This window comes from Colias croceus, chromosome 6 (genome assembly GCF_905220415.1).
Source record: "Colias croceus chromosome 6, ilColCroc2.1".
NCBI classification, from domain to species: domain Eukaryota; kingdom Metazoa; phylum Arthropoda; class Insecta; order Lepidoptera; family Pieridae; genus Colias; species Colias croceus.
Window position 1 is genome coordinate 3,125,604 of NC_059542.1, and position 288,358 is coordinate 3,413,961.

At 33.7% G+C, this 288,358-nt stretch overlaps 8 protein-coding genes, 1 long non-coding RNA gene and 1 pseudogene across 11 annotated transcripts in view; 5 read left to right on the forward strand and 5 right to left on the reverse strand.

Annotated features, from left to right (window-relative positions):
• Positions 1–22,458: 22,458 nt before the first annotated feature.
• Positions 22,459–146,558, forward strand: LOC123692812 (protein qui-1). The gene is made up of 31 exons (XM_045637608.1): positions 22,459–22,759; positions 74,382–74,541; positions 76,911–76,990; positions 78,321–78,443; positions 79,797–79,966; positions 81,023–81,177; positions 81,964–82,132; positions 82,251–82,410; positions 82,573–83,317; positions 83,391–83,534; positions 84,937–85,137; positions 86,289–86,467; positions 87,304–87,450; positions 90,532–90,650; positions 91,597–91,772; positions 102,059–102,182; positions 103,870–103,981; positions 104,453–104,731; positions 118,742–118,913; positions 119,811–119,929; positions 121,452–121,712; positions 124,062–124,232; positions 126,364–126,558; positions 128,306–128,504; positions 134,560–134,697; positions 136,140–136,226; positions 138,911–139,055; positions 140,782–140,854; positions 141,284–141,388; positions 144,748–144,823; positions 145,967–146,558. The coding sequence occupies exons 2-31, from the start codon at positions 74,430–74,432 to the stop codon at positions 145,981–145,983; spliced, it is 4,953 nt and encodes a 1,650-aa protein (XP_045493564.1). The 5' UTR covers positions 22,459–22,759; positions 74,382–74,429; the 3' UTR covers positions 145,984–146,558.
• On the forward strand, positions 35,494–37,934 carry LOC123692619. The gene is made up of 3 exons (XM_045637383.1): positions 35,494–36,341; positions 36,429–37,109; positions 37,913–37,934. The coding sequence occupies exons 1-3, from the start codon at positions 35,872–35,874 to the stop codon at positions 37,932–37,934; spliced, it is 1,173 nt and encodes a 390-aa protein (XP_045493339.1). The 5' UTR covers positions 35,494–35,871.
• On the reverse strand, positions 51,585–52,458 carry LOC123692813. Its single transcript, XR_006751601.1, has 2 exons — positions 51,839–52,458; positions 51,585–51,738 (listed from the first exon to the last, which is right to left on the reverse strand). It is a non-coding gene; the product is annotated as an uncharacterized LOC123692813 (long non-coding RNA).
• A 5,639-nt stretch (positions 146,559–152,197) lies between the features above and the next one.
• On the forward strand, positions 152,198–156,958 carry LOC123692524 (cytochrome P450 4C1-like). The gene is made up of 10 exons (XM_045637284.1): positions 152,198–152,480; positions 153,512–153,601; positions 153,698–153,808; positions 153,953–154,144; positions 154,462–154,658; positions 155,030–155,099; positions 155,308–155,506; positions 155,854–156,005; positions 156,256–156,429; positions 156,749–156,958. Exons 1-10 carry the CDS (start codon positions 152,324–152,326, stop codon positions 156,913–156,915), a joined length of 1,509 nt encoding a protein of 502 aa, XP_045493240.1. The 5' UTR covers positions 152,198–152,323; the 3' UTR covers positions 156,916–156,958.
• A 3,320-nt stretch (positions 156,959–160,278) lies between these two features.
• LOC123692620 lies at positions 160,279–162,495 on the reverse strand (annotated as a pseudogene).
• Positions 162,496–172,593: 10,098 nt separating this feature from the next.
• On the reverse strand, positions 172,594–176,607 carry LOC123692621 (cytochrome P450 4C1-like). The gene is made up of 10 exons (XM_045637384.1): positions 176,537–176,607; positions 176,079–176,168; positions 175,709–175,819; positions 175,201–175,392; positions 174,805–174,899; positions 174,381–174,450; positions 173,998–174,202; positions 173,780–173,931; positions 173,306–173,476; positions 172,594–172,766 (listed from the first exon to the last, which is right to left on the reverse strand). The coding sequence occupies exons 3-10, from the start codon at positions 175,755–175,757 to the stop codon at positions 172,594–172,596; spliced, it is 1,107 nt and encodes a 368-aa protein (XP_045493340.1). The 5' UTR covers positions 175,758–175,819; positions 176,079–176,168; positions 176,537–176,607.
• Positions 176,608–187,547: 10,940 nt separating this feature from the next.
• Positions 187,548–197,395, forward strand: LOC123692731 (cytochrome P450 4C1-like). 2 transcript variants are annotated; one of them, XM_045637505.1, is made up of 10 exons: positions 187,548–187,724; positions 189,998–190,087; positions 190,607–190,717; positions 193,708–193,899; positions 194,798–194,994; positions 195,079–195,148; positions 195,294–195,495; positions 195,565–195,716; positions 196,412–196,585; positions 197,050–197,395. In XM_045637505.1, the coding sequence occupies exons 1-10, from the start codon at positions 187,568–187,570 to the stop codon at positions 197,214–197,216; spliced, it is 1,512 nt and encodes a 503-aa protein (XP_045493461.1). In that variant the 5' UTR covers positions 187,548–187,567; the 3' UTR covers positions 197,217–197,395. The 2 variants fall into 2 exon arrangements, with proteins under 2 accessions (XP_045493461.1, XP_045493462.1); XM_045637506.1 differs by lacking the exons at positions 187,548–187,724; positions 189,998–190,087 and adding an exon at positions 190,249–190,364.
• Positions 197,396–201,117: 3,722 nt separating this feature from the next.
• LOC123692623 (rho GTPase-activating protein 100F) lies at positions 201,118–223,110 on the reverse strand. Its single transcript, XM_045637385.1, has 22 exons — positions 222,925–223,110; positions 220,133–220,252; positions 219,613–219,696; positions 219,067–219,165; positions 217,934–218,210; positions 216,977–217,106; positions 216,138–216,299; positions 215,635–215,775; positions 215,041–215,177; positions 214,346–214,805; positions 214,193–214,278; positions 213,572–213,723; positions 212,973–213,075; positions 212,624–212,764; positions 210,151–210,410; positions 209,631–209,816; positions 208,826–209,048; positions 207,818–208,018; positions 207,310–207,591; positions 206,832–206,912; positions 206,171–206,283; positions 201,118–203,925 (listed from the first exon to the last, which is right to left on the reverse strand). The coding sequence occupies exons 1-22, from the start codon at positions 223,108–223,110 to the stop codon at positions 203,413–203,415; spliced, it is 4,137 nt and encodes a 1,378-aa protein (XP_045493341.1). The 3' UTR covers positions 201,118–203,412.
• Positions 223,111–247,588: 24,478 nt separating this feature from the next.
• The window catches only part of LOC123692841 (dedicator of cytokinesis protein 3), a 61,438-nt gene continuing 20,668 nt past the window's right edge, over positions 247,589–288,358 (forward strand). The window contains exons 1-19 of the mRNA XM_045637639.1: positions 247,589–247,662; positions 248,387–248,470; positions 248,949–249,142; positions 249,888–250,036; positions 269,659–269,773; positions 271,481–271,762; positions 273,415–273,627; positions 274,431–274,530; positions 274,768–275,003; positions 275,363–275,522; positions 278,304–278,427; positions 278,892–279,046; positions 279,393–279,561; positions 279,983–280,117; positions 280,852–281,098; positions 281,636–281,822; positions 282,161–282,408; positions 282,719–282,880; positions 283,294–283,422. Of these exons, the coding sequence (XP_045493595.1) occupies positions 247,626–247,662; positions 248,387–248,470; positions 248,949–249,142; positions 249,888–250,036; positions 269,659–269,773; positions 271,481–271,762; positions 273,415–273,627; positions 274,431–274,530; positions 274,768–275,003; positions 275,363–275,522; positions 278,304–278,427; positions 278,892–279,046; positions 279,393–279,561; positions 279,983–280,117; positions 280,852–281,098; positions 281,636–281,822; positions 282,161–282,408; positions 282,719–282,880; positions 283,294–283,422 (3,126 nt within the window). The 5' untranslated portion in view covers positions 247,589–247,625. The remainder of the gene's footprint in view (positions 247,663–248,386; positions 248,471–248,948; positions 249,143–249,887; positions 250,037–269,658; positions 269,774–271,480; positions 271,763–273,414; positions 273,628–274,430; positions 274,531–274,767; positions 275,004–275,362; positions 275,523–278,303; positions 278,428–278,891; positions 279,047–279,392; positions 279,562–279,982; positions 280,118–280,851; positions 281,099–281,635; positions 281,823–282,160; positions 282,409–282,718; positions 282,881–283,293; positions 283,423–288,358) is intronic.
• On the reverse strand, positions 250,631–265,400 carry LOC123692839 (innexin inx3). Of its 2 annotated transcripts, none has more exons than XM_045637636.1 (9): positions 265,181–265,400; positions 259,396–259,579; positions 254,098–254,294; positions 253,701–253,823; positions 253,126–253,221; positions 252,918–253,028; positions 252,655–252,791; positions 252,383–252,530; positions 250,631–252,272 (listed from the first exon to the last, which is right to left on the reverse strand). In XM_045637636.1, exons 2-9 carry the CDS (start codon positions 259,556–259,558, stop codon positions 252,087–252,089), a joined length of 1,161 nt encoding a protein of 386 aa, XP_045493592.1. In that variant the 5' UTR covers positions 259,559–259,579; positions 265,181–265,400; the 3' UTR covers positions 250,631–252,086. The 2 variants fall into 2 exon arrangements, with proteins under 2 accessions (XP_045493592.1, XP_045493591.1); XM_045637635.1 differs by having other exon boundaries at positions 259,396–259,582.

A 288,358-nucleotide genomic window follows, 5' to 3' on the forward strand; every position in this document is an offset into this window, starting at 1 on the left:
GCTCGTGTAATTTTTTACGTAAACAAACAACATGAGCCTGTTGTTATGTCATATTGAATACAATTAAGTATCATTTGTAAACAAGTTAATCGAATAAGAATGGAACTGGGTCTACTGTTCTCAGAAACTCGATATCACTTTGAAAATAGGTTATACCCAATAGGTATGCTCTCAAAAAATATCAGGCCACTCTTGTTTTTATTTGTTAAATATTAGTAGATACATTGACCCGGTTACATTAGTAAGTGCTCCTATGAGAACGTGATATGAAGTTGGGTAATTAGTAGATCGTTTAGGGCTCTTGTAGACTAAGTGAGAAGTTTTGAATAGGTTTGCAAATGTACCTCAGACTGTCTGAATGATGTAGGTAAAATATTAAACTAAAACCATGCACGACTATTTATTATGAGATAATGTTTAAATATCTTTAGTTATATTTTCATACTTCATTAAATAAAGTAATACAATCTACATGCATTCCAACATCTATCATTCAATTAATTCAATTTCATCATCTAATTAATTAGGTATGATAGGTATATTGACTACATTAGTTTTTCTTAAAAAAAAAACTTCGATACATGTGCAAAAAAAAATACTTACTACGTAATATGAACTATTGCTAATTCAAGATATTAATATGTTAAACTTGCACAGTTATAGTTATATTTCACATCAACATCACGCTGTAAATTGCAATACCAGGTATTGAAATAAGTATGTTTATTCGTTAGATAAATAGGTCCGTATTGGAGATGAAAGTTCGAGGAATACCAGGAAATATATCTGCGATTCAAATACAGAAGCAATTACGAGCACCGGGGTGCAAAATACACAGCTTTATTTGTGAAATACAATTCTTTTTTCATTTTTGACGATGAAATAAATAATTTTATTAATATCTGTCAGAGAGGTATCTATAGAATCTAAATGAATAAATAACCAGTAAGTGACCATTAAATATGTTACATTCACTTAAAAACTGAATACCGGCCAGAACCCCTTTTGACTGCAAAATTTCGTCGAAAACGTTTATACCCGATGCTCTTAGTCCAAAGCTTTTTTGAATTACATATTTTATTAGTCAAAAGTGGATTTGACCAGCAATGAGTTTTGACCAGCAATGAGTTTTGACTATAGCAACTATATTATAGTCGAAAGTAATAATTTAAATTATGTGGGGATGGTGTAAATAAAAACGCCAAATTAGCCCAATTTAGTTTATTATCCCTTTACCGGTGAAAAAATACAATCGTCCATTACTTTACAATTTAAACACAAATTAATCTACCGTAGACAATCATAGATTTACAGGGAATATATCCTTCTTAATAGAAAATACAGACTAAAAATAAATTGTTTATGAAATATTTCCTAATCTTAATTTAGACAATTTATCCTTTTCCCATATTGATGAACAATGCCAGCCGTGTATACTCCTCATAAATCTAGCTTGTAAAGCGAACTAAAAGTTGAAATTCTAATGACTTTCCATTAGTTCTGGCAGCTGTGTAGACAGTTGTTCGCAATTGCTGCACTAGTCGTGAGTTAGGACATAGTTGCTGCTGGACTGATATTGTAGATCTGTATGTGTTCTGTATCTTTGTTACTATGTGATAAAGTGGTATCTGATTCTTTTTGTTTTCAAATTTAGTTAGCGTGTAACGTTCATCGGATAGGTATATTACGAAACCGAACAATGATATTTCCATATAAGAGGATGTTAACGTATTTTTAAGGAATAAAATAAGGGAGTATTTAATATCGATCGGTTTACTGCTGTTTTCCAGATAGTCGATATGACCTCTTACGCATGGTATATAAATGTCTCTTTAAAATGAAGGATGGTTGTTAATGAGAGCGAATCTAATAATGATGTAATGAACAAAATACCGGCGCGGCGGTGGAAAATTAGGTAGGTACACCGTTTCCTGACTAGAAGTGTGCCAGCAATCAACCTATCACAATACTATACTAATAAACATTTTTATTGTTTATAATTCCAATAGATTTAATAATCTATACATTAATATATAGTTCATAGTGTTTTAATACAACATATCTACTTGGGTACTTAGGTAGAGCATGCAAAAACTCAATTTCAGGAAACTCGAAATAAAAAGATAAAAAATGTCTCAATTTATCAGGATATCGAACGCTGACAATATTCTCTCTCTGGCATGTAAAAATCGGTCAGTGGAATAGAAGTGGGATGCTAATCACGGGCATGGCATAAATTCTTTGAAATGCATTGAAACTCCGTATTTACATTTTATTTTCAACTATAGCTGCATAATGATTCATTAAGATTCGAAAAATGTACTCTTAAGATTATATACGTTTGTTTTTATAGAGTAGGTGTAAGAGGGAATAGCATCACAAGTAAATAGAAATCTTGAAACTGATAATAATTGAAAAGAATGAGTTTTAAAGACATCTCATTATACTTACAGAGGTTAAGGTCATATCGATTTGTTTCTTTAGAAAGTGTAAGAAAAACAACTTCATAATATTTAAACAATCATAGCGGGTGGTATTTCGAAGTAAAGGTGTGGCCACATTGGTGTAGAAACGTCTAAGATTTTCTTCTAACTAATTATGATATTCACACATGAGATATTGATTGGAGAATGAATACAATGTGTACGGATTTTACCCATGCATGGAAAATTACAGTTTCTTAGTAAGCCTTTAAAAAAATAATAAAACTAAAGTAATATGATAAAAGTCAGCATTGTTTATATTAGAACTGGAGGAACACTCACGACAATTCATACACAGTGAGCTTTGGGGAACTTTTTGATGACGTCATAATGTGACGTCACCGCAAAAGCGTTTATGTACTTCAACTTTAAAATTGTTCGTAATACACGTGTACTGTTTGCATCAATAGAATACAAACACGTGTAACGATCTCAATGAAAATAAGTTTACATTTTCCTTTGATCCTTTCACAGAATGCGTTTCACCCTGCAGCTCAACCCACGACTCTTATTAATTTACAGCCCACTATTTCCACGAAATAGTGGGCTGCTTGGAATAGTTGTTAATCCTTTAGTGTTTTCGAACGTTGTTATTGTTTAATATCTATATTGTATATTCAATACTGAAACATAATATAATATTGCAACTAAATTTTTATTTGAATTTTAAGTTCTATAGATACGTGTATCAAAAAAGCCTTATTACCCTTTTTTTTACAGTGAATTTGTGCTGCGTAATCCTCATATTACCTATCATTAAAGATAGCAGAAATAGACATTTAGTGCAATTTAATTAATTAAAAGCACCATTGACAGAACTTGAGTCTCACTCATAATAAATTAATAAAGGTTCCCAAAATATAAAAACTTGATTTATACTCATTTACCAAAGTAAAGTAAATTTTAATAAATAGAAAACATTTTAGAGCAACTTCGCGTGAATTCAAGCGTTAAGGATCTTACTAGTTTTCATCTCACTGAGTTTCCGAGTAATTGAACATTTATTGCAAAATGAAGAGATTAGCAATTTATTGAAAAGGTCCACGGCGTGGAGATTGAAAATTTAATATTGAACCCTACAATAACCTGTTTGTAATAGGATTCTTTTGTGGCTTAGAAATCGATTTGGACGAAATTGTGCACAAGCAGGCTACTGGGGAAGCCGAAATATAACCCTAATTCAATATCGTGAGATGTTCTGCTATTTCATAACACGAGCTGTATTTTTTATTCCAGATTCATAGAATACTTATACTTAATAAAATATTGTGAAGAGTATTGTGATCCTCTTAGCTTAGTTTGTAATCCGATAATATTTTATTCTTCGAAAAGCATAAAATTGTTTTCATACTGCTATTTTCCAGTAAGCTGTAATAATGGAAGGCCTTGAAACATTTGTTTCAAAGAAAATTCTTTGCTTCGTACTTATTTCATTTTATAAAAAACAGTGCGTGATTTAATCTCCTTATAATAAATGAAAGATAGCTTTGAATCTTTATTATTGTCACTCCATCACATTTGTCTTAACGAGCATTTCATCAATATAATAATTCAGTTATTTCAAGAGATTATTATTTCCCACTTTCCTAAATGATCTTCTTCCGACCCGATTCCCTTTCATTGTTTTTCGGGTCAAAAATGTTCTTAGAAATTCAGATTGAGTCGAACAATAAATGACAAACCGCGAATTAGGTCGTGAGTTGGGTTCATATTATGATGTAAAGAGTATTTTGTGAAGATGTGATGTCATCGTAATTTGGAGGCTCCATTTGTCAAGGCTTTGTTGTTATCTAAGCTTTGGATCCTTTGTTCAAAGCTAGTCATTATAAGGGTTTGGTATAATTTTAATGCTATGGCAGCAAACTGGATTTATCGATAATAGTTGTAGGTATATTTTACTAGTATTCATCTCCTATGAAGCTCGTTTTAAATACCATCCACGTTTGATACAAATATTTGTGATTTATTAAGTCGGAAGCAATACTTAAACTATAAGATCTCAGTTTTACGGCTCGATATAAAAATTACGTCAAAACTTAACCGACCGTACAGTAACGATGTCTCCGCATTATATATACGTAGATATCTATAAATTATTCCTTTTCCATTGGTAGATATACGGCAAGTTATGGATATATTCTTTTTACGCTTACGACTCGATCCACATAACCTTAAAACAGACGACGGAAGAGGAATGAAAGAAAATTACACATTGGGATCATCGATCGAACATCAAAATGCCATCTCTCTTTATAGTAGACTGTTTAATTTCGAGAAAAGCTGGGCCTTAATGTTAGAATGAGCAAATAACGGGAGGGAAAGTTCAATTTGCGTAATCCTTCTCCTGTGTAAATGCTACATTATGCGTCTTGTAACTTTATTCCGTATGATGGATAGCATTTGTTTTCGAAGTTCATTTCATGGAATAACAGGTGCTTTTTATAAGCTTTTTCTTTCATTATAATAATATAGCTTTACAAAAAAATAAAGAATACAGCCAGGACACTACAAACTTTTACTATGTCAATCCTCATTTCTTTTATGCTGTGAAGGCATTAGTTGATTAACATTCGTTTAACGTTCTATTTCTATTTGCCACCTTTTTAAAGCTATTTTTCTGTTTTAATAAAATATTAATTAAAATTGAAATGGAACTTTTCACAATTTTTTTTAGTATTGATTAGAATCGCGGAGCGTTAACGATTGTTACCCAAATCTTGGCACAATTTTGTCTTCTAATAATTATTGATGACATATGGCTCTTAACCCACTTTAAAATCATGTTAATTCACAGTTCGTTAATTCTTAGTGCTAATATTTTGTAGATCAATTAATCGTAAAAGATCTTATTTTTTATGTTTTATATGATATCGTATACTTCAAAACGAAAGAAGCGTCTGATTAGTCATTTTACTGTCTCTACATCATTATAAAGTGATTAAAAATCAGCATTGTTTTATAATCAATTGGCAATACATAAGTTTGAACATCGAATGAGCAAGCTCGCGATGGCCATTAGAAAGTTCCAACAATGGTTTACTGCAAAGTTATATAGTTAAGCCAATTTTATTTGTATCAAGTAGGGTAGTTCACGAGTTGTATCCTCTACACACTGAGCTCATGGTAGTTTCAACTGTTCTTGTATTTTGTAACTAATTGGTACTTTGGTGCTATTTTTCTGTTGGGTAACTTTTATTTTTCTGGGTTTAAAACTGCCTCGTTTTTCTGTCTAGGCAGTTGTAGCGTGAAATTCATAAAACAAGGTTTGAAAAAGAGGGATTTACATTATTTTCTATGACGCTTAGTTCTGCGAAACTCTATAGCTCTATTTCTTTTCTTTGTAAAATATAGTTAATATAACTATTTAGTTAACAAAACTTTAGAAGAGAAGATTCGTTGACATACAGGTTAAATAAATTGGGGATAAAATGTACGGTCCAGTATACGGTCAAAATTTAAATATGTATCTATTTATTGTCACACATCTGCTCTTTTCACGAAAATTTGTCATTGTTAGCCATATCCAAATATTTGGAGGTACTACAAGATAAAGTGGGCCAAAGCGACTGTCCCACAGAGGTAATCAATTTAGTTTATTTCTGACAGCTACAAAGCCTGCCGTGTCTCGTTATAGATGTCGTATTGAGTGGGCGAGGCGGGACGGGGACGGTAGGCGAACCATATAACATGATAATGGAAGATTGCCTTGTTTGCAGGATACTTTTCTTTTATTTTTTGTTGAGAAGATATCTACATAATGTGTCATGGAAACACATTTGTACTGTAGATATTTCCCCTAAATATATATTGACTGATGTATTGAAAATAATATATATTGTCATTCATATCTTTCCCCTGGAGACTATAATATGATTCCGTATGTTGCCATTTACATAATTCTATTCTAAATACTGACGCTGACCAAATCCCTTGGCGAGCATAACGTGACCAATAATGATGATACAATCGATGTGTATTGTGTATTTTAAATATTGTGATAAATTTTAGAAGTCAGCAGACACTATGTCCTTAATAATTTTCCTTATAATTGGAATCTCTGAAATTAATCTTATCGTGACACATACCTACTACATACCTAATCACAGGATTTTAAAAATCTGCTTATCTATTTAATTGTGAGTGTGTAAGTGTGTGCATGCTTAAACAAACAATAACTATTATTATATGGATGACTTATTTCAATACCTCGATATTTGCATTTATGGAGACACCAGCAGCAACACTCCATCATATTTTGTTTGCCAATCCATCGCTTATAGACGTCAAAATTCGAAGCGCGTCGGGTTCCTTTTCATTGTTAGAAATATTGGCAATTTTCTAGAATGTTTGGTAATATTGTTTTTATCTTTCACGAGACGAATTTTTCTAATTATGTATTTGTTTTTATGACATATATTTTAAAGACCAGTGTAGAGAAAATACGTTTATAAAATTATAACAATTAGTCAAGTAGGTACATAGTTATAATTTGAATTAAAACAGACGCTTTTCAACATATTTTTTAAGAATATACGGGTCGACCTTCTTGAAATAAAAATATTCAAATAAATTCTTATATTATCACTCTTCAACTTTAATAGCAAAAAGGGTAACATAGGAAAAAAGGTTACTAAAAATTAAAATCAAAATACGAGCAAGCATATTGAAATTTGTCCTGGTACGCCTCAAATGGTGACAGCAGCTGTCGTATTGATTTTATTTAAGCTTCCTTGATGTTTAAAGCCAAAATTAATAACTCTTGTAATCATACTTTGGGGGAGTTAAAAGCACTTGTGTCGATATCAGAAGCGTAGCGTGCCTTGGCGGGGCCCCGTATAAAAATTTATTTGGGGGCCCTTAGGAAGGGATTTCTCACAAAAGCGCACGTTGGGGGCCCCATTGGTGCGAGGGCCCCATATAATTGATACGGCAGATACGGCGGTAGCTACGCCCCTGGTCGATATCAATACAGCGTTAATTAAATACTTTTGTGAGTCAGAATTCGACCCTGCGAATATTTACTTTAAATGTTGAAAAAATGATGTAAAATTTTCCACGGAAAGAGAATAGGAATGAGAATTGTATAGGAAACTTTTTTATTTGGAGTTATTTAAAACTTGTAGGTATAATTTCACGTAGGTAACCATTACAAACAATTAGGTTAAATAAACTTATCTCATGTTATAAATTTATAAAGAATAGAAAAAATTCGATCACGAGGCGGGACTCGAACCCGCATCCTTTCGTGCCATTCCGGGGCGAACTGACTGCCTGACCAACTCAGCCACTCGTGAGTCGTGACCTATTATCTCATGTTGTACGTTGGAAAAGCACCTTCAACACCACCGGTGTTGCTAGTGTCTATAGGCAGTGATCACCAATGCCCACCTGCTTCTTTGCTTGCCTAGTCTGAAAAAGTTTCTAAAAAAACACCACACACCAAATAAAAGTTTTATTCAGGAAGAATACCTTCTGTATGAATTTTTAATCTTTATAGGATTGTTACGGCTGGCATTTATTAATTATTATGTTCGTTACTGCTTATAGGTTCTCATGGGCGTAGCCACGGTGGGGCAGGGTGGGGCAAGCGCCCCACCCAGGCTTTGACCTGGAAGGTACCTAACCAAATCTAAAAATTGAATTATCCAGGTACTAACTACTAAGCTTAATATCCGTAAGAAAATTCCCACTCGATTCTCGAAAGTCGTTCGAATAACGAATTACACACGAAAAAAGAAAATAGCTGAGGCTTCTATGTTACATGAACTGTAAGAAAAATGAGTGTTGTACAGTTAGTTAACCCACTATTTTATCCAATTTCACTTTGTTTTACGTCTCACTTTCTATAGAACGTGTCACGTGACTCGTGAGTTACAACTCAAAAAAATATGGGCCTTAGAAAAAAAAAACTTTTAGAAAATATTACACAGAATAAAGTGAGTGTTATAAAAAAGTTTTCAAGGTAAAGAAGATGCCATCGCAAATGCGTTCGCAGGCGCGTGCGCAGGCGCGTTCGCAGGCGCGTTCGCAGGCGCGTTCGCAGGCGCGTTCGCAGGCGCGTTCGCAGTCGCGTTCGCAGGCGCGTTCGCCGGCGCGTTCGCAGGCGCGTTCGCATCGCAGGCGCGTTCGCAGGCGCGTTCGCCGGCGCGTTCGCAGGCGCGTTCGCAGGCGCGTTCGCAGGCGCGTTCGCAGGCGCGTTCGCAGGCGCGTTCGCAGGCGCGTTCGCAGGCGCGTTCGCAGGCGCGTTCGCAGGCGCGTTCGCCGGCGCGTTCGCCGGCGCGTTCGCAGGCGCGTTCGCAGGCGCGTTCGCCGGCGCGTTCGCAGGCGCGTTCGCAGGCGCGTTCGCAGGCGCGTTCGCAGGCGCGTTCGCAGGCGCGTTCGCATCGCAGGCGCGTTCGCAGGCGCGTTCGCCGGCGCGTTCGCAGGCGCGTTCGCAGGCGCGTTCGCAGGCGCGTTCGCAGGCGCGTTCGCAGGCGCGTTCGCAGGCGCGTTCGCAGGCGCGTTCGCAGGCGCGTTCGCAGGCGCGTTCGCAGGCGCGTTCGCAGGCGCGTTCGCAGGCGCGTTCGCAGGCGCGTTCGCAGGCGCGTTCGCAGGCGCGTTCGCAGGCGCGTTCGCAGGCGCGTTCGCAGGTGCGTTCGCAGGCGCGTTCGCAGGCGCGTTCGCATCGCAGGCGCGTTCGCAGGCGCGTTCGCAGGCGCGTTCGCCGGCGCGTTCGCAGGCGCGTTCGCAGGCGCGTTCGCATCGCAGGCGCGTTCGCAGGCGCGTTCGCAGGCGCGTTCGCCGGCGCGTTCGCAGGCGCGTTCGCAGGCGCGTTCGCAGGCGCGTTCGCAGGCGCGTTCGCAAGCGCGTTCGCAGGCGCGTTCGCAGGCGCGTTCGCAGGCGCGTTCGCAGGCGCGTTCGCAGGCGCGTTCGCAGGCGCGTTCGCAGGAGCGTTCGCAGGCGCGTTCGCAGGCGCGTTCGCAGGCGCGTTCGCAGGCGCGTTCGCAGGCGCGCTCGCAGGCGCGTTCGCAGGCGCGTTCGCAGGCGCGTTCGCAGGCGCGCTCGCAGGCGCGCTCGCAGGCGCGCTCGCAGGCGCGCTCGCAGGCGCGCTCGCAGGCGCGTTCGCAGGCGCGCGCGCAGGCGCGCTCGCAGGCGCGCTCGCAGGCGCGCTCGCAGGCGCGTTCGCAGGCGCGTTCGCAGGCGCGTTCGCAGGCGCGTTCGCAGGCGCGTTCGCAGGCGCGTTCGCAGGCGCGTTCGCAGGCGCGTTCGCAAGCGCGTTCGCAAGCGCGTTCGCAAGCGCGTTCGCAAGCGCGTTCGCAAGCGCGTTCGCAAGCGCGTTCGCAAGCGCGTTCGCAAATGCCTTCGCAAATGCCTTCGCAAATGCCTTCGCAAATGCCTTCGCAAATGCCTTCGCAAATGCCTTCGCAAATGCCTTCGCAAATGCCTTCGCAAATGCCTTCGCAAATGCCGGCGGCACAGCCGCCGGCCGTGCCACCGCCATTTGAGGTTCGAAGACCTGGATATGACTTTGGGTACATACAGTTGCTAGTTACATATTATTTTTTTATTGTTGCCCCACTTTGAGCCCATGGCTAGCTACGCCCATGTAGGTTCTACACAGACCTGCGGATAATAATTATTAAATAATGTATGTGTGAAATGTTAATACGCGGGAGGTATGTGTACCATATAATACAATCATAAAGAAATATCCTTGTAAAATTGCAATTCCATAATACATGGGTACCATCATAAGGAAGGTACCCGGTCCTTTGGAAGGCTTACGTGGGGACACGGATCCAACACGCAGAGGCCCTTTCGAGAACTTTACTGTGTTGTGGGACACCAGCCGCAGCCTGCCCATGACTGCACTATAGAGATACAGCCCTGGGCAGTCCGCGGCCGATGTAGGACTATTGCAAGATAAGGAAACAAAATAAACTGGGCTATGGAATGGGATGTTAATGGACCGGAATTAAGGACTATGGAAGACTATGGCACCTGCCTTTCTACTAAGATATAGCAAAAAATTGTTGGCAGGTGGTGACTTGCCCTCTCACTGTATGGGCCCCCGAAATAAGTCGCTGCAGTAGTGCGACAAGGGGGCAACATATTGTGAGCAGCTAGTAATAATAATTATTATTATTACTAGTGGTCACTTTTATATTTTATTAATAGGGATATAAGAATAATCCCTTTACGAGGAAGCTATTTTATCAGCGGGATAGAAACCGCATCAGTGACGTAATAAAACTATGCAGTACCGCATCCTTTGTTACAGTTACCATAGCAACGGATGGGTTCTAACTTCTAAGGGGGTTATAGATACCTCATATTGTGTATGTGCGATGAATACTCTGGCTGTTACCTCGGACAACGCTTTTGTTGAAGAATGTAGTTGAAATGTGAACTATCGATAGCAGAATACCGTAAATACATACCGTTATTTTGTTATTCGTTTGCATTTGTACTGAAAATGTTGTAGATACTGGTTTTTCTTAAACACGAATGCTCGATATTTTTATGCATAATGTCATATCTTAAAGGGGCGTACTGAATTGTAGAACAATTAGAACAAGGAAACAAAATCAAAATTTACATTCACAAAATAATTTTAAAAATCAAGAGAGCTTTTGTAAATCGTTACATTTAACAATGATTAATGAGACAGTAATTTTCCAATTTAACTGTGAAAACTTAAAAGAAACCAGAGCTTAATTTTCTTGTAATTGGACGGAACGAAATTTAATTTATACAAAATTATAGCCCTCATTAGTGACGAAATAATAGGGCAAGATATTTATAAAGAGCTTTTATTAAGGTTCACCTGTCCGATGCTAATTAAATTTTGCATACTAATTTTCGTGCCCTTAATTTTGCTGTATTCAGACTAATATATTATTTAATTAAAGGAAAAACATGTTGTTAATTGATTTAGTTATTTTGTAAAAGTATAAACAATTTATTCCTTCAACTATATTTCAATAGATGCGATTGAGAACAAACAGAATAAATATTATGTCAAAAAAAAAACATGTACAACGCAATGCACCACCTCTACTGAAACGTTTTCACAATATTTTATATATGTTTACTTTTTAAATTAAACACTAAATTAAATTGAAGTACCTATCAGCTATTGATATAATATCTAGTTAAGCTGTTAAGGTACGATATTTTTTCTTAAAGATTGTGAAAGTGATAACTTTGTGGTTAAAGAACCTAGGACTTATCGAAAAGTCCCTTCGAGACCCGAAAACCGTGTACATATAAAATAAATTGCTGCCTAATTTATTTAATCTTCATATTCACATCACCATTACTTCCAACGTTGAAGGGTGGAATCCGGCATGTCAAATAGTTAAAAGTTAGACGATATGTAACATATGCCAAACCGCATTTAGCCGTCATGGTGGATGAGGCTCGTGTCCCTTTACATCCAATATGGGCTAATGACGAATGAAATAATTCATTAATTATTTTAAGTGCAGTGTGCCTAGTGCGAGTTTTCATCGAGTACGAAACGTTACTATCGCGTTTGCGTCACAGCCGAATTAGTATAGGAAATCGAACAGCGCCCCTAGCGGACGTATGGGGAAGCTTTGATTCCCCATACAAATTTCGCTGTGACGCAGACGCGATAGTAACGTTTCGTACTCGATGAAAACTCGCACTAGGCACACTGGAGCAAAAACATCCAAATTCACATTACTTAAATTCACATTATTACAATATTTGTTAAGAAATTTTTGTCCATTCGCAATAATGTCAAAACGATGTTAAAAATATAGCTTGATATTTTATGATATTACATTTCGAGGAAAGGGCTAATTCGGTTTCACTTAAATAGTGGAAAATTGAATAGATTTTCCTCAAGGCAAGCGATCAATCCGTACAGATGGTCAAGTGGGTGTCGGGTGTCACTAAGCTTACTGACAAAGCCCTAGAGCCATTTTCCGCCAACAAAGAATTGGAGGCTTTGCTTATCTAAAAGTTAGGGTGAGAAAAAATAAGTTATAGAACGATCATTTTGATCAATACCTTAATTCGCTTTGTGTTACTTGAAATGTCTTAAGAGTGGTGAATATGAAACGCTTTCTTTCTCAAATATTTCACTTTTTTATATTGATAATTAGTGAATGTTGACTTTGTACGAAAACTGTAAAATCACTCTAACTAAGCCTAAGAGTAAACTTTCCAATTGATTTGCTTGCCAAATTATTTATCTTGGTAAAACTGGACATGTTGAGTACCTATCAAATTTCCTTTGCATTATTGATAACCTTTCCGAATAACACTTTATTTTGTTAATCATACATTCTACACACATTGAGTAACTCTGTACAAACCCATAATTAAGATTTTTAATACTAAATGGACGTTAACAGTGAATAAAAAATCACGAAACATACCTAGTCTCTACTGCTCGTTATTACTAGTAACCAGAGTTCTATTAATTCATGAATAGCTCAAAACATACATAGTTACACTAGAATTATATTATATACCAAATTAATTGAAAAACGTGTAAGTAATTATGAAAAAGCATACAAATGAAATTCACGTATTAATTGTATATTGTTATGACGTATTAATTGTATAATGCACTGAATAATATGAAATGAGTTCGGCCTATTGTCTCATCTTGTTTTTAATTTTCTGCGGCATATTGATTCGGTTGATTGTTATATTGAGTGCGTTATGTAATCGAAAACCCTTGAAAGCATAATTATTAGATTTTTACAAAACAAAGTCTCGGTCTGGCAAATACAGAAGACTGATTACCTACTTGTCCGTAAAAAGCATCGATCATTGAAAAAAATGTCAAATATGCAATTATGCCCTATCCCTGAATAATATGAAATGAGTTCGGCCTATTGTCTCATCTTGTTTTTAATTTTCTGCGGCATATTGATTCGGTTGATTGTTATATTGAGTGCGTTATGTAATCGAAAACCCTTGAAAGCATAATTATTAAATTTTACAAAACAAAGTCTCGGTCTGGCAAATACAGAAGACTGATTACCTACTTGTCCGTAAAAAGCATCGATCATTGAAAAAAATGTGCATTCATGCCCTATCCCTGACAAAAGGACACGGGATTCACTTCACTCATTTATTAGTCGTAGTTTTTATCAGTTTTAGTCATACCTGTAACATCTAACAATATAACGATAACCAAGGACCCAAATAGATTTATAGCAACATTATCCACTTAAATAGCGCTACAGCTGGCAACGTCTAAAGAAATCTCAATTCACTTGTGGTGAATCAACGTAGTATGTAATTCCTGGAAGCATTTCGGAAGTGTACTGTAGGTAAATTAAGATTGTCTCCAAACTAATTGGAACTTTGGAGATGCGAGTCACGACTTCACAACAACCAAGCAAATGCAAAGTTTTTGACGAAGACATTGAAATTAACAAAATTCTAAAAGTTCAAAGTCACTGTTACGAATTACGCATTTCACCCTTAAGATAATCCTAAATGAGATTTATGTCTTATCAAATATTCTGAATAAATTATGTTAATTGGTAATACTTTATTAATTAAAATATTAACTGTGAAGAATACAATATAATCTGTGATTCTTTTGGTTTCTTAGAATTTTGTATCGGGTTGAGGAAATATAATTAATTAATAAATCAATAGAATGTATTATATTCAATAATTATAATAATAAGCATAATAGGTATCCTAAAATAATTTTATTTTCCAATACAACTCCAAAAAATGAATAGTCGTTGTTACTAGCTAATTATTTATTATAATAAAAAATTAAATAGGATCTTGTTAAATAATTATATTCAATAAGTATAATAATAAGCATAATAGGGATCCTAAAATAATTTTATTTTCCAATACAACTCCAAAAAATGAATAGTCGTTGTTACTAGCTAATTATTATAATAATAAATTAAATAGGATATTGTTAAAAACATATAAGTAGGTCCCTAATACTTGAAGACACACGTGGAATTCATTCTGATAAATCTCTCAGATTAACGTTACAAATCTTATACCGAGAAGAAATACATTTATTATTTACAGCATCGTAATTTATCTTAATTATAAGACAAGTAGAAGGTGAAAATTCGAAACCATCCATTTTAGTAATGTGTTGTGCAGTGTGCTTATGTTGTTTTGTTCTTGTTAAAATTTAAGCATCGTCATTTTGAGCGTAGTGTTCCTTCTTTCTTTGGCATAAATAATATGTTCCTAAATGTAGGCTATCCCAGTATTTTTTAATAAAATATATTCCTATATTATGTATTTGGTGTACATTTTTATCTTTACCCTATAAGTGTTACACCGTTAACATTCGTTAATTAAATATAATTAGGTTAATAGGTACTAGGTCTTCTCAAAATCTCAATCAAAACAATTTGTACAAATACTTTATTTCACGTCCAAGAATACCATCGTGTTTGAAGGCGTACAGTTATCGTCCATATTTCCATCCAAATCAGGATTTATGTATATAGCTATCAGTTTTATAGCTATCAGTGGAGGCAGATAAATTCTTGAATATATTCCATAGCATTGTTTTTTACGGTCCAATTTGTATCACACTTTATGGGTGTTATCAATCATGGCTTATGTAATGTGTATGTTTCGCCCATTCATTTATTTGCTAAGATCAATCGCTTGAGACGAGGGTTGGGAAATACTTTTTCATTTTTGTATATTTCTCTTTTGTTTAAGATTTTAGGCAGTTTTATTGAAATCAGTTACGCATTTAGCTTGTGCAAGTTACATGATTGACTTAGTAGAATTTGCTGTTTTTTATGAAGATAAAAACATAAAACGTTCAATATTTAACATAAAACGTTCAAATTACTTTTGTTATTTAAAAAAATAAATTGTAATTTATATTTATCACTAGCTTCCGCCCGCGACTCCGTCCGCGCGGATGTCGGTCTTCGCGTGGATGGTTTATTTATCCATTTTGAGTACCTCTGACAATAAAATCTTATAAATATCTATTCGACCCAATTCCCAAATACGGCTAGGCCTATAATAATACGCAACGTGTGTTCGCGGTTCTACGGAACAACGTCTATGGATAAAACTGAAAAATTAAGATTATTTTTTTTCTACGTATTTTTCCAGGATAAAAAGTATCCTATTTTACGCCCAGGATAATAAGGCATAATTATACCAAGTTTCATCGAAATCGAACCGCTAGTTTTCACGTGATGCCTTCACATACAGACAGACAGACAGACAAAAATTTTTTTAATCACATATTTGGGTTTGGTATCGATCCAGTAACACCCCCTGCTATTTATTTTTTCAATATTTTCAATGTACAGAATTGACCCTTCTACAGATTTATTATATGTATAGATTACTAAATACAACATATTACTTAAGAAATCATAGGGGATTAAAATAATTATTTTTCGTGTTTACTCCTTTATTCATAATATTATAACCAATTAAGGTTAAATGAAGGAAATTTGCGTTCATTAAACATTAAATTTCAAAAGAAATTCCAATGGTAATTTTATGGCTTTTATTTAAGGATAACCAATATAAAGAGGCACTTTGGAGGGTGATTTTTGTTGTGTTATTGTTTGAAATTTCGAACTTTTAGGGATCTTTTCTGGCTGGTCATTAATCGAAATTCCCTTAGCATATAAAAGTACTATTTCGCACAAACTCTGACTTTCACTCTGACGCCTCTTGAATTATTTATTGAGTAAGCTTCTCAAGTTATTTGGTTACGAAAAAACGTTTAAAATAAATATTAGAATACTGTTAATATAGCTCTTCGTTCATTTTTCATGCAAATATTATTGACGTGTAGTAAGTTTATTGCGTTGTTTGGACAGAAATTTTTATGAGGATTCCCATTAAACTAAGTTTTATTTGTAAGTGTAACTAAGTCACATATATTTATATAATAGGTCATTGTTAAGATTCAGTCATACTTCCACAGACTTGAGAAGTGTAATTTCTTCGTCGAAAAAACCTTGTTTGTCATAAAAATATTCGTATAATAACCATCTAGTCCCCATTGCCCATGATTTGCGAGGGTTTCCAAAAAATACAACCATGAAGTAAGAAAAATATTTGTCAAAGACGTCATGAGATGTTTTAAAAGGGAAATATCCATTTATAGCTGTACGATGGTATCACTTGGTACAATAAGGTAAATGTCATTTAAATCGAATACTTTACCCATTTATAATTGGCTCCCGTGGAGACCAGTTCTCGGCGAGATGTTAAAAATGCTCGTATGTTGCCTAAAATGGCATCACAAACTTTCGAAGTAGGGCAATGGCTGGCGTATAATTTAAGCTCTCTGCCCACCTGAGCTGAAAATAAAATATTATTTGCGAAAATATTTAATTTAGCATGTTTTAAATGATTAAATAGCTTTTCCGGCTTACTTAATTGCATGATAACCGTTCCGCATAAAATCACTAATTTTTACCGCACAAGTTTTAATTTCGCAAAAATTAATTAAACTATCTCTTTACCAAAAATATATTAATTAATTAGGCCGTGAAACAAAACAGATGATGACGAAAAACAGAGATAAAATAATAGGTATCCGTATTTATTGTGTTAAGAAATAGAAATTGCTTTAGGAAAGAAAATGTAATATTATATGGAATTTTATAATAACGTGAGTATGCTAAGAATTATTGTATTTATAAAAATGAATCGCAAAATGTGTTGGTAAGCGCATAACTCGAGAACGGCTGAAGCTGAACCCATTCCGATAATTATTTTTTTATTATATTTCTTGAAGTACGAGGATGGATCTAATGTAGAGAAAACGTGTATATGTACCACGGGCGAAGCCGGGGCGGACCGCTAGTTGTATTATAAAAATGTCAAATGATCTTGACATAATAATCCACTTAGGTAAATTTTGTATTATTTTCTTTGTTCTCTACTGAGACAAATTTCATAATAGGTACTAAACACTTATACATTTTTTAAATTTATATTTTAAAGGTTTCTCTTATGTTTATTCAATACGTAACTTTTGGTTGTAGTCTTTTACCTCTTTATATGACATGGCTAAATAATAAATTGAAAGTGAAGCTTCGTGCCTAAATCCTATAGTGGGATGTAAAAAATGCTTTATGATCGATTCGTTGATTCGAATTCACAAACCAGCTAGACATAAAAAATAGTAACAATACCGAGGCATTTGTTCAGAACCTCTCTACAAAGAAAGCATTCATCGCTAGAAAGTGCTGTATGCTAAATATCAACCCCCATACTAAGTATTCGGACTGAAGGTCGATGGAATACAATAACATTACGTGATTGCATTTATCTGGTAGAGGGAACAGTAAATTATAACATTTATTATACAATATCAAATGAATTTCCTTATCTCCCTGTTTCGCAATCCCATCCCTACGGCACACCCAAATTTTTGTTGTTCATAGACATTATAAATCATCAGATTTATACACTTACACGCGTTCTTTATGAATATTTCGTATGCATATTATTTTCTCTTGTAATTTCAGTGTTCCTTTATCTCCATTCATTCTCAAATGGTTTGTATACAAACAGATATAATATTTTTTTCTTTATTAAACTATTCCAAATAATGCTAGTCTTTTAATATTCGAAAGAAGAAGTTCTGATAGAGTCAGAATTTAGTCGTAGTTTCTGCGACTTATGCCACGTGTGTAGATATTGCAATCAAAACTTTTTAGAGTAGGTATCTAATAATTCTTTAGAGAACATTCCACAAACTTCTTAGTTTTATTTGAAATTTAAATTCAAAATTTAATAATCTTCCGATGAATCACTTCTACAGGTCGTGATTTGTAAAAAGAAAAGTCTTCCCACTATTATAACTTACTGGATGTACAGAAATTGGACATAAAGCTTTGGTCTAGATTAGAACATAGCTCAGGTACCGGATATAAGGTAAAATTCGGCACAGATACCTATAGCTTTTGTTTGTATTAGCACACATTCATTTCATAGGTTTATTAGAGCATCAAGCGAGTAAAGCAGTTCGTCCAAGTTAGTAACATATAAACCAATATACGAAGTAGGTCCATAAATATGTATATTATGTTCGTTAAGCTCAGATGTGATGTGCGACGTCGGAGGGTCGCGTGTAGTCTATTTACATAAATTTTCATGTATTAGTATTAAGATGATGATGAATTTCACTGTGAGATGTGTAATGGAGTGAATCATGGAAAACGTGACGCGTTTTGTTTTAGTTTACAAACTATGAGCTTAAACAACTGGCATTAATAGGGAATGACAGAGTAAGCAGGTGACAGGACATCGGAAAATTTAATAAAGGCGACATTTCCCCTGTGTGGCTTCTTCTTTGAAATATTCATAAAATTGATGTCTTTTAATACTGTTTTAAAAAGGCTTTTTTTATTATGGAGGTAGGCTATTGTTTGATAAAAAATCGCTGATATTTGAGAGATTGTAAGTATTAACTATATTGTTAATATTACGGTTGGTATATACTTATTACTTATTATGTAAAAGATATTTTATGATACATTTCATAAATTTCCCTTTGCGTAAATGTATTCTGAAATTAATCCACACAATTCTCGGTTTAAAGATTACATCCCATTTATTTAAATGTACCAGTGCCACGGTTCCAAGACCCTTTTCATACCTTGGGGTGGGCTGCGGAAAATACATCTATCATCATATATTATTTCTCATAATATAATTTGCTACTGTTGGTGTTCATAAAGTAAAGTATTTATTTAATTAAATATTTTTTCCTTTATTTAAAACATGATTTATTTAAATAGCAACGTTGTTGTGGTATGGAGAACATGGCTTGGAGAAAATTAAATTAATAACAAGTAAATCCATTAACATACTATTATTACAATTTTTGTTACTTTGTTGATTCCTAATCTAATTAATTTTTAACATAGATCATTTGATCTGAAACTCACAGCAAATATGGATCCAATCTACATTGTTATCAACATAGAAAATGCTAGAAAAGATTCTGGTTTAAAAATGTTAATCCTATAAAATGCATCAAAATTCACACCACGTTCCGACAGCAATCATTTGAATGGACATGTTGCATATTAATGCAGAGTTTTATGATAAATCTACGCATTCATAGTGCTAGTACTAGTACAGTTATATCACAGATAATATGATAATACTACCAGCTACCGGCTTCGTCCACGTTAAGGAAATTTCCACAGCAATGAGTTATTTCATCCCTATAAAAGTTCTATGTTCCTCTCTAGACTCCTAACTATCTCCAGACACAAAAATCCTATTATATAATCGCTCCGCTGTAACATGAAACAAACACATAAACATATTTTCTTAATATAAATAGATAGGCAATATTATCTACTAGGTATAATATTATGTGTTACTAATTCATTCGCAAAGCTTCGGTGGAAGTATGCCCTTAGTGAGAAAGTTACCAGTCGGTTACCCAATGTGCATTTGTTACAACTAATGACACAGTAATAAGAGTGCCTCGAATTTATCAGTTTGAGTGTGGTAACTGTTTTAACATTAAAGGCTCATTTACACTCGAACGAACTGTATTCTTATGTGAATAACGTATCAAGACAAATTGGTTTGAAAAGCAAATAAATTATATTAAATGTAGGTAAAGTATATTCCAAGAGTTATAATAGATGAATTATAGATTTACTATTTAGTGATCGTTTTTTGCTCATAAGGGAGTCATGAGTTTTCCTATGAGAGAGCTTTTACTCTACAACGATTTTTTTGTTATATTTGTTGATGGGGAATTAAATCAATACAATTATTAATCCAAACGAAATACAATGAGTTTCCACGATGTAGTAGTAGTCAGCTCCGTGTCAATGATGTGAACTCACGGTTTACTACGTGGATCAACAGAGCCGAGGACGGAGGAGGATAGGAGGACGAGAATCGCTGAGGTCATAATATTTTTTTCGAACATTGAAGACATAGCACCATCTCACCATTATGTTGTTTATTTATTTATTTATTCGTCCGTTATTTGTTTTGATTGCCAACTTTTGGTGCAAATTTGCTAACGGTTATTAAAATTATTATTCTGGATTCGCCGTTTCTCCGCTCGATTACTCAAGTTACACGCCCGCATGATGTTCGACAATGGTGCTGATTATAATAGGGCTTATAGTCAACAAATGTATGAATGATAAAGGCTACACATACGCAATAATTACTAAACTCCGTGCTAGTGTAATAACGTATATGTACTGCATTCCACCCACCCGCGGCTTCGCCAACATTTTCAAAGTTCCCGTTCCCGTAGGATTTCTGGGATAAAACCTATCCTATTTGTTGCAAGTCCAATCCAAGTTACCCTCTATATGTGTGCTAAATTTCATTGTAATCAGTTCAGTAGTACTTGCGTGAAAGAGTAACAAACATACGCATATACGCATCCATCCTAACAAACTTTCGCATTTATAATATTAGTAGGAAATAGGATAGGATTACAGTATGTATTGTCATCCAGAAAAAAAAATAACAAAGTTTTTTTATTATATTTAACTTTTAGAGAAATTTAAAAACATCAAATAAAAATATTTGAACAGATTCTACGCTGACATTTTCTTGTTAGGTAATATATCTAAAGTCAACTAGACCGAGGATATTAAATTTTTGTTTCCGACATCTTATATAAACCTGGAGCTATCTGTTTCATGAGAAATAAAATAGAGTCCAAGTAACACAGGTACTCGCAAAGATATGAAAATACCGTAGGTATACTTACAATATTTTATGTATGTTTTAAATTGCACAATGAAAATAATTATAAATGATGACGGCAGCAGATAAATAATTTCCAAGTAACGAGAGTACATTCGTTCTTACATGTCACATTGAAATCTCATAATTTTACACTGCAGCTAATTCTCACTCATTTAATTCTGTTGAGATGCGTCGAAAATACAAGTACACAAAAAACAGATACTTTATATTTCCTGAAATACGATTTTATAGATAGTCTATGTAAAAATCAAGAGTAATGGATATTACATAACAATAAATTAAAATAGATTTACTGTCATAAAAGTATAACAATTTTATTACACATTTCTTAATGTAGAGTCGAGATAGAGTCCAATCCAGTCACATGTGCATAGTCTTATACATTCCCACAATAATCACAGAATCACTAGATATTACATTAAATTATAAGAAACTAGCTTTCCGCCCGCGGCTTCGCCCGCTTTGTCTAAAACATATTAAATTATATTATACTAAAACCTTCCTCTTGAACGATCTATAAAAAAAACGCATCAAAATCCGTTGCGTAGTTTTAAAGATTTAAGCATAAAAGATTTAAGCATACATAGGGACATAGGGACAGAGAAAGCGACCTTGTTTTATACTATGTAGTGATACCATTAACAAAATATAAGAATACGATTTCTAAAGTTGAATGTAATTTCTTGTACAACTTCTAAAAAGTCAATTTCCGTGCTTCTAAAACTTCGCAATATAAACAAAAACAATGACATTGATAAATCGGTACGTTTGTCACCAACAAAGGCGACTTTTCAGACAAAAGCTTTTAACTTATATTTCTATAGTTTTGTGAAATTTATTAAGCATTTATAAAGAATAAGCTTTTATAAAGTAAAAGTGATAACAAAAGAGATAAATCTTCAAGTTGTGTTTCAACAAACACACATAAAGTATTTTATAGAGTCTTAAATGAATCGTATATTATTTTAGCACGAATCACATTTAAAACATATTCACGTAAGTCATATTTCAACCGGCTTAAGTTCTGACAAGCAAATCACTCCGTTTAGTATTCATTACAATCCCCAACTGACCATCGATAGATAAGTATCTTAATAAGACAATGCGCATTATTATTTGCGCAACGCAGCGGAACAACCATTTAGGCAACACCTGAATGTACTAATAAGGTGTGGTCGTTTTGGGAGTTCGTGGGTTCAATAATTGTAATGGCTAGTCATACAACGCAGGGATGCAATCATTAAACTGTGTTGATCCATGTCAGGGCGGGCGGCATCGCGAAGCCTGGCCGCGTCCCCGGTCCCGCAGGCCGCACCTTACCTCAGTCCACCTTAGACCTCCCTGCCGCGTGGTGCTGTCCGCTAGCTCTGCGCGTCTCGGCTCTTACCGCGAAACTGTAATGCCAAAAATATGAATTAAAACCGCTCCTGAACTATTCCGGCTGCCCTAATTATTGCGATAACACAGTTTTTCTCGCTTTTTCAGTGCCAGTGTCGTACTAAGTGATACTATTTGTGTGTTGTGTCAACGATTCCTTTTGGTTAATGCCCTTGATTGTTTAGGTAAGTTTGGACAACCCATTATCTTATAAATGAGCATCACTTGACTGTGCTAAAGGTTTTAATTATATTGTATTATTCTGTTACTTTTGTTCAGAATTACTGTAAAGAGCTGTTCCTATTCTTTATATAAATTCGTTGTTCTAATTTCCATCCTCAGTTGAACAAAACATTAATCAACATCTCATTTTCGTCGCATAAAACCGAGATAATAAACATGACCTAAATGCTTTTTAACTGCTCTACTTGTAGAGTCGATGTTTTGGACTCGTCTACGTGTCTACAATAGAGCGAAATTGGGTGGCAACGTTTTTAGTCTATAGAATGACTAAAGAATTCTCTTTTTTTAATTACATTATGTTTGGATTGTTATATTTTGACAAAAAATGTCATTTTTTAATTTTCTTAATTCTTAATTTCGTAAGGATGAAGAAGAATGTAACAAGCGCTTGAATATTTAATTCATTATCTTCCGCAGGATGCTTAATTTTGTCAAATTTTATTTATCTTACGGACAAAGGAAATGTTAGTCTCACTGATATTAGTATCCATATTTTCTACCTACGATGACCTATTTATTAATAGGTAAAGATATTTCTTTAGGTAGGTACTATTTCTACTCATTTCTCCTCAACTTCAAATTTAAGGTAGTATAGTAAAAGGTAGATGATGACAGAGGACATGATTATGTTCATAGAAGAACACGCCAAAAATAATAATTAACCTGAAATGTTGAAGAACATGACAATTGGACAAGAAATTCTTATCTTTACGCGAATGGTGTCGTGAATAGCAACTACTCGAACAAATGTTATCATTCTAAACAATAATCACACACTCGTATAATTTACACATTCGTTATCATGAACTGATCTAGCTTTTTATTACTTCCACAAACCATAGATAAAGTGAAGTTTCTCATAAAGGAACCAGGTCTACCGCATTTAAAGTTCTTTTACTGAAGGCGGCACTTGTTGATAGATCATAGAATGTGTGTGGATTAAAAGAGACTTGAATAGTTGAAATGGTAATGTTTTAATGTTGGTAATGTGATGAGATTTCCCGAATTGCCAATAAGAGACGTTCAGCAATTGGTTTGTAAATTAGTTGAAACAAATGTGAAATGTATGTGCTGCGATTTAAGACTACATTTTTAACAAACATTGTCAGTAATAGGTATTACGATTTCAAATCCTATAAGTTTTTCTTGTATTGTTTATGATCATCAGTCTTTGAATGCCAGTAGGTTCTTTATTGGTGGGCTCAATTGCAATATTTTACAGGAAGTCTTGTTTTGTTTAACAGTTTTCCGACGTTAAATACCGATTAAATTATGAAATTTGTCCATTTAAGCGCCGATTCTTCAATCCCTGGTTAAAACTTACCCGTCCAATAAAGTATTACACGATAATGTTAAAATGTCACCTGTAAACTGTCAATTGCATGCAATAAGAATACATTTTGAAATGGTAGTTTAATACGTTATTTAGTTTAAAAGAGTATTGAAAAATCAGCCCTAAAAGACTTCAAAAGGAAGCCTAGTTTAACGAAAAAATGTTTGAGTTTGGGTTTGTAGAATTTGTTCTATGTCATACAGTAGTTAAAAATAATAAATTCGGCAACAAACTGTGACGGTTCTGGTTAATCAGAACACAATGCAAATGTTTCTGTATACTCCAGCCTGTATTCTATTTCTATTTAGTATTTACGTATTTAACAATTTAAAATACAGGATGTATTGGATTTACTCCTAACTAACTCTAGGGATCAATTCAGCCGCCAGCCTCATAATTTATCATGGGATGTGGAGACCTATTTTCATTTCATTTCATTTCATTTTCATTTCATTTCATTTCATTTCACTTGTATATACTTGTGACTACTCTTCTTCAGCCATTGTAATAAATAGCTTTGTTCTATGCGCGCTGCACAGATGTTATAACTCGGAAGTCAAGACGTGCGACTGACATTATATCCATTATCTCTAACTTACTCGACACAATATCAAAACTCGTACATTGTTTAGAGTCACCTTCCAAAATTTCGAGAAACTTGTAGCATTTAGGAAGCAGTACTAGGTTGTAGAACTGTAAGCATTATGCCTTCCATTTTAGATATTTCTGCGTTCGGAATTACTAATCGGCTCCTTACACACTTATATATTACTAGTTTACCGCGCTCGGCTTCGCCCATCTAGATAACGCAACAAACTATAAATTAAAACCTTCACGAATCACTCTATGTATTAAAAAAAAACATGATCAACATCCGTTGCATTTTAAAGCATACTTGGGGACGGACGAACAGCAATACAGACTTTGTTATATACTATGTAGTGATTTACTATTACGAAATAATTAGAATGTTTACGTTCTAAAATAGTCACAACTCCAGGAAATTTTAAAGTTAAACATTGATAGGAACCGAGCATGCTACTGCGTAGTTTGAAGTTAACTCCCAAAGGGAAGATTACTAAACCGACATAACATTTTAGCGTAAAGTGGTAAGCATTGTATGTATTTACTGCAGCAAATGTCAGTATAGGAAGACTCAAGTATTCGCGGTTTGTCCAAATATAAATGCAGTTTTACGCTTTCTATAATAAAATTCAATTGTTTTTGCTCTTAATCTATGTAAGTATAATTCAAATACGTACGAATACGTAATTTCGTACTCTGGAAAAAAATGCCAGCCAAATATTCTCGTTACTACGACCTTATACATATTCTACGAGATAGAAATATGGGTCAGATGATTGAAGATAGCACGCTCGTCAGTTCTATAGCAATAGTTTTATGTAGAGCGCCATGATGACAGGAGAGCACTTAGCATTTCCCGCGTATTTTTATACACATCGCGTATTATATTTTTAATACACGCTGTTTTGTATAAGCGTGGTATAATGTTTTATCTCGAATGGTACAAACTTGCATAATAGTGTTCACGCTTTATGATAAAGTAAATTTTCTTTCTGATAAAAGGATTAAACGTTAATTTTATCTACTTATTGGTATAATCTGTATAGTATACAAGCTTTAACTGCGAGGTTTACGTGTATACTTATCTATAGTAGGTTACTTTAGAATTTCTCATTTCTCGTAGGAATAAAATATCTTCGCTACATTAAATTTTTCATGAAAACGTTAAAAATAAAGTAACATGAGAGAAGCTCTTACGCGGGTCCACTCGTTTGATCCTTGGATAAAAAATGTTACATCTTTTATATTTCCAGGACATTTTTTAACGGTTTATTAGTTTTATGTGATATACTACTTTCCAAACTTATTTATAGAGATATTTAGATAATTTTAAAGAATCATGCTCTTCTACGAAGTTGGTCATGCAATGAATGTTTGTTTTAACACTAATTAAATTTTCGTTTGCGCCGGTTTCATGGAATTCTTGCCCGTCACTATATTTAATTACTTTAGAAGTTGGAGCGATACGTCATTTATACCAATAATAATTGAAAAGCGGCACTTTAGTTTACAGTTGGATATTTAACTAGTAGTTTCATGAAGCCTTTAATGTTTTTAACTTTAAAATTCAATGACTCATAGTTTTAATTTCAGTTTAAAATTTGAAGTTACTTTTATAATGATAACGATGTTATATTATGAATGTTATTTTTCGTATTTAACTGATGTATAATAAAAAGATACGAAAAACAATTCACTTAGGTACCTACCTTACAAAAGTAAAATCTCTATAATTGCACACTTTTTTCATAAAAGAACCATTTCGATTGCTCTCATGATTAAGATTTCTTTCAAAATTTTAGTTTGTTGCAAATAATAGTGATTTGACATAAATATGTAGTTATAATCTCGAATTAGAATTAGATAAAAACACTATCAAACATAATATAATATTTATTTTTATGTTCTAATATACAATTTGAGCGCATTTAATGATTGTAATACGATAAAACCGTTACGATGATAACATTATTATCGAATGTAGTAACATACACATTAACTACTATAAAATACATTATTACATATGTACTGATGATTTCCACCCGCGGCTTCGCCCGCGTTTTCAAGAAAACCCCGAATAGTTCCCGTTCCTGAGAGATTTACGGATTTCGGATATCTTATATCTATTCTAGGTTTTCAGCTACATACATACGAAATTTTATTCTCATCGGTTCAGTATTAATAGCGTGAAAGAGTAACAAACATCCATCCATCCATCCTCACAAACTTTCGCATTTATAATATAAAATAGGATGTTCTATAGGAAGAATTAGGTCCAGTATTATATTTACGGCCCCTCGGACTTATCCGGTATTAAATAGCAATATAGGTTTTGATAAATTACATCGAGGCGGCTTAAATCCTATTTACTATGTATCAGTATATACTATGATTACGCTTCATACATTCTGCCTACTATCATAGTATATACGCATACATTCTGCCTGCTATCATTTATGAGTAACGCACGCTGGTGAAATTATAAATTTGTACTATATTTTATAGAATTTCGTTCAAGAGTACTTGATTATATAGGTCGTTTCCTGTTTTGGTAAAATAAAACATAATTTTCCTTAAAATACCAACGTTTGGTGAAACACGATTGTAAAAATTAAAATATCTGAGTGAATGTCACTTATAAATGAAGATTATAATGGATATCGTATCGAGCACTCCTAATGTGGGAGCTTATATAGAGTTAGATACTTTTTCAAGTTTCTTTTTTCAAACATTGAACTGCTCAATAGCATAACGTACTAACAATATTATTTTTATCATAAACTCTCGAGACATCTTATATTAGTTTTTAGTCTGATAATTAATAAGTAGGTCCTTTATATTAAATGATAATCAAATACATACATCGGTTGTTTACACTCATATAGCTGCTTAAGCTTTTTGAAAAACAAAGTTCAAATTTCTGGTGTTTGACATCGATTTTCTGCGTGTGTAGAGAAAGGATTAATGGTTCAAATTTATGCTGCATCACGGTCTGGCCTCCAACACTACAAGTTGTTTTTGTGTATCCAAATATTAATATCTTGAAATAAGTCGGTTATTTTGACGAATCATCTTAATCAAGTAAATTATGCTTGATCCGAATAGATTGTAGGATTTGCGGAAATGCGATTACGCAGAGGAAGCTCGGAAGGGAAATCTTTACAAATTTCATGAATAATGTAAAGGTATTTTATAGACTGAATAATATTTGATGTTATCATTGTATTGTGTTGGAGTTCAAGTCACTCTCTGTGTGATATATAGATCTGTTATAATGATAATGTTTTTATGTACGTATTCCTTTTGTAGATTCACAGAAACCTATAAAATATTGATATTGATTAATCATGTCTCTTTAATTTTTTACATACAAATAATCTAACAGACAAAAATTTAACCATTTCGTGTAACTTATACAAGTTAAATATTATTTTGGAAGGTTTTTATATTGTAATGGATAAAAGTTTATGTTTCTTTGCGGAAGGTTGTTATGTTACCAATTTGATTGAAATATTTAATGTCGATTTACTCGTAGTTAATGTAACATTAAGATCGTAACCACAATTTGATATTGCCCACATTATGTCGCGGTCGATCGTTTCATAAAATATAATTTATAACTAATAAATTGGCTACGCTCCATAATAATATGCCGAACCCTAATAACCATAATATCGTAAAATATTTGTGAAATAATAAACACGAAGGCATCGATTACTGGAGTTGGAAATTAAGGACAAGCAATAAGCAATATTTTATGCTAGATAATACGATAGACTGTAAAGAGTATTAGTACTATTAGTTTATCGTTCCATAAAAAGTAAGTTACTTTTCGCTATAGTAAAATATTCGGGTTGGGCAAAATGTTTAAAAAAAATTCGGCTCTCGACAAAATATTAGGATAAAAATCAAAACAGCTGTGAATTATGTTAGAAAAATATCAAGCGATTTTTCATTCAACGGACATGATATTATCACCGGAGTCCGTGAGATTAATCTTATCACCTGCAGGTTCCGCTCTAGTTGGATTTTCTAACAATCTCTTATTACGTGATTATCCATTCTACCATATAAATGTACATTGAAGTAATAATGTGCAGTTTAGTGCCTGTAATACAAAAATGGGGTGCAAGAATTGTTATTAGTGATATGGGACAGTTACCTATTATTAATGACTAATTTAATTGAATTATAAAATATTTGTGTGTTTGGTCGTATAATAAATTTGAGGGTCTAACTATGAAAATATGATAGCTATACGCAGCATAATATTGTACCTTCAAATGTAGTTTTATAATAATTGTCATGAATCGTGAAATATTTGGACGAAAATTATCAAAACGTCAAAGGATTTCCTGATGAACGGTGGAATGAGCCAGAATTAGTTAAAATTAGTTTACTGCTGTTGTAGATAAAGCACTTTATACAAAGCCGCGCTTGAAACTTGCCACTTAATTGACTAACCATTTGTAGGTTGCGGTAGGTATATAAGTTAAACAATGCAGATTCGAAACAAACTAGAATTACATAAAGTACCGTATTTACCAAATTGAACAACGTTGTTGTTAACTCAAGCTTAAATTCAACGTAGCAAAAGAAGCTAAGTAAATAAAAAGTTATTTTTTTAATCATTACGATGACATTTATATGTATTGATAGCAAATCGCACACTACGTAACTGTCAAAGGATATCATCATTACCACTCATTACTCATGTCGTGTTTTAGCAGTCCTTCTTTAAGAGCTTTCATGTGATTTCTGCTATAGTAAGAAATCAATGAATATATACTAACTAGCATGCACATAATAATACAATTTTTAAAATCGTTCATAATATCCTATTCTATGATAGGTATTGTTTCAATTTCCATAAGTGATTTCATGGTGATTTCTCTAGAAATTGTTAAATGGAAACTGAGATAGCTGGAAATCCGAGCTTTATATTTAAAACATTAAAATTATTCGCCTATTCGCTTTTTCGAAACATGGAATATGTTTTAAATACATTTAAATTTAACCAAACAGCGATTATATTTACCCGAATCTTAATTTCTCATGATATTATAAATTTATATTTTACTAATTTTAACAAATATGTATTTCAATGGAAAATATAGCTCAGATTTTTAAGTGGAAGATCTTAAATCATCATATTAGATATGAATAATTATATTTCACATATAGAGTGGAGATTTTTTGGCCATCACTAAAACACGTGAAATATTTGTTTAAAAATCAATGTTTATGAATTTTAATTTTTAATGATATGTTCCTACTTAACATTGACCACCGAGCGGCCCAATGAGACCACGACACAATAGATTTTCTATTGTGTCTGTGATTCCGGGGGCTGAGGCATTAATAGAATTATCGAGTCGTGATCAAACTTTACTGCACTCTGCTGTTATACATCAATGCTAAAATTACTGGTCCTAGAGTCCTCAAATTATTTTTTAAGCTATTGCATAGCTTAGTCTATCGCAGGCCTCGAGCGCAGGGACCGAATCCAGAAATTCTGTAACGAAAAAACCTCACGGTCCCCACTCCGACGGGCACGGAGGTGTGGCTTGAAGGCATGCTATGCAATAGCGTTACCGCGGCAGTACCCGAGTGCCACACGTCTTTTTTTTTGCCCATAGCACGTTTAAAAGTCCACATAAATCGTCGTACCTACTTGTATTGATTATAATATTATAAAACAATGAGGCAGCCACTTCATTCGTTAAATGTGAGTAAAAAATTTCAGTAAAAAAGTGTTAGGCGGGTAGACCGAGTGAGCCGTAAATATATTATGAAGTGGAATGACGCGGTACATCAATTATGTACCTGGATCGGGGAAGGAGACTGTTTTAGCTCGTCTAACTGAAAAATCGATAAGTATAAGTTAGCTCTGTGGATATAGGGGCCTTTTATTTGAGGGGAACTTCTTAATACTGAAGGGAGTTGATCGTCTTTGGTTTTGAGTTCTTCGTTAGTATTATTTGCTGTTTGTGTGTTTAGGATATTATTGAGTTCTTATAGGTATTTTGTAAGAATAGGTTTAATTTGCAATGTATAAAATAAATATAGAAAAAAAATCATGGTTATTTGTAAAAATACCTACTAGTTACTTGTCTACTATATGTGACTTACTGAATTAAGGGTATCTACTAGATAGGTTATAGAATTGTAAAGCATGTTTAGTTTGTACAATATAAAATTTCCTGCTCATAAATATTGTTGACTGTAGAGACTACTATATGTATAGGTATGTACATTATTAACATTTCATCACGATGAAATTGGGCAGGTTATATAAAACTGAAGCTAGCTCTGTTAATAACGCTCTCATTCAAACTTTACTAATACCGAGTGAAAGTTTCCACTCGACTCGCATTTTGCATTTTCAACTTCAAACAGAGGCTTTGTCATTAGAAAAGTTTTACGTCATACAATGATTACGTTATCTTGCACCCTTTAGCGGGGCTCTGGGACACATTCCGCTGTATATTTTGTCCCATTTTGTATTAAAGGGACCGCGATAAGCTTAATTAAAAATTTAAATTAAAAACAGTTTCACACGTGCGTTGTGGGAATACGTCTGATGTAAAAATTTTAATGTATTTTTTTCAGGTTTTTGAAAGTTTTATGTTTTTTTTCTTAACTAGAGATTGAACTCAAAAAGCGTTCTATAACAGACAAATATGTGAAAGGCTTTGTTTACTTATATTTCAGTAAAATTTACAATATAATATATCTAAAATTGTTGATGTTCTTACTTTTCTCCCAACTTTTTGTTAAGAAGGGACTTCAACCATATAATATGTAACTATGACAATATTAAATTACAATAGACGTTTAGATTTAGTTCAAAACTAAATTCTAGTAAAGACCGAGAATAGTCAAGATATAAACTACGCCACATGGCATTGCTTCAACTGCTCAGTTCAGCTACAATGCAACCATATTAATTCTATTTATGGCACGCATACATCATACCAATAATAGATTATCGACTACAAAAGAATTTGGATACGGTATAGAGACATGTTTAAATGTATGCGGATCGGATTAAAAAGGTCTTGTTCGCTTTTTGGCGGTTTTAAGTCTTTATAATAAGAGGATTTTGAACGAAAAAAAGTTACGCGTGACAATTTTCCGTTACGTGCCATTTTTTTCTTATCCCTACTACGCGTGATTCGACGTTTTTCTGTAAAGTTGCATATTATAGTAAATTATTTTTGGACAAATAAGGTCATAGAGAAGTTTCACTTCTTACGTGTGTACACGCACACATTTTTTTTTATTTATTAAATAAGAGTATTTAATATGTATCTACCTGTGTTAAAGGTAAGTTAGTTATGATTTTTTAATCAACTGATGACATGCATCCTTTCACCGAGAAATACTGTAAACTTTGACTCAAAGAGATCAAGATGAAGAGAAGCATGATTGAATAAAGTGATACACATGAAAATCTTGAATACGTACAAAATTAATTGATTTAATAGAAAAAAGAATGGTTAAATCTATTGAATTAATTGTACAAAATTACAGTAGGTACATAATCAAACGAACAAAATATGTAAATTGTAAACAGACTGGTCCATGCTATTGTGCCATCGTAGCTTGATTGAAAACCTAATCGCTGTGCAGAAATCAATTTTGGGCTTACCGAAATGAAATTTACTAAATCTGTTATTGTTTACCAACCGTATTGTTCGGAGGTAGAAGAGGGATATAATAATATGAGCCTGGACTGATTTAATTTCTGAATAAAATAAACGAATAACTTATGTATGTATATATAATATTCAGTATTGAAATGTATTACGGATAGTATTTAATTAAGTAAGATTAAGATAAATACATTTAAAAGGGAACTATGTAATGAATAGCAATAGGTAACTTTAAATATTGATCCAACAAGTTTAAAAACTCAAACATTGAAATGTAATTTAGGAAAGTTATTTGTCAATTAAAACTTATAGATATAGGGAGGCGAGGTAGCTAAATGGCGTAATTCAACGGCGTCGTCGAGACTTATCAAAATCGAAAGAGAAAATAATTTCGAAAAGAAAAGCTTCTATGGTAAAAACCATTTTAGCGGTGGGTTTGGCGTGTACAGATTTTCAAAAATGTAAAAAAAAAACAGTTACTTGGGCATTCTCGAGCGCGTCAGATATTCATACTACGTATGCCCCAAGTCCCTCTGATAACAACGGTATACTAATCTGCCGGTTTGCGTGGTGGGGCTAGGCATATAAATTCATCAAAAATGTACAAAAAAAAAATTTACTCGAGCGCGTCAGATTATACAGATTATATTTCGGAAGGGGTGTCAAGTAGGCCCCAAGGAAGCTCCCCTTAAAAAAACTGACGATTACGACATGACGATAAGTTATGATGAATTTTTGAAAATGCAGAAAAAAAGAGTCCTTTTGAAATACGCGAGCGCGTCAGATTTTCATAGAGGAGGTTTATCTCGGTATCCTGAAAGCATATTTTCTTAATCTGACAAAAATGTTAGTGGGTTCTCTTAATCTGACCGAAAAAGGTTTGTGGGTTTCTTTTTTGTAATCATCGTTATTCATATCAATTTTTCTTAACTCCCTCAGTTTTCGAGATATACACAAAAAACCGGGAGTTTGAGTTTTTACGATGCTTCAAGTAAAAAAAGTTTTAACTTTGGACAAAAATGAAAAGAGACCTTTTTTTGTAAAATAAAATTACCTTTTTTGTTTATTTAAACTTTTTTTTTGTAAAAAGTAAAGTTTGCGACTTATATGCTGCAACGCGTTTTTCGGAAGATGAAATGGCTCCTCCAGACTTCCGGTCATGCGGAAACCGGCAAATTTTGTATTTTTAGTAAGTTTTAGATTATATTCTTAAAAATAAAAATAAAAAGAATCACGCTCGAGAATGCCGGATTAACGTTTTTTTTTTACAAGTTTGCGACCCTATAACTCGGCGGCGTCAAGGACTTATGGTCAGATTAGTTAAATTTAGTCTTAAAACACTAAAATCAACCCCCAATATCTTAATCTGACGCGCTCGAGTATTTCAGACTATCGATTTTTTTTTACTAATCTGATCGTCTATCCTAGGCGCGCGTCACTACATATAGAGCTAAATAGTTAACAAGGTTGTTCTATTAGGTCTAAGGTATCTCTCATATCTTAAACTGCCACGCTCGAGTATTACAGAAAATTCCCCTCTTCGCCTCCCTATCTATTATTTGTGAGGGTATTTTCCATTTATGTTAGACTTGCTCTCCTGGGATTAAGGAATTAAATACGCAAAATATGTTTAAATAAATTTAAAATAAAATCTACGAATATTCATTTAGAAATCATAGGTAACATTTTTACATTCACAAGCAAATCTTGAAAACGTCAATGTTTCATCATCTAATCTGGCCTTGTTTGAAATTAATAAATAATTAATATATATTTATTTATTAGTATAGAATCATTCGTAATCGAACTCGCCTTCACGTAGTAGTGCAAGAATTAGTATCCGACAATTTAAATTAGTTTGAGTGGTATACAGTCTATATAAGTGCTTAAAATCTGTGTGTTCTCGTTACTGGCACATCAGTGAATAAATTCAGTGTATAAACATTCACCGTAAGTCTTTATAAACATTAAAAAAACATTAATTCTTTCAAAACTATCTACAAACAGTGCAGTTTACGTAGTGTGTTATTAAAACGCGTAAGCGACGCTCATTGCACGGCGCTTACGACATTCTTCTCGGACACTTTTACACTGCGATACATCGTGAACAATAATAAAATAATATTACCCGCTTGTGTATTTTTCTATGCACCCAACTATAATCAAACAAACTAACAAAGGAATCAGCTGGCGTGTTACTACATAGTTTTTATTCATAATAGTCAACTTTATTAATGGACATGGATTGCTGCAAATTATGCTCGAAGATTGTTTCTGATAAGGAAGGCATTAAATGTACGTCATGCAATTTGGTTTTGCATTTCTATTGCGTGGACATGACCGAATCAGATTTTAAAAAAATTTTGCCTATGAATAAATTGAAATGGAAGTGTCCTACGTGCAAAGCTAAGAAGCATACAGCTGCTCCAGTTTCGTCTTCACCTAAAGCGACTTTGGCGCCAGCATCGATATTGAATGTAGACACCGATGCGCTAACTCGCTATATGGACACAAAACTCGATAGTTTACGGCAGCAATGGCGCGAAGATTTAAACTCTGCCATCTTAGAAGTCTCCAAAAAATTTGAAAACGATATTAACAACCTAGTGAAACGTATGAACTGTTGGGAGGAGCGGTTAACGCAATTAGAGAAGGGCTACGGGAATCATTTGCAATCTGTGTCAGACAATACGTTGTTACACGAAAATAATGCACTCCGCGCGGACTTGCAAACGCTAAGCTCTAAGTTTGAAGACCTCGAACAAGCTTCCCGAAGTTGCAACGTCGAAATACAAAATATACCCGAACGCAAGGGGGAAAATTTAATACATCTTAGCTTGGAGATTTGCAAACTGGTGGGCGTCAATTTGAAAGACAGCGATATCAGGAATGTACACCGTGTTGCACCAGGCATCCCCTCAGACCGCCCAAAAAATATTATATTGCAACTCACAACTCGGCGGCAACGCGACGACCTGATCGCCGGCGCACGCGCGCGGCGCTCCCTAACCACTGCTCAACTTTTTGGTGCGCCTACAAACGCCGCGGATGCAGCAAAAAACACGCGCTTCTTTATAAACGAACACCTAACACTTAAAAATAAAATTCTTTTTAGTAAATCTCGTATTCTAGCCAAAGAAAAAAATTATAAATACACTTGGGTGAAAAATAGCTGTATTTTGTTGCGTAAAACAGATGATTCCAAGGTCATTCATGTGCGATGTGCTGATGATTTGAATAAAATCATATGACTAGCTCTTAACTATACACTTATAAAAAACTTTTTTATAAAGCATGTAAAATTGTCGTCGTTTAAACACGTTTATTCCTTATTTCATTATATTATTAACTATTCATTGTCTTATTTTAATTTTGTATTTGATGCGGAGAGGAACACGAACACTATTTACTCTACAGTAGTTATATTTTTTAAAAGAATAATTATATTTTATTTCTATCTTACCTATACTTATTTACAATGAATTCTAAAACTTTTAATATATTTTATCAGAACTGTGGAGGCATAAAAACTAAACTAACTGAACTAAAATTAAATATTCTTTCAAGTAATTACGATTTAATAATATTGGTAGAAACCTGGTTGACATCATCTATTCTGGACGCGGAGCTTCTAACAGATGGGTATGTTATTTTTCGCCGCGATAGAAATCTCACAATTTCAGGTAAGAAAGGGGGAGGGGGAGTCTTAGTATTTGTCAAAAAAGAATTAAAGGCTGTGAGAACTTCTGAACTCGAAACACTTGAAATAGAAGAAGTATTTTTACACTTTCCGTCTAATTCGGGGCTGTTATTAAACGTATGTTATATTCCACCGGCTTCAAGTAACATCTCATATGATGCATATTTTCGAAAACTCTGTGACGTATATTCTAGTTCACGTTTTAGTAATTTTCTAATCATCGGTGATTTCAACCTGCCATATATAAAATGGTCTTTTGATAACTCAGACGCCTTTCTTGGAACCGTACACACTGAAACATCAAAATCTCTGATGTATACCATGTCATTTATGAACCTAAAGCAAACAAATAGTATTTATAACGAAAATGCGAAACTGCTTGATTTAGTACTATCTAATATACCCAATTGTGTTCAATCTTCTGCTGATCCCTTATTGAATATTGTCCCTCATCACCCGGCCTTAGACATAGTATGCTCGATATCTATTTCTAACGTGATGCCTGTGAATTCATTAGCTAAAAGGAACTTTTTTAAAGGTAATTATGACCAAATTAACTATGAAATAAATAATATAGACTGGTTCTCTCTACTGACACCTCTTCCATCGGACAAAGCAATTGATATTTTCTACGCAAATATTTATAACATTATTAACTCACACATTCCTCTGGTTAAAGTAAAGTCCACAAAATACCCAGTCTGGTTTTCTAAATGTCTAATTCAAGCCTTAAGGCGTAAGCATAAAGTATGGACGCGATGGAAGACTTACGGTTCTCTAAGAGATTATCAAGAGTTTTCCCTGTTACGAACGCGAGTGAAACAGCTTCTTACAACATGCTACAATAATTACACGGCTAACATTGAAAAGTCTCTTAAAGAAAATATTAAGTACTTCTGGAAATACACGTCTTCTCAAAAAAATTCTAACTCGGGGTACTTACGTGTCATGAAGCTGGTGAATTCTAAATCTGACGATCCTAATGTTATAGTTGAGATGTTTTCAAAATATTTTAAGTCAGTTTTCGAGCCAACATCTACTGCGGCATACAATGTGGATAATATTCTCACAGACGATCATTATGATAACACGCACATAAATATAAATTGCTTTCGTCTTACTAAATCCGATATACGCACTGCCTTGCAAAACATCGATCATAACAAGGGTCCTGGACCGGATAAAATAAACCCAGTTTTTCTTAAACAAACCAGTAAAACACTCTGTACCCCTTTGGAGATTATCTTTAATAAATGCTTGAGTTCTGGTTCCTTCCCAAATATATGGAAACAAGCATACATAACACCTATCTTCAAATCTGGTGAGAGAAATGACGTAGAGAATTACCGCCCCATTTCGATACTTTCAGCCATTCCTAAAGTATTTGAAACTTTAATACACCGACACATCTACTCGAGCTTAAAACATCTCATCTTAGACCAACAGCATGGATTTGTCGCTGGTAGGTCAACCGTATCGAATCTTCTTGTCTTTTCCAATTACTTATTTAATGCACTGGATCATAAACAACAAATAGAAACGATATACACGGACTTTAAAAAGGCATTCGACAAGGTAGATCACTTACTCTTACTACAAAAATTATCATTTAACGGAATCAAGGGAAATCTGCTACGCTGGTTTGCTGCTTATTTAAGCAATCGAGTACAATCAGTTGTTATTAATGGTTACACTTCTACTCAAGTTACTGTTTCCTCGGGCGTCCCGCAGGGCTCGGTCCTCGGACCCCTGCTTTTTGACTTATTTATTAATGATATTTCACAGTGTTTTAAAAAATGTAAATTTTTGCTGTATGCAGACGACCTAAAGTTGTACTCTGATGTTGTTGATACTAAGGATATACTTCATATTCAGGATGACCTAAATAGATTGGATGATTATTGTAAACGCAATAAATTATTTCTGGCTTATAATAAATGTAAACATATTACTTTCTCTAAAAAGTACAACAAAATTCCAGCAGTATTTAATCTGGGAGGTCACCAACTGGATTCGGTTTCCTACATCCGTGATCTCGGTGTATACTTTGACGAATGTTTAATACTTGATCAACATATAGACCACATACTCAGTAAGTATTACCGCATGTTGGGCTTTATTACACGCGTTACTAAGGATTTCAAGGACGGAGACGCCTTTATATGTCTCTACAAAACTCTAGTGCAATCTCTATTAGAGTATGCCTGTCCCATCTGGAATCCGTTTTACAATATTTATATAAATAAATTGGAGATGGTTCAAAAGAAATTTCTACGCATTTTAAATTTCCGCCTTAGTGGCGGTCGGCAACATTACGAGGATCTTTTGCGTCGTTACAATCTTCTTTCGTTAAGTCGGCGCCGAAATTTAATCGATTCTCTCACGTTAAGAAAAATATGCGTAGGAGAAATAGCCTGCTCAGAACTTCTTAGTTTAATAAATTATCGCATCCCATCCAGATCAACGCGCTCAAAAGATTTATTTCATATACCGACCGCCAGAACCAATATGGGTCTTCGTGTGCCTCTTCACAGAATGTCTAGTTTTTATAATACTTATATGAATGATCTTGATATGTTTTCTTGTTCCTCTTCGTCTTACAAAGCAAATGTGAAAAAACTGCTATTGAACACATAAGAATGTTAATGATACCTACCTCCGTCTTTATGTAACTACTCACGTTAAATATTAATTATTATCAACTAGGTATGTTTTCCTTGTCTCTCTTATTGCTAGGTGTTGGCAAAAATAATATATGTTCACAGTGGAAACACCACAAGGAGACATCTTCATGTATCTGTATAGTTAATAAGATCTGTTTTGTTTTATATATATGTATGTCTCTGTATGTTTTCCAATAAAGAAAATAAAAATAAAAATAAAATAGAATAGGTAATTATATTAAGTTATAATATTTAGATATTTAAACGTTCTTAACGAGAATGTAATGTGCTCTGAAACTCACAGATCGATATAGATCTGTGCTGAAACTCATTGTTAAGAATTTATACCAATTCATGCGTAAAAGAGTTTGAGCGGTATTGTCCAACTTTATTCATTAAAAGCCTTAAACGTTCAAAACTTACTTTTTCAGTAATGGTTGTTAGCAAGGCTAACATATTGGAATTTTACTGTAATAACAAAACATTGATTCTAAACGTAAATTCGAGTACATTTTCGTGTTTTGTTTAAGATTTTATATTGAGTGTGCCATTTATTTTTTCTTTCGTTTTACATTTTACATATCTTACCCATTTAATCTACCATATATATGTAATGTTACTAGATTTCCGCCCGCGGCTTCGCCCGCGTTTGCAAAGGAAAACCCGCATAGTTCCCGTTCCCGTGGGATTTCCGGGATAAAAACTATCCTATGTGTTAATCCAAGTTACCCTCTATATGTGTGCTAAATTTCATTGTAATCGGTTCTGTAGTTTTTACGTGAAAGAGTAACAAACATCCATACATCCATACAAACTTTCGCATTTATAATATGAGTAGGATAGTAGGATTTAAATACATCGTGTAAATGTGACGACTACAATTTATGTGAAAAAGAAAATGCGAAAGCAATGTTACTGTACAACAATAGACTTAGTTCTGATTGTAATGATTCAGAAAATTCTAGATTTTCTTAATATAATACAGTTTTGTTTAACTTCGCATAATATTATACCTTTGGTGTGCGATGTTCTCGCCTCGTAACACAAACATCCGTCACATTTCTATTGAAATAAATATACATTGTTTATGAGCTATTTCTATATTATTCTATTCTACTTAATATATTATATAAAGAGCATTAGAATCTCACACAATTATTGTATTATCAGACTCGTCGTAAAGTATTAAATGATATTCAAGGGTTAAATTACGAACACTTAGGTATTTTTCAAGAGTATAGGTGTCTCGAATTTAAGCAGGTAGGTACTATATTCTAATAATAAATCTGCTAGTGTGATTTGTGAAAGGCTTGAGATCAGCTGATAACAAGATACTGTTTGATATTGCAAACATTTTCATGTATTGAATGTTCCGTCCTAATTTGTGTATCATGATTATCTAATAATTTTGAAAAGGCGTAACGAAAACATAACACTTATATTAGCATACTTACTTGCTACTTTGCATTACTTGAATATTTAAAAATGATTAAACAAATTTGTTTTCCCCTGGCGTTTGAGTGCATACCGCTGACCCGGTTAAAATAAAATAAAAATAGTGAACAATTATTTTAGATATATATTTTCGATTTTGTAAAACATCATAACCTCGAATACTTCGTCTGTCATGTAGGCATCACACGATGTGTTCAGTCACGGTTGAATTGGTCGCGGAAGGCACAAAGGCGAAATCTCCGTTAAAATAAGCGTTATTAATGCGATTCAACACTTTAAATATGTATTTATATTAATATTATAAAGCCTGTGCTTGTGTTGTGTACGCTATATTATTATGCGTTGGTATTATGTGAAAAAATGCTTGGTAATTTACACAAGAACCTCATATCTTAAAATCAGAAAGACTTGTTTAATGTTTAGGTTCCTACGTCAAGAATGCTGCGGATAAAAAACTGTAGTCAATTGTTTCTTAGATAAAGTCCAGCTTCTTATATTAAGCTTTGTGTGTCTTAGTACACAATTTAAATGGTTTGTTTTATATTTTCATTCATTAATCAGTAAAGGGGATTTAACCAACCCTGAGGCCCATTAGGCAGGGTCACTGCTCACTAGCCATTACGCTGTCGGATGAATAATTAAGTAAGTCATGTAGTATCATGTTTAACTGTTTATTTTGTATAATTACTGTCAATCTCAAATGGCTCTATTAGTACCTATTTTATACTGAAGGATCGCTGCATAGCAAATAAAAGTTAACTGTAGTATTAAAAAATGGATATTCCTACCTAAAAGTATTTCAAAGAATAAACTAAAACATAATTCAATTCATGAAGATCGCTTCGTCATCGCCTGTATGGTAGCGTAGTAGGTACTTATCGATTTATCAAAATGTCTGAACATATTTTTACGTAACTGTAACAATACGCGAAGCCTAAATAAATAACGGCCTCATAACAACATTCAATGTCACATTTATTTTCACAATGGATTAAATATCACTGAAAAGCAAAATCTCATACAATTCAATTTGCGAGATAACGAAACGTATCCTTTAAACATTTTTTGACTGGAATTAAAATGGAACAAAGCAGATGAAATCGCTACAAATGTCAAGGCTTCTATTTTACGAACTTAACAAAATCCCGCGCCTACTCGAGCCCACAAAAACTCTCGACAACGGTTCAGAGAGCAGAATTAATAAGATCATCGTGTAGGAATTTTTATAAAAGGTACCTATGTAGGACGTAGGTATTTGCTCCGTCGCCGTTTCTGTATTATGACTGCCTGTTGTGTCTCAATCTATAAAAATCAAATGATACCTAGATTGAACTATTGACTAAATGATAGATCCTATTTATATAAAAATCGGAGTAGGTTTAAGAATCGTTTTGACAATGTAGCCTCAATTGTTAAATTGTATGATCATTAAACAATTAGGACTTTTCGATGATGAACTAAAAAGCAGCTTAGTAGAACCACGTAGAACACAATTTGAGTTTGAGTTTGAGTTTGAAAAACAATCAAACTCGAAAACTCTTCCACTATAAAAAAGGAAATGTAGAGTATTAATTACTCCCACCTATTAAACTCTTTCATCTACACATTAAGTTTTGATGGCTTATAAATTAATCAGATAGATGTAACAATTGAGCAAATATCGGAATCGTCCCAAAACGATAAAGCAAATTAAATCACCACTCAGACTAACCGATGTCATACGTCGAAACTATAGTCCCCTTTTGTAGAAGATATTGAAATAGGTAGGTACATTTGTGAGCTCAGCAACTACAGTAATATTTGAATACAAAGAGATACGAAGAACCTTGTGATCGTATATTTACACGTTGATAAGCAAGCGTAAATCAGTGTTCATAGAAAATGTACACGAGATTTCTCGTATTTTACTATGAATGTAGAACGCCGCTATTTATTTTCGTGATTTCGCTCTGTAAATCGTATATTGTTGGATGCGAGTGTCATTTAAGGTGATTTCGTCGCTTTTTTACGTCGTGTTATTTGAGAAAATAGATAAATTCTTTTATCTAGATTTATTTGTTGGTTACAAATCTTGCGAAGTGAATCCAGCTAGAAAATATGATTTAATAACAGTAAAAAAAATGCGCTATTACAAGTTATTGAATTTTACCTACTTAGCTACCTTCATGTTTTTTTTTTGTTTAAAGAGATACATCAAAATATCTTACTAGTTTGGTTGGTAACAGTCAAAGGAAGTGTTGTGGAATCCTTTGGGACTGTAATTTAACGTTGTCCGATTTGTCATGAGAAAAGCTGTTTCTATACTTAGCAAATGGATTTGCTATCGGTAGATAATATTGAAATTAATTTGAGTAATACGTTGTTAATTATTTTTTTATTAATTTAAATAATTTGAGTAATACGTTGAAGTAGATACATAGTATACCTAAGTATACTGCCTGTCAAGTTTAAATTAATTAATATGTAAATTATAAAGCAACACGATTACTGATTATAAAAGTCTGTTTATAATCAGTAGGTAATCGTGTTTTGATATATACTATTTGAGATTTGGGGAATGCAAGAAATTACATTTGTACTTTGATGAAAATCAATCCGTAAGCAAAATCCAAGAAGAAAAATAGTGTAGGAATGTTAGAATGATGTAATATTTAAGTAGGGCGATGCTAACGCAACATAAGCTGTGCCTGGGAACGGATATTACACGGAAACTTTTCAGTTTGCTTACATTCTTATATCTTGGAGCGAAGATATCTTATTCCTTACTGTCCTTTTCTTTACTTTCCTTATTACACTTTGCAGACAATAAATAAAAGAAATTTTTGTTGCGGAATAAAGGCTAGCTCGAGCTATTATCTACATGGCTGGGCAAAAAGCAGCGCACACAAATAATGCTTGTCGTTTTTTTTTGGATTCGTAAGCATTATTATAAATTATTATGTACATTGTACATTATAAACTACGTTGAACAAAAGTTGATTTTAAGGTTATTAAAATTATACTCGGTCGATGTCTACAAAATAGTTTTTGTTATTCAGTAGCTGTAAGCTCATCTATTATACACACTGTACCCTACCTATAAAGTTAACTTTTTATAGTTAAGTAGATAGCTGGTGCATTACATTTTAAAGATATTCATTTCTTTCATGATGCATGAAGAAGATTCATTTTCTCCTCACTCTTTTGCTTTTTAATTGGGAAATTTATTTTGGTAACATGACAATTAAAACTTTTCATTCCATCGATGTATCCTGATATTCCATTAGGAATGTACGAGATTTATAACATGTGTGTTATAGTAACTTCTTTGTTGAAATAATGCACATAAAAATATCATAATTAAACCTTTATGTGAAAAATTAAAAATGAATCTTACAAACATAAACGTAAAAAATGCGTTTGATGTGTGAACAGGTATTCGTTAAAAATGTTGATACGGAAAATACAATATATCGTCTGTGTCATTTTTTATTTATTATTGCTTAATGCTCAACCAAGATGCTCAATCAATTTATTTAAAATAGTAAATGATAGGTATGTTTGATTTATTGATAGACTATTATGTAAAGGCGAACAAAACCGCAGTCTGTAGCTAATTAAATTTGTATTAAATTTGTAGTAATTAAATTGTCTGTAGCTAATTAAATTTGTAGCTAATTAAGTTTGTATTTGTTTTGTATGCAATAAAGATTATAAATAAATAAATAAATAAATAATAAATTAGATTAGACCGAAATGTTTTCCGCTTTAATTAAATATTAGAAATCTTTTCTACAAATAAATTATTTAGTATTCTTAGGTATATATACTTAAATAGACATAACTTTGCTTTAAACAGATTCTTCATTCCGGTAAAACTAAAATGATTAAAATGAGATCTTTTAGTTCGTAACTAAAAAGAGAAGTAGTAAATGTCACTTACAGATTTTTAATATACCTAATAGTTACAGGAACTAGTGTAATTTATACCCACATAAAATCCAAAAATTATTAAGCTCAAAGCGGAAAATTATCATGATTTACCTAATCACCTACGTCGTTTCTTTCTCACATAGGTCGAATAACATACGTGGGAAAGTGACGGAAAGCCGTGCCTAACATCTGCAGAGTGCATTTTGGCAACAAAGATTATATACAGCTTTTGGCTTTAAAGCTGCTGGTCGAGAGGATTAGAGAATACTTCGCATATTCATTTTCCTCCATTTTCAGAGGTCAGGGAGATGACGATGATGATGATGCTATTTTAAAATGGTTCTATTTCATAATCTATTTTAAGATGAAAATAGGTCCAATACTAAAAATAAATGTCTATTTTATTACGCATTGTAAATAGAGATGGAAACCCATATTTGACTTGTTATTTATTTCAGAATGACACCTATATCTGATGTTTTATATCTCAATGAAATAAGCAATAAACTCTTATGTTTCGTGTATTGATCAATCAATTTAGTTGAATAAAATATATTATAACAGTTTAGAGAAGATATTTATATCATTACTATAGCGTACATTTCTCCGCATTATTTGTATTTAATTTATATTTATATCAAATGTTGATTGTGCGGGTAAAGCAGAAGAAACTAAACTTAACTAATTTCAACAGAGAATGTATAATTTAGATTCGACTTGAATATTAATGAGCATCTGGTTTAGTAAGTCTTTATTATGAATACGAAAGCAATTTGTCTGCCTTTGTATTTGTTTTAACGAATATTGAATTTGACAAAGACTTCGGAAAAGACGGGCTTCAGAGGATAATGCTAACTGCACCTATAAAATTATACAGGATGTCTTATATGATTTTCTACTCCTACCGGTTTTGTAAAGCGCAATTGTCTAAAGTGCAAGTTTGTGAGAATGTAAATAAATAACTTTTGTATTTGAAACGGCCGATCGGACCTGGATGAAATTTACACAAAGATAGATTTAATTATAGCTAAATTTATTAAGGTGTTTTATCTAGAAGTTAATTACAAGAAGCAGACGTACTGTATAGAATTAACTATATACTATTTATTTAAGGAAAGACGCCACATAAACGATTATTTCTGAGTAATCTACTAATGGAAAAACATTAGGGGATGCCGTTTTATCCAAGACAAAGACGTAAAACTAACATTGTTTTATTACGATTTAAATACATTATTAGTGTGACTACAATTTCCGTATCATTTGAGATAAGGTATTATTTACTTTAGTTTGAGTTTAATGGTGACGCTGAATTAAGAATCCATGCTTCAAGTTTTGCTTTCATGGTATATTTTAATCTACTTACGTCTTTTCAAAGGTACATTTAAAAATAATAAAAAATCAAATTATGCCAAAGTACGTCTCGTGATTAAAACATGGACATGTTTCAAAGAATATAATAATATATCTAGAGATTGTTTCGCATTCATCATAAAATTTGTTTTTTCATAAATTTATTTGAGCCTACGATAATAATTATTAGTAGCATTATCTAACTTCTATAATAAATATTATATAATTTACCAACAACTGGACTATAGTTTTTGACGAGTTTGATTAAATTAATACGAAGCTGAATTCTGTGTAACTTTATTTTGACCCAAAAATATTATTTCAGAACTTTTATTTGGCTTTACTAAAGTTACGAATAAAACGTGTGTGAACTGTGAATGAATTCCAACTAAAGCAAGCGTGATTACAGATTCATATGTGATATGTCTTTTATTTCAAGATTGTATAAAATTCAACAGAGAAATTGTTTTGACATCGCCCGGTAGTTGGTTGGAAATATAAATAGTAGGTAGGTACATAATGTTACTATAATTAACAAGTTATGCTACTTGTTTACTTCGAAGGATATGTATTTATTAAATTGACATCAATCGTACTAACATACAATGGTGTACAAATTTACACAGTGTGTATCTTTTATGTTATGCCTAGTTTATATTTTTTAAGTGAAGCGTAGATACTTAAAATCCTAAATCAATCGTCAAAATGATTTCACCTATCGAATATAGGTATTAACATGTAATATCTATAAATAGCTGCTAATGCTTCATTTGTAGTGCACTAATGAGGGTGAAACTGCAACGTGCTCTTAATTAGGTACACATATAGTTTTCGTCTATATTTAATATTTATCTTGAAATACCACATTTTTTCAAAGATAATGACGTGTACACTTTCATTATTGCCTTAGTTTAACTTAAAAGTGTAACTGAATAAAAATATATAAACTGGGATCGTAAGATTTTCCCCCCTTTTCTTCTTCTTTATAATACTCCTGTTGGTCGTAGCGTGATGATATAAAACCTTCCTCAATAAATGAGCTTTCTAACACCGAAAGAATTTTTTAAATCGGGCAGTAGTTCCCGAGATTCCCGTTCAAACCAAACAATCAAACAAACTCTTCAGCTTTATAATATGTATTAGTATAGATAAGTTGGAGTAAAGCGAAAGCGGGTGATCCCGTTGAAGCAACTACGATGTATAGCAGAATATTCAGCTATATTGTGATTAAAAGTATTACTACTGAGTATTCGATAGTAATCCATTTAAAAGAAATGGATATACTTACTGAAATAAATTAATTTGAACTTCGGTTCTTTGAAACGGTCTGAGCGTGGATTCAATTACTTATATTAACCAGTGGGAATTCAACGTAAAGTTACATGAAGGTGAGGCGATATTGATATTGGTTTTATTAAAATGTATGAAATAAATACAGTTTGTTATTGTGATTAATGGATCTTTTCATATAGGTTTAAGTTGCCTTTTGAACAGTGTTAGTTTTGTGCATTATTTATTGTAAATAATTGTTTATCTAAAGACTAGAGACAGATTATTTTGTAAATATGTTGATTGCCTGAATAATATAGTACCTTTTCAAAATTATAATTATATTTATATAGGGAAAGTCATCATATCAGTTAGTATAACTCTACCTTATTTAAATAAATTACACAAATTAATAAATAGTACCAACGTATTATAGTAAAAATTACAAATATCAAAACAGCTCCAACTCTTTTTTAAAGAAATACATTCGCGTAGGGCCTGGAGATAGGCTGCCGCTGACGGGGCCGCGGACGCGGTTCTACCGAATACCCGCGGCCCCGTCTATAAAGCGGCACGGCCGCGGCGCGCGGAACACAGTGGAGTTTAGTCGGTAGGTCCCTGTACTCAGCAGGGTGAGTCCGACATAACCCAGGGCTCTTCCCCCGAGTGCCCTGGGTATGCCTAAATGCATTCTCCACTATAAAAAAAGGTATAGCAAATAATACATCCATTTGAAAATATTAATAATGATACATAAAATCAATCCATTCCAATGAATCGCAAATATCATAAACATTCATATTTGCTTTGCGAGGTAAAAGTTTGGTCTTTGCTCCGTATACTGTTTATAAAACATGTTTTAAGATTTATTGCTTCCTTCTTTGAGTTTGTATATTTGACCTAAATTCTGTGCAAGATCTCGTCTCTAAACTCAATAGTGTAAAAAGAATTATCACTAACGGTTTGGAACGTTACATTTGTAATTGATGGTTAAGATTTATTGATATTTAATGTTAAAAAATTAAGAGCTTTTCGTGTAAACTTATCATTTTAATGTGTTTTTATGATTGACATTCCGATGCAACGAATGGCAATAGGTAGTTTTAATCGTCGCTTAATTCAAATGTATAATTACAATAACTGTTATGAACAAAAAATAGAGCATTATGCTAATTTTGTATACTATGTACGTTGTGGTTATAACATTTTGATTATGGAGGACATAAAGAAAATTATGTAAGATGACCCACACGAATTGGATTGAAACAACACCATTAAGAATTAGAGAATACATAAACACATAAACTCACACAAAGCATTATTCGGTGTACAGATATTTTCGTGAGTTTCATTGATCTTGGACTCGGCACAAGTTTTATCTCGACAATATTTCAACAGTTTGATCACGTTATACTGCAAGTGTTTAAGATTTTAATATAAGTTTATAATCTGTTCAGAAAATAGAAAAATAATTAAGTATTTAAAAATAAATACATAAAACCCATACTTACAAGTTAAAAGCTTAGAAAGACCGAAAATCTTCCATTAAGGAAAAACGTACAAAGGCCATAAATCTCTCATTGTTCTATGTAACTTGTATTTTCACCCCTTGATTAGGGTTAACAAAAAGGTTAACTGTATATAGCCAGCATTATTTTTCTTTATATTATGATACAGAATCTCTTTTTAATCAACTTACCTTTTTTATGTTAGAGCAAGCGAAGGGGCAGGGCCACCTGATGTTAAATAGTCACCACCACACACTAATGCTTGTAATACTAGTAGCGTTACAGGTGCTTTGCCAAACTTAGTGTTTTACTTACTTCTAAATCATTTATTTGAAATAAAAGTTATTAGGTTGAAATTGATATTTTTGGTTTTATGGCATTCAAATGCTTTATAAATATAAATTTATAAAGAATAGAAAAAAATCGATGAGATGAGTTGAGATGGTTGTTAATCATCTCAATAGATGGCGCGCGGTGTGTCCCTTTGACACATAAAACCACAGCATAAAACTGAAAGAATAGATTAAATTCGATCGCTCTGGCGGGTCACGAGTGGCTGAATTGGTCAGGCATCCGCCCCGGAATGGCGCGAAAGCATGCGGGTTCGAGTCCTGCCTCGTGATCGAATTTTTTCTATTCTTTATAAATTTATAGTTATTAGGTTACCAAAAAAAGTTCTATAGGTTAAATAAATAAATACCTTTTCCTATAAGACTTCCTTCATTGTCAGCATCTATCAGGCCACGGCGTCTAATCTCTTTGGAGTCTAGCCAACAGAACATAAGATATTGTCAGGCACAAGTGAAGATACAATGAAATAAAGGAAATATTTATTTTGCGGAAAAGGGATACGAGTTACAACATTTCAGAAGCATATAAGATGAGAAAAACAAGTCTATAAGTTGAACTAATGCCAGACATAAATCTAATGTTGTTTTTAAAATGAATTAAATGAGATAGGTAACTACTAAACAAGATTATACAATTTGAATAAATTGCTCAATATGTTTTGTAGCGTTATAAACACGTGGTTATAAATAATAACTAGCTTACCGCCCGCGGCTTCGCCCGCTTTCTCTAAAACTATTTGAAATTTAAACTATCCTATCTCTCAAGTTGGATCGAACTGCACATGGTGTGCGAATTTTATTATAATCGGTTATGTGGTTTAGGAGTCCATTGAAGACAAACATTGGGACACGAGATTTATATATATTAAGAAGATTAGTAGGTAAGTTGACATCAATAAAGATTGAGAATAAAATAGATCGTGGTTCGCTAATTTAAATATACCGCCTATATTTTTTACCCTTTATTTATAGACACTCAAAGCCAGATATTATGTTCCGACTTCTCGTATAGTCTACCATATAGAACCTGGGACTCCGGTATCCATTTTCAATTTATTTTCACTTTAATAATATTGTAAATGAGTAGAGGTTCTCAACCAATGAAAACTTTCTTCTCTATTTTCTGTATAAATGTTCCTATTTCCACCAACAATCTGTAACGACCTGGAAGCAACAAAGATTTCGTTAATTCAAAGGTATAACTTTAATTAATTTAAAAACGGGTTATCCATACCTTGAAAGTTTTCGTAAGGCTTAGTTGATTAATTGCTCAAATTATTTGTAATCTTGTTCACGCTTTACCCACAATACATGGTTGACGAATAGTTAAGATTATAGTTAGGTGATTAATATGATCCTTCAATAAATACATGTTAGTCGTACAAATATATACTAAAAGTTAAGTTTGGTAACGGCGTTCAAAAATTTAAATAATTTATATTAAATCAAATTTCTTTCATATACATCAGCTGTCGTCAATCGATTATAAGAAAATCATTTAAAACTTTAATGTAATAAGAATTCTCCTAACGCAATTCCTACATTTGCATAAGTACTTGATATTTTATAAACCTGCAGCAAATATTACAAAGATTATAAAGTCAGAGAGACGATTAAAACAGAACATAACAATAATATTTATTGTTTATCGTTGACGCCAAAGTTTAGCAGTGTAGTAAAATATTCAAACGATATTCACAGATGGTGAAGTAAATGAATACATTTCGTTTCTATTTCGGTTTTTATAGACGGCCGATTTCGTCTCAGCATGATTCACGATTGTAACGTTACGCAGACGTAGTTAAAATATGCCTTTACGTTTTATAAGGAAAAGTGTATAACTTTGATGTACATAGTCCTTCAGAATCGTATATTATGTTAGCGAATATAGATCTACCAACTGTAGCGCATCTTATACGAAAATACCTTGATATTGGTTTCACTTACTGTAACATCCTTGCCATGTCAAAATTAAACCGGAGAGACTTTAAATCTAACTACCTATCGTATATTTTCCAATATGTGCCAAGTATAGCTACCTATTCCAATAGGTACCTGAAAATTTTTCAAAACACTCTGAATCAGACTGAGAAACCGCGTGATGCATTTGATATTCCCATAAACTTTAACGTACCTTTAAATCAAATTGAGCGTTCATTTCGAGTTACAAAATATATATACCTTATCTAAATATAAATATCAGAATCCATTTCCCCGACGCTTGTGAATATTTAGAAGCCAGCAAATCTAGGCTACTTCTCAATCCTCTCCACGTATCGGAATCGATATTTTCTTCCTGTCTTTTGAAGGCTATTTCATCATTAATATTCCGCTCAGATCGAGCAATGGGACGGTTGAATGAAATACCAAAAATATAAAGTTTTATATCCTATTCCTATACAGTATAAACGATAAACATTTACAGCCTTACTTATAAAAACTGACTGATCTGTTGCTTAAACACCTCTCAGTTAAACAACTCTCAACTCCTTAAACAATGATTAAAATAATCTTACTTATAAACCTGTCTCAGCAGTCTCTCAACTAAGTAACGTCAATATATTTTTTTCTAGTAACATTATCGAAATAAAACCCGCTATTCACGAAAAACTTGACTAAAAATGTACTTTTTGGCAAATATGAATGGTAGACTTTATTTTGTATGACATTTAACTGCGAATAAACTTTCAAAATATAATTATGTCATTTCTTTGTTATTTAATTTATTATTTAGCAATTGTTGTACAGCTGTGATTTATGTAAAATTATGTTTTGTTTATCATATTTGTACAGTGAAAAATCAAATAACTGAAAATGAGCATCAATTATTATTAATCCTCCTTGCAAAAAAGCAGGGAAGAACTTATGAAGCAACAACAAGAGTTGCATGAAATTACAATCCAACAGGAAAGGGAGACTCATGAAAAAAGGCTCTAAATACTTACTTTGGAAGAGGAATATTATAAGAAAACAATAATAAATTTACAAATATATGAAAATATTTATTTAATTATAAAAATAAGTTTCAATATGGCTGTGTTGATGTTTTCCCTTGTTTTTCGCATTCATCTTCTTATTCTTCTACATTATTAGGGACAGTTGGATTTGTTAATTGATTTTCAATGCCTGTAGGATCTAGAAAGAAACAAAAAAAAAGAATTAAAATATGGATTATGTATTGGCATTATTAAATATACTTTGTTTGCATATGAAAGTATTTTGCGTAAATACCTACCTTGATTTAAAATAGACTCATTAATTATTATTAGTATTGTTAAATTGTGCAAAACTGCACCAGCAATAATCGTGATCTTGATCACGTGGAGGAATCCTCACAACGTTTCATTGAGAATGCGGAATCTTTGCTTCCACACCCCGAAGCAACGCTCGACAGTTATAGTAATTATTCCTCGTTCGCATGTGACTCAGATCGTACAATATGCTTCCCAAAACTACGACCGGAATTCTTCTTCTTTCAGGTCCAGAGAATTCACGCTCTGTTTATAAAATTTTTTTTGACGCCTACGAATTCTAAAATCACGAAGCACCTGCACATCATTCGTAAAATCCTTACTCAAACTATCAATATCCATTTTACCACAATTTTACTGCGAAGTGAATAAAAACACAAATAATATACTCTTGGCAGCTACAAAACGTCAAATGTTTGACAATATATCCGCCATGATGTCTCTCAAATAGATTTAAAACAGGGTCGGACGTTTCTTAAATTTTGACATTATTTAACTGTTACTTAAACACCTCTCAACACTGAATTGGGTTTATAAGTGAAAAAAACGTTGATCAACAGCTAAGAGGGGCTCTTAAATTTGAGAGACGTTTATAAGTAAAGCTGTTAATATACAGGGTTACAGGAAAAGTCGATGTAGATCCGTTAAGGGCATGTAGTACACATCATTTCTGAATGATTTCACTATGTAACCTCCCATCCTAAACTTAACCGTTTTCGAGATATTCGAGTTTTAATTTTTTTTATGAAAATGCCCAATTTTTCGGCTATTCAATTGAATATTTTGAATTTTTTTGACTCCTATGATTATTTTTTTGGTTTTTTACATGAAGAATGAGATGATTAATTACCTCAATGTCTAAAATTGCACGTAAGTTAACTAAATAGGTCATTGTAGACGATCGAAACTTAAGAAAATAAGTACAAATTATAAAAAAATATTTTTCTTTTCTGGATATCTCAAAAAATTATTATGGCACTTGCTCTGCAGATGTGCTTAAAAACATCTACATTTTATCAGCTATCCAACGAGGTATAACACTCTAGGGTTTTTATTAACCTCAAAGGTGAAATTTAGTTTCTAAGGCTACATGGCAGTCAGAATAAATAGCCCTTATTTAATCTAATTAATTTGACTTAAGAGGGCTTATTCAATTTAACGCAAGTCAAAATCTCCGCGATCTATTACGATAGATCGCGGCTTGCGCTATCCTTTTACTATGAACAGCATAGGTCCACAGGAGAGCGCCGAGCAACATGTCCTCTCTCTGGAAAGGCTCGCTGCCGACTGATTTTAATCGGGTCGCGCGCAGTGTTTTATAGTACTTTAAAAAAAATTGTAGAAAAATAATAGAGGTACCTTAGTTGATTTTTTAAATTTTATCTTATAAGTAAGACGTTCTTTTATTGCAATATGTAAAAATTATATTAAACTAAGTCAAATATCTTGCTGAAAATAATCATTTTGTCGACTATAATTTCTAAAAAAATTCACATTGTTCGGATTTTAATTTCGTAAGTTAGGAGTCCAAAATAAAAAAATCTTTTAACTAACTATTTTAATAAGGATTTTTGCAGTTAGTTAAAAAAAATTGTGTGTTAGATCTGTCAGCGATTTCAGATATTTTTAGCTTCGAAATTGGCACTAAAAGCGAAATCAAGTAATCATCGGCTCAGTTATCTTGATGGTATTCACAAATACTGTATTAATTGAAAAAAACTCTTAACTAACTATATAGACAATAAAATTTCCTAAAATTATTAGTAATTCATATGTTTGTAAGATAAGTGGTTGATGGACAATCTGGTTTGAAAAATCACATATTTGAGCCAAACAGCGCACGGACCGCGTACACGGCCTTAAGTTCAGCATCATCATTTCAGCATACTGGCTTCCACTATTGAACATAGGCCTCCCTCGGCTAGGTACAACCTTCATGCATCCATCGATATCCCGCTATCCTGACCTAGGAGATCATTCAGTTTTATAGCATTTTTTTTGTTCACATCGTCGATCGTACAAATAATGACCGTACGCCAACTATTACTTGAGCGTAAGTGACTAGTTACTGGCTATTGTTTGGAAAATAACGTATTCGGTGCGTTGTTAAGTGTTAAATTTAGTTGGCATACAAAGTCACTCACGCTCAACTCATAGTTGGCGTACAGATCGTCGGTGATTGTAGTAAGCTAAATGAAACAATAAATCAGTTCAAAATAACATTTATTCACCTAATGTTTTTGAATAAAATTTTATAGTTCATGTTCTACGTGTCCACCTCTTTCGCACACATTTTCTCATTCTTTCACGTAGTCCACTTTTCACTACACCATGTGGTTAATGTTCGTCTTATGTCGTTAGCAGCATTTCAACAGCACACAAGCAGCATCCTTTCTTTGAGAACTTTCACTAACGATATGGGGTTGGGCTCACTGTAAACGAGGCTCTTCATGTGCCCCCATACATAAAAATCAATGGGGGTCAGGTCGGGACATCTGGGTGGCCAGGGTAAAGGCCCACCTCGTCCAATCCGTTTGTTAGGATAGTTAGTGTCCAACCATTCCCTAACGCTTCTTCTGAAATGAGCAGGGCAGCCATCATGTTGAAACCACATGTCCCGCAGTAATTGTAATGGGAGATCATTAGTAGGTCACCTAAGTCACACACATAAGTCGTGTGGGAATCCGAAAGCACAATAATTCGCATCTACCATGGACGAATCGCATGAGCAGACTAAAATGGATGGCAAGCAAACAAACGACCAAATACAAAACAATGGGCATGTTGTATGCCCAAACTTGTTTTTGCACATTATTTTTCTCACTCTCATCTGCATAAATCGTAAGTTGTCTCGCTCACACGCACCGGATTAACTTGAAGGACAATAGCCGAGGGACCCGTTAGACCTACTATCTGAACCTTTTCAACTATGTTTTTTTCTATGAGTTTAAATACAACCCTAGGTTGTTATACCTCGTTGGATAGCTGATAAAATGTAGATGTTTTTAAGCACATCTGCAGAGCAAGTGCCATAATAATTTTTTGAGATATCCAGAAAAGAAAAATATTTTTTTATAATTTGTACTTATTTTCTTAAGTTTCGATCGTCTACAATGACCTATTTAGTTAACTTACGTGCAATTTTAGATATTGAGGTAATTAAGCATCTCATTCTTCATGTAAAAAACCAAAAAAATAATCATAGGAGTCAAAAAAATTCAAAATATTCAATTGAATAGCCGAAAAATTGGGCATTTTCATAAAAAAAATTAAAACTCGAATATCTCGAAAACGGTTAAGTTTAGGATGGGAGGTTACATAGTGAAATCATTCAGAAATGATGTGTACTACATGCCCTTAACGGATCTACATCGACTTTTCCTGTAACCCTGTATATACATATATAAACTTCTTTGCACAAACGTTTAGTAATATTAAAACATTATGTCGTTAAAATCCTAGACGTGTTTAATATAACTATAACGCTCACTACGCAGGTACTTCTTAGCTTTTATGGTGTGAATATATTTGCTATTTGCTCTCTTGCACTCAAACATTTGCAAGCTTAAGTACCAGAAAAGCAATTACTATTCATTTTATGCACTTTCCTGCAGCAGCTTTCAGATAAACTAATGGAAAATACTATTTGATTCCATTTTCAATTCATAAAGTTCTATGCTAATGAAGAAAGTTCAATTCATTGTTACAAAATTCATTTATTAGTTTTTGATCGGCATTGAAAGTTGTCTGAGAAGTTTTTAAAATTACAATCTTTCCTTTCTTGGAATTTGCGTTGACGTTGGATCGTTTTAAATTTGAATGGCCGTTTCCAATGAGTATGTAATAACGGTTGACAATTTACTCCTAAAATAATTAACATACTGTTTGCGGTGAAAATTATACGCCAATTAGCACCATAATAAGCGCTACACTCTCACTAATTGCGGCATCACTATTCAGCAGCACGTATCCGAACGAACGTGGAATCAGTAATCGTATCAGTATTGTGCATAAGTTGATACCGACCGAGCAATACTCCAGGAATCGTTCAGAATTGTGGTAAGCCGCGTACACCATTTCATGGACAACAACAAAGCAACATTTTGTGACAGTCGGCCTTTTAAATTTCGATGTAATAGGTATGTTGATTCGGAGCAAGACAGAATTGCAGCGTTGTGCACCACTTTGAGCGCTTTATATTTATTCAATGTGAATTCGAATGTACTAAAATGGATTACAGATTTGAATGGCGTCGTTGATGCACATCTACAACTCTGTTGATATTGAACGAACGTTGATGTAAATTCAAAGTGAGATTGTGTTTACAAATAAATTCATCCATTAAAAATGAAGTTGGTAAATAAGTGGAAATTGAATAGCTTGACTAAATACAGCAGGTACTTAAATTATTTTAAAAACTGATATTACCAAAGTCTATGATTAATTAAACTAACAAAAGGTTTTAATTGCAGTAGTAACATATTTTCCTCGTAATATTATATTTCTGTGTCCATTCATTTGCGTGCGCTGCGCGTTCTCTTTTAAGGTGGACTTCCGACCAGCGCGGCTCTATCGCAACGGCCGCAGCGTCTAAGCCGCTGCGTCACTGTCGCAGCGGCTTAGACGCAGATTGGCTTCCGAGCAGCGCGACTCCGGCGTCAGTCACAGTTATTAGTCCATACCTGACGGTTGTGCGGTACAGTAGGAATGAACCGAAAAATTAAAAAAATATTATTAGAATCATATAGATAGAATAAATAATATAGATATATAGAAATAAATAATATAGAATCCTTTTTAGGCTGGTTTTTGTAGCCCGTTTCACTTAAATCGTACAAAATTGCATGTAATGTGCGTAAATATGTTACTAACGTCCATTTTTTAGATATTCTTTCGAAAATAACTCGATAATAACCTAAAAACAACGTGCTTTTGCAGCCTGCCACGCGACAGTGCTTGCGCGAGCATAGCACGGCCGCTACGACCGCGCGACACTGACGCTGCGTTACTGTCGCTGCGACAGTGACGCTGCGCTCGAACGTTCCATCATACATTTCCGTACTGTATAATACTATCGCTCTGTCGCCGCGTCACTGTCGCTGCGTTAGTGACGCCGGAGCCGCGGTGGTCGGAAGTCCACCTTTATGCCTCATGAATGCTTTTTAACAAGGAAAATAATTAGTTTAACTTCGCCGCACGAGTAAAAATAATAGAAGCTTCACACGCCGGTGACGTCAAGCCCCTGTCAGAAACATTCGTGTGAATTTCAACGTGTAATTGAATTGACATGTCATGACAAAATGTATAAAACGCCGGGGTAATTTACTGGGCTCGGCTTTTTGTTGGATTGCACGACACTTTGTGTAAGCACTTGGGGTGAAAGAATGCTTTATACTGAGGTGGAATTTGTTGTTTTTAACGTTTAACTGCCATATTCTATATACTGTATAATATCTTCGTAGGTATATGTACGTATTCTCAGTTGTGAAATTTGTACTGATTCTTTATCTTACCAGTAAAAAATTTAAAAGAATAACAGTAAAGCTGAAAAGATATTCAAATATTTGAAAGTGAAACGTAGTTATACCATAGGGATGGCGTAAGTGTACTCTGCACTCACAGAGCCAACTCTGTTGTCACAAAATGGTCTTGTATTTACTTTCTCTTGTTTATTTAGAGTTAACTTAACGACTTAAATTAAATATAACAATGCTCCGATTTTTCTCTAAATACGTTTTTACCATTGAAATTATCAAAATACACATACATAATATCGGTTAGAGACATACCACATAGAGAGACCATTGTGTTGCATAATACTATTTTACATAATTAATAATTAGTAATTAATGTATAAATATTTATGTAATAGCTAATCATCGATGTGTAAAGTTATATTGTTTGTTCGTGTATCAAACCTGAACTCTGAAGAGGAAAATTTCAGAAAAATCGTATCTGAGGATTAAATAAAAAAACTGAATAGTTACCTTGCCAGCACGAAATGTAATGGATTCCACAACATCGTATTGATTCGCCTGACTCTACGGATTAAAACATTGCGCAAAAATCCCGTAATGGTATTGGATTTTACTTTCATGCGAATTTGTAGATTTTATTTAAAATAAAAAAAATTAAACAATGCTCTGTTTATTTTATTACTTATAAAATTCGCTTGAATAATACCTATCGTTTTGGATAATAATAGAACATTCTATTTAGAGTGGAAAATTTTTACGGGCCCTGGAAAAAGTAAACAAAAGCAGGTACTTTATAAGTACTTATTCTATACGTTGGTATATATAAAGTTTTACTGAAAAATAGATAGTGTTTATTTTTTTTATGTCAGAGCAAGCAAAGGAGCGGGTGGGCCACCTGATGATAAGTGGTCACCACCGTCCATAAACACCTGTAACACTTTAACACTAGAAGTGTTACAGGCGCTTTGCCGGCCTTTTATGGACAAATAAGCAAAGTTATTATCAGCTTATTATAAGCTTGTTCGCTTCCCGGACGTGGCAATAGAATTTTCGAAAATCTTTAAATGTGGTTCTGTTCCTATTTAAAAATATATGAATTTTTCCTTCCACTAGTAGGTAATCTCCAGTATTTCAAGTAGTTTTCCTCCGGGACCTACATAAAATGTTGTAAGGAAAGTAAGCATGTGTATGTAAGCTACTAATTCTAATTAAGGAGAGTAATTCTAGCTGCGCCATCGTCTTGTGGTTTACAAATCTTAGTAAATTGGTTGCTAGTGTTACATACAACGTTCGCCTCACTTGTAGGAGACAAAATGCAGCGTCTTGAATTAAAATAGAAACGAAATTCATTTCATAGAAGCTTACGGATTTATGATTGATCGCTTATTCAAAACTCTCTCTCTCTTTGTCCTGAATAAGAAAGAGTATGCTTACCTATTTTTATAAAAAAATACTGATAATAATAAAAAAGCATTAGGTAAGTAATACACCGTAGTCACATTAAGATCATTTATCACATTATAAACGAACAAAATTTGATTTTAATACCAATGGCAAGTGAATATCTAGAGAGCCATATTAGATAGGGAGGCGAAGAGGGGAATTTTCTGCAATACTCGAGCGTGGCAGTTTAAGATATGAGAGATACCTTAGACCTAATAGAACAAACTTTTTCACTATTTAGCTCTATATGTAGTGACGCGCGCCTAGGATAGACGATCAGATTAGTAAAAAAAAATCGATAGTCTGAAATACTCGAGCGCGTCAGATTAAGATATTGGGGGTTGATTTTAGTGTTTTAAGACTAAATTTAATTAATCTGACCATAAGTCCTTGACGCCGCCGAGTTATAGGGTCGCGAACTTGTAAAAAAAAAAACGTTAACCCGGCATTCTCGAGCGCGATTTTTTTTATTTTTATTTTGAAGAATATAATCTAAAACTTACTAAAAACACAAAATCTGCCGGTTTCCGCATGACCGGAAGTCTGGAGGAGCCATTTCGTCTTCCGAAAAACGCGTTGCAGCATATAAGTCGCGAACTTTACTTTTTCAAAAAAAAAAAGTTTAAATAAACAAAAAAAGTAATTTAATTTTACAAAAAAAGGTCTCTTTTCATTTTTGTCCAAAGTTTAATTTTTTTTTACTTGAAGCATCATAAAAACTCAAACTCCCGGTTTTTTTAGTATATCTCGAAAACTGAGGGTGTTAAGAAAAATTGATATGAAATAACGATGATTAAAAAAAAGAAACTCTCAAACCTTTTTCGGTCAGATTAAGAGAACCCACCAACATTTTTGTCAGATTAAGAAAATATGCTTTCAGGAGACCGAGATAAACCTCCCCTATGAAAATCTGACGCGCTCGAGTATTTCAAAAGGACTTTTTTTTTCTGCATTTTCAAAAATTCATCGTAACTTATCGTCACGCCGAAATCGGCAGTTTTTTTAAGGGGAGCTTCCTTGGGGCCTACTTAACACCCCTTCCGAAAATCTGACGCGCTCGAGTAAATTTTTTTTTTGTGCATTTTTGACGAATTAATATGCCTAGCCCCACCACGCAAACCGGCAGATTAGTATACCGTTGTTATCAGAGGCACTTGGGGCATACGTAGTATGAATATCTGACGCGCTCGAGAATGCCCAAGTTACTATTTTTTTTTACATTTTTGAAAATCCGTACACGCCAAACCCACCGCTAAAATGGTTTTTACCATAGAAGCTTTCCTTTTCGAAATTATTTTATCTATCGATTTTGATAAGTCTCGACGGCGCCGTTTAATTACGCCATTTAGCTACCTCGCCTCCCTATCTATATATTTGTGTCAAAGAAACTTATTCAGGCTGAAAGATCCAAATTTTAATGGCTCGGAGAGGCGGACCATTAAGGTAGAAAGATTTCTATTCATTTCCAGTTTAAATATGAATGATGTCTCCAAAAAGCTATCTATGTTCGTTGTGGCTTCCTTTCGGTTGAAATTTTGCCGTTTTTACGATAGGAAATGAAAGGAAATACACGGGTCGTGTCGCACGTAGACACCTCAGAATTTTAACTATAGCTATAGTGGGACTGTTTCTAATGGTTCCCTTTTATGGTTGCTTTCAGGGTGAAACACGTCAACAAAAAACTAAGAGAATACAGGGCTAAAATTTGCTTTGGGGACCTCTTTCGAAGGTGTGGATAGGATATCGATAGGATTAATAATCTAAACCTTTGTGAAGCACACAAATACAACACATACAAACACAACACACAGCACAAACCATAAATTACAATTAAGTATATAATATATTATATAGCATATCTCGTAACTTTTGCATATTTAATAACCTAACCCAATATTTTGTACACGGTCTTGTTAGATATCAGACGTAGGTAATTTAGGCCAACCTTTCAGGAACAGGAATTATCAGAATCATCAAACTCCCTGACTTTTGTCTAATATGATTATATAGATAATTTAATTATACTTTACTAAAGTAGGATAACAAATACTGTATGACATACCTACGTACTACGTATAAAAAATAAAAACACATGTTTGTTAATTCTATACTTGAAGGCTGTACTCGCTCCTGGCATGTGATTTAAAATTCCATTTTATTTGAGTGGTTATTCGCAGAGTACGTGATAATTTTATGATGATGGTAATATTATTATATAATGTCTTATATATTCTTATATAATACATTATATAATATTATTCTTCTAATATGTTATATTTTAATCAATGATCGTTGTTATTTATGAATACTAAACGTGGATCAGTTTATTACATAATTATTGTGATGTTAGTATCACCTCATGCATACAAGTATTTAGCGAAGAAATTGTGTAATATACCTACCTACTCAGTGTTATAAATTATTTTTATAGCAAATATTTACAGAATAGCTGCTAACGATAGAGCTAAGAGCGATATTCTGATGAAAATTAAGATAAATACCTAATTTTCTCTACAGCAAAATTAAGTATTTTTTTAACGATATTATGGGCGGGATCGTCAAATGACAACCTTTAGTACTAATTAATATAATGTTTCACGGTAAGTAGTTAAATGGTTCTAGACTATGGTTCTAGACACGCAAGCTGGCAATCTTTTTAAAATATGGTAAAAATAATAAATGGGAAAATACTCTGTCTGTCCGTGTCTCCTTCACGCCTAAACACTGAATCGATTTGAATGAAATTTGGTACAGATAAAGTTTGAGAACTAAGAAAGGACTAAGGATAATTGATTAGGCTTTTATCAAAGTAACCCACGGGATTGGGAACTGCTAGTATTTATATTTCTAAAGTTAAAGGTGATTAAAAACACAGGATCAATATTAAATGCATCAAATATGTGATCATATTCAATGAAAATAGTTTCCACGAACTAAATAGAATTAAATTAATTAGGTAGTTCGTGAACTACCGAAAATACGCAAAAAATGTATTTTTTTACATTATTCCTAGAAATATAACGTCACCTATTTATGTAATAATTTTAAATTCAAAACCATAGTTCATGGAAATTATGAAATTTCAAATAATTTCAATGATGAAAAATCTTAATCACCTGAAGGCTGAAACACAAACTTAAACTGAGCTGTATTGTAAATAATAGTAGGCATTTATGCTAGCAGCTAGCAGTTCTTGGAAATTGTTTGGAAATTTTCCCTGTAATATCAACATCAAATTGAATTAAATTTCAATCGCATCAATTTCTGGCTTGAATATTAAACATGTGTTCATTTATAAACATTTAAATTTATTGAAAATAACATTTTCTGATTTCAAATTTTAATAGGTCGTGTTAAATGTTTTACCAGCACCCCGGCCATATTTAGGTACGTACAATTTTCTTTGTTTGTCTACCCCACGAGCCATTGTTTAGGTTTGAACGTTAGTAGCTAATAGTTCGCAAACAGTTTAAGGTTTTATTCCATACCACATCAACGAAAACCTTTTTCACGGCACGCAATTCCGTAATAAAGTAGAATATTATAATTTTGCAACGTAACTTCGCGTGTTCAAATCCATCTAAGCCAAAATACGATGGACGTCGAGTTTTTAATTCTTGTACCGCTGAAAAATTTAACATAATTTATAGAATTCATTATGCTTTTCATAATTCAAATATAGGTCGCCCCGCTTTCAACTTTTCTCGGTTTTACTTTTATGTATTATGTAACTCATACAATTAAAATGTACATTTCATTAATTCTAACTCTTTATTACTTTTTCAGTATTTGCACTCGAAACGCAAGTATTTCATAACGTTCAAAAAAGTAAATGGCTGGGTTTTTACATCGAAAATGTTTGTGTAGAAATACCAAAAACATTTTTTATTAAGTTTCAATTTATAGCGGGGATTGAAATTAAATTTCACGTGCGCGAAACTCAGACAGAATTTGGTCTAACATCAGTTGCACGTGTTGTATGTAATATGATTAAAACTGGCATAGGTCTGAAAAAGCCTTCCCTGACTACATGAAATACAAAATAGGAGCTCGAAGCCGTATCGACCCAGTCTGTTTTGGAAACTTGTTTTGTGAGTAGCCAGGCCACGAGACAAAGGAGACTGGATTCTAAACGTTTGCAATAAAATACATATTGTATCTTTGTTCTTTTCATTTCACAAAAATCTATTGTAATCTATTGTACCTGCGCATATTAAATATTTTATACTTGTTAAAAAAGTGATAGAAAAAGTTTTAACCAACGAATATGGCATGTCAATGTAATAAATCGATCGGACAAAGAATGTGCCATCAATTATTGTGAAACTAAATCTCTAGAGAAGAATCCGTTTCAAATACCATTTTCATTTCTCCCTACTTCCTCAAGTAATTATATTGTTATTCCATCGTTCATAATATTAGAGAGATAAGATCTTCACAAGTTTAACTCTCTACAAAATATAATACTTTTAAATACGTATAATGATAGTAACATTAAAGTTCAAAATATGTTGTTTTGTAAATTCGACAAAAATGAATATGAAGATAGTAAATATTATATTATATAATAAACTACGATTAAGGCCGTGTACGCGGTCCGTGCGCTGTTTGGCTCAAATATGTGATTTTTCAAACCAGATTGTCCATCAACCACTTATCTTACAAACATATGAATTACTAATAATTTTAGGGAATTTTATTGTCTATATAGTTAGTTAAGAGTTTTTTTCAATTAATACAGTATTTGTGAATACCATCAAGATAACTGAGCCGATGATTACTTGATTTCACTTTTAGTGTCAATTTCGAAGCTAAAAATATCTGAAATTGCTGACAGATCTAACACACATTTTTTTTAACTAACTGCAAAAATCCTTATTAAAATAGTTAGTTAAAAGATTTTTTTAATTTGGACTCCTAACTTACGAAATTAAAATCCGAACAATGTGAATTTTTTTAGAAATTATAGTCGACAAAATGATTATTTTCACCAAGATATTTGACTTAGTTGAATATAATTTATACATATTGCAATAAAAGAACGTATTACTTATAAGATAAAATTTAAAAAATCAACTAAGGTACCTCTATTATTTTTCTACAATTTTTTTTAAAGTACTATAAAACACTGCGCGCGACCCGATTAAAATCAGTCGGCAGCGAGCCTTCCCAGAGAGAGGACATGTTGCTCGGCGCTCTCCTGTGGACCTATGCTGTTCATAGTAAAAGGATAGCGCAAGCCGCGATCTATCGTAATAGATCGCGGAGATTTTGACTTGCGTTAAATTGAATAAGCGCTCTTAAGAGTTTTCCTTTGCTTCTATTAGTCGTATCATAGAGCTTTCCTCGAAAAATGCACTACCAAACACAGAAGCAAATAATCAGTTCAAACAGTTCCTGAGATAAGTGCGTCAACTTATCAAACATACAAACTGTTCAGTTTTATATTACAGGTGATTAAGAACAATAGCTGCATTAAAGAGGCCTTTTCCGACTGTAAAAATATTATAATATTATTACGTGTAAAGAACTACATGATACACATTTATGAAATATAACAAGCTTCCCTTTTGATTATTATTAATCTTCTTAAAACATAATCTGATATCCAATATTAGCTATTGGATATCAGATATATTTAATTTTAATTTAGTTCATAGTGAATTTGAAAAAATATTTAAAGTTAAATCTTTAAATATTACCAAGGATTTACCATTTAGTAAATGGGCGACACCTAGCATACATAGGTGTAGGATTGTTCTTTATGAGTTATATGGTATGAAGCAATATAATAAAGATCCATCTTTTCTTAGTTATGTTAGAAATTACTCAAAAACTTTTAAAATTGTTTGTTTTACTGCGAAGCGTTTGTATATCAGGGATAAAATACGCGACTCGGATAATAAAGTTAAAACAGTTTGGTCTATTATTAATGGTGAAATGGGTAAAAGCAAATCAAGTAATACCATAAAACTTGTAAATAATGGCATGGTTATTGACAAAAATGCTGATGTGGCGCTTGCTTTTGAAGATTTCTTTAGTAGTGTCCCTGCTAGCATTACTAATAATTTAAATTCGTCTTCAATACTTGCAGAGACCTTTTTGAGGGACCATGTTGCGGGGTGCAGTACATTATTTGAATTGCGTCACGTAACTGCTAATGATATTGTTACAGCATTTAAGACACTTAATTTAAAAAATACTTGTGATCTTTGGGGAATGTCTCTAAATTTAGTTAATAATATAATAGAAAATATTGCAAACAATTTAGCTTTCATATTTAATAAGTGTTGTGACTATGGTACATTTCCTAATTTACTAAAGCTTAGTAAAGTTATACCTCTATTTAAAAAAGGTGATCAAGAAGACTGTAACAACTATAGACCTATCTCGATTTTACCAACATTAAGTAAAGTTTTCGAAAAGTTAATATTAAACCAATTGACTAGTCACTTTGCTTCTAATAATTTGCTGCACACCAAACAGTTTGGTTTCTCAAAGGGGCGCTCAACCACAGATGCTGGAGTTGCACTACTAACACATATATATAAGGCATGGGAAAACTCAAAAAATGCTTTGGGGATATTTTGTGACCTCTCCAAGGCATTTGACTGCGTTGAACATTGTACTTTATTGCGTAAACTTAATCACTATGGGATTAAAGGACAAGCTCAGAACCTCATAGCCTCATACCTTCATGATAGGATACAAACTGTAGTTGTTAATGGAGAACGTTCTAGTGGTGCGTCAATTAACATTGGTGTTCCACAAGGATCTATTTTAGGACCCTTCTTGTTCTTGGTATATATCAATGATCTACCTTATTATTTACAGGATAGGTGTGAAATAGTTCTGTTTGCAGATGATACCTCATTAATATTCAATGTGGATAGGCATGACCCAAATGTTGACGAAGTGAACAGTACTCTTTTACACATATCCGACTGGTTTACTGCTAATAATTTATTATTAAATGCCAAAAAAACAACTTGTGTTGAATTTTTACTACCTAACGTTAAAAAGTTGAGCAGAAATATTACCTTGAACGGGGAGGTATTACACCCTACAGAATCGACTGTATTTCTTGGGTTAACATTGGACGAGAAACTACAGTGGGGAGCCCATGTCAACACCGCTGCAGGTAAGCTCAGTTCAGCAGCATATGCAGTCCGAAAGGTAAGGCATCTCACCGATGAAGATACAGCTAGATTGGTTTATTTCAGCTACTTTCATAGTATTATGTCCTATGGAATTCTACTATGGGGCAGGGCAGCAGATATAGAAACTATATTTATCTTACAGAAAATAGCCATTCGCTCTATATATAATTTACGTGCTCGGGACTCACTAAGAGATCTCTTTAAGAATACTGGTATACTTACTCTACCATCACAGTATATATTTAATAATATTTTGCATGTACACAAAAACGCCGACTTACACACAAGAGTAGGAGATAGACACTGTTATGGCACAAGGAACAGAAATAGAATTGAAATGCCATTTTTCCGATTAGCTAAAGTTAAAAATTCATTTATGGGTCAAGGTATACGCTTTTACAATAGAATTCCTCATAATATTAGAGAGTTTAGTAGTTCTAAATTTAAAACTTATATAAAAAATGTACTAGTTCAGAGAGCGTACTACAGTATTCAGGAATATATGGACGATAAAAACCCATGGAGGGTTGTCGCGTAAAAACCACAGGACAGTTCTTTGTATATTATGATATAATATTATGTATTTAGATATAAGTTACATATTATGTAATATCGACATGATTTTAAAAGAGCAACTATGGAGTTTCTTGCCGATTCTTCTCCATAGATCACTGCTTTCCGAATCGGTGGTAAATGTTAAAATAATTATGTAATGACGATTCGAAAGTGCTACTAAATAGTAGTCTAATTGAATAAATAAATGTTTGAGTTTGAGTTTGAGTTTGAGTTTAGCTTAATATACGGTGGGAACGTCGAGATTTTAATATTATTATTGCAAAATTACGATAGAATCAATTTCCATTAGACTCGATATACACCGCTTATTGGCAAATTGTTATGGGAAATCCAACGATTAGTGGATTATAATAATTACGCTATGGATAAACGGGGTTGCTTGTAATCATAATATTAAATTGTTACTAGTAAGCAATTTATTAAGATGTAGTTAGGAAAAATAGATAATCGAGTTTCATTGCTGGGACAGATACGTTTGATCCTATTATGAAACGATTTTCTAAACAGCATTTCTTTGTGTTTTTTTTTTTGGTCGACATAAAGGGCGATCAGATCTAGAACCTCCCGTTTGTAAAATGATTGCCCTATGTAGAATATCGTAGGAGGAACTAATTTTCCTTCTTATGTATAATCGGAAACTGATCAATGTTCTTGTTTGTATCTTATAATATAGTTAGTAACTATATTGTGTCTTAATGTTAAAAAATGCTAATTAATAACATAAATACCTCAAGAGCGTCTTGCAACGTCTTGTTTTATTTTACTAAAATCATGGCATCCTAACATCGCATTTATAAGCTTCACTGTAGTTTGCACTAGACGTTATCTTCTGGGGCATAATTTAATGTTTCCATACATTGTGGAATAACAACTAAAGCTGCATTATTTGTCTAGACAGTTTAGGAATTCTCGAGAAATGCAGTTCAAATACAATATGTGCAATTTATTAAGCAACAATTTGCATCTGCTACTGGTCAAGTTGTTATAATAGAATAGACAAATTGTTGTTAGTAATAAAATGTAAGGAAATAAAATTTTAATAAGAAAATATTAAATAATATATCCTATGTGACTTACTAAAAACGAGACGACGCTTGTGCTAGTGAAATAATAAAAATAGCTTATTAACACTAACAAGTGATAACTGCGTTAAAAACAACCGACTTCAAACTTGCACTTGCAAAATTTACAAATACCTACAGACAAAAATGCTCATAAAATAAAAACTACTGGGCCTATCCGAATAAAATTTTTATGGGACCAATTCGACACCATCCCGCATCGAACAAAAAAAGAATCACGTAAATCGGTTCAGAAACCTCGGAGTAATCGGTGTACATACATAAAAAAAAAAAAAAAAAATATACCGGCCGAATTGATAACCTCCTCCTTTTTTTTGAAGTCGGTTAAAAAGCAATAAAAGCTCACCTCTTTATAATGCTTTTGATTACGTTATTTGCTATAAGCAAGCGTTGGATAGCGGACAAAGCACCTTTCCCATGCATTATCCTTTGATATAATTAATTTATAATTTCCCTTTGAGGCAAGAGTCAATTTCTCTTACCAGGCTCAAACAGTTTGTTTAAATTCATGCGGTATTTTAATTTTATTATTCCAATTTTAAGTAAATATCAACATGATACATGAACATTAAATACAAGTACCCACAGCCTAATAAACAACAAATTCTCTTTATATGTTTATTGAGATATTTAAGTTTGATAAATTTTAATTGTATGTGGATTTATATAGGGATTGACCCTTTTCGGCGCTGTTCAGGAAATGGGTTTATGTAGGCAACCTTTGTTAAATATATGGATATTTAATACCCCGCGATATCGCACGTACACCATCCCGCTTTTGTTCAAGATAAAATTGAAATTTGTTTGTGTAAGTAATTGAATATTATACAGAAAATACATATTGTCCTAAATTTCTACACCTATGTTTTGTTTAGATTGCTGGCGCAAATGTTTCTATCGATATAGAGTTATCGTGCAATGTAAACGAAACAATAATTATTCCATCTATGTTTTTCAATCTTTGCTCAAAATCCATAAAAAATACAGAAAATAATTTTGATTTTATCGCTCTTTTATTTTGGAGTCTTATCGGTCATCGATATTTTAAATTATTAAGCATCGTAGGTCAGTGAACAAGTTGAATATCTAATGTGAATATGATTCTAACATAACTTCTCTATAATTCAGTTGTAATTTTACTTTTTCGATTCTTTTGTTTTGTATTTGGAGTCCTATTGGTCATTGACATGTTAATAAATTATGAGTAAACATAGGTCAGCGAATAAACTGATCACATCAAATATTAATGGTCCCAATATCAATTCTATGCTATTGACACAAATCAGTTTTGTTTTAGAACTCCTCGTGTATACCGTGTTCTAGGAAATCAAATATTTTACAGTAAAATCAATAAATCATAATTTTAATAATACCTTAAATCGGAAAGGACAGGGGTTAACTCGGGGATGGGATAACTGAGTAAATAACAAACTATGAGGTCAACCGTTGTTTTATTCACTTTATTTGCGGTTCTGCGTTCTAGTATAAGTGCTATCGTAATTGACTTTGGCTCTCAGTTTAAAGGTGAAGTTTATTTATAGGGCATTATTTTTATTGCGATTTATACGAAGCATATTTATTTATAGCGAACCCGGGATAAGCTTAAAGGGATTATCTTATTATTTTTATTTTGCTTTGAATAATCTGACATACATTTATTTTTAAGAAGGAATATTATAAAAGTGGTGATGGCGATTCTTATCTCGTATCCAGTGTGAAATCATTAATTCTAAAGATTGCTATAATATGATGTACCTAATCAAAAGGCATTTCTCATTCAGTATTGAGATATGTAAGTACAATGTATGTAGTGTGTACCTACTTCCTATGAAATGATCACTTATGAAATTTTGTAAGCTTAAATGTAAGAGCGGATGAGTGCTTACCGAAAATGCGAAAGCTTATGAAAAGATAATCTCGGACAAAACGCTTACAATTCCCGGTAAAAGACGTTAAAATTTCCTTAAATCAAATTCATGTAACGTCATTTTCTGTCTTTTCTATGAAGTTGATGCGTAAAACGATTTTGGTGAAATGAGAATTTTATTTGTTTACAAGTAAATGATATTTTGCAGTTTAATAAACGTTTAACGTCTACGAATAATGTACCTCGAGCTGTCGTGTTTTTTAATACCTGTATTTTTTAGTGCAGAGTTAATAAATAAAAGTATTGATCGACAAGATTGACGACCCCAAGTCGTGGTTAGGATGGGATTAGGATCGAGCTTATTACGTCACAGGCTGTGGGTTAACCTGGAAAATTATTCTGCTTGAAATATTTTAATCAGGCTTTAGTGAAATGTGAAATGTAAGTTAGGCTCTGGTTGTTGCTATCGGATAGGTACTATCAGCAAGTCGAGACTTGGCCCGGATGGACACGGTAATCCGGAATAACAAAAAAGTCGTAATATGTTGTACCTCTACTATTTTTTATAATGCAACGATAATTTTTAACCGACTTCAAAAAAAAGGAGGAGGTTATCAATTCGGCCGGTATATTTTTTTTTTTTTTATGTATGTACACCGATTACTCCTAGGTTTCTGAACCGATTTACGTGATTCTTTTTTTGTTCGATGCGGGATGGTGTCGAATTGGTCCCATAAAAATTTTATTCGGATAAGCCCAGTAGTTTTTATTTTATGAGCATTTTTGTCTGTAGGTATTTGTAAATTTTGCAAGTGCAAGTTTGAAGTCGGTTGTTTTTAACGCAGTTATCACTTGTTAAAATCGGTTCAATAGATTTGAGTTCAATTGTAACAAACAAACAAAAAAAAATCGTGCCTCTTTTCTTTATTTTTATTGGTCTGTATGGTTAGATTAGAGCTTGTGATAATGAGTGAATTGCTCCTTTATAATATTAGTTTTGATATTATTTTTTATTCAGAAGTTTGAAATCAATGAAGCCTCAAGGGTCTCTCCAATAATCCCAATTTACACATGATTATATTGAAGAGTCATACCCGGTATAGTCCGTAAATTAATTCGTAGAACTAGGTCGTAATACAATAATTAATTACGTCGTATGACGTTGACGTAAATTAAACCGAACTTGCAAATCAATTAGTGTAATTATGATAATACCACACTCAAAGCACACTCGAAGGTAGGTATAGTATTCTCTGTAATTAGATGGATATCGTCCTATAGGTAGATATATAACAAAATTATGTATTATATTAGGAGCTTAGTAGGAAAATCAAATATTATGTGTCGAAATTTAACGGTGAAAAATTATGTGGACCTACTAATGACATGTATACTTGGATGATTCATCCATAATTTTTCACAAAAATGTATTGACGTTGCCGTACCTCTGATAAAAAATTTAAGAAGAAGAAGAAGAAAAGTTTATTCAACACCACACACATAATAAAAGGAAAAAAAATAAACACAAAACAAAAGCAACAAATTAAAAAAGAAAAAAAAATAGAATTTGTCTCAATTATTTTTCACACTGATTCAAATAAAGTAAATAACAGCCCATATAGTTGTGTCTCGTCTTTAATATTATAGCTATGGATCTGAAATAATTATGAGTTAATTGTATGCCCACACATTCCTAAATTTATATTATGACCCTTTGCGAAGGATATCACTTCTATAAAATATTCATGTTGTTGATAAATAATAAACACAGGCGAACATATTGATTTCATTATAATATTCATGATTGTATGTTCCTCTTCAATTTTAAACATTTACAAATATATCATACCCATTTAAAAATAGTCCGAAGAACATTAAGCGAGGTACTTCATTCAAAAAATTTTGATTAAAATTTCGTGCAAAAAGAGTAAAAAGTAATCAAGTCAACACATAAATCTCTACCAACGTTGAAAATGTATAAAATATAAATGAATTATAAGCATGAAAACGGCTCCCAGAACTAGCTACGTTACAAAGCCCGATCGATATTGGGTGCACGCTACAGGTGTTTCTGCCATAGGCTGTTTACTTTAAACTTTCCATTTGTATATTTAGTGTATTCAACATGTATGCACTGGGAATTCCCTTTTGTTTTATAACTGTATTGACCGCAAATATGAGACGTGTGAGCCTTTGCCTCGCATAATAGGGCTTTTACATTATATTGTGTTTCTGGTTTTTTCCTTGAAAGTGTTGTTTATTCATTCAGAATTTGTGTTACTGGGTTTTACTATGAGGGATTCTAACTATGCGCAGAATAATTAGAATCCCTAGAACTTTTTCTTGTTTGAACTCAGTTCATTTATCGGTATGCAGTATACGTTGAACTGCAATAATTAGCTTTGATCTTGGTTAGACGTGTTATTATGATCGCATTCAAAATCATTGGTGAAATTGGCCGTATACTTCTACATAATATGAACTTTTAGGTAAAGACCATTAAAAAGATAATTCTGATGAGAAAAATGCAATTATGAAAGTAAATTGCCTATCAGTGTTTCGAGTATGTACTGGTTTCAATTAACATTGTTTTACTGCGTAGAATGTAGCTGTAGATACGTAGTATGAGCTCCTATTATAATACACTAAGTTATTTAATAGCCTACATACTACCCTATAATTTACACAGAATATATTTCATTATACGCCTATTTCAAATCGGCAGGAACGTAATAAATCAACATCTCTATCTCAGATACCATTAACACGCAATCCTAGTTTAGGAAACATACTTAATATGCTATTATTGAGTCATTTCCGCTTTTTTTATTAGTCTTCAATTTATTGGGCACTTTGTATTACAGTAAAAAATAAGTGGGTGAAATGTTTTCCACCTAATAAAGTAGAACAACATTCATGCAATGAGTTTTACTTCGATGTTTTTCATATTATAAAGTTTAAAACCACTTCAATCGTATTACATTCTAAAACACTCATATAGATTAAAATATTACTATGATGATATGAAAGAACTTGTATAACAGCAATACAATAAACTTGATACAAGTGCTACCTCAAACCACAATGAATATAGTGCTATGAGAACGATAAAAACACAATAAAGATGATTAAATATTGCAAGCTATTGTGCCCGGGCACTTCAGGGCTTATGTTGAAAGAATAATACAGTATTCATGTTTTCTGGCACGTGTACATAACTAATTCATTATTTTGAGTACATAATTCCGTGGGATACATTTGGGGCATATGTTGCTTTGTAAGTGTACCAGCTTCGCAGTAGGTAGGTACATATTTAATGAATGGAAAGATGAAGGAGGATGTGTATGCGGAAAGGACCAATTTACAATTATGTCAAAATATAATAAATGGATTGCAGCTTATTAAATATTTTGCGAATCATTGTATTCGACATTAAAAATGAAATGGATAAATTTTTGGCGAAAAGTATTAATCAAAATGTTATAGATCAGCTAATGTACCCGAAAGCATACGCCGCAGGTGCTTATAAAATACCCGTAAATTACCCGCTTCTGAATAATTCATGAGATAATTGCCTACTTTTACGTTGTTGCGTGCCATCTGGTGAATTCTAAGGATCTGTGTAATTTAAGGATAGATGCAAGCGTAGATTTTTATATCGAAAAGTTTATAAAGCTTACCCTCGTTAAAAGTTCTTATTGGTTTATTGATTGAAAATACTCTGAAGAGGGATTATTTGTAAGTACGTATTGAAAATTGCGAACCTTTTTGTTACCTTCAATAGAAATACGTGAGACGTGCGTATCACTGTGCGTGTGTTTGAATGTACGTGTGCACCGCGTTTTTCTGTGTTTGGAGTAAAATTATAATGAAATTTAATCCGCAATGCAATTAACTGAAATGGGTCTTATTATTGACCGGCTGCCAAAGGGAAGGACTTAATTCTATTTAAAAACCTCACCAGCCTGATTTGCCCTAATATCCGATTTATAACTAAATAGCGTAGGTAATATTTCAATGTAGGTATTTTTTTTGTTAATACCTATTGTATTAGTGTAATGCGTAAATTTTTGTAGGACAAAGTGCGTGTCACTTATTAGCCTCATATGATAGAATAGCATAAGGAGGGCTGAATACAAACAAAATTTACCTCATGCTGGGAGTATCGGTCTCAATTGTTACTTCGTTTATTTCACGTAGATATAACCCGTATGTTGCGAGAAGTAAAAGATCATTTATCATTTGTTACCTACAGCACTACACAGTATCAGTACCTATTGCAGAATCATAACTGTCTAGAGATTTGTTTTCATCTTTGTATTATATATATTTCTCAACTGTATATATTTTTCAAATAAATAACGTTTAGCAAATGTAAATACATACTATTTTTTTTAAATACTTAGTATAATGATGTTTTTCACTAAGCTTCTTTGGATAAGCTTCGGTTGAAGGGAATATTGGCAACGTATATTAATTATTATAATGAAAGGTACGGTAAAGGTAATCTTTACAAAGCGAGTGGGAGATTATACGAATTTCCGTAACGGAAAAGTAAATAGACGGGATCTATAGTTGTGATGAAACGTGTTAAAAGGAAGTTAATTGACAAATTAAGATAATCTCATCAAATACCTAAGGAAATAATATTTGGAATGACTTTCTGTATCAATGTTAATGTGATAAATCGGTTTTTCTATTTCGGATAAATTTGTTGAAATTTGTGATGAAAAGTCGATATTGACTAAAACCCACTTAACTGAATATTGGGGAATTCCTTTTCTACAATTGGAACGTAGGTAGTAATGTAAAGAACAAGAAATACTACATACAAGCTTTAAACTGTATCTATCTTTCTTAGGGCTTAGATCAGATTAAGACCTTTTCATGGCGTCAATACAATAATATCAATTTTGTTACAGTGTCCCGAGTATGAGTGCGGGGTGAAGTGAGGCGAGGGGCGGGGCGCAATGAGCGCTCCGGATCCTTTAGTGCTCCAAGCGCTACAGGGTTTCACCCAGGAGAGCGATAAGTGGCCCGGAGCACGCGCTGTCAAGATCTACATTGCGTCGCTTTATAATGGTAGGTGGCCAATAAAATAAAACATAGCATAAAAAAGAGTGTGTGTTCCGAGTACACGTGTCAGAAGTGTTCTTTGGCAAGATTCAAAGATATCAAAATCGTCGCCTTACTCCATGACGTGACGGAATTACCATAAAGCCTTATGAATTTTCACTTTAACAATCAATAATATTTCATATCCTTCTAAGACGGTTACCTTTTGACAATTTGATATTAAATTTTTCATCTTACAAACTAAGCAAACAATGTATTCAATCGTACATCAAAGTATAACGATTTCAACTATAAAATACAGATAGAGCCAAAAATAGCTTTCACAACGCTGGCCCGTAATCCTACCCAGCAAATCCATTTCATCTCGGAATTATCACATTAATCGCTCATTTCATAGCTTAAACCAAAAGATCAAAATAAAATAAGCATTTCGTTCTAAGTTTCGTTCATTCAAATAATAACATCAACATTTTTGATTTCCCACTATTTTGGATGTAGCTAATATTTTTGCAATAATTGATATTTAAAATAAGTATCACTAACCTTTTTGACTCGTCGTTTGATGTGGTTAAATTAATTACCGCCTTATTTTACATAATATCTATTTATATAATAAATGGAAATAATTAATTTTATTAAAATTGATAGTTTTAAGCAGTGTTCACATTTAACACATTGTTATCGATTTCAAATGCTTATTCTACTTTATTCTACCTATCAAGGTTCCATAGGGCATAGAGCATAGAACGCATTATGGACCTACAGATAAAAAATATTTTCAAGATTATAATATTATTGTTGTATGTTCGAACTTAATGCAATAAAAAGGAAATATAAACTGAACTTTCGAATTATTATAAGAAAATTTGAACAATATATTTTCAGAAATAGAAATTAATATTTATAATTGGCCGTAGATAACCAAAAAGGATCCAACCCACAAAATGTTACTTTTGAGTTATTGAAGTTTGAAGTTTAACCTGTGTTTGTTCATATAAAGACTTGCTTGTGTTAATTGCTTCTTAAGGAAAAGTGTGTGTGTCAATGTATATTTTATTCTTACAAACAAATTTTATTGAATTTAGTTTTATTTCTTGAAATATTCAGCTAAATGTGTGTTAGGATCCTTTTTGATAAAACCTATTTTCAATTATGATAAGTGAATTTTCATTTCGCAAAAACGATTCAAAGTAGCTAATTGCTACTAAGATCCTTATTTTTTTTTAATTTCGTAAATAAAACAACTAACTTTCAATTTTTTTTTTCATTATTTATATAAAACATATTAATTCTATCCGATTTACTATTCTTCTTCGTGTGCAAAGTCCGGTTCATCGCCATATCTACATCGTCATGAAGTCTTGGATTGCCCCCTTGGATTGATTTATAGAAATCCAGGCAGTATTTAGATAAATAGTCAAAGATTGACTCCAAATCGTCTAATTGGGCTTTTCTTTAACATTTGGCCATAGTCATTGAAAATCATTATCAGATACCTCCGAAGATTTACCTTTCGAGCCCGCCCATACATACAACTTTTGCATCGACTAAACTGATCTGTCGAGCTGTATTCTCCTCTAGAATTCAACATGACTAAACTGTTTAGTCGATGGAGGTGCGCATACAATCGATTTCAGTCTTAATAATTTATATCCCCAACAAACCTTACAGTCTTCTATAGGCAATTCTTGAATGAAGGTAATAAAGATCACATGAGCGCGTGATCGATAGTTGTGCGTGTAATTTTTTTTTTGTTACTTCGACATGTTCGTCAGCTTCGTAAATTTTTTCAGGTATTTTCGAAGTGCTTCTATTTTAGAAAAGTCGGTATAAAAAAGGCAAAGATGTGTGACCCGATCAAGATACTTGGAGTGTGAACTTAATGCATGCCTAACGCCTCAAGCTTTAAATACATAATATTCAGTCTATCCAAATGTTCTGAATCGTTTTTGTTATTAAACCAGTATACATTTCTACAAAATTCAGTTTAACAAAAGAGATCCATGCTTTCTGAATCTTTTTAGTGATTTATCTATTGCATCATAATATCATAAAAAATTAAATATCTAAAAGGATCCACATGCTTTTGGATTTTTTTAAACATTTTAGTTTTGTGTTAGTTTCTTAGACTGAGCGTTTTACAATATGATCCAAGAAGAATGGATCGTTTTTACGAAACTAAAATATGGCTTCTCCATACATGTGGGTTGGTACCCAGTGTCAATTTAACGTCAAAATATTCATATTTTACTTGGATTGTTTTTGCTAATCGAAAATATAGACCTAGACGAGCAGTTTGGTATATTTAACTCATTTTCGGTCATGTTGTGGGTTGGATCCTTTTTGCTTATCTACGGCCAATTAATGAATAACAGATTTCCGTGAAGAAAGGCGACAGACACTTGAATTGGTCGGGCCTGAGTTGCAGTCCACGTACGATGATCGATATATCGAGGTGAGTAAAAAGATTTTTTTTACATAAATAATTTATTATAGAATAAAAAAAGTTTTTAAGATCACCAACTTACCACTTATTATATTTAAATGTCAATTTACTTATACTTACACTTTTACTTACACATATTTAAAAAGATCCTACAATAATCATATAACTTAATCAAGAATTTAATAAATAGAAAACAAATGTTTTAAAAAGTTACTGCATTATTCACCAGCCGAAAATAAATGTACGCATTTAAAAAAAATGACTCGATAGCAAACCAAATGTCAAAAAGAAAAAAAAAATTACAAATCGCGCGGCGCGCCATTTTGGCGGGAACGTAGGGGCTATGGCGTCCGACGTGTAGCAGTCGTAAAATATTTTTACTTTTTACGGAGGTAAGAATCTTTAACGTGAATAACTTGAAGTATTTTGTTTAATACGACATTAATTTGCTTTCGTTGTTGTATTTGTAAAATGTCGTTGAAAATACTTGTACATTATCCAAGCACAAAATATATTGGGCATTCTAAAATTAATGACGGCGTTACGTAAAATATGTTTAGTAGAGAATTTATTACAAAAGTTTGCGTTGGGATATCCGTTACCAGCACTCGGTATTGTACAAACTTGGGGTCCCCATTCCAACTTTACTACCGCATGAATAGTAACAAATATTTAGCTAAAAGGACGTGTCCACTATTTATGGAAGGTAGGTATACGTGATTCTGCTTTACGACCTTAAAACAAATACAATGTAGGTATTTATGTTAGCTTGGGTCTAATGTTAAAGTTTTCGGATTTGTTATTTATTGGATAGATTTTATAAATGTATTGTTATGTTATGTAGTGAGATTGGTAGTCTTTATATACGTGATTCTGCTTTACGACCTTAAAACAAATACAATGTAGGTATTTATGTTAGCTTGGGTCTAATGTTAAAGTTTTCGGATTTGTTATTTATTGGATAGATTTTATAAATGTATTGTTATGTTATGTAGTGAGATTGGTAGTCTTTATATTTGAAAGTGTTAACGTGTAAGTTTTAATAATTAGGGTAGAAGTAGGTTCGGTAATTTAAAATTTAATTCAATTCAATTTAATGATATTACAGTATTACAGTTAACGAAAATATTCAACTGAATTAACGATCATACCTAGGTTTACTTATGTATCAGATATAATGAAAGTTACATTACTTACACACATACGATGCTAAACTCTGTTCCAACTTTACCATCAATGTACTTATACAAAAACAAAACGAAAATGTTCCAACAACGTACAAAAACTAAATATTGAGAATGTTTGAAGTAAAATATTAGGTATAATGTTATATACTTAGATCGAGTTCGTGGATATGCACTATGGCACGGACGGCGGCGACGAGGCTAATCCCGCGCTACTGAGATATCATCTCGACGAGATACGATGCTGTAATCGCACCTCTAAGGCCGGGTATTTTCTGGTAAGGCTTAATTTCATGTAATGTACGTCATGTGTTATCAGTTATGGTTAAGTTTGTTTGAGAAGGGTTATCTTGGCTTGATTACGGGAGAATATTGAAATATGGTTTCCAAATATGAGCCAATTGGTAGGTTTTAAAAATTCAGTGTTTTGTACATTGTAGGTAACATTGTGATTATGTTTGTTTCCGTGGTTATATTATGATATCTAGTAATAAATGTAACACCTGTTTTAATTTTTAACAATATATTATAAGTAGATAAAATCCAAAGACTTGTTTAAAGAAAATAAGATTTCGCACAAAACATCCTTTCCGTAAAATAGAACTTAAAAATATACCCTTGGATGATGAAATTCGCGGAAGCAATTAATACGTACCAGCATCAGCATTTTGGGATTTTTCGCACGCTTTTGTTTACTGCTCAGCTTTTAAAATCACCTTGTCAGCCATCGCATGGAAAACAATTCTCTTGGCGAGAATTCGATAAACAAATTTTAGGATAACGAGGTAAAAATAGGATATGAAAAATTCTATTTTTATGTCGTTAAAATATTGTCACCTATATGCTATTAATTAAATGAATTTAAACATAGGCATTGTAAATATGCGTACAATGAATAAATTCGGACTTAATAAGTATATAATGTAGTGTAAATTGTAGCCTGTAAGACCTATAGATTTAATAAGTTTAATTACACAGTGTAGGTAATTGCACATAATATAAATCTTGAATACAAGTTAAAAGTATCAAGAATGTTTGCTTCAAAAAGAACTTCCAAAAATGCATGATGAGACGTAATTACGTAGTGTAGATATTATTTATGACTTTGTATACTTTTAAAAAGTTCCAAACAAATGTAAAAAAGATTCAACGTTTTATGGTTTCGAGTTTGAGGATAATTGTTTTGTGGATATAAATGGTTATATTTCTTTGATAGCTTTATTGCGAAATCCATCTTGATAGATTAATTAGCGTCTAATGCGGTTTCCAGTTGATTGATTGCATTTAATTACTTCAAATATTTTGAACGATAATCTACTTTACGAGTTTAATTCTGTTTTTGAATTAACTAAGGGAAGGTTTCGGAGTTGTTGACTAATATCGTTAACCGTAAACTTATTTACATTTTGTGTAACACACCATATAATACATATATTATTATAGTAGTATAATAATTTGTGTTTAATAAAGATATCATCTTTTCGCACTAATTTAACCTTACATTTCTTAAATTCTAGATCTAATCATAAGCATTTCTAAATATATCATTGTGACTTAAAACTGTTATCTCTTTATGTATTTATTAATATAACCAAAAATCCACAAATAAGCTAAAATATGCCTTATTTCAGTGCCTAATCGGTGGCGAAGCGTCATCATACCAACCAGTGCTACCATTCAATATACCCCAAGACACATTTGAACAATTAGTACAACATGACTCTGCGCAAACTGCTCTCATTCGAGCTTGTTACAAAAGCAATGACGATGGATCCTACCAACTGGAGGGCGATGACAAATGGTAAGAATATAATTATAGTATCGATAAATGACCAGACGCTTTTATTTGAAATGTGTAGGTGGGTATTTCTAATTTCATCGGTCAAGATCATCGCGTATCGTGGAAATAACTAGAGTAAATTTCCCGATGGATTGTTAGGAAAAGTACTGTGTTATGTTCAATTGTGAGAAACAATAAGCCGGAGTACTCAATCTTCTTACGTATGAAATCGAGAGGCGAAAAAATACTAGGTTTAATAATAATTTTATACGCTTTTCACTCTTTCTTAATTTAAATTACATCGCAAATAAATAAATATCTAATCCCAATAACATATTATAGTATAAACAGCATAAGTAACTCACTTATAGTTTCCTTAGCCTAAATGTATTAACCTACGACATTTTTCCCTGACTCATTATCATCTGACCCAACGTTTAGGGCGTAACAATTTACGATCATTTCCCTGAAATGAGATCCGTTTACTCAGCGGGATCGTAAAATCGGTAATTTATAGGTGACTCCGCTATCTGTACATAAATATTGCTACACCTTAAGATCTTTAAGGTTATCTTTTATTGTTAAAAAGGTTCCGTTGGGCGGGATACGAAAAGGTACGAGTGAGATTGCGTGCATTATTCAATATGTTGACCCTTGCCAGAATTACTTTTTTGCTTATACAGAAGGTAATATAATCTGAATTTACGTAGGCTCCGCCGTTTTCCCCTATTAAATGAAGATGTTTCGTATTCCCAAAAACATCTTTTTCTATGATTACAATATAGTCATGCCATCCGAACCTTTTTTGATTACACTTTTTTGGAACAAATTTCAATATAGGAATAAACAGAGTATGTAGGTAAGGTATTTCTTTCATGGAAAAAATATTTACAATGAATACCTTTTTTGCCTTTCTATTTATCACTGCCTAGATCGTTGTTATGACAGGTAGGATAAGGGAATATTCTCTTTTTCACATCGTAATACACCAATAGTATTTATTACCTATGTAATAATCTTAATATTATTAAAATAAATACAACAAACTACTAACTAGCAAGCAAAACTTATTACCAGGTACAGCAATTTACTGGACCGTGAAGAAGAGCGAAAACGTCTGTGCACAGTTCAGAAAGCATTTAATACCCTAGCCCTCGAAGCGTATGATGCTGGAGCGAATGTTGCAGATTTGTTGCGAAGCCCCGTCGAAATACAGTGCGAACTAGCCTTGGGTGAGAATTAATATCTATTTTTTTGTATTTTTTAATTCTTAATAATGTTTTTTGTGGGTAATTCTATCGAAACTATTTGCAAAGTTTAGATATAGGTACTTAAATTTCATGTCTCAGTAATAAATTTGTCTGCACGATTTATATTATTTTTTTCTGAAAATGTAAAAATATATTAAAATGAAATACAATCACAGCATTGTGCAATAGACTTGCAAATAAAGTTTTTAAAAGCGGAATCGTAATTATTATAAAAGGCTGTCATTTCTTGTATTCGGAGAAACTGAATGGTTGTTCAAAACAGCGTAAAAAGAATCTATCCTGAGTTCTTGGAGCGAATGAAATAGCGTTCAATTCATTGCACTTGTTGATTGTGCAGCGCCGGTGCGGATTAAATATTTGTGATAAATCCTAATTAATATTCGATAAATTGAGTTAACGGATTAAATAAAATATCGCACGTTTATACATAATGTTGATATTTAAAAACATGAAAATCAAATTATATATTGATTGAATCGAAATAAATTAATATATTAGGAATAAGAAATGATATTTGGATATTGTTTTTTTTCTTATCGGTATAAAATATATTTTTCAAATGTGCCTTATCAATCTCAATATCAATCACCTATTGACTGAAAAAGTAGGTAATAACGTCGTTCTAATAACAACCATCTAACGAAAAGTTTACTTACAAGCCAAATATAACCTTTAACCTATTAGATAAAATATTATTTATTTTTTAAATTAAGAATAGAATAATAATAAATTAATATTTTGTTACAGATATCCTCAAAAATGGCAAACACCCGAAAGGTTTGATTGTTGCACTCCGAGAGCTTTCCCCATTAGAACCAGATGATACGAAATTAACAGTAATAGCTCATGCTAGGTTAAAAGCGCTGCAAGAGAAGATAGAGGACACCCTACCTGACTCTCATATTATTAGGCTAGAGTTAGTAATTTTTACCTTTAGAGCTTAATAAGAAATATTGCTAATTACTCTTAATAAATGTTATGAAGAAATTGTTTTATCATTTGCAAAGTAATAAGTTTTGGTTTCGAAATTGTAGGGCGTCATCAGCGGATTCCTCACGAACGGACGGTGGTTCAGATATAGAAGAGAAATTGTCACCGTTCCGAGAAAAACTGCAAGCCGTAGTCAGCTCTCTGATCGATGACAGTCTTAGTACTGAGCCCGATCAGGGGAAAGGAAGGAAAAAGACTGTTCAGGTAATTTATATGGATGCTAGACGTTAGACGCTCGACTTAATAAATGACACCTACCTGAACGAAATGTTCGCCTTTACCTTACCTTCAAAGACAAAGAAATTCCCAGTTTAACCGCGTATTAATCCAACAGGAATTTATGACGTAATAGTTTTTCTTTTACAGGAAGTATTTTTGGAACACATCACTCATCTTAGGCTATGTATAGAACAAAATAATCAATATAAAGTCACCGTTAAACAAATAAACGAAGCCGCAGAAAGCATACTGTCTAATGCCAAAGAAAATTATGAGAATAGATCTCGACACCCACCCGTGTTAATATACGGACCAGACGCATCCGGAAAAAGTACACTACTAACACATTTGTACTACAAATGCGAAGAGATATTTCCAAAGCCAGTGTTGAGGATAATAAGATTTTCAGCATCGACGCCCAGATCGGCTTACAATTTGGAGCTGCTGCGAGTTATTTGTCAACAAATGTCCATTATTCTAAACATTCCAGAAGGCTATTTGCCTAAAGATGCGAGTTTCGACCCACTGTACATTAATAATTGGTTCCAAAGTTTGCTCAGGCGTTGTGAAGATATGGAGAACCAGATTCTATTGATATTTATAGATAATGTGCAAAGAGTGAATCCTCTTGAATGTGATATAGTGACTGGATTATCGTGGCTACCGATGTCCTTACCGAGAAATGTGTTTCTAATTTGTACGACTGCTGTATCTTTGGAACAGTTGCAACTAACACCGGCGCAGAAGGAGAAATTCAAAGTGCAGAGTTGTTATTATTTGTTAGAAGCGCTCGAGGAGATGCCGGAGAACGATAGTTCCGGCGAATATATCGATAGTGCCTTTGATAATTTAGAAGCGGTCTTCGGAGCTAAGGCATTTAGTAAATTAGCAGGTAATTATTTAACTTTCCACAGTCGTCTGGAATATCATCACAAATTAACAAAGTTTATGCCATTGTGTTGTAGGTTATATAACTTGTTCGGAGTTCGGTCTCACGGAACTTGAACTGTTGGAACTTTTGATGCCGACGAGCAACAGTGAGGCCGTTATAACGCTCAAGGACGCTAACTTCAACTTTTCTACTTTGTGTGTCGCCAAATACATGATGAGTATGTAGTTTTTAAGTTTTTTTCATTAATTTTACGTTAAGCTACTACGTTACTTGCATGTGGTGTTAGCCTTTAAGTAGCTGTTGCATTTATATAAATTATTTTGTGTTCTTGTTTCTGTATGTATGTGTTGATGTAAACAACTGTTGGCTGACCTTAATTAAATAAATAAATGAATTACTCTAATAAGTAATCTGAAATTAGTAAGTAAAATCCACGAAATATGAATTCTTCTTAAAATATATTTCAATAAATTTCCTTTCAACTTCATGAAAACAGTTTATTATATTTAAAATCAATTGACTGTGAAAACACATCAAGTGCTCTGGATTGAGTTACTTTGCGAACTTAGCAGAAACGCCGTTCATTTGTTCATTTTAATAATTCACTTAAATAAAATTATTGAATGGTATAATTAAATAGGAGCAAAGTTTCAACAACGTTGTTATAATAATAATCAAATCCTCAAAGGCATGGTCTACTCGGAATTCAATTTATTGAGTTTACTGGGAAATTGACGAAAAATATAGAGTAGGTATATTTTGTCAAAGATGTGTGTTACGTCTGAAAGCAACTTGAATCTTTGGATCATTAAAAATATCGCTCATATTGAAAACAGAAATAAGTAGTGTCACAGAAAATGTTTGAAATAAAACAAATGTATCTAACATATTTACTTGGAATACGTAACGATTTCAAATGAGGGCTTTTATTTGACAGCAATTTGGGTTTGTAAATACATATCGTTTAGTTACAACACAACATGAAAAGTACGTAACTACAATATAAACGTACGATTAATGTATACGAGTATTATTATTTAACTGTAATGAATATAAGGATGGATTTATTTTTACCTCAAACAGAATTAAACAATTATACTATTGAACTATTTTTAGCATCCGTCTTATAAGGGACCATTTTGTACGTTTACGTAAAATACGTTTCTTAAACCAGCTTCAATTCCACGGATGACCGACTATGCCAAGTGAGTTAGAATGAAGAAATTACGGTTGTATTTGTTTTATAGCACTTAACATGAGCTTCGTTGCGAATTAAATCAAAACCTTACAATATGAAAGCAAACAAAAAGGCTTTAATGTTACAGTGGGTTAATTATGTATCTGGGAAAATTAAAAAATTTTGTTTTCCTTTTCAACAGTTTTCATTCTAAGAATAATATTCACAAAATACGTGATTGTTTATTTTTGTATTTCATATAATTAACCTCAACCAAATCCACGCACGCCACTGCTTCGTACGCGTTCAGAGTATAATATTATATATTTTATATCTAGATACAAAATCGAAATCTAAACAGTTTTATGATATTATACGAAACACTAAACACTACACAATTACTATATTATACGACAATAATTCCAACACTATCTCCAATCAGAAACACTAATCAGCGAGAACGTAGTATCGGGCCGTAGCACATGGCGGTGGCGGGCCGCGTCAGCAAGCGCCCGCGCGCGCCGCCGCTACGTGCGCGTACAGAGCGCGCTACGGGACGCGCATTCCGACCTCGCGGCGTTGCACTTCGCCGGGTTCTTGTGTGACCCGGATGATGCGGATACTTCGGAAGCGCAAGAACCGGGTAAGATATTTGGGAAAGGTCTTTGGAGGCGCATTAACCGGGTAAGATATTTGGAAAAGGTCTTTGGAGACCCAAGAACCGGGTGAGTTTGGGAATGTGGGGACATTTGGGAATGTTTTGACATAATGTGCATTTTGCCGGCTTCTTGTGTTGTGTGTAGCGGATGATGCTTAGTCACAGGAACCGGGTAAGATATTATTTGGGAGGTATTGAGTTTGAGATGGAAAATGCGTGAGAATTCGGGAGCATTTTCAGATGGACCGTGGACTCCGAAATCGGCTTTCCTGTGTGGTTCAAATGACGGGGATATTTTGGAGGCGCGAATTTTCAAATTAATGATTTTGAGTTGAGATTATCATAAAGTGTATTTCGGCTATATTATTCGAATTTATACATATCACAGTTATGTAGTTATAGCTGTTATATTATAACTTAAACGGCAGAATGTCAGTCGCCTTCATTTCTTACAATTTAACAGCTTGTTTTGAGTTACATTGTAATCTTACGGGGCCATTATCATAGTGAAATAGATTTAAAATGCATTTGTCCCATAAAGGAAATTTGGACTTTATTTACAAAGCGTATCTTTTCGGGCTTAGAGGAATACGAAATTTTAAATCCCATATAGTAAGATAGTTTAGAGATTCAAGAAGCAGATAAGAAAACTTTAAAAACATTTTATTCGGTTGAGTAATCTCTTATGCTTGCGAGAGATTTCCCTGAAACTTCGCTGTGCTAGTTCCTTACATTACTCCAGTACAATGGTTATGTTACTTGTCTGATAGTATTCACATCTTGAAGCATTACTGTTTAAATTACATTTGTATAATATATGTGAATAAGCTAATTCTTAGTATAACATGACGATGATAGAAATTGGGAAATTATTTATTAGTATATTGCCTACACTTTGCAATTATAAGGTCCAACAATATTTCGTACTATTTTAAATTCACTTATATTTTCTCCTAGGTTGTGTAGACGACGATGACGAATTACTAGACTCCACACTATTCCATAATGACATGTAGAGAAGTCCTGGCTTCACTTCCTCTTGGCAGAAATTATTAGTTTTACCTTTTACATTCTGCCCTAATATGAGCTCCAGTAGATTCTGATAACATTGATAGTCATTTAATATGTTCGTATAGGTTGTGTAGACGATGACGACGCATTACTGGACTCGACTCCATTCCACTCAGCAAGCAGAACGGCTGCTGCGTTTACACAACGGCATGTGGAGGAATCCTGGCTTCACCTCCTCTTGGCTGGGGACTTTTCCAAACTGAAGGATTTGACTGTGTGCAACTTTGACTTCTTGTTGGCTGCTGTGAGTTGAATTTTATTTTAACAGATTAGTTAGGAGTCAATTTTATTAGATTTAAACGATATTTATACTACGCCTATCTAGTTTAGAGTTTAAAGCAGTTTTATAGTGACACATTTTATGCGTACAGAGGTTTAAATTTTTGTTATAAGTCTGGTGGAAAATTTTGAGAAGGGTATTTTTTATTTATTTTAATATTGATAATTTTAGTAATAGTGTTAGATTTGACATTCATAATTGAATCAACGATCAAAGTGAGTTATTTCTATAGCTTAAATTTGAGTGATTATAATGAAATTGTTAAATTATTAATTATTGATGAACATCATTAAAATCCTCTTACGAATAATATTTAAGCCTGAATAGCGCCGATAAAATATTTGAGTTAGACGGCTTAGTAGCCGTTTACATATTCGATCCAAGCCACATTTATTATTAACACAATAATTGTAAATATTGAATATCGAAAGCTTAAGCGATAGAAAACCTTATTTAAATAATATTTAAGTGAAATACAATATGTTTATTATGTAGCTTCAATTGTGTTTTTAATTTACCGCAACCTTTGTATTAGATACTTAAAAGTGTAACTGCGTAATATCTTATAGGTACGAGCTTTCCGATCGTGGCTTCGCCCGCATTGTCTATAACTTACACTTTACTTCCAGTAACTATTAGATATATCAAAACACTACGTACGTTGTTACCTAATAAGCGAACCGACATCAATACTATACTATCCATATCAGTTCAAAATTTATTGATATCTCCCATAAGTACGAAATGATTCGGGTACATTTAACAATTACACCCTTTATAGTATTTCAATTATTCACCAGGTACAAACAGTGACAATATCCTACCTCCGCTGTATACTGGAACACGTGCGTTGCTACATACTGGACAGAGACGTGGAACTTGTATATGGAGCAGTTCGTAAAGCAAGCGATATACTGACCAGAGACCCGATGCAATTAGGCGCTCAGGTTGGTAGTATAAATTGTTTCTAGAACTTTCGAGAACATTGATTAGAATTACGATGCAGTTGGGCGCTCAGGTTTGTATGGAATTCTTATGGCTTCTAGAACTTTCAAGAACATCGATCACTCCGATGCAGTTGAGCGCTCAGATTTGTAAGGAATTCCATTTCATTCTAGAACTTTTAAGAACAATACTGACCGAATACAGTCGGGCTCTCATTTGTATGGAATTCTAATGGCTTCTAGAAGTTTCGAGAACAGAAATATCTATGTTAAGCTTTCTGATTTATGACTGAAATATTTTTCTAGAACTGTCTAGAGCAAGAATATCCACGAGTGTAGGAAGTATTTGCTTTATATTCTGTAATACAAGTTGGTTGGTTGGTTGAATCAAATGGTTTCTGGAATTGCGATGACAGAAATTGCATCAAATAATGAAAAGCTTCAATGTCATTATTATTATTCATTATTTTAATAAGCTTTTTATTTGATTTTATTGATTATATATTGACACGTATGTTAAATAATGTAATTTTAATCTTTGAGATTGTGAGAACTTAATTACTTTCAAACAAATAAGTTCGGTAATACTTTGTAAATTAAATTAATATTTGTAGTTTATATAAATGTGTCGAAAGTAATTCGTTTACAAAGTTGGGTGAAACTTTCTAGACCAATTAAAATTAATTATTTTTAAGAAGTTTACTGCTTAGTAAGTGTAGACTTAATTTAACGCAAAATTCAATTTGTGACTTAGTTATTTAAACAGGTAATTTGATTTATAATAATTATTTTCCATTTATTAAATACAAAGACTCTCAATGTTTAAAGAGTTTATTACTAATTGATTATTATTTTATTTTTATTATATCTATTAATAAATTGTTAATCCGATTATTCATAAGCGTTAATAACTTGCTTAATAGCTTTGCCACTAAACCTAGCGATGAATTATTTATTGCTTGTTTACCTTCGAGTTCAAAATTTCGTCCTACATCCAAGCGATTTGATCGCAACTTATAAACTTATCTAATTTAAAGCCTAAGTTACCGTATGAAGTTTCTATCTAACTCCTTTTAAGCTTAGAAGATTCACGTCGGATACGCTTAGTTTATGCTTGTTTTAAAAGACCCTTTTCTCTTATCTATTTGAACGGCGGCAGTTAGTTAATTGAATACGATCTTTATCTGGATAAATCGCGGCAGTTACTCTCAGGGAAATGGAATGTTCCAGAATGTTTATTGTACGTCAAACAACGAGCAACAAAACTAATACCGAAAGTACATGGTATTCGAGGGTATTGGAAAAGTACGAGTTCCACAAAGGTGGGGCGGTGTATTTGAATGAGACCACGATTGTATTGAAAAAGTAATAAACGTGGTATATTGCGTTCTGTGAAAGCTTTCCATTTCCGCTGTCGTCGCCAAGTTCCGCCAGGTCGGTCATGTTCGTTTATACCTACGTTATTCGCTCGTCCAGATGTCAAATTCAATATAGCGTCCTTAAAATAGCTGGACAAAAATATTTACTTGTGTATTTTATATAACCTTGCTTTCCAGAAACATTTCAGTTGTTATAAAGGCCCTAACATTGACATATTGTTATTGGCCTAATATTCTTACATTTGTTCAAAATCTTATTATAGGCAAAACATGATTGTAAAAGTATTAACACCTAATTTTGAAGGGCGCTTGGGCATTTATGTACCTATTACACTTTAAAGACAACCTTTAAATAAAAATGCAGCAAAGTACCCATAAACAAGTATACTCACGCTCTAGAACCATAAAGATTGACACGCTCTGTTTTTCGATTATAAATTCAATCTTGTAAGGAGAGTAAGGGATTTTTATTTCAACGAGATTGTCTGTATTGTGACATATAGATCTAAATAAATAAAAGTGTTATGTGATAGATTTTATTTGATATTTAATTGAAAATTACATTGAAAATTGACTACCAAATGTTAGCCACCTAATATATTTTAATTACTTAAACATGACATTGTATTACTAAATGAAATTAAATATATAATATTAAATAATCTAAGATCATAATGAATGAAATTTCATGTTTGTTTTTGATTGATGAAATTTAATCGACAAATTCAATGAGAATTTTGATAGCGCCTTGTTTATAATCTGTATTGATAAACTTTTATACCTGATAGTAGTATTTATTCTAATCCGCAACTTCATCTGCGCTCAAAAGAGAATATTTTTTCCCAATTCTGCAACATTTTTGATGCTTCGCTTCATTGACTGAAGCGTGATGTTATAAAACTTATACAGGCTAAAGCCTACCTCGATAGATGAACTATCCATCACGAAATTTATTTTTAAATTCAAACTGTAGTTTCTGATATCAATCAGCTTAAAATAATTCGCAATAATATATTCAAATTGCTCTCTTTCTTTCTTATTCTATTCCTTGATATATTTCCGTATTGAGACATTGAATGCGTTGTATTGTATAAGCAACAAGTCGAAGCTGTAATAAATTCAGATAACGCATCCGTACTCCGACGTGACTTAGATAGTCTTGAATACGCTTTCTAAAGACATGCATATTTACCTATGTCATTTGTGATATGTTTCAATGTGAATACCGTTTATGAAGATTCATTGAACGTGCCAAAACTTTTTATTATGATTTAATAAATATAAAAATACTTACTGATTCGTTTTTTATTTCTTTATCAGCATAAAGTTTAAACCGTTACTTTAATACGATTCTGCTTTAATTTAAATCTTTTCTGCTAAGTTTAATAAAATTGAAAACCAACGTAGACGATGAAAAAGGCAAACTTTGGAGATGAAAAATGATGACGTTTCTTTCTATTTATCTTTGCAGTCAAATTATGACTTATATTTTGCGACTTTTTTTTTCTAAGCAATCGTTTTTTACATTGAGTTATCCTTAATTATAATATGGAACTAATGAAATATCATTTAAATCAATAACTCAGTTTCAACAATAACAAAACCAACAAAAACTTAAAACATACCGGTATAGTACGTACCTATTAGTTTAGATTATTATACAATATTTATTCCTATATAATATCACATCTATACACCTACCCAGATCATAGCGTGGCTCCGACCAGCGGTGGCCCGTCGAGGCGTTCTGGCGACGCTCGTGACAGCTGCCATGGCCTGGTGCGATGGTTATGACAAGCCTTTACTGGTCCCGTTGAATGGATGGTGAGTTATAGAATATTGACCTCATTGAATAGGACTTATGTAATAGTGTTGTGAATAAAGGTTGTTATGTTTAAAAAGGATATAACATGTTAAACTAGAAAAAAAGGTTGCATACCTACCAAGGCTTAGTTAGCATGCTTATATTAAATTGTTATGAAGGTGAGTTTATATTAAAGACGTGAATGTGACATAAAAATTTAGAAAAATAAAGCAAAACATCTTAATAACCGTTGTTAGATATTTTCTTGTATTTTAGTCTTCTCTTCACGTAAGTACTACGATGACACATTTTATATCGTATCGTCGTTTTACAATGCAGATCTATTGAATACCTATATTTTTCATCGCGATACGTGAAGTGAAACACGTGTGTAAATTGTAAAATACGAAAGTCGATTTTCTATCATCAAGCATTCATATTTTAGCATGGAAAATATTGTAGATTGATTATATCTAATTTAAAGTTTAAAAGCTCATGTCAATGACCATGACCATAATCTTTGTCACTAAGTAGGTATTTTACGTAGTGTGTATATATGCAACGTGTATCATTAATTCATTAATTCAATAGATAATAAATATATAAAATCTATTCTATTTAAATGATACCTAAATAAAAAAAAGACTTGTGGCACTCTGGGACTGCCGCGGTAAAGCTATTGCATAGCATACCTTCAAGCCACACTTTCGCCCTTCGGAGTGGGGAGCATAAGGTTTTTTCGTTACGGAATTTCTGGATTCGGTCCCCGCGCTCAAGGCCCGCGATAGAAGCTATGCAATAGCTTAATAAAATGTTGATTGCAACTTATTGAAGTTCCTTACAAATGCACCAATAGACGGATCCACACAGACCCCTTTTTACGCAGCAATTACTATGCAAGTCTGTCCGCTTTGTGAGGACTGCCAACCAGAGATAACAGTTAAAAAAATGAATGATTGTGCCCAGGCTGCACCCGCCAATCGCGTCCACCGTCCGCGTGATGTCGGTGGGCACGGGCGGCGGGGCGGGCGCGCGGCTGCTGCAGCTCGCGCCGTCCCGCCAGCACCTCGTGCTCGCGCCCTCCGCCGGCGACCCGCAGCTGTGGCACGTCATGTCCAACTCGAGAGTGCACACGTTTAAGGGTAAGTGTACACATTACACATACATATACTCAACTGGCTTTCCGCTCGCGGCTTCGCCCGCTTTGTCCAAAACCCAATAAATAAATAAATAAAAAAGAGTTTATTTTCTCACATCAGTTAATAATATAAGTTAACACATTTTCAGTACATATAATGTGTGAGACTGGAGATAAAATATATAGTATATAGATACTTAGGGTAAGTGTACACATAGGTACATAGCTTTCCGCTCGCGGCTTCGCCCGCTTTGTCCAAAACCCAATAAATTGTATAGTTATATACTAAAACCTTCCTCGAGAACCACTCTATCTATGTATTAAAAAATCCGTATCAAAATCCGTTGCGAATTTAAAGATTTAAACATACAAAGTACAAACTGTTATAGGGACAGAGAAAGCGACTTTGTTTTAGGGTCCGTTCACACAGACCGGCTCTGAGAGGAGAGCAGATTCTTATCACGATGAAAACAGAGTTTTTAGTATTTGTAACTTAAGGTTTATTTTTGCGTGTGCACTGCTTTTGACATTAAGAATGCTTGAACGCGCTTGGTGTGAAATAATAAGAGGAGCTGACCGGCTCCGATCGCGTACTTTTTCTCGTTCGCGCAGCCGTTCAGCTCCGATTACATTCGCATCCGCTTTCAGATAGCTTCCAGCTGGTCTATGTGAAATAGTTGACGGCTCCGCTCCGACCAACTCCAAGCGTATACGATCCGGTCTGTGTGAAAAGAAAAATGCGCGCCGATGCTCTCCGAGCCTGTCTGTGTGAACGGACCCTTATACTAAGTAGTGATGCATACGCACATACACATTCACACGTTCAAGCGTACACACACACACATGAACGTGCACACACACGCTCGCGTCCACACGACATACACAGACTTCACATGCTCGCATGCTCGCATGCAACTGCGCGAGCTCGTGCAGCTCTACGCGAAAACAAATACACCAATATATGCAACTTTGTACGACTTCAAGGTAACTTATTTATTTATTTATTTATACTCTTTATTGTGCTGCCAAAATACATAAAATACAAACTTAAAACTTATTCTAAAAGAAAAACAGCACATAAGGCGGCCTTATCACTCAAGAGTGATCTCTTCCAGGCAACCAACTGATAGAAGGATAAATAATAAACTTTACACAATCACACACCAATAGCATCCACAGATAAATCTAGGTTATAAGGAAACTTATAAAAAATGGATTGAGAAAAGAAAGAAATTTGCCATAACGAAAACACTAGGAGTCGATATTTGCTAATTTCACATTTGTATATTGACATTTCAGGTATAATGTAAAAAGAATACGAATCCAGTATCAGATTGCTAACTTATAAGCACTGTGAATATAGAAGTCACTCAAAGTTTTGACAATTCCCAAAGCTATAGTCGAAACATGCTACGACATTAATTATGAGCAGACTAAAACTTACTTTCCATAAAGTTCGACACATACCTACCTAATAATATTATGAGGTAGATAGGAAAATTTACCAATTGATCATGAAATTCCAATACTTTCACCATAATTCCTGTTGATTGAGCGTCTATTATATACTTGGTTTTCAATTTAATTTTCTCTTCGTAAAGTAACCCTACTTTCATCAAGAATTTTCTGATTATATGAAATTCTCGTTTTATTCTTAGTTTAATTAAACGTGAATCATTTGTTTTGAAAATTAATTCATCGTTAGGGTTTACATAATTTTATTAAATCAGCATCAAATTTACCGAAACATTCTTCCTGTAGCGTCAGTACAATTCGTTTCAAAAATGAAATTAAGAGCGCAAACCTTTCGTGGAAAAACAAACCTCAATTGAAATAATTCACAATCCGTGTTACCCTTAATTTATTTAGCTGTTGGAATTTTTGTTCATTCATCAAATCCTGCTTGCAGTTAATTAAGTTGCCGAGGTTTCATTACCCAGTAAGTTTCAGTTTATGTTCTTGAGCGGCGGGCGGCAGATCCCTTAGTCGGTTGTGGGCTCTGTAAATTTGCAAAACAAGGGTTAATCCAAGATTTCACATGATCTGTATACGTACCCCGTTAATGTATTTTAATTTAGCAACGAGGATTTGGGTCTGTTTACTCGACCGAGGTGACATTTAGTGGCGCGTCCACCATTTTTATTTTTCTAATGTCCCATTTTTTGCCGCGGGAAGCGATGTGTTTGTACAATGGCGACTTTCCCGGGAGACTTAAAAGAATAAATTTACATAATATTTTTATAACTTAGCCAGAGAAAGATTGTCTTTTGCAAATCGTTCGTTCAAACGGTTACCTACTTTTATAATATTATTGTAAGGAGAACAAAAATGGATTTGAAATGAGGAGATATCTATACTTTTGTATATTCGGCCTCATTTCACCGGGTACTTAAACGGCCCTCCAATTATTTAGATGGTGGGATTAAATGCCGTTTCGCACACCTGCCGTCTGAAATTGAAAATCGCTATTGTGATTGCTTTCTAGTAAAATAAGACTCTTAAGGTCATAATTTACATCAGTAACAATAAATTGCGTTCGGTTCTGACTACTAATACCACCTCTTTGTTAAATTAAATTTAAGTCTGTGCTTGTTCGTTTAACGAATTTACTTCGTCGCGTACCTATGAAGTAATTTTCCTTGACTTCTCAGCTCTGTCAAATAGGTACATAGGCACTACATAGGCAATATGCAGAGCAAAAATACTAAACTTGAAAGAAACAAGAACTAGTAAAGGCAGTATCAATTTCCAAGATATCTTCAGAATAAATTCGTATTCGTCGTCGATAGACTTCACTTCTAAAATATTACTTTCAAAGTCAGCTCAGAACTAAGTACATATAAGTACGTAGGTACTCTTTTAAATTATTTATTTCATTTTTAACGAAGTACATTCAGTCAGCTGTAGCAAATTAATAAATTTGAGTATTAATTACTAGCCTTTGTGCTGAACGACAGCTTAATTTAAATTATATTACTCGTAAAAGGGAAACAGTGGAATCGCATTAAATAAAGGATAATTAATTGCTTTATGAGGTATCTTAAAACAAGCATATGATTGGAGTTTTTTTATACTTTTACAAATTTAATTGATTAAAAAAAAATATATTTCGTCCGGCTTTGAATGTCATCTTTCAAATCCAAACACTGCGTTTAGAATATTTATCATGACTACAGCTGGATATCATTTAATAACTTTATTATTCATTTTTATAAATAAAATTCACATATTGACAAAACTACAGAAAGTATTTTCATTTTATTACACATCACAAAAGAGCTCCGTACTTCATATTACGACTCCGAAAGAAACTTTTTCAAATATAAATCAAAGTTATTTCATAAAACCCCGGTTCGGGAGTGTTTCAAATCAACAGAGCAAGCAAAACTGTGCCCAAATCTATTACTAACTTATCACCGATTCGTGAATGAGTTTCACAAAGTTCCTGGAGCCAATCTTTTCTTATGATCAAATGAAGTTGAGGTCTACATTTTTATTCCACGAAAGGGTATTGGCAGAATAAGACGCGAAAAATACCCAAGGTTTAAAAAAGGAAAAAGTTTGAACACGACGCTCTTTATGCTAGTAGCTGTAGCTAGTTGGTAGTATTTAAAAAGAACATTAATTGTTGGCTAAATTATTTATAACATTAAAAACACATTATTTTTATAACATTCAAGTTAATAAAAAAATATATGTTTCATCTTAAATGAACACAATTTAAAACAATATAACAACGTTACAACGCTTTAATGGGACACGTGATGAGCTCCATGGCTTTAAAAGCGTCGTTTATGTGAGAAACAGAATCAAGTGAGCATGTAATTGCTTTAGAAGCCTTTCTCGAGTTGCGAAGTTATCGTTTTTTATTCCTTACGCCCTTGTTTTGTGTGAAACATGGAAAAGGAGTGTATAAGACAAGTCGTTATGTTTTTTTTTTTGCTTTTATACTAACAAGTATTTATTGATTACTAGCTGTTGCCCGCGACTTCGTCCGCGATTACGTCGTTTTTCGTCATTCGTCGTTTAAAAAAAAATACGTGACACTTTATTTTTGAATGTTCTTAATTATTGTCTCTTATAAAATTTAACTACATTAAAATTGAACACTGATAAGAAAATCTTAAAATCTAAAGACAACATGAATGAATGTGATTTAAATTCTACATTACTTAGTATTTCAAATAATAATCTAAATTAAATGTAGATTAATAGTTTGAGCGCACCATTATAGAATATGTACCTAAGTATTAAATTACGTCAGTATACATAGTAACTTTACTAAAAACACGATGACTTTCTTTCGCGCTCGGTACCACAAACTAAGCATGTTTGTGGTACGTGTCCCGCGTCACTTGACCCCCCGCGAGTTCCCCTCCGTTGCTATGCGAAAATACATTCGTTGCTCTACTGTAGGAAAAATTGTAATACTGTGGCCTGGGCGTTATAACACGTCCAGGGAGTTCCTGAGTGCCGATATCACCATCTTGAGGAAAAGCTTCTAATGTCGATTTAAAACTGCATACATACGAATTAACCTGTTAAATATTGATTTCTTGTATTCCACTATTCGTTGTAGTCGAATACAAAATATATTTAAACAAACTTAGGTTGGCCTTCAGGCAAAAGGGATCCTATCAAATGGTAAACTTGACCTTGTATCTTAAAAGTAAGCATGAAAGGACCTTCTGATAATTATTGAGCACCAAAGGATCATTTGAAACGCACTACTATAAGAGCGAATATTGTCTAATAACAGTTTAGATTGCACAGTATGTTCCTCTAAAAGTAGTGATTTCAAAGGTTCCGGTGTATCTTCAAACGAAAGCCGTCTCCTTACTCCACTTTAAAGCATGTAAAGCATGCAAAGAACATACTACGTTAATATCGCCTATACAGAAGATGATCTGTAATAAATTGTGAGGTTATAAGCAAACCCACTTTTATATTTGTCGGACCACACCACCGAATTCGTAGATTGTTTACCTCTAAGTCATCAAGACTATGACGAAATCGTCTGCAGTAAGACGGGCCTCTCGCTATTCGTCCGTTTTCAGAGACTGAATAATTTCAATTCTTAATCTTTCATTAAACAAATATTAATCGTTCTTGTCTCAAATAATTGTAATATTCGCGTCCCTACTCTAGTCATTGCTTATGCTCATGTTCATCTTCAAGAGATCGAATAATATTATGATACACCCTATCATTTGTCAAACGGTCTTCATATTGAGTAAAGTTTCAGATTCTCGAGATAAAATATGACTGTCGTGATCAGTAGTGAGACGTAATTCCCTCTCAGTGAGGGTTTCGGTCTAACGGGATAATAGGGGAAACCGGGTTTGTTTGTCTCACGGGTTGGTTGTCACAGCGGTCTTAACACAAAACTGAACTATCGAATAAGTCTGTTGAAAAGCGTGGCAAAAGCGATACAGTGACAACGCTGTCCCCACTTCGCGTCAGACCGCCCCGATCTGCCGTGAGGCCGCCTTTTTTTAGTGGGGAAATCTTCTGGAAGTGGGTTAGGTTTTGTATATGTCTATTATTTGTTTTATTTATTATTATTAAACATCTTGCATAGATTTCCCCACTAACGAACGACGACGAACGACGAACCCACGGCCTCCGGGGAAGAGGCCGTGGGTTATGTCGGATTCCTACCGACCAAAACCCCACTGTGTTCCGTCGAGCCGCATCAACGACAGGGCCACGGGTATGTGTAGAATTCATCCGTGACTGCCGTGAGGGCCTCACAAGTGTTTATAGTTTTCGCACAGATTTTTAATGATGACCGAATATGGTCCTCATAACATCACCATCAGAAAAAAGGAAGTGAGTCAACCATAAAAGATATACATTTATGATGTTGGGAGATATTTTTTATATAATAAGGAGAATATTTCTTTCATACAATATGATTTCTGTGTAGCTTTAACTCTACTTTTACTGCTCTGCTCAGGAATATGAAAAATAATTGTACCAAGTTTCGTTTAAATCCGTCGAGTAGTTTTTGTTTCTAAAACGGTTATACGGACAGACAGACGGACAAAAATTTTACTGTTTGCTTCTTTGGCATCAGTGTCGATCCCTAATCACCCCGTGATAGTTATTTAGGAAATATATTTCATGTACAGATTTAATATAAGTAAACATAATATATTTAGATTCCAATTTCCATGTAACGTTAAATTCGACTATAGAATAACTAACAGACAACGCAGGTTACTCTCGTTTCCATAAGTTGAGGCGGCTACATATTCGGTCCTCATAACATCACTTTTAGTGAACGAAACGACAGCGCGGTTTAATTCGATGCCAACACCATAAGAAAGAAGGAAATATTTTTAATTGTGAAAAAATATTATGATTTACTATTAACACTATTTTAATCTTAGATACACATAATAAATCTGTAGAAGGGTTAATTATGTACATTGAAAATATTGAAAAAATAAATAGCAGGGGGTGTTACTGGATCGATACCAAACCCAAATATGTGATTAAAAAAATTTTTGTCTGTCTGTCTGTCTGTATGTGAAGGCATCACGTGAAAACTAACGGTTCGATTTCGATGAAACTTGGTATAATTAGATATACCTTATTATCCTGGGCATAAAATAGGATACTTTTTATCCCGGAAAAATACGTAGAAAAAAAACTAAATCTTAATTTTTCCGCGCGGACGGAGTCGCGGGCGGAAGCTAGTATTTAAAATATATGGCTGTGAGTGTGTAAAAATAAATCCAGCTAGTTTCACATCACACTTATGTTTATAATTAGCTATACAACATGAAAATATACATATTAATTACCAAGCAATAATCATACAGGTAAATACTGAAGAAAAGTATTAACAGTCAAAGTTTATTTTTACTAACATTTAACAACATGTAAATGATGAAGAAATAATAATTATCAACGAACTAACCTTTTCTATAATACTTAACACAGCACATTTTTTAAATTATCTTGCTCAACTCTGCTCAAAAATTTGAGGGTTTTGTTGAAACTTTAATGTGTCAAAACTATGATATTATATCTAAACTACGATACAACTTGCATGCGGAAATGCTCATTACAATCAGTAAATTTAAAGAATAACTAACAACATACTATTCAATTTTATTGAGCTGATGAATATCTTTTGCCTGGAAGAGATCACCGCCGCCAAGCCGCCGCCTAATAAAATATACTGTGTTTTCTTATAAAATCGTAACATAATTTCTTTTATCTACTAAATTTTAATAAATTTATAACTAAGTTCTTTTTATCTAAAAATGAGCTTGAGCTTATATTAGGCAAAAGTATACATTAACTTTTTATAATTTCAGGACCGCACCTTAAATGGGGCCTCGGAAAATATGCCTAAGGGTTATTAATAGAGAAATGATACACAACAAAGTTATGTTGGTTCCATTTTATTTATAAAATATAATGAAAATGGACAAATATAAAACATATTATGTAAAATGATTAAAAATAAATAAATGAAGCAACTACGATTCAAAGAAAACATCTTTTTCAGTGTGAAAATGCTCTAAGTAATCCTGGATGATGAGTATAATCATGTACTCTCATCCCAGTACGGTCGGTACCTCGATAGCCATAACGATAAATATTATAATCAGATAACAGCAAAGTCAGAATAAAAATCATAACTTGTACAGTTGTGAGTGCAAAATTTATGTTTCATTTGGCAATAACATTTTTTTCGGTACTAAAACGTAGTAGTTTGATATATGGTTGGCCGCCCCTTCTCTCCTTCCTGAAAAATATCCTCCAAAATTACCCGAGATACTTCCAATGATTGAACCATACGTTGGACATTAACTTCAGTCAAAAATTGACGAAGCGGATGATAACTAATTTCCACTTATCCTCGCTGCCACTATCTTCATCATCAAATCATCAATTTTCAAGTGGTGTTGTAAAATTGTCAGCAGAAATAGTCTTCCAAAGGCGATATAATTTTATGAACATTGAATCTGTAAATAAAAAAATCAAAAGTTAATTGTAAATCTATAAAAAAAGCTACTTACAAATAAAGTTTTATCAACAAACTACTGTTCCCAACGCACCTCAAAATCTTGTAAAAGTCAAAAAGAATTCATCATTTTATTATTTCATTCTAAAAGTGTAATAAAATACTTTATAAAACTAATAAAAAACATGAATTGCTATCATTATAAAAAATAAATACCTATAAAAGTAACAACTTACCTTTTGTAGGTACCTATGCTGAAAATTCACAAAACACGAAGATTGAATTTGATATTTTTGGTTTTATGACATTCAAATGCTTTATAAATATAAATTTATAAATAATAAATTTATAAAGAATAGAAACATTCGATCACGAAATTATGCGGGTTCGAGTCCCGCCTCGTGATCGAATTTTTTCTATTCTTTATAAATTTATAAAACACGAAGATTTTAAAAATGTAACCAATGAACACAATCAATGTTAGATTAATTGTAATGGTGTCTAGTTTGACTTAAAATAATAAACATCTACCTACCCTCACTTTTAAAAATGTAGTATATTCACACGAAATATAAGCGCACCTTATAGGGAATGGAAGATATGGGTTAAAGAGATAAATAAATAACATGATTATATTTAAATTATTAATTTTCAACAGTATGTTCAGTAGTGATAACATGTAAATTGATTTGATTTTTACGAAATCTCATAGATGGCGCTGTTTCAAATTTGTCTTTATACTACTAAATTCATTAAACTGTTTCTCTGCCCAAATTACGTAAATGACATTGTTTTTATTTTGTAAAGCTAGATAATAGCATGGCTTACTCGAAACCAACATTTAAATATGAGTCTTTAGATTGTACGCTGTCGTAGTACACGGAATATGTAAGAAAAATAAAGGTTCACAGCTCCTCCCCCGAAGGTGATATCATGATAATATGTTTAAACTATCCTCACCCGACCTCTAAGGAATATTCATGCAAAATTTGAAGTAAATCTATGCAGTACTTTCTGAGATTAGCTCGGTCAAACATACAGACAAACAGACAAACAGATAAACAGACAAACAGACAAACAGACAAAAATTCTAAAAACTATGTTTTTGGCTTCTATATCGATTATAGATCATGGATTATGTATTCTTTTAAAAAAATATTCAATGTACAGTTTTGACTTTCCTACGATTTTATTATATGTATAGATATAGATAATTTTAATATTGATGGAGTTTAAAAAGTACCTATGTTAGTGTTTCTATATTTATCTCTTTATTCCTGAATATTTTCAATGCTTAGATGATACATGAAAAAAACTAATTCCATTTAAATAAATGAATTTTTTCTACTTGTAATAATATAATGTAATATAATGAACAGCGTAAAAGCTGTAGGTATGTACCTACCGCGTACCCGAAACATAAAAAGTTAACACGTATCCCGCGCCCGTGAATATGTAATAACCGGATTGCATATTCGCTTACAGTATATCCTGAGATGAATATTCACCCATCCTTAGGTGCATTACTATTCAGAACAGTACTTGAAAATTCCGCTTGAAGGTACATAAGACTCCATTTTCATACAAAATACATAAAGTAGGGAACACATTGACAATGTAATTCTATACCTTTTAACACGCATTTTATTAGCTTCGCCTGTATGTTGGTGTGTAACTGACTCGATTTAGAACCACTATAGATGGCTAGATTCAATTTAAACTTTGAATATTTTTCAAGGAACGGTGACAATACAATAATTTCATGAGGGAATGCGTGATTTTTTTTAACAATATTAATTACTAGTGGTCCGCCCCGGCTTCGCCCGTGGTACATATTTTGCAATAAAAGGTAGCCTATGTTCTTTCTGTGCCAAATTTCATCAAAATCGGTTGAGAGGTTTAAGCGTGAAAGTATAACAGACAGACAGACAGAGTTGCTTTCGGATTCCGTGCGGAAAAATTAAGAAAAGTTAAGATTTATTTTTTTTCTACGTATTTTTCCGGGATAAAAAGTATCCTATTTTATGCCTAGGATAATAAAGTATAATTATACCAAGTTTCATCGAAATGGAACCGTTAGTTTTCACGTGATGCCTAAACATACAGACAGACAGACAGACAGACAAAAATTTTTTTAATCACATATTTGGATTTGCTATCGATCCAGTAACACCCCCTGCTATTTATTTTTTCAATATTTTCAATGTACAGAATTGACCCTTCTACAGATTTATTATATGTATAGATTTAGACTACGGATACACAATGAAAAGTATTGCTTGTTTTCAGCACATTGTTATTTTCAGGTCATTCGGGAAGGATACTGTGTATGTGCGTGACTCGTGAATCTCAATATTTGCTGACTGGCTCCGAAGATACAAGCGTCATTGTGTGGGATTTACATACGCTTGCCATTAAGACGAAGATTTTGTAAGTATATAATATTAGGTATATGTAAGTTGTATATTATGTACCTACGTTTAAAATAATTATGTTTCATCGTTCATGCCTGTTTTCTGGAGAAACAATTCTGATTCTTCTTGATAGAAGTGACATCATGAATAGGCGGTAATTTATAAAAATACTATTTATAAATAGATACTTTTAAAAGTTTACAGGAATAAAAATCTGTGTGTATAAAATATGTTGTTCAACAAAAAATTATAAATTTATAAAAAAAAAACAAGAAATATTTTGCTCAGATTTTTATTCAATAAAATAGGAATAAATTCGAAAACATACTGAGTATCTTGGATTATAACTGTGATCACGCCCTCTAAATCTTGATAACAATATCGAATTGCTCAACATCAGCACAATTATGTCTAAATTCTGTCTTAATTGCGTAACGTATTCAAATTCAAATTCAAAAATTATTTATTGTGACGTATTTACTTGGCTCTGGATATTGTATTAGAAGTCCTACTAATGCATTCTGACATTCAAAGGAAATCTAATTCTGTTTGTCGTATGCAGCAATTTGTCATCATTTCTACAATATTAATAATTAATGTTCAGTCTATATAGTGAAGGTATTGAATTGTAAACCTATTTGAAATTTTAACTTAGAAACACTCGATGTTATGAAAAATACCTCCAAAACGACTGAAATAATTGTAGAATAATTGTTTGTATAAATAATCTATGAAGATAAAAAGTTATAGATACATTTTATACAATGGCCACTAGTAATTGAAAAGCTTTGCAAGCTGATGAGCTTCATAATTATATTGGCCCAATTCATCTTAACCTGAAGTGGTTCTTCCAAACTCAAGTTCTTCTTTCTGATTATACTAATTAGTAATTATTATCGTACTAAAGACAGTGTAAATTTGCATAACTTTCAAAAATAAAGGTTCCTTTATTTGCAAATTAAGTGTTGTTAATCATTAACAAGGCTTCAAAGGCAGTATAATTGAATTTAGACTTCGAGAACGTTCCAGACTGTTTTAAAATTTAAAGTTAGAATAAGGTTGTGTTGCTGACAGTTCAGATCGTCTTGTTTGCTGAGGGTACACAGCTTCGCTTTACTTTGCTGTTAGCCTTTAAAGTGTTTCAAGATGTATTTTAATTAGAATCTTTCACAGTTTGTTAGTTAATTTATCACTTATTTCCTATGTGTAATATAATTATATAATTAATAAAATTATAGCTATGATATTACACAGAATGTTACATTATTATAAATGAGTCTAAAATCCAATATTAGTGATACTAACCGGCTTACCGCAATGTTTACTAAATTAAACCGTTCATGAGTTAAATTCTTAATCACATGTCACATTTACTTATGTATTATGTTGTAAATTCTTGATTGTAATACCTTCTTTGATTTAATGACGATATTTGTTATTTTTTAAATAATAAATACTTAGCATAATATGTCGTTATTAAATCACATATACTTATGTATTATGTTGTAAATTCTTATATTTAATATGTAAGTACTTAAATTAATAAAGTATCAGCATCAAATGCGCAGATACAGATGCTCGTACTTATTGAAATGATGTGTAGCACTCAAATTACAAAATATGGTTTCTCAAAAATATTGTAACAGATACCTAATAAGAGAAATAAAAAATATACTAAAAGATAAAAACCTATTTATCTATAGGGAACACATCGCGCCAGTACTATGTGTCGCTGCAATAGTCAATCGATCCTTAGTGATCAGCGGTGGTGAAGATTCTGCCGTCATCATTACCTCATTGGTCGACGCGGCATTGGTAAGCTAATAATATAAGTACCTATTTAAAATTTATGTGTTATTTATTTAGTTATTTCATTTTCATTAACTGATTCATAAATTATTTATAATTTTTTGTATGTTGTATTTATATATAATGATGCCAAAATATATAACTTGTAAATAGTATTATTATGTAATTTATGTTAATGATGCTGTCATGCTGATGTAAATAAATTTAAGCCCTATGACCCTTCACAACAGCTGTTTCACTGAACCGGCTTTATAGGGAAGTTAGTTTTGATTCTTGTCGGACTGAGAAATTGTTTTTATTTTTTCCTCCGATATTCGAACCCATCTTCCGCTCATATGCTACTTAGAAAATTGTCTATTGAGTCTTTTTTTACTGTTTGTATTAATTGTATTTTTTCTTCATATATTTTTAACTACCTAACTACATAATTGTTTAACTAGAATATTAACGTATTTATACAATTTTCTATTTTCCAAGATAACAAAACTAGACCACCATCGTGGACCAGTGACGTCAGTAAAAGTGATACAAGATGGCGAGATCCTCGTCACGGGCTCTCAAGATGGCACCGTTTGTACCTGGAATGTGGACAACTTTACCCTCCTTTCCACTATATCTGCTGGAGTTCCAATACATGTGATGGATGTGACTGAAGATAATGTCTTCCTGATAACATTGCAAGGAGAAAATGAACTGCACTTGAGGACTTTTATTACGGGAACGTATCTGCATCCGCTCAAACGGCATAAGGCTAAGGTGAGTTAAGTATAGAGTGAATCTTTTAGCTAATGTCTAAGGGAATTTCATTTCATATCATCGCTTTTGAAGTGACGTTACACAAAGCATGGTTAAAATAAAAGCTAATATTTAAGATGTGTTTCTTTTTATATTGTGTTTTGATTGATTTCATTTTATATTGCGTTTTGATTGACGATCCACAAAAAGGTTGGTGATTCACGATTTGGACGTAATTTTTGCAATATCTATACATATAATAAATCTGTAGAAGGGTCAATTCTGTACATTGAAAATATTGAAAAAATAAATAGCAGGGGGTGTTACTGGATCGATACCAAACCCAAATATGTGATTAAAAACACTTTTGTCTGTCTGTCTGTCTGTCTGTCTGTCTGTCTGTCTGTATGTGAAGGCATCACGTGAAAACTAGCGGTTCGATTTCGATGAAACTTGGTATAATTATACCTTATTATCCTGGGCGTAAAATAGGATACTTTTTATCCTGGAAAAATACGTAGAAAAAAATTAATCTTAATTTTTCATTTTTATCCATAGACGTTGTTCCGTAGAACCGCAAACACACGTTGCGTATTATTATAGGCCTAGCCGTATTTGGGAATTGGGTCCAATAGATATTTATAAGATGTTATTGACAGAGGTACTCAAAATGGAGAAATAACCATCCACGCGAAGACCGACATCCGCGCGGACGGAGTCGCGGGCGGAAGCTAGTCTTTAATATATTATATATTATAAATCTCGTGTCACAATGTTTGTCCTCAATGGACTCCTAAACCACTTAACCGATTATTATAAAATTCGCACACCATGTGCAATTTGATCCAACTTGAGATATAGGAATAGGTTTAAATCTCAAATCGTTTTAGAGAAAGCGGGCGAAGCCGCCGGCGGTAAGCTAGTCTAATATAAAAAGACGTGTTATAAAAAGTCGGTACTTGTATTATTATTTAGGTACTTCTATTTTATTTAATAAAGTCTCGTGTAAACAAATTGTCAATCCGAACACGTGACTTCAAACGGTATGAACTCTGTAATTTTGGAAGTGGCCTTGAACCTTAGACAATAGGCCGATTTTTACATCACTCAAACTAAATTAACTTTTATTAAAAAAAGTTTTCTCTTACGTATTTACTCGATTTGTTTTTGTTCAGAGCCATTGTTTCATTTTTTTGGAAATTCAAATAAAATAAGTTTCCTTCATTTACTTACACGTGACTTAGGCCTGCTCGAATATTTTATAATTTAATTTATGTAAAATCAACGTTTAATTATTCACAAAGCGCCTTCTATTTATCTGTTTTCTATCATATTAAACACAATTAAAACACGGCATTGTGCCATTTATATAGCAAATAATTAAGAATTTTCCTAAGTTTCATTAGCCTTATTCATTGACATTGTGCAAATAAGTATAAAGGTGTCCCCGTCTATTGAATTAACGTGGTGTTGACGCTACCCAAAAGGAACGCTGGGGGAAAATGTTCTAATTGAAGCGAACAATTTCCTCATTTATATTGAAATAAAGTATATCATATACATTATTATATATAGGTACTTTGTTTCAATAGAAATGAGGAATTATTCAATTATAGCTACGTTTAGGAAGATAATGAATGAATTAACCGTAGTTCTGTTAATTATTCTTACATTTTGCTTCAATCTTTACACGATTTGCTTTTAACATAATATATCTAGGTAATCAGTAAAAGGAGATTTCCATTCGCAATTCACGTGAACAAAGTAATAAGGGTAGAATGTTACACGAATAAAGAAAATAAATTTATCTATAAAATTCGACCCTTTGTGGCCGTGGTAATTGGGGATCACTGAACTGCTTTACTTCTTACTTACACATTGTTGGAAGAAATAAATTACTGTCGATTTTCAGTAAGTGCCCTTAAGCCTTTTGTTCTAATACATTTACCAATATACCGTTTACAGCTAAAGCTATCGACATTTTGTCGCTACATTGATTTAAGACTTATTTTTTTAGGAAAAATGTACGATTGTTAAGTTTGATTGAGTGCCTCTCCATAATCCTGACATTCGCTGTTACTGCCTAACTTTATCCAATAAAGTATTGTATGTATGACTAATTCTTTGTTTCTTTTTGGGTCAGGGAAATACCCGAGGCATGTAAATACGACTGTAAAGAACTTGTTACAAAAATCCACTCACTTAGAATTAAAGGGTTCCTTTATTCCTTGACTGTAATTTACATTTGAAATAAGTAAGGAGTTTTATTTAAGAAAGGTATTATTAAAAAGGGACCTGGATGGTAATCTGATAAATCGGAGTAATTTATCTTATTCAATTTTGAATGAGAGTTAATTCAGCATGACACCTACTGAAGCCTAATTCAAAAAATAGATTCTATTTATTTTTAAGGCAAATATTTACACTAGCTATACGCCAGAAACTTACATCACTAAATTATTCCAAAAAATTGATATTATTTATCTAAGTACCTCATATAACATCATGATTCAAGAAAAGGCTTTGCATAATTGTTTTGCTTTCTTTAGCATAACTTTAAAGTTTAATTGGCCTTTATTACGTAGATAACGCAGATGAGTAGGTATATAAATAAATAAATAAATAAATAAATAATCATTTATTTGCAGACACATGAAGTCCATAGTGAATAAATTTAGGTACATATGAATCAAAAATTATCATCTAACAAACATGCATATTAATAACAATGTCAAAAATTATAATACAAAAATTAAAATATAATATACTTCATTTCTAGTTAATTAATCATTGATAAATCATGTCCAAAAACATTAAATTTAGATACATATTATAAATCGAAAAAATTAATATTTTAAAATCAATAAATTAAAATATAATAAACATTTATTTCTAATTAATTAAATAACAGTTAATAAAAATCATTTCAGTCAGACAGCCGCAGAAACAAAGCACGCATTAATAACTACCTATCTAGAGCCGACCTGTGTGTGCAGTCTCACCCATCGACCAAGCATCGGGCAGTCCCACCGGTCACTAAGTGCCCTCAACATGCCGTGGGTGCTGGTATCTGTTCTGTGCCGGAGAGAAGCGCATCGTTTGCGAATTATGGCATAAAAATCGTCCACTCTAGCATCGGCAAACATACCAGAAGCGCTACAATAACGCGGCAGCCCAACAAGCATCCTGAAGGCATTGTTATATTGCACACGCAGGGCGCTGTATGCCTTCTGTGTATACTTGACCCAAAGGCTGCAGGTGTAAAAAGTCTGACAGTAGGCTCGAAAAAGCGTCATTTTGACGTCGTAAGAACACCGTGCAAACCTACGGGCCAACATATTACTTCGAACAGACAGCGCCCTGCGCTCCCTCTCTACATCTAAATCGTCACACAGATCCTCAGTGACCCAGTGGCCCAGATATTTGAACTTTGTGACTTGCTTCAAGGGTGTACCTGCTAATGAGATGCAAGGCACATTTAAGTATCTTCTGCCACCACCGTTGAAAACAAGTAATTCACTCTTAGTGACATTATACCTAAGCCCCTGAGTCAACGCATAGCTCTCACAGACCTTCAGCAAACGTCTTAATGCACTGATTGATGGGCTCAGCAAGACCATGTCATCCGCATAACTGATGTTGTTCATAGCAACCCCGTCAATATGACAGCCGACACCAGTATTGCTGAGCTCAACAATCAGCTGGTTTATATATAAATTGAAAAGGCGAGGGGAGGTGATTCCCCCCTGCCTCACCCCACATTCTAATTTATATTCTTCGGACATAGTCCCTGCCCACCTTACATTGTTAACTTGGTTCTCATACCAGAATCTTAGTAATGACGTGACCTCAAAATCTACTTTTGTTTCAGTTCTTAGCTTATCCCACAGCTGGTCATAAGGCACAAGATCGAAAGCCTTGGATAGATCCAAAAAGCACGCACTAACGGGCGTCTTCCTATCCGTATAGTACCGGACAGTCCGCTTTAAACACATAATGGCACTTTCTGTCGACAGCCCAGGCCTAAAGCCAAACTGTGCGTCATGCAAGTCAATCCTGGGGGCCATGTATGTATCGAGCAGACTGTCCAGCACCTTCGCTATGACCGTTGCCAGGGATATTGGTCTGTAATTACTGGGATCAGCAGCATCACCGGTTTTATTTTTAATAATAGGTATAACTACAGTTCGCATAAGTGCACTGGGCAGATAGGAATGACTCACACACAGTCTAAAAAACATTGACAATACTCTTGGCAAGTGCATGCCAGCATACTTAAGGTGCTCGACACTAAGATGATCATGACCCGGGGACTTGCCTCTAACCATATTTTTAATAACGTTCTTGACATCTTTAGTAGATAAATTCAATCCCCGCGCCATGCTCACATCAACGCTATTCACCTCCTGCGTCACATTACCAACAGAGGAATTTGCCAAGGGCTTCACTTTAAATTGGTCTACAAACATATTTGCGATATGTGTGGGATCATTTTTACCACCAACACTTACGGGGAGGCTCGACCTAGGATGCAGTTTATTCGCGTTTTTCCAAAAAGTAACAAAATCCTTAGATTTATGATTTTCAGCTATTAAATTTAGTTTAATTTGTTTTTCATTATTACGACACCATTTTAATTTATTTTTGAAATGTCTCCGCGTATCACGCATCTTATTATATTCCATACCTGTATCTTGTTTACCACGTAACTGCCACTCCTGAAAAGCCAAGCGAGCCTCCTCGTAGGCTATTTTTACATGTTTATTCCACCCTGGCACAGGTTTATACTTTCGGGGCTTATTCGCCGCCGCACTACACTCAGCAGACTGTTGGAGAATACATATTATGTTATTGTATAACTCATCCAGAACAATATGATGGTTCACATTTCTACAGTAATTGTCTGCACAGTGACTAAATGCGTGCGGAAAATCTATTTCCCGTAAACCCTCATTACACATTTTCTCATACATACTTATCTGAGTCGAGTCTCTTTGCCCCCAGACAATGTTATTACTGTTAATTTTTGGTAATACTATATTAGGTGTAATTAACTTTAGATTACATTCTACCTCTAAAGGCATATGATCCGACCAATATATATCATACAATACCTTAACATTAACTAGTGTCTGTTGCGCGGCCTCTGTCGTAATACAATGGTCAAGCCAGCGCCTACACCCGTGCGCGTCACTCACAAAAGTGTATGAGTCACTCGGCAAACACTCAATATCAGCACATAACCACTGTTGTTCCTCACAGATCTGAAGTAGCTCAGTATGGAATAGCTCGCCAGTATGTGCATTATAGTCACCCAACATAAAAACAGTTTCTATACTATTGCTATCGATTATAGCTGTGATTTCACTCAAGCAGTCAGTAAACTCAGCGAGATTATCACTGGAGTTGGTAGGCATATAAACCGAAAACACAAGCATATCTCTGTCGCACAAACTCACTTTTATTGCCGCGATACGAACACTATTGCACACTACAACACTAACCGACGAGAACAGGCTCTTCCGCCACAGAAGTGCTACACCTCCATAAGGTCGACCACGAAGTGCACCTGCTGCCGTATCCACTGCCGATTTTCCGGTGAATGCAAAGTCGTTGTGTATGTTTATTTATTTATTTATTTCATTAAGGATCACCAACATGACATACACTGATACAGAGATAAAAGCATTAAAGTAATTACAATCGTAGACATAGTGCTGTCACAATTATAGGCAACCACCACTAACAAATACAACATTAAATCCAAATCTAAGACACACAGTCTGCAGCTAACTGCAGATTAGGTAAAAAATACACATATACATAATACATAAAACATAAATCCAATTTTGACGGCAAAATAATCAAATTAATGTTAAAAGAAAACTACATTTGATCAACTGGGTTTTGGCAAAGGTTCAATCGAGAGCAATTCCTTTTTAAATTTATGTACAGTATTTGAGAAAATGTCAATAGTCTTATTATTGCCAGAAACTATATTATTATATTCTTTGGTAAGGCGAGAAATGCCTGAATAATGGCCAGATCATGTGGCAACAACCACGTCTCCTGCAGTGCGATAATGTCCGCAGTGGCGCACAGTCGTCTGATACAGTCAACAGAAGTCGTAACACTTTTACAATTAAAACTTATTAGCTTAACAGGCTTATCCATTTAAAGCTTTTTTTTTTTAAATTCAATAAATTGCCGGAAAGACACACCTTCCGGCCATATGTTTTCATTCATAAAAACTGGTAGTTTCACTCTAGGTATAAGAAATTTGTATGCCTCATATCCCTTGCTTTTCTTCATACTAATTTTCTCAGGTGTTATCATTACTTGCGTCCTACTCAATACATAATCGGCTATGTCCTTCGAGGTAGCTGCCATATCCACATTATAAATATAAAAAGGTATTTTTATGTCTGCAGCCTTAAACTTATTGTCGGGAATAATTGCACCCTTCCCCTGATTACCAATAAATCTATTTACGGATTTATAGTTTTTCCGGCGTTCTACCTTTTTCCACTCTCCATCCTTCGCAGTATTCGCCCAAGACTTAGCCTCCTCACATGTATTTAAGCCCAAATTCCCTTTTTGCAAAACAGAGATTGCATTATGTTTCGCGGGGTGTAGTACTCGGGCCTCATTCACTTCATTACGGCTTGTCGAAACCGCAGTGGCCTCCACTCGCTGCGCACACGCCATGTCACGCGCGCGAGAGAGGGGCGTGCCTAAGTTGGCTGCGCAAGTGAGAGCGTGCGATGACAAGTGAGACGGTGAACCTTGCTTGGCGACAGTGGGGGCATCGGTCATTGACCTACTGTTCTGTGTCACTTCGGCATTCATTATTTCCGTATTTTGCAAGTCATTATGAGATTCACTATATTCGCTATCACTTAAATTAACGTAAGTGCTCTCATCTAATACGAAAGCACCTCGTTTTCTATTAATATTAGTTTCTGACCTTTCAACAGACGAGCGTTCTCGGTGTTGAGATTCACTTTTTCTGTTAAATAATTCCTCCACATGACTTATAGTTGCGTAGCTATCTTTAATGCACTTAACTTCTGACTGTAATATTATGATGTTTTTTAACAAATTTGTCACATCTACGTGATCGAAGGTAAGTGGAGGAAGCTTCTGCAAGTCACGAGCAACGAATACCGGTATGAGTTCCGGGTCTGTTTGTTTGAAAAGGTCTATAATATCAGCCAACTCCCTTTCAGATTTGCCTTTATTCTTCCTGTTGATTATACGCTTGCTATTTGGAATGGCTTGATATAACAGCTTCTTTGCACATGCTACATCCTCCTCAGAAAAACCACTTTTGCATATCTGTATAAGACTCTGATTGTCCATTATATCAATTTTGTTCTGTATAAACGACAAAACTTCACTAATTACAATATTACATTGATTACATTTCACAATATTACGTCCAGCTTCACTTTTTTGAACCGGCGCGCGCGCAGGGGTCATTGCCCCCGCTACAGAGACCTCGTTAGCGTCCATTCGCAATGAGTGCGCACAGATGACTGTGATATATATACTTTAGGTAGTAACTAGAAGTCTGCGGTAAACTTTCATTAGCATCTTTCTTTACACCAATAAATATTTGAAAATATCTGGGGGCACGGTAGTGCTAGCACTCTCACAGTAAGACTAGCCAAAGAAGAAAGCGAAGCGCACGGGCACTACCTATCTTTTCTCGAAGCGCTTCGACGTTTTTTTGAACCTCATAACTTGGGTTTGGATTATGCTAGATCAACAAAATTTTCGGGATATATTGTCAATAGCGGACTTATTGAACATATTAAGTTTTAATTACATTAGATTTTATATTTCAGATTTTATTTATATCTAAAAAACGCTAATTTCGTCACTGACTCACTGATGATCATCAAAATTCTTAAGGTATTTCCTAATGTCCTAGAAAGCTGAAATTTTGTATGTAAGCTAGTATTAGCACACACACACAGAGCAGTGGTGGCTCAGTGGTGAGACCTCGGACTTCGAATCGATAAGTCCGGGGTTCGAGACCAGGCGAGCGTGCAGGAAATAAATTGATTTTTCAATTTATCTGCGCATGTTGTAACATCACCACTGCTCGAACGGTGAAGGAAAACATCGTGAGGAAACCGACATGTCGAAGAATTAAAAAGTTCGACGACATGTGTCATCCGCCAACACGCACTTGGCCAGCGTGGTGGATTATGGCCTGTACCCTCATAGGAGGCCCGTGTCCCAGCAGTGGGAACGTATAATATGGGCTGATGATGATGATTAGCACACAAACAACAAAAAAATTATAAAACTTGTAACTTTCATCCCCCAACCCCTTAAACTAGGGGATGGGAGTTTGTATGAGACCTGTAATTTTAAATTAAATTTTGATGACGCTAGAGGTCTAATATAATAATCTAAAACTTGGTTCCCCTAGATATATACAGTGGTGGACGTTTAATTAGAAACTCGTAACACGATGAAGTAGTCATCAAATTCATTTAACATTTATGTATTAACGTATTATAGATTAAGTATTATTTCATATGTAATAGAACACCCGTTTATCTAGTTTTATAAGAAATTGCTTAATTTTAATCAAACGTTAGCTTAAATTAATAAAATTAAACAACTTTAAGTGAAGTCTGATTTCCGAGTATTTTCAGTCTGGACAACAAATTAGAAACAGCATGGTTCGAGTGTTCCAAAGTCAAAACCTGTTGAAATGCCGCCAATATTTTTTTCTTCTACAAATATTTGCACCGTTTTTTAAACATTCCATCTAAAAGTTTCTGAAAATTAATTTGCTTTGCAGTATAAATGGGTAAAAGTAAGATTTGTGACCCATCAACAAGAAAAATAATTTTAAGTTTACATTTTGACAAAAACTGGAGTTACAGGAAAATTGCAAATCATTTAGAGTGTTCGATAAAAAGATATTCAATGCTACAGTTTATTTAAAAGAGCATGGTACTTCTGATTAAGTGCCTAAAAAAGCTCGACCATGAAAAACCACTGCACGCGAGCATAGGCAAATAATTCTTTTTGCAAAGATGGATCCATTATATGTATAGGTACTCCTTGTTAAAAAAAAAATATTTAAAAATTTAATCGACATATATCGAGACATATACTTCAGATCAGATCATATAAATATGAATAGAAGTGTTGCGAACGTCTCCTGCCTCTTACGTCCACACAGTAGCTAAAAATAAAAAAAAATTAAGAATAAGAAAAAATAAGAGAGTGGGCTATAAAAAAAGGCGTCTCTGATGTGCAAGAAATACACCCCAAAAAAAGAAGAAAAAAATATAAATTTTTTTTGTTACAAACAACTTACAAAAAGAAATGAAATCCCACCAAAAACATTTTCATGTAAAATGTTGCCAACCCGAGCCCTTAAGACTCGCACTGTCAAAAAGTTATCAGATCTAATGTAGAGCCAAGCTTCTAAACACTACACGCCCTAACTCTACAAGGCCTAACTTCACAAACTCTACACCTTAGTCAAAATATGTGGCTGACCGACCACCGACACAGACACCGACACAGACACAGACACCGACACAGACACCGACACAGACACCGACACAGACACAGACACCAACACAGACACCGACACAGACACAGACACAGACACAGACACATACACAGACACAGACACCGACACAGACACCGACACAGACACAGACACAGACACCGGCACAGACACAGACAAAGACACAGACACCGACACAGACACCAACACAGACACCAACACAGACACAGACACCGAAACAGACACAGACGCTGACACAGAAACAGACACAGACTCAGACGCCGACACCAACACAGACACAGACACCGACACAGACACAGACACAGACACCGACACCGACACAGACATAGACACAGACACCGACACAGACACAGACACAGACACAGACACAGACACAGACTCAGACACAGACTCAGACACAGACGCTGACACAGACACAGACACAGACACCGACACCGACACAGACACAGACACCGACACAGACACAGACACAGACACAGACACAGACTCAGACTCAGACACAGACTCAGACACAGACTCAGACACAGACTCAGACGCTGACACAGACTCAGACTCAGACACAGACACAGACACCGACACAGACACAGACTCAGACACAGACACAGACTCAGACACAGACACAGACACCGACACCGACACAGGCACAGACACAGACACCGACACCGACACAGACACAGACACAGACGCTGACACTGACACTGACACAGACACAGACTCAGACACAGACTCAGACACCGACACCGACACAGACACAGACTCAGACACAGACACAGACACCGACACTGACACCGACACAGACACAGACACAGACACCGACACAGACACAGACGCTGACACAGACTCAGACACAGACTCAGACACAGACACCGACACAGACACAGACGCTGACACAGACACAGACACAGACACCGACACCGACACCGACACCGACACAGACACAGACACAAACTCAGACACAGACTCAGACACAGACTCAGACACAGACGCTGACACAGACTCAGACTCAGACACAGACACAGACATAGACTCAGACACAGACACAGACACAGACACAGACGCCGACACAGACTCAGACGCTGACACTGACACAGACACAGACTCAGACACAGACTCAGACACAGACTCAGACACAGACTCAGACGCTGACACAGACTCAGACTCAGACTCAGACACAGACACCGACACAGACACAGACTCAGACACAGACACAGACACAGACACCGACACCGACACAGGCACAGACACAGACACAGACACCGACACCGACACAGACACAGACGCTGACACTGACACTGACACTGACACAGACACAGACTCAGACACAGACTCAGACTCAGACACAGAAACAGACACAGACACCGACACAGACACAGACTCAGACTCAGACACAGAAACAGACACAGACACCGACACAGACACAGACACAGACACCGACACCGACACAGACACAGACTCAGACACAGACACAGACACCGACACAGACACAGACACAGACACCGACACAGACACAGACGCTGACACAGACTCAGACACAGACTCAGACACAGACACCGACACAGACACAGACACAGACGCTGACACAGACACAGACACAGACTCCGACACCGACACCGACACAGACACAGACACAGACTCAGACACAGACTCAGACACAGACTCAGACACAGACGCTGACACAGACATAGACTCAGACACAGACACCGACACAGACACAGACACAGACGCCGACACAGACTCAGACGCTGACACTGACACAGACACAGACTCAGACACAGACTCAGACACAGACTCAGACACAGACTCAGACACAGACTCAGACGCTGACACAGACTCAGACTCAGACACAGACACCGACACAGACACAGACTCAGACACAGACACAGACACAGACACCGACACCGACACAGGCACAGACACAGACACAGACACCGACACCGACACAGACACAGACGCTGACACTGACACTGACACTGACACAGACACAGACTCAGACACAGACTCAGACACAGAAACAGACACAGACACCGACACAGACACAGACTCAGACTCAGACACAGAAACAGACACAGACACCGACACAGACACAGACACAGACACCGACACCGACACAGACACAGACTCAGACACAGACACAGACACCGACACTGACACCGACACAGACACAGACACAGACACCGACACAGACACAGACGCTGACACAGACTCAGACACAGACTCAGACACAGACACCGACACAGACACAGACACAGACGCTGACACAGACACAGACACAGACTCCGACACCGACACCGACACAGACACAGACACAGACTCAGACACAGACTCAGACACAGACTCAGACACAGACGCTGACACAGACTCAGACTCAGACACAGACACAGACACAGACATAGACTCAGACACAGACACCGACACAGACACAGACACAGACGCCGACACAGACTCAGACGCTGACACTGACACAGACACAGACACAGACACAGACTCATACACAGACTCAGACACAGACTCAGACACAGACTCAGACGCTGACACAGACTCAGACTCAGACTTAGACACAGACACCGACACAGACACAGACTCAGACACAGACACAGACACAGACACCGACACCGACACAGGCACAGACACAGACACAGACACCGACACCGACACAGACACAGACGCTGACACTGACACTGACACAGACACAGACTCAGACACAGACTCAGACTCAGACACAGAAACAGACACAGACACCGACACAGACACAGACACAGACACCGACACCGACACAGACACAGACTCAGACACAGACACAGACACCGACACCGACACTGACACCGACACAGACACAGACACAGACACCGACACAGACACAGACGCTGACACAGACTCAGACACAGACTCAGACACAGACACCGACACAGACACAGACACAGACGCTGACACAGACACAGACACAGACACCGACACCGACACCGACACCGACACCGACACAGACACAGACACAGACACAGACACAGACACAGACACAGACACAGACTCAGACACAGACACAGACACAGACACAGACACAGACACCGACTCACTGATGGTCTGATGATCATCAAAATTCTTAAGGTATTTCCTAATGTCCTAGAAAGCTGAAATTTTGTATGTAAGCTAGTATTAGCACACAAACAACAAAAAAATTATAAAACTTGTAACTTTCATCCCCCAACCCCTTAAACTAGGGGATGGGAGTTTGTATGAGACCTGTAATTTTAAATTAAATTTTGATGACGCTAGAGGTCTAATCTAATAATCTAAAACTTGGTTCCCCTAGATATATATATGTATAGGTACTCCTTGTTAAAAAAAAATTAAAACTTTAATCGACATACTTATAAAATTTTGTTACAAACAACTTACAAAAAGAAATGAAATCCCACCAAAAACATTTTCATGTAAAATGTTGCCAAGACGAGCCCATATGACTCGCACTGTCAAAAAGTTATCAGATCTCATGTAGAGCGAAGCTTCTAACACTACACGCCCTAACTCTACAAGGCCTAACTTCACAAACTCTACACCTTAGTCAAAATATGTGGCTTGGCCGTTCGTTACTACAAGAACTATTGTATAACACAAAAGTAATGCACAGTGAATTAATTTTTCACCTTACGCCGATGTGAATGTAACGAAATGGCCAAGCCACATATTTTGACTAAGGTGTAGAGTTTGTGAAGTTAGGCCTTGTAGAGTTAGGGCGTGTAGTGTTAGAAGCTTCGCTCTACATGAGATCTGATAACTTTTTGACAGTGCGAGTCATATGGGCTCGTCTTGGCAACATTTTACATGAAAATGTTTTTGGTGGGATACATTTTTGACAGTTTGTTTTTAATTGGGAAATGTTTCTGCTCTGAATAATATAGATTATAGGTTGAGTAAAGTTAAGGGTTTATTTACGGAAAGGAAAGCATTTCCGGTCGAGGGCTAATTTATGTATACTATTATTTATTATTTTATATTTTTTATTTATTATTTATGTATTTACATAAAAGTTACCAACATACAATGTGTCAATTAGAATTACGCCAATACTAGGTAAGAATTATGCCAATACCTAGTATTGGCATAATTCTAATTGACACATTGTATGTTGGTAACTTGTCGTTTGATAGTTAGGTACCTTATTAATAATTGTTAAGCTAACTCCAAGTTCGTGGGGTCGTGACCTATGTTCCACGGCCACACTTTTTGAAAAAGAGTTTCACGTTATATCTCCTAAACTTGAAATACTACAGAAAAAAATACAGGACATTATTTTTAGAAAATTGAATTGTCTAATTTTGTTCCCATTGCCTAGCTTACCGAGGCGTTTTTTAAACAACAGTAATTTGTAAATAATTTGGAAAGTGTGTCTATACTCACAACTGCTTAAACATGCATTTGAAATTCTAATAAAATATGCATAAATAAAGATTGATTATAACGCTGGTCAGGTGAAATGTTTCTGCGTGGCGCACGATTCGTCCCGCGCGGCAGTAGCTTGCGCAGACCAGCGCATATACGTGTACAGCCTGCACAGCGCACAGCTGCTGCGCACGCTGGCCGCCGCGCACGACGTGGCCGCGCTCGCCATCGCCGACCAGGACCACTTCCTGCTGGCCGCCGGTGAGTGCACCCTGTGTGTATCGGGATAAGGTCGCTATTCGTATCCATATAATTTACTTTGCCAATCTACAGAATTTGTTCAGTTATTTTGGTGATAAGTAACTGAAATGTTGCGCATTTTCCATCTACCCTACTAATGCAAAACTTCCTAAAAGAGCCATGGCTATCAACACATGACTTAAAAATTACTCATTATTGTTTTGTCTGTCCTTTTATCACTGATATTTTTAACACAATAGAAACCATTATAAATCCTTGTATTATTTCATGCAATTTGAACAACAAAAAGCCGGATCTTGTATTGTCTTGAAAGGTTTTTACCTATTAATGGAAAACCACGGGCGCCGCCGGCGGTCGAAAAGCCCCCACAAAGGAAATACGTATAACGATCCACATTTATAGAAATAACGTGTTATTCCGTTATACATTTTTGTTAGCAAAAATTTCTTTTCAAAAAATCTGAAGAAACAGTTATCAAAATATACGTCTTATCTTAACTACAAAAGTCCATTGAATCTTGCTGCATTGCAGAGAAATGTCCCGAATTGCTGACGGTATTATCTCCCTGGTTTCCGGTGCCAACTTATCGAAACATGCAATTTGTGTAATCGGCTTTTAATAGAGGCTTTATGCTACAATTGAGAAAACAAGATATTGAGGCTAAAATCAGAAGCATTATTGTCTTTAGATTCTTTTTGTTTGTTTATCTTTCAGGTCACATCGAATTTAGCCAGACAATGAAAAAGATCATTATAAAGATAATTTTTTTCTCTTTTCATATTATGAAAATTTCACGAAATTTCAAATTTCAAATTTCTTCTTTTCATCTCATTTTGTAAGACGTATATTGGTGTATGTTTTTTGTAAGACGTATATTTAACTATCCTGTGTTTCTAGGTGGCAATCGAGTGACAATATATTCATTCCATACCGAAGACAACCTAACGAACTTCAGGCCTACGAAACAAATGAAGAGGCGGCAGACTAAATCTACAACGAATATCTCACTATTACAGGTACAGTAGAACATAATATAATACAGTATGTTAAAATCCTAGTATGTAACCTAAAGTCCAGTTGTTATAATTTAATATCTTATAGGTAGTCTTTTGTTGGTCCTTTGCTATTACGACTTATTATACCTATCTGTATCTGTATCACTACAATCAGGTGAAATAAAATAAATTTGATTGATTAGGATTATAATATTGTTTTTGGTTTATCTCTCAGACGTATAGTCTATTTCTATTGTCAATTATTTTTATACTTAGTTCATTGTTCGCATACACTCTACAAGATTAAATTATGCATCGGGGTCAAGTGTCTAGCTTGAGACTACTTGATCTGACACTTGACCTCTTATTCCCTGGCATATTCATAAAGTTTGATATTCGTGCACAGACAACCCTTCTGTGGCTAAATGTAAATGGACTTTGGTTTATAATTTATCAGCGGTAGTAGAATTGATATCAACAATACTCCTATCGATTTGTGGTGACAAAAGACTGGATTGACAAGATCAGTTTTGGAATTGGGATTGGAAAGACAGGTTTTTGTAGCACATTGTTTCTATTTAAGAAATTAAAGGTAAAGTTTATTTACGTATAAATTATACGTTATTATGAACTAGCAAAACGTATTATAACCGACGTCATCAAAAACAACAGATTCTCGATTCATAGCGTTTTTCAGCAAATGGAATTTAGTCAGGTGAATTCCAATTTATCTGATTCTTTGCAATAAGTTTGCAATATAGAAGTATCATCATATATGCACTACAACAAATGTACTATTTATGAAATAGCTTTATTTATGATCAATTTACCTACTGGGTTTATTTTTTATCTGATAATAATGAATAATAAATAATGTTGAAAGAAAACGGGAATTTTCTCATATTATTATGATATATTTTTGGGCTTTCTTGTCTCCGGGAGCTTAAGTATACGTGACATGTTATCCTAAATCATTTATTATAATATGAAAAGAGAAAAAAATATTCATCCTTTGTTCTTGAGGATTTGAGTCCGTAGATATCCTACCCTATTCGAAGCTCATATCACGTTTAAGTCCTACCCTATTCGAAGCTCGACGATACTATATTTTGTATTATTTTTTGAAGTTTGAGTATTTTTATCAAATGATGCATAAGTACCGCCTTATTTAGACAAGACTTTAAACCAGAGCTAATTTTATAATTAAATTGATAATCTTAATTTCTTCTAATATTGCAATATAAATGCGAAAGTCTGTTTCGCAAATCGCAAATTTTTGTATCTGGAGCGAAGGCTAGATAGTGCAATGAAAAAAGCCTTTTTACCGCGTTAAAATGTCACTAGCCGGGTCCAAGCAAGCAGCCTCTGGACGAAGCAGATCCGTCTATGAAGTTAATGCGAGGCTGCTTGCTCTCTGTAAACCCGCCTATAGACATGGGAACTTTCTTTAGAAATCCGGTAGAAAAATTATACAATTTGGCCGATACAAAGCTTACTAGCTTTGTAATTTTTATTAGTATATTTAAGAGTTGCATATTTACAGGCGGAACAAAGCGAGCTGATCCCAATCAGTTGTCTCGAAGTATCCCGGGACGGACAACTCGCGGCCAGCGGTTGTGCACGTGGTCTCGTGCGAGTCTGGCAACTCTCTACACACCGCTTACAAGCAACACTTAGTGCTCATATGGGACACGTTACTTGTGTTACCTTCTCACCGAACAATCTATTGGTGTTAAGTGGATCGGAAGACAGAACGGTTGTGGTCTGGCAATTAGCGGATAATTCGCCCTCGCTGACTTATAAGGTAAGAAGTTTGCAGGAACACGGAGACTTCTTTTGGTGAGAGTCTGCAGGGTTCGCGTGCAAGCTACTCTTAGTGCTGATATGGGACACGTTACTTGCGTTGCCTTTTCGCCTAACAACCTGTTGGTGTTGAGTGGATCAGAAGATCAGACTGTGGTAGTCTGGCAATTTGCGGATAACTCCCACTCGCTTACTTATAAGATAAGAAGTTTGTAAGAACACAGAAAATTACCATAGTATAAAGAGAACAAGTAGGCCGCGTACATACAAATGGCGCGATGTACCTTTGTTCGAAGATAACTTACTTGTTTTCTTTATACTATGAAATTACCTTATCTTGGTGGGACAGTTTCCACTCATTATCTTTAAGTGACTTTTAGCTAAAAGAGCGTTTATTGAGGATTACTTAAATATGTTATTATAAACTACTATAGGAATAAAATTTTATTTAAATTTAGAACAATCGCTTTGAAATCAAACTAATTAATTTCTTTCTACTTATTCATCTCTAAAGTCCGGTAATAAATCGTCATTAACGTGCGACGTTTCAGCTAAGCTAAGCTAAGCTAGCTAAGCTTTTCAGTCTTAACTCTGAGCTTTAAAGCCACTGAATATTTAAAAGAATTCCGTAGTAAGTACTTTCGCTAAAGTAGCACTTTGCTAACAGCTTGGCTGCTTTTTAAATAGCTCAAATTTATTGTAGTAGGAAGTTTTAAGTCCTGTCGGAAAAACTATCTTCAGTCAGTTCGCTCGTGGAACTTTACACAAGCGTAGTTCGCGCGTCACCGCAGGTAGGAGTTCTGACATTCAGAAAAGTTTATTTAACTTCTTGAAAACAATTAAAATTTCAAAGGGAAATAAAAGTTAGTAAAACTGGAAAATATGCTGTCTTTTTAACTCTTCCGCCTTTTAAGTTTTGTAATGTTCTATTGTGAGTTACTTTGAATCATAAAAATGTATTAAAGTAACATTCTATTCATTTAATGAGGTCACAAAGTTACTCTTATATAAGAGTTACGCTTTCTTCTATTATTCAACAAAATAGAACCTCACCTCTTTATCACAGAATGTGGAGCATTTCAAAAATGCTTTATGTAAAGAATGATTCTTAGCGCTTTGGAAAGCCACAATAAAGGAAGGGCTTTTTCGGGTCGTTAAGTGTTCCTTTGTTGTAGCTTCTAGTGGCAGAAAAATCGTTTTAAAATCTCCTTTTATCTTGCTTCTATAATACATCATTTAATATGTTTTAGTTGGTAGAGTTGAATCATTAATGTTCTCTATATATTATGAAAAAGCTTTTAATGTGATACAAGATGAGATTTTCGGGTTAATGTTACCACAGGGTTGTATATTACAAAGGCTTTTAATTCGACCGTAGCCGTAGGTCACTCGTTAATTACTATTACTGCAGTTGCGGGAACTCGTGCCTGTAATAACCGCCAATTTGAGCATTATTAAAGTTTGGAATTTCTGAATTACCAGTTTGCTATCTATTGGTTTTTGTAAATTTAAATATATGATGGTAAAATTTTAAATAAGTACCTATGTAGGTACTTAAATAAGAATTATTGATGATCTCGAATTAACATATCTCGAGCAAAATGAGGAAGGACTAACTATTGGTATTGTATATAATAGAGCAGATAATAATCGATTCCGAATGGACATCATTAGTTATTTATAGTTTATAAGGATATATTATATAACTTAAATACACGTGCTGCTTGCTCATTCTCTATAATTGCTGTACTCGTGTACATTACGGTCGAATAATCTCGACGAGTCTGAACACTGGTAGGAACATGTGCCATGTAACTACAGTTTATGTCGTTTGATTGTTTCATCAAACGCATCAATTTGTTACGCAGCCGCCTATTTGAATATCGACTAGTTTGTAATATGTAATCGTGCGTTTATTTTTATTACATACATCAACTGGTTCATAATTTCAACTAATTTCTTGTACGATGTTGTAATTTTTAAATAAAGTACTTGGAAAATTAAAGTTACGTTATACTAAATGTGTGGGCTAGAGTCAACGATTCATGTTTCCATGCGACCCGCCCAGCGATGTTATACTTAGGGACTTTTTCTAGTAACTCCATGAAACTATTAATCTATGCTAATATTTCCTGAATAGTTTGTTTGTTTGAACGCGCTAATCTCAAGAACTACTGATCCGATTTGAAAAATTATTTCGGTGTTGGATAGCCCATTTATCGAGGAAGGCTTATTATCACGCTATATTTATCATTACGCTAAGACCAACAGAAGCGGAGCCAGGCGGGTGAAACCGCGGAGCGCCGTATCGCAATAAAACCGACAGTATATTTACACGTAATCATAACAGGGGCACACAGCAGCCCTCCAATCGCTCGTAATGATGTCGGACAACCGGCGCGCGATGTCGGGCGACCGCGCGCGGCGCGTGCACGTGTGGCTCGTGGACTCGGGCATCGTGCTGCTGTCCGCCGCCGCGCCCGCCGCCCACGTGCACGTCACGCTCAACATGAAGTATGCGGTGAGTGACGTCACACACACACACACACATCCAGTAATATATCGCACATACACTATGATACACATCAAATTGTACACATATAGGTAACATTCGTTAGTAAGTACCACACCAGACACTATGTAGACACTACACATGTTGCGTAGAACATCACATATCGCATATAAAAAAAACACTCATGCTTTGGCAGACTGATCATTTACATTCGCCAAAAGGCACATATTACCTACTGGTATTCCTCAGGCCACATGTTATACGCTACACTCCGCATGCCATATGCTATATGCCACAAGGCTAAATCCGTACGCCCCACACCACATGCCAAACGCCACACTCCATACGCCATACGCCATAGCCACACATCACAATATATTTCACATGCCACTTCGCTAAACATGTAAGTATGTAACACCATAAGAATAGCATTAGGTACCAGCTAAGAAATACTGTTATATAGCACAATTACAGTTCAATTCCCGCGTGTGTTAAAGTTTAAATCAATTAACGCGATAAAATTACACTAGGTATATCGTGTGTCAGGATTGTTTTGAAAAATTGTCGATAAAAAGATCATTCTTTTGTTAGAATCCGATCTCAATGTAATAAAGAACGAAAAACAATCTCAATATTTACACGCATATCTGCAGAGATAACAAAAGGGTGTTGAATAAATAGCAAAATACAAAAAATCTCATTCTTTACTTCATTGGATCTTGAATCGATTGAAACGTGCCTCTTTTGAGATTTCGTTAGGATTTGTTTTAAATCCCATCGCGTGAAAAAATGTTGTCACTAGCAAAACAATTTACGCTCCCCTAAATTCGTTATTTAGGGTTCAATCTTCGTTCTCGTGATAGCTAGATGCCCGAAGATGTAAAGAAATAATAAGCCCTTTCCCAGACAGGGAACAATTTGCCTCTCAAATATCTTTATCGACTTCTGAGAACAATAAGTAGATTTCTTTTGTAAGTTCCATCAATACATTGGATACCAATAAAGTTTTCTCTAGCAAAGATGCTCTTGGAGGGTACTTACGTTATTTTCAATAGCATCCTAGAGTACTATTAAATCTAATGATATCGTATTCTTGATGTTATTCAATTTAGATGTAGAAATTTCGCTCTTGCAGTTTATATAGTTGTAGTGCGGGACTTTGTTATGTGTAGTGATTAATAATATTTGGACTTTACGGTTTACTGGCTCTCTATCATCCTGGACATACTCAACTTAAACCAAAAATGTAGAGATACAAACCTGCTTAACTTCCCGCTTGTTAAATAATTTTTCGAGTGGTTCAATCAATTCACAGATTATAATATGTATTTTGGATATTGATATACATGTATAGATTATGATAAAAAAACATTAATGCGATGCGATACTTATTGGAAAGCACGAGGATCCGACCCTGTTAGCCGTGTAGTGGTGTGGTATCGGTGTCGATGCTTGTCGACATTAATGACAAGTGTAACCATATTATGTATATTGCAAAGGAATATATATTGAACTCGTACATTGTTACTCTTATATCTATGGAACCAACAATCTTTATAACTAAAAAAATGTGTGCGTGTACTAGTGTACACACGTAAGAAGTGAAACTTCTTTAGGACCTTATTTTTCAAAATATAATTTACTATATGCAACTTTACAGAAATACGTCGAATCACGCGTGGTAGGGATAAGAAAAAGATGGCGCGTAACGGAAAAATGTAACACTAAATTTTTTTCCAACCCCGATAAAGAAGTTTCACTTCAAAAAGACGTGTGGCACTCGGGGACTGCCGCGGTAAAGCTATTGCATGCTATGCCTTCAAGCCACACCTCTGCCCGTCGGAGTGGGGAGCGTGAGGTTTTTTCGATACGGAATTTCTTGATTCGGTCCCCGCGCTCAAGGTCCGTGATAGAAGCTATGCTTAAAAGCGTTTTAACTGTAACATGTTAAATGTCTATCCAGGGGCCTTAGACAAAGTAACAATTAAAAAACGATAACGAAGTTAGAAAAGGCAAAAATGTATGGGATTGACATTAGATAGACCACGTGATCTAGCGCGGCGTACTGTCAATCCCATTCATTTTTGCCTTTTCTAACTTCGTTATCGTTTTTTAATAATTACTTTGTCTACGGCCCCAGGTGCTATCCGAAGGCGAGAACTCAGTCCGTATCTGGGCGCTCGCGGAGGGCGACAGCGGTGAGGAGCGGCGCGGGGTGTCGCACGCGGAGCGCGTCACGTGTGTAGCGCTAACTGCTGACTCGCAGCACGTGGTCACGGGCTCTATGGACATGTCGCTGAAGGTGTGGAAACTCGATGGGTGCAAGTTGTCACAGGTGAGTTATTGGCTCAGGATTCTACAGGTAATGCATTAAAAAAGTGTGGGCGCTCGCGGAGGGAGACGGCCAGTTTTTTATTTTTACCAAGACCCAACTTGACAGAATATTAGAAATTATTATTATCCTTTTTCTTTTCGTTTGTTTTCTTAACTTTATGTTAAGTCATTTGGTAAGATATTGATGGACAACGTTGCTTAGTAAATAAATGATGTTTATAAAAATTAAAAAAGTATATACCCGAAGAGGAGTATGTGTTTAAAAGTTAATTATTATAGCGTAAGCAGACTGACGTGTTTGGTAAGAAATTAGAATGGAGCTTTTACAGAAAAATAGAATGTAATAACGAAAATCGTGTCTTAAAATCTTAACAATGTTGCTGTGAATATAAGCTAAAATAGGTAATCTGTATATTTATTAAATACATTATACATTTAATTAAATTAAGTAAAGACCCGCGCATAAATGGTTCGAACAACGACAATGAACAGCGTGAAAATTAATTAATAGGATTACAAAGGTGAAATTTATAGAAGCTTCTTTGATAAAGTATTAATAGATAGAGAAGCCAAGGATTTATTAAATGTAGTGTTGGTTAGAATAGTAAATTTTGTGAAGACGAACTGAAATTAAATAATAAATAATTTTTAAGTCTTTATTATGGCAACTGGAAAAATATGAGTCCCAACAAATTTTCGCCAAATCACACCACTGTGACTTAAAATGAGGACAAAGAAAGTTCATACAAAAGTTCAGTTAGTACGGTGTCACCTTTGTTAATTTCCAGAAAAATATTGATTCAACCAATTCGATCAAACAAAATGAGTGATTTTTTCTTTCAGGTATCGTGATTGCTCATGGATATTTTTATTGCATTGCTTATCTATTATAATACTGTATTTTTGACAAAGATCTACAGTTCGGAAGGAAATCCATCAAAAATCTTGAAAACACATCAGTGACTTTAAGTCCTTAGCGCTATAAAACACAATTCACTGCTTCGATCATAAACTGCACTCCGTAGTCCGTCGAGAATTATTTTAGAAAAATGGAGATATCTCAATCCTTTTCAACTGGTCGAATGAATCCAGATAACTGGAAATCAGAGTATATTTCCCAAGTCGGACACGTACTAAATATTTATATGCTCCGTTCAATTATTCATTTTAGTTAAGACTGTCTTGCTAGAAAAGCACTCACATTTTTCCTGCAATCTACGACTTACCCTCTTTACTCTTGTCTTCTTATTTTACTATTCAAATGATTTCAAGTCATAACTGAAGTTAAACGTAACAAATTATATTCAGAATTCAGAAGTAGCATTAAAAATTTAATTTTATTGTTTTGCATGAAATCTGTTTTTGTGGGCTAAGTTTTTTAGTCCTTTTATGAAAAGTTTGAAATACATTTCTTTCTTTAACAAAATCTAACAGCCTTGAGATTCAGAATTCTGAGAAACATTCCAGCAGTGAGGCGGGCTTAGATTATTAATTTGGATTATCTTTTACATTTCCTTATGTGACACACCGGAATAAAGATTGTGATCATCTTCAGTTGTACTGCAAATCGATGATATGAAGACATGTTAAACTGCGTGATTTAGAGTTTTTTGATAATTATGTATTAGACACTACCGGCAATCATATCTTGAAATAAGAGTTTGTGTTCGTACAGGGATTTGGGTAGTGTAAGGCCAGCCTTACATATTATCCTACTTCTGCAAACTTAAGTATTAATTTAATTTTAGGTGTTAGTAGGCCACTCGGATATAGTGACCTGTGTAGCTGTGTCCATCACGAACAAAACCCAAGTGGTCTCCGGTTCATGGGACTGCAACCTTATCGTATGGGATATCAACACGGGCTCTGATGTACATCTTCTGTCGGGGCATTTGGGCAAAGTGACCTGTGTTAAGGTCACTGGAGATGGCACTATTGCGGTTTCTGGTGAGTTTATTTTTGCTTTTCATTTTATAAGTGCGGTTGTGTTAGGTATAGATATATATTTTTAGGGCTGAGTGCAGGACTTTTTATTTTGTGTGTAGGTAGAATGTAGGATAATAAAAAAAAATCTTTTGTCCCATTAAAGATCCTTTGGTTTAAAATGGCATTAAGATAATTCAATTAATCTATGTTATAACTTAATAAATATTTTTGAAGACACATTATTGGGATTATCACCATCCGCAAGTCCTATTACCTGAATTATCTCTAAAGATATATTCTAAAAATGTTCAAGCTTAATCTACCAATTTCTGTAGCATATTTTAGATTCAATATAGTTAGCAACCACTCTCAAAATGGAAACAGCAAGCAAAAAAATCCAATTCATACTCTAGAAAAAATGAACAAAAATATCGTGACAGAACTGAATTTGAGTTAACGAGACGATAAATCTTTCATAACTTTTATTTCTTAAAACTCTTGCGAACTGTAATAGTTAAAACGTTTTCTTCGCCTCTTTTAAATCAAGTAAAAATTTATAGAAACAAAAGTAAGAACATTTTAGTTATGAATTTGAACATGAAGATTATTTTAATAATATAATGAAGTTTATACATCTTATATAATTATTTTGGTTTTGAAAGTCTGCTCATTGAATCAAAGTGTATTAATTACATTTCGGTCATAGTTTGTGGGTAACGTATAATGATCGAAAGTAAAATAGCCTACCTAATCCGATCTCGAAAAGGCTTTCGATAGAGTAGACCATAATGTTCTCGCCGGGAAACTAAATGCTGTAGGTATTAAGGGTAATCTGCTTAGATGGGTAATATCTGTCGGCGCAACGACAATAAACGACTACCGTCAAACTACTAAATAATTATAACTAGCTAAAGTTTACTTAAATCTTTTTAAATAAGTGGTTAAATTAACGAAATAATTAATGTTTGTTAAAAATGATAAAAATTCATTGCAAAAATTAGAGTGGCAACACTCTCAAACTAATTCTTGTGAGTCATGGTTTAATTTAAATACGAGCGTCCGACGGCACAGAGCACATTCACGCGCCGGCCGTTGGAGCGTTCGGAGCTCTCTCTGTAATTACGACGTGGAATAAAAGGGCAGTAAAAATACCCACAGGCGTTCTACTTCGAGTATGAGCGCCTGCTCTGATGATGGTGACGTCAGAATTGCTGACGTCACTCTTTTTAAAAATAGCCTTTGGGCCCTTCTTCCGTCATCAGAAGTTGGATAGAATTCAAGCTCACTCTTTTTAAATTTTAAACGTTTACGTAGTTTTGTAACGGCATACTGGCGTTTGTGTTTTTCTCGTGCGTTGTGTAAAGTAAAAGTTTGTTACGTGGATTATTGTAACGGGAGTGTGGTTCATCGAAGGAATTGTGCGTGCTATCTGCGCCTCTCTTTGTGATAAGCATAAATCTACGAGAACCTCCGAGAAATCTACGAGAACCTCCGAGAAATCTACGAGAACCTTCGAGAATCTGCCTATGTCACAAATGAGTAGGTGTTGGTCGCATGATACGCGAACGGACTGCTTCTGTCATGTGGAGTGTTTAGTGTTATGTAAGGTCAGTGTGGCCGAGGCAGTGTGTTTTTGAAATCCCGAGATGAACTACCGTAGTATTGTAATACGAGAAAAGGCGTACGAGGACGTACGATTGTCAATATGGCCGTGTTAGACGTAACTTTGGTTTAGTATTTTGTGGATGAATAGTTGTCATTATTTCATGTCAGAACATGATTAGCTTCTTAGATTAAATAATGTGAGTGCAAAAAACTGATTTCTTAATAAAACAGTTAAAATCTACGAGAACCTTCGAGAACCTCCGAGAATCTACGAGAACCTTCGAGAACCTCCGAGAATCTACGAGACCCTCCGAGAAATCTATGAGAACCAACCTCCGAGAAATCTACGAGAACCTCCGAGAAATCTACGAGAACCTTCGAGACTCTCCGAGAACCGACAAAAAACATGCCAAGATTATAACTTGACATTGTTACAGACTTTTACAACGAGGCTGGTGCAGAGCGCGCACCGCCTGTCAGTATGGCCGTGTCGGCGCAACGACAATAAACGACTACCGTCAAACTACTAAATAATTATAACTAGCTAAAGTTTACTTAAATCTTTTTAAATAAGTGGTTAAATTAACGAAATAATTAATGTTTGTTAAAAATGATAAAAATTCATTGCAAAAATTAGAGTGGCAACACTCTCAAACTAATTCTTGTGAGTCATGGTTTAATTTAAATACGAGCGTCCGACGGCACAGAGCACATTCACGCGCCGGCCGTTGGAGCGTTCGGAGCTCTCTCTGTAATTACGACGTGGAATAAAAGGGCAGTAAAAATACCCACAGGCGTTCTACTTCGAGTATGAGCGCCTGCTCTGATGATGGTGACGTCAGAATTGCTGACGTCACTCTTTTTAAAAATAGCCTTTGGGCCCTTCTTCCGTCATATCTTACATTAGAAACCGCCGTCAGGCAGTAGTCATAGGAAGTCATAAATCTAACTTCATAAACGTCACCTCAGGAGTTCCGCAAGGATCCCATATATCCCTTTACTCTTTAACATTTTCCTTTTCGATATAACACATTGTATTAAGAACTCAAATTGCTTACTGTATGCCGACGATAACAAAATTTTCCGTAAAGTAACTTGTGCCGCCGATTGTAATCTACTCCAATCTGATCTAGATAATCTCGGAGAATATTTTAAAATTAATAACATCGGTGTAAATATTCAAAAATGCCAAACCATAAGCTTTTCTCGTAAACGTAACGTTATTTTATTTGAATATAGTATCAATAATCAGTTAATTAATAGAACAACTTCAGTAAAGGATCTGGGCATCCTTCTGGACGATAAATGTTTCTTCGACGCCCATATTGAGTACATGTCCAGTAAAGCCTACAAATCCCTTGGTTTCATCCTAAGAACAAGTCAACCTTTTAAAAACTCTCAGTGTTTAAAAATGCTATATAATAGTTACGTCAGAAGTATATTAGAATATGGAAGCATAATATGGCGACCATTTTTTAAAAAATATATAGACATAAAATAAAAACTACTGGGCCTATCCGAATAAAATTTTTATGGGACCAATTCGACACCATCCCGCATCGAACAAAAAAAGAATCACGTAAATCGGTTCAGAAACCTCGGAGTAATCGGTGTACATACATAAAAAAAAAAATATACCGGCCGAATTGATAACCTCCTCCTTTTTTTTGAAGTCGGTTAAAAATAGAAAAAATACAAAAGATATTTATGAAGCATCTTAGCTTTAAAGCAAAACATAACTTTAAGGACTACAAAGAATGCTGCATTTTCTTTAAAATGAATACTCTCGAAGACAGACGTACTCTTTCAGATATTATGTTTCTTTATGATCTCCTGAACAACAAACTAGACTGCCCCCAAATAACAGAAAATATATATTTTAACACCCCTCTAACTCGAACACGTAATACTCCTTTATTATTTATACCACGTACAAAAAATCAATATATGAAGAACTCACTCTTTAATCGCCTACCTTCGATATACAATGAAAAATTTTCTACTCTTGACATATTTAACAGTCCTCGCAATCGTTTTAAATCCAATGTAACTAAAATATTATCAAACGTACCTAACACATTTTAATCATTCACACGCACACACATACATACACACAAACACACCCAAACGCACTCACCCACACACACAACTCACCACTCTTTAATAAGTTACTGTTTTGAATATACATATAATTGGTAATAATTGTAAAACTCGTAATTGGCGTATTGTATCATAGATATAAGTAGATTAAGTCAAACTGTAAGCTGTGTAGTTTTCGAATAAATAAATAAATAAATAATGATATTTGCAAGGAAAGAAAAATGTTGCCATTAACGATTCCCACTAAGCTCACCTTAGTTTTATGGCCCTCCTTAACGAATCATTTCTTGTAAATACGCAATAAAGCAGTAGGGGTTATAAATTATACCCCTGTCACGCAACTCATATGCAATAAATCTACGTCGATAAATAATGTTTTTTTTCCTGTTCATATTAAAAATTCCCATATATTTTTACCAAATTCCGGACAAAATTTTATCGTATATCTAATAGGTATATCTAAACGATTCATATTTAAATTTAGATGGTGGAAGTTTCTTTTGATAAAATTTAGACGGAAATATTCATTCGCAGTGAATCTCGGACTCATTTATTTAATTTTCTCGCAGTCTATTCAACGTCGGAGAAGCACTTAAGACCCTTACATCAAGGGTTAATTTAATTCCCTTGAGAATCCTTGATAATGTTGTAGGATTATTATAAGAATGTGCAGATACTTGTAGTAAAATATAATAATCCTCTATAGACCATAACTTACAATTCCTTCATCTCCTTTTCCTTTTATAGATATTATCATGACTATAGAGATACCTATTTGTATAAGATTTTATTTTCATGAAACGTATATCCAAATATTAATAATATCATAATTTATACCAACTGATAGAAATCTGTTGTTCTAATTATGTCATAAAGATATGAATTATAATAATATCCCACTGTCGCGATGAAAAAAATATTTATTTACCAAGTCAATAATCGTGCCTCTAGTTGTTTAAATTCTAATTTAAATGCTTATTAATTATTATGAGGATCGTATTTAAAAGTCAAATGAAATTCATGATCTACTAATTGAAGTTCAATAGCAATCGCAATATTTTTTGTTTGTGCACATTTGGTTTTGTGCTCTATGTACATATTTCCATAAATTCATGGTCACATTTTTTTACATAACTAAATTTTTTTATTCGTCAAACTTTTCTATTGTATTCCTAATCATAGGAACACTCATTATTGAGTAATAAATTTGAGAGAAGTAAATATTGGAAGTAAAATTATCGAAACTATAATATTTTTACTATTTTATTTACCAAAAAGATACCGACGTAAGCATAGGTTTATTCATTTGTAAAAACACGAAAAATAATACATAAATATTTATAAAAAATGGATCATATAAAATATTATTTAAAAAACTACCTATACTAAAGAATATTACAAGGTAAAAACCAAGAAGACTTTCTTCTAGAATCAATCTGGTGTCAATACATTCGGTCAAAAATAATCCATATAAAGAAAGTAATCTTAAATTTCTAGAATTTTCTAGTACTCTCACTTCGATTAAGATACAGTACCTACGTTGCTTACGACTTACAACTATACATTAGTGTGAAATGGAAATACTCAGAAGTGAGAACTAATTCACATATTACGCTCTGGGTAACATTGCATAGCAAAGCAGTAAACGGGTCAATTATTCAAGCATCTCTAGCCATCTTGTGGTTATGGGATGGACTATAAAGCACATCCCGACTGAGCTAAGCGTAATTACTACATTGTCCAGTGTAATAATTATATTTAGATGTAAGTTAGTGGTCGATAAAGTGACTGATAGCCATATTGCATATAAGCAATTGGATCATAATGTCATTTTGCAATCCATGTTATTATTAGTATAAAGTATAGCGAACGTATTGTATAATATTATTATAATGCGAAAGTCTGTCTGTCTGTTTCGCCCTTGGTAAAGCATTGGGATACTCCTTTTTAGGTATGTGTCTATGGCTAATCCGCATTGCACAAAGTTTTATAGATTGAATAGGTTGTTTAAGTACCTACCTATTTCGATTAATATTTTCTTTTTATTTTATATAACATATGTATATCGATGTAATGTAAAACCATCATACGATGCTGTTCTTCATGGCACATAACGTCCAACGAGCCTTACTTACCTTACTTACTTTTATTTTATTTTATTTATTATAGAATTTCCAACAAAGGACACAGTTCACGTTTATTACATCTTATTAAAATACATAATCTACTGTACCTTCATCATTTTCATCGTGATATATTTTTCTTTTCTCACACCTGCAACATTTCAATTGCAAATGAGGTCCATAGTTCGTAGTATTTCTCTATACTTACTACTAATTAATTATTTACTTTTTGTATACATTTCCACCAGGCGCGGAAGACAAAACGCTAATAATATGGGAGACGAAGCGCGGGCTCGCGCTGACGTCACTCGCGCTGCACGTGCCGCTCCTCGACCTGCAGATCACCAGCGACTGTTCGAGAATTGTGGTGCATTTGTTGGATAGAGGTGAGATATTAGTGGATATTTGATAGGGTTGTTTCATTTAGAAGTATATTCATGTTAATAAGAGCTGTCGAAAGTTGGGAGGAAAGATTAGATTTATTTTAGTTTGTTACGAATAAACTTGAAAGTTAACCTACATATATAGAACAAGAAAGATTTTTTTTTATCATTATAAAGAACATAATAATATACGCTTTAAATTTACCTTAGTCTAATATACGAATTTTCTTTAACCCATTGAGCGGATTGAGCCCCGAGCGGCCCGATTGGTCCACGACACAATAGATTTTCTATTGTGTCTGTGATTCCGGGGGCTGAGTTATTAAAATTTACATAATATTTGTATAAATAGAATGAACAATAACTAGCATGGTATATGAACGTGATAAGTTGAATAAATAGCCTTTGAATATTAACTTTGATTTTTGTTTGCTTACAATAAATCAATATACAAATAAAGTATGAGTAATGACCGATTATTTTTATTATAAAGTTAAAATTTAGAATTGAAGAGACCTGGGTTCAATCCATGATACAATCTAATAAAAATTTCTTTAGATCTGGCTGAAACTGATCGCCTGGCTGTCCTAGTGTAACAGATACGCGTATTAGTATTATAAGGGCGTTTGTCCACTACAAGGAATTTTACGGTCCGGCATTCCGATTTTTTACGGTCCGGTATGGCACGCCATTAATCTAAATACTAGCTTGTGCACTATACGTAATTTTACTGTCCGAGATTTTACTTTTCCCTATTCCGGATGGTTTTTTGTTTCTACGAGTCGCTGTAGGTATAATTGTTTTCGAATGCCCACTTGCTTGGATTTTACTCTTTTTACTGCATATACCAATTGAAAGCAAGCTCTTGTTTTACTTTCTTTTAGTTGGCAATGAGATTTGAGAAGTCGGTATTGTTATTTTATATACATTGACCTATAATTATTATCTAACACGCATTTTAAATGTTATAACGAAGTAATATAATATTTCACCTTCTTTAATTTTTACTCGTTTCATGTAAAATGCTAAAACAATCATTTACGATAGCATTATACCGCTAAACTTCCTTGAACTATATCGCACTGATCCGAGTAAAGACGGACAGGTGCACAAGCAATTCATCGGTTTTTTCATGCCACACCGGACCGTAAAAAAATCGGAATGCCGGACAGTTAAATTCCTTGTAGTGCACAAGCGCCCTAATCAGTTGTTTTTCAGTGCCACTTTTTAAGCAATAAATTTTAGTGAAAAAAATTATATCAATTTGTTTACAGAATCACTTTTGCCTTTCAGTTAGTGACTTAGTAGGAGTACCTACATGGGCTACATGATAAGCTCCGAAATCTTTGTTTTCATTGGATTATTATTAATATTCTCAATATTTCCTAAAAATTCACACTAATAAATCTAAATTTGTAAAGCTATTGAACAATAATATCCAACAGGTTGTCTGCCGATAATCTGTTTGCACAACACGCCGGCCACATACGTCAAGATACCGACTTACGCTGCGCCCACTAAGGACGTTGATGGTATGTACTTGTAAACACACAAACAAATGTTTCCTACATTTGTTTGTGTGTTTGTATGATTTATGCTTGAGCACAAGGGTATTTTCATACTAATACTGTAAAGATGTATTTTTTTTTGTTCATAGCGATTTAACTTTGGACCTGTTTTAACATTTTTTTCGGCATTAAGAAAGCTAAATTATTCCTGAGTGCGGACACGAGCCGGCTTGATTAAAATAAGTTTATTAGTTCAAATAAATAACCAAAGATTAAAAATAATACTGTATTATTATAAAGTAACACCGTATATTTTCAATAACCAAGTAACTAACTTCAAAATGTAGTCCCAGACTGTAATTTCGTCAATGAACAAGCCTATTATTTAAATCTAATACCAAAGAAAATGCAGTTTTTATACGCTATAGATCCAATACCGTCGGGGTTCGAATGAAAATCGTATTAACTCGATTCCATCGCATGTCATACACGATGATTGGAAAGGTTAACCGGAATTTTCGCACACGCTATATTCCGCTCTAACTGTAAAACAGAAAATAAAATTTTTCATTTTTGTCTATATTCGGTTATGTTTAATCGAATAAATTTAAAATATAGGATACTAGCTGACAAATTTTGTTGTGCCAGGACACCCTAATTGTGTTAGTGATATAAAAAATAGTTTACGACCTATAAGTCTCAGAGCTGTACCATATAGGGTCTACTACATAAAAATCATAAAACAGTCGTCGATCGATCAAGTCGTCCTCCTAGTCGTTTCTGAAGAAAGTGATTATACTGTTGCTAGGATTACTTTATACATATATAATAAAATAAATAAATATATTTTTTTGGTTTTTATGGCATTCAAATGCTTTATAAATATAAATTTATAAAGAATAGAAAAAATTCGATCACGAGGCGAAAATATAAATTCAAGAAAAGGTCGTGTTCCATCGTTACAATATTGTATTCACTGAAAAGTGCTTCATATTGGTTGAGATGGTTATTAAATCATCTCAATAGATGGCGCGCGATGTGTCCCTTAAGACACATAAAACTGAAAGAATAGAATAAATTCGATTACTCAGGCGGGTCACGAGTGGCTGAGTTGAGGCATCCGCCCCGGAATGGCGCGAAGGATGCGGGTTCGAATCCTGCCTCGTGATCGAATTTTTTCTATTCTTTATAAATTTATATAAATAAATATTTCAGGACAATTTCACACAAGGCAGGATTCGATCCCATTCTAAGCTTTCCCTTTTTTATGGAAACCAGATGGCTGATAAACATACATAATATATGTATAATTTTAAATGAATACTTATATAGATAATTAACACCCAGACGCATCACAGTAAATGTACTATAATAATGGGACTCGATAAATGTATCGAGTCCAATTTTCCCATCTTATACATATAATTCGAGCGAGACCCATATGGAAGTTACTTTATAAAGTGGCAGCAAATACAACATCAATATTCCACTGCGCTTCATTAGAAAGTTCCGTGAGTGCAATTTGCTCCGTCTTCAGATTCCCTCTATTCAATAGAATTTGATTATACATTTTAAGTTCATTTTAAACGCTTATTGATTTTCTCAGAATGCTTTTAGCGAGAAATATACGTAGTAATATTTTAACAAAACCCTACAAAATGCTGTTAGATTGAAAATCAGGACACAATTTTCAATAATCTCTTCGAAAAGCACATGTGATCTATATTTAGTAAATAAAGCAATATGAATGTCGTCGAACGTCGTCCTAACGTCTACGTTCACCTTTTTCCAATTTATATTCATAATATTACTTGTTTCTTAGAAATATCCTTTTATAACATTTATAAAAGGAACCCATACTTTTATATCCGCATGTCTGATCGCTCGCTTCATAGAAACACGATCGATGCATTGTATCCTAAAACAATGGATCTGAATCGAGAAATATGATTCCCTCAGGAATATTCTTCTTTGTATCTTTACTTATCATGATACTGGACCATAATGCATTAGATACACAAATCCCAATGGAGTAAAAACGAATATAATAAACTTTTGTTACAAAGTTCTGATAAAAGAAGAAGTTAAAAGAAATATTTTATTTTACGGTAAGTAGGTAAGCGAAAAAGCAAATGTCAACAGTAAATCGATTAATGACGTGAAAATGTATTGTTCCAATTACCGGTTTACTGTCGTCAAGCCAAATGAGTCCCATAGTTATAGCTGTGGTCTGGTATGCGAGACCGCGTAAATTGTTCCACACCACAAAATGTTTGAGCGGTTACGATGCAGTACGTTTTTGGAAAACAAGCCAAACACATTGTTTAAGGCTTTTCAGTATTAATGAAGGGGATTTATTTAATGTTTTGTTATTCTATATGGAATGCTTGTTTGTTTTGATATGTCGAGCGTTTGAGAGGCATTGTAAATAAACCATCCAGGGAAATGTAAACAATGCCCTGAAAATGGGTACATATTATTTCAAATACCTTCATTATATGTATGAATACAAATTTTAAAGAGAGTTTATAAACATTTTCTTTTGTTATCTATTTCAGTTATTCATTCCCCATAATCCTTGGAATGATTGTCTCTTTAGAAAATAAACGTTTCCTTTATTTTATGAACCGCATAATATCGTAACCGCATAGGTAATCTATTAAAAGTTACAGTGGAATTTAATAATTTATATTACACCCTCTCAACAGAACTTCGTCCGTTAGCTCCGAAGCGACCAATGAGAAGATTGCTAAAGAAAGAAGTATCTCTGGACACTTACACTTGGCAGAAGAAATACGCGCATCTTACATCGGCTGCTATGATGGCGCAAGTTGATGAACGGCTTAAACGGAGGTGAGATACTTATTATTAGTTTCATTTTATCATATAACATATACAAAATAATCAACTAATTGATAAAGTGACTGAAATATTTAAATTTTCATAAGTCTGCCATCTTCTCTTCTTAGTATCTTTATTGTCCAGTAATAATCTCATGTTTAATTGAATTAAAAAATGTTGTCCAAAAAATTGATACCATAGGCTTATTAAAAAAAATAGTCACGAATCACGAGCAAATAACACAAAAAAATACTTAGAAATAAATTGTAAATAGTCCGGTAATAAACGTCAAACGCTTCGCATTAGCATCCGCATGTAAAACGGCTTAAAGGAAATTGTGTAGGATGAGATTGCAGGATACGGAGATATAGGGAATACGGGACAGGGAAATACAGTCTTACTGATCGTGAATATAGAAACAAATTTATACGAATATATTTTTAAAGAGAATATAATATGTTTTTTGTGATAAGGATCGACTAAAAAGTTGCAAAACTAGCAGAAAACTGAATTCTCCGTAGGAATTGATCGGCTTCATTTTATTTTTCGTTTTCATCCCGGGTTAATTGCAGACTAGCCCTGATAAACGGTTAATCTTTAGAGAGATCAGGATATCGTCGATATAAAACTAGGTGTAGGTTCAATATTGGTTTAATTGACAGATACTTAATAAATAAATTCTAAGCCTAAATGGGGATGAGCCGCATTTCCACACTTTCCATTCTGTAATTAGGATTTTTAAAATTCAAACAAGCTAATGAAATGTCTCATATATCATATTTTCCATTTGATAACAAAATTAGTAGATGGAAGGCTTCTAGTATACGAGGTATCCGAGAGAAATTCGTTTAATTTATTTCAAATGCATACTCACGTGAGATGAGAGTGGTCGGCTAAAAAGTCCTCTTTTGGGAACAGAGTTAAATTTTTGCATTAATTTTTGCCCAGACATTTTAAACCTATGTACTTATAGGAATTATAAAATATTATTTATTAGCATATTGCGTACACGTTTGAAACATAATATGAATCAAACTTAAACTCAAACTCAAACATTTATTTATTCAATTAGACTTCTTCGAGAATCGAATATAAGATAGGTAATATCAAGCAAATAATTATGTATCTATATTTTGAAATGAAACGCTACATGGACTTTGCAAGCACGGCTTTAAATTGAATGTTTCCTTCAATGATATAATACAAAACTTATATTCAATATTGAATTTTAAAATATTTTCAATATAAATTCCTTTTGTAAAAATAAATTACCCATTACACGTGACACATCCCGTAAATCAACATCAAATGCATAAGTTAAACCAAACTATTTTCGTTGACCTTTCATTAAATAGTCGGTCATTGGCACTACAACTTTCGCGGATCAATTACGCAGGCAATTTCAGGAACAGTTTGATGTTGTTTGGAAATTATTAAACATTCTATAAGTTATTTTGTTTGTAGGTTCTGTGATAGTTATAGAACACTAGCTTTCCGCCCGCGTTTTCAAAGAAAAACCCGCGTAGTTCCCGTTCTCGTGGGATTTCCGGGATAAAACATATTCTATGTGTTAATCCAAGTTACCCTCTATATGTGTGCTAAATTTCATTGCAATCGGTTGACTAGTATTTGCGTGAAAAAGTAACAAACATACACAATACACATCCATTCTCACAAACTTTCGCATTTATAATATCAGTAGGAATTAGTAGGATTCTAGAAGTAATTTTGTTTATAGGTTCTCCGTATCAGCTTCGATGGAGGAAATATCTAAAATACAGGAGGCGAAGGCCAAGGATCTTGGTTCGCAGGTATGTTTTTTTTTTTGTGAATGATGCTGATAAATACAGTTGAATTAATGATGATTATACATGTCTTAAAAATTTATCAATTTTCACGGAATGTTGAAACATATTAAAGTAAAAGCAATAATTGAAATTTAAAGCATGCTTAAATATACTGCTGATGTAGTTTTCATAAATTATTTAATTCAAATTCAAAGATGCCTATTTGTGTAACAAAATTGATTCACCGAGATATAAAAAAAACTAACAACCTAGAAATGTTGACGCAAAAACTAAAAAAATCCATACTAAGGACGTCGTTAAAGTTGAAGTAAAATGATTTGCATGCAAATGTAACACTAACAAATGTTAACACAAGATTACCACAAACATAATATTATATATTTATCTCCAAAAATATAAATCAATACCTACCCTACAATATAAATAAAACAGGTGAGCTTAGGCCCGGAACAAGCGGCACTCGCTCAGTCGCAACACTTCGACCAGCTCGAAGCGCTCTGGAACAAGATCTCGCCGCCCAGACGACGATCCAACAAGGTAAATAATATATTTTAATCTAATTTGGATGAGTTCTATTGGCTCTACTTAGTACCTACTAAAAATATAACAAAAATATATAATTTCCGTATGCCTATATACTATGGCATATGGAAAATTTTCAACGAACGATGAATTCTATTTTTTTTTTCAATTTCAACCTATTTTTTGCCTTTCGTTTCGTTAATTTTTGTACTTCAAAAATATGTTCAAATATTTTTAAACTGCTGTTTAGGGTACGTATAAATTTAGCAAACATTTAGGTAAATAAATAGCTTAAAATTCAAGAAAAAGGAAGCTCTTTCAGAAATTTTCCATCATTGAGCACACACATTATTCAAATAAACACTACTTTTATGCAAAATCCAATTTGCCTATCGGTATTATTTTTACATATCCTAGACTATTTCTTCCAACACGTAATATTTGCTTATTTTCGCTTTTATTATTCCATGATTATACTATAAGTATAAACCTACTTAAGATACCGACTTCTTAAAAAGAAGCCTTAGGATATTTGTAATAATTAGGACATGATTGATTTCTAGGTAATTTTTTTTTTAATAATTAATTATTACGTAAAATATTAAATGCCCATCGTCTGGAAGCAATGTACGAGGGCAGTCCCAAAAGTAGCCGACCTAACCAAGAAAAAACAAAAAATATGGAATAAATAATATTTATTTCTCTACATAGCTTCCTTGTAGTCCTTTACACTTTTCCCAGCGGTGCTCTATATCTTCAATGCCGCGTCTGTTGTAGGAACCGTCGAGCTCTTCAAAATAGGCATTAACCGTAGACTCAACATCTTCATTGCTTAAAAAATCTTTTCCCAACGAGCTATTTTTTAAGTTTGGGAACATAAAATAATCAGATGGGGCCAAATCTGATGAATAAGGTGCATGAGGTAGCAATTCAAACTTTAATTCTTCGATTTTAGCAATCGCAATGCCGGAGGTGTGGACTGGCGCGATGTCCCGATGAAACAAAACTTTTTTCTTTGATAGATGAGGCCGTTTTATTAACCGACTTCAAAAAAAAGGAGGAGGTTATCAATTCGGCCGGTATATTTTTTTTTTTTTTTTTTTTTTTATGTATGTACACCGATTACTCCGAGGTTTCTGAACCGATTTACGTGATTCTTTTTTTGTTCGATGCGGGATGGTGTCGAATTGGTCCCATAAAAATTTTATTCGGCTAGGCCTAGTAGTTTTTATTTTATGAGCATTTTTGTCTGTACTCGATGACTTAATTTCAATGTAGCAAGTAACTTTGATTCACTTCCCGGTAACCGATTGAGCTGAAATTTTGTATACGAATGTAAATTGGATAGCGATGAAACATTATCATGACATGGAGCTGATCTGATGATGGAATCGGAAGGTGGCCATAGGAACTCAGTAATATATTGACTCAACTTTATCGAGTTTGGGCTCGTTTGATTCGTGTTGAAAAATACACTAAAAAGTATTAAATAAAAATAACTGCGTTAAAAACAACCGACTTCAAAAATGGAAAAGTAAGAAATAAAAAAGATTTGATATTATTAATTACTACATATTATTTTTATGTGCTATTTATTAAATAGGTTTGAAGTCGGTGCCAAACACTAAGCACTTAGTATTAAGCCCATGCACCGACATCAAACCTTTTTAGTAAATAGCACATAAAAATAATATGTAGTAATTAATAATATCAAATCTTTTTTATTTCTTACTTTTCCATTTTTGAAGTCGGTTGTTTTTAACGCAGTTATTTTTATCTTTATTTCTTCACTTAGACGCTGCAACAAGTTTGCGTATTACTTGCTGTTTATGGTTTTTCTTCTTGGTAGATAATCTATGAAGACTATCCCACAAGCGTCCCAGAAAACCGATGCTATGACTCTTCCTGCCGATGGAACCGTTTTTGCCTTCTTTGGGGCCAATTCTCCCCTTGCAGTCCATTGCTTTGACTGTTCTTTCATCTCCGGTGTGAAATAATGAACCCACGTTTCATCCATGGTAATAAATCGACGCAAAAACTCTGCACTATTGCTTCGAAATTTTACCAAACACTCAACTGAAACATCCTCACGACGCTGTTTTTGCTCTAGTGTGAGTAATCGCGGCACCCACCTTGCGCACAGCTTCCTCATGTCCAAGTTTTCAGTTAAGATACGATGTACTGCACTTTTTGAAATGCCTACCATATCTGCTAGCTCGCGCACTTTTAGTCGAAGATCATCCAATACAATTTTGTGGATTTTTTTACCATTTCTGGTGAAGTCACCTCATTTGGTCGCCCACTGCGAGGTTCATCTTGGCAGTTCGTTCGGCCACGTTTGAACTCGGCCACCCAATATTTTACCGTTGTAAACGAAGGAGAAGACTCCCCCAATGTAGAATCTAGCTCTTCTTTTATGTTAGTTGGGCTGAGGCCTTTCAAATGAAAGTATTGAATGACGTATCGTAGACCAATTTTTTCCTTAATAGAAAATTCTCTGACAGCGATCGTAGACCAATTTTTTCCTTAATAGAAAATTCTCTGACAGCGTTCACTTTCAAGGACTACAAAACAAATGACAAATGACCTAGTGTGTTCAAATTCCAAATTTAAAATCCGCATTGATCAGACTTTTTAAAAAGAGTATTTAGTCGAATAAAACTGCCAGTACGTAAGTCAGGTCGGGTAATTTTGGGACCGCCTACGTAGAAATATTATTTGTAGACCCTTTACTTCAATTCCCTAAAGATCCTTGTCTACCGCCGCTACCTACTGAAATTATTATAAGTATGTTAATTAAAAAAGATGTCAAAAGGTTAATTTTTCAAATTCACAGACATTGCCGTTAAATATTGAGCCAATAAAATTGCGATTAATTAATTTCTATAGATATTTACAAAACTAAACTCTTTGTTAGACAGCGATTTTTAACATTATGTAGGTAGGTATATTTTTATGTGCACTAAAAGTTTTATTTCATGAATGTTATGAAACGCGTATACCCTCAATCTTATAAAAATAATGAACCATTCCAATTTTGTTTATTGAACTAATATAGATAATATCAAATCAATATTGGAGTTAAGGTGATTATTTGTGTAGTTTTTGTTAAAATTCAGTGTTCAAAATGTTATTTCATTAAAATATATACGCGGAGTCGTCTACTTACGCAATTTGAATAATATCGTCGCTGATTTCCAAATAATTATTATTATGTTCTCAAATAATAGATAACAGGTAAAAAATAGTGCGTAAAGTAATATGCCTATAGTGAGCTCACTGAATATTTTTAAATATAATAATATATTAATTAATATTTCTATATAGACTCGTGTAATAAATATAGAACTATGATAATATCGTTCCCATTGCAGTCGCTATCCAAACAGAGCTCTCTGATCGAGCGACTCGACTCGTCTGATGAAGAGCACACTCCTGTTGAAGAGCAAGGTAAGGTTATACGTACACTACATTAAATAAATGGATTTTTTGGGTAAATGTTGGTGTATTTTTCGTTGGTGTTAATGCGAATTTTTGTGTGGGTAAAGGTATTTTTATTTTGTTTGTGTAAGTATTAAGGTTTCGTCTGAATGAAGTCAAAGCAAAATTAAAATTAAGGGCAAGATAAAGAATATCTAAGCTCGCTATAAAGAGTTTGCACTATCCGGATTTGATATAATGAACAAATCGCATTTGAAATCCGTTAAAATGTATTTAAATTGTTAACATAATGTAGACTTAGTTTGTCAGCTCACGTGGTTACGCTACACTGAAAAGCAAATTCTTTACCATCGAATATAAACCGCTGGTATAATAATTATGTTAAATTTAGCACAGAAAGATGTCAATAAAATGTTCAGTAATGAGACGTTGGTACCTAGATATGAGTCCCACGCCACTCCCACACAAAACGAGAAGGTCTTTATCGTCTATACTACGGCAATTAAAATCGATTTATGTACTTATAATTATAGTGAATTTTCTCATTTCAATCATACAAAAAAATATGTAGGTGTATTAAGCTTGTGGTATATTTTTCTTTGTAAAATTCATTCAGTCAATGTGAAAAATCTATAATAGAGCTGAGATCGAGAAATCAATAATTTTTATTCCCAATATTAAAAAAATTGACAAAAATTTAAGAAAAATATTAAAATTATCAATACTAGGCTTTACATTGGAAATTAACTTAATGAGGGATAAATTCAATTCATACCTAGTTACTAAGTTGTTTACAAATCTTAAGAAATAATTAGTAAAGGTCTTTCAGTATTAATTTCGTATTGATACTTCTTGCTACTTCACTACACAATGACTTCTAAAAATAAATTCTGTACCTGAAGATTTAATAAATTCTCAAAAATAAATAGTAGGTACAAAGCAGTATAAGCTTCTGTCCTGGTGTACTTATAAAAATATATTACATGAAAATATAATATTGCGTCGCTTCGCACTTGTGCTATTTCCAAAGCTTCTGTGAAAAGGGAATTTCAAGTATCTCCCTCTATAAAGTTTAATTAATTATCAAGCTTAATCCATCTAACTATCGCTTTGATTTATGTACAAATTGTAATTCCAACTCTTCTATTACAGAACATATGGTGGAGTAAAACAACATACGAAACATTTTTAATTTATTTGGAACCTCATGTACTTATTTTTTGAGCTGGTCTCAACGTATTTAATATATTTTGTTTAGATTACTTAAACGAATTTTAATTGTTATTTACTTTCATAGTACAACTTTAGTATTATTTGAAAATACGTTGTTACATGTGGTATATTTTCAATTGTTTTTAATCGCACTTATCTCAGAGCTTACGGGCTAAATGTATCTAATCGTAGTTTGTTGAATAAACATAGAGTAGGTACCTTAAGTAATTCTTAACCTCCTAAGCCTCTGCAATGTGATCTTATAGTTCTAGCTTCTATTGAACAAGTTTCTTTAACTTCATTTTTACGTGTTTCTAAATGATCAAATACATTATTTTAGTTCTGTGCTGTTTTAATTACTTCTTCTATTATTGAATGCAAATGTAAGCATTAAAACGAAGTTACAGAAACTTGTTTTAACTATTTAGAGTATGGATGTTGATGTTATCTACTATAAAACTTAGAATAATCGTAATGTGCTATATTCAAAGTGTATTTATTGTTATTTTTATTTAATTTATTCTTAATAACATGGATAATGTAAGGGTTGTTTCAATAGATGATTACTTTACTGTATGTGTGACTATCCCGTAGCTATTGCATTTCAAGCATTTCGCTAACTTTTAATTTCGAATAAAAATTAAATAATAAGCGCTATGTTAGTTAACCCTTCTTAAATCGAACTAGTTTTCCAAACTGTGATCCCTTGTTAAGACTTCTAAGTAAGTATCAAAGCAAGTTACCCTAAAATAAGTAAAATAACTTATACTCTAGTGATGTTCTAGTGTACTTATTCTATGTACTTACCTTTTACACGTGTTGTAGGAATTAAACGTCTTCACATAAAACATTAAATAAAACTAGAAAAACAATGTTTGGGTTAACATATTTGGATGTTTTTACAGATGAACAATAAATTTGGATGCATAAACATAATAATTATGGGCATAAACAAATCATTAATAAAAATTAAATTTGTTAGACTTGCAATTGTTTTTCTCGTTTCCCTCAAGTGTCGCTTATAAAACCTGAGGACATTAATTCATAACCTAGATTGGATTGGACTAAATATAACCATTTGTTTGTGAAAGTTGAAATGATGATGAACAGGATGAACAAGTGTTGTTGGAAGTGCTAGATCAACAACATTTGTTCATTGGAGTGACAAGAACAAGCTTATGATGAATAATTACAGTAAATATTTCTTTATTTGTGTTCTTTTGACGCATTTTATTTTTAGTTATGACGAATTTTCACCCAAAACTAAATACCTAAAGCCAAACTATTTTTAATTCATCGCGGGACTTCACCATTTTTTTTTACATTACGTTACTCAATGTTAATTACTATTAATTTCAAAACATGTAGTTATTAATTTTAAACATAAATCCCCATAAAGTTTTTCAGTTTATTTAAGTTCTAAGATTCATATCATTTAATTCCCTCTTTGAAGAGAACTATCAAAATGTTCTAAGAAACAGTCTTAAATACATATTTTCCTCCTTGAAAATATTTTATCTTACAAAGAACAAATCTACTTTTTATGTTACTGTAAATTACGTTGTAAAGTTTTAATTAGGTATATTTTTTTTAATTATGATTAAAATTGTGTTAATGATATATTTTTTTTATTTATGATTAAATTGTGTTAATGATGAAATCATTTATGAATTCCATATTGATTTAATTTTTAATGTATTCAAACTTGTTTGGAAACCGAGTAACTGTTGACGAGGATGTTTTTACTTTTATGTAATATTCCATAAATTATATTGAATTTATATCATATTTATAATTAATAATGTCTGTATTTCTGTACAAAAGCTTTTTGTATTAAATATTTGTTTGATATGGGTTGACTGAAGTTACATCGACTTTGAAAATTTAATATTTATTGTGTTGTTTTTGAAATAGTTCTTATAACAAACACAACACCTACATATTTCAACTTTTACCATAAATATTTTAAACGGATCTCAACAAAGTTGTGAATTTTTTTTGTATTTGTTGTAATATCGATATCAAAAAAACTTTGCGAAAATTCTTTTAGTAGTTTCAATTTGTATTAGTGGTTACCTATTGTTAGAATACGCAATAATATTTTATAAGTAGTTGCACATCTCGTAGTCTATATAGCATTAGAGCTGCATTCTCTTCGGAAAATAATGATTTTATTAAATTGTGTATCTATGACTATTAAAAATTGTTTTTGCTTCAACTTTCTAAAAGACACCTAAAAGAGAATTCATTTGTAAGAACAATATTTTAAGAACTTCCACATCGTATAGAAAATATCTTTGACATTCAAGCAAAGATCCCAAGAACAACTGCTACATCGAAATATTTTAGAGAGATAAATCCAAGTGGATTATGGAAAATTTAGTTTTTTTTTCAAGCAATTAGCATAAAGTTTTTGTTTTTTGTTAATTTAATACACACTGTGTAATATATTTATTTTAATAAACCAAATGTTACCTAAGTTTATCATAAATTTAGAAGTAAGAGACATGTTATTTACTTTTTTCTTAAATTACGCTATTATTATTCCAACGAAAATATTGTTGTTACTCTTTGTGTGCTCTTTATAGGGAAACTGTGTATCCTTGTTGACTATTTGTATGAAATTTTATAAATAATTGAATTTTCCTATCATTCGAACGAATTTTATTTTCGACCTGTCGTGATGTTATACCTGAAAATAAATTCTCTGTTTCCTATATGCTGTTTTATTTTTTCGCCCATATTAGCTGATAATATAGAGATTTATGTATGTGAAATTATGAGCACAAAATTTACGATGTAGTATGAACATTGAACATTATTAGTAAATTGATCAGTGATTAAAAATTGCAATATTTAGTATTTGTATCGTGATTCGTGGCTATGACGCTGCACTCAAACCTGATACATATTTCTACATAAGGGGAAGGGTTCGAAAACTTCCTTTGATACCTGCAAATGGTCATTTGACCAGATTACCAATATTTATAAAACATCTAAAGTCTAAAGTCGTATCTTAGATCAATTGATAGATAATAATTTAATCTATGAAGTAACGAGTACCTAAACATTTAATTGGCCAACTGTTTTGTATAGTCTGGTCTATTTTATTTTATTGCAATATCTATAGGAATTTTATTACCTACTAACGAAAAAACATGTAAATATGTACCTAAATCTTTTCATGATTCATATTATATTAACATCTACAATTTGAAAGCACTCATGATTGTGTTAATTGTGAAGAATAATAAACAAGGTTCATGATATAATAATGTGCAGCCTTATCAGAAAGTTGTTAATAATATTTTGAAGAGCTATCTTATCTCTTAAAGATAAACATAATATATCTATCAGATGAATTAACTTCGAAATTATTACTCATAGCTACCCAGAAAGTGCTTAGAGAAGCTCATCGAAGTTTCGGCTTTAACCCTTAAGTGAAAATGCAAATTTTATTGCGCGTCAGCAGGAAATGTTTAATTAAAACAGTAAACCTTGCAGGGTTCTTTCAATTTAAATGACTATAGTTGAAAAAAGGCTTACATACAACATGAAAGTAAACTGTTAAAAATGCGCCCTAATATATCGATTAACCAGTGCAGCAGTTGTGAATGTTATGAATATGGTATTGTCCCGTTTGATACCTGGACTCCCGAAAGCATTTATCGCGTCGTAGCTATAACTCTGGGAATGTGTCTATCGACAATCGCGCTGGTGCTGCTATTAGTCACGTCGTTCTTGTTCACACAATGGAGAAAGAATTACAAGAACCAAGTGCTCATTCAGTTTATGATATCGAGATTTATATACACGCTCCTCAGGTATTGTTATGATGTTCTGAAAATATGCGAGTTTTCTTTTTATTTTCCGAAATATAGTGAATTAATGATTTTAATTTATACAGAAGCCACAATGACCATCTGGATGTTTATCTTCACTAAACAGATGTATGACAGTTTTGTAAAAGTCTTCAATTTACGATGTACGAGCATAATAAAAGTCGCTCTCGTTGTTTGGATTGTTCCCTTAGTTGTCGTTATTTTACTTCACTGTGTATGCGTTTTATATTTAAAGAAGTTAGTGATGTTTTTAATAATATACTTTGTGCTCATGAGATGGCCATTACTAATAGCTAACGCTATACTTCTCGTGATGGTGCTGAGGGCAATTTTAAAAAGGAAAGTCAAGAATACAGATAAAAACTTACGCATTATCACAGTCATGGTGATTCTTTTATTCACTTTCTGTTTTCAACAAGTTATTGCAGATATTCATAATATTATGTACATTATACGAAGAAACCACTTTTACACAACCTTATATTTCATTGCTTCAATTGTAACAATATATCATTGCGCCTTTTCTATATTTTTTTGGCTATTTGGAAATAAAAGTACGGTAAAATTATGGAAATTAAAAAGAAAGTCAATTAAAAGGCCCTTTGTAGCGTCTGCAATAGTTTCAAGACTGGGTACTACTTCTTTTTAAAACTTTAAATTTATCATTAAGTCTTCAATATTGTAAAACGATTTTACTTTTATATATTTTTATGCACTTTGCACAATCAATATAATATAATGTTGTAACATAAATTACATTAAAAAATGTCTTCTATAATAATTAATCAAGATTCCAGTTTGACGTACCGACGTCCTACGTACGTGCGACCCTTGGTGCGACCTATATAATACCTACCTATAATGTAATTAATTAAGTACTTAAATAAAGTTATCAAAAATATTATAATGCATTTTTATTTATATACCTTCTTGTGAAACTAACCTATATCTTAATGTACCTATCATTACAACCTGAACTAAATACATCGATCCCCTAACGTGAAATAAATTGGGCGCAAAATTAGTTCGAAACGGACCTTCAGTTGGCTGGTTGTTTAACAGGTGATTACGTTCCTACGACCTTGCACTGTAATTCAATTGGTACGACATTAGTTAGATCAACTTGATTAACGAGACCCCCGGGTTGTTCAGTAAACAGATACATAGGGGAGAAAGGAGAATAATTAGCGCTGCATTGAAAATCAATTCTTGCTTATGTTTAGGCCATTTAAAGCTTGTTAAGGCGGCAATACGATTGAAACTACAAAGTTACATTCTTTAAATTTACTTGTTTACTGTAATTGTGGTAGGTACCCTACATAAAGAATCACCGCGAATAAACTGTTTACAGAATTGTGTATATAGAGTGCCTGGGGGTCTTCACCTCGGATTAGAGTACAAAAAAAATTTGGGTAAACATTGCAATTTATAGTTTAAAAAACAATATCCCACATCGATCATATTAATTCATTCACTATAACTGTAATCCGAGGTTATACGGTTTTGAATGCTCCCGCCTCCTCCACTAACAGAGTCCATCCCCATTGCTCTCTAGAATGTTATCGTGTGTTTGATACTGCATGGTAATAGATACTTAGTTATTTTTAGGCGATGTATAAATATAATTATGTAATACATAATTAAGAAAAGCATACTTTTTCATACATTATCATTATTATATTGAATCCTGTAGTCAGTTTAGAAATGAATAAATAACCTTTCTAAATCATTATTTTTATAAGTGAACAGGTACAATGACTTTTTTGTTTTCGTAACATAACTTACCATATCTTATGTTTACTGGAATTTTTAAGAACATAAATATTTACAAGTAATTTATGTTTCACACAGCCGGAGGCCCCAAAAAAAACTTCGAATTTACTTATAAACTACATTTAATAACTAAAATGAGACTTTTACATCCGTATCTGCACGATGCACAGCGGAGTTAAAGAATGAATTATACATTATAATTATAAAGACGTAAGCTTGGATGCTAACTCAGGGAAATCGAACCCACGTTCTATTCCCGTACGAACGGCGTATTCAGCAGTTTCGTATGAAGCCAGGGCCGTAATTAGTATAATAAATTTTAACCATAAATTTTAAAATCGTGATTGAAAAACATTTAAAAATCGTAAACTTTTTAATTATTTTTACTATTACAATATACTTCAAGCATTAAGTATTTTTATGAGTTTGAAGAAATGAACAGTGATATTACAATAAATCTATATAAATAAATATTTCATTCCAAAATACATTATTATGTATTGGGTACACAGTACACCCAATGTGTGTACCCAATTAAAATTTAAACTACTGAACGTAAGACGTTGAACCAACTTAGACGCTACAAAAAAAAATGTTCTTAAAGAAAAATAATGCGTATAAATACGAAGTGGTCTGTCTTTTCAAGTCATTTGTCACGAAGCGTTAGTGTAGTGTAGTCAAGATGAATTTATTACTTATAGGGGCGGTAGTAGTGTTGTGGTACATGTTGTATAGGTACAGGAGACGCCGGCTGTACAAGCTAGCTGATCGCATACCGGCGGTGCCTGCGGATGTTGCAGATTTCCAGTCATTTAATTTTGTGTACAATCTTAAAGATAGTGAGTACTCATTTCTAGAGTCTTTCGTGATAGCTCTATTTATTTTTTTTTTGTTCTAATTTTATGTAAAACACTTCAATTGATTTTGTTTTATTGTATATATTCTGGATATTATTGGATTGTAGAGATAAATTTTAATGTATTTTTATAAGTAACAACAATGCCTACTGGTTAGGCATCCGCCCCGGAATGGCGCGAAGGATGCGGGTTCGAGTCCCGCCTCGTGATCGAATTTTTTCTATTCTTTATAAATTTAACAATGCCTACATCCGTTAAATATTTTACTTAAGTACGGTAATTTTTTATTTCAAAGAGGATTTTTAGCCGCCTCCTTGGCACAGTGGTCAGCGCGTAAGTGTATAGTCGAAGGTTCGATTCCCGATGGAGACAAATTAAAAAATGTCCTAATCTAGCACAGGATCCTGTTCATCTACTTTTCTGTAAAAAAAAATATCGGTGAAAAGGATACTTATTACATTTGCCACATAACATAATATACCCCAGAACAAATTTAGCGGGCTTAATTTTGTTCGTTCGTTTCGCAACGATAGTTAAATAAATCAAAAAAATAATCACCGGCGATTTTAATCATAAATATAAAGTCAAAAACTATAATCTAACTTGTTACATTCATGTATTTCTTATGGTGTCAGTTTCGTCATTCAAGTTATAAGGTCGACGATATTCAAAATAACACAACAAATATATTTTCGCCTAAACTGGTTATTAATAATTGTAAATGTATGAAAATGTCATTCAAATTTATATTTAAAATATTCTGCCCTTTTTTATGGGTATAATAAATTTTATTAATTTCAATAAATTATGATAATCTTATTCATATAAATGTTTAAAAATATTGAAGACCAAAATAATCACTAATTTGCTAGATGATTCATTAAGACTAAACCGATACGCACGTGATACGACTTTTACAACTTGTACAAGCTACGCCATTGATTTTTTTATATTTACTTAGTAGTTAATATTATAATGTGATAGTTAACACAAATTTTTATTTTTATTTTTAGCTATCACGGATCAAATCAAGAACGTGTCATATTCTACCCAAAAAATTGGAGGCTTATCTAAAATCTGGGTAGGTCCACTGCTTTATGTAGGTAAGTTAAAAAATAAACAATAATTGAATAAATAAATAAATACGCGTAAAAATATAAATCTTAAATATTATGACAGAGTACAATTAAAATTTTCAGTTGCAACAAATGTGAACGATGTGGAGTATATACTAAAAAATTGCTTAGAAAAAGCGAATATATCGAAATTTTTAAGATACGTTATCGGTAATGCCGGGATTTTTGCACCAGGTAATCATTTTAGTGTATTTGTTAAAATGAATATAATATATTTTTAATTTAAATAATAAAAAAATCCAAATATAAACTACTGACTTATTATATAAATGTATTTGAAACATAACTTTTATAGGTAATTTTTACGCTTTATTTCAGTGTCAATATGGACGCGACGTAGAAAAGTATTGATAACAGTATTTACGCCAAAGATAATTAACAGTTTTATGGATATCCTCATAAAACAGAGTGAGGAGCTAGCGAATCAACTGTATGAACAAAAGGCGGTTGGGAACGGACCGTTTCTGGCTTGGCCATTTGTGTGCTCCTACACTTTGGATTCTGTTTGCGGTAAATATATTTATTTAATCAAGTTGAAACATTTCATGTTGAGGCCCTCAACTTCGTTGGTATATTATGATTTTTTATCTAAACTATTCATAAAGAGGAAAGTATTTATATAGTTTAACAATTGTGTGTGTTGAACAACATCTGAAACGATTTCTATAATTCTTTTACATTTATTAGAAAACGTAATTTTTATAAACAAATGTAATTTTTTTAGTAGGTATTTCAAAGTAATCGTTAATAATTTCTGTTCTGTTTCAATAGATCAGAAGCTTTTTGTTTATTTATCTTCTGTACTTTTCTACCTTTCGTTCTCACAGAGACAGCTCTCGGCATTCGAATAAACTATCTGCGGAATCCCAATAACGCTTTCATGAAGGCTACAGCGGATCTAATGACGATGACTACAGACAGACTGTTTCGGGCATGGTTGTGGCCAGACTGGATGTATAGGTTTTCACCTCGATCTACCCAGTTCGCTGATGCTTTGAAAATTGTATATGACTTAACTGATGATGTAAGTGTACATAATTTAGATTGAGTTAAAGTACATCTTCTTATATATAAAAATTAAAAATTAATCGCAAATTGTGTTGGTAAGCGCATAACTCGAGAACGGGTAGACCGATTTCGATAATTCTTTTTTTATTATATTCCTTGAAGTACGAGAATGGTTCTTATGTAGAGAAAGCGTAAATATTTATCACGGGCGAAGCCGGGGCGGACCGCTAGTTTAATATAAATGTAGCCAAAAATTTGCCTTCATATAAGTTTATATTAAGGCAAATGTAGGAATATAATATGAATATGAATACTTCATCTGTAGAGCGTGAAGAAACTTCGTGTTTACAAAATTGTGAAATAAATAATATACTATAATTTTTCCAGATCATTAGAAAGAAGCGAAAGGAACTCGACAATGTAGAAATAAACTTGGATAATTATGAAACCGTTTTTGGTAAGTTCTTTCAAGTTATATAAAAAAAGTAATTGCTTTAAAGTAATTCAAATAAATAAAAAAATGAGTCGCTTAGCTTTTTAGTCAAAATTAATATGCCTCGTTAAGAAAGGTTATAGACGTGCATCTTTAGTTTTACTATTTTCCATAATATGAAAATAGCGTCACGTTTCAATACATTTCCTTCATAATTTGATATTTATTTCAGGTCAAGGTCAAAAAGTAAGATGCTTCCTTGAACATTTGATAATTTTATCGAAAAACAATACTGGGCTTAACAATGTAGAACTAAGGGAAGAAGTACTTACACTATTGTTCGCTGGATCAGACACTTCATCAATTGTCATTTGCAATACATTAACGTTACTCGCAAAATATCCCAAAGTACAAGAGAAAGTTTATGAAGAGTAAGTGAATAAGAATTAAATTATAAAACTGTAAAACTTTAGCTATTAAAAACTTCAGTACCCATTTCAAAGCTATCCGAAGATATGTCCATAAAAATATACGAGACACTAACATGGTGGAAATAGGTGAAGGCAGGTTTTATGGTATTTCTGTGACGATATTTAGCATTTTAGTTTTCATATTAGTGTTATTTAATAGCTCATATTTTTGAACCATTTGACTAAAACCAGCTAAGCAGAATAAAATATATCTGCTTAGCTGGTTATGGCCAAATGATTCGTTCGAAAAACACCAATAACACAATAAAACAAATGAAATAGTTTTAAGCAATATGTATCATCAACAGGTTAAGGGAAGTGTTAGGTGATACTGGTCGTAGTGTAACAAAGGATGACCTTAAAGAGGTTAAATATTTGGAGAGAGTAGTCAGAGAATCAATGAGGCTATATCCACCAGCGCCGTTATTAGTGAGACAAACTACTGAGGAAACGAAATTACGTAAGTAGTGAAGCAAACCTTGAACTGCAATGTTTACAATATTATAACAATCATACACAAATTTATGGAAAATTTAGAAATAATGCTCACTTCTGTAATAAATTTAAATTCAGTTATACATAAAAATCATGAAGAACTTAGTAAAAAAATGAGTCACTGTAATGAGTCATTCATTACCTTCAAGCAAAAGATATTATACAATTTTGTGTAACTCCAATTATAGAAGATATAATAGAATTCCCTATAACAGCTTCAGGAGTAACCCTCCCAGCAGACACCGGTGTCATAATGCCGATTTGGGGAGTCGGCCGCGACAAGGAAGCTTGGGGACCAGACGCAGACTGCTTCAACCCTGATCGATTCCTCCCAGAGAACAAGACTGGACCTTTCCTGGCGTTTAGCTCAGGCCCACGAAATTGCGTTGGTGAGGACGGATTCTATACTAATTTTAGAAAGAGATTCTTCTTTGAATACTTAAAAACTATTAAACGGATCTTTAAACAACTACATAACTATTACACACTATTAACTACTACATCTAAACCGAGTAACATAAGCTATATTTTATTTATCTCGGGTAAGATTGAACGACACCTCTACAAAAGAATGGTTAGATTAATTATTGAATTTTTTTAAGACTACAATGCATTCGCAATCTCTTCTAAAACAAACATATCTGAAACAAGACATATTTGAACATAGGTTTAAGATTTTTGAAGTAATTGTAATTTTTATTTCTCCAGGTTACCAATACGCTATGATGTCAGTAAAGTTGGCGCTAATAGCAGTTCTGCGACGGTACAAAGTGATTGGTGAACAAGAATTGGGACCAGTACCGAACATTAACAACCAATTTAATTTAGTCATGAAGGATAAAGATGGCTACCCCCTGACTATGGAAGTCCGATGATGATGCAACAACATTTAAATTAGTAAATTTTTTGTCAGCATAAATGTAGTATATTAATTATTTAAAGTAATTAAAAATGTATATAGTTAATGACTTTTCTTTTTCTCTTCTTTCTATAGTACATAACTATAGAAAGAAGATTCTATTACATAACACTTAGGCGTAAAAACGTAACAGAGTACGTATTTGCTAAAAAAATTATAATATACCTATCATCTAAATATTCTTATTCTTCTAAAGTATCTAGTTTATGAATAAGTTGGTCTGCGTTCTGACAATACAATATTTCTATAGAAAATAACCCAATAACAATACCAAGATAACATAACCACCACGAAAATAAGTAACTCTATTAATTACAAAATATCCAAAGCCACCTCAATATTATTAAATTACTGAAATAACACCTACATTTAGAGTGATTTCAAATATGTAACTAACCCATACTTATCACCTTCAAGTACACCTTCAATTCGCATTCCCATTGATTTTGAAAAATTATTCGAATGGAAGTTTCTAGAAGTATCAAGATCGTATAGATTATAGATTTCTCACGATCCCCTATCACCGTGACGACGGCTAGCGGGTCACAGAGATTAACGTTCATCTCACTGCGATTGAACCTAATACGACGCCTGCTATAAATCTGATAGCATTTACTCCATGAAAACTAATACCCCATACTAAAATATATAACAATACGTGGAACCTACCTACTATCTTTGTTTGAATAGGTACGTAAATTGAAAAGGGTTCCGTTCCTAAATAACGGACCTATTGAATTAATTGTTTATGGAATAAATTTTATTTCTTTCATATGTTCGTTTAAACTACTAATTTATTATCTGAGACATAAGTGTTAAATAGTAGTATTATAATGGTATTAAACTTCATAGACCTATTGGCTATTACTATATTACTGTATATATATTAGTATTTATAAATAATTAATTTACATTTTCGTATTTAATGTAATTACGTCAAACGTAGGACAATTATTGATGTGTTAATCAAGGTGGCACAAAAGTCTACAACAAAGTGTTGGAGTCGAGACAAAAGGATTAAGTTAAGGATAAATTCAGGGAAAACGAACCAAAGTGGCAACATAAACCAACTTCTTTTGTTTAATACATATAACTAATATGCCAATTTAGGTCTTGGTTAATAAAATTAATCAAGAGGTAAAAGGCAAAGAGACTTTATCTTGTAAATTTAGTTTGTCTAATTAAGTCCTTAATAAATGGTGTTTAGTTGAAACCAGTTTTTATGGTTTAAGCTACAGTAAGTAATTATGTTTATACAAAAAAAAATGATTTACGTAATTTTCATATACTTCTTTAATAATCTTGTCTAAATAACCGAGCCTTAGAAACTAGGTATCTAATCTAGTTAGGTAATAAACCGTGAATATCGCTCTATTCGGACATAGACAAACGAGCCGATATCGAATAACGTTGGAGCCACATCGCTATCATCTCTCAAAGCAATTACAAGCCGCCACTTTCGAGTACAAAAGTTTTGAAAATCCGCTTAGCTTCTCGAGATAAACATTGTGTAGCTCTCTCAACAGTGGAAACATTTGTAACTTTAACTGATGAAGCTTAGTTTATAATTATTTTGCATTGTACATTAATATGTGTGTTTTTTTTTTGTATTTTGCACAAAACTGACTCGTCCAATTTGTCTACTTTCCAGAATAAATAAGACAGGGATATAAAAGCATTTATAAAAAAAATAAAAACACACTTTTTGATACAATTATGTATAAAAACACATAGATAATTATCTTTAATTTACAAACGAAAAAACAAACACGTATTCGAATAGCGTGTATTTTTCCTTCATTGCATTTCTCGATAAAAATAAAAAACGAACGGTTGTAAAAGTGTACAGCACTGAATGGTTCATTTGTTTTTTTGTCAACAAACCAGATTTTTCCAATTAGCATTCGGTTGTAGCGAAACCCACTCTAGGGCTTAGCGGAATACATGCAAATGAAGTATTCAAACAATGTTGATTTTAGAACGGACGAACGTATTGTTTTCATTCGGTTGATGTAGTTTTAAAAGCAAATTAATTAAGTAAATATTATTTTATGACTTCATGAACAAGTAAAGGAAATATCATTTCTTATTTTATATTAGAGCACAATGAATAAACTAAGCCTAACCTAACCTAGCCTTATAGGTATTATATTTGCGTTACTGCGTAATATATATAAGAAGAAAACGTAGATATCTATAAATCTAAGAAAATAACACTATTTACTTTGTTCCCTTTCATGATTCTACCTGTAGGTACCTTATAACACAAACCAAAAGTCACAATCATGAAACTAAAAATGTATAGCAACATTTTACTGTATACATGCAAATGGCCATAACTCGTTTGCATAAACTTAGTGCAGCTCTGAACACAGATGATAAATTGTACAATATAACCATCCATTTCATTCCTACTTTGAGTGTAAAAGTTCTGGCCATTTGTCATGTCTGAATATTTACGTTCGTATATAAATGTTTTGTTCAACAAAACTCGGAAATGTTTGTTTAAAATATTGGTAAAATTTAATGTTATTAATTAAAACCGATAATTTCGCAGACTTGTACACATAATTTCAATTTAATTATTGTCAATAACAAATGTAAATAAGGCTTTTACTAATATGTTATGATTTTAATTAATAAATATTATGTACATACTGCTGCGTAACTTTATGACAATAAAATTCTTCTCCGTCAGATTTAGCTCGATTCACATCAACGCTCTATTGTGTCTAAAATTATTACAAACAATGAACATCAATTACAGAAGTTTAAACGCTTCAGGGCTCACAACTAGATCAGCGCTTTTGGTACTAAATCAGTTGAAATGAACAGTTGGGAAACTAGGAACTAACCGAGATATTTATCGCCTTCCGAGATTCACCAAGTTCGTGACCCGATTCCTTTGCTATAAGCAAATAAAAAGGAAAAATCTTGGTGTCATGCTCACCGCTTTAGTCCCAATAAAATTCCCCGTTATAGACCATAACTGTTGAACTAAGAATAGCTAATAAAAGCATAAGACGGTATAAAAATATCCATCCAATTAACCTTTTATTAGCCTCGGGAAATGGAAAAACTTAGTTCGTCGTGGTAAGGTCGTGGTGGACCCTGGGGCTTGAAATAAAAGTTTTAATTGATTGCTTCATGCAATTATCTCAAGACAAGAACAATGGGCGATGGTTGGATAAATATTTTTCATAACTCTATTAGTATTTTCCATTATAAATTTTGCTAAGTTTTGTGTTAAAATTTGTCGGTTCTTAAGATTCAAATAAGGTCAACGAGGCTTTGAAGATTAACAATAAAATATCAAGTGTACTGACTACAGTTTATTATATTTAACATAATATAAACAAAATATGTACATACACACATGAAATTATAAAATATATAGTTTTATACAAACTAACACATAGATATGAATTACCTGCGTAAAAAATATCTAGTACCTACACTTCAGTACCTTGTAACTATAGGGAAAAAACAAAACAACTTTTAACGGTATTCTAGTGCAACTCTATAGCCATCCTTGGCTTTCATCATAAGAGTGAAGTTACACTCCATGGTTGGAGCAGGGCCGCTTTCCTCTTCACCGACGATTTTGAACCTTCGCAGTATAGCAATAAACGACATTTTCATTGACATCAAGGCGTATTGGTAACCTGAAATTTTCGTTTTTTTTATTCTAATTATCGATATAGCTATTTAAGTGTTAGACGTATAACTTCGGAGGGAGGAGTTTCGAATACTTAATATGAGCTTTGTAAAAAAAAATCATTTAATAAAAATATGACAATAAGAACAGACAGCGATAACAATAACAAAAAAAAAAAGATTTTAAACATATAGAGGATTATGAACACCGTATATTTGCACGCTTTGACCAGTCTACGGTAAGTGGAACTTCGAATGAATACTTCCATATAATATAATATAATACTGTTTTGTTGCGCATAATATAATACTATTATTGGGTTCTGGCCATTCCATAATAGGTTAGAAATATAAAAAACATATATTACATAGCTAGAGATTGTTCCCATAGCTTTTGTCAGTTGACTAAGATAAATGTGTGTTTTTTCCGTACACAGAAAATAAATTATCAGAATCTGTTTTGTGTCCCATAATGAAAACAGGATCACAACGACTACAATAGTTTTTAGTGTGTGTGTACACACGGAATTATTGAGACAAAATGTTACCGAGGCAATTCCTGGGCCCTGCACTAAAGGGAATCGTTGTTGGGCCATTTTCGGTGTCCTCAAGATGTCTTTCAGGTATAAAACAATCAGCATCTGGACCCCAGGACGACGGATCCCGGTTTATTCCGTAAATCGATACCAATACACCGGTTTCAGGAGGTAGGATTATACCAGAAGCTGTTAAGAAAGAAAAAAAAAAATATTATCGTTTTTGCAAACTAATCTTCGTAAAACTATTAAGACAAAGAGGTGTTTAGCATAATATAAAAAATGGGTAAAGCTTATGCTTACGTAGTTTGATTTCAGAGTCAGGTTTACGTGCCACCATCGGCACTGGTGGAAATAAGCGCAATGACTCTTTTAACACAGCTCCTAAATATGTTATTTTATGTAGATCATCCGTATTCAAGAGACGGTCAGAATCTCCAAATGCTGCTTTAATCCTGAAATAAAATATTACAGCAGCTTGAAAAGAAAAAGTAGTAAAATTAGAATTTAGTTTTGACCTAAAACCATAGAGCTAGCACGCAAGAACAACTTTTGTCTCCGAAACTATTTTGTTTCTCCCATCAACTCTATGAGAAGTTGCGTCGCTACGTGCGCGCACTTTCTTACTAGCCCATAGAGTTGATGGGAGAGACAAAATAGTTGCGGAGACAAAAGTTGCTCTTGCGCGCTAGCTCAGAATCATAAAAGGCTAACTGTTTTTTCTTCCTTAAAATAACATACTAAACTCACTCATCGTAAACTTTTTCCTGGATTTCAGGATATTTAGCCAATAGTAGTAATGTATTGCATAGCTACAGCCGATGTGTCTGTCGCTGCAATTAATAGCATCAAAGTTTCTTCACGAAGTTCCTTGCTACTAAGAACGTTGTTATCTAATAGAAGAAGATGCTCCAAGAAACTACTTGGTTGATTTTTTGTTTCTTGATCTGAAATATTTTAGTTTTTATGACAATAATACGAAAACCGAAAATAAAATATCTATTCGGTATTGCTACCTATCTACTGTTACATATAAAATAATTAAATATTTTAATTTAAACCGTAGATATATGTTTATAGGTAGTTACTAAAAGGGCCGATTTACCAATCTTTGGTTAAATCTTATCCGTCCATTATAATATTGCCAGTTGTTCTCTATAGATACTGTTTTCTGAATTGGTGGTAAGTAAGTAAATGTTAAAAATATGTTATGACAATTCAAAAGTAGTCATAGAAGAAGTCTAATTGAATAAAATATAACTGTTTGAGTTTGAGTTTTATAGTATTGCACAATAATGTACAGATGTAGCCTGTTAAATGCCAAAAAACGAGAAGTACCACATTTTTTAAATGATCTTTTATTACGATATTTGACGAAAAATAATCGACCAATTCTTTTCGAAGACCAAGTATTGAAATATCGTCCCTAATAGATATTTAAATTTAATACTTTAATTAATTTCAAAATTTTTATCGCATACCGATGGTGTTATTATTGTTTCTCCCTTTTTTCTCTAAATTCGCGAGTGTCTCTGCAATCATCTGAAAAATTAAATTGTATAATGGTAACTTACAAGTGAGTAATCAACATAAGATTACAATTTTAATTGTAATCGTAAGTACTTTATGCAATACGGTACTGTATTCAATTCGGTAGTTATTGTTCTGGATTAGGAAGTTTCATTCTCGAAAAAAAATTAAATGTAAGTATTTAGACCACGCGGGAAAAGCCGAGGAAATATTATTAAAAATGAAGTACATAATTTAAGTGAAATGTAAAAAATATACCTAAGTGGATAAAATACACTAATAAAGTTACCTCATCAGCAAATTCATGTGCTATGTCTACATAGTCGTAGAATATCTTTCCCTGAGACGTCAAGTTATAAATAAAGTCAGGCCATAACCAACAGTGCATTACTCTGTATGTACACAATTGAAATCCCACTGTTAAAGCCTCTAAATAAACCTCCACTGGACGCTTTGCGTTTTCTATTTCTATTCCAAATATTGCTTCTGTAATAATAATATAATTCCTTCCCAGAAGTTCCATTCATTTATAAAAATACAATATGTTTACAATAATCTACTAACTACTGTAGTTAGCTGTATTTTGTAATTTAACTGTCTATATTCAGTATCTATATAGCTTCTATAAAATTAACATTAAGTATCTACGCATTGAAAGATAAAAAAAAACAGCGCCAAAATAAATCAATTTTAAATCCTTTGAGATAATCTTCTTCTTAATATATATAAATCTCGTGTCACAATGTTTGTCCTCAATGGACTCCTAAACCACTTAACCGATTATAATAAAATTCGCACACCATGTGCAGTTCGATCCAACTTGAGAGATAGGATAGTTTAAACATGTAGGTACGACGGGCGAAGCCGGGGCGAACCACTAGTAATATCTATGATTGATTATGCTAATTTATATTCTAAGTAAGTTATGAGAATTACTACTGTACTCAATTTAAATTCTACTACGATGGTTTTTAAACAAATAAATACTTTTATGTTAAATTTTTAAATTTCAATAGACTGCTTTTGACTAATACTTGAAAAATCGAAGGAATATTTACGTAATGCTTTTAGTATAGGTAACGTAAGAACTGCAATAAAGATAACTGCATATTACAATGTTTCACGTTTCAGAATAATACACAAAACCTAAAATGAATAAAATAATTATAAATAAAAACTAAAATTAGCTTACCAGCACTCGACTTCAAGGAGTATTGGTTGATGTAAGGCCAAAGACTGAATACTCCTGTACCAGCAAGATTTGCTGAACACATTTGCTCTACAATCCTTAGACTTTGTTTCGAAACCGTGTTTACAAAATTGTTTATATTTTTCGGAGTGAACGCAGAAACAGTAGCTTTTCTACGCTTTTCCCAAATTGGCACTAAAATTGTTATTTATTTATTTCTTACACTTTATTTGTAGTAGCGCAATTATTTAGTAAGGTACAATAATAAATATACCCAATACTATGGGCTTTAATATTTTTTAAATGTCATGAACAATGCTACCTGGCGCGACTACCGTAGCCTTCCCGACACATGGTTCAATCATAAGCATTATCTCATCTTTTTCCAAGCAATTCTTTAATACAAATTGCGAATCTTCAAGATTAGTCACATCTGAAATTTATTTTTAACTATAGGAACATAACTAAGGTGAAGGAAAACATAGTGAGAAAACTGACATGACCAAGAATCAAAAGTTCAAAGACATGTGACATCCGCCAAACCGCACTTGGCCAGCGTGGTGGATCAGCGTGGTGGAGCCTGATCCCGAGTGACATTTAGAACATATAATATGGGCTGATGATGATGATAGGAACACACATTTAATAATTTTAATCCACATAATATAACATACCTAGGCAGCCTACATAATATTATGTAAGCATTATAGGTACACTTGTAATTTATGTTAATTATAATTCACAATAATTATCAAATGGTTACTTACCTATATAATTAATTAGATAGGTATGTATTGAATAATGAATTATTAAATACATTTGAATGGGTTCCCTACGTTATAAGACCTGGGGTTCGTTTGTTTTTCATACTTACAAACATAGAGCTTTGGGCCAACCCACAGTTTGGCGTGACCTCCATTTATGTGACAGAATGGAGTGTAATCCGTAATTACTCGCATCATCACTAGAAACAATGTAAAATATATGTCATACTAGGTTTCCGCCCGCGGCTTCGCCTGCGCAGTCTATGAAAAACCCGCATAGTTCCCGTTCCCGTGGGATTTCCGGGAATGCGTCATTTTTGCGGGATAAAAAGTAGCCTATGTCCTTTTTCGGGTATCAAAATATCTCCATACCAAATTTCATGAAAATTGGTTCAGTAGTTTAGGTGTGATTGAGTAACAGACAAACAGACAGAGTTACTTTCGCATTTATAATATTAGTATGGATTACCAAATTCTACTGTGTTTTTTTATCCAAATAAGTTATGAGGTTAATTCTGTGTACCTATAATTTTATTGAAAATATAAATAAACACTGCATCAGATTAAACATTGTAATCTTGCACGAAGGCACTTCTGAAGGCACAGGAAATTTCTTCTGGGCTAATAACTTGTCCAATGTATGTAATACAGTATAGGTAATTAAGCATGGTGACCGTGGAGATATAGTCACCTTCCAAATACGTTTTGTAACAGCTTCCTTCTTTTCTCGGGCATGGTAATGTAATAAACCGATATTTTTGCTAATAAACTTGACCACAGATAACATATTATACACTATACATTACATGGGTACTTACCATTCTGAGCATCAAAAGAAAATTGAATTAGGCCAAGAAAAGAATTAATGTCAGGTGGCTCCGGGATCCGGGATGCTAACTCGTATAACCGACGACGTTTGTATCTAAAGACTATAATATAAAACACTATATAAAACACTAACAAACCCACTATCAAAGCTGTGAAATTCATTTTGAACGCACACTGTCCTAGATTTTTCAACAATGAAGACGTACACTTTAAGTAGTGCTATTTAAAAGATCGTAGAATTAACATATCGTAGTTAAAAATCAGCACTAGTTAATTAGTTTTAAATGTTTTAATACAATAATTATCGCTCAACTGTATAAGTAGTGTCCGTAAAATCAAGGTTACCTAATACGTTTAATTTTATTAATTAGATCAAAATATAGGAACTTAAATTCGCGCTGCGCTGCGACCTGAGCCTTTAGCCAAACGTCAAAACGCAAAGATATATAATCCGCTAGCGATACCTACTAATAATTATTGTCATAAGCGTACGATATTTCGCTTAGGATTTGTTCACCCTATAGGCCAAAGAAGAGCTGGAATGTAAACACATTCACACATTGCACATGTGCGGTGTCTATGAAGACGCGCGCGGCGTGACGTCATACTGCATACGCATCATGAAAAGTCTGCCCATCTCTCTCGCTCGTAGATTAGCTTATCAGAGTGAAGGGGACAATTATTGTTTTTATTTTGCAATTGTTTATAAATACAGGGTGATGTAAATTAAACAAAGACGTTAGGTATACTACTAACTATATTCGACGAGATAACTAGGTACTTCGCGGCACGCGGATTAGAAATTATTTTTCTTTACCTAGGTTAAATTATGTAACAATATTAATAAGTTTTGTAAACTAAATGTAAACGCAGTAAGTTAAAATTTTCATACATAGCTGAACAATACAGCTTTTATTGTAATGTAGCCTTATCTCTTACGTGTTAAAGTTTCGCTTGTCAGGTATTGGGAGTGAGCGCATGTGTTATTTGTATTGTTTATATCGTTATATTGAATATGACATGAAATTTAATTATTATTTGATAATAGAATGATTATCAATACTATAATACAATAAAATTGATTAGGTATGAGAATAAATAATTAATTAAGTTCATCGATTGAGTTACTTTTAAATTGTAATTTTAAATGAGAGCTTTCATATTATCTACAACGCACCCATTTTACAATTCAAGGTAGGTACACTAGAATCCCATTTATTTTTGAACATACTGTATAGTAAAATTGCATAAGTGTAAGTACTGTGAACATGCCAGCTTTCCTTAATTGACCTATACCAACGATGAAGACGACCACAAACAAAATTTTCATCCAGTCGCAATTTAACAAAATTGTGAAAAACACACTTAAAAATAAAATATTAAAATTTCCTGTCGTTCTAGTGATTGGAATTTTTTTAAGCTATTGCATAGCTTCTATCGCGGGCCTTGAGCGCGGGGACCGAATCGAGAAATTCCGTAACGAAAAAACCTCACGCTCCCCACTCCGACGGGCGGAGGTGTGGCTTGAAGGCATAGCAATATAGCATGCATTATGCAATAGCTTTACCGCAGTCCCCGAGTGCCACACGTCGTTTTTTTGAGATCAACGAATGAAAAAATAGTTTGGAAAATCCAAAAGTGCACGCCTCATAATCTCATCCTTTACAATAAAATTGATTATTTATAAAGAGTACGTGACTATAAATATAAAAATGAAATAAAATAAAACATTTGGAAAAGTAAAGAAAGCGGTACCGTAATAATTGAGCTATTTTTCTTGTGGCCCCACCTAGATGTGAAACTGCGCAGGTTTAAGGGACTGACTACCAACTTATTTTTTTAAACCTTGGCTTATAGTATAAAGAATCGAGTTTATAATGGTGAATTTTGAGTACACTATAAAAAAAAAAAAGTCGATATTTTTTTTGTTTATTTAATAACAATTAAACCACATCGAATCAGACCCTGAAAAATGAAAGGGTTCTATTCCTGAGCATACTCAAGCGTAAGAGAGAAAAAAAGACTCGATTAGTAAAGTATTTCGGTCGCTATCGTGTTAACAAGAAAAAGGATCCGCACATACAGACACACGGACGTCCAAGACAGAACTTTTTTAAACTGTTTTTTAACTAGTTTAAATAACAAAAATGACATCAAAAATATCATGAACGTTCAAAATAGTGTTTTTTCTTAATATGTGTGTGTATGTATTATCTTACAAGTGCAATGTATGATACATAAAGACATTTTAAGTTTGAAAAATCAGATGTTTTGCGCGAAGTGACAGTAGTACCCACCTCAACGCTTCGCTTATGAGGCTTGCAATAGATTTTTTCGTAGAAACGGTGGCTCCTAGATAAAAATGTAGGGGAGCGGGGGGCACGTTGTTACAATTTTTAGATAATTATTAATATTACAAAAGCTATCAAATAATGTATACATTTTATTGCTTTTATCATTAGTATGTCTATTCAGCTAGTAGAATAGCATTGGAAAAATATTAAAATTAACGTAATTTTTCTTATAATAAATAATTATTGAAATAAGTCGATTGGAACAACTTACCCCTGACTTGGGGCTAGTTGTTACAGCTTCGGGGTACGATGTTACAGTAGGTAAATAAACAAAATGAACAATAATAAATCACTTATTTTTTATTATTTCAAAACGTTATGAATAAAAGAGACTATTTTGAACGGTCGTATAACATTTATAAGCAATTATAATATCTATATCGTAATTTTCCAACTTTTTAACAGTAATAATCACATAACTTTGGCAGGAACTTTCTTCAATCTTATATAAAACACTTTTTCATTACTGAATTAGAAAACTTCGTCAGTAAATACTAACATATTGTAATAAATTATTTATACTTTTTTAACTTGGCACTTCAGTCAAACTAAAATCTACTAGGTACATTTTGCTTTCTTTACGAATGCTCGTTTTATTCTGCAGTACTTCTGCCGCAGCAGATTCATAAACTTCTTGACTAGTTGTACCTCTTTCCGCTTTTCTTTTATAGTTTCTCATTCTAAAAAAAACATTGAGTATTTAGAATTAAAAAAGAATTGAAAGATGAACCATTGTTTTAAAAAGCAAGAATGCGCCCGTCGGAACGAAAGCTTCAATTTCTTTCCATTTATTCTAATTTTTAAGTACAGCGTAGTCATTTCTAAAATATGATACTCAATGAGATGAACGATAATACAAGGTCTGAGGCAAGTCTTTACATGTAACAACCTACCCCGAAAAATTGTAACAACCTGCCCCATGGTATGTTTTTTAATTAAAATTAAAGCCGCCATTAATGGATATCAATAGCAGAATAAAACGCTATTACAAATTAAAACTTGATACATTATGAACGTTCGAGGTGAAAAAAATTTAGAGAATAACAAATATAGACAGCAGGAATCAAAAATTTCGTAAAAGATTTTGTTACTTTCTTGATGGAAATCGAGACACGTGCACATAACCTAACAGTTTGCCGCTCGGCGGGTCACTGATTGTTTTTTTGCAACGCACGATGTTATAACGAAACAAATGAGTCTACTTACGTCTACCAAAGAGTTAAAAATCCCGGTAAAAAATGCGTGTAACTTCTTACCCCTGTAACAACAAGCCCCCCGCTCCCCTATTTGAAGTTTTTTATAATCTACGATAATTTTATGATCTACAATTTTGGTAAAAGGTAATTATATGATTAACTTAGGTACTGTCTCGGCGAAAATCGCAAAAAAACCTATTTTTATATTAACTGTAGGTACTCGAATTTTTTTTTCTTTCCATGTACCAGTATGACGGGAAATTTTAATATTTTATTTTGAAACAATTTTGTCAGGATGAAAATTTTGGTCGTGGTCGTCGTCGTCTTACATAGAATGAATCGCATACAATAGACCGTACTGTTTTAGCAAAATGTAATCGCCACGTGCACAAAGTCCACTATGAGTGATGCGTGCGTTCGGGCTGTGGTTCGGGTCAACTGTTTTGCGTCAAACCGGCAACATTCACTAAATCACTCATTAGCACTTATAAAATACTAGCGGTCCGCCCCGGCTTCGCCCGTGGTACATATTCACGTTTTCTCTACATAAGAACCATCCTCGTACTTCAAGGAATATAATAAAAAAAGAATTATCGAAATCGGTTCAGCCGTTCTCGAGTTATGGAATTACAACGAAAAGTGGCATTGATTTTTATATATTAGATGAACAGATAAATCATGAGTGCTAATAATATAGTTTTCATGTATATCAAAATCTATGGAGAATATTGTGATATTGTAAATGGAAGAATTATAGCTAATTATGGCCTATAATGAAAAATAAAAACATTCAATGATTTCTTTTTAATTTTCCATAATAATGTTAATTTTATCTCACAAACTTGAATCATAAGGATCTTCATTTCTTGTCAGTAAACTATAAATTTTGACTGGCTTCCAAGCTATGATTCTTCCATTTACAATATCATAAAATTCTCCGTAGATTTTGAGATATTTGATGCAATAGGTACCAAATATTCGTAGACTTTGTTGATGTGTGTATAACATGAACAGATAAATCCATACTAATATTATAAATGCGAAAGTAACTCTGTCTGTCTGTCTGTTACTCAATCACGCCTAAACTACTGAACCAATTTTCATGAAATTTGGTATGGAGATATTTTGATACCCGAGAAAGGACATATAGGCTACTTTTTATCCCGGGAAAATGACGCAATCCCGCAAATCTCACGGGAACGGGAACTATGCGGGTTTTTCTTTGTCTGCGCGGGCGAAGCCGCGGGCGGAAACCTAGTTATTCATATCTTTCTTGAGTCATTAACATAGTTTACGTTTACGTTTGAATCTGACTAAACACTGACATAGACTTTAATTGCCTGGACTTTGTTTTTTTTGGAAACTAATTCAATTAATCAATAATCACGGTCGTCGAATGACGCCTTTAACCTTTAATTAATAAAATACGGTGCATTTACATTAAGCGAACATAGACCTAGAGCGAGAGCAAGAGCATTATTTCATGATCTTTAATTGTAAATGAAAACTCGAATTCAGTGTTGCTCAGTATCAGAACATTGCATAGAATATTTTAAAAGGCACTAAGAATAACGAAAACATGTTCTACGCCTGTTTGTACTAAAATAATTTGACAAAGTGGGATCAAAATGAGCATTCGATGGTTTGATTTAAATGCACCAAAAAGTGTAAAACATATAATTATCTGTTTGTAGAGAAACTATTTGAGTAATTCAGCTTACTCCATTGTTAAAAACCACATTAAAAACGATATTATTATGTCACGTTGTTTTCCACGCAAACTTCGGTCCCTTGGAAATTCAGGGATGAAATCATCCTACTGATGCCTTTAATGTCCTTTGCCTTCCAATGAAAGTGCCTCCAGAGATTTATGTTTATCCACTAATCCATCCTTGAATAGTTAAGTATAATTCAAATAACTACAGGTACTCAGGTAGATAAAAAAAAAATATCTCGAATATCCTGCTGCAGATATTTAGGAATCTAGGTATCTAAGTATTTTATGGTAGATTTATTACCAAGCTTGTTAGACTTATTCTATTGGATATATGGGTTTATACCTATCGTTATTGTACAATCTAATTTTCAGCTAGTAATGATGTTGCCATCGATCCACAATTAACCCGCACAATTTGTGCTGTAAAGTGCAAACTTGTGTTAATTGCTTATCCAATTTTACGGTTGGTTACACTGAGCTCTAAAGAGGCAGCCATTTTCAAACGCTTCAGCCGACGTATAATATAAGTTTAGATAAAAGAATTTTCGTTAAGAAAGACTTAAGTATTGACTATATTACTATCACTATATACCCTTAGATACTTATAAATAATTTGTATAAGTATAAAATAAATAAAATAATATTAAATCTTAAAACCTTATTTTAATCATGATTCAAGAAGGTCGTGCTTTGATATTTGAGACAGACTTCGAGGTGAATTTAGTAGAATTAGAGGTTTAAAGGTAGCATTAAAGGTATGAATCTCTTATTTTATTGTCTTTCAGTACAAAAAGAACCCGCTGAGACGATTATTATTATAGCTGGCTAATGATTCACCAATTTCGCATAAATAATGTAGATATAATATACTGGGTTACTTGTAAAACACCGGCAACCTCGCAGGACAAGATAGCTATCATCATAATTAACAACATTTGTTCTACGACTTTTGATAATTTGTTACATTTTATTTCCATACAAAAATAAATATTCATTTAATTTTCCGTTTGAATATTATAAACTCTAAGTAGGTACGCGCATTCCAAAAATTACGTAAACAAGAAGCGAACGGGAGGGGAAAGAGGCGTCGCGTCGTCCTTTCGATTATGAATAAAACATAGACTTACAAATGTTAGGAGAGTACAATAAAAGCTTAAAAAATCATTTAAAAATAATTTATTGCGTTATGCCAAAAGTCGTAGATCAAATGTTGTTACTTATGATGTTCTATCTTGTCCTGCGAGGTTGCTGGTGTTTTACAAATAACCCTGTATTTGAATTCAGTATAATTGACCAATTAACATCTACATAATTCAAATAACACCAACCAGACATTATAAAAAAATATTTATTATACAACCGTCAGCGTCAGTATCAAATTGAATTCAAATTACCTACTTGAAGTAATAACACCGAATTTTTAATGTTTAATTGTACCTAATATTTATTAATTACTCATACCTAACTTCATAATTATTTATAATAGGTTATATTATTATCTCCATTCAAACCCACCTCTACAATAAGCTCAACAAATTAATTTTCATTCTGATCGATGAAAATCGAGTTCTTATAATTTAAAGTAAATCTCGCAAAAGGTGATTTTTTTGATGAGAAGTATTTTATATGAAAATATTCGAATATACAACAGCACCCGATGGTAGTATATAAAATAACAAAAAAGTAAAATGGTTGAAAAATCACATAAGACGGAGGCAGTCTAAAACTCGAAAAAAAAACCAGACTTTTTAGGCGTTTTTATTTAATAATTTCTAAATGAATAACACTATAAAAAGATAATCATACTTAAGTATTTTATCCTTAACATACACCTACTATTAAATACAAGAAGACATTAACTAATCATTTATTTCTTCTTTCAAATTGGACTTTATAGCCATCTTTGGCTTTCATCATAACAGCGAATTCACAGTCTATCTCAGGAACAGGTCCCGATTCTTCTTCTCCAACTACTTTATAGTGACGTAATATAGCAATTAGTGATATTTTTATCGACAACATGGCGTATTGATATCCTGAAAAAAGTATAATAAATTAACCTCAACAATATAACATGTACCTACTCTACCTATTTATATGTAGGTACAATGATTCAACAACAAAAAATTATTGATCATTGCTTATATTATTATTATCATGTTTTACTAATTAAGAAGATGTATATGAAAACTTTAGAGCTTTTATAATGCATAAGTTTTAATACCCTGTCTAAATATTTTTTTCTCGATGTTTACTTATCATCTTAAATAAAATGACGGTGAATGCAGTTTACTACACGCCCATATTATGTGTGTGTGTTCTTAACTTAAATATATGCTATTAGGGCACTTACGCACTAGCGGTTAACCGCGGGGGCGGTTAACCGCGCGGTTAGCCGCTTTCCCATTTTAATATGCAACCGCTTATGATTGTACGCACTAATCATAAAAGCGGTTGCATATTAAAATGGGAAAGCGGTTAACCGCTAGTGCGTAAGGGCACTTAGAAATATATGGACACATTGAAAAATATGGTCTCAGTATAAAAACATAGCGTTTTATTAAAAATCACTTGCCAACACAATTCCTTGGTCCTGAACTAAATGACATTATTTTAGGAGTAGTTCCTTTAAGATATCTATCGGGATCAAAGCAATCTGCATCTGGGCCCCATACTTTGGGATCTCTGTTTGCTCCCCAAATAATTACTATAACACCAGCATTTTCTGGCAAAATGACACCAGAAGCTGAAAAAAAATCTTATTTGGGTAAAAAAAATCTTATTCACAGTAGTTAAGTACCTAAGCTTAACAAAATTTTCTAATTATTCGCAGTATCTTTTTTTGTTTATGTTTGTCTTTGTATTTATTCATTTCAGTCCGATACATCTAAACATCATTTGCAAGCATGTCAATGAGATTATTTTTTATGAATATTTTCAATTATAGTCGCAGCATTTTTTTGATGGTCAACATAAAAAAAATCAACTATATTGTAAATATTAATTAAGTTACAGCATTTTATCTGTATTTTTGTGTCAATTTGCTTACGTAATGTCGTTTCCTGGGTCACGCTTCGGACAATCACAGGCACAGGCGGAAAAAGACGAAGAGACTCTTTTAGGACCCTGTCTAAATATTTTATATTCTTCAGGTCATCTTTTACTAGAAGTCGATCAGAATCACCGAATACTTCTTCCAGCCTAAACAAATACATTTAGTATAATAAAGAGAATATGAAAAATAATATAAAATGCCTGTATACCTACTCTGCATATACTTTTTCTTGGATTTTAGGGTATTTTGCTAATAATTTTAATGTGTTACATATAGCAACCGCCGAAGTGTCTGTTCCTGCTAACAAAAGTACTAAGAGATCTTCACGGATATCCTTTAAAGCAAATCCGCCTTCGTTTCCAGATATAAGGATAAGATGATCTAGGAAACTTTTCAACTGACAATTTTTATCCATACCTAAAAGGGAAATAAAAGATCAACTGTGTAAAAAAAAAGGAAATCAAATAGACATATCAATCCTAAGAAGGATTTTTAATGTAGATATGCTTGACACAGAAACATAAAGAAGATTACCTACTTAAATATTTATATTTACTTAAAAACACTCCTAATAATGATAGTTCGCAGTACATACCAAAAATAGTTTGTTCATTGTAAGCACTTCTATCATAGTTCTCTAAGCTTTTATATTTGTTCTGAATTATCTGGAAAATAAGAATAAATCATAGGTACTTTTTTATTTGTTGTTGTTTTCTTATAACATGCAAAGTATTTACTAAGCAGCGACAAAGCAAATTATAAGTAAAGCACCTAATATTTTGTGTAGTTTTCATAAAATATATTGGGGGTTTCTTTTTAATAGCAAATATCAGTCAAGTGAATTATTGTTTATTATAAAATAAGCAGGCGTTTAGTGTAAATTTTAAAATAATGATATTTTTTAAGCTATCACATACCTTGTCAGTTAAACTGTATATGATATCGGAATACTTTAAGAGATCTTTTGACTGTGAAGTTAGACTATAAAGCCAATTTGGCCAAAGCCATACGTGCAATACCCTCTCGGTGGCTAATCGAAATATTTGACTCATAGCATGGAGATATTCGGATAACTGATTTCCTGTCGTGTCTAAATCTATACCTAATGTCGTCTCTGTAAACATTTTCCATCATTATATATTGTTCATTAACTATATTTTCACTAGAACAAAATCAATCGACGAATCTATATTCGTTCATTTATAGTATAGTGTTGTCCTTACGAATCACATGGCCTGGATCCTGGGTTCGATTCCCGGTGGAGACGAAGAAAAAACGTCTCAGTCGGGCAGGACACAGAAGGCTGATCACCAAATTGTCCCTAAAGAAAATCGATCCGTGAAAAAATGTATAAATAATGCATCTACCCCTTACCCCACTGGGGATACGGGACTTCACTTTTAAGAATCACTTACCAGTCACCGTTCTCAATGTATATTGGCTAATATATGGAAAAATACTGAATTGTCCGCACCCAACGAGATTCTCCGAGGAAATCTGGTGAACGATATCTTGGCTTCTCTTTGAAATTATATCCACGAAGCTATTTAATACTTTTGGGCTGAATGCAGGTACCAAAACTTTTCTACGCCGAGACCATTCTGGTACTACAATAATTATAGGTTAAATAGTACTGGGTTTTAATCTAAGTACAAATCTACACAGGGTCACTTGTTACAGGTATAATAGTTTTAAAGGGATGAAAAAAGTAACATTACCTAGCCGAAACGTGTTAGTTTTGAAAAAATATTCGACATTTTAAGTTTTTGGAAATTTGCCAAATTCTTCGGGAAAATGATAAAAAGTGATAAAAACGTTTAATCGTAAGCCGAACCAAAAGAAGACACGGTTTAATAATTTAATGTTTGATATTCATATAAGAATAGATTAAGTAATATGGACCTACATCACATGATACTTTACCTGGTGCGATAAAAGCGGCATCTCCAAAAACAGGTTTTAACAATTGCATGACGGCGTCCTTTTGCAAGCAATTTTTCAATAGATATTCTGTATCCTCGGAATGGGTGATACCTGAATGAATGACATAATATACTGAGTGTTCCAATGTTGGTGTAACTAAGCTTAATGGGGCATATAGTTTTGCATACACTGTTTAGTAAAAAAAAAATTAAAAAATTCTGATGCATTTTTTTCTATTCGATGAATTCTTTAAAATCTATGTGTACGGGCAACCTGCACTTACGTTTAAAATTATGATTTCATAGACAAAACGGCTGCGCATAATATGTATGTATAGATTTAAAGATTCATGTTATTACACTCTACTCACCAACATAAAGTTTTGACCCCAGCCATAATCTAGAATAGCCACCATTATTGAAGCAAAACAAAGAAAACTTCTTAATGAGGGGTATTATTACTGAAAATAATGAAAGCGATGGAAATGTTACAATGCAAAATCATAATAATATGTTACTAATATTTATCCCGGAATTAATAAATTTCACACTGCTTCAAAACACCTTTAGGCGGTACAATCACTTTCAATCGTTTTTAACTTATAGATAATAAAATAATTAAAAAATATTGATTAGGCTTACAATGTAAGAAGAATTAATCGGTCTGCATGACGGCATAAAAAACATAAAAAAATTATCTACTAGTTATATAAATATTAATGTTATTTAATTCAAACACATTTTTCTCGCAAAAACAATAAAATTATTGAGTGACTAAAAATATAGATGATTATTTAAAAATTAACGCGAATATTTAAAACATACTTACGATTTTCAGCATTATACGTATATTGCAGTAGACCAAAGATTGAAAACTTATGCGGAGGTTCCGGTATACGGGAAGCTAGTTCGTACAACCTTCGACGTTTGTATCTAAATAATAATATATAATACAAAAGAAATCCCACACTAACAATAAGCAAGTTCATTTTAAACACACTCCTTTAATGATTTGTATTGAAATGATCGCGTCAGAATAACAAACTGTATTTATTATAAGCTTTTTGCTAATAATGATTAATGAATGCTGTTTTTTTTTTAATTACTCAAAAGTAATTGTATTTGGTCAAGGTTAAGAAAACATACAATAGGCATGACGAAAGATTTTAAAATTCTCTTCCATAATGTGTGTATCTCATCAATCTATCTAAATATGATATCGGAAACTTTTCAATTGAGAATTTGTATCGATATCTAAAAATCATGTCAGATTGAAATAAATAGTAAGTTATGCAGAAAAACTAACGAAATTCCTAATTGATACTATCAATTCACGTATCTATTATTGAAGAGAGCGTGACTGAGACGAAAGATAACGTCAAAAAGAAAAAAGAAAAAGTATGATTTTACAGCTATAGAATTCTATAGTAAAATATAAAAAAAATGCAATACCTACCTGTTAGGCAGCACACGTCCTTGACCCTATGACTTTTTTACAAAGTTTAGTGTAAGTACTTCCTGTCTCACCAGTTTCTTTGTTATTTTTATTACAAGTCAATGTAACAATAGTTAATCGCCTTCCTATATTAGGATGACATATTTTACTCATACACACTTCAGTATGAGAATGCGCTCTATGAAATGCCTAGCACAATAGAGTGCCCTCAATTCAACAATACAAACACACACAGAGCCTGAGAATATTGTACCAACAATATTATTGGTTTAACCGCTCATATGCTTTGTGCAACCACAGTTACAAAAATAAAATACGCTAAATTGCTTCCGAAAAAAATAAAGGTAGCCTACTTTGCTAGTGCTCTGGAACGTGCGCCGCGCGTTCGACCCACCGCTATTAAAACTTAATTTATGAGTTCCGCGTGAGGAGTACTTCAAATATATTGATTGTAATCGATTGCTATTGAAATAATACTATACAAATCTGTGTTATTTTAACAATATATGATTACCATATACCTTTAAAAGTTATGAAATCGTCTAAAGTCCACTAACTTTTAAAGTCGTCTTTATTACATATTTATTACAACGGTCACTAAAATATTACTTTATAACAATAAAACACATGTTAGAGAATAATTTGGTAAGTAAACACGAGTAGAAATCAATAAAATACAACAATTACGGCATATTTTAACACTTCCTTCTAAGACACGTAAGATACAAACTAAGATATTCTCAAAATTCTGTTTGAAAGGTTGGTAGTATTGGGTAGAAATAGATGAATCAATTAGTTGTCTTTGGTTTAAATACGTAAAAATTAGACTCTGAGAGTATGAAATAAGGTTTATAATCAATTGAAATAAGAAAGTCGCTTTGCAACCACAGTTGCACGAAACAAGATTTGCGATCGTGTTATTGCAACTGTGGATGCACGGAACAAAGCAAGGGGTCATTTTTTTTTTCTGAAGCATATGAGCGGATAATATTCAATGCTACGAAAAGGTTAATGAACATCTTGCTAAAAAATTCAATACTTAAGATTCGGATCATCATACCCATTGTTTATTTTAGCAGGCCAAAAATTGAAACTCAAATGCAAGCAAAAATGGCCATTCAATTTTTATTAGAATTGGAGGAACTCAGCTTGCCGTTGAATGCGGTGAAATTTATTTTCGTATTATTGCTGTAAATCTCACATAAATAACAATATTCCCAATGAGAACGAATATCTTTGACGATACTGCATACTCCTATTGTTCCATGGTTATATAAAACCATAATATTTTATATTGTGTATTCTCTAATTTGCATGGCACCAGGGACTTCATCGAGTGCCTCCTGCCTGCACTTCAATGTGCTCAATAATTCCGAGGCTGTGGTACTCGAAGATAATCGATTTTCAGTACTCATCTTCTCACTACAATTCTGCATATTTCCACGTATATTATACCATCGAATGTATATTTCATGTTGGATTCTGTAGCCTAGAACTGGTTGTTAATTATACGTCCGTTTCTATTCCACAGTTCTATATTTATATGTATAAACATTGAGTTAATATTAATATGGAGACGATACCGCCTACATCACTTATGTTCCACTCAACATACGTCATGTGGCGTAACTGCACTCAGTCGCTTGCTCGCTCATTGGCGCGAACGTCACGCTCATTTTTTATTTGTTTTAAAATGAAACGCATCAAATATGACTACGTGTGTGTTACGATATTGCACAAATAATACAAAGAATACGGAAAAGTGCAAAGGAATAACTTTTCATCAGTAAGTAACTAGTTAATAATTTTTAAAACTTAGTTAGAGCAAAATTTTTGGCGGGCGACATTTTGTCATAGATTAAAAATTTAAGATATGACATTGGGCATGAAATAAGTGTTGTTAGTAATATTTGCTGGCGTATATTTTTATAGTATAAAATAATAATTTTACATATTTAGAAAAGCATAGACTGGTTGTTAATTGAAAAAAAGGTGAAATCATGAAATATTAAAATCAATTACTCAATCACCAATTTTCTTTTTGTTAATTGATTTTAATCAAGTTTTTAATTGATATTGTATAAGCTACTGACTTGAACGTATAATTGAATTATTATTTATTTATCTGCACTAATATTATAAAGAGGAAAACTTTGTTTGTTTGTTTGATTGTAATTAATAGGCTCATAAACTACTGGACCGATTTTGATGAAAGGAAAATGCCCATTTTTGGTACTGGTTTTTCTCATGCATCAAGACAACAATACTATTAAAAAAAATCTCGGCAATTTAGAGGCCTTCTTACCATCGGAAAATATATTTTGAACAGGGAATGTTTTGTAAAATCTATTAAGACATGTACCTAATTGTTTAGATCCGTTATTATAGAATTAGTATCCATTACCGGTTACCACGGTAACCAAGCGGTAACTTATTACATTTACTATGGTAAATAGCTAAATGTATTAATATCGATTATTGTTTTCATTGAATTACAAAAAAAACAATTAACATAAAATCACTCTTTATGGTATTGTTTATACACTGTAGGTTGTTTTAACAAAGATAGTGAAGTAAAATAATATAAATATGTATATATAAAAAAAATATTATTATGACATAGCTTGGTAGGAAACCAGTTATTTCTTATTTGTTTCTTTCTTCGAATATGTAGTGAAAAAATGATTCAAACAACAACAACAACAACAACATGTAAACCGAATAAAAACTCAATTGGCATTTTTTATGTATATATTTAGGTTTTCTTGAAATCCGTCCCGGAAGATTTCTGGTGCCTACCTACACTAGCCGATGAACAGATAGACTTTGTCTGAAAGCATAAGCTCTACGCATAGATTAAATATGTTAATCGAAAAATAACCTTTGGACGATAAAATGTTACCTAAATCACACATAAACCTAACTAAATCGGGGTTATTTAAGTTTTGAGGTTGTTTCACATTTTTCTCAATATCTTGAAAACTCCTGTTTTTATCACAAAAAAATCAATTGGTAAAAATCTTTTGAATATCGAAGAACCCTCCAAAACCACTCTGGCATTGACGCAACACTGTACTGTGGTCCATACTTTCATGGGCATTCTCCTTTGGCACAGACAATCTTGACCCTGAGAAAGAACATAGGCTACTTCTTATTGCGAAATATGTGCCACGGGCGAAGCCGGGGCGGTCCGCTAGTTCAGAGGTAAGTAATTAATATTTTTTCTATTCAAGGTTTCCATGTTTGGGCCGTGAAGAAAGGGAAAAATTATTTTTTTTCTAAAAAAGGCTCAATTTGTAAGGAATAAAACTTCCCATAGCCCTGACTGAACCTAAAACACGGAAAAAATTAAATTATTCCATATGACGTCACTATTTACATCATCCTATATTATATGCCAGATATTGTTAGCCCCGCGTAGTAAAGTCAGTTTATACCTAAAATAAATATTAAGTAAGTACAAAGAAAATTTCAAGTCAACGTGCATGTAAGGAGTGGCACCCAATAAAATAGACAGAATGAAACAAAGTGTCGCCTCTATAGCGGTGAGTCAGTGACATCGCATAATCTATGACTGTCTAGCCATCATTCGCGCGCCCCGCGCCGCCGCGCTTGGCGCACAGATTTTGTTCGTGGTGTCTGCTCCATATTAATATTATCTCAATGTGTATAAATTGCATTATGTTTTTCTTATCGCGTAAATTTTTGAAGATAATTAATCAAAACCATACAGTGTTGCTATCTAGCAAGTGCTGTTTATCTATCTTATAATATAAAAATGAATCCCAAAATGTGTTGGTAAGCGCATAACTTGAGAACGGCTTAACCGATTTCGTTAATTCTTTTTTTATTATAGTCCTTGAAGTACGAGGATGGTTCATAAGTAGAGAAAACGTAAATATGTACCACGGGCGAAGCCGGGGCGGACTGCTAGTCTATAATATAAAAATGATACCCAAAATGTGTTGGTAAGCGCATAACTTTAGAACAGCTGAACCGATTTCTTTAATTCTTTTTTTATTATATTCCTTAAAGTACGAGGTTGGTTCTCATGTAGAGAAAACGTTAATATGTAGGTACCACGGGCGAAGCCGGGGCGGACCGCTAGTCTATAATATAAAAATGATTCCCAAAATGTGTTGGTAAGCGCATAACTTTAGAATGGCTGAACCGATTTCGTTAATTCTTTTTTTATTATATTCCTTGAAGTACGAGGATGGTTTTTATGTAGAGAAAACGTGAATATATACCACGGGCGAAGCCGGGGTGGACCGCTAGTATATTATATTTGTTGTTAAATAATAAAAAAAAATTTAAAACGAAAATATAATTTAAATATATTTTACAACTATAATGTAAAATTACTATGACATTATATTTAGTCGTTCTATCATTCCTAATTATATACTATCATAGGTACCTACCTATCCATATATTTAACCTTGTAATCTCCAAACACAAAGGAATTTTGAAAACACCTTCAAGGTCTTAAAAAAAAGCACGTAAAACTAACAGTTTTAGCGCTTTTTTATAGTTAATATTATAGTTAAACTACGGGTAGAACGAGTTTCACGTTAATACCGTAGAATTTAGATGATAATCTATACCTTGTTTTGTAATACGATTTTTATTAAATCCATGGTTTAATAATTTCGTTCATTCATAAGTCAAATTTAAATAGATTTAAATTGATACCATAATATTATAATATGAACAAAAAACTTAATTGGAGGAAGGTCAGTTAACTCTGTGTTTATGACTCAAAAATTTATAAATTATCTGTAATTAATTCGTAAACATATTCATTATTCATATTCACAGGGACAACAACATTTCTTGGTTTGTACATTGTGCTGTATATTTATTTATTTATAAATAAAATAACGGTGGTTCTTCTTTTCTTCGCAGCTTTGGAGACGAAAGGGAAAGCTTGGAATTGATACTTACCACAAGTTACTAGTACTTAATAAAAAGAGCGAGTGTGCCGAGCACGCGTGTCAGAAGTGAAACTTCTTTAGCAAGATGATATTGCCATGACGCTACCTTGACTCTCAACTCGACTTAAGAAGTTTCAGTTCAAAAATACTATTTTAACAGTGTACCGATTTTTTTACATAAGTACTTTAATTATAATATTTGAAAGAGGAGGTTATTTTAATAAATTATTTACAAGTTTTATGTACATAACGTAGGTACCCTATAAATTAATATCTTTACCTAACAAATGATAAGGTATAAATTAGTATATTTAAAATTAAGTTTCACGTGTAAGTGACCTCATAAGAATAAAATAGTCTTTAAACTTTAAACCTTAATTACCTATATTCTGTATAATCATATATAAATCTGAATAATATCGTTTTGATAATTGATGTAATATTATATTATTCATTATTATCTTATTAATTTATCACATTAAAAGTCGCATACCTACACATAGTATGCATTTTGTTTTCCTAATATTATGAATTAGTTACGACATAACTCAGGAAGTCATAAATAGTTATCTATTCCAAAAGGTAGGTAATTCTTTCTTACCCTCTCGGTTGTTGCGGCTTAAATAAACGATTGAAATTAATGTATTCCTATTATATTTCAAAGCTGTTATAAAAAATAGCCTGTAGGTACCCAGATGTTTATTAACAACTATAATAACATTATTTATTATAATATGTTCCAAGATCCTCTGTCGATATATCAATTTATAATGAGATACATAATATGACGTAAATAGGCATGCATAATAAGTAATTTACTGACTACATGACTACTAATTAATGAACATTCGTGTATAACTGAAAAATAACTCATTATTTGCCAGTTTATTTGGTCAAATAAAGATCAAGATATTTAATTCCATAATTATATTAAAAAGCCTAAATTTCAATCCATAAATACTGAGGTCGATTTATCTTTAAAATTCAAAGGTTATGCGCGGTAGAGTCAAGTAGAGATTTACGCATTAAAATAAATGAGATAAAGTAGATCAACATTTTAATGAACATAAGCAAAGCTTAAATTTCTAATAACATAAAGTAAATAATAAAAGGTACATTAATTTCACACATTTTGAACAAATGATACTAAGGATGCTTTAATTATTGTGCGTTTTGGGATACCCATGCGCGATTTCCTCGCACGCGTTTTATCCGGTATTGCATTTTTAAAGCACATTTTATCGTATAACTTTGAATATGTAACTGACTATATTTTAATACCTACCCTAATTAATATATTTGTTAAACGAAAACATTAAGTTTACTTATTGAATAAATGCCATATTTAATAATATAATACCCAGTTAGTTACCTATATTAGTTTTATATAGTACATAATATTAACGGCTCATATTATTCTTTGGCTCTCTCGTCGTGTTGAATTATGAGAAATTTGTATTAATTCATTATATCTTATCTTGTACCTTTGAATTGAACTGCAATTTAATTATAAATAATAAGCAGTTGTTAAGAAATGATACGTGAGGGAAAATTAAAAGAATAAAATTTACATTTTGCTAATAATGAAAATGACCGCAGGTTTTAATTGTTAACAATAGCTGTTTTTCACTAAGGCAAATAATTATTTATATAAGTACTACCTACTTATATTTTCAACGGGTCATGGTAATTTCAGGTTAGAAGCAATGATAGCTTAGACTTTAGAGAATAAGGCCACTTGCAGGCAAACAAAATTTCGAAAATAATAATTACTACTTTTTTTTACGTCTACCACCCCGCATTCGTACAAACGTAATATTGTATAGTGTATAAGAGCTAGCGTGCAAGAGCAACTTTTGTCTCCGCTACTATTTTGTCTCTCCCGTCAACTCTATGGGGAGTTGCGTCGCTACGTGCGCGCACTTTCTTACTAGCCCATAGAGCTGATGGGAGAGACAAAATAGTTGCGAATATAAAGATTTTTGTATTTTTTTGCTCTTGCGCGCTAGCTCTAACTTGGCTTGTCCCTCTGCTGTGAAAAAAAAATCGCTATGTTGACATTTTTTTTATAATAAGATAATATTATGCATTATAGACGGACATAACTATAGTTATTGTAAGTTGTGAAATTCTATGATGGCGATCATGTAAATTATATTAATATAATGAATCATTATCAATGACAGTGATTATGTCAATAAAACAGATTAATAATTATGCGTAGAAATTAATTAAAAACATACCTATATACAAAGGTCACCGAATTGGATTTGCACGGTCAATGTAATGTTTTCAAGACCAATTACGATATTATATAGTAATTAAAACATGTCTGGAAAGTAATATTAAAATCAAGGAGTAGAAAAAAATATTTATAGTGCACAGGATCGGCTTCAAACCAGGGAGCGAATGGGCGGTGAACATGGATAAAATTATAAGTAGGAATTAATTGTATTATTTTTTGTTCCTATTTCGCAGTACGTTCATGGACCTACTTTAAACCTGGCTTGCAATATCAAAAAGAGATATCAAATCATAAGACTAGATATGCATAGAATTTATACTATGAGTTAATTCGGACTATATATTATATATAATCTAATTTTATAGCGATAAAGATCAGGTACATAGATCAGTTGTGATACATGTGTGTGTAGATGTGTTTATAATATAAGACAAACTAGTTGAATATTATCACCCTATAGAGCCGGCCCTGGTACTTGAAATATATTTGATAAACTGAGATTATATAACTGGTTTTTCGAGGACAGTTATTATACTGTACAGGTAAATCGAGCAGGGTCGAGGTCGCATTACTTTTACTTTGGTAAAATAGAGATTTAAATAATCACATATTTGTTTATTTTTCACTTCATATTTTTCGCATATTTCTATCATTGTCTATTATTGATTTTAATACCACAAACATGGAATTTTCAAAAATAGTCAATAGAAGAAAGGATAGATAATACTTCCTGAATTAGGCCAATTGAAAATACGTCAAATGAAATATTAGGTATCTATAAACCATGTAGAGGTAGCAAAGAGGTAGTATAGAGCCATGGTAGAGCGAATATTTAGATTTTTAACGTAACGTCTTTCAAAAATAGGTACTCCATCATTTAAAAAAATATATTTTTGCGCTAGCTACATGTAAAATGAATAACATAGGCTACTTAGGGCTACTTTTATAAATATATTTTATATATTTATAAAAGTAGCCTATTATATATTATATTTTTAAATAAATTTTGTTAGTTTTTTATTAATTTTGGGACTGAATAGCAAATAAGCTATTTGTATCCTTTAGATTTAAATCTATTCCACGCATAACAACAAATAACTGAGTACAAAATTTGGCCTCCACCGCCTAATGTAAATGTCCTTCTTAAGAAGAAGTACCAAAACCCTTCTTGTGTAACCTTTATATTTATTTCTTTGACTTACTAATGAGTTTAATTATTAAGAAATATTATACCTACGCAGTGTTTTATAGTGAACACTTTTTAGATGTATCCTTCTTTACATTACATTCGAACATACAATTAGGTTTATTACATTATATTATCATTAAAATTATATGACATTGTTTTTTTTTAATCTTTTTTTGTTTAGGGATTTTTGTCCTAAAGGACGATGACAATCCCATCGTAAGTACCTTGTACAAATATTTAACAACAAACTATATAAACTATATTTTAAATAGCATTCTAGCTGCATCAGAGTGTGGTGCAGCTAGAATGCTATGATATGCACCGACATTCATGAAATTTATTTTAAATTTTGTCATCAAGTCCTTTCTTTTAACATCATTCCGAACACACTCCATGAGGAAATGTTGAATATCGTCATATCTATGACAAAATTTTTTCAAGAGATATGCAAAACTTCCGCACGGTATGTGTCCGGAACGAAGTCGAAAATCGGTTACAGTTTCGCATCTAACATCACAACTATTACAAGTTGAAATGTCTAACGCCCCGAAACGATGTAAATGCCTAAAATTAGTGGTATGGTGATCTTATGTCTAAAAATCATAACAGTACAAGAGTTTTTCTTCATATTATGGCCTAGTCAACATCATAAACCACCTAATCATCCAGATTTAGGTATAACTATAACATCAAAGAGTTTTTAGGCATTAAGGCCAACAAGATATATGTATCTATACATAATATAATAAATCTGTAGAAGGGTCAATTCTGTACATTGAAAATATTGAAAAAATAACTAGCAGGGGGTGTTACTGGATTGATACCAAACCCAAATATGTGATTAAAAAAAATTTTGTCTGTCTGTCTGTCTGTCTGTCTGTCTGTCTGTCTGTCTGTCTGTCTGTCTGTATGTGAAGACATCACGTGAAAACTACCGGTTCGATTTCGATGAAACTTGGTATAATTATACCTTATTATCCTGGGCGTAAAATAGGATACTTTTTATCCTGGAAAAATACGTAGAAAAAAAATTAATCTCAATTTTTCAGTTATCCATAGACATTGTTCTGTAGTAGGTACCGCGAACACACGTTGCGTATTATTATAGACCTAGCCGTATTTGGGTCCAATAGATATTTATAAGATGTCATTGTCCGAGTTACTCAAAATGGAGAAATAAACCATCCACGCAAAGACCGACATCCGCGCGGACGGAGTCGCGGGCGGAAGCTAGTACTTAATATAAAAACAAAAAAAAGACTGCAAAATTTAGTAAATGCAAGACTACATAATTATTAATTACGTTTTACCAATATTTTTTTATGTGCCTACACCGCTATACAGTAGTTGCATACCGCTCACGATGATATCGAATCTATTGTCACCACTCCCATATAAAATACGATAAGCTGTGAAGGCTTTGGACATGTTTTTTTTTGGCGTGTCAAAGAACATGCACACACTCGAAATACATAAGCCTCCATTTGTTGCAGTGGGGTAAATATCAACCGATTTATAATGAATGTTGAGTGACTAATTTTTAACTTTTAAACCGGCAGTCAAAAATTCTAAAAATTCTTAATGTTTTTATTTAATTTTAAAAATTTGAACCTGATTTTGAATACATTTCTATATATTAATTATAATAATATATAACTCTTTTTGTTATCTGTAATACAACTGTTTAATTCTCTAGGAATGAAAAATATGCGCAAATATGCAAAAATATACGCAAAGTAGATAGGTACTATTTTGTTCACATTTTGTTGTTCTTTTTATGTAAGTTTATTAATGAATAATAAATTATATTATATATTAATAAATTCACCTAATCAAACAACAAAATATACTACTTTTAATTAATCATTATCAAGTTATTGCATGGCAACGGAATATTATCTTCAAAAACTATAAATATGCGTCAGTTTTTGTACCTGAAGGTTGGTTGAGGTGCGAAATGTGACAGTGATATAGTTAGACGAAACCTCTTTCCTTGGTCATTTGAGAGGCAGCAGTGGTGAAGTGTGGTTACAATGAACGTCTATCTCTTTGCTGTGGTTGTGATTCTATGGTACATGTTGTATAGATACAGGCGACGACGCGTGTACGAACTAGCCGCGCTTATCCCGACCGCCCCCGAGAAAATTCCCTATGTGGGTGCACTACAACATTCCTATAATATTATGAATAGTAAGTAAATTTTTATTATATGGTGAGAATTTTTTTCTGTATTGAAAATAACGAGAGCTATCGTAGATTTCGATAACTTTTTCAGGAGCGACGGTCATTAAGTATAATTCAATTATGTATTTTATCAAAAAAAAAAAATATTATAGCATGTTTTATAAACTTTTTGATACATTTTTAAACAATATAGTTTACAAATGAAATTATTTACGATACCTTAAAGCCTCAAAAATCAGTATCCCTAGTATATTGTAAAATTATTTTATTTTATTTAGGTAATAAGATTTTTTTCCACATAAATAAATCTAAATCTACTTATACGCACTGTTAGATGCAATTCTAAAACTACTGCAGTTCCAAAATTGGAGTCGTTATAAAAAAAATTATTTCTTTAAAGGCGGTTTTGACCACTTACCAAAGTACCGCTCAGCTCTTTTTCTAAAATATTTTTATTCTTATTTGTGCTCAAATTTGCGTCCCATTGGTACTTTTATTCATAAAACATACAAACATAGAATCTACCTAACTAAAATTATTTTTACTAGGTATAGGTACATCACAACGTTTGAACTAGTTACTATAGGCTATAGTATCATATTATCTGTGCTAGGGCATAAACAATAAAAATGCAAATATACCTATATTAATCGATATGAATTTTTAGTTTATTCGTTACAAACCTTAAAATACTGTTCTTTCATATAATATCTATACAGGGTGTCCCAAAAAGTAGTGATGAACGGAAGCTGGGAGGTAGACGACCTAAAGGGCTATCCGAATCACCCCCATGTATGTTATGCGATTTTTCGTATTTTCAGAGTTATGACGTTTTTCTCAATTTTTCACTTATCGCCGAGTACGATGATATTTTCACTAATGGTGACGTCAATTATTGTGCTAGATGTTTGATTTTGTTTGTGTGCTAAGCTGAAAGATAGGCTATTTTAGTATGGTAACATTTACTATCGTTAGATCTTTGAATGGAATAAAAAAAAGAATTAAATGCCAAGAAAGATAAAATTACCCAGTAAGTTCACCACTTCAAGGGCCCGTAAAAAAATAAAATCACATAAAAAAAGTTTTCCGTTTGGCTTTTAAAAACTTGCTCTATCTATCAGGTAGCTACCCTGAAAATTTCATTTTATTATTCAGAAGGCTTCAATCGAAAAATTGAAATCTAAATGTGGTAAGTGCAAAAATTCAATTAACATGATCATTAATAAAAACAAATTAAACCAATTACAAGGTGTATAATTACCAAAAAATTTTAAAATAACCCCGCTTTCTTAGTCTCGATAAATGTGCTATCTAACACCGAAAGAATTTTTCAAATCGGACCAGTAGTTCCTGAGATTAGCGCGTTCAAACAAACAATGAAACAAACAAACAAACTCTTCAGCTTTATATTATAAATATAGAAGTATAGATAGAGAGGTGCGGTAAATTTTTACAGGACACTAATATATTGCCTAGTCTCGCAACATTAACATGGAATCTTGTTCTAATAAACCATTTTTAAGGAACAACTGCACAACACAACAAGTTATAAAAAATATAATTAAGGCAAGTACGTAAGTAGTGACAAAAAGATTACAAATAATACAACAAAAACTTATTTTAGAAACAAAAACTGGATATAATATACGATTATATACTATTTATGTAAATATTTTAATAAATTCAATTTTTTATTATACTTACATTTAATATACCTAGATAATTTACATAACAATAAAGGAAGGTGAACAAAAAATGTGTAATATAATATATAAAGCATATTTTCAAATAAGAACAAGCTTTCAACGTAATAATAATATTATCCATTTAGTTGCAAGGGTAAAATTACATAATCTATGCTAATATTATAAAGCTGAAGACTTTGTTAGAACGCGCTTATCTCAGGAATTACTAGACCGATTTAAAAAAAATTATTGCGTTGTTAGATAGCCCATTTATCATCACGATATATATATATATATATATACGATATATATATATATATGATATATATCAGGAGAGGATATACAGCTAATATAATATCATCACGCTAAGACCAATAGGAGCGTAGCAATGCGGGTAAAACAGCGGGGCACAGCTAGTTAATTATATTAATCTTAATAAGAGTTGATTGAAATAAGCCAATACAATCTATTTAAAAATTTAGAAAATTAGAAAATTTTTAACTTATTCGCCTAAATTTTTATTATTATTATTCTCGCCTTATTAATCTTCGCACGTGTTCCAGGATGTAAAATATTGTTTAATTGTTTTTCTAGATATAATCGACTTGATTCACAAGTACACAGACTTCGCCCAAAACAACGGAGGCTTTGTCAAAATTTGGGTCGGTCCGATGCTATATGTGGGTAAGTATTGATATCACAGTTACTTATTAAATAAATAACTGGTAGATACATAAGGAAATAATAATTTTTATTTAACATTAAATATTAATATTATAACAAAAAAGTGTGTTACATCTTCACTAATGATCTAAGCGCATTTGATAGATGGAACCTTAAAGAATGCATTTTGATGGCGGTAAAACTGATTAAATTTATGGGCAGAAACATAAAGGATGAAATAGGCAAAGCCACGTTTATTTAAATAGGATGGAATATATTTTAATTGTTAGCAATAAAGGTAGTTAAACATTACAATATTATGACTATTGACAAAAATATAAGTGTACCTACACTAATAATGATATCAAAGAGAAGGCTTCAAGTACCTACCTTCTAAGTAAATGTTCAAATTCAGATACACTTTGATGGTACTAACTAATAGCGAGGGCATTGGCCCTCGTTATCTTAACTTATTAACATAACATTTTAACTTATTGAAGTTAAAATGTTTAACTAATTGGATTAAAAATTGGTTTATAGGTATAACAAACCCCGAAGATGTAGAGTTCATTTTAAAAAATTGCTTAGAGAAGGCAGATATAGTGAAGTTGATCAGGAGTATCGTCGGCAATGCTGGGATATTTGCACCAGGTAATGTTCTGTTATAAAATATTTTCACTATTTGATTAATTTGTGGAATGGTCATTATTTTAGTTCTAGTCAACTAACAAAGTTAACTTTATAACAAAGACATGTCATTTCTTAGTTATGTTAGAAATTATTCAAAAACTTTTAAAAAAGTTTGTTTCACTGCCAAGTGCTTGTATGTCAGAGATAAAATACGCAACTCTGATAACAAAGTTAAAACGGTTTGGTCAATTATTAATGGTGAAATGGGCAAAAGCCAATCAAATAGTACCATAAAACTTGTTAATGCTGGTAGGGTCATTGACAAAAGTGCTGATGTTGCGCTTGCTTTTGAAGATTTTTTTAGTAGTGTCCCTGTTAGTATTACCGAAAAATTAAATTCGTCATCAGCGCTTGCGGAGTCCTACTTGAGGGACCATGTTGCTGAGTGTAATGTATTATTTGAATTGCGACATGTGACTGCAGAGGAAATTGTTAAAACTTTTAAAACATTAAACTTAAAAAAAACATGTGATCTCTGGGGAATGTCTGTAAATTTAGTAAATAATATTATAGAAAACATTGCCAACCACTTAGCGTTTATATTTAATCAATGTTGTGACTGTGGTATATTCCCTGATTTATTAAAGTTAAGTAAAGTAATTCCTTTATTTAAAAGTGGTGACCAGGAAGACTGTAATAACTATAGGCCAATTTCCATTTTACCAACTTTGAGCAAAGTCTTCGAGAAATTAATTTTAAACCAATTATGTAGTCATTTTGTATCAAATGGTTTACTGCACGCCAAACAGTTTGGTTTCACAAAGGGGCGCTCTACTACTGATGCTGGAATAGCTCTTTTGTCACATATATATAAAGCATGGGAAAATTCAAAGAATGCTTTAGGGATATTCTGTGACCTTTCTAAGGCTTTTGACTGTGTAGAACATACCACTCTATTACGGAAACTAAATTTTTATGGTATTAAAGGTTTATCTCAGGACCTCATAGCTTCATATCTTCAGAACAGGGTACAAACCGTTGTTGTTAATGGAGAGAAATCTCGCGGTGCGCCGATTAACATAGGTGTTCCGCAGGGATCTATCTTAGGACCGTTTTTGTTCTTAGTATATATTAATGACCTACCTTATTATTTGCAGGATATGTGTGAAATAGTACTGTTTGCAGATGATACCTCATTAATATTTAATGTGGATAGACATGACTCAAACGTTGACGAAGTAAACTCTGCTCTTTTACGCATATCCAATTGGTTCACTGCTAATAATTTATTATTAAATGCAAAAAAAACAAATTGTGTAGAATTTATCCTTCCAAATGTAAAAAAGGTAAAAAGGGATATTATTTTAAACGGGGAGGTATTATACCCTGTGGATTCTACTGTTTTTCTTGGATTGACACTAGATGAGAAGTTACAATGGGGGGCCCATGTTGCCGCCGCCGCTGCTAAGCTTAGTTCAGCTGCATATGCAGTTCGAAGAATAAGGCATCTCACCGATGTAGACACGGCTAGATTGGTTTATTTTAGCTACTTTCATAGCATTATGTCCTATGGAATTCTTCTATGGGGCAGGGCTGCAGATATTGAAACTATATTTATATTACAGAAAAGAGCCATACGCTCTATATATAATTTACGTGCTAGGGACTCACTAAGAGATCTCTTTAAGAATACTGGTATCCTCACTGTACCATCACAGTATATATTTAATAATATTTTATATGTACACAAAAACGCAGACTTACACACAAGAGTAGGAGATAGACACTGTTATGGCACAAGGAACAGAAATAAAATTGAAATGCCATTTTACCGGTTAGCTAAAGTTAAAAATTCATTTATGGGTCAAGGTATACTTTTTTACAACAAAATTCCTCATAGTATTAGAGAGTTTAGTAGTGCTAAATTTAAGAATTATGTAAAAAACGTCTTAGTTCAGAGAGCCTATTACAGCATTAAGGAATATATGGAAGATAAAAACCCATGGAGGGTTGTCGCGTGAGAACCGCAGGACAGTTCTTTGGCATATTATGATAATATATACGTACGGTTACTTACATATTTTGTAAAATTAAATTGTAATACTGAAATGATTTAAAAGAGCAACTATGGAGTTTCTTGCCGATTCTTCTCCATAGATACTGCTTTCCGAATCGGTGGTAAATGATAAAAATATGTATTGACGTTTCAAAAGTGCTTCTCGAAGAAGTCTAATTGAATAAATAAATGTTTGAGTTTGAAATGTTTGAGTTTGAGTTTTGAGTTTGAACACGGTAGGTTATCTGTAGATACAAACAACAAGATGTGATGCTTAAAATGATATAACTTTTAGATATAAGAATAGATAGAAGAATAGGGAAAATATCCGTTACAATATCAAAATGTAAGCCTGCTATGATTGAATGAGTTAAATAATACAACATTTTTTTACAAGTATCAACTACAAAGCAAAGAAACAAAATTTTTTAATAAAATATGTCATTTAGTGCTTAATCATCATTATAATTTCATTAAGCTAATGTAACGCCTAAATACAATTATTGGTACTAATGAAGGAAAATGTAAATGAAAATTAATTCAATTCAAAAAATGTTAAAAAGAGCAACTAATTAAGTAGATACAAGACCTAAAGAATAGGAAAACTTCCATAGTTACAAAGTAAATAAAGTCACGATAATTATCATTTCAGAATATACTTATTTTTAAATATGAAAAATAGTGTTTTAATTTATTACAAATACTTTGCGATTATAAAACACATTATAATTATTATTTTATATCCTAATACAAAATAAGTTTCATTCTTATGAATTAAAATTATAATTTATCATACAATTAATTATTCGCTCAACCATGACAATGTAGAATTCACAAACATAAAATTTAAAATCTTGATTTAATTATATAAGTACTAACTATGTAACTATAGTTAATAAAAGATAATTTATTATATCTGTGTACTTCTTTCTAAATGTTTCTTTGTTAATTTTAGTATCAATATGGACACGGCGCAGGAAACTTTTAATACCGGCATTCAGTCCCAAAATTATCAATAGCTTTATGAATATCCTTATCAATCAAAGTGAAGAATTGGCAAAGCAATTGTCACGTCATAAAAAGGTCGGAACCGGGCGATTTGAAGCTTGGTCATTTATTAGTGCGTATACCTTGGGCTCTGTTTGTGGTAAGTGTTTTCTTTTATAAGAGATCTGAAACAAATGCAGTTTAGGCTACAGTATAAACCTTTTCAATAAAACAATTTACCAGACGAGAGTTCGAATAATCCAAGCGTGGAAACTGAGTAAATAAATAAATATTTCATGACATTTTTTCACACACAGCACGATGATCCCATACTAACATTTTCGCTTTTGTTACGGAAACCAAATCCATACTAATATTACAAATGCGAAAGTAACTCTGTCTGTCTGTCTGTCTGTTACTCAATCACGCCTAAACTACTGAACCAATTTTCATGAAATTTGGTATGGAGATATTTTGATACTCGAGAAAGGACATAGGCTACTTTTTATCCCGGGAAAATGACGCAATCCCGGAAATCCCACGGGAATGGGAACTATGCGGGTTTTTCTTTGACTGCGCGGGCGAAGCCGCGGGCGGAAACCTAGTTGCTTATAAATATAGATGCATATTATATAATTTTAAATATTATATACTTAAATAGATAATTAACACTCAGATACAGAGCAAACGTCATCACACAAATATTTGCCCTGAGCGGGAATCGAACCCACGACCTCTGGCTTCGCATATCTACATGGTCGCTAACCGGTCAGTCACTATATTTTTAGATAATAGTTTTAGTAATGAATTTTTTTACTAAATCAGAACATAAGCAGAGATATACCTAAACATTATTTTACAAAGAATTATTATTTCTGCAATACATAATATATTCATTCAATTTTCATGTTGATGATGATACCGAAGAATGTGTGAAAACGAATTTATATTTAATTCTTTGTATTAAATATAAATTTGTTTTCATGAAGATCGTGCATACTTAATTACTTAAGCTACGAATTTAAAATATATAGATATTATTCTTTGTTTACAAACAGAAACTGCTCTGGGCATACGAATTAACTATGTTCAGAATCCTGATAATAAGTTTCTAAAAGCCGCTACGAATCTCTTTGCGCTGATGGCTGACAGGATATTTCAAGTATGGCTTTGGCCTGACGTGATTTACAACTGTTCCTCTAAATCAACTGAATTCTATGAAAATCTGAAAACAGTGTACGACTTAACCGATGAGGTAAATTATTTAGTTCTATGTACATTCGTAATAATGATTATTTTAAACAAGTTGTACCTAATATATCTACTTTACAAATTTCAGATAATTCAGACAAAAAAAGAAGAACTCAAAGATGAGGACATACAATTAGACAGCGATAGCGTTATTTTTGGTATGCTTATTTACTAATATAATATCCATTCATTCATTAATAAGACAAACGTTTAAAAACCACCTTTAAAAATCATCATTGTACTTTCAATAATATCAAGATTACAAAAACTTCAAACAAACACAAACATTTTATAAAATTTTAGGTCAAAGTCCCAAAAAAGTTCGATGCTTCCTGGAACATCTAATACTGTTGTCGAAAAATTCTGGTGGCTTCACTGATGTAGAACTGAGAGAGGAAGTTATAACCTTTCTTTTAGCAGGAACGGACACTTCGTCTGTTGCTATTTGTAATACACTGACATTACTAGCAAAGTATCCTAAAGAACAAGAAAAAGTTTATCAAGAGTAAGTATCTTCATAAAAAGTAATATTTTAAACAGCTCTTTACGTATTCAAAATGTTAAATTTCAACAGAATAGTGGAGGTTTTAGGAGAATTAGATCGTCCTTTAGAAAAAGATGACCTCAAGGAATTTAAATACTTGGAAAGAGTAATAAAAGAATCACTTCGGCTTTTCCCTCCAGCGCCATTGTTGATAAGAAAGGTTACTGAAGAAACATCAATGCGTAAGTAGTAGGAACAAAGTAATAGAACAAATGTCCGGCTTTAAAACAATAGATCTAGTTAATAAAATTATTTTTAGTACCTATTATAAAGTGTACCCATAAGGTAGGTACTGGAAGTCGAAATATTTAAATACCTAAGTTTATTTTGCTCAGATATCTAGGAATTGAATAAACTAAGAAGTATTAAAATCAGAAATGGTGTATTTCCCATCATTATAAAAAGATATGGGCTATTATATTGTCTAATAATGTATTTTGGGCATAAATCTCTGTAAAATTACTATAATTACAGGAAATAGTTTTTGCTTTTGCTTGTATTATAATCTGACAATTGATGTCATTATGACGTAGGTACGTATCCTTAGCGTTTAGTATAGACACATAAATAATAATTAGTGCGTTAGTGCTTATTAATTAACTAAAAATATGAGTCACAAAGAACAAAGAATTTCCCATAAAATATATTAACCATAAATTATTTTTATTGTTCCGTGCGAAGACCCTAATTCTTGATCAAGCTTTTTCTTTTCAGAGTCAGCGATAGTTCATCAAGATTAATTAATTTTGAAATTAAAAAGAAAACAAAAATAAGATACTTTTTACTCTTTTTAAAGATTTTCTTCTGCGAATTTAATAAAGCAAGCCAAAAGCAAACCAAATTTTAATTTTAAAATATAATATTTTATTTCCCACAGCTACAGGGGTGACTCTACCAGCAGACACTGGTATCATAGTATCAGTATGGGGAATTAGTCGAGATAAGAAGCATTGGGGACCAGATGCAGATTGCTTCAACCCGGATAGATTCCTGCCTGACAGGAAGACAGGCTTGTTCATACCATTTAGTTCTGGTCCACGAAATTGTGTAGGTAGGCATGAAATTCACTTTTTTCATAGGTAGAAATGAAATAAGCGAATTCCTGTGTCCCCTTATCGGAAAATGAGGCCGATGCATTATGCATGTGTTTCATTGATTGGTCCTTTGGATGGATGGATGATCAACCTTAGGTGTTCTGATAGATAGTTTTTTTTTTATTTTAATCCCCACAGGGAATCAAACACAAGACCTTTCGGCTCTACGTTCAATCAAAACTCAATTTGTATAAAGCTGGTTTTAAATGGTTACCTAATCAAGTTCCTACTTTATTGTAATTCATTTTGAAATCCCTTTTCAGCTGTCCCAATTTACCTTCAATTATTAATTAATTTGTGTCCTTCCGCATTTTGCTAAAATCGTATATCAATTGAAAAAATTAAAAAGTATTAAAATCGAACTTTTAGTCGTCTATGCTGAATGAGCCAATCGTCAATGTAATGTTTTATTTATCTATAGGTTACCAATACGCTTTATTGTCAGTAAAAATGGCGCTTGTTGGTGTACTACGGCGATATAAAGTTGTTGGCCAAGAAGAAGAAGGTCCTGCTCCAAAGATAGATACTAAATTCACGATTATGATGAAAGCAAAGGATAACTATCAAATAGCTTTGGAAGCTAGATAACACAATAGTTCCAGATAATTTATTGTGTAAGTGTATCTAATTACAATAATTTAATAGCATGTGCAATAATTGCTCGTTTAAACTAAAGTTTTATGGTATCTTGCGAAATTAAGAAATCCTGAGAACTAGAGTTACCTGTTGAGTATTTCTTTAAATATAATAAATGTTGCTTAAAGAGGCATCTTGTTTTATTTTCCCCATTTATATACCTACAACCGAAACCAATCAAACAAAGCCCAAATCACTTAAATCAGTTCTTTAATTAGCCAATCCATGGTCCAGCCTTTTTATTAAAAGGTCATACGGCGTTATATTTTGACACGATATAAGTAATTTAATATGTACGTAATGAAAATGAAAAAAAATGAAAAAACGTTTATTTATACACACATTATAAATAGTTACATAATAAAAGACACGACGGTCGACTAAACTAGGTACTAGACCTGTGCTATAGTCGATCGACGCTTTCCACTCCTTTAGACATAGTGCCAGCATTATAACGTGTGTAAAAGTTTGTGTGTGCGTGTGTGTGTGTGTGTGTGTGTGTGTGTGTGTGTGTGTGTGTGTGTGTTGTTTGTTTCTATAGTTATAACATTGTGCGTGAGTTTACATGGGTAAGTATGCGTGAAATGAAAGCTTTATATAGATTATCTTTGCAACACATTAGTCTTGTAAAATTTCAGTTCTTATACAATATTTATAATCATCTGCTCATTTTATAAATTCTTCTGTTTCCACATATGATAAGGTGAGTAGCATGTTTGTGATTTTATATTTAAGGCTAAAAGACGTCAAGTTGTGGATATTCAAAATTTTATTAAGTTTGTTATAGAGAAAAGGACCCATATAGGCTTTACAACGTTTGGCTGCTACAGTATGAACTAAAGGTAAGTCGAAGATTTTATAGTTGCGTCTTTTTTCCGTTAGGTTTGTATTTCGAGCTGATAGGTTATGGGTGTCTAGAATACAGTCTAATATAAAAAGTTTTCTGACAGAGAGAAGTTTACATTCATTGTATAGCGTGGAAGTTGAGTAGAAAATTGGCTTGGCCATCATCACTTTGAGAACGGCTCGTTGCGCTCTTTCAATTTTGAGCATGTGAGTTTTTGCAGCTCCGCCCCACACTTGAATACAATATCCCAATATTGAGGATATTGAGTAATAAAATATGCCTTTGCACTAAAATGCTTTGAACACAATATTATATAATTTTTATTACAATATTATTATAAAGTAAAACACGTGTAGAATTCTGACCTCTGCAGGTGTTAGAAAAAAACATTTTGTATAATAATATTTTCATAATTAAGTGTATACCTTGGTGTATACATACATATTATATAAGTAGTCTTTTCGTTTGAATTGTCTCCCCGTGACCACGCTCGCTAGTCGCTGTAAAGGAATCGCCAAGCAAAAGTGAGTTACAAAATATTTATCTGAAAAAAATACTTTGTTGCGAAGTGGATGTTAACAATTATCTCAAGTAATTTGTATCTTAGGTTAAAGTTGAAGTGTTATAAACACTGAATAAGTATTATTGAGGTTCTAATTAGGCATTTAAAATATTAAGTATCATGTCAGCACTCTGCAAACGATTAATAATAATTTGTTCAGGTAGGTATTATGTGCATATTACACACACCGGTGAAATTAGGGGAACAGACAATTGCCTATTTTAAGACTAGAGCTGCTACAATTTAAAATAATATTCTAAGGTATTTTAAACTGTGGTTATTATTCTACTGTTAATCTTTGAATAGTATAATAATACAATATGAGTGATTTGCATGCGGCTGAAGTTGCCAGAACCATAGAAATGACCGAGGGGAACTCCAGAATTAAAATTTGAAATCGTGCTTTTTAGGAACCTCATATCCGTAGTTTTAATAAAAGAAAACAAACAAAACCAAATGTTTAAAAATATTTGAAAAATATTTTTCTCCTAAATTTGTATGTACGTGTGTATAACCACATCCTTAATTTCAGTATTTTTCATACATGGTATTAATGAATTATATATTCCATGTTAAAAATTACACAACATTGCTGAATTAAGAGTTGAGAAAAGTGTAGGTATGTCAGTGAATGCTAATGAGCCATTACAACATTTACTACAAAATAATGATTATGAAATTTAACACTATAATATTCCTATCATACAAAATCTATTGTTATTATAATGAAGAAAAAAAACTTACTTTTTACTTATTCCATGGTTACAAACTCTCATTACAAAAAAAAACCTTATACTTAGGTACCTAGATAATCTGCGGCCAGTTTTTTATACGCAACCTATCGCTCAATCCGACAACATAATATTTTATTTAAATTTTATTTCATAAAAACAAAATGAGAATCGAGCAGTGGGATCTTTGGCTCCATCTATTTCATTCATCTATGGCATTAATTTATATTTACTTGTACGATACGGGTATGCAACCCGCGTTCTTGCTCTTTTATAAATGAAAAAAGGGGTAAAAAATGAAAAACAGTTATAACGTCGTATTATTTATTCCCGTCTGCGTCCCAGCCGCCCGCTACAGTCGCGAGCGGCGTGTCTCTTTACGTACACGTAATAACGCTACTTTTACCAAATTTTCGAAATACTGATATTATCTGAGGACCGTGGGCCCCGCAACACAAACATACCGCGGGGGTCAACGTGAGAGGCTAACTTGTATATCTATAAACATCTATCAATACAATCATTATAAACATACACAAACCATAAAAGTAAACGCTATTTACAATATCATCTTTATATTTATAAATAGTTATCTTTTCGTTTATTGCTCTATAACATTTATATAGCATTTAACCAATTGTTTTAATACATTTTTATAATTATATTTAAGACAAATCAGAATGAGTAAGGTGAGAATTGTTGTATGAAAAAAATAACATCTTTGGCACGATCTGTCATTTCTATTGAATTTACAATAGTCGTAGAAGATAATTTAACAGAATAACGTAAAGTGGCTTTCTCAGAAGTAAGGCAGTTAAGTACAACATGAAACTGGTATATAAGTAAAACAATTTTAGCTAATTCTGAAAACAATATATCAAATTCATCTATCTATGAAATAAATATTTTACCTACAGTACAGTTAGACTTGGACAATTCAAATCCAACAATTCACTGGACTAAAAAAACATATCACCAGTTCAGCTTGAAACTAATTGACCAATAAACACGAAAGAGCACAGAGCAATCTGTGAAACATCTAATACTTACATCGCAACAGAACAACAGAAGTCAGAACAATGAAATACTACCGTCGTCCACAACATATAAACATATCTACAAATGCCAAGTGACCTCTCAGGTGACCGCGCTAAAGCCAACCGAAGCCGCCGTCACTACGCACTACTGTCGCGCGGCTACGCGCCGTCGAGCGACACTTCAAGTCTTTAACACTATAGTTACTCTATTTGGTTGGTGCTATCGGATTCTGAAGACCAAATACTAATAATAATATACGGGCATTTTGTCGCAACTCGACGTCAAGCGCTTATTTTGTGTTAGAAAGGGAAGTGGGGGAAACCAGATAAAACTGAAACCACCCGGCGATTTCGATGCCGAAAGCTTCTGAGGACCAATTTGTAACTAACTTCAGTGATAATTTAGACGAATTTGTCATTTAACGTTAGAACTTCAAACTTGAAAAAATGTAGAGTTGAAGTGGTTGAAGCCCAAGAAGTTGAAGCCTCATGATCGCTTTCAAACGCAATTTGTGACAAACTTCTGTGACGATTTAAAACTGCTCCAAAAAAAGTCTAGTTAAAGTCTCACGATCGATTTTTTTTCTATTTTATAACGTACTAGAGGTCCGCCCCGGCTTCGCCCGTGGTACATAATATTTCGCAATAAAAGGTAGCCTATGTCCTTTCTCGGGTATCAAAATATCTCCATACCAAATTTCATGCAAATTGGTTCAGTAGTTTAGGCGTGATTGAGTAACAGACAGACAGACAGACAGACAGAGTTACTTTCGCATTTATAATATTAGTATGGATTATAGTGTGTTAATAAACATCGTGTATTCTTTTTCACCACGGAGACCATGTGCGTCATTTATAAGCTTTTTATGCTCAAATCTGATATAATCTTAGGTATTACATGTTAATTTTACGTGTTCATTCTTGATAAAAAATAAGAAAGACGTAGGATTGATAATTATGTAATACGGCTGTATGAATATGCTTTTAGGTCATGCATATTATAATAATAATAATTTAGATAGATATATCAAGTTGACCTATTAAGATTCCGACAGCACCAACTTAAGCGTACCACGTGAAATAAATTCAATGTTCGGTAACAATATTAATAGCTTTGTCTAATATTAGTAACAATTATGTATAGTGAACAGTTAAAAGCTATCAGTTTTCATATATTAAGCTAATAAATGCATTATTTTTTTATTTTATTTTATTATATAATGAATATGGCAATACAATCTACTTCACGTGGTTCCGTTATAACTCACGAAGGCGATATCATTGAGATTAATACATTTCATCGTCAGATTCTATAAAGATTTCAAAATCATATTGTCTTCGCTTTCAACCTCTAAGGCAAACCTCAAACACACAACGAACCAAATTCCAATAGTTGCGAAGCTGCTTCTTTGTACTTTTATTCACTGTTTGTTTGGCAGGGCCTTAAGACATGACGTCGTAAATTATGAGAATCCGTACATGAATTCCAAAGTTTTCTTACTTAATATAATATTTCGTATTCGTTGATAAGTACGTAATATACAACGTCTAAAAACCGACTAAATCAGAAGACATCAAGAGCGTAACAGTTAAAGAAATACAAAACATTGTAACAAAATGTATACCAAATATAGGAATTCATGAACAGACTTACATTTATATAAAAGGCGAGGTTCCAACGCAACTTCTAGTATATCACAAATGATAAAAAGGGTAAAATGGTAAAGTATCAAAAACCTTGTGTCCCATTTCAGTCGTGTTCTTTGTGCAACTCTATATTATAAAAAACAGTAACAAAACTTCGTCTTGAAGTGTTGCTCAAAAGCATCGAGTAACCAAAGAGCCTCCGACAGACATATAAATAAGTGTATTAATGTAATAATATGCGTAACTATTTAAAATGGACCAATCATGGCAGTGAGATTTTAATCAGTGCTGTCATTGGTCGATTTCCATCACTCTTATATGTCTAGCAGACGCTAGTTATAAGAATAGAGATATTATTTGCGAATTTCAAATTATCCTATCAATAAATACATTTATCTAATTCTCTTTAACAGACAGATAATTAATAAACGTTTAACAATATTTTGAATTTATTAATATAATATGAATATTTAAAAGTCCTACAGCAATATCAATTCGGAGAACATTATTAATTATTTCATCGAAGAACGGTAAATAAATATTATTAGCATTTTTATTTTTGTATCGTTGAAATTAGTCATTTTCAATTCGCAAATACGACCTCAGACCTCGAGATTGCGACCGATCTTTAAAGGAAGAATCCGTTCCTTCACAGAATTAGCGACTCAAATGCTTCACTAACACTATTTTACTTTAATATATAGTTATATGTATAATAGTTATTAATTTATTAATAATGAACAAGGAATATTTGGAATATTTTAAACTTTCGTAACAGTCGTGCCTCTAGACCCATTAACGTGACGCGATCGCTCGTCCTACGATGGCCGCCCACCGCGACCTCTACGAGCTACTCTGATATGGCCTCAGTCTCTAGACATTCCGACTTCGTGCTGTACACTCCCTACCTGCCTACTGACTTGTGTCCACTGTCGACGACGGAGTTGGACGAAGTGATCGTGTCGCATGCAAGTGTAGTGCTGCTCGTGTCGAGGGTGCACGCAAGTCTCTGATATGTGGGACGTGGGCTGCGGTGTGTGCGGCGCCCCGGTGCGGGACCGGAGCGGGCCCGCATTCAATACGTACTCAATTATATACAATTACAATACATCACCGTAAGCGCTCCCCGGCCACGGGCGACGCGCGGGCGGCCGGCGGCTCGCTCGCGTCTCGAACGCTCTCACATAATGTACACCATAACTCGCTATATATAACAAATTCGCGAACGCGCCCGCTCGAGACGACGCAGCGTCCGGCGGAATCGTAGCACTCTTTCGATTCTTTAAAAAAATTGACTAGGAAAACGTTCAATTCGCCGGGAGCCCTACGCGTGCGCGGACGAGGAGAATATGTCGGCGGCGCGCCAGGCCTCCGCCTCCTCCTCGGCGTCGTACTGCTGCAGGAACGGGTTGGTGGAGCTGTAGCGCGGGCTGCCGCTCGAGTTCAGCGTCACCGCCAGCCCGGCCGACGTGCCCGGGATGGCGCTGCGCGGCGACTCGCGCGACCCGTCCCGGGACCCGTCCCGCGACCCGTCCCGGGACGACTCCCGGGGCGTCAGGTCCCTGGGGGTGCCGCGCGGCGAGTCTCTGGGCGACGCGCGAGGCGACGCTCGAGGCGAGTTCCTAGGGGACGACGACGGCGCGCGTTCCGGCTGGCGCAGGATCGACGACACGGAGCCGCCGTGCTTGATGGTGTCGGCCGGGCTGTGGCTGCCCGAGCTGCTACTGGGCGAACCGGGAGACGAGACCGTCACTTGCCGGGAGCGAGGCGGAGCGGGCAGAGGGCCGCGTAGAGGCGACTGCGGACGATATTGGCCGGCCCTGACTGATGAGAGAACCTGAAACCGAAAGGTCCACGTTATCCCGTTGATGACGTGCAGCGATTGTGGGAATTATCTATATAAAATTATAACGCAAAATGCCTCTACTTATACTTGATAGGGATATAACCAAAAAGTATCACGCCAAACATAAAAAAAAATCAGAAGTTCCAGTAAATGGAGTGTTTTAAAAAAAATACGTAAAAACATATCACGCTATAAGTATCCTCATTACCTAGCACGCAATTAGCTTTAATGGTAAATTTTATGAGCCAGGAAAATATACTATAGTAGTTTAACTAGCATTAAGTTGTAAAATTTTTAACAATGGGTTGCATATTTTTATTTATAATACAGATAAACCATTTTAGACGGCAGTTGTATCATAATCGTTATGACGACGGCTATTTTCGTCTTTGCATTATTAATGTTTGTTCTTCGTCGACGCGATAACCGAGTAAATTATGAACATAATTATCTGAACCGCCTTCAAAAAGAGTTTACCTTAACCTAATGTTTTTAATATTTAATGCTGCTCTAAACTTGTTTTACGTCAGTGTGTTTTGCAACTATGTCTACTACTACATGCCATAGGGATTTGAAATACTGCACACTTACTTAAACCTGTCGACAACACATTATTTTGGTTTTGAAAGAAGGCCTGCGCATACTGACGTGAAACCCCAGAGGTCCAGCTAAACTATTAGAGATAGAGAGTTGCTGCGTAAATAAAACGTGATGGGAAACTCAGATAGTTTAGGGAAAATCGTTTTTCACTTGACAGAAACACAGCCACTCGTAAAATTTGGCGGTTAGCCACGCACAACAAAATAATAAGTGTTATCTTCCGAATCATTTTTATTACCCAAAAAAATTTCCTCCGCTGTGCCATTGTTTAGTGAAATTTTGAGAGCCTGCTTAGGCATCATGCTGTGGTACGCAGCTAAACGCAATATAATAGCAACATTAACAAATAACTTTACCTAACTTTAAAAGTAATTTCATGCACAGCATTCAATATTTTTCTCATCTAGTTTGCAAATAACGTATCGTTCTATTTCCTCATAGGTTTACTTTTTCTATGGAATCATCCTGCCATGTAAATGCTCTATTTTGGCAACTTTCCGTTTACCTAGGTATATCTAAAGGAATACATAATAAGTAAGGGCTAATGATGAAATATTTTCATGCATTTTCTTTCATATTTCATACTTTGATATCTCAGTTTGAAAGAGGTAGCACGATTTGAAACGAAAAAATAATGGAATGAGAGCGAATAATAACATGAATCGGAACTCTATGAGTAATGCAAATAAATTAAATAATTCAAGTTTTTAATTTCAAAAATGTCCCATATTCTATGTAATGGAAATTCGACCTACGCTTCTTTCTCTTACTTATTTATTACTTATGATATTACGTATTAAGTATATCAAGACATTAGTACACTATTAAAATATGAATTACAACAGGATTCAGCACACATGAAGACTGAGATTAAGACGTCATATGTAAAATATTTTATAAACTCTTACCAAAAATATGCATTCCTGAATAACCTACCAATAAAGTATATATCATTTAAACACACAAATCTAACCTAAAGGAAAAATTAATAATTGATAAACGAATCGGCAGGTGGCATATCTTTGAGTTTTAATCAATATAATATAGTACATAACGTCCATTTTAATATAACCAATGAAACGGAACATATTTGAGTTTACAGTTCCAATGAAAAAATAACTTACTGTCCATAAACGTAAAGTATTTTTAATAACCGAGGTTCGAGTTAGAGTCTGAATGAAAATATACCTTATTGCGAATACCTATAAAGTTCATTTTAATAAAGCCTATGATTATGACATGACATATATTTCAGAAAAGTTCTAATGAATACCTTACTGCACATACAAATAAAGCCTATCATCACATAAACAATCATCACGAAGACCATTTACAAATTAAAGTATGAATGAAAATATACGTTACCTACTACACATAGAAATAAAATCTATAACCGAAAACATATACGAAACATATTTGAGTAAAAGCTCAAATGAATACCGTACTGCACATACAATTAAGTCTATTATCGCATAACCAATCAAACACAGGGCACATTTTCATATTAGAGTTCAAATGAAAACATACCTTACGACACATACACATAAGCAATGATAGGTCACATTTGTGTAAAAGTTCAAATGAAAAGAAGCCTTACGACACATACAAATAAAGTCTAATTTCCCATAATACGTACATGTGCGGGCGGCGAGCGGTCTGCCGCGGGCCGAGCCGAGTGAGCTGGCTGCGGAGATGCTGCTGATGCTGCCGCTGGAGGCCGATATGGACTGACTGAGGGCGGAACTCGGCCTATGGGGTGGATATCATTGTCATTATTTTTAATGGATACGTAGTAGAGATTTAGGTACCAATTCTTATTCTTCTAAATTTAACACTACATAGTATAAAAGAAAGTCGATTTCTCTGTCCCTATTACCCTATGTTTGCTTAAAACTTTAAAACTACGCAGCGAATTTTGATGCGTTTTTTTAATTAATAGATAGAGTGTTTAGTTCATAATTTATGAGGTTTTAAACAAAGATGCGGGCGAAAAGCTAGTTTAAATTAAGAAAGAAAATGTTGGCGATTGTCCTTAAGTTTTTAAGTGAATCCATTATAAGTAGAAATCAAAAAAAAAATGCCGACATTTTATATAAACACTAGCTGTGCTTCGCTGTTTTACCCGCGTGGCTCCGCTTCTGTTGGTCTTAGAGTGATGATATACTATAGCCTTCCTCGATAAATGGGCTATCCAACACCGAAATAATTTTTCAAATCAGACCCGAGATTAGCGCGTTCAAACAAACAAACAAACTGTCCAGCTTTTTAATATTAGTATATATCATTCATGAACACACCTGGGGGGAGGGTGGCTGAGGCCGCTAGCGACGCACTGGCTCTGCTTCCACGCGGCCCGAGTGCTGGCTCGCCGCGCCGAACTGTCTACAAACATACATGCGTTAAGGTGTTGCTTGGCACGTGCCTTCAGTCCGCCCGAATCGAATCAATCCCGACCAATTCCCCCCTGTTACCTTGAAATTTAAAGCCGATGAGAGATTTTGTTATAATAACGTTAGACGTGGTGTCCATTGTGATTTGTGACGTCAACGTCGATAGGTAAATTTGGAAAAATCTGAAACCAGCAGTACTAATTATTGAGAAATTTGGAATAAGAATTACTGTTTTATCTTTACCTCTAATATAATTCACTTTTGCATCGTTTAGAGATGTTTCTCAAGTAGCAATCTTACAAATAAGTTCAATCTTTTTTTTTTAAAGTAGCAAAATTTGTTTACATACATGAATAAATGCAAACGCAATAGATGATGACATTACCTGAACGCTTCGGCGCCGGCCAGATCTGCAGCAGACACTGCAGAACATGTATCGGCCGCTGGTAATCCATTTCAGACGGTGGTTGGGACTGTAGCATTAACGGAGGAGCTAAAGCAACCGCCAAATGCTGCGGGGACATTTTGTTTCTATCTTGTGCGGCGACCACCAGCGCTAAATGGTCGAGAAGGAAGACTAGCGTCGCTCTTGCTGCCCGCGGTAAGCATTCTACTATCGACGCCATAAGTCTGGCGTTCCCTTCTTTGTCGTCTGGTAGACAGACTCCTGGAAAAAACATCGAGAAAATTTTTGTATTAGAATAGAAATTAGGAAGTGATAGAATAGAAATAGAAATGAGAGATATTAAATAATTTAGAGATAATACGTACTATCGCAGTTTTATAGGTCTTGTAAATTTTTACAAGAGTTTTTAAGTGTGTTTACACTTATTGATATTTTTAAGAATTAAATTTTTATTTATGAATGCCTTGAAATAAGGAAGGAAGTTTACCTAGAGCATCCAATGTCATTTGGAATAAACAACGGCTGAACAGCGGCTGTGGTAGTTCTCGTAAATAGTCTTTCAACACTCCGGTGATCACATTTATATCGGGAACAGAGTCTGGGGTTAATTCGACGCCACGAGCGTTGCGTTCAAACGCCTCTCGGAGGATTCGCTTCTTTGCCGCGGATCCGCAAAGACGGTATAGGCCTGGAAAGGAAAAATATAAGTTGAATTAATAGTGAGTTGAGTTTATTTTTATAACAATACATGTATTCAGATGGTTTTCATTACATATCATTATATTTCATTACATAGCTCAGAAGAATAAGTAACCTGGAAATTTGCAGGATATTTTCATGTTGTTCGAACGTCAGTGAGAACTAAGGATGTATTGGAAATTACCTTATAATAGGGCGCGGTAAAAATGGGAAGTAATGATACTAGGTATATACGGTTGTTATGTTATTGTGTTACGATATACTAAGCCAATATCACAATGAGCGGTACAAGCGGCGTTGGATATTTTATAGGGATACTATCAAGTTACGATATCAAGCCAATATTTTTATCAATATCATCCAACCCGCGTCACTTATTCTCCCCGATTCACGGTCTCACTATCAACAGTACTAGTGGTGCGTGGTTCGACCACACTTATAGTTTTAAGTTTTTTTGGTACGATTGGGTTTGAAACGATTTGAACTCAGATACATGGATGATATATTTACCAATAATATCCAACCCGCGTCGCTCAATCTCCTCTACACACCGCCTCACTATCAATGTGGCCCGACCACACTTAGTTTTAACCGTTTTTGATACGATTGGGTTTGAAACGATTTGAACTCAGATACATGGATGATATATTTACCAATAATATCCAACCCGCGTCGCTCAATCTCCTTTACACACGGCCTCACTATCAATGTGGCCCGACCACACTTAGTTTTAACCGTTTTTGATACGATTGGGTTTGAAACGATTTGAACTCAGATACATGGATGATATATTTACCAATAATATCCAACCCGCGTCGCTCAATCTCCTCCACACATCTCCTCACTATCAACGGTACGGGGGGTGCATGGCTCGGCCGCACTTCCCTTGCTATAACTTGGTCGAGTTCAGCACCAAACAGGGGCGGTGGGGAGAGGCGCGGGGGGGCGGGGCGGCGGCGGAACAGTTCGTGCGGTTCCGTGTGACGGACACGCACGTACAGCGTGCCGCGGGGTTCCATCTGTAGATGTGGTATATAAATAAATAAATAAATTTCTTTATTTGCATAATGTGTGTACAAAAATAACAATATTACATTATAGGTAGAATCAACACATTAGCCATAATTGGCGTGCAGATTAAACCAGCTCCGCAACATTTGTTTATGTTATTTACCACAGATTAAATAACAATGTTTGAAGTTAAATACATTTAGTAATATTATTTTTTTTTTTAGTTTTAGTTCACTTAAAAAATATTCCCGTCATTGTAATAATAATGGTCATCATTTATAAGAAAAGCTATTGACTTGTCTTTATAAGTTTTAAAACAATTCTTATATCTAGATTAAAATTTGATCACTGTAAGTCTAGGCAATAGAATTGGAAGTTCCAAATTAATATAATTAATAACATACTTCTTGCAGAGTAAATTTTTACCGTCGTAGATATTTTTTTTCTCGAATCATTTACCGGGTCACCCTAAACATTTTGTAAAACCTTCATAATGAAATAAATATCCTGTTTTTTACTCTCTCAAACTAAACTAAGCATATTATATTCTTCTCTCATGTAGAGAAATAAAAATGTGTCGTAAAACTAACCCTAATAGCCAACTGGTGCGAGGCAGAGCGCGACAAGAGATCCGGCAGTGTGACCGCCCCGCGGTAGCACAGCTTGTGTCGGTGCTGCGGGTCCCACGAGTACACGAGCACGTCCAGCTGCCGGTTGTCCACTAGCTCCAGCTCGAAGGACTCGTCCCAATCGAATTGGAGTTCGCCTGTGCGAACCTGAAAAATAAGTAGCATGTAATTTTTTCATAGCAATAGAAAATTGTCGACGAATATATTGCAATTCAGACCATATTGTGGAAAAATTTGTCACCTTAGTCAAATAATTTATTGTTCAATTAACAAGAGTTATAAAAGGAAGGTAGGAAGATATAGTTTCTTGCCGACTCTTCTCTAAAGGTTTCTTCTTGTCTACTGTTTGAATCAATGGTAAATAATACATTTACATTACGACGATTTCAAATTCAAAAGTCTTGAATAAAGGAATGTTTGAGTTTAAAAAAGTAAAGATTTGATTAATTCATGTTAGCATTTTTTTTAACGAATAACTTACCACAGTCCGAGCCTTATGTACTCTATCGCATTCCAGCACACAGTACAAATCCCGGGGTGCCACCGGGGGCTGTGGTGGGGCCAATGGCCCGGACGGAGGCGATCCCGGGGACGACCCCGAGGGGGCCGGTCTAAGCCCCCGCCCCGCTAGCAGGTGCACCCATAGCATCCCGGACACGCCACCCGATAGCCGGGATAGACCCGTCATAGATGTGGACAGACCCCCCGCACCTGGCTTCTCTATCTTGTACTTTAAGAACTCTGGAAGAACACGTTTGAATGAACAACCAAAAATATATAATGTACATAATAAAACACAATGCAAAATTGTCACGTAATAAGTGACAAAAAATATTTAAAATGTATTTGCTGAATGTATTTTTAAATTCACGCTCTATTTTACACGCTTTATATTAGCTTCACCTGTATGTTTGTATGTTTGTAACCAACTACTTTGGGCGCGATTTTGACCTACTTTAAACGGCCAGATTTCGTTAAAACTTTGTAGATTTATTGAGGACCGATGACAATACACTAATTTGATAAAATTTTCTATTTTTTAGTTCGGTTTTCTAAAAAAAGCGTGTTTTTTAGTTTTTTTAAACTATTATTTTATTTATATAATAAAGCAATTATAGTGTTATCGGTGTAGCACTATTCTGAGCACTTGTTCTATTTTAAGCAAAATAAAATAGTCGTAATAAACGTAGAGAAGTACAGTATAACATGTAACTCATAACAATACTAATGTCAAAAAATTTAACATTGATGATAGATAAAATGATTTGTTATATATTATAATAAGGTAAACGCAGGTATTAACGACCCCTCTAAGGCAATTTCAAAATCAACCATATTTTTTAAGTATACTTGTTCTTCTAAAGATTTATAATTTCATTTTATATGCTAGTGATATGTATAAAAAATGTATTTATTGAAGCAAATACATTCTAATAAAGGATTATCTTGTAAAAAATAATTTCCAATGTGACTTAGTCGATTGTTGCTATTACCGACCCATAAAAACGGCTGTGAAGCTATAAACGATTTTTATGCAGCTATTCCCGATCGTATGTGAGAGGAAGCCTTTTTCCAGCAATAGAATGTATAGAAGCTAGTGATGATGATGATAACCGATCTTAATAAAATGAAATAAAAATGCAAATATATTCGTATTTTTTTGTTGTCAACATAATACTATTAATATATGTACATATATTAAATTAAGGATTTCAAACTCTAGGATATTTCGTTATGCTATTTGATTGATTGCTTCGGCGAGTTGTGTTTTACTGAATACTTTTCGCCACTTTCGTGGCTCCATATTTCTGGAAAAAATATACCTAATTATATTATGTTAATTTAACCTAAAAAAAATATAATTTTTAATAGGCACCTATTATGTCATAAAAGTAATAAAAATATATTTGCACGCTCAATTACGAGCAGAATGTTTAAGGATCAATATTATCTGTATATACAAACATCTTTATTCTACATTCTGCAAATTTGAATTTGTAGATGAGAAACTAAACAATCTATATTCGATCGGTAATAGCTTCCTATAGTTGCTATTGCCGACCCACATGGGTCGGTATTAAAGTATGTAAGTATAAACCTAAATTGTATTACCGACCCATAAAAAAATGGTTATTTTAATTCATTTGACCATCAGACTATAAAATAGATTATAATTGATTAATGTCATACAAAATATGAACAAATGCATATTGTTTAAACAAAAAAAAACAATGATTTACTACTGTAACTATTCGATAGGGATCCTCGAAAATATCATAACTTTGTATAAATTGACAACGCTAAAAGACACAACACTAGACAAAAAAGTTTAGTCGCTAATAGATTTTTATGAAGACTCATAGCTTAGATTTAAACTGGTCCATAAAACCACTTGTGTTAGTGTGATATAATAACATAAAAGAAAATAAAACAAAAAGTTACGTTGCTGCCATTGCCGACTTACGGGTCGTTGATACCTGCCACGACTTAAACTGGTGAAGCTAACACCGTCCCATTTTAATTTTAAGTTTTATCGTTTCAAATTACTTTTTATTAATAAAATGTTGTAAGAAATGAAAAGTTGACACTTAAATGCATTGACATTTAGTAATATAAATTAAAGTATAGATGTCATTTGTTTGTAAATGTCTTAAAAAGATACTCACAGTACTTACCCGAAGGAACAACGGAACGGTACGACACGTCCTGCTTCCACGCTACCCCGCAGCAACTTACGCATTTTAACTCTTTTTTGCTCAGTTACTCACTCTAACGTTAAAGTATACTATGCTCAAGTAATACATTCGTGTATAACTTTGCCTACCTATAGCTAGAATAGTTCTGGAAACGTTTAAATTTCGAATTACTTTTATAGGTCGGTAATACCTTCAGATTTTCGATGGGTCGTTGATAGCTGCGTTTACCCTATAAAGTAAAACAAAGTATCGTAATACCATTAGGATTAATATCCAAATGACGTTGATGTCTAGATCCCGGTGTAGGAACCGGGCTAGGGTTAGGGCATGAGAACTTTGAACCCAACTCGAGCAATTGTCTCACACGACGTGCTGAAGGAGAGCCGCTTGCTGTTGGGCCTGTAATGTTATTAAAGCCTTATGAAAGCATTATGAATTTCCTTATTGAGAAGATAATAAAGAAAGCTGTAGTTAAAAAGAAAAGAGTAAGTACTCTATCATATTAATCATTAGTTTACATATATTTTTTTTTTAATTTTCAAAAATTTTTGTGTATAAGTAATTGTGTCGTGGATTCTCAATGAAAGAGACAAAAAATATTACTAACCAAGTTGTTGAGAAGACAGTGAACGTGCAGGCAAATGTCGCGGGCGTTCAATTCGACGACCAGCCAAACCAAGGGTAGAACCAAAACGACTGCCTGTTTCCATCTGTGAAATGATCAAGGTGTTAAAAAATCACCAAAGTTTATTTAAAATTTTAAGGAACAAAATGTATCTAATACAATGGAAAACAGAAATTGGGTAACATAAATAAAGTTAATTAAAATACAATGATTACACCTTGTTGACGTGATGTATAAAATGAATTGAAAACAATCGAAAATAATACAGACAGACCAGTATCGTCAAGAAATTCGCTATCTTGGGCAAGATCTATGATAAAAAATTAAAGCTCAAAATATATCATATCATACCTAGGCTGGTTGCAGAGCTTGACCGACCGTCAGTGCGAACCATCCGTCCTAACGATACGCATCAACAATGTGTATGACTATATGACACTAATACGCATGACAATACGCGTGGGTATGGTCGGTCTAGCTATGAACGGTTTTATGAATTTCTATACATAATATGACGACTGACTGACGTACGCACTGATGGTCGGTCAAGCTCTGCAACCGGCCTAAATCATTATACTTACATTTTTAAGCGCATCATGTATATTCTCAGCCGAATAATGCGTCGGCAGCCTTGGGCGCAGACTCTCATAGAGCGCGCTAGTAGACGGAGCGCGGGAGAGCCACGCGCGGTACTCGTCTGACGTGAACACTGACGGTGAGGACGGGAGACGACCTGAATTCGTTAGTATATAATACGCAAAGAGTAGGGGGGATTCTCTTGAAAGTCTTACTAGTGTAAATGAAAAGGTTGTAGAAAAAATGTACGCGATTAGATCAAAAATATGAATGATTTTAGGGCTATTAAAAGCTGTTATCGCTATACAGTTCATGGTGTCAAATCTAGATACAAGTGTTTTTATTGATAGCTTTATCGTAGACTCTCATAGAGCGCGCTAGTGGAAGGTGCGCGGGAGAGCCACGCGCGGTACTCGTCTGACGTGAACACTGACGGTGAGGACGGGAGACGACCTGAATTTGTTAGTATATAATATGCAAAGAGTAGGGGGGATTCTCTTGAATGGCTTACTAGTGTAAATGAAAAGGTTGTGGCAAATATGGTGTATGTGATTAGACCAAAAATATGTCAGATTTTAGAACCATTAAAAGCTGTTATCGCTGTGTGTTATATGTTATGTGCTTACCTCTGGAAGAACGAAGATCCAGACGTGAAGATAAAGGTTCGGGTTCATCTTGAAGTACACTACCGGCTCGTCTGGACAATCCCAATCTATAAAGAATGCGCCGTTATTAATTACAAACCCAAAGTTTTAAACTCTCTATTAAAACGTCCTCACCTTTGGCCAGTGCCTCTGACGTCTCTCGGCAAGGAATTAAACTTAGAGCTTATATCCCTTCCTAATGTACTGCTTCTATATCCACTCAAGCCAGAATAGTATGGAGTCCGTGTAGGAGCCGTAGCTTCTGTATCCGACGAGTAATCTAAGCTTCGATTTCTTCTCGTCGTACCAAATTTGCTTCCATATGACGATAATCCAAGGCCAGTAGTTCCATATCCACCGCCGAGAGTTGAACTCAATCCGGATCCGGTTAAGCCAGTGCCTAAGCCAGAACTTAGGCCAGTTCCCACTAAACTGGAGCCAGTGAGGCCGCTTAGGCCAGTTGATGACAATCCTGAAGGAAGACCTGGTCCTAAGCCAGACCCAGACAAGCCTGTTCCTGTTAAACCAGAACCAGGCATTCCAGGCACTTGCATTCCAACTCCACCATAGCGTTGATATCTCGACAACGTAGATGCTGTAACAAAAACATCAATTGATGTTCATCATTTATGCAAAGTTGCAAATAAAGAAAATAAACTTATAGTTTATTTGAACTTGTTACTTTTTCTATTCTTTATAAATTTATATTGTTACTTTTATACATTTACACTGAATTCGAAACCACGTCTTTTGTCGTATTGTTACACTAAGACAAATGAAAAAAAATATATCAGATATATGGATATTGATTAAATAGTAAATATATTTACCACCAGGAGGTCCAGTAGCACCAGAGGCTTTCAAACTAGAACGTAACAGAGAATGTCTCCCGAAATCGGAGTGCGTTTCAGCGCGTGGAAGTTGTTGTTCTGATCCTGATCGCGGCACTCTTCCTCCGAATCGAGTACTAAAATAAAAATAACATAGCAATTAGCAAGCAATTTATGCTGAAACTCTTAGTTTATGAAAAACATCAAACTTATTTTAGTCTTTACGACTTCGATTAACTTAACTATACTTACAGACTTTCGCCAGCACTCTTAACAATACGTTTTTGATTACATAACAAAATCTATTTAAATAATTATTACAAAATATGTATTAAAGTTAAAAAAAGAGTGTGTGTACTTATGTACACGCGTTAGAAGTTATACTTCTTTGGCGTATGGAAAAAATATTCTACATATAAAAATACTAGAATATACAACTTGAACATAGTTATCAATTTTCATACCACCTAGAACTAACTTCATGCTGTTAAATTTAGGTGTCGGTGTGCGCGCGCATCGTAAAAATTTACACTCATCATTTTTCTCCATCGCGCCAAAAGAAGTATAACTTCAAAAATATAAAACTTTACGTACCTTGCACCATCTGAGGGATAAAACGAATGAACCTTCTCAGCTAAGCTTTCCAAAGTGTTGGGGTAGGACCTTTCATAGGGCACAAAGTGGGTCGCTGTTGACTTCGGCTGCTCTGTTATCACCGGCGGTGGCGGTCGATAACTGTTCAAATAGATTACAATGTATTGAAAGGCAATAAATTAACTAATAATATTTCTGTGTAACAAATAGACATAACTAAAGAATTGTGAATGTTTGTAGCAAGATTCTTATGGTAACCTAATTCTAATTCGAAATGTCTGATATTGAATCTACAATAAGTTCGTATCCTGTTATATTTATGAAAATATTAAATGAATATATATATATATCAAGAGTCTTATTTTACAATCTCAGTATTAATTCAGTCCTCCATAGCAAGACTTCTTACATAATCTAAATTTTCCGTAAACGTTGAACTCGAATAATATGCTTAACTGACTTCGTCTTCAATTCTACGAGTAATTCTTATAATTAAATCTTACCTCCAAGTAGAATGATCAGAAGGTGGTCTAGAATTGTAATACAAGTCCAACGGCGTAGAATCAGGTGATAATGCTCCAAGCTGTAAGCGACTTCTCTCTTCCCGACCGTCACCAACAGGCCGCACACCGCCTGATGGACCAGACGATCGGAGTGTTCCATGCCTAAGAAACAATTAATAATTTATATTACCTAGATATCCGTGCAATAAACATTGACATAAAAGAAAAAAATATCAATGAATAAGCCTGGATCCGCGTTAAATGTATGTCTAGATCTAAAATGAGAAAAGGAGTATATTTTATATGATATCAACATCCATACTAATATTATAAATGCGAAAGTAACTCTGTCTGTTACTCAATCACGCCTAAACTACTGAACCAATTTTCATGAAATTTGGTATGGAGATATTTTGATACCCAAGAAAGGACATAGGCCACTTTTTATCCCGGGAAAATGACGCAATCCCGAAAATCCCACGGGCACGGGAACTATGCGGGTTTTTCTTTGACTGCGCGGGCGAAGCCGCGGGCGGAAACCTAGTCTATAATATAGCAAGTGAGAAAATTACAGTGGAATGCGGAAACAAGGTAGCTGATAAACTCATTTTAACTACTAAGAATGTACCGTGACCGAAAATAGTTCTTAGTATAACTTTGCCAAATAGTTTTACAAGTACCTCGGAGAATACCAAAATTGTTTGATAAAGATGTACTTAGATATATTTAATCACATTATAAAATGAAATTCCTGATTATAGTGCATTAAAATTTCTGTCTTTTTTTTAAAGCATTTACAGAAAAAATAAACTAAATTAAAGCCGAACTTTTATACTTACTGCGAATAAAGTCCATCTACTCTATCCCGATCTCTGTCATCATCATCCCGACAGTCCCTTTTCAACACCACTACTGGTGGCGGTTTGTGCTCTGAACGAGGAAGAGATGGTGATCCTGGTCCTGATTTACCTGGATATGTGCCAAAATTTATATTTTATTGGCAATTCTTTTAAATTTGAGGAAGGATTTGGAAAAGGAAATTCAATGACTAATGAGCGGATAACATACAGAGCAAGCAGCCTCGCGAAGCGCCTTATTAGGCGGCACCACATCTGCTTCGGTTTTCGATACAATTTTTGTACGCATATACGATACAATTTTTGTACGCATATATAACATGCATGTTAGATAGCTTTGATTGTATAAATGTAGATAAAGGGATTTATTCCATTAAGACTATCATGTAAGCGACTTTTACAAAACCAAATTTCTGCAAGAACAATCTTGCTGATTGCACAAACTATGTTAATGTGTATCCTGGTTAGAACAATTAAATAAAAGGCTTGTTGAAATAAATATGCAAGGAATAATTCATTTGAAAATATTGCAATAACAGTGTGTTACTAATTTGAAACTAAACGAAACATGTTTTAATTTTGCGGCCTCGTTTACATTTCACTGCGCTGAACAAAAATGTTACGGTTCTAATATAGAGTATAACATATAAACATGTATTTATGCTGAAGTTTTAATGTAAGCTCATAGTTATTTTGCTATTTTTAACTTTGAAATCTACTGAGTCCCAAATTTTGGTTAACAGGTTAAAACGCATTATTTAAGCCGAAAAAACGCATTTATCGTTAAATTTCACAATACCGTTTTCACAATAATACATAAATAAGTAAAAAATACAATATATTTCAAGGAGGACAACGAAAAACGAACAAAAAGGACCAACATAAATCTAAAAAAAACTTGTATGGCAAAGTACTATAAAAGTCACAATTAGTTCATACCTTTCCTCTGTCGAGTGCAAAGCAGGAGCCGCCTGGGTATCGACATGATGATAACAACATCATCCAGCGACATACGCCTAACATCCACCAGGTTGACCGCCAGGATCTCGTCTCCCACCTTCAGACACCCGCTGTTGTAGACCGCAGACTCTAAAGCTATTCGCGATATGAACACTCCGTCTGTTCTGGTGCCCCCATCCCCTTCCCGAATGTATAGCCCTAAAGTTTGTCCTGGTCGCTTTACGATTTCAACCAGTTGTACTATGTGGCGTGCATCCTGTGGACATTTTATTAGTTAGGTATTTTCCAACAATAAATTTGAAATAGACTTTAAGAATTGTTTGGCTGAAGGTTTTTTCCTACACACGACTTCAATATGGTCAAATGTCTACATCAACTACGAAATAGGTGATTGAGAGATGTTATAGAATTATATTTGAACCCATTATTGCTATCAAATGCTAGATCAAACCGATCAAACCGCAGAGACATCAATTAGATTGCATAACATTGACTGGATGTACGAGCTGTGAGTGCGCACCCTAACAATTCTAGGCTAGATTGGATTCGCATTCCTATTATCTAGGCCAAGCCAAACAATGGATCTGTCTGGTGAGAGCTCTTTCATCGAGATCAGTACTAGGTTACGTGGAAAGTATTCAGGTCAGCAAAGAGGGCGAAATTACCTGTTTTTAAAGGGAATTAGAATATGTAAATATCGATGAATAAATTCCCTTTCCACGCGCCTCTTTGAGGAGGTAATAAATGGTTATATAAGACGGGAGGATATATTATTTGAAGAATAAAATTGAGGTGTAATCCTTTGTGAAGTATGAAGGCTTTCTTAATTTATGTTTGGCAGTTTTATTTCTGAGCACGCAGGTATTGTTATTAAAATATGCAAGCTCTTAACTTTTTAATCACATTTAGTGGTCCGTTGTAATAACATCTTCTAAAAGTATAAATATTACATTATTAAGTGGATTTTAATGAAAAATCGGCTGACATAGTGGAAAAGTGCCTATATGCTTGTTACTTCTCCTTTATTTTCCACAACAGCGTCTAAATACTTTAAATACTAGTATAAAGTTAAATTATCTAAATATTTTGTAGTGTACATTTTATGGAAATACCTGCAAGGAGAAAAACTTTTTGGCGGCTTCAATGTTGTTTCGTCCAACTTGTCTCAGCTCAAGGATCCGAACAATCATCTCACCGCGGCGCTCCACCGCCTACAAACAAAAAAGGATTAAATATTTTACACTACAAACATAATATTATTAACTACATTAAAATAAAAAACTAATATGTCTTATACAATATTAGTATCTATCTAATCTAAATAAGTAACTCTGTCTGTCCGTCTGTATCTTCCTCACGTTTCAACCAGTGAACAAATTTGGATAAAATAGTGATTAATATAATATCTGATAAAAATTTTAAAACTCAAAAATATTATACCAGACGGAGCTGAGACGAACTGCTAGTTTCAAATATACCTATATAAAAAATATGTGTGATTTATACCGTGAATTTTTTTTGAGCTCTTTTAAATTTCTCATAGCTGTTAGAAAAGTATTCTCCTTATTTTAATTATAGAGAAAGAAAGTAACTCGTTACTCAATCGTAAATAATTTAAAACTAAGAGCGTATTAAACATTTAAGCAAGAAATTCTTACCTCGAGCGCCGCGGCCGTCGTTGCGTCGTGATCGTTTTCAACCATCTCAATCTGCCTGAATATTTCATTGCTAACGCCCGATACCTGCCAATGGATAAAACGCTTATGTGGAAATTCACTAACGTACTTGGTCTGTATCTGTTTACAGATAATTTTATCTCGTATTGGCGGATTTACAAAGTAGAATTAGTATAGTGGCAAATTTGTCGGTAATTGACTTGTTGTCTTCCAGAAAATAATAAACACTTAATCTTAGCTTCAACTGTGAGGTACTGGAAGTAAATCGATCAAATGCGTCTTCATACGTACCTATTACATTACACCTAACACAACATATTGGTGTATCTATTGCATTTTATTTTCTTTAGCAAAGCTGATCAATCGAAAGAAGCAAGAGCAATCTTTTAAGCCTTTTTACGTTTTAGAGATGCCTCTATGCCTCGCTTTGTACTTAAGTTATTTTAATTAACAAATCAGATCAATCAAAAGAGCAAACTTCTAAAGTCACCATTAAACATACCTTCCTAAAATCTGGCTGCAGCACGCAGGGCGGCGCATGGTTGTTGCGCGCCGGCTGCAGCGGACCGGCGGGAGCGCGGCCCGGCGACGCCGTGAGGTCCGGCGCCGCTCGCCCATTCTCCTGCACAATATTATCTAGATTAAGATTTAAGTATAGGAGAATCTAAGCACAGAAGAGTATTGTATCTAGAACTAGGGCCACTAGGTTCAATACTTTTGTCTGGGTTGAAGTTAGGCGAAAGTCGATGCGTGGAATGTACTGTATATAGTGCTAATTTCAGCCGGACCATTAGCTAAAAGTATAATTTGATATAGTTTATAACATAAAGGTTAGTAGATTATCATCTGTATCAAGATCTGCCTCAATGCTGTTCGGAGAACATGTAGAGTGAAAAATGATATAATCTTGTTTAGTTAAGCATAATATCGATCGATATAGCTGTTCATAGATATAACTGATAATTTGTATGTAAATGTTTATATTTTGTCTTTAATATTTTAAGAAAGAATAATCAATTAAAAACATGAACAATAAGGATAGAATTACCGATAATGAACTGCATTATTTATTTTTCAGTATTTCCAATCATGCGACAGCCACAGTGCAATTCATAATAATTCAAATAGTAAAATAATTTAGTTATAGTTTCAGTCATAAAAGTCGAATATTGCATGCTATTTAGCGAACCATTAAATGAATCAGACTATTTAAAACCCTTGAATAGTATATTGAGCGAATAACGTAGTCTTTAATTTAAAAATAAATATTATAACTACACATTTCTAACAACGTCGTTTATTTTTGTTGGCTTTATATTTGATATTTAGGTATGCCACATATCCACAAGTTTTCCTTTATATAATGCAAGGTAAGCATCTAATTGTTTCAAGATATCTGATAATCTTACACACTTCAGAGAATTAAAATAAAAAAAAGACGTGTGGCACTGTGGGGATTGCCTCGGTAAAGCTATTGCATAGCATGCCTTCAAGCCACACCTCCGAGCCCGTCGGAGAGGAGAGCGTGAGGTTTTTTCGTTACGGAATTTCTCGAAGCTATGCAATAGCTTAATAAAATTGCATTGTAATAAAGTACATATTAAATTGCCTACATTTTCAAATCTTATTTTTCGATGTAGTCGAAGCATCGAAACGAGAAAGATATAATACGATACAGTTACACTTATGCACTGCTTATCATGTTACGTATCTACTCTTGTACCCGTATAATTCGTGCAAACATTGTACACGATAGAATCAATAGTCGAACTTTATCTAATCTCCTATGTCAGAGGAATGCAATATAGTGGAACACGACCGTCGGAAAAACGACTTGTAAACGATAGCCGGGAAGTACCTAGGTCGGATTTTGTTGAAACTTCCGAGTCATAGTTTTATAATCCTGAACGAAATCAGAAACTTATATTATTAACAAAAATTTAAGTTTAGTTGAGCTCATAAAGGTGCATCAATGTTTTTATAAATCAGCTTTCCAAAGACTTTACTCGCTTATTATCCTTTGCGAATTTCCGCATGAATGAACGATTAGATGTGATAGGTTCTATTATTCCAGCAATTACCTATTCCTGGAACTAAATATTAAGAGGGATAAATTATAAATTAAATTGTTCATATAATTTGTTATTTTATATTACATAATAACATTTTATCAATAAATATATGTAGCACTAGTAGCCTAGACACACTTTATAATAAATAAATTTAGTATTGTAACTTTTTCAAAAAAGCTCTGCACTCCTAAAATATAACTCTACACGCACGAATTGCGAATAAAAATTCTATGCATAAATAACGAAGTATATAAACATGTAAATACCGAGATACATACAAAATACACAGAACTGGTAATTAACTTCCAAAACAAATAGACAAACAGAAGTTAAACGATGACAAATTCTAATATAACTTTTGAAACTGTGTTATTTGTCAAGCTTGGGGCCATTTACGAGATAATATACAAGGGGTCGCCACTCGCCATCTTCCTTATTAGAGAAAACGCTATACCACAAAACCAATATTTAGACTAGTGACTTTATTTCAATAAGGTAATATACGATACTTTTTGAAAACCATTATTATTACATAGATCATGAAGCTTATATCTATTAGATATAAGCTTCTTGACATAGATAGATTTAAAAAGAAATAAAATGTTATCATGACTCGACATCCGACACTACCTTTATGTTTCAAAAACGTCATGAAAAACATTACAAATCGTTTTCAATTTAAAGCATTATTAAACAAAAAGCTTTTCATTTAAAAATTCAGTGTAACCTTATGTACAAATCTTCAAAAGATATTTGGCAATGAGAGCTTTCTATTGGGCTAACCGTCAGCAAATCAATTCACTTTAAAACAATAAAAGAGAGACCTTAACACAATAACAAGCTATCAATGGCCCTGATAGGAAAGTAGGTCAAAGCATATTTTATTCCTGCTGTTTCTATGAGTCTTTAATACCACCATTTTAAAAGGCACTTTTTCGAATCGCACAGAAAATATGGGTAACCCATTTTCAAACAGTCTTGATTACTCATTCAACTGCAAACATATCGTGGATTTAAGTACAACCGGGAAATTAAAAGCTGTACTCAATATTACATACCACGCTTTTATAGTTTCATCGTCATCCCTATATTAAACAAGTAAAACCAGCTTTTCCTGCCGTACAGTAAGCTCTTTGATCTAGCACGTTAAAATTATCATGTAAAAAAGAGACGCAGTATATATTCTTGAATATTTTTTATCTTATAAACCACTTCCAATTACAGTTTTGTTACCATGAGAACGTTTAGAATTAGGCGGTCGATCGAGTGCGGAGTCTGGGTGGGGTGGGCGGCAGGCGAGGAGGGCCCTGACCCACTTAAAGCCGCCCTCGCGTACGCATGAGGTCACTGTACTGCAGTTGCAAGCTTCCGAACGCCGCAAAGGTGACTGTACGTTCCAATGAAACATTTTAACCACAATACTGAACTATCGAACATTTTTCCTAAAACCATTTTATATCTAACAGTAGGTTAACAATAAATGGAACTCATTTCCATACACCATACAATCATGGGATTTTTCACATAATATACGTACAAGACAATATTATCTATACCCTCGTTAAACGAATGCAAATTCAACACGTCCATAGAGACATGAGTATCAAAGCGAGTCATAAGACGTCCTTCAGTCCCCCTTTGAGTCCCATTCCTTGCCATGACCTACTTTTACAAAGAAGTTACAGTGTATATGCAATCAAAGAGGTCTTGATACTTTGTACAAAAATGCTCTACATTTAGTAATTTTGATATAGAAAATATAAAATTGCGTATTATGTTATTACCAGTAGTGTTTTATGTCATAAAAATAAAATAGCAATATTAATTATCAACACCGTGAATTCAGTAGGTAAGTCTCTGAATTTCAACGTATAATTTTCCAAAACATTTTTACAAGTTATAAGCATTTCTCCCAAATTTTACCCATAAATTCATAAATTTACAACACTTCGATGCATCATTAGCTAATTAATGTCCCCACTGCGCTAAATCCGACGTACTATTGTCGTGACAGTTGAAGTTAATCCGGTACACGGTCCGAAAGCCTGCGGATTAGATGATGTCATTCATGTATGATGTAGCATTCCCAATGTCTAATCATGCGATTAAGTACGAAAAATCTGTTATTTTCCGTGTTTGTTTGTATTCAAGGTTATCGTATATTTTTCAAAACTATCTAGTTAATCAAAAACTAAAAAGTTAATTTATATATAAGCTTTAATACCCAAATGTATTAACAAAAAATAATATATGATTTGTCTTAATATTTGTAAGAAGAGTTAATTGAGACTAGTATAAGTTAGAACTATTCATTAAATATTTTTTACATAATTTTATACACCTAAAGTCTGTGTCTGAATTCAGTATTTAATCAGATTGTATAAAATAAGAAACCTAATGACGCTGATGTCGTTTTATAAATTAGTATGAAAAGCTACTTTGCGACTTGGAAATTACTAAAATGACACAACAATTTTCGCGCGCCTCAATTGCTCGCCAAGAAAGCAAAGGACCAAACGCAAACAATAAAAGTTAAAAATGTGTCAGCAGTCAGCCTGTCGACATACTTTTGGTTGCATTATGCGAAATAAACATTAATTTCGAAATGCAAGTTACGGAAATATTAAATATCATGTGGTATCATTTTGTACAATAAGAATGTTTAAGTTTATTATGAGGAAATCACTCCCATAGTACTTATAGAACGTAGATTTTATTTTTCATAATCTACACTAACATTATAAAGAGGAAAACTTTGTTTGTTTGATTGTAATGAATAGGCTCATAAACTACTGGACCGATTTTAAAAATTCTTTCACCGTTCGAAAGCTACATTATCCACGAGTAACATAGGCTAGGTTTTATCCAGGAAATCCTACGGGAACGGGAACTATCCGGGTTTTTCTATGAAAACGCGGGCGAAGCCGCAGGCGGAAAGCTTGCAATTAATAAATATCATAAGATCTTCTATAATGTTTTGATAGGTTAATCTAAATAGTTGAGAACTAGTAACTATCACACAAAGCCTTTTATTTTAATATATTATGATTTCATCAATTGCATATCACACGACTCCAGCATATATTTTATCAAAAAATATTTAATTATTAGTTCATTTCTTTAGACGTATTTAAAAATCCGTAACACTTAACGAAATAATCCGACAAAGAATATGAATTATTACACAAACTGAAGAATATTGAAAAAAACATTTTACAGAGGTTCTGAGTCAAGCTTTGACACGGATTCGGTATGAATATCATATTATTATCCAACAGGATAATTCGTACAAATGCGAATAAAGGGTAGACCGTAGAAGGAATTTTTAATTCTCAGTGAGAAACGGTATAGGCGCAAAGGAATATAAAATAATTTTTATATTTTATATTTATTTCGTAAAATACATTTATAGATTTCTTTTTTATTTAGACTAAATGCTGTAAATTAGTCAGGTATTAATGGGTGTAACGGACACGAATTTTCTTTTTGCAATGAATGTGCGAGAAATTTACTTTTTAATAAATAAAACTTAGGCTGCAATTAAAACTTTTATGAGTAGAACCTATATGTTAATATTAAGACTCCTATCTCTATTTACTACCTATTTATTTACCCCATGGGAATCATTTCTAAGCATCTTTTGTAAGCATCGCAAAAGGAATTTTTAACGCAACAACCCTTCTCTCTTTTTGGAACAGTTGATACCTAAATGGTATAAATAAATAAATGTCTATGAACGTTTAAGTATTATCGTGAGGTATATTATAAGTTAGGTATAACTTAAACGTGAGAGTTTTATTCTGTAGGTACTTAATACAAATAAAAAAAATGTGATACGTCAAAATCTATACCTATTTAATTTAAATAGTAAGTATATATCTGAAGTAATAATAATAAGTACCCTCAAAGCTATTTTTCTAAACTCTTAACTGTAAAATATAGCAAAAGTATGCAAATTCCGTGCCGGAACCCAATTTTAGCGTACAATCTAACTCCAAAATTATGAAGTTCTCCGCCAGAAATCTAGACCAGTATTTATAGAATCTTAGACAATATATAAAACGAGTCTCCGGCGGCACAAACGCCGGCGGGTCGATGGGCGGCGTACGCCCAATCGATACCGTCGTACTACTACCTCAATGAGATGCGCGCGCCGCCGTTCCTTACGTAACGCGCAGAAACCGTCACCTGTTGCTTCATACTACCACCTAGCTAAACCCGACCGAAACGAAAAGCCTCGCCCACTCTTTGCCGCGCTTATTTAAACGCCGTCCTGAATTCAGGCGGGTAGTCGGTGTCATTGCACCGGCGCAACCTTCGCTGCACTCAAGGGTGCATAGTAGCGGCTAGCTGGCTTGATAATGATCTTCGTTAGCTATTGAAGAATTGTAATGAGTATGTAACGATCGCGATGTCTATGAACTATTAATTAAACATACTATATCGCACGCTAGTTTACGTTTCACGAGCAGATTACGTTACGTTTAATGGTTTTCATGAATAAAATTGCTATTACGCATTTTCATTAGCTAACCCTTTACGTGTAATGAAACTACGTTATGTTGCACGACAAATTTATCACGTTACGTTCATTCACTTTTTATGACTTCACACACCCAATACACCCTGATTAAGGCTACACCTACCAAAATAACTTAAATAGCATATAGTATTTCGCGTAGGCTTTTTAACGAAAATGTAATTAAATTTAATAGAGTACATATATTATGACATAAAAAGGTCAGAGTATCATCTATTTTCCCACGCTTTATTTAAATGTCAACGAATTACCCTATTAAAGCTTTTACGTTAAAGGAGACTCCATTCTTTTAAAATATAATGAGCACAAATTTAAATATAAAACAAAATCATAAAGAAATTTGATCACGCTTAATGATATAAAATATTTGATTTCATATTAAAAAAAGAGGAAAAAGCAACACAATTCTCATTTTAAAAACAGAACGGAACATCACCACAGATTTTCGGGTTTAGAGAAATATGTACCTAATCATAAGCTCAGATACCGTAACTTACGAAGAATATGTTACATTAATTAAAAACGATATAATTATATAACTATTCCTCAACTTAAGGACTTAAAACCTTCCATCAACAAACTCTTAATTCACAACTTTTACTTCGCGAAATCTTCCCTTTGACGGCTTACAGTCAAAGACTGAGCTTTATATGATAGAGAGGGGAGTGAAGCCTCGTCAAGGCTACCTTGTCTAGACGTGGCGTTTGAACCAAGCCATTATGCCCCTACGTCTTCGTATTGATGTCAACTGACATCTCTAGGGGGCGATTAAACTGAACACTACGAGCAACAGACGTATTAACGCCTTCATATTTCACCTTTGAGTTATAAACGCATTAGAAGTGCAGAGCTTTAGACATTTACAGTTAGATATTTATACTATTTAAGGTAATAAAGCTGAAGCTTTTGTTTGCTAGATTGGTTGGTTGGTGAAACGCGCTAATCTCGGGAACTACGGGTCAGAAGTAAAACATTATTTCAGTGTCATTATTGCTCATTTTTCGATGAAGATAAGTCTAGCGTTAGCTAAGAAGATAGGCTATTGGTTATATATCATCACGCTAAGATGAACATTATCTACCCAATATTAACAAGTTAACAAAAGCTATTTTTAAACAGATACATATTAAAAACTATAACAACAAAAACGTGGCATAAATAATACCTATTAGTCGTGTCAATAGGGTGGGTATTGTCGCATGGCTGTTCAATTTAGCTATTGCAATTTGTGTGCAAATTATTGCCACTATTGTACATAAAATAGCGAATTCATGTGAAATTAGTTCGTTTATTTTCATTAATATTTTAAATGAAAATCGTTCCAACAATCGCAAAAATTACGTCGATTCAGCTTTAACAACACTACTTATTATAAATTTCCAGGAACATATTTCCAACATTTTTAAATCTCACATAAAAGCTATCATATTTATAGTGTAGTGTTGCAGTTCCAAGAATATTTCATGCACCAACTATCGCGATTGAAGAGAAGATATTCTCATTTTCAAGTCACATTATAATTTATTTATGATAAGAAGTCTAAAAGCTGACTCAAGGAACTAAGCTGATTGAAATTTACATGTAATCAATGGCCTTTCCCATCGTAAATCCAAAGACTGGAACTAAAACTGTTTTCATAATAAAGATTCAACTTACAAGGTTCAGCCGTCTAGACAGGCGCCGTCGTTATGGCACCCGAGAAAAATGACGTCACACCTCTATTAATACCCTCAGGACATGCCATGGCATTCAATGGACCTCATGACCTAATTCACATTACTTGTATACCAACGATTGTTATTGGGTCATAGAGATGTTTTTCAATTAGCCATGATGGGGTGAGAACCATACTCATACTGCCAATTTTTGAGTTATTACATCTATGAGTTATTACATCGGACAACATTTTCATAATAAGGATAGGATAGTTATTTTATTCATAAGAACATAAGCTATAGAACGATAAAATTCTCGTTGTATTCATGTACTGTATGCAAATCATATAACCTATTAATATCAATATTTTAGACATACAGACAGACAGAATATTTCAGTAAGAAAACCACAACCAAGAATGTTAAATGCCGAACTATCACTGCTATTTACCAGACATAAAAGCCTTTCGTTCTATGAAAATAAAACGCAATAGTGACGCATCCAGTTGAATAACCTGTAATCCGATCTAGAAACATTGAAGTATCGGTGTTACAACACTAGGAAATCGTTTAACCCTTCGACTTTATACTGGACTCTGTATCACATAACACTATAAGGTATTTATTGATCAAGGTAGACAAAACTAATGTTTTTCCTTCAATTTCCACATGTAGGATGGAGGATAGAGAACCAAACAATAAAAATTTCGTATCATCTCTTTACATCAGTCACAAAGTAAAATATTCCATTTTAAAAATTACTCAAAGGCCCAGTAGCAAATTCAACGCACACACATCTTACATCTTTGACAATAAAGGACTGCAAGCGAACGATAAAAGTCAACAGTAATCCGAGACAGATCAAAAAGGAATTTTTAAATAGCGAGTAGAGAACTTACACTACCGACAATGTTTGACTTAAGCTTCTTTTCCATAGGATTATTAGATAAGCAAAAGGGAATATCAATTCAGCAAGTTTTCACGACAAACAAATTTTCATTATGTACTTCCAAAGAGTTAACTTATGTCTGTCATCGAGTGAAACAAGACAGACGCCACATATCTATCATGAAAGAAAAAAACCCCGTGTAATATAGCGCATAGCTTACGTAGCTACACATCACCCCTTTCTTCCTAATACCCTAGTATTTCAGGGAATACCAGATCCCTTTATTAGTTATGACTCTGCTAACTCCTCTTTGTTTCCTACTAATGATTCATTCCATTGTTTGATTCTAATGGAACTGATAAATACCTATTAAAAATTAACCTTATTGTTTTATAACAATAAAGATTGTTTTCACAATTTGAAATGGGTTTTGATTGAAAATTCCGTGCACGACAATTACTGGTTAATTAAGATTTAGAATGATAAAATGAAGAGTTCGAATTTTTATTTGTTGCCAATTAATCCTGTGTAGGTTATCTCTAAAACGAATTCGGTATAAATTGGAAATATAAAAACATTAAAATCTAATCCTTACATTTTATTCAAATTACATTTGTTATTATAGCAAGTATGTACAGTAATCAGCAAACGCTAACTTTTAGCTTTTTGGCCAAAATATCCAATAGGCATAAAGATAATAATATTATAAACATACCTGCTACCTATTCATCAAATTTGGTTTGAATTGAATGACAACGGTCCATTAATTTTATTTCGTAGCAAAGAAGTAATGCATAAGTTTTCCTAAATCAATTTAACAAAGACATCGTTTAAACCGTTAAACGTAAATAATGAATGCAGATATAATGCTATTTTAAATCAGATTAATCGACAAATTGCATGTTGTTTGATATGAATGAGTTTTGGTAGAAATGGGGTTATTATTCTTGTTAACACAACGACAGAAAGCAAACGTTTATAAAAACCACCTATTTATCTTTGACCTAGTTTTATGCGCTTTAGAAATAAAATGGGGATGTAATACCTATTATGGTATTAACATACGCGAATAAAATGCAAATCTAACGTTTACGAAATAGCATGAAATAAATTTAGGTTAGAAAGATTGGGGCGTCGAAATTCGTATCTAGTTATTTAGTGCTAAAATCACACTTTGGTATTAATAAACTTCTCTCACCATTTTCTAAAATCGACTCAAAGTGACTAAAAGCACTTAGCCGACACGTCACGTCTCTCCCATTAATAAGCTTATACATTAACATTAAAAGTTCCTTGCGTTACTTTAAGTGGCAACTTTGAAGGGTTACCTACTTCTGATTAGTTGATTCGGCCCAGATGTTTCGTGAACTATAATTTATATATACTTCTTAGTAGATTCGCAATATAAATCGCTAGAATTCTTTGGGTAGGCGCAAAAAATGAAACATAGAGCCTCATCCGTTTAAAAAGATAAACTGACAAAATAAAGCTCCATTAAACTAGGTATATTTGATAACTTCGAATACTAGTCAAAATATTATAAAAAGGAACCTATCTAATTACTACCTATAAATTATTTAAATTTCAAAATAAAATTCTACTGTCAGATGTTTCGTAATGAAATATTGGTTTGTTAAGAGCACGCAATATTCTCTAGATGGTAGGAGGAACAGAAAAAAAAAACAGGCGCGACCCATGGTTGAAACGCCCATGTGTTGTATGAATATCAACTTCCACTAACAACATAAGGTTCTAGTTTCAATCTACAATCTATTTGCTTAAAAAATCTTAGATACAGTGGAAATTGTAATCCAGCACTCGTAATAGCTTCCTGTCAAGTTTGTCATCCTGTTGGAAAATTGTCGTTAAACATCTGCGAGGCAAAGAGTAGTTTACTGCAATGTAAATAAAGATGATACTTCAGTGAACCGTATCAAAGCTCATTAGAGCCGCCTACGCCCGTCGGTTGCAGACGGACACGCCCTTTCCAAAGATCGCTGGAAACGATCTGATGAAAATCACTCGTTCACATCTAAATACGTAATTCATTAATCGATTTCGAATTACCAAATGGACCTTTATTTCAATCTACTTTAATGTCCTTGAAGTGTTATTAGATTTTTTATGGTGATTGATTTAGTTTGATGTTATTGATTAGGTATAACAAATTGTTTTTCGATGAATATTGTTGTATAAAATATACCTAACAAGTAAAAGAATAGGTACAACCACAGACATGACATCAAAACCGTTTGTATTTCTCTATCTACCCTCACCATTCAAAAGTCGATAAAACTGTCACTATTTTTGGAGTTTTATCATACCTTTAACTTTCAAAAGACATGAACAGAGGAATATAAAGCGGTGACGGCGTTCGTTTGAAAAGCTCAAGTTCTCTTAACAGTTTTAGATCGGTTAACTTGACCCACTATTGAAAATATCGGTCTATACAATTGTATGGTAAAGCAACCTTGAAAGGCGCTGTTGAGTACGTTATGTAATCATCCCTTACAAATGGCCTTACAATCAAATAGTCATAATATTGATTAGATACACTGATTTCTAAATAATTCGTTTTGTACTAATGATTTAGGAAATCGTATAAAAAATGACTATAGAAAGTTTTAATATGGGTGAAAGCTTAGATTTTATATTTTGTTGAGCTTAAAAGTAAAAATCTTTAGAATATAACAAAATACATTATCGGAATGGTAATCTAGGTATTTTGTTGAAAAATCGATGAAAAGATAATACATAAATAAACCTTTAAAATTACAGCTAATGATTCGGAGTATAGATACTATCAAGATCAATTAAAACACCGATTTCAAGATAATGAAATTACTTAATACCTCTATTCATAACCAGCACCTACCGACTAGGTAAATTGACATTGGGCAAAAAAAACAGGCTGCTTACATCAAAGATTCGGTAACTGGCTCCCAGTACCCTGATACCATAATTGCATTAATAAGTCAGAGCTCCCGTGAAGCAAGCTATCAAATTAATCCTTAATTGCAAGATAAGCGCCCTCCGTCCGCGTTTTAAGCGTTATTCGCTCTAATAGCTGACCTTATAATTATTTTATAATGTAACAGAATACTTGGAATGCAAATTGGTCCTTAAATCGTATTCTTTGTAAACGCCTTTTAGGTAAGCAGAGTCAACGTTTACAGCGAGATAGTTGAAGTGCTATTAACTACAATATTAACATAATTGTTTTAAACTTATTAAACCGATTTTATTATGTTCATAGAGTTATTCATTTCATTCAAAATTAGCACGTTGTTTTCAAGACTCATTTGTTATTCGTAAACGAGTCATTATCTAAAAAAATACAATTATTTATTGTAATTTTTTCTTCATTTAGAGTTTGTTTGTTAAAACGGACTTTTCTTCATTATGAAGATTAAAACGGTCCGAACTTCAGAGGACGAAAGCTCACGTAATTATTACTTACTAAGCTTGTACATTATACGGATACGAATGTTTTCTTCTGAAATTATTATGAACAAGACCTCAACGCTACCTTGGTTAGCAAAAAAAATGGTCATATATTATTTAGTATATGAACATGTACATTATAAATAACAAGAAGAAGAGAGAAAAAAATAATACTTTAACATTATTTAATAAATACTTTGTCAAAAAAAAGTTTATGTGAAAGGTTAATTACTAATCTGATACGACAGTAATTTTCTGGGTAGTAAGTACTAAGATAGTTTATGAAAAAAAAATACATAGTATATATTCATTAAATTATAAACCATCAGTGCAATACAATGCTAAAATTAAACAGTAACTCCAATGAAATAATATTGCTTTAAGTGCATTTATACCACTCCATACAAATTGCTCTATAAAAGTATATCGAAAAAACGACTTAATTGCGTGCAACATAAATCGAACTGCTATTAACACAAAATTCAAAACTTTACCAGCGGAGCAAGCGCCTAATAACACTAAGTGGCACTCCATACATTGCTATAGGCACAGCCACCGACAAATACCCTACGCATAAAGAATCGCGAAACAAAACGTTTCGTCTTAGCACAATGGTCCCTCACGCTTCACCACCCTCTGCTGTACCTCCGCGTTCCCCTCATCCTGCCTCCCTGCGAGCAATGCCTAATGAGAACAGTTGGAACCTAAAATTTGGTGCCAACTCGAACTCTGGAGGACTCTACAGTCGAGAGCCGGAACGCGCTAAAAGTGGAGCAAGAATTAAATAAATCAAAGGAACACAGACTGAGAGAGACATAATTGCCTTTAAGGAAATGTTATGCGCATTTCGTAAAAGCTCGAGTTAAAAATAATATTGGCATATCTCGAAGCCTCAAAGCTCCTATAAGGAGAGCGTTTCTTTGAGAAATCACGTGCACAAGAGTTTAAAGAATTATACCCGGACTGGTTTTTGAAACCACGTTATATTGTACTGCGGAAAATAATTTTAAGTGAAAATAAAACTGTTATTTCTCCTTTCAATCTGTTCCATTTATATAATATATTCTTTGTTATCGTTTAAAAGTTCCTATTGTTTTAGCAAACAAAGCTCAAGCCGCCCTTAACATCTTACTTTGAAACAATTAGAGAAGAAAATTTTAGCACGAAAATCTATTGGTCATAAATTTTGAGATTTTATCTAAAATATTATTTCTTAGAAATATTCTTGATAAAATTTATTGATAAACTAACTACCAATACCCATTAAAATAAATTTACAAAGATAAAAAATATCAGACTACAAAATTAATTATTCAACTGTTCTCATGATATCATTCATTACTGTAAAATGTTAAGGCAAAGACCAAGAGATCAATTTCCAATGTTCAAATTGAGCTAAAAATCGACTATTCATCATTGAATATAAAGGTTAAGCGTCATTACGTCCTACAAAGCTTTGGCCTGGCAAGAGAAGCTAAGTGCTTAAGGCTCACGGAGTCAGCGAAACCCTGCCACTCTAAATGCTAAGCGTAGGGCGCAACGCTTATGACGACAGGAAAATTGGCACTTATGGTGCAAGAAATTAAAATCACACGCAAACTAGGTCGTAAATATCCATTAGAAAGCGACTGAGTGGAAAAATGAAGTAGACGCGTGCATTTCTTAACAATATTAAGCCAATGATTAATAGCTGTTATAAATATAAATGTACATAGAAATAAGTTTGTTTCTTTTCGTAGCAGCAATAGAAATTAAGGATCCTTTGCTATATATAATTTATTTTTAAATGAAATATTCATTATTAGTATTATTTTGTGTATTAACACTTATAAGAGTTTAACATTTTATGAATGAAATCGTCATATAGACGAAGAAGTGCACAATTAAAGCATTATCTATTTCAATTACATTTAAATTGTTCATTTCAGGATATTATTTCATAGTAAATAAACGTTCAATTTCAGGCTATTATATGGTCAATAATCTCAAATCAGCAGTAACAGTTATAAAAATTAACATAACTATTCTTGTCACAAATAATTATTACCATTCCGTAGAGGCTTTTTAAACAAAAACTGCATACAACGGAAATACATGTCACAAATTAATCTCATATCGATAGAATCTTCATCGTTTTTGGCAATATCTCTTTCTTATACATATTATGTATATAAAAATCTCTGCAGTTTTATTTTCTATGAAATTCCGATGGCCAATGGTTAAGTCCGTATTATGTGGTTAGGACTTAGGTCACAGTCCAAGGTCTACATAACTAATGCAAGATTTGCGAAGTATTCCATATTAATGGGAATTTATTAACGATTTAACATTTTTAGCATAACATAGTTTTGCTAAGCGTCTAGACGAGTAAAATGCTTACGGGGTTTTATAGTTTATACTATCATGAAAATATGGTCTAGACATGTCATTATTATAATTTAGTATGAAGAATGAAAATGGGTTTCTTCTCTGTAGAAACTGCTCTGAAACAGAGGTAAATTGTAATGTATTTAGACAATTAAAAAACGCTTCTTCAGGACAGAAAAAAGTGTTTGAATTTGAATGTACGTTTAAAAAATTATACTGAAAAAATTTCCTGCTGAATTTAAGTCCATGCTATTTTTATATGACAAGAATTGAGATTAAATAAAACCACTTTTGTGTGGGAAAAATGAAGAGGAGCTTTGACTATGATGTCATTTAAGCTCATACATATCGTATGACGTAAACCGTGGGCGAAAACCGCTTGAAACCTTTTAGTTTGAACAAGCTGATAATAATTCTGAACTGTGAAAACATGCACGTTATGCAAGTAGATGAGACTTGAGAGATTTTCGTATTAGACATGCGTGGACGCATAATTTCATACACAACTGAAATTTTTCCCAAAATAAAATATTATTATTATCTAACATGTACAACGTCTTTAGCTGTATGATAAACTTTTATAATATGAAGTGGGAATCTTTAGTTTATGATCATATCTGTGGACTACGAAAGCTCTACGACGGTGCTACGGCACTCTATACCATTATAATTTTATATTTAGCTTTTAGCTACAGTAGTCATTCATAGGTAAATATCATCAGGTAAAATTTATTCATTCATTTACAAATGCAGACGATTGATGACCCAGATATTTTATATTGACCTATTTAACTCACTAGGATTTTACTAACGCAGCGTATTTCCTGTTTTATGTTATTTTATCGTACTGCTCTAGTATGTCTCCTACATAGATAATTATCGGTGTAATTAATCTTAATACAAATAATAAGGCTTATCTCAATTATTTTGTATAAATTATGCTTTCAGCTGTAGATTTTCTTTCATTTAAATTGATTGAAAAGACACATTAAAGCTATAAAGCTACGGTACTGTTAGTTTCTGAGTAAAATGAAATTATCTTAATATTTTAAGAAACGTCTCTTAGCGTACTTTATAACATCGACAAGATGGCGAAATAGGCCCATTCTACAGTTCATATAGCTGTCGTTATCATATTATATTATATTAAACATCTACTTATACGATTATTCAGTCACCATTAAATTCCCGCTTCTAGCGTACGTATGCACGACATAGAATTTTTTATAGAATCATGTATGATAAAACGTGAATTAAATAACTAAATAGGCACTCAAAGGAGTATATGTACATATTATATAGTGTACAATAAAAGCATATAATTATAAGAGAAGAGTGGCACCACCAAACCGGTTTTTGTACGACATAAAAATTGCTCAGGAAACAATGGTGTCGAGGGTTCCATTCTCACATCCAGAAAATGTAGCAGGCTATAGGATTTAGCGAGGCCTTAGCTAGCGGGGTCGTCGAACGGCGTCGGCGTCCGGGCCGGGAGGGGCGAAGGTTTCGGCGCGTGCTATCGATCGTATCGCATACCTTCCTGCGGCCGCAGCAAAGCATCCTCCGAGCGCGCGACTGTCCGCCCGGCGAAGATTTCAACCTGGTCAATTTTCTCCACTGCATCGGTGCAGGTTAGCGCGGCGCTTGCGGGGGCGGCCGCGACGCCGGCAGCTCGCGCATCGCGGGCGCTTCGGACGCGGCCGGAGCGCGCGAACCTCTCTCGCGGAGTGCCCGCTCCACGCCCGCGCCTGCGCCCTGCGCGCCCTGCCCGTACCCGACCCCCCACATTTTACTCCTCGCGATTAATAATTCCGACTACGATGCCAGTGCGTATGTGGGTTAGTTTTTTTGGCGATCGATGACATTATCCAGTGCGAGTCACTTCCGTGGGCTGATGCAAGTGTCTGATGACCTATAAATCGCCTATCGACGTAACAATTCGTAGCGTTTTTCAGTCACGCTGACCCCGAATCGGACTAGTTTTAAATATAGGCAGCCCCGGCGGTGCGAGACAAACGGTATTAAAATGGAGTGCTATAAGCTAAAGCGGGTATTATTATTGATCTAGTCTATATCTCAAAGACTAACCTAAAAAGCATAAAATAACTTTGTAGCACAATGCAAGATATAAGCGGGATAGAATTTATTCTATCTACTCGTATTAACACAAAAATACTCACGAAATTGCAACAACGATTCATAAACACTCACACGAGCGGCACGGCTTATTCAAACAACTGTGAAAAGAATGGAACTTTCGTCCCTAGCAGATTAAAAAATAAAAAGTCAAATGTCAAACATGTCGGTTTGATAACGAGGTACGGTGGGTTTTTCATCCATAGAGCGCACAAAGAGTGAACAAAACCGCATGCGGGAGGGTCGCGGAGCTCCAAAACGAACTTTCGCTCGACCGTCCACTCGCCACTGAAATTAATTGAATTTCAATGATCTTTTCTGCGAGAGTTTCAGCTATGATTACTGGTCATACACCATTCGTATTCAGATTGTTTATTCATTTTGTGTGTTGCATATAGTTTATATAAGTACGTTCATATAAATACAATGAAATCAATAATGTGGCTGATATTTTTGATTTGTCACAGAACGCGCGGCTGTATTAAACTTTACGCTCAATAGCGATATGATGCATTCTAAACATGAAAATAATATATTTATCATTTCAATGTTAATGTAATCGTTTCTAATGATTTTTAATGAAATGTAGGTATTCAAAGAAAACATGAACTTGAAATTTACACACACTAGTTCATTACCGTTAAATTGTAGGTATAATAATAATTAAGTTATCATTTCATTTTAATTTCCACATATACGGGATAAGTATTATAGTAGTAAGTAAGTAACAAAGATTAGTATGTATTTAAGGAAAATCTACCAATTTCATGTACCTAATCCCAAATAGGTGCCTACTATAATATTAAGTAGGTATAAGGCCACAATCATATAATAATCTAGATATAAATCAAATTGCTATAAGCACTATGTCTACATAATATAACAGTTATAATTAGCGTAATCGTTTTTTTCTTTCAAATAGATAGATATAGGTACGTGTGTAGATTTTCGGGAATGTTCAATTTATGAATGGAATAATCTACTAATAGGATTTTTCAACTAAATGAAGGTATCAATTAATGAAGTTCCTATTGAAAAATATCATATTTTTAGTTTTTATATAAAATTATTGTCATTTTAAGCGGATAGAGCAACGTTATCAGGTTTTTTAGGGTTCCGTAGCCAAAATGGCAAAAACGGAACCCTTATAGTTTCGTCATGTCCGTCTGTCCGTCTGTCCGTCTGTCCGTCTGTCACAGCCGATTTACTCGGAAACTATAAGTACTACAGTGATGAAATTTGATGGGAATATGTGTTGTATGAACCGCTACAAAAATATGACACTAAATAGTAAAAAAAAGAATTGGGGGTGGGGCCCCCCATACATGTAACTGAGGGATGAAATTTTTTTTTTCGATGTACATACCCGTGTGGGGTATCAATGGAAAGGTCTTTTAAAATGATATAAAGTTTTCTAAAAAACATTTTTCTTAAAGTGAACGGTTTTTGAGATATCAGCTCTCAAAGTCGTAAAAAGTATGTCCCCCCCCCTCTATTTTTATAACTACGGGGTATAAAATTCTAAAAAAAATAGAGGTGATGCATGCTAATTAACTCTTTCAACGATTTTTGGTTTGATCAAAGTATCTCTTATAGTTTTTGAGATAGGTTGATTTAACTGTAAATAATAAGTTTATTATATTTGCTGCTACGGAACCCTTTGTGCGCGAGCCCGACTCGCACTTGGCCGGTTTTTTTTCTTATTATGTGGCATCGATACGATACGGTACTGTAATTTTCACGATCTATATAATAGTTAGCATGATTATGCGGCATTAAGTTTTTAAGTTTATCTGTTAAAGTGAAACTTTTATTAAGTACATCGTCTCAAACTTTTTGGTCTGTGTAGCGCATGTCGCGTGACGCTACGTATGATAATTATCGTACAAATACGATAATTTTTAGTTAAATGTCTATAGTGTGAAAAAAGTTTCACTTTTACCGTGGTTTCATAAAACCACACAACATTTTTTAATGCCATGTTTTATTTATAACATAGTTATACAATCACTTGTTAAACAGTACTTAGTTACTGGATCTTAAAGTACCTAAGCTTAAGAAAGGTCTTAGTCTATGAGAAAACATTTTTTTAACTCACACTCACACGGTGTGAGAGGTACATGGCCATTACTTATAATATCTAAGTACATATATCAATTTCGTTTATCTCGACCAATAAGTTTCAGAAAATAGGACCATAATAATATGAGGGTCACTACGTCTAGAGGTCCTACATCTATACATATAATAAAATCGTAGGAAAGTCAAAACTGTACATTGAATATTTTTTTAAAAGAATACCTGGGCCGTGATCTATAATCGATATAGAAGCCAAAAACATAGTTTTTAGAATTTTTGTCTGTTTGTCTGTTTGTCTGTTTGTCTGTTTGTCTGTTTGTCTGTATGTTTGTCCGAGCTAATCTCGAAAAGTACTGCATAGATTGACTTCAAATTTTGCATGAATATTACTAACAGGTCGAGTGAGGCTATAGGCTACATATTATCAAGCTATCACCTACGGGGGAGGAGCTGTGAACCTTTATTTTTCTTACGTATTCCGTGTATTACGACAGCGTACAATCTAAAGACTCATGTTTAAATGTTGGTTTCGAGTAAGCCATGCTATTATCTAGCTTTACAAAATAAAAACTATGTCATTTACGTAATTTGGGCAGAGAAACAGTTTAATGAATTTAGTAGTATAAAGACAAATTAGAAACAGCGCCATCTATTAAATGTTATAAAAATCAAATCAATTTACACGTTAACTATTGGAAATTAATAATCAAATGACGCATATATAAATGTTGTTAGACAATATCTATATTGACACTATAAAAATTATGCCATTTAAGTAACTTGGGAAGAGAAACATAGCTTAAAGAATGTAAGTTGTATAATGTCAATTTTGTAACAGCGCCATCTATGAGATTTCGTAAAAATCAAATCAATTTACATGTTAACACTACTGAACACAATGTTAAAAATTAATAATTTAAATATAATTAAGTATGTTATTTATTTATTTAACTCTTTAACCCATATCTTCCGTTCCCTATAAGATATATTTCGTGTAAATAATAAACTACACTTTTTTAAAGTGAGGGTAGATGTTTATTATTTTAAGTAAAAATAGACACCATTATCTACAGTTAATCTAATGATTGTGTTCCAAAGAGTATACTAATATATTGTTGTGTTCATTAGTTACAATTTTAAAAATCTTCGTGTTTTATAAATTTACTAGCTTACCGCCCGCGGCTTCGTCCGCTTTGTCTAAAACCTAATAAATTATGTACTAAAACCTTCCTCTTGAATCAGTCTATCTATTAAAAAAACCGCATCAAAATCTGTTGCGAAGTTTTAAAGATTTAAGCATACAAAGGGACATAGGGACATATAGGGACACAGAAAGCGACTTTTTTCATACTATGTAGTGATATTTATAAAGCAATTGAATGCCATAAAACCAAAAATATCAAGTGCAATCTTCGTGTTTTGTGAATTTTCACCATCATGCGTTCCCACAAAAGGTAAGTTGTTACTTACAGGTATTTATTGAAATGAAATGAAATGAAATGAAATGAATGATTCTTTTATTATTTTGAGGTGCATTGGGAACAGAAGTTTTTGATAAAATTTTATTTGTAAGTAGTTAGCTTTTTTTTATAGATTTACAGTTAACTTTTGATTTTTTTATTTACAGATTCAATGCTAATAAAATTATATCGCCTTTGGAAGACGATTTCTGCTGATATTTTTACTACACCACTTGAAAATTGATGATTTGATGATAAAGACAGTAGCAGCGAGAATTAAGTGGAAATTAGTAATCATCCGCTTCGTCAATTTTTGACTGAAGTTAATGTCCAACGTCCAATGGTTCAATCATTGGAAGTATCTCGGGAAATTTTGGAGGATATTTTTCAGGAAGGAGAGGAGGGGCAGCCAACCACATATCAAACTACTACGTTTTAGTACCGAAAAAAATTTTATTGCCAAATGAAACGTAAATTTTGCACTCACAACTTTACAAGTAATGTTTTTATTTTGACTTTGCGGTTATCTGATTATAATATTTATCGTTATGGCTATCGACGTACCGACCGTACTGGGATCAGAGTAGGTACATGATATACAGTTCATCATCCAGGATTGCTTAGAGCATTTTCACACTGAGAAAGATGTTTTCTTTGAATCGTAGTTGCTTCATTTATTTATTTTTAATCATTTTACATAATATGTTTTATATTTTATAAATATATCATTTTCATTATTTAAGTAGATAAAATAAATTATGTAACGGTTTTATAAGAAAACATATTATATTTGTTAGGCGACGGTGATTTCTTCCAGGCAAAAGATATTCATCAGCTCAATAAAATTGAACAGTATGTTGTTAGTTATTCTTTAGATTCACAATTGTAATGAGCATTTCCACATGCAAGTTGTATCGTAGTTTAGATATATCATAGTTTTTACATATTAAAGTTCCAACAAAACCCTCAAATTTTTTAGTAGAGTTGAGCAAGATAATTTGAAATAAACTTTAACTAACAGTCAAAGTAGTCAAAGTATATTTTAACTAATACTACTTAATATCTATTATACTTATGTTCAGTATTTATCTGTATTATTATTGCTTGACAATTAATATATTTTCATGTCGTATACCAAATTATAAACATAAGTTTAATATGTAATTAGCTGGATTTATTTTTACACACTCACAGACTTATATTTTATGTTAAATGTTAAAAGAGTGTTAATATGTAGTGTAAATCATAATACATTTTTTCACAATTAAAAATAATCCTTTTTTCTGATGGTGTTGGCATTGAATTAAACCGCGCTGTCGTTTCGTTCACAAAAAGTGATGTTATGAGGAGCATATTCGGTCCTCATATCATAAAAAATCTGTGCGAAAACAATAAACACGTGTGAGGCCCTCACGGCAGATCGGGGCGGTCTGACGCGAAGTGGGGACAGCGTTGTCACTGTATCGCTCTAGCCACGCTGGTCAACAGACTTATTCGTTAGTTCAGTTTTGTATTAAGACCGCTGTGACATCCAACCCGTGAGACAACCAAACCCGGTCTCCCCTACTATCCCGTGAGACCGAACCTTCACTGAGAGGGTATGACGTCACACAGCTGATCGCAAACGGCATATTGTACTATCCCGTGAGACCGAAACCCTCACTGAGAGGGAATTTCGTCTCACTACTGATCACGACAGTCATATTTTATCTCGAGAATCTGAAACTTTACTCAATATGAAGACCGTTTGACAAATGAAAGGGTGCATCATAATAAGATGAACATGAGCATAAGCAATGACTAGAGTAGGGACGCGAATATTACAATTATATGAGACAAGAACGATTAATAAGTTTGTTTAATGAAAGATTAAGAATTGAAACTATTCGGTCTCTGGAAACGTACGAATAGCGAGAGGCCCGTCTTACTGCAGACAGATTTCGTCATAGTCTTAATGTCTTGAGGTAAACAATCTACGAATTCGGTGGTGTGGTCTGACAAATATAAAAGTGGGTTTGCTTATAACCTCACAATTGATTACAGATCATTTTCTGTATAGGCGATATTAACGTAGTATGTTCTTTTTGTAATGCTTTAAAGTGTAGTAAGGCGAGTCGGCTTTCGTTTGAAGATACACCGGAACCTTTCACAAAATCACTACTTTTAGAGGAACATACTGTGCAATTAGCGTTTAGCTACTATTATGTATTCTGTGGTGCAATGTAAACTGTTATTAGACAATATTCGCTCTTATAGTAGTGCGTTTCAAATGATCCTTTGGTGCTCAATAATTATCAGAAGATCCGTTCATGCTTACTTTTAAGATACAAGGTCAAGTTTACCATTTGATAGGATCCCTTTTGCCTGAAGGCCAAGCTAAGTTTGTTTAAATATATTTTGTATTCGACTACAACGAATAGTGGAATACAAGAAATCAATATTTCTGAAATTTAAAACTGAACTCATTTCACAATTTTAGAACAGGTTAATTCGTATGTATGCAGTTTTAAATCGACATTAGAAGCTTTTCCTCAAGATGGTGATATCGGCACTCAGGAACTCCCTGGACGTGTTATAACGCCCAGGCCACAGTATTACAATTTTTCCTACAGTAGGGCGACGAATGTATTTTCGCATAGCAACGGAGGGGAACTCGCGGGGGGTCAAGTGACGCGGGCCACGTACCACAAACATGCTTAGTTTGTGGTATCGAGCGCGAAAGATAGTCATCGTGTTTTTAGTAAAGTTACTATGTAAACTAACGTAATTTAATACTTAGGTACATATTCTATAATGGTGTGCTCAAACTGTTAATCTACATTTAATTTAGATTATTATTTGATACTAAGTAATGTAGAATTTAAACCACATTCATGTTTTCTTCAGATTTTTAGATTTTCTTATCAGAGTGTTCAATTTTAATGTAGTTAAATTTTATAAGAGACAATAATTAAGAAAATTTTAAAATAAAGTGTCACGTATTTTTTTTAAACGACGAATGACGAAAAACGACCTAATCGCGGACGAAGTCGCGGGCAACAGCTAGTTCTTAATATGGCTCGTCAGCATTTCGCCGTGATTTATAAAAGCAGGTATTTTCTTGAAGGTAAAACCAAATAACCCCTGAACTCAAGTTCTTAATTTCGAAATAGCGTGGGGTCCTGCCGCAGAATTGATTAGGGTAATTTTGTGGATTGTATTTTTATTTCTACTTCTTTTGCTGTGAGAAACTGACGACACGGTAATGATAGCTTATTTTTAGCAGGATAATTGATATTAGTTCGTTCTTTACAGCTTCTATAACTAGGTACTCCAAATAAAGTGATAGGTCTGTTATTTAGGATATAGTTAGGTAATACAATTCCCTACAATAGACCTATATAAATATAGGAATATTCATAAAGTTTCAATATGTATGTACCTAACTACGTAAAATGCTTTAAAAAAAATTAATTACAAAAAAAACTACCTACAAAACAACAAACAACATACAAAAATTAATTACATAATATGGATTTAAGTTTGCAATATGTTTTTATGTTAAGGTATTGATAAGCTAGGTACTTATAGGTATCTAGCAGCTATGATCTAGTCATAAAAATAATAATTATTATATTATCTCCATCGTCACTTTCTAATAATGGTAAGGCGTTCACTTGTTTCCAGTAAGGGGCATAGTGTATGAACACTTTACTTATTACTGTCATTTCAAAAGAAATTATTTTGTGGAATATTTTATTATGGACTCTAGGAAACGGACCTATGAGGACAGATTATTACAAATGGATTCTATTTCATGGCGTTTGGGTACATAATGCTTTGGCTAAGCAGAGCGTCACCACCCCTTTAATTGACCAATTCGAATGTCATTTCGTATCTTGATTGACAAGTAGATTGGGTTTTTAATGATACCGAAAATGGGTTATAAAAATATTAATGTTGTCGAATAAAACTGTAGAGCACTATTATTATACAAGTGTCTAAGCTCGCAAAGCATACCTACTTTAGTATTATAATGGACCAATATGGTATTATGTACCTAATGGATAGATAGCAGATAATTCAACAAGTCACGTAAGTAAGTACGCACTATATAATTACCTACATGCCTACATCATTAATCATTTTGGGAAATAATTTGATTATTAATCTGCTTCTATACGTATTTAACAATTAAAAACCAGTGATTGTGAATCAACCTTCAATCAGTCTATAAATCAGCTAAAATTAATTTAGTTATAATAGGCAGCAGTCACAACTTTTCTTGTTCCTGCATTTGAAAACTATAATTGTCAGTCTTTCTAGATTTATTATGACTGTATCATGCCGGATTCGGAAGTACTGAACAGGTACAATATAAGTAGTAGGTACCTATTTGGAATGGTTTAAGTTTTATTATCCGTAGTTACATAACGAACTCTTATACTTACCTATCCCCATTTAAAAACGGGTCCTTTAGGAGATATTTAACTTTAGAAATTTCGGATTTCCCACTTTATGTGATTAGGTACATTAATTATAAGTAGGTACTAAATTATTCTTTTGTTGCGGAGCGCTTTTACGACGATTTTTTTTGGCTAAATTTTAATGCATTCGAAAGGTGGGGTCGGAAATGTTTCGAACTGAGTTTAAAACTCTAGACATATAGATTAATAATGTAATCTAGATAAGCACAACCTATTTTCGCCCTAGTACCACGTGAGGGATGCCGCGGGTTCCAGTTAGTTTAAAATATTAAGTACATACATGGTATCTAGTAGGTACCTTCTCGTGCTTGATTTTTCGCGAATATTTCTAGTACTTAAAACTAGGTTTCCGGCCGCGGCTTCGCCCGCGCAGTCATAGAAAAACCCGCATAGTTTCCGTGCCCGTGGGATTTCCGGGATTGCGTCATTTTCCCGGGATAAAAAGTAGCCTATGTCCTTTCTCGGGTATCAAAATATCTCCATATCAAATTTCATGAAAATTGGTTCAGTAGTTTAGGCGTGATTGAGTAACAGACAGAGTTACCTACTTTCGCATTTATAATATTAATAGTATGGATTCAGAAATTAAAGGCTTTGGATTAAAAATTGTTATTACTAAATCGCCTTTGAAATCTGTTGAAGTCTTTAATTTCTAAATACGTGTATTAGTATCTTCTTTGAGGTTGGGAACAGTTATCTAACAGGTGAATACCTAGTAGGTATAAACTTTGCTTCGTAGAAGTTCTCTATGAATAAAATGGAAAATTGATCCAAATTGTAAGTAAGTGTTAAGAAGTATGTACCTCCTTCTAGATATGCTGTATTCTGGTATTCCACCCACAGCAGACTACTAATTCTTCATACCACCTGTTTTAAATAAAGACCTTATCAATTTCAAAAACAATTGTCACAATGCTTATGTTTCTGTGATAAACAAGTCAAAATATTATTCAGGATAAAGGAAATTCATGAAATATTGTAAAAAATGTTATAAAAAGAATAGTAGTATGTTACTTTACTATTGTTAATGTACCAAAAACAGTCAAAGAAATATAGTTTTTGGATGATATGGGAAAGATTTGTTATTTAGTATGTTTGTATGAGAAACATGTCTTGGTTTAATTTATAATTAATCAATTTTAGAAATTATTTGTGAAGTATAAAGCTATAGTATAGATAATGCACATAGTATTTACATATTACTACTGGTACATAGATATTCATTGTGTAGAAAAAAAACTATTATTTAATGTATTTATTTATTCCATTTATCGAAATTTGTGTAGCAATTTTTACATTATTACTGTGTAAGTCAACCACCAATATAAATAAAAATGAACTACCTAATTTAATAAATTAGACTTAAAATAAGTACATACATAAGTATTTTAAATCTTTTAGGGATTTACAACTAACTTATTATTTATCATTCATTTTTTCTAAGATGTGCCCAAGGGTCTTGTAACATAGAGGGATGAAGATAAGCATCTATGTTATTGCTTTTGTTATCTCTGCCATAGCTGCTATTGCTTTCACTCTGAAACAATATCATTAAGGATTATTCTCCCTACTTATTTTATATTATTATATGGTAAATGTTAAAAAATACTTACCTATGTAATGACGATTAGAAAGTGCTACTAAAAGTAGTCTAATTGAATAAATAAATGTTTGAGTTTGAGAAAGAATAGAACAAAGTAGGTAATAGTAATAATTATGATTATCACTAGTAGGAAACATATTATTTCAAATTCAAGTAAAGTAAAGTAATAGCATTGACTATCGATAAATCAACTCAATCAACTTACGCCAAAGCTGCTATTTCTCCTTGAATTGTTTCCCCACTTTTGGTGACTTCGATTCCTGTTGCTATTTTGTTGCCATCCGTTAATTTGGTAACCACTGTGGTTCTGATTTCTGTTGTTCCATCTATCATGTACTGGTGTACTTTGATTAAGTGGTATAAAGTTGTCCGACATTTTAAAAGTTATGTAGCTAATACTTAATCAATGAAATGCCAAAGATCTATCGACAATAAAAATTCACATTTGTTTTTTTTCCCAATCGTTAAAATATCTAAACTTAATAAAAACAATTTGCAAATGTTTATTGTTGATCAGATTCAAACTGGCATGTCTCATCAGTCAGTGTCACTGGTCAGGGTCACAGATACAGCGTCAAATAAATTTTTCGGTACTAGTGATGCGAAGAAATACCGATTTTATAACTTTGTTATTAAAATATAAAAAAAAAATTGAATTTGGTGAAAAATCTTTCTTGATTAAATAATATCTATCGTCAGTTTTATGTTTTCTACCACATAACTAACCTAACAATATGTATATTATTAAATGAGTCCTGCGGATAATACACAGAAATTTAGACCAAACCCAAATACAAACTGTTGTATTTTAATTTAGTTCTATATTGTACCTAGTTCTATATAAATTATAGTATGTTTTTTATTCGCCTGAACATTACAAATTTTTTTAAAATAAAACTACTTGTATCTTCTATATTTTTTTTTTAAAAACATATTTTTTTTCAATTTGAAATGAAATCAAAAATAAAAATATTGAAAATGTTCCTTGCATGAAGCTAACTAACTAATAAACTAAATCATTTATATTAAAACATTAAACCGATTTTATTTTTAAGGTCAATCTTAGATCTTCACAGATCTTCATCAACTTACAACTATCAACAAAACATCACTATTATTAATCAACACAAGACAAGGGTCGAGGCGATATTTCTTTAGCCTTCAGCGCAGTTTTTTTATTATCCCGATTGAACATTATGACAATGTAAAATAATTAATTTATAGTAAAAAATGATTCGGTAAATTATTAATTGTGTGTTTAGTGGTGTGAAATTAAGTGTAAAGATGTGGATTCCATTGAAAACTCCTAAACTTGCAGTCGGTGAGTTTGACGTTCTGTCTCAATCAGTATTACATCCTGCACAATTACAGGAAATGTTAGGACTTGATATGAATATAAAATAAATTGCTTCCGAAAACAAACCCACGTAAGAACTTCCGAGTTCTTGCTTATATTATATTTCATAATTTCTGCAAGTCCATGTATATATTAATGATACTTCCATTTGAAAATATTACAGAGCTGGTACATAATAATATATTTTATTTATATTATTTTAACTTAAGTGTGGATGATATAAGGATATGGATTAAGTAGAGATTAGAACTAAGAAAATTTATGTTATAAAAAATAGGTATATAGTAAGTTATTTAGATACAAATAAAACATATACAAAAAGTTACTAACAATGAATATGTTATTCTCTATTAAAGTATCCAGTTATTTACCTGATTATATAAAAAAGGTATATAAGAATATAAGTAAGAAGTTTCTTAAATTGTTCTATCCTGTATCTTGTTTAGCTTACCAATGAATGAAACTGAATTAAATTAAAGTTTTACTGCAAATGTATAGTTCGGTTAATTTTCATTACAAAATCGCATAGTGAACTCTTTATAGCGATTCAGTCATTCTCTATTACAGTTACTTTTGTAATTCTTTATATTTTTTTATTATCACACCATACAAAACTGGAAATGGATGTTTTTTTTTTGCAGAATAATATTTTATGATTTTTTTAGTCTTTAATCAATTAAATTTTCAGCTGTGTATAATTGGAAAGGAGATGTGCGATCAGGGTTACCATTGGAGATTGGTGAAACCGTTCAGATCTTGGAGGAAAATGGAGGTAAGTCTTCAAAATACTATCCTTAAAACTGTTTCAAATGTTCTATTATGTTTTCTTTAAAACATACATACACAAATGTTTCTGTTGATAAATATGTAAATTTATTATTTTTGAATTGATTAACTGTAATACTTGTTTCATTTTGCAAATGAATAGGTATATAACGGGTTTTATATATTTGAATCAAATTTTCAAGTATATTTTTTTCCCACATCCTTAATTTATAGTAAACTAGCTTTCCACCCGCAGCTTCGCCCGGGCAGTCAAAGGAAAACCCTCATAGTTCCCGTTCCCGTGGGATTTCCAGGATAAAACCTATCCTATTTCCCGGGGTAAAAAGTAGCCTATGTCGTGATTGAGTAACAGACAGACAGACAGACAGAGTTACTTTCGCATTTATAATATTAAGTATGAATATGGGTTGTTAGTCAGGCTTGTTATCAATCAATCAAGTATATAATATAATCTTTTATGATAGGTTGGTACAGAGGGTTCAGCTCGAAAAACAGATCGGCGTGGGGTATTTTTCCCGCATCTGTGGTGACGATACGACCATGTACGATCAAGGGGAGTGGCCTATCGGCGATTGCGGAATTGAAAGACGACCCTCTGGTGCGGGAAATAGCCTGCGTGCTGAGGGAATGGGCACGGTTGTGGAAGAAGCTATATGTGGTATGTAATTTTTATTAAAAATAAACTGTAATTTTTTTTTTATTTACATCTTCATGTGTCTTCAATGAGTTTAATAAGTAACTGAAGGGCTGATTGGCCATGCTTATAGGTAGGCATGCATTGGTAGTAAATACTAACACTACTCAATTAGTTGGTATGAAAATATATGAAATGAAACGGGGATGTCTTACGATATTGATATTTGTTAGAAATACTGAGTCAAATGACAATAGAACTGACTAAGATAAAATGGCGTTGAATAAGTAAAGTTATAATTAGTATCATTGTTTGACTAATGAGCAAAAATTCTTTTGTACTTACTCAGCTGCTTTGTTGGTAAACTACATTTATTTGTGTAAATTGCAATTTATATGCCAATTATTTTTAAAAGTTGCGCAGTATTGTCATTTTCTTCAGAATTGAATCAACTTTCACTGATATGCATTTCTTTATAGTTTTATTGGTGTTCTTTCTCTTTCTATGATCCTTATAAAAATCTTCTCCCAACTAAGTTTAAATCTTTGCATATTTTTTTATATCCAATACTCTCAATCCTCATGAAAGGAAAAATAAAGACTTATTTACGTTGACTGACTCCTGGCCAGAGAGCAATAGACAAGTGGCAAGTTTTATCCACAGCACAGCCCCAAATCATCTTCTAGTACCCCATCATAAGTTGATCCAATATTAATTTCAACGCCATCTATTCGTAAATAGACGAACTTCAATCGAATTAATGTTTCAGGAGCGCGAAACCTACCGGTTCAGCGCAGTCGCAAAAGTAATGCGCGAACTCCTGAGTGGTCGGCGCGCGCTGCTCACTGGAACACTGACGCAGGATCAAACGAGGGCTTTACGTTTGAAGTTAGTCGCCAAACTCGATTGGGGTAATCGGTAAGTTGTTTTACTTTGACTTGAAATGTAAGTTTGTGATTTTCAAACATGCTTTTTTTATTGTTTATTTGAAAGAATCATGGGTAAACTGAATGTTGTCTACATTCAATTTATGAATATTTTTTAGTTTGCTCAAAATTTTGTTTTAATTAAACAACAAATTAAATAAATAAATATTCTAATTTTGTCTGCTTCATTGATCAAGCCAAATTAAAAAAAAAGATCGTGTGTGCCTAACACACGTGTCAGAAGTGGAACTTCTTTGGAAAGATTCAAAGAGACCCAATTTGTTGCCTTATTCCATGACGTGACGGGATTGCCATGACGCGATCTTGAATTTTTTTAAAGAAGTTTCACTTCAAAAAGTTGTAGAAGGTTTTGGTATTGGTGGTTGTGGGGGTACACACTTTTTATGTCTCAGTTTGCAGACTGGCATACATTTTTTTGATAAAAAGGCAGCTCATTTTGTGTGTACTTTGTAAACATTTACATTAAACATTGTATGTAAGAGAGGGGGGTTAGCATTAGCATAAAAAATAATATACTTACCTTTAAATTATTTAATCTTAGTATGGATGAAATAAAACACTTCCGAAATTTTAATACTTTATTTGAATGAAAATATAACCAAAATTACATTGAATACCGTAAAATAAAAATTCACAAGAACAGTCTTCCTAGCACTATAAGCTATAGTAGGAATGATTGAGAGATATAGCTTGTCCAATTATAAACAAAAAATGCGACTACGTACATTTTGTCGCATATAACCAAATATCGAGTTAGTTCTATGATAACAGTATTATACTGGGAACTTATTATGCTAACTTTATTTATATGGAAGAAACATTTGTCGAGATTCTTGGAAGTCACTTAACATATAATTCTTATAATTATGAATATGGCTAAATTGACTGAAAAGTCTTATACTAAATACAAAAAGGCATACAATAAATTGGTCCTAAATGAGTTAGGGCATTCCATAGATGTTCTAGTAAAATGCACTTCTGGTTATAAACTTTTTACGCCAAAAATTCATTCTATATAATGGCACAACGTTGGGAGTAAATAACGCGAGTATAAAAATATCATTTGACACTGCCACTTGCACCAATATACTTATCCTAATATCATCAAAATTATATAAATCTTTAGAAATACCCAATAAGGCTAGTCAAATTGTCTGTACACAACACTACTTTGTACTCGAACGTTGACTTTTGTCTTTTCTGTTAGGTAATTAACAGTAAGAAGAAGCATGCAATAGCCTACAATATAGCTCATGTATACATGGATTTATACATCACTTGAAATTAATATGCTACAAAAAGTTTCTAAAATAATAAATCATACACTGCTAATTTGCGCGCGGTTATATTCTAATCGTATCGATTTATGATTGAAGGTTGCAAGAATTTGTTGTGTCTTTCAAATCATATCAAAATCACAAAGCATGTGAACGAGCTTTATAGTTCTAAATTCTTAATAACAAATTGAAATTTTGACAGCCTTTGAATATTGAGCAGCCTTAAGCCGAACTGCTTTTTTAATATCATAACAAGTGTATTTTTTTACAATAACATTAATCGTATTTTAGTCCACCAATCAATAGTACTTCACAAATATTACCCTGATATGTTTTAGATTTTAAACAATCGTACAGCAACAACACATTTACGAAATCACAAAACTTTACATATTATTTTCCATATAAAAATATTCATTCATTCACACTTACAATTGTTTCCGTATTAAAGGCAATATGTGGCTTCGTTAAAAACATTGTCTACATAAAAAATAGGAATGTCATGAGTTCGCTATACGTTCACAATGGGAATATCAATTTACATTTTAGCTGCTAATAGCAACTTGCTCAGATAATAAGAACAATACAACCAGTAGGAACAATAACTGCCAAGACTCAAATTCGAATCTCGATGAGAATTTCTTGATAATACTTAAAATTTCGTAATAAACTCGAGGAACGTATTTGAGCCTTTGTTTTATACAGATTTCAGTACAGGGTTGTATTGTTCTCCAACAAGAATGCTTACGTCTCTGTTTCCTTGGAGAACTTATCAATATCGGGGTAAATCGGGGCCATTTCGATGGTGGAAGGAGCAGACGGTGGGTTCGAACCGAAGTGTAGTCTCCTCGCTAATTCGTCCAATACTTCTCCAAACACACGAAGCGACATATTTTGTCCCAGTAGATGCAGGAGAAGGAAGTCGCCAACCTGAATAAGATACAAATTTAGTCATAACATATTTATAGTCGTATAGAATTTGATTACATCAATGTTTCTATTACTGATTGTTTACAATACGTGTATTGAATTATGCATACCTGTGTCTTTCTAACTAGGGCTTCGACACCGTTAGGTGTACCAAATCGGAAGCGTCTCTTCAGAATTGTTTCGCGTGTACTAGGTAGAAGTATGACAGCAGCTGAGTAAACTAGCGCCAGACCAGATACAACCGAGAGGATGATCAACCTAGAATTACACAATTTCTAAATTTTAGTTTCCTTATACTATAGCTAGTTCTATTGAATTAAAATAGCACACTTAAATAACTTCATATCAATTTGATTAGTCTATTCTGTGTGCTAACACTTACCAGAACCAAAGGAAAATGAATATCTTCTCATTCAGAATGTTGAGGGCAAGAACGCAAAGCGAGTCGTGTTTCTGGATTGTTCCAGAAGCTCCGAATTTGTGGAATGTACATTTGGTGACTCTTGGGAATACTTCAATCTGTAAATTAATGTTGCTTATTATCAAAATGTTACGTAAACGCTACTTATACTCTAATATTTTTTAATTATTATTTAAGAGATATGAGGAATGCAATTTAGAAAATTGTTTACCATTAATGCTTACCATAGGATCGGTTCTATCTTCTTGATTCATATTTGAGAACTTCACGACATCCGTACCATACGTCAAGAATGCGCCACCGAGGAATGTGTCCAAGAAGAATATATTCCCAACCTAAAATTTAATAAATTAATTAGAATTATTATATAATCGAACATATAATAAGAACGGATACACGCTTTTGTCCAATCTTTACTATTTTGATACTTACAGCATTAACGAAATTTAAAACTTCGCAGAAGAAGTAACCAAAAGAGTAGGTGTTGTGCATGTGAATGGTGTCTATCAGATATTGAACTAGTCGACTCTGAAAAAGAAAAAAACAATCGTTAATTGCATTAAGCATGAAATATTTTCAAGACACGATAACGCGACGCGATGACGATACTGAGGTCAATTATTAGGGACATGGACATGGACAAGTTTTATTAGTACAGTCTTATCTCAATTGTACCAATTGATGAGGCTGCTGTGTCTGTGCGATCAAAGAGTACATTTACATACGTAATAAATGAATGAGGACAGCGAGAACATTGTTTACCTGCATTATCTTAGAATGGAATTTTTATAGTTTTATTGGTAGAGGCTTCATAAAATTTATGCCGTGATCTTATCAGAAAAAAGTCACAAGTAATTATTACAAACTTCATAAGTACTAACTTTGATGAAAGATACTATAAAGACGATACCGAGTTGCTTACATTTAAATATTTTCTGTGAAAAAAATTATATTTTCATTCGTTATAACATAAGAAACATACATAAATATGTAAGATGTATGTTTACCTGACGGTTAGTCCTACTGTCGTCAATCGTTGCCATGGTGCCTCGCATACCATCTGAGATCATGCGGACTTTGCCTTCTTCCCAGTTCTTCCAAATCCAATGAGGGAGGTAGAACAATACTCCCTGCAAGTAGAATTATTGACATATTACATAATATTATAAATTAAATGTATTGTAGATTAAAGGCACGTATTTATTGATAGGTGACCAATTTATTGCCAACTTTTTTATTTTTATTATTTACCAGTCTAAAATATTTTTGTGATATGGATGTTATTCGATCAGAATAATTTTCCTCATCTGTGATAGGTATATGTATGGTTTAATTAAACTACTTTTGTTCAAATTTTTGACTTTAGTTGATCATTAAAAAACACACAATAATATAATATCTTACCTGGAAAAAGAGCATGAACGGGACCCACTGGTAGTACGAATGGATCCTTTTCTCTTCTCCATATTCGTTGCCCAGACCGGGATGTGAGATGCCCTTAGAAGCTGTGTTCGGCAGAGTGAATGTGTACGTGATCCAGCAATATGTGTTGATCACGTGGTTCGGTATGACACCGTCGTTGATGCAGGATATTGGGTCACCTGAAATAGTATTATGTAAGAATTTAGTAGGAGGAAGATGACACTGGAAATTACAGGAAGAGCTTGAGACGGTCTTTATCGTATCGTGTATCTTTTTTATAGTTGATTGAAACAATATTTAAGTTTGTTATGCACTTATCGCCAGTATAATAGGTAAAATGAAAATTGACAAAAAAAAATTAATATTTAGCTTTGCATCATTTGCTTTATGTTGACACACATTAGTCATCTGTAAAATACGTCTATAGTAAGCGAAAGGTTGTGAAAAGTGTGAATCATGCACACAAATGCTTTGAGGTTTAATTTAGAACGTTTAAAAGATATGAACTTATAATTTCCCCAATGGCCTCGACATTGCATCCGTGAGCGTTGCGGATGCTAACTAATGTTCGCTAATGATAGTACGTTTCTTCCCCTACCTGTGTAACAATTGTCGACAGTGACTTTTATCACCTCATATGCTTTGCTCGCATAATAAGTTATTGTTTACTCTATGTATTAAACAATACTCTTCGAAAGTATTGCACTATTGTTTTCAAGACGCAAAGTAAGGAAAAATCTACTTGATGCTATAAATTCCCAGAATGCTTAATTTCTGGGAATTTGGTGTTAACTCAGATATAAGACTAAGTATTGACCACTTATAGCCTCAAATTTTACATTAAATCTAAACCAAAGTACCTATATGACATGATACTTTGTAGTTCTATTTATTGTATAGGCTTGTATTTCATTCATTCATGCCACAATTGTATGGTTTGTGATTATATAGGCTGTGTTGTGACTTTGAACGGGTTAAAATGTCAACAAATTGGAGTATTGTATGACGTTCATACCACATACCTACTGAATTTAAGAGATATAAGCACGGGTGTTTTAATTAGCGTTTAAGAGTATCTTCTTTTTTTATCTTACCTAGCCGTTAAATTTTAATGATAAGTGTAGTTTCATAGAAAAGAAAAAAACTAAATTGTTGTCAGTCAACTGGCAACATATTAGTTTAGTTAATACATTTATCTTGACCTCGTTACAGTAACCCTTTTTTGGATTCCGGGTTATAAACTTATTCCCATATTGTCAAGAATTTCCCATATTGTATAACCATCAACAAGATAAATATGATTGATTATTTATGTAATTCGCACAAGTACATATATTGTGTTCGCCAATTAACAAAGATAAATGTGGTAACCTAAGAAATATAGGAAATATAATATGCTATTAAAAGCTGCTCCACACTCGAGTCGGGTGTCTTCCAGTCATATGCAGCTAATTACTCCCTAACGAGCACTTAGAATAGTTAGAGCGTTTATCATCTAATTAGGCTCGATATACTTGTACGAGAATGGAATCTGAGAAATCGCTACTCGATAACTAATGGATGTGCAAATTTTATCGAGCCATTGTTGATATAAACGATGTCTCTTAAAAAGTTTAAATACTGGGCCTTTAGACAAACGTACGTAACGCCATGGAATAGAAACTGCTAACGCTAATTATTGACATAAGCTCATGACATTTTGGTAATGGTTCGATCACACTACCAACGACGCAGACGACCACGACCAAAGTTCCAATCTTGCCGAAATTTGTTCAAAATCAATATTAAAATCTCCCGTCATTCTGGTACTCAGAAAAAAAAAATTCGAGGTCAATTAATAAAAAGAAATAGGGTTTTTTGCGATTTTCGCCGAGACGGTTAGTTTATCATACAATCACCTGAACCAAAATTGTATATAATCTAATTATCTATGATGTTTTGCATAAGGATTCGGACACCCTACCAACGACAACGACGACCACGAACAAAATTTTCATTCAGTCGCAATTAAATAAAATTGTGCAAAACACAATTAAAAATGAAATTTAAGAATTTCCTGTCGTATTGGTGTTTGGAAAAAAAATTTTGAGATCAATGGATAAACAAACAGGTTTTTCATAGAAACGGTGGCTCCTAGAAAAAAATGTATTTAACCTTTTTTTATAGATAATTAGATTATATACAATTTTGGTTCAGGTGATTGTATGATAAACTTACCGTCTCGGCGAAAATCGCAAAAAACTCTATTTCTTTTTATTAATTGACCTCGAATTTTTTTATTCCTGAGTACCAGAATGACGGGAGATTTTAATATTGATTTTGAACAAATTTCGGCGAGATTGGAACTTTGGTCGTGGTCGTCTGCGTCGTTGGTAGTGTGATCGAACCATTACCAAAATGTCATGAGCTTATGTCAATAATTAGCGTTAGCAGTTTCTATTCCATGGCGTTACGTACGTTTGTCTAAGGCCCCTGGACGGAAAAGTATGGTATGGTATGGTAAAGAAAAATTTAATAATTTCCAATATGTACTTAACTAGGTATAATTTTAAGAAAAGATAAATTGTTTTGATTTCTTTTTATTTCAGGAAAAATCTTTTTTATTCCAGCTTTTTAAAAAAAGTACTAAGAAATAACTCATTGTGTTAGAGAAGTACCTATATCGTTATATAATGTAATGTAAAACAATATATTTAATACGATTATATTGCTGTAAGTTGTTACTGGGTCACGGTAAACTTCAGACGATAAAGTTTACTGTTATGTGCACCTGTCGATGCAAGTTGTAAACCTAAATACATGGCCTTATAAATAGTATGAAAGAACAAAAACGTTCGAACTCAAACTGTATTGAGATTATTTCTAAGGCAATACAAGTACTATGGAGAATAAAGGATACTTTATGTTAAGCTTTAATATTTTTATGGCAGCTCAAAAGATAATCCTTGTTTGAAAAGGTCTTAAAATATTAACGAACTATTGTCTCATTGCAACACATTGTTTCACAAAGCGGTCGTTTAACCCAGAATTTTGGAGCTATTAAATTGTGTGCCTTAAATATGACTCAGCCAAGATACAGCCAGGTAAAATAATTTTGTCTCAGTATAAATAATATTTATAAACATTGGGATGTTTCGGGATGTTTGTATATTTTCCACGCCGTTTCTTTTATTGAATTAAATGGCTTGAATACCGTATTATGATCTGTATGAAAACAATGGAAGTTTATGGAAATTTGACGACCACGATATTAAATTCGTCTTATGTCACTTGACTTCACGTCCATACGTGAATATCTTATTTTTGTTTCAACGAACTTTATACAATATTAAATGGGCATTCTTTTTTGCTGTAATTTGTCTTTTCTGAATATCTTAATGTAGGGAATAATAAAGTTTATACTACTCAATTTATAAGTCAAAGTTCATAACGATTTCGTGTTTTCTAATCTAAGTATACAACACGAAGGCTTCTATGCTTTTGTAGCGTTTTATGTACCTAGTTACCAGACTTATCCCGCATATTGTAAGTCGGTAACCGCAATGTATTGCAAATTGCAATCAGTTATGATTTTCAGTTTGCAATAAAAGCCTTAACAACAACGGTTCAGTAACAATTGTTATCGTATTTGTTTTGATTACCCACACCTGGTGTGCAGATGTGTGCAGCACATTATGGCTAGATATCTTGCATCGCCAGCATTTTACATGCTGATTTGATACACTATATACCTTGCAATACAATCCTTTCTTGTATTATGTAATTGTTGGGTAAGCAGAGGCACATGAGTAGAAAGTCTTTCTACTCATGTGGCAGAGGTGTGTGGGATTCGTGTTTATTAATGTTCTGGCACGTTTGTAGGAAGATAGGCAGCTGGAACTTAATTACGTGCAAGGATTTTGTTACTTTATAATCGTATTGGAGAATGACGCTGCGTACATTTGTGTTGAACTTTGTATTGCATTACGATGATCTTAGAATAAATAGATAATGTCACGTATTGTTCACTTTGTGAATCCAATTGAAAGTTAAAATTGAAAATGTAAACGACTTTGTATTAGAATTTTGATGGTCACTAAACACGGGTACCTATTATAAAATTAACATTAATTGAAGTCATTATTTCATCCGCTAGCGTCTAGTACTTGACCTAGATTATCAACTAACAAGGTTTAAGATTACTCTAGTCAACAAAAACTGCAAAAATGTTGTAAATCCTGTCATCATACCTCTGAACGGTGACCCAGAGCGAGTTCATTATTATCAAACCGCATTGTAAACGTGTTTTGTAGTTTATTTGTAGGTGATTAACGAATAATTAATTAATTATTATGAAGTACTGTTACGGGAAATACCGCAATGACATTATTTACGTCTTTATCTGAATTGAACTAAATTGGTCAACAATTGACGAAGACGGGTCAAATCAGAATCAATGCATTAGTTCAGTGCCCCGATTTGTTTCAATGGCTCTAAACTTGGCACGTACACAGTACACACCTCCCAATGTTTGTGTGTACAAACAATTTGCTCGTGACGTGTCAATTTGTAACTGTTACGAATTTACGAATGACTTCTTCAACGGGAAACTGAAAATGACTCATTTTCACCGAGTCGGGCCAGACAAACTGTTATTCCGTCTAGGTTATTAGGTCTGGTTTTAGGATGCAGTGATAATTTGTGGAGGCGTTTCGTAATTCTCCTAATTGACTTTCTCTGTTCCGATTTATGATTTACTTTCTCGTGATTATACATTATTTAAAAGAATTGAAATTTTAAGTGTGTATACTAACAGGTTAGGCTGAATTGACTCGCATAGGAACTGATATCTTTAATACAGGTTACCTACTCGTTAACTTAGCAAAGATGCCAGTCTCGAACCGTTAATTGATGTATACCTATCATATAGGTACAGTTACCACCTGTATTTAGCTCTAAGGTTAGGTTAAGTTTGATTGAATAAACGAATTTGAATTGAATTTAAATAGCTATTAAGAAGATAGATAAATATTATGACACAAAAAATTACCTCATCAATGCGGGTGCATTATTTGCATCGACCTACATTTCCTATGAATTATTATGTATCTATCACGAATTAAATGTGTCGTTAGATGACATTAATATGCATTTAAGCACAGCGTTTAACCCGGTCAAGTGCTATGTAAAATTGATCATAAAGATTACTGATACTTTGTTACTATGATTATAATCTATGCTAGAACAGCTCAAGAACCCCTTATTTTTAAATGAAAATTTTTATTCAAATTTTTAACTCACCAATAAGATTGTTTGCGGTCACAAGTATGCAGCACAGGAACATTATGGCGGACGTGATCCTGTAGTGCATTCGGAAGACCATGTTATCGATAACAGCTTTGTCGATCAGGTAGCGGACTTTCACGAAGCCCGCCACCGCGGACGCCATGCCAAAAATCGCCATCTTGATTTAAGTTTTCTACAACTTCTGAAACAAAGGAATACACCATTTAAGGCTTTTACATGCGCTAATAACCTTGAGCATACTTGACGGATCTCAAACCTCTCACCCTGCACCTTCTTTTTTCCTCGCATTTTGTATTTAAAAAGATACTAATCAGTGAAACAAAAAATCCTCGTCAGGGACTGTTGTGTAACTGATAATTTATTAAACATAAAATTTTCAGAGCTCTAAGTCAGCAGGTTACGAAGTTTATAGAGTATTTGCGGAAAAATCGATGACCACGGCACATTTTTTTTTCTAGAAATCTATTAACTTTGGAAAAAAGTCCTCGCGAGCAATTAAAGATCAAAGACCATCCTATTTTATATATTTTTTTCGGTATTGTGCTTTATGTTGTACCAGACTTTATAGAGGTTGAACATAGTCGAAATTGCCGGGTAGCGCCTTAAATCTTGTGTGCGATCATATCTATTTCTATTGAGGTGAAGACTCGAATGTGTGAAACCAAACAATGGTAACTATGTATTACGACTTACAAGTATGTATCTATATATAAGCTGCCGTCGAAAACAGTGCCATGACAAGTGCCACACGCCGGTCATACTGATTTAGGGTTAAAACGGTATATTTAACTGCTTGTATTTGAAACGAATATATTACGTATACGTAATTTGAACGATTTGAGATCTTGTTTAGTTAAGTTATAAAAATATAATTAAAGGCGATTTTCACTTTTGATCCTAAATATCTACTTCCTATTGAAAAAAAAAAAATTAATTCGACTATGAAGTTCATTACTATAAAACAGTAGATATACGTTCAATGAATGACATCACACAATTTAAAGTTTCGGCTACCTCATGCCCACGCCGCATTCGTCTTTCGTCTCTCGTTTTTTGTGACTTACAGTTCAACCAGTTCCACGGTGGGTGATAAATTTCCGATCTATTTATAAAGCATAAAACGTTGACGTTAAAAATCTATTTGTTTAACATTTGTTAGAACTCTATCTCAATGGACGTAGACAATTTTAGTACCAATTCATCAAATGGATCCAACCTTGAATACTTCTTGATCCTGTTCCTACGCGGTGTCGTGTGTCCAAGATGTATTACGTACCAACGTATGTAGGGGCAAAATTAATATTCAATTTACCAATGAACGACAATTTCAACACGTGCAATCAATTTATATTGAATGCGGTCCTAGGTTGTAGGGAATGTAATGCACATAAGCTAACTGATAGTATAGATAGGACTGACATAAATAATGGGCTTATTAAGAAGCTCGTTATCATGATTATGATCATAAATTTGTTAACGCGGCTACATTTAAGTGTTAGTATAGGCCGTGGCCGCTGAAGGCGAATGGTGCGCCGGCGCAGGGCAGGCGGGTCGTCGACCGCTGATCGCCTCCTGCGCTTACAAGTCCCCCCCCCCCCCCCCCCGGTGCCTTCTCAGGGCAGACTGATGCACCGCGTGGCAACGCGAATTTGACGCGGAAACCAGTTTACCGACGACAATCTTTACCAGATTCGCACGTCGCTCACCGGCGAGCCGCAATCACGACTTTACTTGTTCCAAATTATTTACGCTCACAAACCGCTGTGTCTTGAAATTTTGTCAAGGTTTAACTCAGAACATCGATGCTAGGTGTATCAGATTAATAGACATATCGTACTCAACATTTTTATAACTTAAATTATACTATTACTTATCGTAGGTACTATCTCTTCAATTCGTGTATGTGCTGTTTACATAACGCTAACAGATATTTAAATAAGCTGGGCACAGCTACATTCCAGTTTTTACGATAAGCACAGACGCCGAGTTTAGCTTTGACGTCTCCTGCATTTTTATGACGACAGGCCGCGACTTGATATTGTGTTGAAGTTTAAATATTAAATGTCGGTTTATATGACACGATGAAACATAATATGTAAGCAATAACAGTCGGGTTGTCGCATGGCACGCGACGACTGGTCTGAACTCAATGGATTCTAATTGCATGATGCGCCCGCGACCGGTATGGCCGTTGTCGGTTGTATATTGTTGACGTGAGAAATCTCATCGGTATTTTTTCAATTAAGCAATTTATTCCTCCATTGAACGCGGGCAATTATCTCTTAAATTAAAAACAATTACTAGTCGTTCTTCAATCTCTAGTAGAAAACGATTGAGGTAAAGGTGTTAAAGATGATGAAATAGTGAACCCATATAATGAATGAATTTAACAAGAATGAACGCGATGGTGTTTGCCACACTTGTGCTCACTGACGTCTTCTGTCCATAGATATAATTAACTTTCATTGACCGCTGTCCGTTCCACGTTGTTAATTTTCTAAAGCCTGAGAGTTGAATATCAAAACTTTTCCATAAATAGAACAAAACAAATCCAAGTTCCATACCTTATTAAATTGTATGGTAAATTATCTCCTTAATGTCTCATATTTGATATTAACAATCATGTTTGACTATAACACTTGAACAAGTTGAATACAACACTGCTCACTAATGAATTAGGCGTCAGAATGATTTAATGTCACTAAGTGCATTTAGATAAACACGTAGTTATTTGTCACCGTATCCGGCGTCCCTGGCTCATTGGTTCGGTTTGTCATCGAGATAATATCAAGTGTTGCGGAAATACAGCGTATCTGGACTGTGGTTACGGTAGACGGCATGGATTTACGTTACAATGTCAGGATGACATTCAATGTTGATATTAAATAACGCTCTCGAGAAGTCTGTGATAAAAGATGTTCACACAATGTATCGATTGTTAACTGTTAAGTATACGATGGCCTGAGAACACGAATGTATAATTAATTATTAATACAGATTATTTATTTATAAAATATAAATTGTCGTAAAAACCAGGGGAAGCGAAAATACGTCGTTATCACTTATCAATGGGTTCAAACATACAAATACGTTTCACAAACAAAAAGCGTATTGTAAAACTTGTTCAAGTTTAATTGCTCCCACGTGTGCGGAATACGCGATGAGAATTATCGTCTGTACCCCACAATTGTTTCAGTTCAGTGAATCATTATCCACAAAGGGTTTGTAGCTTTTGTGTGTCGTAGTTTGTGTAAATTTATTATTTATTATTGGTATCTATTCGTGTTGCAAACTCGATAGTTATTGTAAATTGAACTGTGCGTAACCTCGACCGCTGACGTGTTATGTAAACAGTATATCGTAATTTCGATTATTTAAATGAGTAAAAAAATAAATAAGTAGGTACAATTTATAGATAATTTTTTGTTGGTATAAGTGATTAATATGTTATAAAATATTTTTAATGCAAACAGCAATCATAAACAGCAAATTCATAGTAAAATAAAATACCTAAAATGCCTTTTATTCCAACATACATGCACTAACATTTACTCAATGTTAGAAAATAATCATGCAATTGATCAAATATCTATACAAATGTTAGATTATAAATGTATTCATTTATATAACTGTAATTAATACGAGATAATAGATTCAATTATAGTAGGTTTAATATAGAAAAGGTAGTAAGAAATCTAGTACGTTTTAGTTTAACAGGAAAATGTGAGTAATTATATCAATTTACTGCTGTTAAAGTTAAAAAAATCAATTACAAATTGAACATCAGCAATGGGGTTTGTAGTGTTTATTTGAAAATTAAAATACAAGTGGTGATCATACAGCGTGACAGAATGCAATGTGTGTGACCTGTAAAGATATGGTGGTATTGTGGCTTTAACAGGTTGAAATTGTTTATCAACAATTACTATAGTCTACGTGTTTCTGATTAGCTGTGTTCCGCTCCTGTTGGTCTTAGCGTGATGATATACATATAGCCTATTATAGCCTTCCTCGATAAATGGGCTATCTAACACCGAAAGAATTTTTCAAATCGGACCAGTAGTTCCTGAGATTAGCGCGTTCTAACAAACAAACTCTTCAGTTTTATAATATTAGTATAGGTTAGTATAGATTAAGGTAATGTATTCTATGTAGTAGTTACTACTAGGGTACCTTTCTCACAATAATCACAGATGTTTTTGCAAACTCTTACTATGGTGTGATATGCATTTTAATGCAATGGATTACGGTTTATTTGATTAAACTTTAACATCCTATAAAAACACACGAAAGTGCCTATTAAGATAAGCATCTTATTTTGTGTTGTGCTTCGTGGTATTCAATTTTAAAGGAATTAATTTTGATTGTTCTGTAGCTAGGCGCCACAAAAAATTTTAATTGTCTTTGTAGGTATTTATACTAAATCATAATCTTGCCATATTGTTTATGTGTTGGTTATAGATGCTTCTTTTTCTTCTACGTTCATATTTTTTAAACATTTAAGATCAAACACCATTTAAGTTATTCTATTTTAATAAATGATTATATTATAAGTCCATAAATAGATATTTTCAGTTAAAAAAGTTATCTTGCATTACCTTGAAATTAACAACAATGCTCATAAGACGGTTTTAAAATCTAGTACTAGTAGGTATCTACTTGTAAAAAGCATTCATTGAAAAAATTGTACTGATTATTGAAAATCTGAGCCACCATATCCTTTTGCTTTTCTAAGAACACCATACGGTATTTTTACCATTGGTATTTACCGAGTGAGTTAAGACATGACTTGCGTTAAAAACGAGGCTGTTTTTAATAAATTTTGATGAAAGTAAAAAAAAAAACATATTAAATATACCTACGGTCTATTACTCTCGCATAATTATGATGAATATAATCCTATAATTGTGCAGTGTTTTCTATATTTTCAATCTAATAGTCATATCTGCAAGCAAATTGTCAAACAGCAACCTTTTAAATTTTGTCACAAATGTTACAAGAATGCTATAAAATATTTTAAAATTGTATGTTACATATGGTCAACATTCGATATCTTGTGTAAACTATGATAACTTTATTTGGAATGTAAAAACTAGTATAGGTGCCTACTTGTGCTATACTTTTCAAACTCAGTTAGCTCTCTCAATCGATTATTGCACGATACAGAGGACAGATTGCAAATGTTTTGTGAAATTATTTTGAAAGGTAGATTGTTAATCTCTTTATCTTTGTGAATCGTTAACAAATAGTTAGTACTCGTCTTAATAAAACTAGTTATTTTATTACCTTCGATTTATAAATCTATTGCCTACGTCCTTATTGTCTATTAAACATTAATTTATTAACTTATGATGCCTAACGACGGTAATTTACTAACTTATGCAGATCGACTACAACTATAACGCGATATAAGCATGGTCTTTAGCAAGTACAAACGTATTTGTTGTATTTAGATTTTTTATTCAAATACGGGGTGTGATACAAAGCGTCACCAGCCGCCAGGTAAAAGATGGGGACGCTACCTGTGAGAATATTGAAATTCTAGCACCTAATAACAAGTTTTAATTCATAACTTGGAAATCGGTCACCCTCGTTCATCTCATTTAACAAGCGGCTCGCCTGTGAAAGCGGGTATGAAAAAAAGAGGCTCGATGACTGTGCACAAGGCTTTTGTTCCTGCACATGCTTATAACGTATGCCGTCAAACTGCATTCCGACGTCGTCGTCGATAACTGCTAAGCGCGTCCCAATACATCTGAGCTTTTGTGGCATAACTTACCTTTTCAAAAGTAACTGTAATTCTCGCTGCCGACGTTCGATAACTCAATCACAACACAAAATACACAACTGCGCGTACGCTGGCGCACATGAGATTATACGGCACAATTTTCGGGGGTATGAGTGATTGAATAATTTTGAGTAAAACGAGTGGCAAGTGCGGTCGTGCCGCACGCCAGCTGCTAGCGAGACGGGACCACAAACTGGAACTGAAAAGCGCACTCGATCGACCTCCTGCGAGTCTAACTACCGAACGAAGCTAGCGGCGTACGCGCAACTATATTTGTCTCGCTCTTTCGCACACCTGCCGCGCTCGCTCTCTACCAGCCGTCCCTTTCTCACTCCGACCCGTGCAAATGCACAGTAGTCAGATTCGAGAATCCATCGAAACGAGTTCGGTTCGTGACTTCTTGCGTTTTCTCCAGTACTCTGTTTCTCAGCAAATTTTTTATCGTGGTTATGACTTATGATTACGGGTTTTAGCCTGTGAAAATGCTCGAGGCTTTTAATTAACACATTATTTGTTATGTGTATTATGTCATCGTTGAAATATTACTACTGACTATCTACATGAGTTTAAACTTAACGTGATTATGCTTTATTTATTAAGATTTATTAAAACAGAAGTTAGTACGATTATTTAGGTGATTAAATAAGTTATTAATTCTGTTCTATGTGATGATTATTATTTTTTTTAATACATAATAATGGGATCAATTACTTAATGCAAATTGATACATTCTTTTATTATGAATGTTTTAATTATTTATGCAAGTATTCATATTAAAGCCGGAGCATTATGAGAGCACTTGCTGTTCATTTTTATCTCAAGTTTTGCATCATTATCGATCAGGGCTCGATTCATTATGAGGTCAAATGTGGTCTGTGGGCCTCGTTGTCATTGGCTAGGCATGCGGGCATCTACCTGCCTCGTGAGAAATAAAAGAAAATCGCGCTTGAAGAATCCGGAGCGGCGCAGATAGTTTGCTATGCTAGGATATTTGGATAATATAATAATTTTTTAATTTGACACTACTGTATTGAAAATAAAAGGTATAAAAGAGCTATTATGGTATAGGAAAGATATAGTGTGGTACAATGGCAATAATTAATACTGGGGTATTTTTTGGGTATTCATAACTAATAATCTATACATATAATAAATCTGTAGAAGGGTCAATTCTGTACATTGAAAATATTGAAAAAATAAATAGCAGGGGGTGTTACTGGATCGATACCAAACCCAAATATGTGATTAAAAAATTTTTTGTCTGTCTGTCTGTCTGTCTGTATGTTCAGGCATCACGTGAAAACTAACGGTTCGATTTCGATGAAACTTGGTATAATTATACCTTATTATCCTGGGCATAAAATAGGATACTTTTTATCCCTGAAAAATACGTAGAAAAAAAAATCTTAATTTTTCTTAATTTTTCCGCGCGGACCGAGTCGCGGGCGGAAGCTAGTAGTAAATAATTTAATATTTTTTGTAATATTGCATTTGGTTTAAATTGGTTTAAATCGTCTACAAGGTGGGTTGTTTACTTTTGAAACACAATTTAAAGTAAATAATGAAGGAAGTAGGTAGGTTAATTGTGAATTTGTGAATGACGAATTAAATAATTTAAACAAAAGATTTAAATGAAGACTCAAACGAGGATGTTCAAGCTGAGCTTGCGTAAACATCTGTCGTGACTCGGGAAACAAACATATCTATCCATTTTGTGTGTTTTGTTCACATACCTACCTAATTATTTATTAATAGAATAAGAAGAATCGACTTGTGTAAAACATAGGACAAAGAAAAACGTAATAGATATGAGAACCGAACACACCTTCCGACACCACCGAGAAAATAAAAAAGTATGATTGGACTTATTCCTTATTTGTATACCTAGGTCAGTATATAATACTGCTTTAATATGAATAATTTACAGACATCAACATTTTTAATTTAATTGTAATCTTACAAAATATATTCACAAGAATCGCGGACACATTCCAATTATTCAGAAATCAGAAATAATAAACCAACATTCGTTAATTTCCAATAGCTTGTAGTCATTGTTAAAAAGTGTTACATTACGTGATCTTGGTCTTGTGGTGAGAGGAGGAAACAATCTATAGGTAGTATATTGATCGATTGAATCACCACATTTCAAATTATAACTCATTAAAGTATCTGCGTAGGTAGGTATGTACCTAATTACATTTTACACAGATTTCAGAATTATTTTTCGACTTAAAAAATGTCTGGACCAGAACTATGGAAGACAGTCAAAAAAATTCTATCTATGGGGATATCCCTGTTGAATGGCAATTGTATAATATATAACTGATACATATAGGGTACCTTCTATTCAACGATTGTTCCAATTTTTCGTCGAAATAAAAGCTGAAAGTTGATAAGGATAAAATACTAGAAATATATACCAATAACAACAAATTCATTTATGATACAACCATGATATTTTAATTATCATCCAAATAATTTTGATATTAGTTCGGATTTAAATGGCTTAAGTCTATTTTTAGCTCGTATATATATTTGAATATTTTAATATTATGTAACAGAATACTTAATATGAAATAATATTCAGTCGAGTATTACCGCAAAAACGAATAAAATTTATCGTCCCACTTTTCCAAAACTTGAAAATTAAGTCACCGTACCAGTCTGTTATTATAGCTTTTAGAGCTTTTGAATATCTTCAGACGTTGTTGAGCACTTATGTAACGAAAAAATATTATGTGCGAGACCGTGAAGCTAAATCAAATATTGATTTCATTATTATTATTGTTAGAGAGTTCGATGCGCCGAATATATTGGCTAAACTTGATTCTCCAGTATTTTTTAGTATCATATTTTGAGCTATGTAGACGTCTGCGTAACCAAGAATTTCATATGGGTAAAGTACCTATTCGGTTATATTGTTGCATCTTATAGCAGCTTCAAGTATTCAGCGAGAGATTGATCGACGCAATTTTGTATGCAAATTTAAGTGCGATAAAAGAAAGCTTTATTCGACACTAACAAAACGGTTCAATCATAGCATTTATTTAAAATTAGTTTTTTATACAAGGAATTCTTGTATTGGTTAGCAACCAGAGCCAACGAGTGAGTGGGGATCGCGGCAACAGGTTTGGTGACCTTTCTGCTGCAGTCCAACAAAATCTATAGCTTTTTCTGCTTCACTGATCAATCTGTCGGAAGTAGTGCACATTTCTTCGGTGTTGCCGCCCAGACTAGTTTTGTTACATCATTAGAAGTTCTATCACATGCAAACATCATTAAATGCAGACAGATTAAAAAAGAAAAAAAATCTTAATATTGTAACGTAGGTAACACAATTATTGTATGGACATTCTACATAATTATTATGATGATGATATTCGTAAGCCTGTAACAATATGCAAGTCATTTACTATCCATTGTTCTTTACATTATTTCACAATACTTACGTTCACTTACTTAAGGCTTTTGGGAATTCTGAAATATCAATACCTACATTCTTTTTACATTTATGGCGAGCTAATACCATCTTCTTTAGGTATGCGACGAATTTGATTATTTAATAATATTTAAACACTGCCTGACATGATTTTTAACTTAATTCTCAGAATGTGAAAGTCGTGTTTCGCTTGCATTATCTTGTTCTCACTATAAAATACGTGAGTTGATTGAAAGCTTGTTTTAACGGTTGTTACGTGACCGATTATCCAAACATCTAATTTCGCATATAGGATAAAGTTTCTGAAACATGTGATTATATATCAGAATGATTAACGTTAAGATTTATCACGAAACGATATGTAAATCGAGGGATTAACTTTTTTAGCCTTTTTTTATTCAGAATACTTCACTGGATATTATTAAAACGTTGTCCTATAATGTTGCTCTGGTCATTTCGAGTATCCGGTAGGTGTTGGGTAAAGATTCTCGGAATCGTTATTAAGTGATTCACAATATTCACATGGTGTGGCCATTTGCATTGTGTTCAGGTACATTTTGTAAGCAGAATTATGTTTCGGCAAAATGTCTTTATGCGTTGACAATATGAATCAATATTAGAGTTGGTATACTGAATACGGGAAAGACTGGTTTTGCGGTTTTCTGTGTGATTCAAGTGAAATGCGCGAAAATCGTGCGGCGCATCACGTTGCTCTGTACATATTTCATATTTTAATGTTTGTAGTTGTCCAATTTAGGAGTTTGATGCATTTTGTATACCTATTGTTAAAATACATATATGTAACCAAAAATTCGATGAATAGTGATGAAACTCGATGTTAGATAATGGTCTAGCTACCATCGCATCGTTACTTCGTTTAAGAACGTATACCTATAGGAATCATGGGATATATTAAAATGAAAGAAGTGGTGCTCTTTACCCATTTCTATGGACAACCAATTCTTTTAAAATCCGAAAACAAATATAATATAAAATGAATAAACAAGCTATTCTGTCTTGTTTGCAGCAAATTGGGTTTGGAGCTGGTGCCGCGTCGTGGCGCTGAAGCGGTGGACCCCGAGGAGTCCAGTCTTGTGGAACTGTACATGGTTCACGTGGAAAGCGCTGAGAGGGCTGCAGCAGTGAGTTTTGATACATATTAAAATATGTTATTCTTACTTTAGTTAATCACTAACAAGAGATGCAAGACACACATAATAAAAGAGATGCGTGCGTTGGAGATACTTTTTTAGTGTTGCAGCTAGATTTTACAGACCGGGTATATGTTGGCAAGGTAAAGTAGAAAAAATATAAAGTTTTTTTTAGATACTGCGGCTTGTTTAAGGAAAAGTCAATATTTCTTGCTACCCCTCTACTCCTCAGGCTTTATCCGCGTATTAGGTACCTACCTACCTGATTCATATAAAAGTAGTCATAATGAGGTTCGATTCATAAAACGAAATTATATTGAATGCAGTTAAAGTTTCGTTTTTAATTACATTTAATAGCATGTTTTTTGAATTATTGAATCAATTCATGTTGCACAATGTGTTATGGAAATCTATAGAAAAAAAGCAATTGTCAAATATAATATTTTCAGATAATAAATATTAAATACGAATGTGTTATTTAGCATGCGTCTCCAGTCTCGTGCATTCTTAATGTGATGAGATCGCAAAACATTTTGTGCTGATATATCTGTCTACGAGTTTGTATTCGTATCACGTACAAGCGGCAATCATAATGTGAATAGATGATTACGTCTTTTATTTACGGATCACTTTTATTTCAAGGAGTATTAAGCTTGAAAACTACTAAAAGTGATTACAAAGTTAACGCAATTTTATTAGGATTTGATTTCAAATGAGAGTGTAGGAACTGTCTGGCTAGACATCTCAATGAAAGCACAGAATGTGCTTGCATAGTAAAAGATTATTGATCCTCCTATTCCTATCATTAGATTTGAAATGCCCAATTTGCGGGTAGACATAAAACTTACAGCTTAAAATTTTGCAATTCAACTAGCGTAACTTGAATACACCGTGGTCGTGGTATATCAAACGATAGATTATTTTTCCTACTACTTTTGGTTCTTAGTTAGCCTGTCTATAAATGGGTCAAATAATTGACCCCTGCCGGCCATGCGACCGATTTAATAGAATAATTTCATTTAGTTGCACACTGTATAATTTATACCCATTTGTTACTTTTAATGGCCTCCTTTCAATCCATATGTTGCTCAGTATCATAACCGTAGATGGAGAGTTTACGTAACTGATACAGATACAGTTGGTCCGAAAGGTCATGTTTCTTTATTTGTTAAAATGTTTATGTGTCACAACATAATGTGATCGTGTGTCATAAAGTGCACATAACACACTTAGTAGATAGGTACTCAATTGAGTTTTCTTATGATATTCATTGTAAAAATATGCAATCTTTATTGGTCTTATAATATGAAAATTTGAGAGTCTGAGCTGTTTTTTTATTTGTCAGACAAAAGCAAGTATCGTACTGCTACGTGCGTTGAATGATGTTTACTAAAATAAAATAATATGATGTATATAAAAATAATCTGGCCATATTTAAGAAAAAATAAATATTATCCGTCTTACCACAAAAAACTTTAGACAGGGTTTAACTTTAATCGCGGGTTCTCTTTAATCTGGTTTTGTCGTATTCCACATAGACAACTATTAAAGTGACAGATCCCTGGTTTAATGTTAGACTGTGTTTTAATCCATTATACCACAAATTTTTCAGTAGTATAAATTAATGCATCATTTTTTTGGCTGTATCGTAAAATTGTATGCATCTAATTTGTTCACACGATATATTTTTTTTTTCAGTGGCGCGGCACGCTCCGTCGCGCGGGCGGCTCGGGCAGTAGTTTCAACTCGGGCACATTAACAAACTCAACCAGCTCTACACCCACAGTACAGTCCCACTACCTCATGTGCAGTATGAGAGACTTCGGTCACACAGCCGGTGGTGACGAAGCGGAGCTGTTGCTATGGTTACACGATGCTAGACGAGCCCAGCCATTGTCGGAGAGGTTCAGGGTGCGGATAGCGAGGGACGGCTTCTCGAACTATATAGATCGGCTGCACGCGAATAGCACGCTGTTTGCGGTGAGTGGACAGCTTTATTTCCAGGTGGAGCAAGAAAGGTGTGAATCGTGTGAACATCACCCCTAATGGTTGTTGGTTTAGAATTAATCACTCGTAAAAAAAGCTCGCAATAGACAATAATAAAATCTTAAAATGTTGCGGGTACTTTATATAAATTATTAAATAGTACCTATAGATCTTTTAATAATGTGATTATTATCTCATTATCACCGATGATTAATTGTTTATACAGTTAGTAAAGGTTATGAATTCAAAACTCCAAACATTGTAACATATTTTTTAATTCAGATTGCAATATGACTAAGCGATAAATCACAAAAAAATGAACATGTGATGTTTAGTAAATATGTCTCCCTAATCAATAACTTGTCTTTTATAACACTTGATAATGTATTATTGGTCTAGGAGTGGAATAAGGGCTGTCGAGAAATGTGCTGTGTCGGAATGACGCATCCATAATAGTCTCTAATCTATTGTACCTATAGTTGAATAAAAAAAACTGTAATTATGGTGTTAATATACCCGAAAATATAGTTAATGAGATATACCTACGAGTTACGACAACAAAATAAAAATTAAACGCTTTTCTAAACTGCGGGCTTAGCTTGTTGTTTTAATAGTCGATGTATGATATGGTCTATAATAATATTTTTATAAAGAGGAAAGGTTTGTATGTATGTATGGTTTTCACGCATTAACTACTGGACTGATTTTGGTGAAATTTGGCAAGAGAATTTAAACCCTGAGAAAGAACATAGGCTACCTTTTATTGCAAAATATGTACCACGGGCGAAGCCGGGGCGGACCGCTAGTATTTAATAAAACTGTTGTTTTAAAATAAATGACTATTTAAACGATGAAATAAAATAAAAAACGAAAGTGAAATTGGACAAAAATCTCCATATTCACTCTGTATATAGGTATATACTATATACTATTAGACATGACGCTTTCGTGTGTTTGTATGAATTACAATAAGATGTACCTAATTGCAATATAAAAACTCATTATATTGAGTCGATTTCCTCAAGAGTTTATTATTTAATTTAAAATGACTTGCAAGTTTAATTCTTTAGTGTCATGTAAGGGTTTTTTTCTTAAACCACAGCATTCGGCCACATACTTATTTTACCTAAATGAGTACTTTCATTATCCTGTCAATGAATAAGCTGTTTAACTTTGTTGTGGTCAAGTTTGCTATTTATCTCAACGTTAAAATATTATTGCTTTTTTGACGGAACGTCCAAGAACAATAATTGTTCCCGAACGTTCGTTATTGACTTTATAGTTGTATATAATATGTATACAAAGACTTGATGTGGAATATTAATACTGCAGAGGGCTGCATTCAATTCCTAATAAGTCAGTTAAAATGACACATAATATATGAAATACTAGGTTTCCGCCCGCGGCTTCGCCCGCGCAGTCAAAGACAAACCCGCATAGTTCCCGTTCCCGTGGGATTGCCGGGATTGTGTCATTTTCCCGGGATAAAAAGTAGCCTATGTCCTTTCTCGGGTATCAAAATATCTCCGTATCAAATTTCATGAAAATTGGTTCAGAAGTTTAGGCGTGATTGAGTGACAGACAGACAGAGTGACTTTCGCATTTATAACATTTGTATGGATAATAAACCATTCTTCCATATCCAGGATCTATCAGCAACAGATCTCTCTCGCGAGCTATGGCTGGTGGCCTGGGTGGTACGAGTGGGGAGATGGTCTGGTGCCGGCAGTATCGGTAGTGGGACTGGGGAGAGACGAGGCCCAGTAGCCAGAAGACCTTTGGGAGCTGGAGTATTGCCACTGACTGAGTTCCTGAGACAAACCGAACAGCATACTGCGGAAAAGGAGTATACTTTTAAGGTGGGTGGAAGTTTTGGGGTGATTTGGGCATTTTTTGTTGTTTTTTTCATTATTGTGTAAGGAAATTGGCAATTTTAACTTGTGCATAAGTGAAAACACTGATGTTATACTATGTATTTGACAAGTGAGAAAGAAAAGAAAAAATAAAGTTTACGTAATTTAGTAGTTTATTAAATAGGTTATACTATTTGCTACTAGTGATATAGTATGGAAGAGAAATGTATTAAGTCTAGGTCAAAAAGTAACAGCGTTTTCATTTGCTCTGTATTTAACAAGTTTAGTAACTGTTAAGCTAAATAGGAAAAGTAACTAGTTCACTTTATTTGTGTATGTAATAAAAAATAATAACACGGAATGGTTCCGCAGTGGTATACGGAATATAAATATTATTTAAAGAGAAACTATACTTTAGTTTAGTTTAGTAGTTTTCTTGCCATTATTTATGTAGTGTGCCAATTGTATGTAGTGCAAATTATTTCGAAATTATAGATCAGAGTGTAGTTAAAATTAGCATTCATTGTTTATGTTTACGTTACGAATTGACATAGGCAAACTATAGGTAATATTATGTCGATGTCATAATATTTGCTGGGTTACACAAAGCTTTGTTTACTAAACACGGCACAGTCTGTTGCAATGATGCAAAGCAAATTGCGATCTAAATTTATGTAAAATAATGTAATATCTGGAACGTTCAAATACTATAATTTAATTAAAAAATGTGAGTATTATTAATGGAACGTGGATTATTTCAAATAGAACAAAAAATAAATTTATGGAGTATTTCTTTTTTCCAATTTCAGGTTTACCAATGTGAAGAGAAAGACTTTCACCAGCTTCATGATATGTTAATCAGGAAGCAAACAAATAAGTGCAACATTTTACCTGGACAACCTAATTATGGTATTTATATATTTTAAAGTGTACTCCGTGGCTTACATTATCTGTGAAGCTGAATAAAAAGATAACGTTACTTAGTTCGTAACAAAAATTATAAGAAACTTTTTGTTATTAGCGATCCATGTCATCACCGATATTACTATACTTACCTTTCCCACTATTTATCTGTTACTAAACACATTATAATGAAAAATAAAGTTGGTATAGTATTACTATCTCTAACTACCCTCTTTCTTACAGGAATCGTCGTCGCCCTCAGATTACTCACAAACCAAGGCAGTATATCAGAAGCGGTGGCCTCCGGAGCCACTGTTACAGCGAAACGGGGATTTCCCGATGTCATAATGCCGGGAGATGTTCGAAATGATCTCTATCTAACATTGGAGAGGGCAGAGTTCGAAAGGGGCGGGAAAAGTACGGCGAAAAACGTTCTCGCAACTGTCAGCGTGCATGACAGTACGGGATTGGTTATAAGTGTAAGTCTATTCACATTATCGGAAAAATATTTTGTCTGTGTATTTTTTATCTAATAATAATATAAAAGACACTATAAAGTCTATATGTTTGAGTTTTTAATATATTTCCAAAAATATGTTAATTATGCGTCTATCTCTTTTATAATTCATATACAATTTTTGCCTTGTTTGAAACTAGAATAGCGCTGTATGAAAAGTATTAAGTATGCAATAATTTCAGAATACGTAGGTATATATATTATGTAATAATTAAGCCTTTTACAAATTCAAATATCTAACAATATTTAAAATGTATTTTTTATACGATATTAGTTCTCATTGCCATGCTATTTGTCAAATATTATCTTTCTTTCTTACAGGATTGCGTTTGGGGCGCCAGTGGTATAGGCTCCACCTCCTACGAATCTCTAGTACTATACCACAACAACAGCCCGGCGTGGGGCGAACAACTGCGTCTCACTGTGCCGCTAGAAACGTTCACACACGCACACGTACGCATCGAGTTTCGGCATTGTTCCAGTGAGTATATTACATTATAGGATAGTATATGAGGTGCTAATAGTATTGGCTCCACTTCATGCAAATTTCTTGTGCTAAGAACGGTTTGATTTGGGATAAACAGTTGCGTCTCACTGTGCCGCTAGAAACGTTCACACACGCACACGTACCCCTTAATTTGGCACCGATAAAAATATTCAAAATATATGAATTTGACAATTTTGTGGTTTTAGGAGTATGTCATAAAGTTCTCGAAAAATGAAAAAAAAAATCTACCATAGCCCACTGCTGGGAAAACCTGTGTCCGTCACAGCGGACACTGCCAAATTACGGAAAATAAAAACCACAGCTATTTTTATGTTTTTTTACTAAAGAAAAATACAGAAATGAAAATTTTAGAACTATTTGATACCGAAGTACAGTTTATTTTGTATGAAATTAAAAAAAAAAACAATTCAAGTTTATTTTGTATGAAATTTAAAAAAAAAGTCTCTAAATTCTACTTCTGTTAGTTGAATTGAATTACCGGTTTTTTTAACTGAATATGAGTTTGTCTGCTCTACGATACTAGTAAAATATCTAGAGAAAAAAAGGTGAAGGAAACTCAAAGGTGAATCATCTTCTGGCATGTCTATGTAATCATCCTCCTCACCTTCTTCTATTGTCGCTTGGTGACGGAATTGAGTTACTCTCCAATAATTGTAAGTCAGCTGAATTTTTTTGTTTTTTTGGTCTTTTGGCTTTGAGTGTAGGTGGTTTCCTAGATCTTATTTTTCGGGGTGCTAATCAAGAAGCTATTGGTGTTATAGGCGTTGCAGGCAATCAAGGAATAGCAGATAGGGACTGAACATTTTCAAAAATGGACTCGCCAATTTCACGCACGAAAGAATCTGGTCATCAGCAGGTCTATCAGAATATTCGGAGTGTAATTCTTCATCGACGGATGTATCTATTGTTACGTTAGCAAGGGAAGGTGGTGCAGATGGTGCAGGTGAAAACAGGGGGGTGGATGAATTAGTACGTGCTTCATGCAATTGAGTTTCCGAATCTGATATTTCGCTAGCATGGGAAGGTGTATGTTCATTTGGCACTAAAGCAATAATTATACTTGCGCGATTAGGCTGTTGGCAATGAAAAAAAATCCAAACTCACACACACACACATTTTGACGGTGTCCGCCGCAGCGGACATATTAATAAAGTGGTACTTTTCTATACAATTAGCAATGTCCGCTGTGACGGACAAAACATTTCGGTTACAAATAAACACCATAAAAATGTAATAAAGTGTGTATGTTTTTGTAAATAATGATTGAAATGTTTATGATCTAATAAATAAATATAAAATTCAATTCGTTTTTCGACAAAAAATAAGAAAAATAATTATAAATACTTTGAGCAAAACAGGTGGCCGCCTTTTCGCAGACATTTTGCGTCCCAACTGACATATGCAATGTTGTCACAATCATTGCTTAATTTTTTACTATTTGTTTATGGTATAAATAAACATTTAATCGATTAAAAATCGATGAACATGAAATAAAAACTTGACAGGATTTATTTTAAGTAAGTGTCCGTCACACCGGACTATACCAAATTAAGGGTTAAGCATCGAGTTTCGGCATTGTTCCAGTGAGTATATTACATTATAGGATAGTATATGAGGTGCTAATAGTATTGGCTCCACTTCATGCAAATTTCTTGTGTTAAGAACGGTTTGATTTGGGGTAAACAGTTGCGTCTCACTGTACCGCTAGAAACGTTCACACACGCACACGTACGCATCGAGTTTCGGCATTGTTCCAGTGAGTATATTACATTATAGGATAGTATATGAGGTGCTAATAGTATTGGCTCCACTTCATGCAAATTTCTTGTGTTAAGAACGGTTTGATTTGGGGTAAACAGTTGCGTCTCACTGTACCGCTAGAAACGTTCACACACGCACACGTACGCATCGAGTTTCGGCATTGTTCCAGTGAGTATATTACATTATAGGATAGTATATGAGGTGCTAATAGTATTGGCTCCACTTCATGCAAATTTCTTGTGTTAAGAACGGTTTGATTTGGGGTAAACAGTTGCGTCTCACTGTACCGCTAGAAACGTTCACACACGCACACGTACGCATCGAGTTTCGGCATTGTTCCAGTGAGTATATTACATTATAGGATAGTGTATTAGGTGACAGAAGTATTTGCTTCACTCCAAACGAGATTCTAGTGTAATATAACCAGAACAGTCCAGGGTGGGGCGAACAGTTGCGTCTCACTGTACCGTTGGAAACGTTCACACACGCACACGTACGCATCGAGTTTCGGCATTGTTCCAGTAATATATGATATGCATGATTATCTAAAGGATTATGTATGGGATACAAGCGGTATCGGTTCTACTTTATACGAGTTTCTAGTGCTAAATTACAAGAACGGTTCGGTTTGTGGTGAACAGTTGCGTCTTACTATGCTGCTCGAATGCTTACGCATGTGCACGCATGCAAATGTTTGCTCTTCAGAGATCTTTGTTATACATTTTAAAGACACTAGATAATCTTGAAAGACAGCTGGATATGTAAATATAGGTACACATTAAAAGATTCTTAAAAAACAGGATGTTCGAAAAAGAAGGTATTTTATAATTTTTATCCAACTGACCGAAGGCAGGTTTTTGTCCTATAAATAAGTGCTAGTATTTTTTAAATAAACAGTCTATTGACATTTATTTCAGTACACAATTACCTTTCTTATTCACATTAAAAACCATTTCCCAAAATATCATTTTAATAACTTATTTATACTTACAGCGCGAGACAAAAACGAAAGGAAACTATACGGTTTCGCATTCGCGAGACTAATGGAAGCGAGCGGCGCTACGCTCAGAGATGGAGCGCACGAGTTGTATGTGTACAAGTGTGATGATCCTACCAAGTGAGTTATTGTATTTATGGGGGGTAGTTTAATATGCAATTTTTGTAGTTTTGCAAGGTCTTAAGATATGAATTGAAACAGTCGTTTCAACAATGTTCTTTGTATTTTTTGCCCCGCGAGACAGGCTGTGTGCGGGGTCCGCTGTCGTAATATTATGTACATTTAATAACCTTCTTTTGGCAAATAAATATTATTTTATTAGATTTTTTAGGTATTTAAATCTGAATATATATTATTTTGGATAAGTTGATTTTTTCCTATGTAGATGAAGAATGTAAAATGATTTGTGTTCTTCTTATGTAAGAGGGCACGATTTGCTAACTTAATGCGATTTACCAATATTAGATATTTGTGAACAACGAATGCACTTGCTTGTCATTTTTAAAATAAATAGCCTTGTAAGTAAGAATACTTTACAGAGCGAAATATTTAATGCAATAATCCTAAAATTTATTTATAAACAGGTTAATATCAGCAAACTATCTCTCCCTACCGTCGTGTGCGACCGACTCTGTGCGTGCGAACGCAACCAACGGGCTCGTCACGTCGTTCCCGCGGAGTACCAAAGAGAACTGCACTATTAGTACCGTGTTGTGTTCTACTAAACTTACACAGAATGGTGAGAGCTTTTTTTTTAGGAAATTACATTTCTGTAGTGGCAGTAGATGTAGTTTTTATTTTGTTAGAATATTATGTCGTGCAAATCTCAATATTTTTGTTCCACTGGATGATTTATCTTGGTAAAATTTCAACTTGAATAAGAGTATCGTGATTTTTCTAAGTCTTTGTTGTGGTTTGACTTCTTTTAACAATTAAATAGTTTAAAGAAAGTAATGAATCTCACTTAAAATATGGCTAAGCTAAGGGACACGGGAATTCACTTTACACTAAAAATAACATAAGATCTAATTTAATATGAAAAAAATAGGAATAGAGAAGCTTTATAATGATTTGTACTTCTTCAGAGGATCTCCTAGCATTGTTACAATGGCGGGCTCACCCGGAAAAAGTGCAAGAAACATTACTGAGAGTGTTGCGGTTGGGCGACGGTCTCAGCTGTGAGGAACTTATCAAGTTTTTAAGAGATGTGTTAGACGCACTGTTCGCTTTGTTTTCTACTGAAGATGGCAATAGGTACTTTAATTATCTCAAACTAAATTTTAATTAGCTCTTTAATTGGTAAACGTTTTATCATGCAGTCTCTTAAAATTAACATTCACGTTTTTTAAAACATATCATCAATATATAAATACTAGCTTTCCGCCCGCGGCTTCGCCCGCGTTTTAAAAGAAAAATCCGCATAGTTCCAGTTCCCGTGGGATTTCCGGGATGAAACCTATCCTATGTGTTAATCAAAGTTACCCTCTATATGTGTGCTAAATTTCATTGTAATCGGTTCAGTAGTATTTGCGTGAAAGAGTAACAAACACACACACATCCTCACAAAATTTCGTATAGTAGGACTTATTAGATCTTGAAACATGTATTTATAATATAATTTATATTTAAAAACATCAAGCTAAAATCTATAATAAATTCATTGTTTTCCTTGCAGTACGCCTCATTCTGGAACCGTTTTTCTAGTCCTGGTGTCAATATGTAGTTTATTAGATGAAAGTCGATTTCAACACTTTAGACCTGTATTGGATGTGTATATTGAAGAGCATTTCTCAGCAGCTCTTGTTTACAAGTGAGTACATATTCATTAAAATTATTAAAAGGTTAAATTCACTTAAATTATAAATGAAATATGTCTGAACTTTATTTTGCATATAACAACAAATATACTAAAGTAAGGTTACTAAACTTTATGATTCACGATTTTTGATGTTTTTCTTTTCGATTTCGACACTTAAAATAATTACCAAATTTTTACCGTAAGTTACTATATGTATTTAAGAAAGAAACGAAAATTTGTATTTGTCTGAGCTTTAAGATTAATAAGTCTTAGTTGTCTCTGTAGACTTATTACTAGCATACTACTGTAGATCATACTCTCGCATAATATAAATATACAGGGTTACTTGAAAAACACCAGCAACCTCGTAGGACAAGATAGCTAACATCATAAGTAACAACATTTGTTCTACGACTTTTGGCATAACGCAATAAATTATTTTTAAATGATTTTTTAAACTTTTATTGTACTCTCCTAACATTTGTAAGTCTATGTTCTATTCATTATCGATGGTCGACGCGACATCCCCTCTCGTTCGCTTCTTGTTTACGTAATTTTTGGGTGGCGTAGAGTTTATAATATTCAAACGGAAAATTAAATGAATATTTATTTTTGTATGAAAATAAAATCTAACAAATTTTCAAAAGTCGTAGAACAAATGTTGTTGCTTATGATGTTAGCTATCTTGTCCTGCGAGGTTGCCGGTGTTTTACAAGTAACCCTGTATATTTCATAAAACTTTCCAGAGGCCTCCTCTCCTCCGTTCAACACTGCGCCGAATGGGCGGCCGGCGCAGAGGGCCAAGAACCAATACGCAAATGCCTACGTTCTCTCGGGGCCGTGTTCCGATTGGCTGTGCGCTCGCGCTGTTTGTTCGCGCGAGCCACTGGCGGACAGTATGAGGATAGCTTTAGACGGGATGTTAGGGCAGCGTTACACGCGCTAAAAGCACTGGCTCAACACCCGCATAGAGAGCACTTGGCGCCCGCGCAGGTAATTATTGTTAAGTTGATGAACGTTTTGTGCTGCCCCTGATGGACAGTATAAAGATAGCTTCAGACGGGATGTTAGGGCTGCGTTACACGCGCTGAAAGCACTGGCTCAACACCCGCATAGAGAGCACTTGGCGCCAGCCCAGGTAATTATTGAGTTGGTGGACAGTATGAAGATAGCTTTAGATGGGATGTTAGGGCTGCGTTACACGCGCTAAAAGCACTAGCTCAACACCCACATAGAGAGCACTTGACGCCTGCCCAGGCAACAGCTATAGGCACGCCCTTAACGGCTTGTCGTATATGTTGTGACTTGTGAGAGTGATACTGGGTACATTAAAACACATCTTGGCTGCATCAAACAATTAATATTATAATTTGCAGTTGTGTAATCTTGTCAATGTTATCACAATTTTTATAATATTTAAAAAAGCATAAAACAGGATCACATGTAAAATGTAGTATAATTTAATTTTTGCATATTCTATTTGTTTGTTTCCTTTTTCTTTTCAATTACTAGGAATCGACATTTTTTAAGGTTGCCCTAATGACGTCATGGGCGAGCGTCGCCAAGGAGGTATCTTCAGCGCTAAGTCCCGTAGAAGCGGCTAGAATTTCGGCGGCCATGTTGGATGCATTCGCAGCGAACGTACCGGCGCCATTGGCTAGAGCCAGGTTGGCTGCGGCACAGGAGATATTGAAAGGGCCGTTGGGACAAGAACCGGGTAAGTTGGGAAAAAGTTCTTGTATTTCGTTATTATGTTTTACTTATTCCCATACAATCATGTTTATTATATGAACATCTATCATATTTGTTCTGTATTTTTTGAAAAAAAAATTTATAAGACATATTTAGTAACTAATTTCCCAGTATTTGAATAAACTGATTAGGAACTGGTTAGGAACTATTTATTTATGGAATGTAATTTTTATAATATGTAGATGAATATGTAACTTAAAGATAAAAAGTCTGTTGTAGTTTAATAATTCTAAGGTTAAAAAATTACAAACGATTAATATAAATTCACTAAAAGACAACTCACTTTGATCTAATTTTCTACAGAAGCGAGAAATATAGTCCTAACAACCGCATGTCACCACCTACGAGTGCACTTAGCACGACGCGACGAACTATCCCAATGTGCCGATATGTTAGGTGAACTTGTCACGTTACTATGGAAGAAAGAAGACCCTGACATTCCATTGGATGATGATGCACTGGATCCAGATGTAGATGTGCTCTGCTTGAACACACTGGACGTACTCGTTGAAACTGTACTGCATTTGATTGGCGGAAATTCGCCCGTACTTGTGAGTATATTTAGTGAAATAGTTGCATAGTGACGTCGTGGGTTACCATAAAATATCCATATCACGAAATTCGTGTTAATTAAGTGACAATGAAGAAAAGTTATGGCGCGTTCAAAACATTAATTGGTGCACCATAATACCGCTCACACACATTCGCAAATGTTTTTTCCTTAAATTCTGGCAAACATTCGTAAATTTCGTTTTATAATTGCATGTTGGGGACTCGAGTAATATAAGATGGTCAGACTTTTTACTTGCAAAAGATTGACAGATTATGATTATGGAGAAAACTTATTAAAATTTCTTCTAGGGATCTATGGTAGCTGGTTTACTAGGAGTGATGGAGTTACTAAAGCCAGCACATTATCAGAGATTATGGAGCCATCTCGCCCCACACCCGCATGATAGGAAACCGCTAAAGGACTTCCTGATGCGAGCGTTCCTTGTATTCCGACATTTGATTGAACAAGACGTGAGTATATGAATTGCTCTTATTTTTAGCTGACCAATTTCTATACTGATAACATCATTTGTTATGCGTGAGATAGAAGTATGTTGATAAAATATAGAAATTTTTACATTTCCACCTTTACTGCAAGTAGTCTTTGCGTTAAATTTAATTTAACATAACATTTAAATAAGAAAGTACTTAAGTACTATTTTTTACTTATTATAAAATTAGATAACCTTGTCATTTACCAAAATTATTATTTAACCCATTGAGCCCCAAGCGACCCGATCGGTCCCAGACACAATAGATTTTCTATTGTGTCTATGGTTCCGGGGCCTGAGTTACTACGTATTAAAAAATAAAATAAAAACTTATTTACTACGTATTATTTGCTATTAAAATAGCGGTATATCTTAATTTTAATATTTTTTTAGGTATTCCCATCGGATTGGATGGTCCTGCGTGTGCAGAGTTGCAAAGTTTTGTTATCAGCGCTGCAAGATTTAGCTAAACCTCTACTCGAAAGATTCTTGGGAGATGAACCACCGCAATTTGATTCACAAGTTAGTATATCTATACATATAATAAATCTGTAGAAGGGTCAATTCTGTACATTGAAAATATAGAAAAAATAAATACCAGGGAGTGTTACTGGATCGATACCAAACCCAAATATGTGATTAAAAAAATTTTTGTCTGTCTGTCTGTCTGTCTGTCTGTCTATATGTGAAGGCATCACGTGAAAACTAACGGGTCGATTTCGATGAAACTTGGTATAATTATACCTTATTATCCTGGGCGTAAAATAGGATACTTTTTATCCTGGAAAAATACGTAGAAAAAATTAATCTTAATTTTTCAGTTTTATCCATAGACGTTGTTCTGTAGAACTGCGAACACACGTTGCGTATTATTATAGGCCTAGCCGTATTTGGGTCCAATAGATATTTATGAGATATCATTGTTAGAGTTACTCAAAATGGAGAAATAAACCATCCACGCGAAGACCGACATCCGCGCGGACGGAGTCGCGGGCGGATGCTAGTCTATACTAATATTATAAAAAGGAAAGATTTGTAATTGCGTATGTATATGTATGGTTTTCACGCATAAACTACTGGACCGATTTTGATGAAATTTGGCACAGACAATCTTTAGACCCTGAGAAAGAACATAGGCTACCTCTTATTGCGAAATATGTACCAAGGGCGAAGCCGGGGCGGACCGCTAGTATGATATATTTTACACTAGTTGTCCGCCCCGGCTTCGCCCGTGGTAAATATTTCGCAATAAAAAGTAGCCTATGTCCATTCTCGGGTATCAAAATATCTCCATACCAAATTTCATGCAAATTGGTTCAGTAGTTTAGGCGTGATTGAGTAACAGACAGACAGACAGACAGAGTTACTTTCGCATTTATAATATTAGTATGGATTATATAATTATACTTAATTAATGAGAAATGTTTTTTTCCCTAATTTGAAGCATTTCAAATGTACTTATCCTGTCGGGCATCGAATAGTGTTAATACATGTATTTAAAGCAGGGATGCACAGACTTATTAAGACTAGGGGCCACTCGGGCAAATTATGAACTGATGGCGGGCCGCCGGAAATATAGGTAATTAAAGACAATAAAGAATTGATAATAATGTATTAAAATTGAAAAAGAATTTATTAATTTGAAGCGTGGCACAGGCACTGCATAGTGCTTACAATCTTTTTTATATTTGGCTCAAATTTACTTGTAGCAACACGTAAAACTGCTTCCAAACTTTCGTTTGCAAGGCGGTTTCGATTTTTTGTTTTATTTTTTTATTTTTATTTATTTATAACACTTTACTATGCTAGTTATACAAATAACATAAAACTAAAACTTATAGCTAAACTAGCACAGAGGGCGGCCTTATCACTAAAGAGTGATCTCTTCCAGGCAACCCACTGTGTGAAGTAATAAAGGAGGAGGTAGGTCAGAAGTACACAACTACATAAATAATAAATACATACACTTATATATGCATACATATTACTAATCCATATACATACTCATATGCACAAAATACATACAAATAAATATTTATAATACATATATAAAATAAAATATAAAACTAAATAACAATATATTAAAAAAAAAAAAAAAAAAACATACATACATTATTCATACAATACGTTAAAACCAAGAGGAAGAAGAAAACCATAACAATAAAAAAATAAAGCAAAATACTAATTAAAATAATATAGAACTTACTGATCGGAGTTAAATGCTAAGTTATGGTAATGGCTTCGGACTTGTTTGGCAAAGCTAGACAATGTTTGAGCTTTTCGGATGCTAACGGGCAGGGAGTTCCATAAACCGGCGGCAGTAACAGAAAAGGAGCCACCATAGAAATGTGTGCGGTGCGAAGGGATAGATAGCACTAACCTGTCCACAGATCGGAGAGAATAGTTATCACAGTGCAGGAATTGGAACTGGTCTTTTAGGTAAGAAGGAGATTTGGGATTGAAAAGGATTCGATACAAAAGAAGTAGGTAATGAACATTCCGGCGAAGGCGGATTGGGAGCCACTTGAGCTTCTTACGAAAGTGAGAGACATGGTCGTATTTACGGAGACCGTACACGAACCGAATGCAATGGTTTTGAAGTCGCTCAAGCTTATCCAATTGCTCAGATGTTAAGTCGAGAAAGCAAGCATCAGCGTAGTCAAGAATAGGAAGGAGAAGGGACTGTGCTAACATAACCTTTGTCGGTATGGGTAGAAAGTTGCGAAGGCGTCGTAAAGAGCTAGATGCAGCATATAATTTACGACTGAGTAGCTGGAGATGTTGAGACCAAGAAAGCGTTTGATCAATAATCACACCTAAATTTTTAACTTGTTTGCTAAAAGGAATATCCACACACCCAATTTTTACAGTAGGCAAAATACCCCAGTCAATCTCCGAAATAAGGTACTGACTTCCAACAATGGTCACTTGGCTTTTGGAAGGGTTGATTGTAAGGCCAAATTGCTCGCACCATGTTACTATCGTAGCAAGTTCCGCGTTTATAGTGATAATAGCGTTAGGTAAATCATCAAGTGTAGAGTGAAGGTAGATTTGTAAGTCGTCTGCAAACATATGGTAGAGAGAAGTTATACGTGAGGAGAGGTTATTTATGAATATGGCAAATAAGAGAGGTGACAAGACGCCGCCCTGTGGTACACCAGCGGAGACAGCACACCAAGAAGAATGTTTTCCATCCAACAAGATACGCTGCCGCCGATCACCCAGGTAACTTTGAAACCAATCGAGAACTGTGGGGGAGAAGTTGATCAGGCGTAGCATACCTAATAAAATGTCATGATTGACAGTGTTGAATGCGTTACTAAAATCAAGAAGACATAGTATGGTAAGTTTTTTACTGTCCATAGCTGAACGGATGTCATCAGTAACCTTAACGAGAGCAGTAGTCGTGCTATGGCCAGGACGGAAACCGGATTGAAAAGGAGAGAGTACGTTATGAGTGTTAAGATATGAGCTTAATTGGGTATGAATGATACGTTCTAGGACTTTGGAGAGGAAAGGCAAAATAGAGATGGGACGGAAGTCGGAAAAGCAACTTGGATTGGATTTTTTAGGCAGAGGAATAACCTGTGCATCTTTCCAAGTCTTTGGAAATTTGCCCGAGGTAATTGAAAAATTGAGGATGTGGGTAATCACAGGAGCAATAATATCGAGGATAGGAAGGACCATATTACGACTTACAAGGTCAGCACCGACTGCGTTCGAAGATATGGACAGTATTGTCTTCTTAACTTCTCCCACAGTGCAACGATTAAAGAAGAACGGGGGAAAAACAGGAGCTGAAGTGGTAGAAAGAAAATTAAGCGTTTGTTGTTTAGTAGTATCGTTAAGTCTGGAAGATGATGAAAAATGAGCGTTTAAAGCGTCGGTATCAAGGTTACACGGGGGGCAATTATAAGAAGATTTACCAACTCCTAAGGATTTAAGAAACTTCCATATTGAAGAAGGGTCGCCGTTCTCGACCGACTTATGGATATGGCGTCTTTGTGCATCTCTACACAATATGTTGCAACGATTACGGATGTTTTTATATTTTTCACGCACTTGATCTGTTTTAGCTGTCTTCATTTTAGCCTTTGCACGATTTTTCCTGGTAAGAAGAGACTTCAGTTCAGGTGAGAGCCACGGCGCAGGTGTATGTTTTTTCTTGACAAGTTTTAGAGGTGCATGTTTGTCATACAGCGCAATGACCAGATGGTTAAACACACTTACTTTCAAGTCGATGGACTCTGCACTTATGACGGTCTCCCAGTCAGTGTCGTTTGCATCAGCCAAAAGCAACTCAGTATCCATACCGGAAAAATTACGCAGCAGGGTAGAGGAAGGTTTAAATTTGGGAGGACGGAGTTTGTAGGATACATAGATAAGATCATGGTAGGAAAAAGCATCAGCAGAGCACTGGCCGTGCTTTGATACGGAATTGGGTGCGGAAACTATTATAAGATCGAGAAGGGAAGGGGTACATCCAGGAAAAAAGTGGGTTGGATTAAGAGGAAGTGTATGAAGATTATGAGAGTGAAGGAGAGACAGTAACTTCCTACTTCGGCTATCACCTTTCCGCAAGCACGTATTGAAATCTCCCATGAAGATTAGGTGGTTGTACTGCGGGGACACTTCATCAAGTAAAGTTTCTAGGGAGGAAAAGTAGTTTATAGTTAGGGAAGGACTATAGAATACACCGAGAAGGATTTTAGACAAGGAAAGTTGGATTTCAATGAGGAGATGTTCGGTGCTGTTGACGGATGGAGGTTGAGGGGAACAGCGGATAATACTATAGGGGATGTGAGAGCGGAGATAAATTGCCACACCACCCCCACCTTTGCTCATACGATCATTACGGATAAGGTGAAAGCCGGGGAGGAGATAATGCTGAGAAGGAAGTGAAGGTTTGAGCCATGACTCGGAAACTAGGATAGCGTGGATGTTTCTTGAATCAAATGATGCAAGCATTTCAGGGAAATGTGCCGGAATGCTCTGTGCATTAATATGGACAGCATTAAAGTTTTTCTGGGAATTACTAAATATAGAAGAAAGGGTCAGGTCGAGAGGAGGGGTACAAGCACTATGAAAACTATCCTCACCACTATCTGCAGAATCAAAGGAGGATGAAGGACTATCTTGAAGCTCGGCATTTATATTTAACATAATAATAAAAAACGTATGAATGTAAAAAAAAAAATATATAAGTAGTTATAATTATGATAAATAGATATATATTATGTAAACTAATTAATAGAATAAATAATTAACTAATAAAATATATCTTAAAATAAAGATACTTCGAGACCGTACCCTCCGGAATAAATTACAATAGTATTATTAAATAATTCGAGAATACAAAGCAAATAGAGAGACAAAATAAAGAAAAAAGGAGTGTACAAATAATGAAAAAGAAATAAAAAATATGCACTTATTTAAATACACAAACGGATTCGAAAAA

Bases quoted from the DNA above. Each gene is read 5' to 3' on its own strand.
- LOC123692619 (XM_045637383.1), top strand. From the start codon at position 35,872: ATGAATTCTAAAACTTTTAATATATTTTATCAGAACTGTGGAGGCATA. The intron at 36,342-36,428 runs ATGGTCTTTTGA...GTCATTTATGAA, and splicing joins TTCAACCTGCCATATATAAA to CCTAAAGCAAACAAATAGTA. The intron at 37,110-37,912 runs GTCAGTTTTCGA...TGCTGTATGCAG, and splicing joins ATGTTTTCAAAATATTTTAA to ACGACCTAAAGTTGTACTCT.
- LOC123692812 (XM_045637608.1), top strand. From the start codon at position 74,430: ATGAGCGCTCCGGATCCTTTAGTGCTCCAAGCGCTACAGGGTTTCACC. The intron at 78,444-79,796 runs GTAAGGCTTAAT...GCCTTATTTCAG, and splicing joins CTAAGGCCGGGTATTTTCTG to TGCCTAATCGGTGGCGAAGC. The intron at 124,233-126,363 runs GTGAGTGACGTC...CTACGGCCCCAG, and splicing joins CGCTCAACATGAAGTATGCG to GTGCTATCCGAAGGCGAGAA.
- LOC123692524 (XM_045637284.1), top strand. From the start codon at position 152,324: ATGAATTTATTACTTATAGGGGCGGTAGTAGTGTTGTGGTACATGTTG. The intron at 154,659-155,029 runs GTAAGTGTACAT...TAATTTTTCCAG, and splicing joins TATATGACTTAACTGATGAT to ATCATTAGAAAGAAGCGAAA. The intron at 156,006-156,255 runs GTAAGTAGTGAA...TCCCTATAACAG, and splicing joins TACTGAGGAAACGAAATTAC to CTTCAGGAGTAACCCTCCCA.
- LOC123692621 (XM_045637384.1), bottom strand. From the start codon at position 175,757: ATGCAATTGTTAAAACCTGTTTTTGGAGATGCCGCTTTTATCGCACCA. The intron at 175,393-175,708 runs GTAAAGTATCAT...TAATTATTGTAG, and splicing joins TGCCGCTTTTATCGCACCAG to TACCAGAATGGTCTCGGCGT. The intron at 174,203-174,380 runs GTATGTACTGCG...TTTCCCTTTTAG, and splicing joins CAATGAACAAACTATTTTTG to GTATGGATAAAAATTGTCAG.
- LOC123692731 (XM_045637505.1), top strand. From the start codon at position 187,568: ATGAACGTCTATCTCTTTGCTGTGGTTGTGATTCTATGGTACATGTTG. The intron at 190,088-190,606 runs GTAAGTATTGAT...ATTGGTTTATAG, and splicing joins CGGTCCGATGCTATATGTGG to GTATAACAAACCCCGAAGAT. The intron at 194,995-195,078 runs GTAAATTATTTA...TACAAATTTCAG, and splicing joins TGTACGACTTAACCGATGAG to ATAATTCAGACAAAAAAAGA.
- LOC123692623 (XM_045637385.1), bottom strand. From the start codon at position 223,110: ATGTTTCATTGGAACGTACAGTCACCTTTGCGGCGTTCGGAAGCTTGC. The intron at 216,300-216,976 runs GTAAGTATAAAA...ATTGTTTCTTAG, and splicing joins GTAGATGGACTTTATTCGCA to GCATGGAACACTCCGATCGT. The intron at 215,776-216,137 runs GTAAGATTTAAT...CTATTTGAACAG, and splicing joins TCTGATCATTCTACTTGGAG to TTATCGACCGCCACCGCCGG.
- LOC123692839 (XM_045637636.1), bottom strand. From the start codon at position 259,558: ATGGCGATTTTTGGCATGGCGTCCGCGGTGGCGGGCTTCGTGAAAGTC. The intron at 253,824-254,097 runs GTAAGATATTAT...TTCTACTTGCAG, and splicing joins CGTTCATGCTCTTTTTCCAG to GGAGTATTGTTCTACCTCCC. The intron at 253,222-253,700 runs GTAAACATACAT...TTTCTTTTTCAG, and splicing joins ACAGTAGGACTAACCGTCAG to AGTCGACTAGTTCAATATCT.